This window comes from Anopheles moucheti, chromosome 3 (genome assembly GCF_943734755.1).
Source record: "Anopheles moucheti chromosome 3, idAnoMoucSN_F20_07, whole genome shotgun sequence".
In the NCBI taxonomy this organism is placed as follows: Eukaryota; Metazoa; Arthropoda; class Insecta; order Diptera; family Culicidae; genus Anopheles; species Anopheles moucheti.
Window position 1 is genome coordinate 42,020,831 of NC_069141.1, and position 288,358 is coordinate 42,309,188.

Sequence of the window (288,358 nt, forward strand, 5' to 3'; positions counted from 1 at the left end):
TTGCTTCATCGAAGTTGACTGACCATGTGATCAGATCGGATATTACGGGTTAAAGATGCTGGTACGCAGCTGTTCCGTACAATCTTCCCGCATCGTCCTCGAAGTAGACGGGAATGGAGTCAGAGTAGCTACATGGACGCTAATGGTGGTTTTTTGGGTTTTCTAGCGGCCCCGAAGTTGCAGTTTGTGATTTATTTATTGCCTGAAAATCATAAAGGGCTTAGTGCCGAGTGGATATTTTATACCGTGATCGTTAATAGAAGCCGCCAGGAATGGCAGCCGAAGAGAATGGTACCAATGCCATTAACACCGTTGTCGGGCCGGACGATGATCCGATGCGTGACCCAACACGCTGGGAGAAGTTTTGCCAGCGCCATGGCATCAATCCGAACCTGATCATGCTGAAGATTACACTGTTTGTCATGTATGGTGGTAAGTAATGTTTCGTCGCAGCCCAATACCCATATAAGCAGAAAAATAAAGGGAACAATAAGTGTGTTTGGAAAAAGTGTTTGAAACAAAGAGCAATTGATGGAAATTACGAAATTTACAATTACTTTTCGAGCCAGAGAAAGGGATCATGACAGAAATATTTTTTTTCGAATCGTTTAATATTTCACTCGAACACCTTAAATACGATATCGTATAGAGGGGGGTTTTACAATCAGAATGTTCGAAAAATCTATTTTTTGATTTTAGAAATGTGTTTTCAAATTTGCAAGAGCATTTAATAAATAACAAACCGATTGACTCGAAATTTACATCAGATATTCTTAACACAACCATACACAGTTGATGTATGGCCGATCCACTATACATACGTTGCACAAAAGAGCTGAAGTCAAAGTGCTCGAAGAAATAATTAATTTGTGGTAATGGTCATCGATTTTTATTTTTAAATTAATTGTTTTAGGTGCAAAGTATTGAAAAAGTTTCGGTCGAAACTCACATTTTCAACTTTAAACATTTGTCATTTTGTCATAAACTGAAATTTTCAAATACCCCAATATATACAATTATTACATTTAAAAATAGGATTTCTAAATATGGTCAAACTTTTATGAAAAAATGAAGTTTTTGGTTTAAAAATTCTTTTCCTTCCTTTTTTCGAGCTTCTGAATGAATCTTCTTTAGCGGCATATCAACCTTAAGAGGTCTGCGCCTGCAATTTCTGGTTTTCTTAGACGTCATTTGTACGTAACTGCATAGTGTGTAGAACGGACATTACACTATTACGCTGTTATCAAATACACTACCGGACCGCCACCCTGAGTGTACATCGCCCGTTAATCAATACCACTTAATTGTACCGTTAAGAGAGGGATCTTATTTCCTCCGGGAATATGTGGCGCCATTTAATTTTGCGTTGGTGTATTAACTGTATTATTCAAAAAACAGAAAAATCTTTTCATAAAAACAAATAATAGTTAATTGTACAAAGAACTCCTTGTGACTATTCTTAGGTAATAGCTTCAGATGTATTGGATAAATTACATGTAAGAATAGTGTTCACAGCTATTACCATTTTTGGAGTCATATGTTATGTTTGTTACCTTCTATTATAAAAGTATACTACAAAGTTATGGCTTTTCTACAAAAAAAAACTTGACCCTCCAAAATATGTCTCTCATTGAATTTACGGTGCCGGTAAAGTGTCCAGGACACCACATCTCATATCATACCATATTAACCAAAAAGAAGATCTCTAATACTAGCTTACTCTTTGGGTTAATGCTTTTCGCAAAATATTCGTATTGTATCAGCATTTTCAGCAGCATTTTATAATGTACTTAAAGCAGCGCAAAGATTTTATAGCGATGGTTTAGCGTAATATTGTTGAAGGAAACTTTGTATTACTTCACTTTGTAGCATGTGAACAGCAACACAGAAGAAGTTAAATCACCAGTTTTAAAGATTACTCAACATCGCAGAAGAATATTCTCATCAGCCTCAGCAAAAGGTAGTTTACAAACCCATCGCATCGACGTTACGTAACAAAGGCCAACAAAGCGGAAGAATAAGAGTATGCCAATTTTTCGCTTCAGTTTCACGAGCACTGCAATAATCAACTCGACAGTCAAGTTGCAACTGCACCCGCACTATGGCATGTACCGGTCTCAATGTTTTGCGTTGGGTGAAAGTCTCTTCGATTGCTTCAGCTGCCATGTATTGATAGTCAAATTTATCAACCTTTTTGTACCATTTCCCGTGGAATCGCATTCTCAACGAGTCTCGTTGAGCTGGCTGACCTCTTGTTCCGCAGCATCCGGGCCGGTGTCAGCTGGTACGGTTGCATTGGGGTGTGCTGAAAAATTTGTACACGATGCACCAAGTGGAACTTTTGCACGAAAGACGATGACCGACGGATCGTTATTCGAGTTGCCGCTGGATGGACTCGAACAGTCGACCGGTTAGAACGGACCTAGCGGGTCGAAAGTCATCGAATTTACATGATACTCACTGATGGTGCTGTGGCCATCCTTGAAACTTCTTTCCATGGTAAGATCCAGTACTGACCAGCATGGGTGAGGGCACGGGAGCGTTGGGGACTGGCAGGTGGGCAGGAGGGTATAAATACAAAATGATGTTTCAAAAACCTATTTCTATTCATAACGTTTTCGTTTCAATTTCATACCACACGATGCCAAGCAGCCGGATCAGGTGGATCGGTCGATGTGCATTAGTGGATGTGTGTAAATGTAGGAATGTCACTGTTAAAATGCATCTGCTATTCGTAATGTTGAGTTGGTGCATTCCAGAACGATGACGAATGGACGTAGGGAGCACCGTTAGCATCGGGTAGACCAACTCTCAGGAGAGCCATTGAGTGATGCTGGGAATGCTGTGGGCCCTTCAGCCAGAACCACCTCAACCATCGTGTTGATTGGGTCGGAGGTGGGAACCCTAACGGGTGGACAGGGACAGCACAGGGACTTGAGCAGAATGAGCAACATGAGGTGGCGTTTGTTACGCGATGACTGGAAGCGTTGCGGTGAGGACCGATGGAACAGAAATGAAATTGAATTATGAACTTTGCTGTTTCGCAGTGTGTAGCTACATATGTTCTATTCGACCAGCTCGACTCCGTGAACGGGATAGTTTGGTACTGGGGTGTGATACTGCCAGTGAACCGAACCACACGATACAGATGGGAAGGAGACTGATCGGCACTGTGGGCGGAGCTGCGCACCGAATATAACAGCACCTTCTACAACCACCGCCAACATCGTCATGCTGCTGGGGGCTGAAAGTGGAGTCAGTTTCAGAACTAGTTTCATTCATTTTCCTCGTAAGCTCCAGAAAGCTTACCTAACGAGTGCAACTCTTCAAATAAATGACACACCACTTGCTGAACATAAAAACCGTTTACAAGGGGTTGAGAGTGTCATAAATTAATTTGCTTGACTTATTTTTACATTGTCGTTTTATGACACCATCCATCCTTCCGCAACCGTTCACACTGTGCAGTTGTGTGTTTGGTGTTTGATTAGAGGCTATCAAAACACTTCGTCTGCACAAGAGGAAGGGCTCACGCTAGACGAAACAAACACGGTACTAAGGTTTGACAACTGATTTGATTGTGTTATGATTTGAGCAGATTTTTTTATTTCATATAAATTTAACAGTATTTGTCTTGTATTATGTGGGGGTATAAAATTTGGTTAACGAACTTGCTTATCTGGTGCTGTGACTGTCTAGCGGTGTTTATTTGCAACAGGCGTTCTTTGTATCCGCCAGTGGAGGATCAATCCCCTTGGAGGCCCAGGGCGGAATTTTTAAAGGGGGGGCTATAATTTTGCTACGGCATTATCGGTGTTAGGAAGGTGTACTTCAAACATGATTTAACAGCACCAGCAAAGTCTCTGAAAGAAAACTCCTTTGCGTACAACTCAGAGTTCTGTTGCGTAGCCCTGTAAACGGGCCGTTAAGCTACTCTATATATAAACGAGTGTATGCGCTAAGGAGAACCATAACGCCAATACTTGGAACACATTTTCTACGATTTACGTACATTTACGATTCCTGATTAGTCCAACGCCTTCAGCGATTTTTCGCCCAAGGTACAGTTTTCAATCGGTTTACTTTACGGTAACAATCAGAGAAATTGTTTAGAAAACTGTTTCGCTCATGTTGATGGTTTAGGCGATGAACAACACAATTGTTTTCAGATTTCCGATACCAGGAAAGCATTTTTTTTAAGAGGTGACACCTGCAGTGTGGAATAAATTTGCCCATCACTATTGCATTGCATATTATCAAACCCGTGAGAGCGATCGCTAATGTAAGGAAGATCGATGAAACGGAAAGCATCCATCATCTCGCTCAAACTTTCCATCGGCCGGTACGAAATTCCATACAAAACCAGCTGTTTTCAGATTGCCGATACCAAAAAAGCATCCACGGAAGAGGTAGCACCTTGTACAGCAATTTTGCTCCAAAACCGCCGAAAGGTATGCAATGTTTAAACACTAACTTTCCCCTTGGTCGAGAAAAATTTCTTCGAAAACTACCAGTTTCCGAATGTATAGTACCAGGAGAGCATCCAAAGAAGAGGTAGCACGTGGTAATTTTGCCCGCCTAAAGGTATGCAATGTTTAAACATTAACTTTCCATACAAACCAGCTGTTTTCAGATTTCCGATACCAGGCGAGCATGTTTTTCAAGAGGTAACACCTGGTACCAGCCGAGCAAGCACAAATCACGCGCTTCACGGTAGTTGCAATCCCAAGTTGTTGCATGTAAGATGTTGCATACCAAATGTTGCACAAAATATGTCGCGCAACATATGTTGCGCAACATATGTTGTATGTCATATGTTGTGCAACATATGTTGCGCAACATGTGTTGTGCAACATGTGTTGTGCAACATCCTGGTACTCGGCTGGTACCAGGTAGGTGTTACCTCTTGAAAAACATGCTCTCCTGGTATCGGAAAGCTGAAAACAGCTGGTTTGTATGGAAAGTTAGTGTTTAAACGTTGCATACCTTTAGGCGGGCAAAATTACCAGGTGCTACCTCTTCTATGGATGCTCTCCTGGTACTATACATTCGGAAACTGGTAGTTTTCGAAGAAATTTTTCTCCACCAACGGGGAAGTTAGTGTTTAAACATTGCATACCTTTCGGCGGTTTTCGACCAAAATTGCTGTTAAAGGTGCTACCTCTCCCGTGGATGTTCTCATAGTACTCCACGATACATTCGGAAATCGTGCTGCAATTTCGTTCATACTTTAAAGTCACGAAGTCGATATTCTTCTCTGCATTTAATTTATCACATAGAAACAAATGTTTTATATAACCAAGGAAGATATTTTTGATCAATTTTTTACCTTTCAAAATAAAGTTTTTGCTATAAATTAACTCTGCTGATAAATTTCCAAAAATCGCACAATCGGCACAAATAGTTTGGGGCCCCCAACACGGCGAGGCCCTAGGCGACCGCCTACTCCACCTACCGTTTGATCCGCCGCAGGTATCCGCGTATCTCGGCTACACTGACGGACGTTGCAACGGTTCATCTCAATTTGGATCTACCACGTTTCTTCTGGTCATGGAACGGCGAAACACACTCTATGAGCTGAGTGGGCGTTTATCATTGCTAGTAGGAAGCTGGCCATTATACTTAGTTGAATTTTGAAAGCGATGATAAAAGTTTGGGAAAAACTGGATCGGTATTCGTACATTGCCTTATTTTTCTTTCGTTCCTCTCTTACCTCTAGTTAATTTCGTTTCTATCATTCCTTTCGTATGATTATGTTTGTTAAGATTCGCACCGAAATGATTAAAAATTTCGTTATACTAAACTGGTATTGAGCGAAAATGACAATAAGAATTCTACCGAGCGAAATTGTAGATACATGGTTAGTAGTGATGCTCGGGTCGATCCAGATCTAATGATTCGTAGCCATTAGCGACCCGGAATGGAATATGTGAGTTGTCTAGTAGGTAATAGTACCTGCCATGCGTACAAGAAAGCATATGCGACTCCGACTTAGGATCGAACCTACTGAGCCGAATTAGACAGGATTCCGACTCGAAATTGCTTATTCATGTGTCTTGCATCTATCTACTGGATTCGTTGCTCCTGCTAAACCTACTTTGATTCGATTGTTGCTTGAACTCGCTGCACCGAAGGGTAAACCTACAGGTCGGAGTGGGAACATATATTCCGGGACAGAAGAGTTCTTTTCCGGACGGAAAGGTTGTATCGGACCTTTTTTTTAAAACGAATTACGATAACGCTTTCCATCTCAATATTTGTACATTCTTGAATATTCTACAATATCACATTATCATGTCAAATTGGTTAATTTTAGTACTTCAACTATTTCAATATTTTGCAGCAAAACTCCAACAAACAACAATTAACTTACTAACCCAGTTTTTCATCACTTGTTTTCTGTTCTTCAAACCTTTCCCCGACTCTTTCAGCCACCTCCTCGCTGCTACCGTATCTGACCATCCACATGCAGAGCACCGGCTTGACGGTGGAGGAAATCGCAATCATCTACCTGGCGCTACCGTTCACCACGTTCCTAAGTCCACCAATCACCGGTAAGCATTCGTGAAAAGTTCTCGTCGAGCATCTTCAGCGCGTTTCGTTTTCACCGTGTGCTTGTTGAACTTTCCGCTGCCGGTCAACATCTTATCAAACGGTTCACGGGCTGATAACGAACAATTGTGCATCTGCTTTATCGTGCGCGGATCAGATGAAGGAGTGTTGTAAGGTAGAGGTGGTGGGTGTGGAAAACCTTCACCGTTAGAATAAATTTATATAGTACCGATAATAGAAACAAGTGCGAACAGGAAAAACGGGGACCAACCGCGGGAGACGCAACGGTAGCAACTGCTTACATTTATTTTTCGTTTCAAGACATACCGTTTTGAGTGAAAGTAAAAACCGGTGGAAAATGTATCGAGCAAACAAGTTTTGTGTAGAAAATAATGGAAAAAGAATAACGGATTAATGAAAGACCCAGCGCATGAAGCCAGTAGACGAGGTCAGGATCGATAAAATAAATTAAATAAAAGGGATAGACGCAATGAGTGGGACGCACTGTGGGAAAATCCCTGGCCCAAGACTGTTTGATCTCGAGAGAAGCATCTTGCGAATCGGCCCGTGTACCGTGAGTGTGTATACGCGCAGCAGTGTATGAATTTGGAGTGCACGAGCACAGCAAATTTTCATCGGTGCTGAAGTGCTTAAGTGCGTGAAATCAGCCAGAAAGCTTTACAAATTGAAACCTGGCATCATTAGCTATGAACAAGGCGGGCTGGCGATGACGATGATGCTGCTGCTGATGATGGAAAATGGTAACAAACGATGTGAAGATGGGAGAAGCCCGAATGCCGATACCGATGTTGCCGTGCGAATATTTGTGTAGTAGTTTCACTGGTTCCGCCCTACGGTGTGTGCTGCTAAAAGTTAAAAGGCTCAATGACGGTTATCGGGTGGGACCGTGCAGGTGGAAGCAAAATTAATTATGTTTTTGTATAACATAAATTAATCAATCTCACTAACAGCATGTTAATTTAAGCGAATACTAATAGGGGGGAAAATAGCAGGCATGCTATTAATTGAAACGTAAGCATCTGTTACTGATGATGCACGGGAGACAGGGCGTCCTCCGTTTGTGTTCGACGCTGCGGTGTTCCGTTTTATTTGGTTCATCATTGCATTGTAACTCGGCATCGATTTCCAGAAATGCGTGTAGCATATTTTGCTATACTGTGTGCTCGTGCATACTATTTTGTTTCCATAAATCCCGATAATGGATATTGTTTAGTGCGGTTTGTTCATTTTCAACTCAATAACAATCAAAATTATACCCCACTATTATATAGTTTCAAAATAGAAATGGGAACAGCCGCATGACATGTTTCCTAAATACAAAAACAAAATATTATATCATATATATAAAAAATCTATTCTTTTGGGTGCAGTTTTAGTAAACAATAGATGTGATGTTTTATAATCTAAATTTGTGCCATAAACTTGATAATAGAGTTAGGACATGTAATCTATATTACCTTGTTAGGGTTAGTTTTTACTTGTTGTTCTGGCTCTGATCGGATGGCTGTTGTATTCGGGTTGCTGAACGGTTTTTATTAATTTATCTGCTAAATGTTGTGTCTTGCACGAGCCGGTAACGATGTTTCGCCTGTCCCATCCACAAATCACAAACCCCACAGTGCACACTTCGTTTTCTAATGGTTTGTTTCGCGGTAGGATTCCTGGTGGACAAGTTCGGACGGTACAAACCAGTAGTCATCATGAGTTTGCTTTTAAATGCATTATTTCACCATTCGCTGTTGCTGATCCCGCAGCAGGAAATACCTGGCAAGGTACCGGAAGCGTACGTAATGAGACATCCCGGCACGGGAAATGTAGAGGTGAGTGTTACAACACACATTCATAATTCAATTACTCTGCAGGTGGGTGTTGATTTCGTCAAACTGTCGGGATTTGCCCTCCCGGGTTCGGGCTAACGTTCGACGATCGAAAACCAAAACATGGGACGCGAGTCTTTCACCAGCTGAAAACCAGCAAAACATGACTCGATTTTCCATGGATGAAGTTTTATAACAATGTTTGTCACATCTGCATCAACGATGCGAAAAAATGTGACCTGAGTTTTGGCACCGTCGAAGAGGAAGTTTTTTGATTAAATGTGTAATGATTAAAAGTTTCTAAAATAATATTCTACATATGAAGCACTAAATTCTACTTTTGAAAGTTCTCCAGTTGGTGATATTATTGCATATAAAAATATTATAAAACAATAAAAATTAATAACATAATAAAAAGGAATCACCAAACACCGCTATACAACATATTGAATGCCTAATATTGTTCAAGGTTTGGTGGTCACCCTGTCCTAGCCGAGAGTGTCCGGAGGAGGAGGAAATCGATATCGTAGTAGACCAATGTCTGGACCATTGCCTGCTTCAGGAGCAAAACCCGAAGATTGAACTCGCACCACCACCAACCGATCTGCCGCTCGTCGTCACACCGATAGGGGATGAACCGAACGATCCGAAGGATGATCTCGGTCTGTACGTGCAGAACAAGGGCAAGGGCAACAAGAACAAAACAGCGGACGTACTTAGCACCAGCAGCAGTTCTAGTACTACCGAGCTCTATATAGACAGTAGGTTCATTGGCAGGTTCGTATTGTCTGTGGGTATGATATGTGACGTTTTCCCATTCCCAGAGTCATTACTTAAGGAGATGACGGATGAGTCAGAGGAAAGCGAAGAAGGTTGGGTTGTGGCGGGCAGTGGCGATTCCGCATTCATCGTGCTCGATATGCATCCCGACCTGGGCGAACCGATCGAGCAGCTGGGCATGGAAGTTGAACACGATGACAACGCCACGGTGACCGATTTCAAGACTCGTTTCGGCGTGGCACTGCTCTGGAAGCAGGGTGTCAATGTAACCGCGCTCGAGGAGGAGGATCTTCGCTGTGGAGGACTGGTGATGACATCTAACATGACGCTCAACAGCAACATCAAACTATCGGAATGGGCGGCGGATTGTATGGTGCAGCGGTGTCGCTTCCGTCGTAACGGGCCAGACATCTGCCCGCCAGACTACAAGGAAAGTGACGACAAGATCTTCTGGATATACTTCGCGCTTCGCTTCCTGGCAACGACGATGCTGTCAGCAGGCGTCACCATCATGGACCCGATCGCACTGACCATGATCGAGAAGTACGGTGGAGACTTTGGGCGTGAGCGGTTGTTCTCCAGCATAGGCATGGCTATCTTCTCTCCCATTACCGGAGTGTTGATCGACCTGTTCTCGAAGGATCTGGGCTACACGGACTATTCGGCGGCGTTCTACACGTACGACATTTTGTTGATTATCTCCTCGGTGACGGTGTTCCTGATGCCGCTCGGAGAGAAACTGCCGGCAGATAATGTGTTCAAGGATTTGCTGAACCTGCTCAAGCTGAAGCACGTGATCATCTTTATCTGGTTCCTGTTTTTGTTGGGCAATTTTTGGGGTTTCATCGAAAGTTTCCTGTTCCTGTACCTTAAGGAGCTTGGAGCGCCTAACTATTTGCTGGGTAGGTTGGTGTATAGGTACCGGTAGTTTGAAGGGTTGCTCTGGATAACCTCCCATTTTTCATCCCTGTAGGTATCACTATCACTGTGGGTACTGTGAGCAGTATCCCCTTCCTGTACGGTGCGGGACGCATTACGAAAATAGTTGGACACGTGAACTTGATCGTGATAGCTTTCATCGCACATGCCTGTCGTCTAGTGGGCTACTCCTTTATTGAGTAAGAATTACCGCGGTGTAGAGTTACTGGTGAGTAAATGACTGCAACGGGGGTTGTTATTCGCTGTTCACAGGAATGCTTGGTGGTGCTTTCCGTTCGAGGCGATGGAAGCGCTTTCCTGCCATCTGATGTGGGTTGCTGCTGCAACTTACTGCGCTCTGCTGGCCCCCAAGAGTTTGCTGGCCACCCTGATCGGTGTGCTGGGAATGGCTCACTTTAGTTTGGGACGTGGCAGTGGGTCTTTCTTCGGCGGTTTCCTCATCGCCGAGGTTGGCACACGCGAAGCATTCCGATACATGGGATTGGTTGCTGTGGCCGGAGGGCTTGCCTACAAGTTCATACACTCAATATGGCTGCGTAAATACGATAATCCCGTAAGTGGCTCAAGTGGGAACTAGCAAGGTACATATCTAACTTCTGTTTTTTTTTCTTATCTCCTCTACAGGATGCCGATGAAGAATCCGCGGAAAAGGGCGAAGCGGATAAGCTTTACACCGACGGTGCTGATGAGCCAAAGACGAAAGATCAAGGCACCTCGATGTCACAGGAACGACTATCGCTCATGATAAAGTACAATCAGATAGGCAGTCTTACGTCCTTGCCGCGCGGTTCAAGGGTAAGTAGTGTTTGGCAGTAACGTACCGTAATTGGAATTGTTTGGTGACGTGCGCACCGGTAAGTGTTTACGTGCTCGCACACTTACGCGAACCCGGCGTCCGGATGTAGTTGGTTTTTGCCAAGGACGACACATTCATTCACCGATGTCGTTAGGAAGTACATTACACTTTTTAACCATTCAGACAAAGGAGACGAAGCTGTTTCATCCAAAGGGATTTGGCGCGGTTGCGATACAGCGCGATTCAGACAAGCGCGAACGAAATAAAAAAACAGCAGCAGGTGTCTATCCGTGTGGGAGGTTTGATTTCCCTTGATATGCCCACCGTTTTCGTGCGTTCTTTTTTGTGTATCCTCCGTAGGCGTGTGCAGTATCCTCTGCGGATGAGCAAAACTGAGCGATGCGAGTTATTATTATCAAAACACCTCTTATCGTTGTTTACCTTCGCCGGTACGGAACGTTGCTGGCGCGGCTGTATAAGAAACATTAATGTTTCGTGTTATTTTCTTGTGTGTTTTATCTTGCGTTTCCCATCAGTTGGGCACACTGCTTTCCGATGGTACGGTGTCTTCACCCGCCCATGTGACCCATGTCATCTGGCAGATTTTCTGTCGAGTCGTGATGTGCGGAAAATAAAAATGCTCCAATGTATAACTCACTCACATGGAACATGTTGGGCGTACACTGATAAAAGCCGCTGCTGGTACCATTCGTGCGGGATGCTCATGTTTGTAAATTATTTTAGCTTTTTTTGTTTTTGGAAGATTGCTTGTTTTGCTTTTGGCAGCTGCGGACGGGTTCGTACGTCGCTTGTTTGTTGCAATGAAGAGGGATACATTGGTTAGGAACAGCATGAAAACACAAACTTTGAGATAACAAGATGAGCGACAATGATGGGCCGTTTCTTTCTTTTTGAAGATGTCACCCAGGCGGGGTTTGGTGGTGCGAAAGGTGATTGTGAAGTTATTTGGATGCTGATTAAAATTAAGAGTTAAAGATAATGGAGTGCGGCGTTTGTTTGAGCACTGGGATACCAAGTGATTCGAAAGGATCACGGGATCACGAAACGCTTGCTCGATTGAATGAGATGAGATTCATCTTTAAAAGATGTTTCTTTCCCATTCCATTTTATTCGTGCAACAAGGAACATGTTCAGTGATACGCTACATGCATTATTGCTCACCGAAACGCACTGTCTACGCCGGACAATAAAATAAAGAAACGAACATGTAGCGTTTGATTCGATTGTCTGCTCGCAATTCCAGGGTGACGTGAACGATGTCTTTGCCAAGCGTCGCAGCAGCTACAACATTGAGTTCGTACGCGCCCAAAAGGGTGGAGGCAGCGCGTCGAAGGTTTGTTTCACCGCCACCGACCATCCACCAACGAACGTGGCATGGATCGACGTTATCGTAAAAAGCGATTGATAATTGTTATCCGTTTTTGCCGTTGTGCACGTGTGCTACCTTCGTTGCAGGTTGATCTGCTGAAGTCGGCGGTCGACATCAACCACAAGGCGTCCCATCCCCATTTGCGCAAGGAGGGCAAAGCGTCCGATCAGTCACTCAACTCGAAACGTGCCGACAGTGCGCCACGTTTGAATCAATCGAAGAACATCTCGCAGCCTACGCTGAGTGCGGTCGTGGATGAGGTAAGTGAAAATGCAGCAGTGTCCTGCATATTGGTAAGCGAAAAAACTCCCAGAAATCGCTCTGGGTAACTCCCAGACATAATCCATTCCAGTGCTTTGGGTGAACATTGCTGCTTAACGGAATGTTATGAAATTGTCCCGGTTCCGTAGCAATAGCACCCCGTAGAGGGAAAGGGAAAACTGGGGGAGGATCAACAATTTGGTCTGTATCACTGACGCTGTACGACTGTATGTGTTAATGGTTTAGGATTTGCCGTCGTCTGTGCTGTCGCGTCACAGGAAGAAACATCACCAGAGCGGCATTTTGGTGGTGAAGGCCTGCAGCCAGGATGGTGATTTGGACCTGCGTAATTATTTGCGGGTAATTCTGTTAACCGTACCAACACCGGTGCTTTGCATGGTGCATGATGTTTGCATGTTGGGGTCGGGAAATTTAGTCGGTTCATTGGGCACCACCAAACTTAATCGAGATTAAATTGCCCAATTCCATCGTAAATCATGCGTGAATATCGCAAACCCGATGAAAAACGAATTCGGAATGTGAGTGCCTCATCGAGGCTGGTAAATCGTGCACTAATGGGAAGAGCGATAGAATACATGGTTTGGCGAAGAGATCATTAACATTGGGTTTAATTGCATAAAATGTTTAACTAAAGCAAAAGTAATTGTTTTAGTTTAAACTCGAATTTTTAAGGTTACTGCGCTGTATATAGTAGATTTTTTTTGTATAAATATTTGCAAAAATACACAACTAACACCAGACCGCAGCTATTAATTCCTGTTAATATTCCAGGAAACGGAACAACGTGATTCGATCACCGAAGGCGAGGAAGAAAACTACAAGCTGGAGCTGAGCAAGAAAGCTTCCCGTGGCCATGTGCTCAATGACATCCCTGAGCGAACGGTGGAGGCCACCGACACTGCCGGAATCGTTGCGCCGGTGGCCCCAGTTGTGGAGAGCACGGAACCCACCACCGCTACCACACCAAGCATATCGGACGATCACACAAAAAACAATGCTTCCTGATAAACATGATGGGTGTAGTAATGAGCTAGAAGTAGACGCATCGGTATTGTACACGCTTACGAGATACAATACACTGCGGAGCCGCCTTTCGTTACGATTGCAGAAGATTGCTTTCTTGCAGCTTTTGTTTTTCCATGCGTCCGACGTTGATTGCGCTGCAGCGACCATCCCAATTAGTATTGTTTTGCGCGTTCCTCAGCCAGACTATGAAATAATTGGCGCAAATTAGCGCTCGCCGTAAGTACAAGCTATAAAAGTGAATAAACTGGTGAGATTCCGTATCAAATGATGTTGTTTGTTTGTATGCTAAGAAATAAACCAAACAGGTAACACGGTAAGTTAATTTGTGCTAATGTTTTCCATATAGTTTTATCGGTGAGTAAGGTAAGGTAAGGTTTGTTTTAAATCAATACCTTATAATAACATATATCTGGTATTAATATTAAATTTATGTAACATGACAAAATCTTTACCACTCATTAAAAATAGACATGGGTTTTTCAAACTAAGGGCTTCACAAGATTTTTGTAATTTTGTCTATGTTGTACAAATATATTACTCTTATTAAACTTATGCAAAACATTGGGGGTCGTAGAGGAGTTCACATATTTTCTTACACATCACATAAGAAAGATGTAGACCGAATTAAACGAATGGATCCTTTTCATTTCTATAGCGATCAGTGATTAAACTTCAAGGAGAAATTGTCTCGATCATAAATGGTTTCGTGCGGTTTGTTTTTAGAAAATGGAAGCTTTATGTTGCCAAATTGGTAATTACTACTTTATCCCATTTTTCCCGATCCCGATTTTTTTATTTGGTACAAATGTTATCCTACTAGGGGCTCTCAGAAACTATATTGTTTGTACTCCAGTAAAATGGCAGCTAGTGCAAAAGAAACCCTATTAACGACTCTTCAAAATGGCAGTATTGCCAGATTGCACAACAGCAAAATAAAGTAATAACGACGTCCATACAGAAACCGCACGAACTCATTTACATTTAAGTTCTGATACTTTCCTGATGACTTCGTGCTATACTAGACACTAATAAATTGCATTCGAATCGTTCTAGACTATTCAATGCTTTTCTTTCATATTGAAAAAATAATATAAAAACAATGCGTAAAATAATGATCAAAAATCAAAATATACATAAAGATTAAAAAAGTTATAAACATTGAGTTATAATTGTAACATTCTGTATATAAGCCTTAGTTGAAGTATATCATGTATGAGGAAGGATTAGAGAAGATCAGATACACTTTTGTTATAATTCTAAATAACTGCTTATCCGTTTAAACACTGTCTAGGAGTCTATTATAGTACTTTTTCCATAATGTTTTATCGTCATGACTTCGCAATGTGTTAAAAACAGAGTATTGAGGATACGTAGAAAGACGTAGACTGTGGAAGCAAGAACTTCTGGAACATAAGAAAGAGGCAGAATATTGAAGTTGAAGAGATCGGAAATGTGGCTGAAATCGTTCCAACAAACAAGAAAATCCTATTATGGACCGACACAAACATGGTTAAAAGGCATGATTTATTAAACTATGTAGCGTTTTATTCATTTCATGTCCATACTGTTGGTGGTCCTGTGTTATTGAAAAAGAATACTTTTCGCATTCTCGCGGTCTCAATCAATATATTAAACGATAAAACCATCATAATATAAGCTAATGATATTGAAAAAAAAACCACATTATTAGTTAATACAGTTATATAACGAACAGCACAATTTTGGAACACACGCATTAATATACTCACCAGATTTGATGCAAATATTTGTCAGCATTACTACGACACCATTCCATTCGCACACCGGTGGATAAATTTTATAACAATTTTCTTGTTTATTTTGTCACTGTCTTGTGTTATTACTCATGCAGTTAGAAGGTAAAGGTTGCTGGAGCATCGTCCACCACCCATCGCCTGTCGGTTGGTTGGTTTTATGTACGAATAAAATACTTGTCATGTACCTCTACATTAATGCTATCGTCTAGCGCACCTTACTTTTGCGCTCGGATGCTCTTGCCTGCCGTGCGATCTCTAACCTCACCTTAAACAGTTATTGGATGCAGTGTTTTGCACGAAAACGGAACGTAAAAACATCATTACAAACAGCATTTATGGTCACAGGTTGCAGATTTGGCAAAAAGGACGAGTTTTCGATGCGCAACGAACTAGAAGCAATGCTGGGCTTGATTTTCGCTACCTTCATTCTGCGTCCTGTGTCCGTTTGCTTCTCGCTCGGTGCGACACCCTGCGTGCCACTAGTAACCAAACCATTGAATATTTTATTAGCTAGCTTAAAAACCATCACCTCGTATGGTTTCTGCTTCATCTTTGATTTTAAGTCTGTTACGCTTTTCCTATCGTTTTGTTGCTTATCGCTCTGACTGTTTTTTGCCTAGTGTCTAGTGTCCTAAAGGATAGAAAACAAGCAGGGGTGGAGCACAAGCGTAATTTGAAGCAATTAATTTACATTTGGAAAGCAAACTAATAAACTGTACTGCTGCCGCCTAAACACTTAAACAGTATGAAACGGTTATGTTTTTCTTAGCTTTTGCGGGAAAATGTAAAACCGTAACAAACAAAATATCTGTTGCTTCTTAACAACATCAATAGCCTTGACAAAATGGAATACGATATAATAAATGTAATATAAATATCACTCTTATTATCCTTCTTGAAAGAAATCAAATAACGAAAGCAATTTCCATACCCATAACTATCAACAAATATTTCCACCAAGTACGTACACTAACATTAACCCACACATGTAAGTTTCAATTGACAGCGGATCGAATTGAGGCTCGTTGCACAACACATTCAGCAGCACTGTATCGATTTTAAAACATTAGCCTCGCTCTGGTACACTCATGCAATGGAAAGGACATGAAGCTTAATAAAATTGAAAAAAAAACGAAAAATAACTTGCTCCAACGACGACTGCAATTTATCATTCATGGAGGGATTGTATGCATTTATTTTTCGACACCCACACACTCGCACAACAGGTTGCAGGGTTCGTTGCCCTTTTTGCAGGAAGCGTCGAAAATCAATGAAGCTGTTTGGTGTGTTGCCTACAAACATGGTTGCTGGATTGTGTCAATAGTCCACACCAACCGTACCACGCCCACCTTTGAAGCATACACCTTGGCTACATTAAATATGGCCGGATGGTACAACTATTGCATGATGGTTGGTATGTGTCGATTCGCTAAGCTTTAGTATCCAACGCACCCAAACCCAAAGATCAAGCCGCGCAAAGAAACGCGCAGTGGGTTTGATGGGTAGGAGTTTCATTCTGCTGTCCACATAAATTACTGCACACAGGGTGGGTACGCGGGTTACCTTTTCGTGTTTAGTACGCTAGTTTGGCAATTTTCTGTTCTGTTGGCTTTTGCTATGCGTGTGTCCTATGTGTGCGCGTGTTCTGTCTGTCTATACGCTACGATAAGATGTACATTTGATTAAATCTTCTATTCTTTTAGTCATGGAACGCAATGGATACTTAAAATACTGTTCCCAACACTAGCATCTCGATGGTAGAGGATACGCTTTTGTTATGTCCGGCGAAGAACAGCGTGGTTGCCTCTTTGTTTTCTCCCTTCGCTACGTTAAAAGCTCTATAAAGGAAGCTATGTTGTGACATGGTTGAAGATTCGAAAAGGTTGTAAATTGTTTAGTGTTCTATTTCACTAGCAGGAGAAGAAGCACTGGAGGACTGGCAAGTTGGGTATATTTTTGTGTAATACGAGTAGCATTTACCAAAGCACTACCTGTAACTCAATCATTACGCAATGGTCTATTATTATTGTTGTCTGCTTTCTACTACAATGCAAGTGAAACAATCTCTATCAAGGCGGGCATGAATAGAATCATCGTTTCAGTTTCACCATGTTCTTCTGCTGAAGGGTATGGCCACCATGTGCATGCTTGTCTACAATAAATTGGCTGTGACATTTTCTGTAATTGATTAACCATCCAAGTCCAATGAAAGTTAGAATAATTGCATTACACAACTTAAACGCAAAACGCAACCGGGTTCTACTGCGCTACTAGTTGCATCTCTATATAAATATGATTCTGAACCAGCCTCAGCGTACCGTTCCATTGTTACAGTGGGTAGCCCTCTATTTTCTATGTTGGATCAGTGTATTTTTTTTTTGTTTAGCTTGTACGCTTGGAAGAGTTCAGTTGTATGGTTTTGTTTTGTAATAAAGTTGGAAATTTGTAAGTAATTTTATCATTCTCTTGATGTATGTTATTAGTTCGTTTTTTTTTCACTCATTGTCAAGTAACTGGTATTTTAGCTAAGATTTTGGTAGCTTGAGAAAAAGTCGTATTTATGTTTTTTTTTGGTTGTATTAAGATATCAATGAATTTTGCTTAGTTTTTGTTAGCCTTTTGTCTATGCTTTCTCTTTTTTCGAAATTATTACATGCTGGGTAATGTTTCTCCCACATTCTGTGCGCTTTCTTACATCACACCCCAATCACCTCGCATATTACGCTGTTGCGCAAAATTAACTTTCTTACCCTAATATATGCATCAAATGTAGCTACTTCGTTCAATGAGATTCAAAATATATTGGCACATTTTGTCCACCACACCACAACACAGGACCGCACATCTCACGGTACATCGGACACATCGACGATGAACGTGTAAAATAACATTTAGGTTACGATTAAACACAAACATTTGCCAGACGAACGAACAAAATGTTCCATTACGTACCGTTTCCAAAACCGCTTCTAAAACTCGCATCTTCTTATCGTTTGCAAACAAAATTCGAGCTTCCCGTCCGCGTAACTCATTTTTGCACTTTACCTGATGGTGGATGCGTTCGTGTTCAATTGCTGTCCGCTAGGTGGAAGAGCATGAACAGCGTTCCCAGAACGATCGTTCTGCTAACCTTCCCTTTGACTTGTAGTACGCGCTCTTAAATGCAATGAAATCATTGCTTTTTTGTGTCACACTTTCATCTACAAGCATCTAGTTCCGGGCTTCAGTCACTTGTGACCTTTACTTGAACAAACTGTTATCCTCTTTACCAATCTGCCGTTCTGTGCATTGATAGAAAAGAGCTTAAAATCTGGAGATCTCGCCATACTGAAAGTCCCATTGCTGAAGGAGGTGCGTGCACAGGAGGCTTTTTCGCTTGAGGAGCATTCTTCACCAAACGTACGATACGGTCCCCAATCCTCAACATAAAATACTAACCGGACCGAACGGATAGCAGACCCCCGGATGGCCTTTGGAGACACAACGAAAGTTATTGGTTCGATGGCAAACGGGAATTCTCCGAGGAAACGGCAGACAAGGGCCAGGCGAAATGTAGTTGTTTTATTTTGGCCGAGTTTCGTCAAGATCATGTAATCGACAAAGTGACTTTTGGGAACACCGCCATTCGGAGAAATTCCCTCCGAACTTATTCAACTTCAATTTATGTGCGGATGGTTATCGGAATTTATCGCGCCAAAAACACAGCATCCGTCCAGCATTGCCAGTGCTTGCAATTTTTATTCCTATTTAAGCAATGGTTTGCGATAAGGATCTTTAATTTCCGATCCTTTTGTAGTGCTTATTTAAACGATGCAACGGGATAATACATTAAAGTTGCATCGTTCGCTTCCTCTCTTGGCAGATGGAAGTGTGAAGGGTGTAAAAGCACAGACGAACCCATTCATGTATTTTCATACGCTTCTGAAGGAAGTACCAGCTTTAAGGGAGCAAATTAGCAGCGATCTTCAGTGAATAAACACCAGCAATATAGTAGGCGGAATTGGTAACACACAAGTGCCGTTCAAACAATGGAATTTTTGCACTTACATATTAACGCTCGGGTAGCTATCGTAACACTAATTCACCACCATACGTTACATGTCTCGTTGAAAAGGCTTCCTAACATGCGGGCGGGGATCTTTGGAGGGAGTTTCATCATTGATTTAATTAATTTTTAATGCTGTTTGTTTGCAACAAACGTACGAGCGACTCGCATCTTATCTTGTCCATGGCGCCCATTTTTTTTTGTTGTTGTGACGCTCACGCTACACAAACGGAAACATTGTCATATCATATTGTACTTTGAAAAATTGCAGAACAAGAAACGGAACAAATAAGGTATCAATTAGCTCCCCGTTCAACTCGCGCTATTCCATACTTACACAACTTCAATTGGCCGTTATGGTGTCGGGGGTGCGAATAAGATTGTATGAGCAGCATCAAAGAGAATGCTTTTCGCATTCGTTACTGTCGCTCGCCAACCATCGTTTTTCCATCTGCAGCAGCAGCGGTTGCACCATGTCACAAACCTCTCACCATTACTCGCGTGCACAGGTAACACGCGAACTCACAAAACCCCCAACTTCGTTCCCGTGGGGGGAGTAGTTTTCCAACCCCTCCCCCACCAGTTTCGCTCCTCATCATTACTGTATCAACGGAGCGTTCTGCGAATCACCAAAGTCCACCGTGTAGTACATATCGTTCTCCAAATTCATCGGCAATGGTTTGTTGATTATCCGTTCGGGCTGGAGCCCGGCGTACGAGTTGGGCAGCTGGTGTGCGTAATTGTAGTTCGGGTTCGTGTGGCTCTGGTGGTGGTGCGGTTGCTGCTGATGGCCTTTGCCACTGAGCCAGTGGCGATTGGTGCTGGCAGGCTTCGCACGACGTCCGAAAATGGGTATCAGCTGACGGTGCTTGGTGGCGAAGTGTCGGTAGCTCTGGTGCACCTTGCAGTGACATGCGGTTACCTGGTGGGAATGCAAAGGCAATACGTGTGAACCTGATTATGTTTGATCGTTGGTGAGAGCGTGGGAGAATTAAGCGAATAATATAAACAGTCATTTTATTCCATTTGCAGATTGTTAAGGTGCAAAGCAAATACAAACTGTCCGTTTTCAATAAGTGTTGCTGTCATAAATAATGAAAATGTAATTAAAGAGATCAAAAGAATGTCAAAATATTTGAAATTCACTGTTGATGAGCGCTGCAGTAATATTAATCAACAAGATTTGATTTTTGTTTCATTGAAACTTCAAATAAAGTTTTCAAGTCAAACAACTTGATTTTATACAATAAGTGTAACACTTTCCACTTTTTTTTTTTAAATTTTTACTACTCTTTTCACCACTTATTCTAAAAACTTACTGGACTTTTTTAAAATTTTGTACAATTTACTGTGCTTTTTTTCATCGGCACAACAACCTCAAGAGGTCTGGCTTGCTTTGATTTGATTTCTAATATCTAATTTCTTTCCTAAAGTCATATTTCTATGTGTTGTTCAATATTGTAGCTCGTTAACAATGTGGTCACACTCCGTGCGCCTTCATCAAAACCATCATTTTTGATGGATTGAAATTTAAACCTTGTGAAAAGTACGTTCAACCTACAGCACATACCCAACTCAATATCAACGCACACTGTTACAAACCACCATAATTTTCATTTCCCTCTAGAGAGCACGAAATGGATAGGGACACGGGTAAAAGTTTTTTTCTATTCCATCGCTTGTTGCACGTTTGTGGGTGGCTGCTTGTAGCAAAGTTATTGACTTTTATCAGCAATCGATAGCTCGATAACTAATGAGCGACGGTGCCCGCGCGCGCTCATGTTTGCGGTGCGCGGTTCCAATGAGAAATAAATTGCTCTTTTCCCACCACCGCGTCTGGTAGAAAATGGCAAAAATGCGATTGATGGAACGTGTCTGGAGGCGTTACGAGCTGCCAACATTTCCTCGTACCGAATGGGAATGGAGAATGATAACAAAGAAAGGAAATACACAGAAACGAAAAAAAAAAACACTTGCTACCGAAACAAAATAAAACCCGTGAGAGACCAAACCCATCGCTTCGTACTTACCACGATGGCCACTATCAAAATGGCGGTAGCCAGCGTCCCGGCCGCAATGTACGCATTGTGTAGCTCGATGGCACTGTTGTGCTTGCCGGTATGTGCTACAACACCGTCGTCCCCGTACATCGTGCTGCCGCTAATGGCACGCAGCCCGTTCTGATTGGCCAGCGTGTCGGACAGCATCTCGCTGGAGCTTACCATTGTATCGATGACGAAGTTTTCTGTGTGGAGGTTAAAGCGAACGTAATGATATCATAACACCCGTGAGATTAGGAAAGTTTTCCACCCGAAACGCGGCAAGGATGTGCCGAATGCCAAGATCCCCCAGAATTGCTCCCAAGCCTTCGGGAAGGATTTGGAGCGGGGAAAAAATCAACTCGAGAACTGAACGGGTCACTCCCAGAGCGCTCCGGATGCGAAGCGGCAACTGTTTAATTTCGCTCGGTGAAAGTTTCTTGAAAAATGGTTAACTAGCTTTCGGGGCCGTAATCCACCAGGATAGCACTCCAATTTGTTCGGTTCCTGCGAGAATTCACCTTCGATCCGGTGTGAGAATGGATTTTGCTCGTGAAAATCAATACACTATGGAGCATTCGAGCAACTGTGTGCAGGTGTACATTTAAGCTTTTTTTCGTTGTTGTTTGTTACAAGATTATAAAAATGCAAATACTGCCGAAAAAATGGTCTCTTCACTACTTAATGGCATTCTAGTAATCTTCATTAAAATGTAAGCACTCCTCTCTCAATTGTTCAATTCTCGACCGATTGGCATCCTTTTTAAAATGATAATTTGCATCCACCGTGAAGTGGATCTGACTCTTACCTTCACACATTTTGCCGGTAAATCCTGGACGACAGGCACAGTAGAATGATTCTTCCGTTGTCCAGCAGGTGCCACCGTTGGCACAAGGGTTCACGTTGCACAGCTGTTGTAGATGGAGCGAGTGAAATCGTATGAGAAAGGTTTGAAGTCAAATGCGTGTGGGTGTTTTTGTATCTCCATGCAGACGGTTCAGCGGCATGATGGTGGCTTCCAATCTGGTCCTTTATTTAATGGCCTGACAAAGGGTTTCGATCATCTGGTTTGCATTTTCTATGACCCTTCAAAAGTGTATCCTGTATCCTCCCCCATTGTACTGTTGATTGTCGGAAAAACCTGGGCAAAATTGTCGGATCCACTCACACTGGATACATGTAGAACTCGATGGATAGCACGGGAAAAGATGGAATCGATAGATATCGTTCTCAAGGGTTTTTGCTTCGTTGATTCCGGTTTCTGTTACATCCCGGACCGTATGGAATGGAGGTCGTCTGTCTGCATTTAACGCACCACTTGGTGCGTAGAGAATGACCATCATTAACTCGGGTGTGTTTTTAATCTGTTTGTGTCATATGTCTCCAAGTATACTCGAGTGTGCAATGTACTGGTTGCAAAATGATAACCCAGCATTAAGATATTATCATAAATTTATAACATGGGATACATTGCGAACATATGAACATTCTAAACAAAGCCTGGTGAGGACATTATGAGACATAATCATTAAATTCCAGAACATGGGAGCTCATCGATTGTAACGTTTCATGAACTTTGTACAAACTTTTTCTGTTTTGCCATTAGAAGATGTACCTCATAACGAATAAGTGGCTCATTGAGTTAAAATAAAACTAACATTTTGATGCACTAATGGCCCAGAGCAAATTAAAGTCAAATCACTAAATATTAATAGTCAATCTAAAACATAACAATCCAGCCACGTACGAAATATAGTCTACGTAGATAGCATTTAGCAGGTATGTGTATAACATAGAACAGAATATTCTCTATGGATGATTCAGTAAATCAGCAGATTTTATCTGGCCCGATATAATGTTTTTAAAACCCTCATAACGACCACAAGATATTATCACAACGACACGAAAAATGTATTTCTTTGAAGTGATATTGATACCAAATGTATCATGTTTGTCTAAACTTCCCAATTTCCTCGGTTTTTCCTATGGAATAAATACAAAAGTTGCTTCATCGCGATACCCAGAATACATGCGGTAATATACACAGTTTTGTTGTTCGGCGTACAATTTGAAACTCAATCCTGGGAATTCCCGAGGTATTCCAACGGAAACAAATAGGATAAAAATCCTAGTGACGTAAATATGTAACGTTTTTAAAGACACTCCTGAGAAAATCAGCAAAATCGAAAATTCTTGGTGCTCAACATTGAATTCAAATGCATAAACGGATGCAAAATTATAGCAAACCGCAATGGTATAGAAATAGTATTAAAAACAGGTTATTCGCGCTCAGAACTTCAAACGTTCAAGTCTATATTATAGCCCACGATTTTCGCGTACACTTGGATAATGGAACATTGAATTGTAGCAATATATACTATGGTGCTAGAATACCACCTGATAGATGTGTTTCTAACTCGTTATCAGGATGTATCTCGCAGGTTTAGAATTGTTTTTATTATGGGGCCCCCTTCGATAAAGTTGAGATGTACAAAAGCTCCAAAGAAGTTATGTTCGAGATTAATTAAAATAAAAACACTCTCTCACATATCGTGTAAGTAGCGTAATCATACAAAACTATGTAAGAGTACTGAAGAACAATCAATATTGTTTAAAAGTACACATAAAACTATGTTTTCCAAATTACTAATCATACGGCAAAACGATGACAAAAGCTGCCAAATTTGCGACGAATGGTTGCCACTATTTTGCCTACAACACAAAACGAAATTACTTCACAAATCATATCATACGTTCAATACAAAAAAATTAGGTGAATATTTTCTGGTGAAAGTTTTTGGTTTGAATCAATCTAATCTCCGAGAGTTGTAAATTCATTTTTCATCTGAATATTAATTTGAAATTGTCATTAGATACTCTTGAAACCTCAAACCGTAACAGAATGCAATAAAACATGATTGGGTTGTTTCAAATATGCTGACTTAAGGTAAACAAAAATAAATTGAAACTGGTATCGTGTACGTATATCTATTTCGGATCGCTTGAAACGTTTCCATTATTTTGGTAACCTTAGGGCATTCGCAGGAAGTTCTGATCGGAAAACATTCTAGGATATTCAATTCTAGGATGAACACAATACTTTGTACGTATGTATGATAAAATATTATTGTTTATATTTTAATAAATAAAAGTTGATGTTCCAATTGCAATGATTCTATTCCATTGTTCAATTTAAAGTTATTTTAAACCCTGTCACGATCTTCAGCAAATCCAGTCACGATTTTTTTGTGCCTCGTTCCATGGACTTTAAGCTCACAAAAACCAACATAATGAAATGTTGACACACTTTGTTGTTACAGCAAAGTTGCAAAAAAAAAAAAAATACATATCGTCATCGTGTTGTAGGCGCGCAATAAAAACGAAAGCCTTTAAAACCCATGTCCTAAAAATGAGAACAAAACCTTCCCGGATTTGATTTGTGTGCACAGCATGGTAAGGCCAACTTTAAGCTCCCACTGTGTTACCGGCAGCAGCAGCAACCGGGGCAAAAACGCACACAAACCGATTGAAAAATCATCAAACTTGAACGGTGCGGAACCGTAATGGTGGATGCCTGGTGAGAAAGGCTTAAAAGAAAGAATGGGCGAGATATTAATTGGTTCGACACCGATGGCAAACAATGTGTCAAACCAACTGAAAAAGCTGATTTACATTCATGAGGGCTTTAACGGTGATATACTGGAGAAAGCAGCAATCGGTTCATGTTTTTACACGCGGTTGCACTTTTTTGGTTTATCGTGTACTTGTTTCTTTTTTTTGGTATCTGCATGTTGAATGATCGGGTTTCACTTTGATCCACACCAGCGAATGTAACGCAGTATTAATATGTGTTTTCTCTGCCCGTTGGACGGGGTTCGGGAATTTGAAAATGAAATGTAGCACGAAATCGATGTAACTGCAATAGAGCAGAAATACAAAGTATTCTATTTCCATAGGTTAGCGCACCTGGCAATGCCATTTGTCGAAGATTACATTCACTGCACGAAATGCGATCGGCGCAATAAATCATTGGTTGATGTAGATGGATTCATCAAAATGTTGATGTGTATCACGTACCATCATGGCGATGAAAAACGTATGTGCCGCATTGTAATGAATAGTTCAAAGAAACCAATCAAACAAATCGAATGGACCATTTATGTAAGCGTGTGCTGTGCCATTTCTAACTCATTCTATACGGCTTTATGTTGTGCAAAATATGCAAACGCAAAGAAGCTATTGATCGAACCGGAAACATCATGAAACCCTGCTCCAACAATTAGTGGCGATCTTTTCGCATAAACGGTTAAGCGTGCAGCGGTGGGCTATTTTATGCACACAACGCACCATTTGTTTTGATTAACATCCCGGTCGGTTGAAAGGAAAATCAAATTAGTAGCATAATCTTATAATTTGCTTCAATAAAGTACAACACATTGATCCTTTCGAAACTCACTCATCCATACAATGAAAATAGCACAGAAAAACCCGCCACAACCCGCAAAGCGAACAGAATGGAAGCATGCGCGAAAGAGAGAAAACGATCAACCCCTGTCAGACGCAATCTAAATTCCTTCCAAGATGTTTTCATTCCTACGTCGTTATACGGTGGTGATGGTGAGAAAAAGAAAAAGTGATTGCCCAGATGGAGAAAAATTTCTTTCCATTTGTTTTCTGTTTATGTTATTCATTTTCCTCTCCCAACTTGCTTGCTGTGCGGTGTGTCAGAAGGAAAAAAAAGCACCAGAAAAAGGAGTAGCTTACAAACAAGTAGGTAAAAGTAGGAAAGCAGCGAAAAAAAAACGTATTGAACATCTCGTAATTTATATTCTTTTTTATTTGTTAGTTTCAGGTTCCCTTTCGTAGCACGCCGCAAGCGACAAGCGGTTGAGGGGGCAAAGAAACGGAATTTCACCATCCGGAAGGCCACAACAGCACATCGCATCGACAAGTTTATCGAATCGAAGAAAATACGACGTCAAGTCACAGTACCTGACAGGCGTCGCACCCCAACAAAAAAAAAAGGCGGATGATACGGATGACGATGTCGAAATGGATGACGATGATGACGCTGGTGAGCAAAGTGACAGTTCGGGAAGGGTTTTTGGCATCGGCAATCGACAGTGGAATGTTATGCGGCACGGACCGCCGGAGAGATACAAGCGTCCAGAAACGCTGAAAGAACGGCTAGACTAAAGCTTTTGCGATGCATACAAATATGAAAGTTATATCTGATTTATTCGATGCCGAAGTAGGTTGGCATCGGCAAACTGTGAGTTGTTTATCGTACGAGCAGTAGGGCTCGGAAATGTCGGACATGCTCGAATGCTGAGGGATGCGAACGGAGAGGACACAGCATGGGACACTACCATTTTCGCAAGCGCAAAATCAATACAGATTAAATCTCCCCCGGGAGTGCTGAAGCGAAGAAAAATATCGCATTCACATCAGCGGGGTTGGTCAAAGTGGTAAACAGTGCTATGTTGCTTGCCGCTTCTGTATGCAGGAATTTGTATTGCACCGATCCCCAGGCGTACGAGGAACGTAGCAACCAAATCCCTTGACAAGGGTGTATTACATTTTTATTTTACTCCCGGCTTTCGCCATGGCAGTATCACAGTAGACACTCCAGTGGCCATCGAACCGATTTGATGGAGATGAAACAAGATTCCACAGTTTCGACATGCAAATGATGTCGCATAAAAATCGCTCATATAGCCGAACACGAGCTACATCTCACCTGGAGATCAAGAGCATTAGAAGCTGAGCTGGAATGTTGAAGAGGTTCTCGGTGATGCTGAAATAGACTCACGCGTAGGTAAACTGTTTCCTGCAGATTTATCCGATATGTGTGTTTTATTGGAACGGTCGTGAGTAACAGTCTTGCTTTTATGTAATATATTTTTTTACAAAGAAACTCGTTCAACTCGCAATTTCAAGAATAAGAGACATATTCCTCGCGTCGCTATGAATTGAATTGTGCTGTATTTTCTTTTTCTTGTGTTAATTCTATAAAACCTTAACTTAGTGTTAGGTTCACACCTCGATCCATATTCCACTATATTGCAGTATTAAGAAAAGATGGTAAAATAGCTTAATGATTGGATTGGTTTAAGAACCTAGGCCTCCTAGGTTTAAATGGCAGCCTAGGAATTCGAGTTTTGACACAAAGATGGCTAAGGAAGTCATTAAAGTGGACCTATCATGTTCTTCAATTGATAGTTTTTCAAATCCCGGTATAATAAAGCAAAGTATATGACATAGACGCACAACTGATACAGAACACACCTTCTTACGGATAAATAAATACAATGAAAATATATTTTATCTACGACCGATAAAATCTCAGGTGAATCTGCGCTTGTCCCGCACATAAAATATATCTCGAGTAAAGCCGTTTTTCCATCCTTCTGTGAAGCCCATATGAAAAATATATTTTTATGTAGTACGCGCTAAGAATTTCAACTCGCATACCGCAGCTACACAGGGAAAAGACGCGACTGTAGGGAAAGAGGCGACCATGTAGGAACGTTCATTAAATATTTAAACTACTGCTTTGCCCGTTTCATTTTCAATCATGGCTTGCGTCTTGTAGAGTATGAAGAAAGATCCTTTCTCATGTTACTAAATGTCATTCAATGCCCACATGCGTCTGATCGTGTATTCACAGATTATTTAATCAACGCATTGTGACGGATATGCGCCACAAAGCTCGGTTGCTAAAGTTTCCAATTTCCTTGCATGTTTTGCTAGTGCGGTGTGTGGCGAGGCGGGAGTGCGTGCAAGATGAGCACGGTGGCACAATTCAGTGGCTGTATTAACTTTAAAATTAACACCATCATAAATTATTTGTCGTTCATCGTTTTACGACAAAAACACATTCCTTTCATTCGAACGATTGAAATTCTAGCCGTGTCGCTTGATCCGGTCCTAGCGTCTCGAAAGGGCACAATTTTGAAGTGGGTTTCTCCATGGAAAAGGTTGATTTTCCGCCTGTTTCTCTGGGGTTATCAAAAAGCAATAGAGAAGCACAGAGAAGGCACATAGAGATGCTGTTTTTTTTTGTTTTGCTTCTTTCTATCGAAATGATCCTGAAAGCAAGAAAAACATTCACAACCTCAAAGTCCAACCTTTCACAAACAAGGCGGTTCAAGAAAGCACAGGATGTAGGGAGGAAAAAGTTGCGTATTCTAAAAGAGGAGATGAATTGAAACACACGACAAACGGGAAAGCTTCTGGTCGTTCGGAAGAAAGGTTTTAGCAGGCCCCCTGGCTGGGAAGTGTTCCGGTACGGGAGAAGGTGTTGGCGAAACGGGAAACGGAGCGGAACATGCTTCCACAGAAGAATAACAGGCCTTGGAAAATCTTTTTTTTCTGCGTGGCGGTGGTTTACGGCACAAAGAGAACAATATATCTCACGGATAGGCGAAATATTTTCTCCCATTTAGGACGAAAAGTTGAGTCGCCGGGGCCTACTACCCGGGTGGCCGGCTGGCAGAGCTAAATGGATGCTGAAAATGGATGGCTGGTAAGTTTCGTTGCCGCGACCGGCTCGGGACGTGAAGGTGACGGATGAGAAAGTCCAAACAATCGAACCAAACCGACAGGACAGAACCAACCAACGACAACAACACAAAGCGCGTTCTATCACAAAAACAGTGCCCGGAGGTGGTCAGCATCAGAAGCGAGCGCAGGCGGTCGAACGAGGCAGTGCGAGCAGGAAGAAAAAGCCAGTCAAATAACGAAAATAAGTGATTCCCATTTCCAGGTCCCTGGGTAAGCTGATTTATGTTTTAATCCTTTTTTCCGTTTCTACGCCCCAACAACCGTGTGCTGTGTTTGCTAGAAGCTTCGGGGAAATGAAAATGCCATCGATGGGTTCAGAGCAGCAATAGTGGAGGACACAGAAAAAAAAGGTGAAAAAGAATAACCGAGAGAAAAAAGGGACCCGATGAAAATGGCCACAGCGGTTGACTGCCGCACGGATAAGTCATCCGCACTCATTCAATGATTTGATTTGTAGCACGGTCGGTTGACGGCTTGGGTACGCCTGGCCGGTTTACGGATTGAACCTTTGATTCTCGTCCATTCCATTCGAACCGAGGGAGTCCGGACGAGCGTTGCACTACGTTGTGCTTTACTTCGCTGGCCGTTTCCGACTGAATCAATAGATGCTTTGCGGTTACACCTGCAAACCAGAACCAGGTCGATGGAAAGAGATTCTAGGCACAGATGCAGCCCATTTTGCCTACCATCTGGTTTGCCATACAACATGTACTAACAAACAAACTAAACAAAAACTTGCCCCAACTACGCGCGCATGCTGATGCACGGATACGCTCGACGCAGCGGATTAAATTAACAACAAAGTCATTTAAGTTTAAATGGAGGCGCCCAGTCGTTCACCCTTTAAAGCTCGGCTGTCCGCGGAACTACGCGCCGTTGAAGTCATGAATTTTAATTAGTTTTCAGCTGATTTCGTATGAAGATATAGGATCATAATTATGCCACCCACCACTCCTACCGAGAAACTGCGGAACCCATCATCCGTCCCCTTCCACCCTCCCGCAATCCAGGGAAAGCTTTCGAACTGAAGAATGTTGCATCAAGAGATGGAGTGATGCAATCGGCACCGAACCATGAACAGCGGATGTAAAAGTTTGCGGGAAAAGACAAAAAAAAGCAGAATGGCGCCACCAGTACGCTGTAAACGAGGGCGACTGCAAGCGGTGCACTGTTCCGATCCCGTAATAGCGGATAACACGCCACATAAATCAAACTAAATGACAAGATAATAGAGTGTAGAAGGAAATTTGATGAAAGAGACGAACATAGATGAAACCGGAACATACGAGCATAGCTGGTCCACTATTTGGCTAATGTATAGTTGAGTAGAGATTTCGGGAAAACTTCCCAAACTAGCTGGAAAGTTTGCTCCATGCTGCGACGTTCTCCGGAAACCTTGCTTTGCAACAGGATATCCCAAGATGTTGCACTAACAAATGAAATATTTTGCAGCTCGGAAAAGTTGTTGCATCACATGCGTAACTTTAGGGGTTTAAATTTTAGTAATTTACATCGAAATCAACTCTCATTGTAAAAGTTCACAGTAAAGGTAATGGTGGATATTAATAGAAGATATGCACATGCATTTCCAAAACATCAAACCCAGTGAAATTATTGTACATTTTTGTAGAACTTGGCTTGTTATAGATGGTAATAGAAGTCAAATAATAATTCTGTGAAAAAAACAGTATCTTTTTAAAAATTTTCTTTGAAGATGTAAAGTCAACATGGCCGAAAGGAAAAAAAGGTATATTTTGAAAGTTTAATGTCTCACCGTCTGTTAGCCGAAGACAATAACGAACTTCGACTCTTCCATTGTAATATTGGAAGTAGCTTTACTTACATAAAACTGAAATTACTTAATTTTAATTTTTCCTGAATTTAAATAACCCAGAGGTACAGGTTAGAATGAACAATTTTCCTGTCTTCTACATATCAACGAAACATGTGTGTTTCCGATTCTCCGGAGTTCTATAGATCATTCTACTGAATATTTGAAATTCTTTGATTCCTAACAAATTATCCAATGTGAAATGCTGCAAATTGCGGATTGTTCGCTGAACCGTAATACTGGGTAGCAATATTCATACATACCGTTCGTGGAACCTGATTGCAATCCGGACCGTTGCGTCCGCCGGGACATTCGCAGGTGAAATCATCGCCATGGTCGATGCACCGATGGCCATCCGGGCAGGGATCGTTGGCACAAAAATCAACCTGAAAATAAAGAGAACATCATTAGTGTTGTAAATCGAACGTGAACGGCCTTACAAAGCAGCGGAAAGATATTTCTGCCGAGCCTCTTGTAAGCATTCGTTGCATTGCGCATTGCCCTTGGCGCAGCGACGAACAATTAAAATCTTCTGCACAATTAATTCTGGACGTCATCGGTTGGTTGGTATAATTTAAAATAAGTTCCACAGTGCAGAGCATTGTATTTCCACTATTTCTCCGCACCGGCAAACGTGCAACACATGGCAACCCAGAACGGTGCACATGGTAAATGATTGCTGCTCATTTTCATTCCTGGTAGATCGGGGCAGCTTAACGTTCCGTTCCGGTCTGGTGTGGATAGACGGTTAGATTTCTGCAGAATGCGAGTCAAGCTTACCTTGATATGACATCGTTTGCCCGTGTAGCCTCGGGTGCATTTGCACGAGAATCCGCCGATATTGTCGATGCATTGGCCGCCATTGATGCATGGATTGGACTCACATTCGTTGTACTCAAAGTTGCACAGCTCTCCGGAGAAGCCTGCCAAGGCGGAAGAAATCGAGCGTCAGAAAGGAAGGTTAACAGTACACACGGTGCAAGCTAAAGATTGGAAGGGCTCATAACGTTAATGTGCGATGGCAATGAATAATTGGTACAGCTCCGGGGCTCAAGCGTAGCTGGATTTCTTTGATTGGGTATAAGTACTCAAGTGTGCTTGGATCGCTCGGTTTCCATTAATATAAGGCTGTTGATAATACTCGAGGTTCATTCCGAACGATGTAGACATTTACAAAAACATGAATGCTGGCATTATTATTAGAAAATTTCCTTTTCACAATTAATTAACGACCATCCGGTTATCTAACACATTGTCTCTAAGTTCATGGATTCGTACTAAGCATTTTCTTACATACATTACGTGTAATCGTTGTGGAATGTCAATGCAGTTGAATTTCTACAATTTGCAATGTACATTTGCTTCAATTACCATTCGTTTATGATTGAAGCATGTATATTTTTGAATTTATTTTACGTATGTAGATCGATTCTCTTATCACGAGATAGAAATTAAATTTCACATACCTATTCGTGTGCATCGTGTGCAAAGATTTACTTCCACGACACCATAAGATCAGACGCAAAATGATGTACGTACCGTGCTGTACCGTACCAGATTTCTCGGAGATTGCAGCGCACGGTGCTTATATTGCGAAACGGCGCAGAACCATAATTTCACGTCAATAACATCAATTTATTTTCCATCACAAGTAAATTGAATTATTTTCCCCACAGACTTCCATTTCTGTGGGTAGTCGCAGACAACTATCGGGTGCCGACGTATTCGTGAGTATGCACGGTGGCACTATCACCGCCCTTGCGGCACTTCACTCCGGCACGAGTGTTGAGAACGTTGACTTTCCATTTTCTCGGTCCCTTGTGGGCATTGCCTATGGCGAGTTGGGGAAAAAAACTATGTTTTGATAATGCCGTGGAACGACGCTGTAAGCTTGTGCATCTTTTTTAGCCATTATTTTATCCAGCGAATGTCGGAGTGGTCGGAGCGTTGGGCCTTCTATTTTCGGTAGCCAATATATCATACACTCCACAAAAAATGGATGATGGTGTGCTGCGTATACTTCAGATACGGCAGCTTGTAAAACCATTCCGCGAAACAATGAAATGATGTTCGGAACGGGTCGGATGAGTGACAAACACCCACAAACTTGCCCCTAACAAGCACATTGTTTGAGAGTGTTACGTTACACGCGGATAAACTTACATACCTGGTTGACAGAAGCAGCGGAATCCATCCTCCTGATCGACACAGATACCATGCACACAGGGTGATGATTCGCATTCGTTCAAGTTGTGCTGGCACAGTGGCCCTGTATAGCCGGAAGTACAATCACACCTAAAGACGGAACACGAGCGAACGAGCAGCTGATTAGTGGGGTGCACGTTCCTGGTATGACGTTATGCTAATTGGGTTGAAGGCCCCCGTTGATGTATTTGCATGGCATACTAACCTGAAATGTGTCGAATTCCCAACACAGGTACCACCGTTCAGGCATTGCGATGGATTGCATGGATCCGACTCGAATTGACAATTTTTGCCAGTGTAGCCTGTAGGAGAAACAGCAGCAATGTTTTGAAAAAGAGGCCATCGCAACACGAATTTAAAAACCACAGCCAAAAAAGGTTGGACTTTGAGAAAAAAAAACGTCGGAAAAAGTGATAAAGGAAAACATAGGGATGCAGCAAGAGGTAGAGAGAGACAGGACATAAACCTATTCCATTTGTATGGTATGACCTATTGACTTCTGGAGTCACCTTAACAGGCTGCGAATGTAAATACACACATCAAAATTGGACCGTACGAATACATCCATCAACCGGTGCACCGGTGAGGAATGTGTCTGCAGTCGCATGACAAACGAGAAGGACCGTGGCAAACGGAATATAGTATCATTCGTCGTAAAATATTCAAATGGGATCCACATAAAACCGAAACAATTCCAACAGCCACAAACGCCGAAAAACAGTCAAAGCAGCCCGAGGAGAAAAAAGAGGTCCCGGGTTCAATATTTTATCGATACGCGCGCTGTTCAGGTCAGGTTGACGCTTTCGATTCGGTGATGTATCGTCGTCAGAATTCGGGAAAGGGCAATAGCAACAAACAAAAAATGGACGAAAGCAATTCTACCCATTTCACCTCTGCTCCTATACTACACCAATAGAAAATGAAGGAAAGTGGAAAAATCCGCCGGGCGCTCGAAGCAAAGCAAACGCAAATGCAAATAAAACGCGCAGCGATATAAATTTTTATGCGATCCTGATTTTCGTCTCGTTTCTCGTGGCACAAAACGGAAATAAAAAAAAACGACGGAAACACAAACAAAACAACAAGCATAACAAGAAACTCATTGGCAGCAGCAGCAACAGCAGCTGGGCTAGCGCCACCATAGTCTACGGCCGCGATCAGGATTTGTTTGCAATTGCGAAACACCCCGAACACCGGCACATAAAGAGCGGGATTAGGCATTAAGCTTGTTTTACTTTTATTTATGCACACATTTGCTATTTTTTGTTTGTTTGTTTGTTTCCTGCGCTGTTGCATTGTTCAGCGAGGCCACCGGGCGTGCCGGTGCGACCTAAGGGTGGGACGCTTACGAAATCGTTTGCGAAAAATAGTGTTCGGCTTTTGATGTACGAACCGGTGCCGGTGCGATAATGCTGCACGCTAACCCGATGCAAATTGAGATTGTTATTGTGCGGTGATTGTGGCAATAAATGTTTCGCGCAAGTGTGGTCATGCATCGGTCAGGATCGTTTGGCCGAAAAAGCCACCGGGAGCACCGATCGATTTGGGGATGTTTTATTTGAACAATGGAGGCTACCATTTTAGACGCCAACAGTCATACCAGCTTTCGCGGCTAGGTTGTACGTGACTTTATGGGCTGAATATGGGTGCAATTGTTCGAGTGGCCACGATGAGGATATTTTGCATGCAACAATAGTTGTTGCGAAAAGTGTGTATTATTGTTCATCGGTATTGTTTGTCTTGCTTTCGGTGCGAGAAGTAGGTAAAATATAGGATTATGATTTCTATTTTCTTAAGATAATAGGTTTTATATTTAAAAAAATGAAATAACCCGTACCACACCGAAATAATGTTCTTTTAAAGTTCATATAGGTTGTAGATCGATGTGATCAAATGAAAAAGATATTAAAATATATATTTTTAATTAGGAACGCTCACAAGCCTAATAACATTGCGAGTTTATGGTACACACTGGTGTACTAACAAAAAAACTTGGAAGCCAGTAAAACTTCATCAAAATAGATATGAAGATATTTGCAATTTTTTTAGAAGCGTAAAAGCAATATTATTGTTTGTATTTCCATAATTTCGGGTAAAATGACACCCGTTTACTGCTAAAAAAGCGATGTAAGAATGAGACATTTTCACTATTTTTATAAAAAATCGAAGAGAAATCGATTGCAAAATAAAAGCGTACGAAAAGTACTAGTCGAGTATGAAGGATATGTGGTAAAAACGTAATCAAGCATGCTCGATATATGGTAAAAGATAAGGAGGAATTGTCTTGCGATTATTGTAACACACATGCGGCTGGCAATAGGACAAAGAGCCGCCATCCGCAAATAACACAATAATATTAGGACTGCCAGGCCAATTGATTCACAGGTTTCCAACAAATTTTGGATATCCGAGAAATTCGATTTGCCACACGTTGTTTTGAGAAAAACGCGTTTCAAAGTGAATATGGATGTGAGTGAATGTATTGGCACATAGCACATGGCATTAGCTCCTTTGAAAAAAAAAACTTTGTTGTTTGTCGATATATTCGGTATCTGAAAATTTTACCAGCTATTCGAGAAATACGGAAATGTTACTAAATTTTGCTTCTGGTTTTGCTTTCAACACCTTAGAAATGTTTGGTAGATCGCGAATTTGTTCTATCGTTAGTCTTGATATTAACTCCATAAGCTCATTCGGGAACTACATTCGAGGGTCTATCATGCACTTCGTTAGAAGCCCTTCGCAGTTATTGTATTTTGAATCTGAAATCCTAAAGTATTGATCAACTTTCCAAGTTCATTAATGGTTGGTTTAGTAGTGGTAGTGATCAGATTTTCATTTACGAAACACTAATATCTTCCCACTTCGAGTTTTGTTTTGTTTTTTGTTCTTGGGCTAACAGGGATAAATACAACGATTGGGGATGATTGTGAGGTGTAGTAAGTATAACAGCGGATGTCAGGATGTCAGTAAAACAGCGGTTAATATAACCAACTTTAAAAATCCTTCATATTCACACTGCTAAATGGCCAACAACCCGAGTACCTGTGTGAAAGCATTGTTCGAGGTATTGATATATAATACTAGCGAACACGCGGTGCATGTGTTGGGGGTTACCTAGGTTACCTAACTAAATGCGAGGAATTCATTATTTTTCAAAGATATACAGGACATCAACAGCATGTCTAAATAGGAAAATAATGCTCGAACAATAGGGGAATACACGGATTACACGCAAATGCATTCAATATGTATGCTCGGATGGCAATAATAATGCGTTTTCAGAACTATGACTGAGTCAGTTTTTGTTGCTTTCCATGGTATTAGCATTTGAGCAGTACTAGAAAGTAGTGAACCATATAACTTCTTTTGGACTCTTGCTATACGCAAGGGAAAGCTTAGAGCCTGTGATACCTCGAAAAACGTAACACCGTTCCTTTTCACAAGAATTCCGTCCTTAATTCTTCATACCTTTATACAAGGTGGGACTTATCATCATCATTTAACATCAAGCCAAAGTTTGGTTAATTATTACACTTTGTTATGCTCATTATTCAAAATTTTGCTTGTTGAAAGGTCTAATTTTGTATTATTTAGAATTGATTGTTATGTGAAAAATTAAAATAAATACATTCTCGTTATGAGGGTATTGACTGCATCGGGATTGTACATTTACCGATTCGAGCCACCTTCCACCTTGCTATCCGTAAAATTATGTTTTGTTGTTTTTAATTTAGTACGACATCATCTCTATGTATGTCTACAACTATTCCTTTATTATGAAATATGATACGATAATTAAATAGATACTTATGTCACAGAATAAATAAATCATATTTACGCTATGTGTTCGAGTGAATAGTAATAGTACTAGAAAGTATCCCCGCTGCAAGAACGACATGTCACATATCACTAATTGAGAAGCTTTAATTGTCATTAACTCTTCTATTTCTGTCAGCTTCTGCAATGCTGCTCGTTAAACGAATATACCGTGCATCTTAAAAGTATGGTATTTCTCAGAATAGTTATAGGCGCTTTTAGAAATGTGCATCTATTTGACTCTATTGTAGCATCTCCTATTGGTTGGATTGTGGCTTGATCGTTTGTCCAAAAGGTAGCAAAAACCCAAAAGCACAATTGTCATACGACTAAACATTCACCACTTACCGTACGGGCAGAGACACTGATAAGCGTTGCCTTCGTGTCCTTGTGACAAATCGACGCAAATTCCGTTGTTCGTGCAGGGCGATGGGCTGCAGGCATCAATCTCCTCACAATGTGTGCCGGCGAATCCACTGCAGCATTGGCATTCGTATCCCTCCTTCAGGCGTAATAGCAGCAAACAATCGGGGCGGACGGAAAAGACAAACACACACACACACGCACACACATACACAGAGAGAAAAGTCAAAGTGTGAGAAATCAATAGAAAATGCAACAATGGGACGTATTTCCCATTTTTCCCGCGTCTCTCCCCCCCCCCCCCCCCCCCCCTCCATTCCCAACATTTGAACGGGAAGTATCTGCAAAAACGACGATGCGGCTACGGCTGAAACCGTGCAACGTGCTGACGCCCCCGATCTGCATTATTATCCTCCGCCACAGCTATTCCATCAACGGCCACAGCAGCACCAGCATCAGCAATGGCATTATCATCATCATTACCATGACAAATGCGGTAACATCTCGCTGGCACTAGACTTGGGGATGCGCCCAGCACTCCGAAGGACGATTTGGTGGACGCGCACAGTGGCTCAGCGACAGCGTCGGGCATAAAATGTGCTTAATGCCTTACCATCCTCCGTACCATCGGGTACGACAATTCTCCATTAATGAGGTCACTATTTCATTTCGGCCCATCCGGAACGACGTACACAGCAGTGGTGCGCATTCGGGCGTCATCGGTTTCCGGTCATGGTCAACGGGCATAATAAACGCTGATGAGCTGCTGGATTGATTCGGGCCCGCGCTAATGCCACATTTATGTGTGTGTATGGTATTTTATATTTTTGTTGTGCGTGTAAATTTGCCATCGGATGCTGGTCAGCATGTGAATCAGTTGAGCCTGTTATTTTTAGCTGCCTATTTCGCGAAACAATCATTGCAAACTCAGGAGAAAGCCCCAACTCTGCTCGCTGCTTACCCGAGAATGACGAGTGACATCAGCACGTTAACTTACCATGGAGTTGTTCGAGTAGCATACACCCTTTCCGGAGCAGTCAGCATTTTCGCCACAATTGTCAGACTTGACGGTCACCTTCAGGCGGACGCACTGTTGGCCCCACTGCTCGGAGACGACTGCAAAAGGAAGAAAGGAACCAGCCATTGTAATGGTCACCGATTGGCGTAGTTTGACAATGCGTTGAACCGAAACCAAATCGACACAGTTGAATCGCACCCTACAACCGAACAAAGTGGCTTGTGAGCTCGCCTGAAATGTTAATGCCTGCTCATAGTGGCAGAGTTTATCGGTTGGAAACATTCGGTCTGGAAAGATTGTGCCGTCACCGATGAAACGAATTATCATTATGAATGAAACCAACCTTGGGATCGTAGCATTTAATTAAAGTTCCTAAATTAATGTAACTGATTTCCCAAATACGCGTAATGTTAGTTAGCTTTTAAAGTATTTACAATAAAAACAACAATTAAGAATGGTTCCTTCTGTTTTGATTTTTACCTAAATGAGCCGTTAAACTAGGTTGCAAAGTATCGGTCAGAAAGGGACGAAAAGTTTTATCTGCTACCGAGGGTCCTACGACACTGACCAGTATTTCCTTCACAACTACGTAATGGTGATACTATTATCAAATTAACGATATTCATTCGTGTCACGTAAGCTACCTTCGACCATTGCCGAAGCGCAAAATGTGTTCGAACAAGATAAAAACGGCATTGCTGAGCGCCCATGCTGCGGGCTAATCGGTTTTCCCCAGCAAACGCACACCGATGTTTCGCTGCTTATTTTCTGCTTCCGAAGCAAAATGGCTGTATCGGAGCATCGCCAAGTACCGGATACCGAAGAAGTGCGCCGGCAAGTTTTCGTTTCGGAAACGATCCCGGTAACCTTTCGAGACCTTTCCGCCGCTAACGGGAAACCCAAGAAAAACCGCCATCATTCTCGGCTCGGGCGGATATATGGAGCGGAAGTGAGTGAGCACGCAAAAAAAAGGGAACATAACGACTCGAAATCGTTGAAAGTGAGTCCGCGATTGGCCTGCAGTATCGTGCACCCGCAAAGGGTCCAACTAATGAGACGCACGGTCCCAAAATCGGTACCAGTTTCGTGCTGGCAGGCACGAAAGAAACATGAGATAGATCTTACTTACCAATTAGTAGATTAATTCCCTCCGTCAGATCCTTGTCGTAAAGGGTGACCAGCTTCTTGCCGTCGGCCACCAGCGGTGTGATGTCGAGCAGGACGCCTTCGGTAATGTCGCAGTTCTCGTGCCCGAGCCGGGTAACTTGATAAACGGCGGTGGTCGTGTGATGGGCGCTGATTTTAATTAAAAAGGTGGACAGACATAGTGGCGTGAGAAAAGAGTCGCGAGGCGCGGCACGAAAATGTGGTCGAAAGCCGGGAAGAGGGAAAAGAAAAATGATGATTTATTTCGTGTGCAACGCGCCGGAAAATGGTAAGATGCTGCCGCCTCTGTACCGAGTCCGGACGGACCGGATACATTACGGGCTTCCGGTGAGGGATGTGAAAATGAGCGTAACCACTTGCAATAAATGACGCTTAAAGCTGAAGGAGAAACGGGCGGTGCGAGTGGTGGAGTTCGGTTTAAAACTAGGGGTTGGCTATCGGATTACCGCGTGTGCACAATGCTCGGTACGATCAAAACGAGCAATGGACGACCCCTGCACCTCACGGTGAACTTACTACTGGGGCAAATTTATCACGTACGACCACAGTTGCAAAAGCTGACGAGATGGGAGCAATCGGGATGCGCGACTATTTATGCACTCTTTTTTCCTAACTAATCACGACACCCTCCATTTGATATGCGCCCGAAAAGGTAGGTGGTGTTCATTTGCCCGAAATTGCGATTGCTGGGCGTAATTTTGATGTGGTGCGTAGTTTTTGTGATGTTTCCAGCTAATTAACTCGGGAGGTGTAATGAAATCTGGTCGTGTTTACTACTGAAAGCACCTGAAGACGAGCTACGATTTGGATCGTTATATAAATAGCTTCAATTTCGGGCTGCTTTAGCTAGAGTTATGAATGTAATCAACGCAAATCCAAGATTCAGACGCGCGGGGCGAGTGGCCGATGGCGCCTAATGCCGTGCGCCCGAACGGATGACCCTGTAAGACCATAATATTTGGCAATAAGTCAACCGTCAAGGCGTGCTTTGGTTGAGTTATTGCCTACTTACGATAGCTATTTCCTCCCTTCAACGGGAAAGCAGAACTTCAAGCTACTAGCCCTTGGAATGAAAGGAAATAGCCGAACGCAACACACCAACAGGAAAAATGAGCGAATTCACAGATTCGTTTTGATAATTTTAAACAATAATTCTCCGCGTGGATGATGTCTGACGTTTATGACTAGCAGCACGAAATACGTTCGCTGTGTGGAAGCTACGGTGCTGAGGAAAGTGGATGATTCCGGGATAACTCACCCTTCCGTGGACTTGTTGTAATTCGAGGGTATCAAATGATGATCGTCTATTTCAACGATGAGCACATCGCCCGATTGAATATCGGCCGTTCCCTCCCAGGAAATGGTGGTCGGGGTGCAGCTAGAGCCCGCGGAACAATCTTCAGGTGTCTGGAAATAGACAAGCGTATAAAGCGGTTGAGTTTATAGAAATACGTAGAACTTGACTCACAGCAGAGAGACGTGTTTGCCTGTATGAAATTCAATCATTATATTACCCTTATCAACGTTATAACAGAATCGTAACATTAAAATCCGGATTTGTTTAATTTCATTCGCGTAGAAGATGCGTTTCAGGGAAGATCCATTTCAGCTTTGTTACGCATATTAAACGACGCCAACACAACAAGAAATCTGATAACTGATAAACAAGAATACTCACAACAAAGTTACCTGCCTCAGTTATCTGCACAAGCATAACTTTCCATCTGAGCGCAAATAGCCCACATTCCTTCGCCTTCTGCCATTTCCCGAACCGTTCGGATGTCCATTCGGTTTGGCAGAATATCCCGAACCGTTGGAATGCTGCCGAGAAGAATGTTGACGGATTTGTTCCACGGAGAAGAATCAAACGATAAGTTGCAGGAATGGCTTAGCTGTCAGTTTTCTTTTTCATCTATTTATCAATGGTACATCCTGCACGGTGGTCTCACAAATGCTTACGGTTTGGATTTGCTTCCAAGAAGGAAGGCACCACATTGCAAGCTATAAAGCCATCATCCACAGGACAGTGCGTAAGCTGGACATTTACCACGCTCGTACGTTCGTTTGGAGATAAAGTTTACCACTGCGCGTGCCAAAACTGACATACCCTTCCGCATCATGAGCATCGCAGACGTCAAAAACATTGCGCTCACGTACGCGTTACAGGCAGTTCTTACCAAATCTATCAAGTTTGTGACAGCTTAATGGATATCGCAGTCCATTTCGGCGACCGACGAGTGATCGCACGAACAATACGTATCTTGTGGGTTTCGCGCGTGGGCTAGATGGTTTCTGTTTTCCCTTTTTCATCAGCATCAGCGCAACTCGACTTTTTTTTATTCAAAAGGAACGGCCGTACTGGAACTCGGCTTATGGGTACTTAAAAAATCAACCGTACGTGTAACGTGCACAACACAAAAATTCGGCCAGATAGTCCAATCCTCTAAGGCGTGTAAGTTAACTGTGGCAGAGCTTTAATCGCACTTATTAGCGTATCATGTATGACATGCATGATAAATACCGATTGTGCTGCAACTGCAACACAGGGGACCGTCACCGTCGCGTAGCTCATGCATATGCCATATCATTAAAACCGTGTCGATTGGCGACCGGCGGTCGTAATTCTTCCGCGTGCAGGACACATTTGCTCGGCAATATGGGTGGATGAATTGTGGGATTTGGAAGCGATAAATTAACAGCGCAGATTTGCATACAAATTGAAATATTATCACTAGCACAAAATAGGGTTTGACCGTGCGGCCGATGGTGGCAAACTCAGCGAACCATATCGCGCAACATACAGGGACGATAATCGGGGTCGCGCGTCTTGTGGCGCGGGTGAAGCATAGATATGAAGGCGCGGATGAAGGTGGGCGAGAGTTTCATTATGCTGTGACTCCTTCAACCGAGAACCATACGGCAAACCTCGGAGATGTATTCCTGGACGGAAGTGTTGTGCGAAGATATGTAGTGCAAGCGACCATAAATTTGTTACCCTCCGCACATCGATGGCTGTCATTAAGTCAATGATGATGAATGGACTATCATTTAGCATTAGCCATGCTAGTGCAATGAGCCGCCGAGCATTGATACGCGGACAAGAAGGTGCAAGACGGCGGTGGTCGTTTGAAAATCTGCCAGAAATGCCAATCAAAGTCATTCGTGAGGCATAGATACTTCACAAATAGCAATCATCATCGAATAGAAGCTCTAATTACCATCATCAAGCCCTCTCCGTACGGGGCGAAACGATTCCAAGTTTACATTTATTGATGCTGCACTATGCGAAGCAATGCAATCAAAAGAAGCAGAACAAATTTACTCATTCTTTATATTGTACGCTGGCTTCGTGTGCGAGATTTTTTCCGAAGCTGCTTGAAAAGATCAAACATTGTTTGGCCAAACATTTAGCATAAAAATAAATTCACCACCGGAACTGAATAGGACGAATGAATTGGTCAACAACCGTTAAAAAGAATCGGAGGAATACAAGAAAACACAGCGCATGAAAAGGGAAACAACCAAGCGGGCTGAAACAAACTTACGTTCACTTTAATTTATTCGTACCGTATGAAAACTAGCTATCACAAAATAGAATTGAAAAACTTTCCACCCGTACCCGGGTACGGTGCGAAACTGATGCTCCATCTCGAAACGGTAACAGAGTACAAGAAAAAAAATGGATGTTTTATCTTCTGCTTCTGTTCCGCTCGCATTCAAACGCATCACAAAATGGTAACTTGAGTTGGGGAGAAAAAAGAGAGAATTTCCAGCGAAAATCGCTCGATAAATATGCTGTGCAGCATTGCAGCTGCAGCGATGCAAAAATCGCCAGAATCCTTTGAATGTTCTGGAACGATGACGCAGCAACGATGCTGCCGGGACCGTTAGTCGCACTTGTTAACGCTCCATTCGGCGCAGAAATAAGCTTTTGCTTGTTCGTTTGCAATGTTTTGAGTAATACTTGCTTTATGTCAAATCGTGAATAAAGTTGAAAACATTGCAAAACTGTATATCTATACCAATCAACACCAGCAAAATGGAAGCCATTGGTTTTGTTAGCTAATTTACGTCTTTTACGATGGTCTCCAAACGACAGCAGAGCGAAGCGAAGCAACAAATCATGCACCAGAGCCGGGATTTTCATTAGTTTTTTTTTTTAAACTAAATCTCATAATTCATGATATGATTTTGTATGCCTTTTTATCTTTACGATCCAATATTTCAACCATATCAAGGTACCATTACTTATCGTTACAAAAGCCCATTCGGGCAGCGGCTGTTGTTCGGTCATTTCTCTAATGAAATATGGATAAAGTCATCCCATAGCCCCTTCACAGCGGGCGACTAATAAAACGGGTTAGCAAACAAAGCAAAAAGAAAAAAAAATGTAGCAACATAAACACCAACTTTCCGACCGATGGGTACTTTCGTATTAATTAATTTATTAGGTGGAAATTTCGACGGTTTCTGCATTTTCTCCACGGGCTCGTTTGATGGAAAAGAATGAACGCGAGAAACAAAAAAAACGCCGTTGGCCGTACTTTTCAGCGGTTTCCCGATCGCGGTTGCTTGGTGTGCCTTAATTAAACCTTAGTTTGTTCGCACTTTGCCGTGGCTTTGCACGTAAGTCATAAGGCAACATGTTCAAGAAACAAGCAGTGGGGAAATTCATATCATCCCCATTACAATCACTGTGTTTGTGGACGGAGGCACGGGGGCACGAACATGTCTGCTAAAGTAAGAAAAATATTAAGTGCTACACAACAGCAAAGGAAACCACTCAGTCTTTTAAGCCGGGAATGATTCAAACACCAGTTTATTCATCAATATTTTCCCTTTAGAGCGTGTTGCATTAAAAGCAATGATGTGGTAGTTTTTAAAGTTGCGTTATACGGATCATGAGCGTCATGGTTGCAGGGGCGTGTCTTGTTTGTTCGTTTGTATATTCGTTACAAAAGACGAATGGAAATGAATTGCCTTTCATTTTTATACCAATTACAAACACAAAATATAGACGCAGTTTAAATGTATGATGATAAGGGTTTCGGGTTAACGCAGTACTTTTTAAAGTACAATCAACCATTGATAGAACATGGAGATATGGTCCTCGAAAAAACAAAGTCTCAAGTAATACAGTACCAGCAACATGTATGTTGGAAGTTAAGATTTAAATTTCAAAAGGACAACATCTTAAAAATTGCCTCAATCTGTACAGATCTTGTTGCAGTTGCTGAAGAAATGGTTTAAAACTCATCTAATATTGCGCATCGCATGTTCATCTTTTTAGAGGAACTAGAACCAAGTTGTTCCACGGATTGTTTAAATGGGTCTTAACATTAGCTGTTGATAGTATCCACGCACTGGGTTAAGTACTGTGGGTCCTTTGGGTAGTCTGGGTTTTGTGGGCTAATCAACAAACGAAACAGTTAGATGAATTTAAAGAATATTTCCGTGCAAATACCATCGCACGAAAACCTATCACAAAGAGTTAACTTAAATAGATTAACTAATTTAACGCCGAAATCCCTGAATAGGGATTATTGTGAAGCCAGTACTTCCCATTTATCAGATCAGATCAAATCCATCAGAAGAATAAGAATCATTATCACAGTGTGTTCGCGCAGAACATTTTTGTTTGCTAACTGGTAAGACAACTGTCAGGGGCGATATGAAATGTGTCGCGCGACGGAAACGACAGAGAACGCTGTTGTACGCTGTTGTAATGTATCACCCAGACAGGTCACAACATAGGAGCACATTCTACAATATTGCAATTCGCTGATCGGTTTTGTTAAACAATATTTTAACAGTTACAATTTACATTTACAATACATTTGTCAATATTTCAAAAACGACCGTTGTACAACAATGTTGAAAACATATTTCGAACGAAGTATTCGAAATACCTGACATGTGGTTTGTCACTTGCGTAAGTAAGTTATTAACCAAAAGTATTTATAGCTTTAGTACTCAAGTAATGTAATTTAAGTTCAACGACACAACAATAACATCGTAACTTTTGCAAAGCAACTTTTTCTCTCGTACTGTGTATGACATATTTCGCTTTGCTTGTATGGGTTGAATATTTTATCTCATCCCGTAAAGGTACCGCAGATGGAACACGGTGTTTTTCACGAGTATCCTCTTTCTAACCGCAGTGACCTTGTACGAGCCCATCCCGCGCACTGAGATTAACTGCATGATTGCAGTAGGGGCAACAAAAAAAGAGGTAATTACGAAACATTACCCCGGGCGGGCAAATGCACAACCGGCAAAGCTTCGACCGCATTTCGCATTCCTTTTCGCACTTTGCAACACCTGGAGCGTGGAAGAACGCATTTAAACTCGGTAAACCCTTTTGACATTAGCTTCTATTTTTCATCCACGCTCGGCAGCAATTTACTTGCCATCTTTCCTTCCTTGCCGGGGCCACGCCGGGAAGGAAAAAGGTTATTTCTCATCGGTTGAGTTAACAACAACAGGAAGGCAACACTGTGTCGTACGTTACATTTCCCATAGGCTCAAGCTGTCCGTCTACGATGTACGATGCGCATTGTGAAACAATTGCGATAAGCCGCTTTGTTACAATGCCAGCAAGTTATTTCAGTGTTGCTACCAGAAACATTAATACCAACTTTAACAAGAAAAAAACCATTGACATACATAGTCGTGAAATGATACTTTTTTTTCAATATAATTGAAATAAATAAGTATTTTTCTTAATGTTTGTCCTATATGAATAATGTTTCAATAAGTAAATTGTATAAACGTAAATTATTAAAGATTGAGACTTCACAAACCGTACCGCACTGTAATTCATACCTACTTGCCATCACACCAACTCGTTGTGAATGAGACTTTAAAAAATGGTTTCATGGTGCGATTGTTTTTACCTTGCCGCCCATAGTGCCGCTATGGAACATGTCGCTGGCGCTGCTGATGGCATGAAAAGACACATCGTAAATGGCGCATTCAAAATGGTGTATTCCGGCTGTTGTTGACAAGTGAACGGAAGATAAAGCAAATGGTGTATCGTACGTTTTATTATCCGCGTGTTGAGAGCTACATTATGCGGTAAGGGATAAGATTTTCCCTCCGAGTTCCTTTCAGGTCGTTTCATCGGCAGTTGTCGACAGTTGCTTCGCGTCACTTGTGTGCATTGTTTTCAGATTTAACATGTCATGGCTTTCGTGATATTGTGTTTATCAAATCGAAAAATCGCAAGTTACACGGCGTAGGTACTAATCAAATGTACGTTTCCAAATATTCACCATCGCAGAAATGGTTATGGTAGTATAAAATTATATACGAATATTTAAATCATTGCATTTTCAAATATTGCTTTATACACCTAGTGCATTTTAATGATTCAAAGAACTATTCAAAAACCTTTTACTTCAGCTCTCTGTGCCTTATGCTATTCAACCATTCCAAGAACTATTCAAAATCCCACCCACCCGAATTTGTTAAGCAAACCACAGGATAGTGTGGCACAAATACTCCACTATAAAAAAAAATACACCAAATAATCCATCGTATCGCTGATCGCATAAAAACTGCACTGCAAAGATAAAGCGCACGAACGATGGCAAAATGGAACTAAATCAACAAAGAAAAACACAACCACCATAAAGGAAGCGATAACAAAATTAATTCAATTAGTTCTCCTTTTTCCGGTGCCATGGCCATGGGGTACATGTTGTGAAAGGGTGCGCTTTTTATTCGACTCCGATTGGATTCCGGTTGGCTTATTGGGTGAATAAAATTCTTCCGACTGCAGATCGGGCTGAACGATGTTCTGGGAAATTCCCTGCCAAACCCCAAATGAATCAACTTGAAGAGCCATGCCATGAATTCGTTCTGGTTGAATTTGGCTTTAAAATTCTTCTGTATGTGTTCAAGCGTGCTCGTGATGAGTGCTTCTATTTATATTTTTTTTTTGCAATCACCGTGTGAGTTGATATAAAAATTAATCGACCTATTATTTTTTATACAACATCATCGCTAATTTACCTCTTTCTTTGAATGAGTTCTAGCAAATTGCAAATATGAAACTGAGTACATTGTATATGGCAATTGTTGTATATTAATTACACAATATAAACCAATGCCTACTGTACCGTGCAAGAGTTCCGTTCTATGCTGTTTAAAGTTCAATTGCCATTGAAGCAAGCGTGGACCCGCCAAGTGAATTACACCCAGCTGGACAACCAATCTGCGCGACAAAACTTTTCAGCAGTAATTAAAAGCATCCACTAACTTAAATTACCCATAAGCTTACTCACCATGGCCGGCAGCTGCAGTTCGTGCGTTTCGTTACCGCGCCAGACGCTCGAATCGGGTGCGATGCTTTGAATTTCACAATCGAGCGTATTAATTTTCTCGTGCAGACGGGACAGTGCTACAGATGGCTTCGACAGCAGGCGCTCATTGGTCGCTACGCTCGTCGATGCTTGCACGAGCTCATCGATTCTGCTGGATGCGGCAGACGTCACACCGACACGGTTGGCATCATTACTGCCTGCATCCGATGTCAAAACTGGAGCCGATGTCACCGTCGCAGTTGTCGCAGCTGATGCAACCGCTGCCACCGTTGTAGTTGTCGTGCTCGTCGTGGAAGTACGGTTCGGTTTGGCTAGCTTTGCCGTGGCAGCAATGATCGCCGATGCAGCAGAACCGAGCGACTTTATCTTTCTCTGTTGCAAATCCTCCGCTGCACTGGCGGTACTGGATTTGCTGACCCTCGCCCCAATTGGGACCGTTTCCTCGTTAAGCACGAAGTTAGTCTTTAAGGTATGCTGCTTGATATCACCCTTAGCTCCAGTTACATCTGCCCCGACGGTCGTAGCTGCTTGCGCTCTGGACGACTTCCTGGACGAGGCTGCCAAAATAGCTTGCGCTGGTTTGGACATTGTTTTTGCGGTAATAATATCCTTCTCCGATAGAATGGCCGCGGTTGCTTTGGACTTTGCAACCGTTTGCGTTCTGTTCGGTACCAGCGCTTGATGATGCAGTTCACTGTACAGTTCCTTGCTGTTGTAGAACTTTGTTGTGGAGAACTCGGGTTTATCCTTCTTGCTTCCGTCAGCAGAATCGGACACGCCACCCGGACCATTGTTGTCCGTGTTAAATTTGGTGGCGGCAAAGTCAATCTTCTTCAACGGAGCATTCTTGCCCAGCTGGGCTAGCTTCGTAGCGGTCGAGGGGTCATTCTTTTTGACACGTCGAGGTATGAACAGGTTGCCGTAACCGTTTTTGACGATATCGCTGCCACTGACAGGGACACCGATCTCTTCGTCGTTAGGCTGTTGTTCGGTACCGGCCACCGTTGACGATGGCACGAATGATGACGGAGGAGGAGACGTTTGGGCAGAGTCTTGCTGCGAGGAAGAAAACGTCACCGATGAGATGGCAATTGTGATTACTTCGTCGTCCTTTCGACCATCCATTGCATCGCGATACTCCTCCTCGTCGTCTCCGCCGGCGGTACCTTCGAATGCCCGGAAGCCCTTGAAGTTTTCTTCGATACGACTAATCACCTCGTCATTCTCTTCCAGCTTTTCCGTGATGTTGTCTATGGTCGGTTTGCTGCTGCGCTCGTCGCTTGCCGATGTTTCCGACGTGTCATCGATTAGTTCGATCTCTATCTTCGTGGTAGAGATGTCTCCACCATCCTGACCGGTCGCATTGTTTACTGGACCGATGCTGCTACTGCTGGCGCTTGTCACCGTGCCAACATTGGAGGGTCGTTCCATTCCATCGCCCAAAAGTTGCTCCTGGAACTGTCCAGCCTTCTCATCTCCCTCGGTCGTCGTCAGTACAGGCAACACGTCCGAGGGCTTCATGATGGTGGACTCGAACAGTCTCTCGCCATCCTCGTTTCGCAAAATAGATTTCTCCCGCAGTCGTTTTTCCACGTCGGCACTTGACTGCTGCTGCGCCTGCTCCGGTTTAAAGTCCTCCAGCTTGGAAGGGTAAAAATCGTCGATATTGATCTTGCTGGGGTAGACAGATTTGTGTAAAGGTAGATGGCGGTTCCCTGGCGAACCCATCGTATCCGTCATTAGCATATTTTCGTTATCGTTCTCGCGCAGCCCGTTGTCGAACTCGTCCGTCGTTATTTCGGCTATCTTAATTCGATAAAGGCCGTTTTTCAAGTTCCGTTCGACGTGTATCTCATTGGAGAAAGCATCTTCTGGTGCGTCCTCGGGAAACTCGAATGCCCCACCGGCAGCTCCATTGCTCATCACCTGCGTATTGATCGTAACGGTTGATTGACCGTTCGTTGTAGTGGATGTGGCGCTACCTTCCGCACTTTCCTGCTCGTGTATCTTCCTTGAGCTATCGGTAGTGCCAGCGCTGGTAGACAAAGCGACCGATGATACAGTAGTGTCTACCAGATCAGCGCCATCCTCATTAGAAGCCACGTTTTTGCTAGTAACATTTTCCTGGGTCTGTGTTGCATTGGACAGGTCTGTTTGATCGTCACTTGCACGCTCCGTACCGGTGGCCACCTCTACCGTGAATAATCGAATGCCGAAGCTAATCACCGGCGTCTCGCTCTCTGGCTCGAGGTCAGATGCTTTCTTATCGTCACTATCGCTCTCCGGAGTGCCATCAGCAACCGTACTTGTGCTGCTCTCCACCGGCTGCGGTGCATCCGTGAGAACTTCTGTTGTTGCTATTGTTTCCGGCGACAGGGTTCCTGCGGCGCTAACCGAAACCGAACCCTCGCCTGTGGGTGTTTGACCACTAGAGACAATTGTGCTCGACGCCATTAGTGGCGCTTCCGATGGTGTTGGTGACGGAAATGATGCTGACGCCACCTTCGAGGGCGTCGAAGACGATGCCATAGATTGCGCCGGTTCGTCCACAGGCACGTTTACTGATGCCGGTGACGATAACAGAGAAGCTGACGATGATGAAGATGATGATGACACTTCCGTTTGACTGTCTTCGACAGAAGGCTGCGTGAACGTAGACACGGTCTCGACTAGCGACTGTTCTGTCGGCTCTTCGGAAGAGAGGCCGGAAGAAGCGGTAGTCAACAATACTTCAGCATCCTTCCCTGTCGCAGGTTGGTCAGGGGTTGGACCCGCTGTGACACCAAGTGCCAGGAGTGTCAGGCAAAGGGCAATTGCACGTTGATTCATCTTGCAGGGCTTCAGATCCGGTGTGACTGCGAAAGTGCTCCGTACCGGTCTATGTTTGATGCTTCTAAGCGGTAATGTTTGTTGGGGTTGATTTTTACCCTTCAGGTGACACTTCAGAGTACTGGTTGAGGATGCACTGAACCATACGGGGGTTTGATAAGTTTCAAAACCCTCAAGTAAGCCTGAAAAGATAAACGAAGAAAACAGTTAATGTTTTGTCGTTAAATAATATATTACAATATGTCACACAAGTTAATCGATTGCAAATCTGTTCGACTGTCTAAATAGTGTCATCTTTTGTTGTTATAAAAAATGAAAATATTAATATTCATTACTCATTTTATCACAAAATAACCAAAAAATTAATATACTGATTGCTACAGTATTTCACAAACCTCCATACAGTATGGTAAAGATTTTTATTAGTTCTCTTAAAATAATAATTTATTTTATTTTGATGATATGAATTTACTAATTCTTTTTCTCCTGTACTAAGTTACGAGGGTTATTAAGCTTTCTAAAGGACGATAATGATTTTTTATTTTTGTTTGATATCCAACTGAAGTGATTTATTTGTACGGCTAGTTTTACCCGTTGATATTTTCTGATTTAAATATGCTAGGCACATGTCACATAAAACCCAACGTTTTAAAATATATGGTTTTCCTTCCGTTTAATCCTTTACGTAATATGTGCTGTACAGCTTTGCATTCACCCAGTGTTGCCCTGGCCCACAATAAACCATGCCACGAGTAGCATTGTTCCCAGCACGACGATTTCTGTGAGAGGAATTTGTGTACATTCGTATTTGTTTCATTCGCTTTTTCATCCCACGGTAAACATCTGCCGAATCATCTTATTTGGTGTACGCAACTGGAAAAGGCAGACGCACACGGTCCTTGCCTTTCGGGTGGCCGGCCCTATGGAAGGTTGTTTACACAAGAATCGTCCTTCACAGCCAAACAAAACCTGTGACTGTTTATATATGAGCTACCGGGCCAGCAGCGCAAAATTTGCTTATCGGAAGATGCACAAATATCATTGAAGCAAGAGCAGAAGGTCTGCAGCAAATATTTCTTCCAGTATCTGCTAGCACCTTGTATGCGTAACAAGTTTCAATCAACACACAAATCATTTATAACGCTACAACGTTAGAAAATTTGCCAAACTCAACGAAATTTATTGTTAGGGTCATGTTGTAAGACTGAATAAATCAGTTTAAATGTTGATGGAGGCGCCCAGCTCTTTATAAAGCTTACAGGAGTCGTTTAATTTCAGGATTCGTTCGAACGCATTAATAGAAAGTCATTACACGCGACCTGAATTAAGCTAATAAATTGTTTTGTTGTAATTATATATAAATTTTCTAAAGATACGTATTTGAACGAAAACACATGAAACACATGAAATTTTTCGCACAAATTATGGAGACGACCAATCATTCATTGTAACGAATTAAAGTGTAATAAAAACATTTTATTTCATCTTCAGAATTATTGCAAACTATTGCTCACTACGCTCGTTGGAAATCAACGCAATCACAATTTTTAAATTAATTTGATGAACATATCTAATTTGAGCAACATGAAAAACAGCGTATGAATACATTGGTGATGAGCTACTCAAACTTAACAATAATTGTTTTGCGAGAAAGGAAAACAGTTTGGTACAAAATGGATAGTTTTTGGGGATCGTGTGTGTTTATTGTTTGTTTTTGTCCTTCGTACAGCCTATTTTTTGCCATTTGCGAGATAATATGGAACTTTCTCTATGCCACCACATGAGCTCACGGACGGTACAGGTACCGGCACGAGTGATTCCGCTCAAATATTGCCTTTAGAAAACAAACTCTTGAAGCTGCGGGTTGGATTATTTACTCTTGACGAAATGAACTCAGACATATGGTCACGGATGAGGTATCACATAAAAGCTACATACTTGTGTAAACTTAGTTGATATGATTGGTGGCATCTATTTTTTCAACACCATATGGTTATTGCCAATTATATTGTTGACTTACGAGTATGCCTAAGTACATTCGGGAATATTCAACTCCCAGCATGTAACGCTTAAATGTGTGTAGGAAAAAAATAACATCATTGCATTGACAGATGACCTCGTTTCTTGACAGCAATCAAGATTAATGCGATGCTATTACAAAATGCATTTAGCCATATCCGTTTTACTGTCAGATTTGCAGACTACATACCGAACTAAACGATCCGAATTGAGCGATTATTTACCTGGATGTTGGTGCTTGGAATGTTAATAACTTTTGCCACGTGTGTACGTAAATCGAGTAGTCCGTATATGAACCTGTGCAATGGTAGCCACAAACATGGTCCACGATTTCCCATGGGTTACCAGTAAAACCATGTACTTGCTGCGGCTAAGACCGAGTGCTTCGTAATGGAAACGTTTTTTTTTATCTATCGTTGCCGTCTGTTTTTATTGCAGTTTTATGGACCATAGTATCGCAATTAATTTAAGCTTCTATTGACCCAATCTACGAAGCTACCGTGCAAAACATCCGATAGACATGACCACATCTTTCGGTACATCTATTTTGGCTTCCGACACCGCACGAACATAAGCTATGCATTGGACGGTACCAGTAAACCAGGCTTTATGCATTAGTCGGTAAGCCAATATCGACCTCGCGGCTTGGTAACATCTATATCACCAACGCTGTTGTGGTTCCTGTTCCTCTTCTCCAACATGATTTAGCGTAGTTAATTGTAATTTACCGATAACGACAATCATCTACAGTATTGGTCGTAGATGTGACGGAAAAATCAATTTAAACAATATCAATAGAGTTGGCTGACTCTGAGCACACCACCTGAGAAAACCAGGTGCAAATAGTGCTGTGCAGGAGAAATAGCGCAGTGCAACCATTAACCATAGAGTCAATCCGAGGAAAGGTATCCCACTAATCTTGTTTGCTTTGGCAACCACAAACCATCCTACCGTTTGGAACCATGTTATCTTGTCAGCCCTCTTCTCGGGTCATCCCTTTGATGTTAGGTTTAAATTTTCCTAACCTTATTTGCCTTCGGTCGATGAAGGAGCGCACATCAGCAACACGCAAGGTACATAGAACAACATTACTAAGGTGATTCTCGCCAGACCACCGTTTGCACGCTAGTGTTCTTGGGGAGTCATCATCACACGGTTTACCTACCCAACTATGCTTGAGCATATGCTTAATCAAGATTTGCTCTAGCAAAGACTAGTAATCTATCTAGCATTAAACCTACCACATAGCAGCAATAATGATAAATGATATCCTAAAAGCTATGGAATGCTCTGCAGAGGACGTGTAGGAAAATTCAGTAGAATAGAATCATTAGAATATAAGAAGTAGATGATTCATAGAGTAATTTGATTAAGAATTTGCTGGGTAAATACGGGCCATGATCTAATGTTTGTTTGGGTATTTCACTGGAAAACAGACGGGCAGAATTCTTAGTGAAATGATACGGTATAGTTCGGTACTGGTTTTTACTTGGCCAAGTTTTACTTTACGCGTCTCTTACAGGTTTACACACTAAATCTCTAATCTCTGACTCTAAACGTTAAATTTAAGTTTATTTATTTAAAGTCTAGTCTAGTCTAGATTTGAAATGAAATGGACTAATTTTGAATGACGATGAAAAACTTTATTAATGATAATCAAATGCAAAAAAGTTAACTGGCATCTCATGTTTAATAAATCTTCCAATACGTTTAATTTAAACTAATTGTATGTTTAATGTTTAATAAATCTTCATGTTTAATAAATAAATCTAAAAAATGCCGTGAGTAAAAAAGGGTGGTTCCATGGAAGCTCGACAGAATCTTAAGAAACAGCTAAATAAAAACGTTATCATCAGGTTAATGTTTTTCGTGATCTTGGCGATCAACTGCCACTTTAAGATGCCTTTAACATTGTTTGATTAAAATCTTCGTTTGAGATATGCCCAAAAACAGGTGTCCGTCCCATCTCGAGTGACGGGAGAGTTTGCAATCTTCGATGAAACGTATTAGATAGAACGAAATTAATCTAACGCGACAGAGTTTGACTGACTTCTTTCATAACAAAGCTACATTGTAAAGTCCAGATACTTATTAACTACTTCGACGATTGCCTCAACCTCTAGGGGATCAATAGTATGGATTGGGACTCTGGTCTTTGTTCAGATAAGAATACATATAAAGTGCTGTTCATTTAGAATTCGGTCACTCATCACAAGCTGTAAATGGGCCATTTTTTAACATACAAGTATAATTTTCACATGAAATGAAAGGTTTTTTTATTTGCTTTTTTACTAAAATAAGCAAAAAATTATAATTTTGATGAACAGATGAAAATACGGACTTTTCTTTTGATGCTTCCCATCAGCTGCCGCACAACCGGTTTAGCAACTTTAGCAGCTATTTTTTTCCAATAACATGCCAGTTGTGAGGCTGTTTTGGTGGTTTTGCATGTTTTTTTCATTTTTTTTTTCATTATCGCCCAATATTGTTCTATCGGCCGGAATTCTGGACAGTTTGGTGGGTTCAAATGCTTGCCGATGACGTCCACTTTGTTATTGGTGTACCATTGTACTACATTCCGACTGTAGTGACAGCATGCCAAATCTGGCCAGAACTTTACTGGGCCTTTGTGAGCCTTGATGAAAGGCAAAACACACTGTTCCAGACACTGTTCTTTGGCACCGATTTTTTTGCAACTTCCCCATCGGAAAATCCAGGGTTAGCTTTCAACGTCTTCAACACCTTCCCGTCCAGCTTACGATCCACTGTTTCTGATCGACGATTTTGTTGGACCTTTCTAGTAGTACTTTGACACTCCCGAAACCGTTCTAATACACATCCAACTGTAGAAGCGGCGAATTTCAGGAAATTTGGCATTTTTTCTCCTGGACAAAGTTGGATTTTCTAAGTGGGTGTGCACAATTAATTTACGACGTTCTAGTTCCGTGGTCAACCCCAACTGTAAATTTGCACGGACTTGCAAAAACTATTGCACTACTTGAATGAGTGCTCCAATACCTACACATAAATGTCAAAAAGTTCCATATAGCACCACTGGTGGAGCTACTATACATAAAATTGTCTGACCGAATTCTAAATGAACAGCACTTTAATAGGAGCCATATCGATCATATCCGGAGTGCGTGGCATATCCGATAACCGTCTTCATTCCGGTGTGATACATGCAGTTTGAACAAATCCCTGAAATTATCTACTTCATTCATTTCATAGTGGACAGTACAAATTAATTGACTACGCTGTCAAATTGTGAGTGTGCATAATAACTAATAATAATTACAAAAGACGAAATGATGTCGAACGGACGGGGAAATTGATCTTTTTTTTAATTAACACGTTACAACTGTTGTGGTTGTTGTGTTTGTTGATAGCATTCATTATTTGTCTGACTGCATTTGGTTACGTTGAAACTGTGAACTCTCTCTTTTAGACAACCTAAGTGTGCATTCAAACCAAAGATTGTGTTCAAACCTGGGTCAAGTACGAATAAAACAATATATCGGCTCATTGGAGTTGGAAAATTGAGTGATTGGAAGATTGAGCCTAGTTAAATATAAATATATTACAATTGTATTTTGCAATGGTGTTCTTCGTCTTCAGTGTGGCACTACAACCTTGTTAGCCTTTGTCTACAATTTGTAGCTTTTCTCTACTTGCATTTTTCCAAACCTCAGTCAGTCAGTGGATGACAACAAGAATTATCATAAACTTAATTTGTTCCATACGCCACGGCAATCAAGCAAATGTTTGTTCGTTAATTACATAAAACATCTCCGCACCCGCTGTAAAATACAAACAACACGTCGAAAAATGTCGTAATTACAATTTGCCGATCAACAACATGCACTGTCTCGTAGGGAAAAACGTTTTGCCGTACTTTATGCGATTGTTTGCTAGGAAAAGTTCTATCCGGAAAGCAATCTGTCGCATAATTTACGCATTTTCCTCCACTTGTTCACCGATCGGTGTGAAACCGTTGGCCAGCTGTGTGGGGAAGTGTGTCCTGCAGAAACCCGAACGCAACGCAACGGCAAGCGCTCGAGAAACAATCAAAGAAATAATTACGATTACGAAAGTTAGTTTTCCTCCGATCCGCACATGCCAGCCCTATTTGCCCCTATCGTTTGCCACAGATTGATTCGTTCAAGAGCGAATGTTATTAGGAATGAGATTATGCGATTATGCTCTGCCACGATTCGCGTGCGAGCGTTCCTGCCATAAGTAGAATGCTGTGTTAGCAACGCGACCAAGGACACCAGTGGCATGGGACATAAGAATGGGGACCGGGGTAGCCGCGAAACAAATTACGAGCTGCACCGTGTGCGTGAGACTCGAGCGCTGGAGACTCAACGCGGGATTAAATTAAGCTTGTCCCTTTTCGCCATAAACATGATTGAGACACGATAGACATAATTTACTGCTAACAAAATAAAACGAATAAATAACAGCAACTGTGTTCGTAATACCAGCACGACTACGCCACCAGTACGGAGCGCAACTTGGGTTCTTGTGTCTCGTTTCACACCAATTCTAGTGGGATCAGTGTGGTGCTGAAAGCGTGCTCGGACTAGTGCAGGAGATAAAGCTACTAAAAGCATTATCCAACACTCCCTTGCTACAACCCATCGTCAGTTTACAATCAAAACTTTGATAAAATATGAACGAAACTATCTCGTTGCGCGTCGTATTCCTCGAGGCTTACGCCAACCCAGCGGCTCTTGCTGACATCCCAGGCAATATGCGCACCGAGCAAACAGTGCAGAAAATCGACCCCGAATTCCTCTCGATGCGTTCGGTACCATTTTCTATGTTTCGTTTGCTCTATTCCGCCTTATGCTCTTCTTCCGCACCCATCCGCTACGGCATACAGCAGGATGAAGTAATTGTTCGGTAAACACTTTTCCGCTAGAATACTTCCACTTTAAAAGCTTTTACCCTGGAAGCACGTTTTTCTCCTTCAATTAGAAAGGCTTATACAGGAAAGCGGAGTGAGCCGGTCGAAAGAAAACTAATAAAATAAATAGTTTCCGTTGCGTCACCATCATGATAGCATAGTTTACTACGACCGGAACTAAAAGTACAAATGAAAGACCAATGGGACAGAGTATTTCTTATGCCTCATTATGCTGCTCACTTTCAATTATTCGTTAAATATCGTGTAGATTGGTTTGTATGCAACCAAAGCAATAAAATCAAAATTGAAAGAGATGAAAGCATTATGTTTGAAAGACAATTTAATTTCTAAAACAAATTTCAACTGAGTCTGAAAATAGAGACAAAAGTGATTCAAAGGTTTAATACCTCTCTTTTCACTATTTTACATAATATGCTGGTCGGAAACCTATTTCAATAAAAGTATACAACTGCAAAGCTTTCCGTTTTCCATGCAAATCGGCTTAACTATTAATTTTAAGATTGGAAAATATTTAAAATGCCTTCTTCACGGCAGAAGCGGAGAGCTATCATTGGCAGAATAATTTGTAAAACGTTTTGCAATTTTATGTAAATCAATTTCGGAAAAGCTCGCATTCGTATTCGTATATTCCCTCAACCACCGTTTGCACGCGATCTTTTTTTTATAAAAATATACAAATCGAACAATAATGTGTTTCCTTCCTCCTGTACCTAAGTCGATAGTGCCGGTCAAAGGCAAGACAGAGCATACAAAAGAAAGGAAAGAAATAACATACCATCAGCGGACAAAAACAAACCTTCGGCAAAAAAATAGCACAGTTTTTCCCCTTGAGAAGAGCGTGCAGCTCGGCCCCGGGAGCGAAAATGTGAAAACAAACCCCCCGGCATCGAAGAGTCGGTCCCATCTGGGAAACGCTCTGTGACTCGACACTGTCCGGGCAAACGGAAGAAAAGAAGTTAATTGATCTCGCCGCTTGCCGCTGGATTACTTTTTTATCATTCTTTCTTTCTCGTTTTTGGTGTATGTGATTGTAGGTGTGTGTGTGTGTGTGTGTGTGTGTGTGGGGGGGGGGGGGGAGGAACGGGGGAGGATAATGTAAGGGAAAGCGGTAGGGAGTAACTTTCTTTTCTTCCCCTATTTACATCAGCTCGTACACTTTACCTCATTTCAAGGCGATTCTGAGATCTCATCAGCCACGATAGCCTTGCCATGGGCTGAATTTTTCCCATTTGCTCGTCGATGGGACTTTCCTTAAGACGTCGTCGAAAGAAAGGAAAGCATGGCCTCAACAGCAAAAGCAGCAGCACCAACGATCGAAAGGCGGCCTGCCTGATTGCTTTGGGTTAAGTGTGCCCCGCGCGAGGTGCGACACAGCGCAAAAATGGAAATGAAAGCAACAGCAGAGGGCAAGCGCCTGCGAACAGGACAGCGACAGCAAATCGACGCCTTTTATGCTGTATGCATAGGCACAGGCCGCTGTAAGACATCTGTAAGCGCGTCGCAAGTGCGCTAGTGGTAGTGGCGCGTAGTGAGAGAATGTTTTATGAAGATGAAGAGTTTGTTTACACCGTCCTTTTGTCTGATGGAACACGTTTCGGATTTCTAGGGTAGTGGTCCTTCTGTTTCTGCCACGCTTCACTGTTGCACGCTGTCGCGGTGGGTGGGTGAGGTAACGGAGGATGTTGGGGCGCGGTGGCTCCGTTGGGTATACTCACCTTTCGCCTTACAGTCAGTGGTGTGTGAAATGCTAGCTATTTTTCCAGACTTTCTTTTCTTCGTTTCTGTGATACCGGCACATTTTAGCTCCACCATATTCCACTCGCCTTGGCCATGGCGAGGTACATAATAGAGAGTTTTGCCTGTGTCTTGTCTTCATACCGACGAGTACAAAGGTCGGGCTGGCAAGTGCTGCATTTGTTTCCATTATGAGCACGATTATAAGCACGATCAGGTACCTATTTTCTTGCGCTCTAAATACATTTTCAAACAATTTTTGGAACGATAATTGTGGATACAATTTCTCCGAAAAAAAAGAAAATAGTAATCGAACATTTCTTTAGATCTGCAGAAGCATTATCAAAATTAACATATTTTGATGAGTTCTGATTTATTACAAAAAAAAAAATCTTCCTTCAGCTACAATCACTTAAAATCACAATAATCTTTATCTTTCATGCTTTTCACGTGGCATAATATTCATGATCATCTGCAACATCGTCTAAGGCTATGTTTGTATTGATTATGCTAAAAATTATATTCATATCGTCAGTGAGGGAAACGATGATGATTTTAGCGTAAACGAAAATAAATTGGAATTGCGCATTTTAATTGCGGAACCATGTTAAACAGAAAGTTGACCTGATTATAGTGCAAGGAGCAATATATGGAGTGTCTTTCCAATTAGTCATATTTAGAGCGTCGACATTTGGAACGCTGTTCAAAGGAGTGATCTTAGGAGCTGTATCGAATAGAAGCTGAGGAACGAAAGTTTTATTTTAACCTAATGTTGTACACCGATCCCGGTAGCGTATTGGTAGCGGCGTCGGTCTTTATACGACATGACCGGTCCAAAATCCCTTCTGGAAAAATCCCGCGTACGCAAGACAGACAATTCAGCCAATTCACGGTAAATACAGTCAAATAAACCCAGAAATGACCTCTTGAGGTTGTTGTACCGATAAAAGAATACGAAGAACATGATTCCGTTTATTACAGGAAAGGAGCGAAACCACCGGTCGCATTTCAGGCCATTCTTATTTCGATACACCAATGCATTTATAATTTTGCATCGAAACCCTTTAAAAACTACATTAAGGAAATTTAAACATATTCATTCACATTCCCAAACAATTTAGGACTCTTTTTTATCTCAATATTCTAAAACATATTGTTTAATAGCTACGTTACGGACCGCATATACTTTTTGTATTTTTATGACGATCTTCTTGATCTTTGTAAATACTTCAAGCTCCGGTGGTTCTCTTTAGTAAATCATGTTTGGCTATCCGTGATATGATTTGTCCATAACTCGAGATAGTTAAGTTTTGCATATATCTTGTGCCTGTTCTATAATGTGAATACCAGCAAAGCCATCATTAAACAATCGGTCCACGACATTTTTCCGAAGTTAGAAAACTAATCGGCAGAGTATACCCGGGATGAGATGCCCTTTCACTGTTCGAAGAAAAAAATGTCTCCAAACTAATGATAATTATACTTTAGGCTAAGTTTCCAAAACATTTTAGCTAGACGGATTTTCGCGAATAAAAAAACGTATTGAATACTTCTTATTCTTGGTTGGTTATGAAATTTTTACTTAAATACTATTACTGAGGGTCTGAAAGAAATAGTACCAACAAAACAGTATAAATGTAATTTTTAGTATTATTGAAAATGTAAAAATAAAGTGAAAGTAGGAGGTCATATTTAATCAGATTTTTCCACTATTTTAAAACTGAAAACATAAGAAGGAATGCATAAACTGAATTAAACTGCTTAAATCTTTACATATATATTGCACTCATTACTACGATGCTATTTTTAACAAAACAAAAGGTTTACATTGTACAATTGATATAATCCTTTTTATATCTTTAGTAAATGCAGCTTAGTTACCTCACTACCTACTGCAGCAATAGCGGAAGAGAGAAAAAAACATATTTTGACCTGTGAAATAAATGTTCCTACGCTACCGCTGTGTAATCTGCTCATTATGATCTGCATCTAAATAACAGCTAACACATACGAATGCTATATCATTTCGATGTTGCAGCAAAATCGTATTCCCAAGCGAACAATCAACGTTGCGTTGTGTGTGTGTGTGTGTTTCCAGTGCGATTCCAGAAGATGTCTATTCCCTCCGGATGAAACAGTGAAAAACAAATCGACATAAAACACTGTTCTTCCTTTCACACCACTGCCACCTACCAACAGACTGAACTTTTTTTTTTCGTGGGATGAATGTTTAGCAAGTTTTCCCGAGGAAAAAAAAACACCGAACTCAAAAATTCACAACCCCTAAGCTATCTCAAACTTCGTAAAAAGTTCTGCTTCTTTTTATTGGTGACCACCACCACCACAATCCCGTCGAAAAAGTCAACTAGTGGCTTACGCTTTCCCGAAACAGTGCCTTTCACAATGACTGCAAAATTTAGATCTCAATCTAATGATTATTGTTGAAATTTGTTCCATGTCTGCATCGGAGTGCTTTCGCACCGGGGGTGGAGCTTTTTTTTCGTAGTTTTTCCTCTTCGTCGTGTATTTTGTTTTGATGTACGAAATTTAATTAAGCTTTTGTGTGCACACTGCAAACAAACATCCCACAAAACATATAAAAAAATGTACACCTACCTACAATGGATAAACTGCTTCCTTTGTACAAAACAAAACCGTCCAATTGTGCTGTTTTATTAGGTACCGTTGTTTACTCCACAATCAATGGCTGTACAGCGCAAGCGAGCACCGGGGCTCTGCTGGGCTTCTGGTTCCTGTGTGTATGGTCAATGTTTGAACAGCAATAAATTACAGCAATTATCAATGTTTCTCCATCTATTATTCCGTAAACTCGGGGGAAAAAAACGAATTCCAGTTTTTTCTATGCACCTCCACTTTTTTACACCTGTTTCATTTCGATTTCGTACACAATCGTATAGCTTTTTCCTGAACCCACGCACACTTGCAGCAAATAACACTATCGCTCACACGCGATGGTGTGCCGACGCACCCAGAGACACTGAAATGAAATAATAATTCTTTATTATTTTCCACCGAAAGCACACAAGCAACGCCATTTTGCTTTCTGCCCTGCGTAGGCTTAAAGGATGTTGTTGCTCATACACTTTTATACGGCACTCTTATCGCACAGTTTCCTGCACCAAGCTCTATGCGACCTCCGTTTAGCTATTATCCTCAAGCACAAACCACCTCCGAACACGTCGTAAAGAACATTCCTACATGCCCACCCACCCGCACACATACACTCACACGCAATGGTCTTTTACTTAGCGAAATGCAGCATAAATCATGCAAAGCGTGTCTCCCCGGTTACCGTGTCTCAATTCAGTGCGACGTTCAATTGTTTTCCGGCACAGATTTTTATGACTCCTCCCCGCCACGAGCACCGGATGTCGATGGCCGGTGCGAAACCCGTTCAAAATTTCCGCCCAACTAATGCACGTGATGTAATATTTTGCCGCCGCGCTCAGCGATATATTCGTTTCCTCGATGTCGTTGTAAGGCATAAATTGGCAGCAAGAAATTGTGTTCCGCTTCGTTTCGCTACATGGCGCAACGAAATAAAAAAAAAGGTTTCACCTTCGGCCACCTTCGGTGTATTTCCACATTTCCACACGATCCATACATCCCACATGGTGCTGCTGTTCTTGCTGCTGTGCCAAAAACAAGCGATACCAGCAGCGAGGCAACATGCAAATGATAACAATAATAATAAAATGGCCAACGGCAATAAAAAACCTGGCAGCCGCAGAAAACGATAGCCATAAATTGTTACACCGTACCCACATGCACCGAACACCAAGTTGGCCAAGGTGAAGGTGATGCTCGTTACTCTCACTCCTTTCCGTGCTTCATCCAGAACCCGGAAGAAACCATTCTTCCTTGTCCCGGCCGTAACACACACGCACGCTTCCGACCGACTAGCTTTATCGCCGCGCTAAGTGATATCGGCGCACTTTCAAATGCGTGTCATGCCGAAAGGGCGATGATGGGTATAATTTAGGATTTATCTTGTGCCAAACCGCTTCTGTGCCGGTGGCTCCCAGTTTGCTTGCGTGTGAAAGAGCGACCGGCTGTTCGTCCACCGATTATGCGCAGCTTGCAAGGAACGCTATGAGAAAATTCGATACTATTAAGCACCTCCAACCTGCGTCGTAATCTGTGCTTTAATTACTGTTCGCCAACTCGCGAGGTGATGGAAGGCAATTGGAACCAATTCGACAGAAAAACTGTTCCGGGCGAGCGTATCATAATTATGCTCCCGTACTAACGCGACTGTACGCGGGATACATGAGACGCTTTTACGGTAATAGCTTCAGTATCAAGATACGAAATGCTCATTTAAATATAAAAGCATTTCTATTAAATGGGAGACGCTTTTATCTTCCACCGTAAACTGATCCACCGCCGGTAAACTTTGCTACATTTTGCAATAAAATTTATTGTCTTGCTTCATGTTTTTTTTTACAAATCCATACCGCAATGGCGTATTCTTCCAAACGCTAATAAAACACACTTTTTTATTGCAACGGACCGCAATTACTTAACCGATTTAACAAACAAAAAACCACTCAACATTTGGAACTATACATTAAACTTGAAAAATATTACCATTTAGACAATCGTTAGGTTTAATAAAGTTTGTGCCATTTAGCAGAACAAATAATTCGATCGTACCCATTAGGCATCATTTAGAGGCGGTCGAAAAGTGGGGCACTAAATTCCACAATTTTACTCTCGTCCCGATCCCGTTTGTATGTGGCTGTTGGTGCGTGGAGGTATTTATTTCAAATTTACAACCACAAATGACACCAAACAACAAATCAATGGTAAATCGGAAACCGCAACCCATTAGGGCGTTAGGATCATAAAATCAGCGAACGATAATGATCGAACAATATTTAATGTCAGCTATAAATACCCGTAACCATAATCGAGGTAAGTCAATCAGGGTTCCGGTCCGAATTTTACAACCCTCTCCTTTTGTCATTACGAATCGCGAGTGAAATCGCAAATACAAAAAAAAACCATCATCATCTCTAATCGTGCCAATAACGTCACTGCATCTCATTTATTTTCTCGACGTTAAATGTTTCGGCAAACCGATACTTAGCGAGCCCAATAATGCCCCGCGGTTGCCAAATCATCGGTTTTAAAGACTTGTCAAAACCGAATGATTGTTGGACTTCATTGTTGGAGCAAATCTTCCCGCAAGCCATATCCTCTCCTACCTGCTGCTTCGTTATTAGTTTCGAACGCGCAATATCGCCTGGTATAAAGTCTCGCTCATGCCAACCAAACGGGGGTTTCGCGCAGTTCTGCATAATGTATTCCGAACCATCGGCTTTTCAGCCAGGTGTGGCAGCTTCATGTTGGGAAATGTTTGGAAGAAAAACTTTGTCTTTGTAGCACACCTTAGCGTATCGAGCATTCTCCCAAACGGTTTGCCGCCAGCACACCGTGGCCGTAGAAAATTACCGGAAAAATCTCGTACCGAAAAACCATCCCCCGCCCCACCCCGCACCATCCGTAGTGCCGCTCACCTGTGACATTTTGCCCGTAAGGGCTTTTGCCAAATGAGCATTTGCAAAAAGAGTTTCGGAATTCTTGCCTCCCCCCCCCCCACCAAAAATGTACATCCTCCCCGGTGGCGGAGGAGGGAGGGAATGGGAAATGCTTTGGAAAGGCAGTTGAGTAGAACGGCCACCAAAAAGCTTAACAAAAAAGGGAAAATCTCAGCCATCGCTCGCGCCAGGATATGGAAAATATCTTTGGGATTCTTTGACTCCGGCAGCACATCCCTTCCATATCAAAGCCGATCCTTTTGTGCCCGGTTTTTGTGAGAAAGGTTTCGTTTCCGTTTCGAGGCCGGGATGCTTTTTCGAGTGACGGTCGTTGAAGGGTTACTACTTGCGTTCCCTGTGGTCGATTTGTAAATGTACTGTTTCCGTTGTTGTTGTTTTTTAGTATCCTCCCGTGTACGTTGTGCTGCTGGTAAAAAGTCTTGCCCAGTTTGGTGTTTGCGGCCACAAGGTTGTGTTTCATTTTCCGCTTTCGAATCATATCGACTGATCGACTACACTGCCAAACAATAACCATTCAGTACAATCCAATGTTGGGACCCGAAGGAAGTCGAAGGTTTTTTCCTAATATCCGTTACGTTACGTTCCTTTTTGCACGTATACAAGAAGCACTAAACAACCTAGCAACATCCTTGGACGGCTTGTCCACAGAACCCGACTGCTGCTGGATGTCGGTATGTTCTTTTTCCTTCTTCCTTATCTACCAATCACGTCAGTCAAGGAATTTTTGATACCCCGAACAACAACAAAAAAACAAAAAAATTCACTGACGCACAGCAACGAAAACACACGCTGCTAACAACACACCCAATGCACAGCAAACGAAAGCAGCACACACTCACACCACAATCCTGTCTAACACATGTGACGTTGCGGGGACGCAAAAGACGAAGAAGAAGAAGAAGAAAAAACAATGTTTTCTTGGTTATGTCTTGTACGGTTTTATCTCATTTCCGATCCCAATTTACATCTTCCCAAGCGAACTCCCACCGACGGACACAAACACACCATCGAAACAGCATCAATACGAGCACTATTGCACACTCACGGAAGCAAGAAAAGGACACCTCCCCATCGCGATGTGCGACGAAATGGATCGATGGAATGAATGTTTTCTGGACGGCCGCAAGGATACGGTTCCAGAACTCTATTTCATTTTTTCTGCCGAAGGTCGCTGAAGCGTAAATGATCCACCGGAGCAACGGACAACAAAAAGTAATGGCAAACCACATCGGTGTTGTACCAACACCACCATCGATGATTGATTAGCTCCCGGTTTGGTGCGGGTCATACCCTGCAAAAGCTTACACCTCTCGGCCACTCCACAGAATCGCCGTACCGCACAGAATCTTTTTTTTGTTTCGTTTCACTAATTTCTTCTTGTGTTTCTTTTCTACTTTTGGTTGTGCTTTACCTCACACGCCCTTGAGCACACTGGTGCGATGTTGGGTTTTCAACTCGAAATTGCTTAGGATTTTGTCTTTTTTTTCTAGAATAGCTTCCTTTCTTTCTAAACGTCAACGCTCTGGCACTCCCGATGAAGCGTTTTCTCCAACCATCCGTATGGTGTGAAAAGCTGTACCGAACTGAGCGCAGGAATCATTCGTCTCCTTCGATGGCTCCAAAAACATCGTCCTCTGTGTGTATCTCTGGCAGGAAGCTGTTGTCTCATTTTCAAAACCACCACCAACACGGCCGCTCGAACGAGAGGAAAATGGGAGCATAAAACCGAAACAAACCGTGCTCGGAGACACCATGATGGAATGTTACGGGTTCTCCCGTACGGTGGCCTCGAATGCGTACCATATTTTTTTGGTACGAAACAAACAACAAACTCCACTGGCAGCACTGCTCCACTGTTGTGACACCCCTTTGCAGCTACTATGGCGACCGTGCCTGTAGTTCAACGCCTACTAGCCTGCCCCTGAGCGTGAGGCGTAACGCGTAGTTTGGCGTACGGAGATACTGCCGGAGAGAGAGAGAGACATCAACGTCCGAGAAGCTGCGGATGGAAAACACAGCTACGCGATGGAGAACATTCTCATTTTCCGAGCACAAAAACCACACACATACACATTCCCACTCTTTACCATTTTCACTCTTTTTTGGGGGTGCATTTTCTCTTGCTCTACACGTACTCACTCACTCACACCACCACCACCACCAAACGTGGTACATTCTCCTTCGAACATCTCCACCAGCGAACTGTCATCTCTGAGCGTTGTGGAAGCGAATGGAAAGCATGCGCATCGTGTGCACGCACGGTGTTATTCGAAACGTGATTAAGGCGAGCAAAGCTCTCCGTCAAAGAGGCGCTAGTGAAATGAAAGTTTTGCAACTTTGCACTGCTAAATGAACAACGATGCCAGTATGCGCGATGGAATGGTGTCAAGATGTGTTGCAAACAAAGTTTTCCATCCGGAGTTACAGTTCACCCCGTACCCTCCCGTTCACGTGCCGTGGTGGGCCTCACTCTGTTGAACGAGAGACTCTCGAGGGTAAAGCGACGATTTAGTTCATTTGTACGTAACTATCTTAGCACCGTGAACTTTCAATGAATGGGAGCAAGTCTCGGTTGCTACCACTTTCATTAGCATCCGTAGGAAGATTTTTTTGCGCATTAACGAATGCATATTATAATTTTCGACTGTTCTAGATTTTTCATTCACTTTGAAAACAATTGCACGTTTGGCTTTATTTAAAGTTTGTGACTTTATCTTGAAGCTTTAGGCCTAAATTTTGGCTTTTTTGTTAAATATCACAATTCTTTTAAATTGAATATATGGCAAAAGTAATTGCCATCCCTAGCACGAATTAATTTATTCATTGCTCGGCTTAACCAAGGGGTCGCTTTATTTCACACTTATGTTTCGCAGACAATCGATGACTAAAATAATTGTCCATCGGCTACAATTGGCTACAAATGTCGCATGTCTAACATAAACTTTTACGACTGCTACTCCCAATAGTTTTGCGCTAGACGTACCAAAAAAGAGCCCCCTCATAGCCAATAAGCAAACAGAACAAGAACAGCAACAAAAAAATCCTGTCCAAAAATACACCAAGCAACCTGCTGCTGCACATCGCAACACTAAAACAGAGGCGCAATGCCACAGAGAATCATAAATTACATGTGCAACATTTGTTCCTGACAATTGAAATTAAAACTTTCCAAAAAACAACAAACCGGCAAAACCATTTTCGGCTGCTACCTCGAAGCTCGGTATGATGATCCCCAGAAACCGTAAAGGACATGCCGCAAAAAAGGCGTACATACCACGCCGGAAATTACTGCTGGCTGGCCAGTCTGTACAACGGGTGGTGGGGGTCGAAACTTTTGTCTCACCCAACTTCCCACCCGGAACCCATTCCGAATTTCGTACGTATTGATAATGCGTAGGCACTTCCGAGGGGATACATGTTAACATGTACACTAATATCCACTCCGAGCGTACCCGTACTAGGGCCGCGTAGCCAGTGGATTTCCATGGCAGTGATTGTAACATTCTCGCTTCTCCATCAAACGCTGTTGGACCCTCGTCCTTGGATCGGATGTGTGTGTGTGTGTGCGCGAGCTTACATTCGGTTAAATAGTTTCCGAGTGAGTAGAAATTTAAATTTAATTAAAAAGATATTAACGCTTCCGAACTTTGCGCCCCGCTTGCCACCCTCAGACACTGACCCAGACATGGTTGTTGTTCGCACGTGTTATATCCTTGAGAGAGTTTTGAATCGTAGGAAACCTTTTTAAAGCGTCTGGTGCGGTTGCATGCGGCTGATGGGCATCGTGAAAGAGAACCAGCTTCTACAGGAGTACATCTTTCACTCAACTCAACCACAAGTGCCGTTTGCACGGAGCAGGGATCTTAAAAGACAATTTAGCCGAGCAGCAGCATGGGCAAACATATGCCCGTAGACGACGCATAGGCGAATGAAAGGGCTTACGAAAGGAAAATTACTACGGTAGGTAAACAATATTATGGGATTACGACATGCCGGATTTAGGTTTTGTGGTGGGTAGTGACGTTCGAAGTGGAACAGCAATTGGTATATGATCTGGTCAGGAATGCATACAATTTCTATGGACATCGTCTAAGTTCATTACGGCTGAGAACCATCACGTCTAGTTGTGTTTTTTACAAATAACATTCCGATATGAATTTATTAAAGTATGAATTATGTCTACGAGTGCACTTAGCTATCACACAAATTCTTAATAATAGAACAGCATTCTTTCTCACTGTAGCCAACTAAACCTAAAAAATAAATCATTTATTATATGAAGGTATCTTTGCTTCATCTCTCATCTTTCTTTCGAAGAATCTCATTTCTTGTCACATATCAATCTTACTTTGACTTATACTGCCAATCTCGAAAATCTGCTTTTTTTCGACTATAATAGTCTACGGACATACTTACTAAGCCTTGGTAGCACTACCGTCTTGGCTCACAGTGAACCACTGTTGCTCTTAATTATTTGTCAATCAATTAATAACTGCAAGACTTTCAATGACTCTTTGATAATTGTTGAAATTTATATTTATCTATGTAACTTTCATAGATTGCTGTAGGTAGTTTTGATTTCTGGTTCAAAATTTTTAATTAGGTTCTGTAGGAATAAAGCTTTATGTTTGTTAGCTAGGATCGAACCCTGTTGGGATGTCCTTAAACGTAGCTATGACAATCTTTTGGATGTCCGAGTGACTTCCCTTTAACGCTCTTTTCAATCTAAGAATTAAACAAAAGTTAGGAGAAAACATGTCCGCATAGTAGCGATGCTGTGGAACCTTGGCGATGTGAATACGGATCAAGCATTCAGTCACGAGGAACACCGAGTAACTGGGCGCCTCCATTGTACCATTCCGAAAACGCAAAACAGAGGCTTGCGGAAAGTATCATGCATTTGATCAGAAATCTCGGAGCTAATTGATATCTAACACGCGTCATACCAAAACTTGGGTCGAGCGGCGGAGCGAGTTGGAATGTACTCTTGCGTGCGAAATAAAAAAACCTCAGGCTCATTACTTTTGGGTAAACCAGTATCAATGTAATTTATGGATTGGAAATATGTTAAAATAGCAAATGATTAAATTAGTTAACAAACTATCTAACCACTTACATATTTACTTATCATGCGCCATAAACACTTTACGCTATAGTCCTGCTGCAGGAGTCCTATAAATCGGAGTTACCACGTCTTCTCTGTGATGTGATTGACTTAACGATGTGATGTGATAAGACTTTACTGGTTGGGTCGTACAGTGTTATTCTAGTGATATGACATTCGATTTAAGATAGTGATTTCATCGCACAGCTCATAGAGCGTCATTATTACGGATCCTCCATTTGCCATCCACACATAGTAAGCATAGAAGCCCTAACCTTAGCATCTTCCGCTCGAAATACGGTGTCTGCAGTACCGGATATATATAATTTCTAATACATAGCCTCAGGTTCAAGAGAAAACAAATAAAATAGATGAACAAGATATTAGCAAAGAGAATTGCGATGATCGAAACGATTTATTTTCAAATACATAGTTAGTTAGTTATAGTTAAATATATAGTTATAGTTAAATATATAGTATAGTAGCTGAGAAAGTTTACCTAATCTAAATTATCATAATCAATAGAAAAATTACAATATTTTAAAATGATTTCACGAACCATGCAGGGTTTTAACGTTATTCTGAATAGCAATTCTGATCGGAACTGTTATTTTTCTCTAAAAACGAAAACTTTATCTCTTTCTCTTTTTCTATTTGTAGGCACAACGTCCTGAAGAGGTCTAGGCCTGCCATTTCTGATTTTCTTTGACTGTAGATGGATTGTTTTTCCCGCATACGGTGTATTGGTCCGAATGGGATTTTGGACTGGTACTGTCGTGTGAAGACCGGCGCTGCTACCGATGCTTAACATAACATCATTGAAGAGACAAAACAAACATTAATTAAAGAACAATATATTAATGAACATTGTCCCACAATATGTTGTAAATTTCAAGGGTAAATTATTATTTAAACAATCATTTTTCAGTCTACTTTAAAATTTAGTGCAAACCCCACCTTTTATCGCAATATTTTGTAATGCGGCAATTAATCAAACAGTTTGCATAATCCCGCTTATGGCACACGCTAGACATACAACAAGCATGGTAAAGTATGTAGCTCTTTCCGTTTCCGGCCGGTGATCCTATGCGGTGAACTAAAAGTTATCAAATACAAACGACTTCCCATCGGAACGGAAGACCTACGGCAAAAGCAAAATTAACACACCTGAAGCCAGGATCAACCACCGGTACGGGGTTTCGCACTAGGACGTGAAATTAATAAATTTAATAAACTTTTTCCACAGCTTCGGGCTGCTTCGTGTCCGGTACTGGCCGGCACAGCCAAGGTGACCAACTGGACCATTGCACAAGTTATTTTTTTTTTCGTCCGTGTACTTGACCCGGTACACCGATACCCGGTATTCGTCTCGTGACGACGTACACAGAGACAGGTAACCCGATACAGTAGAATGGCTTCGAAGACGTGAGTGCTACAAACAAAGTTTCGTCTTTTTGGTCCATCCCTGCTTCGCTACATCATCACCAGAACTACACCGACGAGGTACGAGGTCATCAGACTCCCAAATCACCCTGTCGCCTAGGAAAAGGTCCCACGAACTTAATAATGATAATTAAAACTGCTTCTCGGATCAAGATAGTGACCGCCGGTAACGAGTGAGAATGAGAGAGACAGAGAGAGAGAGAGAGAGAGAGAGAGAGAGAGAGAGAGAAATAGCATCACAGGACAGAAAAGCATAAGAAAACAAAAAGCACCTTTTCACATAACGAAAAATAATCAGATTTCGGTACTTTTTCGTGCGGCACTAAGTGGGCGCTTATTTATAACGCCTGAGAGCAGGACCCATTCAACGCGATGGGTGTGAATCTTTACACTATCTGCTTCATTCCAGTTCGAACAGTTTTTCTCGATGAACCGAGGCGTGTAGTTTCTGATGATGGTGGATAGTATTTCGTGAGATGAAATTGTTGCCACTGAAGCGCCACCCAATAGGGAAGCCTGATACATGCGAAAACTGGAAGCTTTTAGTTCCATCGTGGTACATTATACGTTGAAGACCTATGCATAAACCATGCAGCTCAGTAGAAGCAGCTCTTTAACAAATTAAGTTTAAACCACATTTAATAGTTTTGCTTTCTTAAGTCTCATCGTCCGTTATTGTTGAAGATCGCATTCAGAACATTTGAGCAACATTATTTGTACATGTTCAAATATTTTGCTAACAGCGGACAACAATTCATAGTGTTCGTCCATATTTTTGCCCCTCCGCTCAGTAGGTGTGATATGAGTAATGTTGCATAATTTATCGAGCATGAATTTTACAACGTGCTCGATTGTTGAGGTCTGGCTCAGTGAAACCACTGCAATATCATTCTCATCAACCATTAGCCCCGGGAAGGTAATTGCATTAAATCGCAGTGTTATTAATTTATTCATGTCATTTATTTCAATCGCTACGGTCCGGAAAGTGGGCAATAGTGTGAGATCGATGAATATGTTTGCTATACAAACCAGCAAAGCAACTGAAGTAGACCAAACATTTGCATAGTGGATTTTGTTATTTAACTTTCCATTTTTTGTTGCTTCTGCTATAGACAACTCATTACGCAGAAGCTTACCGGTGGCTTTGATAGAAACAAAAATATGTACATACGAGTGGGTTCAAGCGCAACTAACACGGCACAGCATACGAGTAGCAAATTACTCGACTGCCCTAGTCGTAGCGTAAATAAAGTTCACGCTCTGACAAAATTAAGGGTCGTAATAGATGCAAATGAAATCAAGCTCGCTGCTTCAATGCCCAGGTAGCCAGGTAGGTGGCGGACAGCGCAATACAACAAAAAAAGAAGCGAAATACATATGGCTAGTCGATTAATCAAAATTTAATTTGCAAACCCCCACAAACAGGCGCAACACATGTACGAAAGTGCATCGCGCCGATGAACTCGTGTAGATGGAGGGTGTGAAAAAAATGCCTATCTACCGAAAAACACGGCACGGTTTTGAATAATTGACACATTCTGTCGTGTTCTTGTACGGGGATTTTTCCCCGTTGCAGCTTTCGCACCATTCGTGAGCATGGTTGATTAAGCACATGACAGGATATTGCAGGGTATATGGTATACCGTGATGAAGAAATTGCAATACCTTTATAACACGGACTAGCATAGCATTTAAAGTGCGGAAAAGAATATATGAACAGTAGTATTTATTTGCAAAATAAAAAGTTAAATCCTTAAATTCTATTTGGACTTAAATCACAGCGCTGAACAAGATACAATATGTCAAAGGAAAGCAATTCGAATAAATGAGTCAAAAATAACGAAAAATTGTAGTTATTTGATGCTTCATGTCATGAAATCAAGAATGCAAATATAAGTGTGGGAGATATTGTTTCACGAGTACCATAAATTCATTTAGTCGATATTTTATTTTTCTGTTTTTTATATTCTTAAAACATTTTACCATGCATTATATTTTAGAAGAAGTAATCTCGCAAGATTACGCTAGCTTTGGTCATTCTTAAATACACCAATTGGTATTTAAAGAATTAGATGTTTCTTTTCTCATGTTAGAAACACCGGGACCATCGAAGCACGTTTTCTTGAATCAGAATTAATTGCAGGTCAAAAGTATCAGGTCCGTTTAGATTCCACTGTAGACATATGCGGGGATAAAAGTTCAAATACTAACCAGGCGCGCTGCCAACTGCTGTGGCTAGAGACGTTAGAAACTTTACGAACAAATGCCCTGCAACGAACAAAAGTCTGCTTCGTTGGGGTTTAAGTTCTACGGACCATCACTGTTAGGCCCGTCAATCGGCTAGACAGCAACATATTCTAAACGAAGCTCAATATAAAACACAGTACGGCACAAATGGTTCTCTTCCCGCGATGGCAATTTAACAAGTTTGCGCCCTATACATCAGCTGTCGGACCTTTAAGAATAGAAAATGAACGAGAGCGCTTTATGTAACGCGCTTCATGTAAACGTTAAGCTTTAGCTTGATCAAGTACTCCTATGTGATACCACCACCGGGCCGCCCCGGGTGCAAAAAATAAAGGTAGTAAAAAAATTTCGCGAAGACCTCGTGAGATTGCAGCATAACGAAACAAGATTAAGAAAGGGACAAATATTAAAACTGGAAATGCATGTAGAAAGTTGTTGCTTAATACTTTTAAAAATCTTTAATTGAAAAGAGCTTGACCTGTATTGATTTATTTCAGGTTTATTGGCTTCAATGGTGAAATTTAAGGAAACAATCAAACAAATAAAGAGCAAACGTCGACTCAAACCATATCCTGGTTATGGTTAAGTTACACCAGAAACTGTGCGTAGCTGCGCTATCAGCCCTCCCCCAGGCTCAACACAGCTCGGAAGGGGCAAGCTGACATTTGTAGAGATATTTCGCATCGGACTTGGGAAAGCGCTACCGAAGAACACCACTAACGCGGCGATGTCACTCAATGAAAAGTGATGTATGGTGGAGCAAGCCAGCAGTCGCATGACCTAGCGAACAATTAGCCACGTAACACGTAGCCAGAGGAAGGAATGACACTATCCGAGAAGAATGCGACGCGTACTCAAATGCTCCAGCGCCAGAATTGCTCCGTTCCGGCAGAACGTGTAAAACTATAAACGACTAAGAAGACAACAGAACCAACTCTTCCAGGTTAAGAAGCGCAGCTTCGAAGAGCCAAACGAGGAACTGATGCAGCAGCTATTCCAGTCGAGGGAAACAATTTCTACAGGATGCTGTATGCGGCACGAAGCGGTTTTGCTCCGATGATCGCTATGTATCGCAACGAGGAGGGAGTTAACCTGAAGGTGGTCGACAGGTGGAAGTGTTACTTCGACAGACACCTGAACTGAGCAGATGCAGTAGATACGGGACCAGACGCAGGAAGCAGAAAAGAGTACCACTATAACAGCCAGCATGACGATGACGAAGTGCCTCCGCCATCATTTGACCAAGTCATCAGCGCCATCGAAGAATTGAATTGTAACAAGTCTGCTGGCAGGGCTGGTGAACGAATTATTCAAGATGGGGCCGGAACGGCTTGTGAGGCTCGCTGTGTGATTGGATCGAGGATCAATACGACGAAGACAAAAGACTTGCTTGCCGGGAGCTCTGATGGTGATAAATCCCGACTCGGAAACAGAGTATCAGTTAACGGAAAGTAAGCAACTAAATCTGGAGGCTAAATTGTTCAAGAAAATCGTGCCTACTACTTGCTCCATAAACTCTTGCGATCCAGAAGACAGCAGCACTCTACGGGTACCAGTCCTGGAGTATGCTCACGGAGGACTCGTAATTTTCGAACGGTGTGTGGGAGCAGGGGGTGTGTAGAAGGATAATCGAACTCGCAGAGCTGTTTGGCGAAGTTGATATCCTGACAGCACGTCAAAGCCGGAAGTTTGGGGTGGATGGTTGGGTTACGTGATGAGGATGCCGGACTCATGCCCTAGCAGAAAGCTGCTCGTTAGGGACCCGTGGATCAGGCGGAGTCTGGGAACTTGACGGAGATTGGGTGCAGCCGTGGATAAAGGAATGCAGCTCTGGAGCGACTTTCCTTGAAGTTCTAGAAGAAGATTGGATACCTAGCCTTGTCACCACAACGTCCTCAAGCCTGAGCAGGCCGAGAAGAAAATGAAGAAGCTGCATATGATGTATTGTGCCAAATCACAGAAAGTAAGTTTGTTTGTTTGGGGGAATCTACCTCACCTTTTAAGGTTCGTTTAAAGATCGCTTTTACTTTTTCGTGTCGCTTTGCGAGAGATTATAAATCTAATAATAGGCCTCTCGTCGTTAATGGTAAATCATTACCGTTTGGCAATCTAAGAATGCTAATTGCGAAACGGGTTCTTTTTTCCTTTGGAGGGACTCAATACGCTTTATGCAGCGGTCAGTTTCGTGGAACCAAATAATCAATCCATATTCGAAAATATATTTTACCAAGCAGTCATAGAGAGCTTAAATATACAAAGGATCACCTAGTGGCTCTACTTATGATGCAGTAGAGGATCAATCCCCTTGGAGGCCCAGGGCGGAAATATAGTTGGGGCCTCTAATTTTTAAAATGATGCAGGAGGGAAGGGGGACATTGAGGGGACTTGAAATGAGACAAGGCGAAAAGCGCAGTAAGACGGGGCCTATTGCCGTTTGATCCGCCACTGGGCTGCCCCTAATCAGTCATACGTATGAACTCATGTCTGTTCGCGATGAACTGCGCCTTTGCCTCCTTTCACGTATACCAGATATTGACCAGTTCCGGAACAACACACCGACTGCAGGTGAGATGGATCATGTGTGTTTGTGACGACATCGCCGGTAGCACGGAATATACACGGGAGATTGTGCTGCAACATCGTGCTACAGGATCCTTAAGGCCAGTGTATGAGACCAACCAGATTATGCGTCCACTACAGTACCCGATCCTGATTCCACGGGGTGAAGCCGGTTGTACTCATGGTATGTTTAAGATACGTCGTCGAGGAAGACAGCCGAAACAATCGAGCACGGGGACAAACACAGATAGTGGTGCCGTCATCAATGAGGATGATCCCCAGATGGAGCCGAATGCAGAGAAAAAATCATTCAATCAAAATACTCCACGTGAATATGCCGCATATTGCATATCCTGGCGGGAGATCGCGCATTCTCTGACGCATTGTGAGGGGTAATCACCTGTCATACATTTTGCAATACATAATGAGCAAGTTACTAAGTTGTGAATTTCGATTTTTTTGTTTGTTTATTATTTAGTAGATTGTTTAACATTGTGTATCCCATTAAACAAACAAAGCAAATTTTATATAATAATAATAATTTGTGTTAAGCACAGTCGGTTAAATTTACATAGCTATTGGCATTTGAAAACTAAATGCTAGGTCAAATTTTTGTGTTGAAAGACTACCTCCATGATCATTCGCTCACGTCGATGTTTTAGGCGATGAATAAAAATTAACGGTTGATTCCTGTGGTGAGCTTCTACTTACTGAACTTTTTCAACAACTGATCATGTTTTATAGCATTCTTTGATCCATTATTTGCAGGGCCACGAGAGTATTTTGTCAACTGACTAATTTGACCAATGACCAAATCAGCTGGTCAACTGTGAAAACCACTATATCGTTGCCGCGCACACAATTGTTTTCAGATTTTCGATACCAGGAGAGCATGTTTTTCAAGAGGTGGAATAAATTTGCGCTGCAGGTGAAATAACCTGCAGCGTGGAATTAATTTGCTCATCAATATTGCATTGCGTACTATCAAACCCGTGAGAGTGTTCACTAGTTGAAGAAAAATGGATGAAACGGAGAGCATCCTTCATTTCGCTCAAACTTTCCATGGGCTGGTACGAAATTCCATACAAAAACAGCTGTTTTCAGATTCCCGATACCAGGAAAGCATCCACGGAAGAGGTAGCACCTAGTACAGTAATTTTGCTCGAAAACCGCCTAAAGGTATGTAATGTTTAAACACTAACTTTCCCGTTGGTCGTGAAAAATTTCTTCGAAAACCGCCGAAAGGTATGCAATATTTAAACACTATTTTTCCCGTTGGTCGTGAAACATTTCTTCGAAAACTACCAGTTTTCGAATGTATAGTACCAGGAAAGCATGCACGGGAGAGGTAGCACCTGGTAAATTTTGCCCGCCTAAAGGTATGCAATGTTTAAACACTAACTTTCCATACAAACCAGCTGTTTTCAGATTTCCGATACCAGGAGAGCATGTTTTTCAAGAGGTAACACCAGGTACCAGCAGAGCAAGATGGCGCCCAACAATTCATGAAAAGTTTCATGAAATTATTTCATGAAATATTTCATGAAACATTTCATGAAATATTTCATGAAAAGTTTCATGAAATATTTCATGAATGAAATTTTCATGAATGAAATTTTCATGAATGAAATTTTAATGAATGAAAATTTTATGAATAAAAATTTATGAATGAAATTTTAATGAATGAAATTTTTTTTTGAATGAAACTTTTAAGAATGAAAATTTATGAATGAAATTTTTATGAATGAAAATTTTATGAATGAAATTTTTATGAATGAAATTTTTATGAATGAAATTTTCATGAATGAAAATTTATGAATGAAATTTTTATGAATGAAAATTTTATGAATGAAATTTTCATGAATGAAGTTTTTATGAATGAAATTTTCATGAATGAAAATTTTCATGAATGAAATTTTTATGAATGAAAATTTAATGAATGAAATTTTTATGAATGAATTTTTAATGAATGAAAATTTTATGAATGAAATTTTCATGAATGAAAATTTAAGAATGAAATTTTTATGAATGAAATTTGCACTCATAAAAATTTCATTCATGAAATATTTCATGAAATGTTTCATGAAATGTTTCATGAAATATTTCATGAAATATTTCATGAAATTTACATGAAATTTTCATGAAATGTTTCATGAAATATTTCATGAAATAATTTCATGAAACTTTTCATGAATTGTTGGGCGCCATCTTGCTCTGCTGGTACCTGGTGTTACCTCTTGAAAAACATGCTCTCCTGGTATCGGAAATCTGAAAACAGCTGGTTTGTATGGAAAGTTAGTGTTTAAACATTGCATACCTTTAGGCGGGCAAAATTACCAGGTGCTACCTCTTCCGTGCATGCTCTCCTGGTACTAAACATTCGAAAACTGGTAGTTTTCGAAGAAATGTTTCACGACCAACGGGAAAGTTAGTGTTTAAAAATCGCATACCTTTCGGCGGTTTTCGAAGAAATTGTTCACGACCAACGGGAAAAATAGTATTTAAATATTTCATACCTTTCGGCGGTTTTCGAAGAAATTTTTCACGACCAGCGGGAAAGTTAGTGTTTAAACATTACATACCTTTAGGCGGTTTTCGAGCAAAATTACTGTACTAGGTGCTACCTCTTCCGTGGATGCTTTCCTGGTATCGGGAATCTGAAAACAGCTGTTTTTGTATGGAATTTCGAACCAGCCGATGGAAAGTTTGAGCGAGATGAAGAATGCTTTCCGTTTTATTGATATTACTTATTAGCGATCGTTCTCACGTGTTTGATAGTATGCAATAGCAATTGTGATGGGCAAATTTGTCCCAAGCAGCAGATGTCACCTATGGAAAAACATGCTCTCCTGGTATCGGAAATCTGAAACCAATTGTGCGCGATCATTTCGTTACATTTACACTTGCACATTTACATCAGTATGAAACACACTATGTGCTCCTCAGGCACAATTTGATAGTCAGTAGGCGGCCAGATGGTGTATTGGTAGCGCAGTCGATCTGTACAAGACAGGACCACGGAAAAATTTCATTTGGCCCACCAAACCTCCGTACGCAGCACTGACTATCCTAGGGGTAAATAAAGTAAAAAAAAAACAAATAATAGTAGGCTTAAGCATCCTGAAGATGTCGTGCCGATAAAGAAGAAGGAGTTTGAATAAACTGCATACTTCTCTTGCGTAGCCGTGTAACCAGGCCGATATACCTAGGAGCTTTTGGACATCGCGAGTGGACTGCATCCCGGGAAGGCTCCAGGTCTGGATGGGCTGCCGAATTCCGCTTTGACGGTGGCCATCCGAAAGCATCCGGGCACTTTCCGTGCGGTGTATCAGGAGTGTCTTGACTCGGGGTGTTTTCCGGAGGAGTGGAAGCAGCAGAAGTTGGCTCTCATGCCAAAGCCGGGCAAACCGCCGGGCCTGCCAACTTCTGTCCGGCCGATTCTGCTGCTGAACAATCCCGGGAAGGTGTTTGAGCGGGTTATGTTGAACCGCGTCAACGACGTCCTGGAGGATCCGGAGGAACCGAGGCTGGCGGACAACCAGTACGGCTTTCGCAGGGGCCGTTCGACGGTGCAAGCTATCCAACAGGTGGTGGACGCGGGATATCGCGCAATGGCGTTCGGCCGAACAAACGATCGGGACAAGCGCTGCCTTCTGGTCGTGGCGCTTGACGTACGCAACGCGTTTAACACCGCCAGCTGGCAGTCGATAGCGGAGGCACTTCGCGATAAGGGAGTTCCGGTGAAGCTGAGGCGTCTCCTGCAGGACTACTTCACCAACCGGAAGCTCGTCTACGATACCACAGACGGGCCCGTCACACGTCGAGTAACGGCTGGCGTTCCACAGGGGTCCATTCTGGGCCCCACGCTGTGGAACGTCATGTATGACGGCGTGCTGCGGGTTGAGCTTCCGGAAGGAGCAAGCATCATCGGCTTCGCGGATGACATCGCGGTGCTTGCCGAGGGCTGTACTCCTGAGGAAGCTGCATCGGTTGCTGAGGAAGCGGTTGACAGCGTCGCGGCATGGATGAGCCGCCACCACCTGCAGTTGGCGCCGGAGAAGACGGAGGGGGTCCTCATCTCTAGCCTTCGTCGAGGTCGGCTGGAGGTCCCGTTCCGCGTTGGTGACACCGTGTGTCGGACACAGCAGTCGATACGGTACCTGGGGGTTCGACTCCACGACCACCTGTCGTGGAAACCACACGTCGAGATGGCGACGTCGAAAGCCTTTCGTGTGGTTGGTGTGGTGACCTCGGTCATGAGGAACCACAGTGGCCCCCAGGTGGCGAAGCGTCGACTGATGGCGGCAGTTGCGGAGTCGATCATACGCTATGCCGCCCCTGTCTGGTCGGGAGCAACGAGGTTCCAGTGGTGCCGACGGAAGCTGGCCCAAGTGCAGAAGCCACTTGCACGGGGCGTTACCAGCTCCTTCATTTCGGTGGCGTACAAGACCGGCGTCGTACTGGCAGGCCTCTTGCCGTACAGGCTGCTGATACTAGAGGACGCAAGGTGCCACAGGAGGCTCCTAGCTGCCCCTGGCACCAGCAGAAAGGAGGTTCGGGCGTCGGAGCGCCTGGTCTCGATGCAGGAGTGGCAGCGGTCGTGGGACCTGGCGGCTGAAGCACCGACGGCCAGTCGGTACGTGGAATGGGCCCATCGGATGATTCCTGACCTGCACCAGTGGGTGGGAAGGCGACATGGAGAGGTGGATTTCCACCTCTCACAGATTCTCACGGGACACGGATTCTTCCGTGAGTATCTACATGTCCGCGGTTTTGCCCCCACCCCAGAGTGTCCTCGGTGCCCAGGTTCGGTTGAGTCGGTGGCCCATGTCCTCTTCCAGTGCGAAGTATTCGCAGAAATTCGCGAGGAGTTCCTTGGGTTCGGTTCAGATGATCCAGTCCATGCGGATAATCTGGGCATGAAGCTGTTGGAGAGCCTGGACCAATGGAACTCTATTCAAGAGGCGGCCAGAAGGATCACCAAAGTCCTTCAGGATATCTGGCGCGAGGATGAGGTGCTGCTGAACACCCGAGCACCTTCATCGGAGATCGTTGGTGAGGGTGAGGACGAGGCAGCGTCTCCTGCACAATTACGAGCGAATCGCGTGCGGACGGCACGAAGACGTCAATCACAACGCGCGGCTGCTCGAGCCGACATCCGGTTGGCGGCAGCAGTTGCGGAGGCAGAGCGAGCGCGAGAGGACGAAGTGCTGCGGACGGCAGCTGAGGCTAAGGCAGCTGGAACGGCACCCCCTCCCATTCCACGTCGGAATCGAGGGCGTCCGCCGTCTCCAGGCACCATTCGCCAGAGATACGATCGCCGAATCTTCATGCGGCGGGCTTGGCGGGAACGGATGCGTTCCGGGACAATTCCACCAGTCCCTCCAGGTCAGAGCCGAAGAAACCGAGCGCCGCCTTTAGAGGCTGACGTCATCCGGCGTCGCCGTCGAAGACGCGAGATGGATCAGGCGCGTCGAACAGCTGCTAGGAGGGCTATCCTCTCGAATCAAGGGCTACGCGAGCCCTTGTCAGAGGAGGACGTGGCGTCAATCACCGAAGCGACCACCTCCGGTCGTTAGTTAACGCCGCGATTCGGGTAACGGGAGAAATTAAGGGAAGGCGTTAAACTAAATAATGCGTTTAAGGAGGGTACAAATGAATATTTAATAATGTGAAAAAATATAACTCCTTTAACCCAACCCCTTACGGGCACGGAAACAGGACAAGGGGAACGGGAATACCACATTTATGTTTAATAAATATTCTCGAATTGTTTAGAAAAAAAAAGGCCGATATACCTAATCAAATAGAAACAAATGTTTTATATAACCAAGGATATATAAAATTCAAAGATACCAAGGATATTTTCGATCAATTTTCTACCTTTTTAATTAGTTTTTGTGCTATAAATTAACTCTGCTGTTAAATTTCCAAAAATCACACAATCTGCACAAGTTGTTTGGGGCCCCCAACACGACGAGGCCCCAGGCGACCGCCTACTCCGCCTACCCTTTGATCCGCCGCTGTTATGATGGCTAGATCGTGGACTAAAATAAATGAATTTGATGGTTGCTGGAGAGAATCTGCCACACCGTGCTGTTGTTTTGTTGCAGCAGGTGATAATGTTGTTATTGCTTATTGTTATTAAGAACTGATCAATAAAGTTAAATCAAATACTGCCCTCTTCTAAGTACATTACCTTTGTTATGCTCTTTTATCTATGCAGGCGGAATCTTTTTTAATGAAGGAAAACATTTTAACGCATATAATACCTAGAATAATAAGTTATTTATATTATTATTTTCAATTTCACCACATTGGCTCATGATGTTTAATTTTACACAGCTTTAACGAATTAAAATACTCGACGATACTTGTCGTTTCGTAGCATTTTATCCGTTTGTTTGAACATGCACTTCATGAGACTTTTCTGTAGGTAACAGATTTATTGATTATTAATTAATTATTCATTATTCCATTATGACGGCTTTCGCCGTATCATCAACACCATGGTGTTGAGTGATGTACAACCTTACAAGGCATTTCCTATTTGCAATTTTCCCTACCCCGGACATACTCGGTAATTCCCAATGCAACTGTTAATAATATTTATAATATTAATGCCATATAAGATTGTTTTACATCGAAAGGCAAGCATATAATTATTACATACACTGTAGCTTTGCTATTACTGTCATCTCACTCGCTCCAATGCAGCATCATTGGATCAGCGCTGGCCTTTCGAAATGAACCTTTTACGCTACAGAATGAACTCCACGTGTTAAGTTCTTCGTTCGTACTCCAAAAGCCGTACAATAGTTTTACAAGCTTATCTAAAAACAAAGAAATTAGGACTCATAAATTAAATCAAATTAAATGTTCGGGCAAAATGCTGCTTTTTTGTTGTATACGCTAAATCAAATATATAATTTGTATAACATATGTGTTCATTGTTTACCTAGTATCGATATTATTGTTTCCAAAGGAGTATTAGATGTGAGTTGACATATGTTTTTAAATATTTATGAGTTAATGAATTATGAAAAATACGCAAAAAGATTACGTCACATTTTTACGGATATGTTTTTAGGGATGATGTAATATCATTTTTCTAGTTTGAAACTCAATTTGTTCTACAACCGATCGCATAATTTCACACGCGGCACAACTTTACAACCATTTTTAACGTCATTACCTTTGCAAATAATCACGATCAAAAGCACCGATCGGTACAATAAGCTTACGCTATCACATCTACTATGATCGTTTTGTCCCTACAATCGTGTGCACATCATACGCGGCTACAGAACGACATTACGTGTTCATTTCAGCTTCAGATCGATAAGCTTATCAATTGCATGTTTATGGAATCATCTTCGGACCGACTTAAGAAACAATGTCGATAGTGCACGAGTCAATTGTACGCTCGATCTTAGATTGATAGCGGTCAATATCATCAGTAGTAATTAATGGATATATCACATTATCGACTTCTATAATACAAACTATTGTCTTTTAAACATTGCGTATATTTGTTTCAGATTATCAAAATATTATTTAATTTTGATATCTTGTTTCAGAGAATTTATAACTAATAAAAGTTATAACTAAACTACGATGTAATACGAAACGAAGTGCTATATTTAAAGAGGTTTCATTTGTATTTTAATGCATCACAATTGAACCAATTTTAAACAAAAAGCACTAGGAGAATGTAACCATTTTTCGTTAGAACGGGCAGATCGGTTTGATTTATTTTACCACGTAGCCGGATAGTCTGTCTTAACTACGGGGGAACGGTCCAGATGGGATTTTGTCTCGGTCATGTCCGGACCGGCGCCTAGAAAGAATGTAACTTTAAAACTTAAAAAAGGAAAAAAAGGTAAAAAATCACTAATCTGCGGGGCCATTGCACACTGTAAACTATTTATACATCAGAGAAATTATTTTTAAAGGAATTTTACTGGCAGTTTCTAGATAAATAAAAAACGTATTCTTAACGTATTTTTACCACAAGGCTTCCTTCTTGTTTCTTTCCGATTCATTTGCAATCGGTTTGTCTCACACTGTAAGTTTTGCTAAGTAGTGGTGTAGCCTTCGTACGATCATTGCTTTCGCTTGAACACTTTGGACCGCGCACGTCGACGTAGTTCGGTTTGAACAAATGACTCAAGGCAAAACTGGCGCTTGGTTTGTTCCGTGAATATCTTTGCGCTCGCGCTCGCACGGTCGTTGCTGCGAACTTTGTGCAACCCGGGTACAAAATTCCCTAAATTAAAGGTGCATTTCAAAACTGTGGAAACTGGGTGCAATTTATCTGTGTGCCAATTAAAACGTATTTCGCTGTAAACATATGAGTGTTGTGAGCTGAAGTGCAGTTACGATCGAAAAACGTTCCCAAACAAAGAGATTTAAACGAAACTGCAAGCATGGCAGTGAAGTGCAATATTGTTATTTTTAGGACATTTTATCGTAATCGAAAACATTCTTAAGCACCGCCGAAAAATTGCGCTTGCTGGGGCATGTTGGAAAATTTCCCAATTTTTCGGAGAAGCGGAAAATCACGAAACACATCCCATCCGCACACATACACTGGCTCTGGCTAAATATAGATGCTCTGTGCGAGTTTTCACATAAGTAATACGTATAAACCTGGTCTAGGCATATGAGTTTGGTAAACGTGTGACTAGTGCAAGATAGAACAGTGTGTGCACATCTGTAAAAATCGCTAATTCGTCAATTGGTTATCACTAAAAAGTGACTCTAGTTTTGTGACACCTTCATGTGACTCATAGCGCGGTGCAATCGGTTCTTCACATGAAGGTCCCAGCTCAGAAAAACAAACCCCTTGGGTTCTGTTTCGAAATCAAAAACAAAAACGCTTCAACCACCATCCACAAACCGAAAAGAAAAAAATCGTTCAACGTACTGTAAATTCAACGTTAATCCCACCAGTACAACATCTGCACCCAGTGCTCCACAAATATGTGTACACGGTGGGGCAAAATAAAACATCAACAACCGTTATCGTTCCACAAGAAAGCACGAGGGTTTTGTTAGATCTTCTCTCGGGGTGGTTCGCTCAACTGTTTAGCCCGAGATGCACAGGGCAGTGAAATTTTACCCTAGGCCTTTCTTATTCCATCGCCGTCTCGAACCATCGCTATAGCACCGCTTCGGTCGGGGCCTGAAGACTTGCACCATTGTGATTGTGGCCTAGAAACGTTTGAACACGCATCGACACCGCGCGACTCCCACGCTGCCATTTCACACGTCGATGACGTCGAACATTGTCAGCTGGTTCGGCGATGAACTGAACCCCGTTAATGACCCTGGACATTTTGGCTGGTTTCGGGGTTGCATTGTGCATTCCATGAGACGAACAGACGTCTGGCCCGAATGCGTTACGAAGCAACCATTTTACTTTGTGACACATTTGAAAGTTGCAGTAGAAATAGTTGTAAAACGTGTGTGATCAAGTCCAATACTTATGGGTTTCCATATGATTCATTAACATGTATTCCTTACCTGCCAGCTCATTATTTCGTAAACCAGAGTACATCATCATCAGTAAGTCAGCGAAGGGTTTTACATTTTATTAGCTGTGTTAGCTGTATTAGCTAACTACGATAACTACTTCAAAGCTTTAGTTGAAAGTTATCTTACAAAAAAGGAAGAAAAAATAGTCTCGCATTAAAAGGAAGCTTCCCGTACATTCCCATTTGAAAGCCATAGTAGCAGTAATGATAGCATCAATGCTATCTAACTAAAAATGTAGAAAAATACGATTTTTATCAGCATTTTTTGTTTGTAGTTACATCATTTATCGCTAGCAAACAGCGTCGAACACACCTCAGGAGAACTTCACATGCACATAAAAAATGGTTTCATTAACCGTCGTTATCATGCCTGTTCGATATCAGTATTGAACCTACTTATCAATTCTAGCTTCTTCGGCACGTTGGGTCGGGAAATGCTTCGCACACCCTTTTCCTCACCCCCAAGGCTGACGTAAAAGAAGACGAAAAAACAAATCTTAATCACACACACACACACATACAACCTTCGTGTGGATGAGCAAGCTGACCACTGTCAGTTGGCTTTTTTTTTGCACCCTCTTGGTAATTTGCTAATGTTCGTCGAACGTGACTAGCGCTGAACGGGCCAATATCGTGGCCAAAGGTGCAATGGAAATCATTCCGAAGCAATACGCTTCATGTGGATTCCCCGTTGACCGCTATCGCATACGGTTGAGCGTAAAAGAAAACTGAAACAACAAACAAAAACGAAACGTACCGAAATGGCTTAAAACAAACTATTAACTGTTAGTGATTAAATTGCAACGCGAACGCTTTCGTAACCACTTCGTAACAAAACACCTCGCGATCAGTTCGTTCGGAAGTGAGTGGTTGCTGGCGAACGGTTCGGGATGACGTTACCGGTCCATGTGTCCCTGGTCGAGTAGCCGGCTACTCATTGAGCACCGCCGATGGGCGGCTTTCCAACGTGCTCCCCAGTTTTCATACTACCCCAAAAGCTACACGCAAACACAACCCTCAATGACGCGGTGATAAGATAAACGGGAGTGCGCTGATAAACGGGATCTGGTGCTGCACGGTGCTACTAAAGTCGTTCTACCTATTCTCATTTGTGCCAGGTTGCTGCAGTACTGTACGAAAGTGCACGGTGTGGTCATCATACGCGCTTCTAGTGGCTTGTGGTTCAGGTGCAAACGTACCGTAAAGGTGACCGGTTAGGGGAGTCGATTAGGTTAGCGAGACGGTGCAGTGTAGTTTTTTTCTGTTGTCGTTGTTTCCCTTACTTGTCGTTCGCGAACACCGACAGCACGACCAGCAAACATTGTGCAAAGCAGCTCCTAAAAGGAAACGCAAAATTTTCGATACAACCAAAAAAAAACATGTGCACATGACATCATCCCCATCCGCACAGTGTCAGTGAATTCTTCCGCGAGCGTCTTCCAGAATGACCAATCTCGCCCGGTATCATCCGCAGCAGGGAAACGGGTTTGGATCCGGTTGCTCCATCCACGACTATCCAGAGCATCTAAATCCATTCTACGAAGATGAAAATCATAAGCGGCTACGCTTTCTGGATCGTAAAACCCATCGGCGCGGTAGCTTGTCCAGTTTGCGCGATGGCATCCGCGAGTGGTGGTAAGTGTGTGTTTCACTGTGGGCGAGGTAATGGCGGGACGTTCCGATGGGACCAACCATTGCCACTGTGGCATCCTCTAATTAGCTTATTTATTGTCGTTGCATAAGCATGAGGTAATTCGGCTGTGGCTATGGAACAAGACAATCCAACTTGCTAGAGAGCACATTCACTCGCGCCGAACGAGATGTCGCACACCTACGTTAGCTAACGTTCTGTCTTTCACTCGTTCTGTTTCAATTCCGTCCGCTATCTGAATTACATCATCACGAGCTTCGAAAAGACACTCGAACGCAAATGGTGAAGTGACAGAAATGAGTTTTTTATCCCCGAATTACTCCGTTTACGTATACGGAGTCTGTTTGTTCAAAACACCGAATGATCGTTATTTACTACCAAATGTTACTAGTGCCCTCTAGCGGCAAAGTCGGGGAAGCATACTGCTTTCGACTTCCATAACACGATGATGAACATCCGAGATGAGCTCTGCGGATGATAATTGATGTTGATATGTTTACGTACAATACTTCCGCGAAAGTTGCTAAAACAATCGACACCAGTGTCACCTGTTAGCAGCAGCTAACATTATACAGGCGTGGTATTGCCAACCAATTTGCACCTCGCTTGTTGTGTTGCGATAGTCAACCAAGCCAGGATAATGCCAATGGTTTTATTTTTTTTAATGTACTCCAACTATGTGCTAACGGTCGGAACTGGCTCCTAAGGTCAGTAGAATAGTAATCCCAGCATATTAATCAATTGCCGACCCTGTCTGCACACGAGAGTTTCACGGTGCTCAATTAAATCATTGTGCATCAATTGGAACGCCTGCACACGATGAAACTGTGTCGCTAGTACACAATTAACCATATTGCTCCCCCATTTTCTGCTTAGCTTTTGCAATCTATTCTCTTGCAATGATCAACAAATCGATCTTAAGTAGGTGTGTAGACATTTGCATACAAAGACACGCCAACATTGGCTTCCCTGTATGGTCTATGTAATGGGAGCAGAGGCTAAACCCCACCCATATGTAGTGCTTAAGAGAAGATTGAGATCATTGGGGGAGAGATCACTTCTAAATTTAGCGTTTCCTGAACCCGGCTCATTTTTGCACTCCGTCTCAAGTGACCGCAAAATCTTGACTTTTAAATTATTATTTCGAAACGCGTTTCATATAAATAAGCGCAACGTTGTTGAAGTAGGTGGTACAAGAGGAATGTCGACCGCACAATTGTTTATAACCATTCTGCTTTTCGAGGGCAAGAAGCAAAAATTGGAACAAATTCATCATCAATGTTGCTACTAAAAATACAGCTTGAGCTATACACATAGCACTGTTAAACTTTCATTCTTTCAATGAGGAATATAGTTTAAGTGCATGTTTAAAATTTGCACTCGCTCGCTCTCTTTACCAATCGGCTTCGATGCAATGAGGACACATAAATCAACATTCGCATTGATGCACTGTACCGCCGGCACTTCCTCGTCGGGTTTATTAAGTGCCATTGAATGCTACTTTGCATAACCCTTGTCCATGTCCATTGTTGCATGACTTATGGACGATGATCCGACTCTTTGGACCAACTTGGATATAGGAATACAACAGCAAAATTGAATACATTGTTATTCTACTCTACGATAAGAAAGTTGTTCGTAAAATTGAAATTAAACATCAAAATCTAAATTTGCAGTGTTTTCGTCATTAATAATTTTAAACGTCAATTTCATAACATACCAACTTACTATTAAGTTGTATAATAATTAAACGAACTTTCTGTTCAGTTAGCCCCGCAATCAGCTCCCGATCCGAAGTCTAGGGTCTATCGCCACGGGCCATAATACCCCTTCGGTACGGGTATGTGTGGCGTTTTACACTAATTGAAATGCGACCTCCATTCGGTTTACTTCGTATGACCGCGTCAAGTTCACTTCATCTGACAATGCGGCATGTAAGAGGTTTGAAGGTCTACTACAGCGACAGGAACGTAAGCCACACCGAGCGAACCAGAGAACATTTTAATTGAACCGCATGTTGGACTGACCGACTAATTGAGATCGTTAGACCGTTTCGGACCGGAGGCTATGGTGGTTTGAAGTTCAATAAATAACGTAGACAATCGGCTGTTTAACAAAGTCTATTAAGACATCGTCACCGTTTCGCCCGATAAGAACGTCTCTTCTACGTTTGCAGTCGGCCTAAATCGATTCTACTAATGCGTACATCCGACTTTAATCTTCTTCGACAGGCAATATTCATCAATTCGTTTCGGGAAGAAACGTTCCTCGACGCTAGGAGTAAACAAAACCTCTGAAAGCCCTCCACCATTGAGAAGGGATGCGTATGAAGTCGACCCGTACGCTGGAACCAGCGGATACCGTAACACTGTGAGTGGTTCGGCAACAGTACGCGAAAGCCAATCGTACACCACGACACCTCTGTTTGTACGGCACACGCGTTACCGCAGCTCCTTACAAGATCAACCAAAGGTACGCGGCCACTGTGCATGTAGTGCCGGACATCAAAATGCATTGGTGCATAGTCAGGCTCAACGTTCGCTTTGTTGATTTAACAACAATAATACTGATAACTTTAATTTCATCTGGCGCTCCCGCTACTCGTCTACACAGGACACCCGTAACGATGAAATTGGATTTACGAGGAACGATCGCTACCGCAGCACAATTCAAAATGGGTTCGCCACGTACAACTCTGGGATGGTTACGTCTACACCGAGAAAAAAGCAAGCTCCTCCCAAACCGTACGGGTAGGCAGAGTCATAAAATCGTTTCGCAATGGCAAGAAATAACAGCGGATGATTTCTCTTTTTTGCAGCACAACACCACGAGTCCCGCAACAGGAGTATAACAATATCAATCCCTTCGATGTAGATGTGGAACCGGAAGGGGACACTTTGTCTACGGTTAGCGTGGATAGTAGTTACAGCAGCACCCTACGATCGCGCACATCTGGAACCAGAACTCGCAACAAACGACGAGCCCCACCACCTCCTCCGGTGGCTGTTGTAAGTATCCACATTTGATTCCTCGTGGATGATATGAATTAATATTCCAACGTTCAATGGATCTAATACAGGCACCTGCAAACCGTATTGTTACTACGCCCGAGGAACCATCTGTAGAAGATGTTCCAAACGAGGATCTCCGCAATCTTACCGCCGAAATTGAAAGCTTCGTGCGTATTTCATCCGTAAACGGTGATGGTGCTGTTAAGGATACATCAAAAGTGCGATCAGAAGTCAACGTAGAGACGACATTACATCAGCAGCACGATGTTAATAATAACAGTGCCCATGCTGAGATTCCTACAACCATATCAACGATAGAGCGTGAAATTGTGGCCGAAAACCGGGATGTAGAGATTGTTGCCAAGGAATCGAAGGAGGTTCAGAAATTAACGAACATAGAACCTCAAACCACGCCAAAAGAATGCAATAATGCCTTGATGCACACGGCCAAACCTACCGTGGTACAAACTGACACAGTGATTACCGTAGACACTACTGTTGCATCTGTTCCTATCGAAACGAACCCGACACCTTCACCGAGGAAAAAGGTTGAGAAAATTCAACCGGAGGTTAAGCAAGAAGCGGCTTCTTCCCAAGCTGATGTCGATTTCGAAAACTTGGCCCTCCCAGAAACCCCAGTTCCCACACGAAGATCGAATCGTGAAAATCGTGAGAAGTACATTACCCAAGATGTTAGCACTGTGAAGAAGTTGACAAACGAAAAGCCAACTGTACCCAATCCACTTCCACCAACAACCGAGGAAGCAGACGACGAAGGACCAACGACGACGATCATTGTGGATAATTTGCAGTACAAGCACAAGGTGGCTCCAATTCATACTGAGATTAGTAGCAAAATCGAAACGGCGCGTATGAAGATAAGTGAATCGACCGGCAACATACCGATGATTGCGGGTGAAAACAGTGCCAACGAAAGGCGTCGTTCAGTTCGCGATATTATCGAGTCCATCAATAAGAGCCAGAGTATGCTCAAGGTGAACCACGAACAGTCAGCCAATAGTCTGCACGAGACACAATCGACCGACAGCATGCTGCGGAATATAGACGAGCTAAACGAACGTGAAAAGGAGATCCAGAACTTGTTGCACGACATTGATGCACGCTACAGCGCAACTAATGTTCAATCTGCTGATGCCCTTAACGCAACTGCCTCAACCAGCGAACATGTAGTAACTCCGGGTCGCGGATCATACTATGATAACTTAACCGATGACAACATTAACGACAATCTGGACGAAAAAAACAACATGTACGCCGCATCGGGCTTTAGGATTAAGAAAAGTCCTACCAAAACGGTAATCATTGCGGAAGGGGACGATCAACAGTTTCAGGATTGCATCAATTGGAATCCACTACCAAAACCTAGACGTAGCCATATTTTGGAGGAAAAGGGTGCAGATATTGAGCAATCTGTAACGGTCCCTACCGCACCCTCCTAATGTGTGTAGCTAGTTTGTTTATCCGTTTTATCGTTGGTTTACTTTAGTGATTGGTACGCGTGCTCGTACCTTAGTGACGGAAGTAGAATAAAATTCATGTTGTATGATTATTTATAAATTATGCCTAAAATTATGATCCAAATGTTGAACACATTGCTTATTTAACAAACTATGAGAAATCTGGTCACTATGTGCAATAGAAGTTATTGATTATGTTGTAGATTAGTGAACGGCAATAATTTAGCGTAATGTATATCCATTTTATGTTATAAATAGATTGATTTATTTAAAATCAAATTTTACCCATTACTATTTTAATTCACTTAGATAACATAGAAGAGAAATATCTGCATTTCAACATTTCTTTCCGTATGATAAAAAATGAATCATTTCAGTACGCGTTGCTAGTAATTTTATTTACGCTATGATAACGTATGCAAATTTGACAAACTGATACTTCGAAAAAATAGGACCATCGTTTGAAGAACTTAGGATGCCGATACAATGATGATTATAAATGGAATCGCTGGTTTATTATAGTTTTGATGAAACAATACAATACGTAAGAAAACACAAAAGTTAATAGGATTCCCATATGATCCTTTATATGATTATGATAGTTCATCTATAGATATAGAAAAAAACTATAATCTCTTGCATAATACACGTTTACGCTTGTACCATTTTACGATTCCATGTTTGGCTTGAAATTTTTTAATTCAGTTTCTAGATATTTACAAAATCGGCTCAAATTTGTACGTACCGTAGAAACAGCAGGAAACCGGTCACCGAGTTGACGCTTGTCTCGTTTCAGTTTCTCTCTCATGATGCGATCCAGCTGCTTACATTTCGCTATCATGCCTAGCTCATGCATTATCGCATGCCAATCGTTATCTGCGAAAATGTCCATCATTGAATCGAGCGCCTCCGCCAAAACCCACACATCTGCTTCGTTGGCACAAGTGGTCAGCACGAAATCGATGATCACTTTCACATGCGACTCGGGCAACAAACACCCCAAAATGCCCAGCATTCGCAGCCAGTTTGCACGTATCTCTATATCTTCACATTCGGTCACACCGTTCAACATAAGCTGCAAATCATTTTCAGTCATTTGCTGGAATAGTTCCGGGCTCTTGCGTAGGTGTTCCAGCGCAGCACGCATCAAGGATGTCGATGCTTCCAGCAGCTTCCCGTTGCGCTGTCCCTGAAACACTTGCTGGCCTAAATCGATCCAAACATTGTAAACGGCAGCCGGTCCACCGAGATCTTCCGTAGAGATGTTGTTACACAGATTGTGAAGGCAGAGCATGGCCGAAATACGGAGTGCGTCCAGTTTCTTCAAGGTGTTCTGTTCCGACTCAACCAACAGTTGGTACACATTCTCAGCGACCGGTTGCGCTTTCTGCCACAGCTTTTCAACCAGCGCAAGCGACTTGATGGCTTCCAGCACTTCTACAGATATTTTGTCCGTATTTTCGACGCTTTCATTCAATCCGTTTGTGTCGTAATCGTAAACGCTTTCCGCATCTGAGCCCGCATTATTATCGTTATCGTTGTTTTCGCTCTGCCAGTCGTCTTCCGAAGAGCAAATGTTTGTCAGTATTTCAGCTGCTATTCGTTGCGCTTGCAGCAACCTTCCCACGTCGCGTACTTCCACCTCTCCTTCGGAGGGCAAATCAGCTTTTCGACGACGCTGATGAGACTGGGCTTCAGTTTCATCGTCGAAAACAACGTCATCGGTTACTTCTAAATCCACCAAATCTTTCTGCTGCTCTAAGGGTAACATACTGGTCAAGTTACCCAGTGCCGATCGATGGTTCGTCTCAAGTGTTTTGGAAACACAGATCAAAACTTTACTCGTATGACTGCTCAACAGTACTGGAACATTACCGATGATGCCCGCAGCGAGGGCACGCAGCATTAATGTTCCATTGTCTACAACCTGAATTGTGAGCAGTGATAATAATTCCGATCCATGGTTGGCTAGCACACGCCAGGATGAAGCATTATCTTCCGAAACCACCAGCAGACATTGGGCCACCGCAATCGCTACAAAGGTTCGAAAAAATTAGGAGCAAGTAATAGATTCTCTAGCTAAGATTACTGTAGTACCGTACTTACCAATCTCTTGCCCATACACGTTGTAGTCCAGGAAACTTACAAAGTTCTCCAACAACTGGGACTGATTGAACGCATTTAACGCGTCGGAAGTACTTTCACACAAATTCCACAGCAGATTCACTGCATGCAAAAATGTGTCCGAATGCTCATCCATTTGGTTCTGCATATTCTTGTCGAAGGTGGGCGTCCATTGCCCATTGCTCGGGAAGCGGATCAGTAACGCCAGTAGCGGCGTCAACACGTCCTGATCGACCATGAATTCACATAGCTCCACACTGATCACCGACAAATTCCGCAATGCACCGGCAGTGGCATGGCGAACGCTCTGGTCCGGATCTACTAAGAGGGAAGCAGCTATCCGAATCACATTGTTCCGTACCAGTTCGCCAACGTTGGCCTCTCCCTGGCAGATGGTGGCTAATGATTGCAAACCACAGATTTTTTCCTCGACAACGGCTGATTCCAACTGCTCAACGATGGCTTCCACTGGGGTGCCGGATTTGGCGTTTTCTGCCAACCCTTGTTCAATCAACTCGTTCACGTCCATCAACCCGGTGGGGTTGGTTTTATTTCGGTGTAATTTTAATTTCTTGGCTTTCCCCATTTTGCAAATTATTTAGAAACAGGGAGCGAGTGCCGGACCACCACGCGCAACAAACGACACGAAAACAATCACACGTGCTTATGTCAACTGTCACCGTTACGGCAGTGTTGCCAGAGTGAACGAATGTTCGTTTCACACTGGTCGCGAAGCACATCATATATGGCCATTTTATGAACTACCAAACACGCTCGCCATGTGCTTTTGCACGTTTTGGTTGGATTTGCGGTTTACACTAATTTTTAATTAATGTCACCATGTGCAAGGAATTAATCTAAAACGAAATGTGGAATCTGTAACATTAAAGGGTATAACATATCGTAGTACAGAAACTTTAATATTTTATATGATAAAAAAGAACTAAAGCAGTAAGCCCTAGCCGTTCTACGTGAATAACAACAAGTTAGGTAGAGACAAATGGTTTTGAGCAATCAATATTTCGGTCTCATTTATTTGAAATGATTGTCTAAATTTATATGAAGCATATGGACTCGTTGTACTTGCTAAAAATTACCTTCAATTACTCAAACTCGCTAACTAAAAATATTTAAAAAATTATCACGTTTACTTACTTAAAAGTTACTTTTAAAACATTCCTGCATGCTTGAAGTTCACTAACAGAAAATATAATAATTTATGTGATATTACCAAGTCAAATGGTTTCTCTATATTTGTTTGTTTGTTTGGTGAGTTGGCTTTAGCTTTCTTTCATGTAATAAATAAATAAAAAAGCAACACTAAACAGTTGTACTATTGCATTCACCCTTTTATTAACATTATGATATATTCAACAACATCTCGTGATAGTGCATGGATAGTATCCAACTAAATTTAAACCTTTCAATAACAAGTAACAGTGTTTACCCTAGTCCGCATACATGCAATGGATCCTAAACTCACGATCTACGATCCACGGCTGTATACGATATTTGCACTTTGATCTTGAGGGCACTACGTGTTTTATTATGTTAACTTATCGACTTTCTTGATTGATAGCGCATCATGGACGCCATTTGATAGACATACTTCCCTCGCTGTTGCCATGCAGCTTTTCTAGCTCCAACGCATATTCAACAATACTATAATCGCCAGTTTTTGTTTTGTACATGCAGGCTCATTTCAAAACATACGTTTTCGCTTAGAATTGCAGCATTACTTCATACATTTTTGTTTTTGGAAAGCACAGGGTGTTTTTTGCATAGGTGATACTATATCTTAAACTGTCTGGCGTATACGATTGTTATTTGTTAATTCCTTTATGGCTTTTGAAGCTTGTAGGCTGTCCTTCATTCGCTAACTGATTCTTCTTGTGTACAAACAATCTTCTGCAATTTGATAACATTGCTAAATATTGCTTTTGCTTTGCCTCATTTTACGTATTTTTGTATCTGCATTCGGTTTGATAACTAATTCACCCAATACTAACGTATCCACGATACACGATCGCAATCCATTTCACTGGCGAAAAGGTAAGAGACCTAAATCGAGGACTTCCTGTGGTTGTTCTACGTTTACCCTTTTTGCCCACACTGGTTGCGACGGGCGATTGAATCTAATTTAAAACATGATTACCATAAGCGAACCTCGAACGGTGCGTTGACGCGCTTCGCACTAGTCGGGTCGGTCACAGATCGACCTGGTTCGAATCATTTACACATTTATGCTGCTGCTTCTGAATATTTCTTCTGATTTATATAACTGTGTTTGTGATAATTTGAAACATTCGCATTTGGCCAAATATTGTTTTAATAGCTATCAACTTCACGCAGCTGACGGTTGCCAAGCTCCAGCGGTGGACGGAAATTATTAATCACCTTGCCGTATTCGAACTGCTTGTTAAGCGTTTCATCGCATGGACACTCTTCGGCAGCATCGTAGCAGCGCATTTCGCGGAACAGCTCCAGCTGTTCGTGCGAAACTTCGATCGGTTCCTTGAACAGAATCCAGGTGACCGATTCCGAGCACGGAGGTGTGGTCAGAGATCCCAAGTAGGTCCAGTAAGCTTTGCCCTCCGGTAGCAAACGTGCCGGATCAAGTGGCTTGTTTAGTGTAACCTGAGGAAGAAAGAAACAAAATAATGATGGAATTATTGCAACATAGATTTTTTTAGAGGTTTGTTATGTTTGTCTTGTGTGTCTAGCTCGTTCTGCTTGTCTATCTTAACAATATCGTGATTTTAAAACGTAAAGTACTGGTGTGATAGCCGTGAATATTTAAATGATATGCAATTAATAGCACCGCTACTGGAAAAATATTCAAATTGATCTAATTTATTCTAATATAATACAATAATTTCACAACAGCCTGAAGGTAACCCACACAACTATCAATGCACTTTTTCGGTTAATCCGTCTGGAACGTTCCTTGTTCCAGTTGGTCGGGCAATAACACCTCGATCAAGTGATCCCCACCATTCATTCAGCTTCCCCACACGCTACAGACGTGTTGACGCTGGAGAATCTCATCTCATTTAAACTGATCGCGACGGGTTCACGGACAGTCATTCGCGGTGAGCAAATTATGTGAAGTACAAAGTGAGCCCCTGCTTGCTGGCTGGTCGCATTCGTTCAGTGCACTTTTTTGTTGCTGCACTAATCCTCACCGCGGGCAATGTTGCCGGTGGAAATCAGAAACACTCTCATTTCCTGCCTCAAGGTTACCGACACGGGGCAGAATAATTTGAATCACGGCCCTAGATGGAGATATGCATGTAGTTGCAGTATGAATCAGAACGGCTGCTAGCGTCAATGTCGGTCGTGTAACTTCAACGGTGGATTTATTACAGTAGGTAATATGATCGATTACATTCGAAAGTTTATAGCTTTCAAATTATTCTAAGTTGTTGCAAATTGAACGTTTCAATTAACCTACATGGAAGAGTCATCTATATTGAACCTTAACGGACTTACAGTATAAACCAACATCTTCATTATCACTTTTCCAACACGTTATTCGCTTAGTTCATAACCACTCATCCGTCAAAGCCCCGTATCCGGATACAAGCAGATGCAAGATTCATATTTTTCACTCCCCAACGAACAATACATCTTAACCTTGTCTCATTGAAGAAGAACTGTTGATCAACACTTGAACAAACATGGATCAAGTTCACTATCCCCCTTGTAAATAGCTTGATTGTCCTGAGCCACACTCGAGGCGATGCGCGTCAGTGCGCGTAGTTTGCTCCACTACTTGACCTATCTTGCTGGAAATAATCAGACAACCCCCGGTACCGCACCTGAGATCGACCAACATCCCATAAACGATGTGTATGTGCTTCTCATACACAGCTAGCTAGGACCAGCCAGACAAACAAGCTTGTCCAACGATGACCTATGAAGGAGAAAAGCGGAAAACATAACCTGTCCATCATGCAGTAAGCAGTGAGCAGTACAATCGCTCGTTGTTTACTGAACCCTCGTCACTTATCGCACGTGAAGCCACTAACACCCTTTCGGAACGGTCGGGGTAAGAATGCGTAGCAATGTTTGTACGGCGATGGGTCACCGCACTACGATTAAATGACGAAGTTCATGCATCGTTCTTAGTTTGATTGAACCAGCAGCCCCATTGTCGCTGGCGAACAAACGAATACGCTTCGCCTGTGGATTGTTTCTGTAAACAAACAAGTAGAAACAATTTAACTAAAACATTTCAACCCTAGAGGTCTCCCCGTACATGGACGGATGGAATGCTCGCCGGATGCAGTCTGATTGCAGCGCGGTTGGATTACATTTTCTAGAATTGTATCACGTAACAACACCTTTAATGTAATGTGAATATTTTATCCCAACCCCCCCTCACTGGTTGGTCAATGCGTGTGCATTGTGTCGGTGTCTGCATACAGGGCATGCATTGAGATTCTACAAATAGTCGCACATCCGCCGCCCGATACTTACGCGATCGCCCTTGTGAGTGATGAACGGAAGCAAACGAGCGATGATATCCAGCTCCGGGTGCGGCTTGCCAACCTATGAATGCATAAAAAGATAGTCTATTAGTTCATTGCTGTGACCATTTTTTTTTGCTTAGTGTTTATTGCTGAATTGCGTTTCATCTTGAATGTAATCTGACGCGTACGGTGACATTTCGCTACAGGAAAGTGTTTGCTAGGCACTGCCGGTTATAAAATACGAAAAGCCTTGTGCGTTTTGTAATAAAAGTTATCAGGTTCAAATCGTTTTAAAATACAGTCCACATTAAATATAAAGAAAAACACCGCTCATTTAAAAAATCACTGACATTAGGAAGAGAGTAGGAAAAATGTTCTTCTAATAAACAATATTTGTAGTAATTAAAGTTTCGGTTTCGGTTTCTCATACAAAAGTCGGTTTCTCATACAAAAACTCAACATTATTGACTCCACTATATCCGCAAGTTTTAGAATAATATTTAGTTTGATAAAATGGCTGTAATGGAAAAGTAACTAACGGAGTATAGATTATTTAAATTTCTTGCATGATTTCAAGGATATGCAAGTTATTCTAATAAATATTTAACAGTCAACATTTCACGATTTAAGTATCACTCGCAAAATGTATAAATCATCTAAACAATTAATATTGTGGTGATTTAAATGTAAAGAAAAATTTCCGATTCAATTTGTTATTCTTAACACATTTACCGTTCGAACTATTATTCAAACATCCCCGTCTAGCTATAGTGATTTTTCATGCAAATATCCAACCGAAGCAAGTACTGCGATCAGGTTAAGATTACTACGCGAGATAGATCTTGCTCGTAGACAAGGTGAGATATAATCATCGTACAAAGTTTCTCTCATTTTCTTCGACACGCAACGCAATTTGTGTTAAGGGCGCGATACTTGCCACGTCCGAAGGGTTAATTTCAGTCATACCAATAATTGAAGGCAATCTCGTAAGAGAGGGCATAGAATGAAAACATTACGTGGCGCTTAGGAAACAAGTACGCCCGTACCGAAAATAGCCGATACCGTGGGTCTGCTATCGGTCTATGGACGCTAAGAACAGGAGATTTGTCGTGCTACACAACAAACCGCATCGTAACCAATTCGCATAAAGAAATCGATTCTTGTTTGCTGCTCAATGTTACCTAACTGATGAACACCACTAGGGACGCACAAATTAGATTAGTCCGTTTCGTAAGTACACTGAGTAGAAATCTTATTCGCTCTGGTGACAAAAACCATCGGAAAGGAATATTCTTGCATTTTATGTGCAGTAAGGCATAATTTCCAACATACCTTCAAAAACACGCCCAGCACCGCCAACCCATCGGGATGGCCAGCGGCCTCTGCGAAGCTCTTGTACTTGCTCTGGTTCCAATGGACCAGGTGCAGCTCACCGGCAAACGATTCTCCATCAACCGTATGCTCCGATCCGCGCGAGTCCGAACACCCCCAGTGACAGTGGAATTGTTCCAGTATGAACTGCTCCTTGTTGAGCGGTCCTCCGGTCAGCAATGAACCCTTGCCGTTCACATCCACCCGCCAGCAGTATCCAGGATTGACCAGGCTGCGCGTGTTCTCTGGCACGTACGTCCAGCGTAGCGGATTCTCCTGCAGATCACCCGAGTTTTGGGTTTTGGTGGTAACGATATCGACCGGTGACTGGCGTTGTCCGCGAGCCTGCGGGAACATTTCCGGCCATTTCTGCGGTCCTGCGGAGCGTGGAAAGAGATGCAGACAATACGTGTAAACAATGTGTGTAACTAACTTTAATGTGTGGCATATGCGCAACAGGAGCAAAGTGTTGATTAATTTTGGTTAATTTATTTATTGACGAAGTCATTCATCATGTTTATGGACGGTCTGAATCCTCGACAATGAGCAACGAGTGTCCAACGAATTGAGTTCGTGCTAATAGAAAAGCGATAAGAGTGAAGCAAACAAAGTACTTATAGCGTTGTAACGATAATGACCACCATTCGTGTGCCATAGTGCGTGTGTGCAATCACAAAAAAGGGATGACTTTTTCTGACATCCCGCCCAATCACTTAGTTGCTGCAACATCAGTAAACAATATTGTTTTCAATCTCAATAATTGCTTTCCCTACAATCCAATCAACTACGCTAATTACTAGAGTTAAAGTTCTAGTACCAGTTCTGTTTGCTAAACTTCTGCTAGAGCTAGTTCTGGTTGATGTTTTTTGTAGCAAAACAACGCTTTACTATTATGCTTTATTGGCTGTATTGGAATATAAGCACTTGGGCACGAATTTGCTTACAATTCCGAGAATAGGATTCTCTAAACTTACCGCTGCAGGCCTATTGGTACGCTGTATGCCCTGCATAGCTCAGCATATTACCGATAAACAATTAAGTGCAACGATGTCACGATGCATCTGGGGAAGCAGAAAATCGCTGACCGACCAACGCAACATCTACTCTGACATCGTGACCGACTGCACACCGAATGCATCACGAAGAGAAGATGGGATAAGATGACACTGAATTACCGTATGCTTATGGAGACACTTTATGCCTTTTGTAACCAGTGGAAGCTGTTTCTTAGAGGGATTGTTATTTCTTCTTCGCGCTTCTGAACGACCACTTGATTGGCCTTAATTTGAGCTGGATTTAACGGCCTCTCTCTCTCTCTCTCTCGTGCTTTGTTCTACGGAGTGGCAAAATGAAAGCCACTTACCAACGTTCTGCTACTAACAGGAAATCTTAAACCCTAACTGACTTTACCATGATTGATGCAATAAAGCATGATAAGTGAGAAGCACAGTGTAATAATTTGCCACTTTATAGGCATGCATTAATTTTAACATCCACTCACAGTTTACCTAACAAATTCCTTTAATTTCGTTTCTACATTCCATTTCAGCAAACGTATGCCTAACGATACATCGCGAACAGAATGTCCCTCTACTGACGAAAACTCGTTTCGTTGACTTATTCTGTTATTGTCGACTATTTATTTGCTTTCCTCTCCGAAATCATAACGTCCGATCAAGGATCTTTTACGTTCGCAGTTTGTGATGAAAGGTGATGATGACTATGTTTTGATCGTCCGTCACTGAACGATGTGATTAATCTTTCCACACAGTTTCAGACGCGATATTGAGGTTTCCGGCGATCAATGAGGCCTACATAACGAAAAAATCCGCGACCTACTCGCTTCACTAGAAGCTGACGTCAATCAAATATTGTGAAGTCAAACGGTTCACTTGATCTGTGTGAGCCACTTACAACTGCCGTGCAATTATTGTCGAGGCGATCTCTGCTCACTTAACACAGGCGTTGGTTGAAATATAAAAGAAAAAAACAAGACATCGCGTTAAGTTAGTTTTGCCATGTTCGTGACAGTGCAGATTAAATCGAATTTAACCAATTTATTTGACGCGCTGGATAATAGCTAAAGACATGTTACCCTTTTGCTAGCCGAAGCAACGCAGTGAGTTATAATTAGTGATTATTGAATTTAATTGATATATGAAAGGTTTACAAAGCACTACAACCCTGATTATTTATTACTGTTTGTATTTAATTTGTTTATGTTACTCTTAGTGACATCTTCATATTGAAGGTGACAACGAGCTTACATGTATATTGGTTGAAATTGATCTTGTTTAACGTATGAAAAAAATAAAAAACTCAGAAAGTCAGAAGAGGTCTTCAGAAATACAACCTCATTTCGATGACATCAACTCTTATGGCATCATCCCAGGCGCCAAGAAATATTTACTACCAAGTAGCAATAAAGTCTTCAAGTTCTCGGATTAATTGTATTGGGATAAGAGCACTCAGCGCAATGCGCACGTCTTCGAATAAACAATTTAAAACATCACAGTGTATTAACTCGTTTCCAATGCAACGCAATATTAATCTCGTATAATCCATACAGTTTTGCAATTGTTAATTCGACACTTCAGAATAACACTCTACCGTGAGCACACTTTTAAGCAAATCTTCGGCACGCTCCAGACGCTGAATTACTAGATTTCTCAACAACGTTGAGCTGTCTAGTTTTCTTTTCTGCTATTGTTCGCTCCGTCACTCAACTCGCTGTACAACATTCTTATCACGTGTATTCGCGTAGTGCATTGTAAATGTCACAAGACCGCTTAATCAGGCGCGACAGTCCCGTGAGTAATGGACGTACCATTTCCACCCTTGGGCGATAGTGTTTGAGGATCGTTAAAACCGTCCCGTTCTACCTAATAATTTTCATTTACCAGGCACATCATATATCACGCGGAGATGGACACTGTAATTTTGCGGGATGGACATAGGCCTGGGTACGTGATGGATGGGGAAAAGTGTACAGCACAAGCAAACTACAAATGCGTCACGGGTTTATCATTTGGGAGCTATTTGGATGATTACCATCATTCGTGTAGAGCAATCAGAAGCATTGTTATGATCACCAGCTTGCGCATTAAGGTAGATGGGAGTAAACACTTGAAATGTACCGGATAAGTCTGAAACATACGAATGGCGTCATAAAAGAAACGATTATTTTGATAATTTTATTTTTTAAAGTGACGTTTTTCACTGTTAGAAGTTGCACATAGGAAGTTCATCGGTTGCACAAAGGAAGTAACAAAAAGCTCGTCTCATATGTGACCATAATTTTCGAGCGGAATAATTCACTTTATTGCCCATTAAAACTTGCCGCACTGAAACAAACCAACGCGTCGATACAGCGATAAGGTCGGAAAAAGGCCCACCGCGCGTTGTGCAAAAATAAATGACCTTTTGCTCTATTGCTAACAGGCCACCGACACCGTTAAAGCCTAAAACTTCTCGTACGCTTCCGCGATCTTTCGATTTTAGACATCGGCTGCGGTCGTCAAAAGATATCTTCCCCCCAAACGATACACAACCACCCAAGAGCACGTGCTGCAAAGTGTGGTACGAATCATCAGCGAGATAGTGATGGTAGCGCGTTTGGAAGGGGTTTCACACGGGTAGATGGGTTTACAGCGAGAGAACAACAGAAAAGCACCGCCCGTCTCTAATGGCAAGTGCTGTGTCTGGTGGCCCATGGAATTTCTTATCACGTGACTAAGCGCGACAAACCGGTCAGTCGCGCTGCACGATCGAAACGTTGCCGAAACTGGTGCTGGGGGTTTTACGGGTGCGGAATTTACGCGAACCGGTTTTAGTTACCTTTTTGCATCAGCGTCACCGATCGTTTCCATGGCAGTGACTTTACAATATCCCTTGCCCAGTGCGTGATCCTACAGCGGAGCGAGCTGACATCGATCGTTTTTGTTTATATTTTCTTCAGTCGCGCGTACCGGTTCCGCAGGGTAGAAGATCACACGCACACAGTTTTGCAACTGGCTAACGGCGGATCTGCAGCATCCGACGTATAAGCGTGATCGTATAAGGGTGCAAGGATGATCTTGTACCGATCCATTCACACAAACACGATCTAAAACTGCTAAAGGGAGTCCAACCAACAAATATCGGCTGTGTGGCGTTAATTGAAGCAATTAGAAAGTTTAAAGCCGCGCACTGATTCATTGAGTCAGCTGCAGATTGAAGCTTCGAACGTGCCAAGATGGGCATTTGATGAAAGTTTTCCGTTGGAAGCTGTAAGTTAATTGAAGCTCTACGCAGAGAAAGGTAAACGCAATGTTCAGGGCGTTTGCAAAAGTAAACATACTGTTTGATAATCTTTTATCTAAACGATTAATCGTATATTAATAGGAGAGTAAAAAAAGTGATATAAAATGTGAGCAAATGGTAATACTCGCTGCAAACAGTCTGTACATGTTATTTATTTCGAAATGCATAAATGCAATGACATCATCACGACGGCTTTGTGCAGACAAAGGTGATTCTGCAAAACAAAAGCTTGATGCAGTAGAGAAGAGAGAGTGAATGCTTGACCAGTCTTAAGTGCAACATGGTTCCTACCGCACGGCCCTTACCACAAAAATTGTGTATTTCTGTTCATAAGAATAGATATAATTGAAATACACTCCCACTTTAACGATTTAAGAACTATAAGATTTGTAACATATTTAAAAAATAGCAGTTAGCTAAGAAACTATTTCTGAGCTCTTCTTAAGCGTCCGAAAAGAGGATATATTCCTATATATACTAAGAATAGAAGTGTAACCCGTACTGCTTAATTTGCTAATATAATTATGAAACCTAACACCTAACCTAGTGGCAGACAAATATAAATTATAAAATAACATTAGATGATATAAAATGTATTTATGAATACACTTCCAATTGTCCCAAAAAAAAGTATGTAATTTTCGCAAAAAGTAGTTAGTGCAATTGTACAATTAAAAAAGAGATTTTGCACCGGACTGGATAATTCAACCAAATCTTTTTTTAAAATATAAATTCTTATGCTATTCCAATTTGCACCAGTTAGTAGCACCGATAACAATACCCAACCGATACAAAAACATACTAGTTCATATAAAATAAGCAGAATAAGAAGTAAGAACAAAATTTCCTGCATTCATTTACTTACGATTATATAAGTGTTGGTCAACTTTACGATAATATGCATATTGTTTTAAAATTGGTTTTAAATCTGCCCGTTGCTACATGCACCCTCATCACCATATTAATCGATCGTATCTCAGTGGGAACGATTTATTGTTATTGTTTTCATCGACCAACAAACAATAACAAATCGTTTTAGCAAGACGCTGATGATCGAGAACACTCGGCCCGAATCATCGTCGCATCATCTATACCGCGTGATAGCAAAAGGAACAAGCGTGAAACATCGTGCCAATGCTATCACAACGCCCAATGTCGAAACATTCGATTGTCTTCGTCTTCGCAATCGCTACGAAATTCAGCTTCCAATCGCATGATCGCTGTGTACAGAACGCTTTTGCAGCACGCTTGAGCCAATTATACCAATCAACATCCGGCCGGTTGAAACAAGTTCTGTGCGGGTTCTAGGATGGGTGGAACGATTGAGAAAGGTTTAAATTGGATGATGCCAAATTGACAGGTTTGTTTGTGTTCAATTGGATGCAGTTTTTGGATTGCGTTATCAATCCAATCGTTATCAGCAGTACTTGTTGTCTGCATCGAGAAACGTATTTTGATTTGGAATTTACATGACGAACTGCAGAAATACATCGCCATGTGTTGTTATCTGTGGATCCTCACATCAATCTTCAAGATTTGCCACGATATCTTCAAACACATCTCGACAGGTGACAGTTATATCGTGATACTGAAACAAAGGAGTTTTAGGCAAAAGGTAGCTTTTCCACGTAATTATAAGAACAAGTATTACATTACAAACAATATTGTTCTTATTTAAATTCAATGTTGTCATGCATTCTATTTTGGCGATCACATGTCACTTGGCAATAAAGAAGATACAATTTACCATTCATCATGCTCAACTCGTCATAGTACATTCGATGCTCAGTGTGTCAATGGAAGTTTCGAGACACGTAACGCAAACAACACCAACAAACGTACAAACACTCCACCCGTGTCGCACTGAATTCCGTTTATCATACGGTGTTCGTTCATTTTTCGGTAAAAAACCTTGTGCACTTCCGCTAGACAAAACCAAAACAACCGTTGACGCAAACCTCGCATGCTTCTACTTTAGGAAATTTGGGAAGCATTGTTTATGGCGTCACTGATAACAGGTGTGTGATTGATTTAATGACCCTTGGTTGATAACTGTGGCACCATGCCGTCGAGGCCATTTCACACACGGTTTCCACTACCGATTCCGACAACAATTTGATCGCTGATCGGAAGGGATTGAAGGAACAGAAAGTAGACAAGCAGATCGTGGTAATATCCTTGCGCTGTTCGCAATACAGCGAACCAATACTGAGCATTCCTGGATTCCTTAATCGCAGTTCACTCGTGACTTACCATTCGTTTGTGTATATCCCCAAGAGACGGACATCTTGTCGAACTTTTGATTAATTTCCCTCACTACTATACAAACAACAAACACTCCAAGCCTTCTCTGCACTTGGACACTGATAACTGCTAACTCTCTTTCGTTTTACGAAACAATTGTGCACAAATACAATTGTAGGTTGTAATAGACTCCTACAAATAGTCAGCTTATGGTATCCGCTGTTATCAACAATCCAAAGCAACACTGTCCAACACTACACGCGTATTCGATCGTGCGTATCGACCCGCGAGCCACGCAGTAATTTCACCGACTTAACGAAAAACTGGACAACATCAACAAATTCCAGCTGACACGAATGCTTTCCGTCCACTGCCAGTAACGAACAAGTGAAACCAACGGGATAGATCGACGGATGGTACTGATTATAGCGCAACGACGCGACACAACACAACCTGCTCGTTCAATTGGCACTAGCGGAATGAATTGTTGAATGAACGACCACGACGACGCAGGCCACTATTCATCTGGAGAAGGCGCTCCAGTGCGTCACCCATATATATGCACGGCCAGTAGCAGCCGAGCCGCACCACTACACCGAGCCCTCGAAGACGCACGTTGCATCTCTCGTGTGGCGGGCCACGGCCCATGGCTGCGACGAATGCGGAAAATTAATGAAAACTCACGCAACGAACGTACGAGCGATTCGCTCTCTCTTTCTATTTTTTCTCTTTCCCTTTTTACTCCCTCTCGGACTAGCGATCGTTGTTGATCACGTGCGATTACTAGAAGTTTTCTTTCGCGAGTGTTGGTAGGTACATTACTGCAATTTATATTTTCACAACCAAATGCAACTGTTGTACATTTAGGTGGCATTCTATTGCCACCTGGTAATGATTGTCACCGTTCGTTCTGTCGGTGTTTAGGCGGTAATTGAAAAACACATTTGTCGTCATTTCGCTGGCTACAATGAGGGAATCTTACTATGCAATTTAAAAACAGTAATTACCTCTTAAATTACCTGTCTGTAGAACAGATTGAAAAGAGGTACAGCAACTCTCCATGGTAAGTATTTGACGTATTAGAAAACCTTACCAATTGATTGCATAACTATTGTTCAAAATGTCTGAATCTTCATATTTTTTTATTCGACTATTTACGATTCCATTGAATCCATGTGTTGAAAGAAATTAACAGAATTGTAATAAAAACCATGATCGCACGGTTTCAACTTTTACGACCCATTTGCTGCGTATTCGCCGAATGTAAACATTCAAGTTCAACCTATAAAGGAGACGTTAAATTGGCCATAAAATTTGCCGATTAAGTGACTGCCGAAACTCTCCGGGTGGTGTTCAAAAAGAAATAAATATGCTAATTAAAACACAACAACTGCTCATTTACAAATACCCATTCGAGATTTCTTCATTTGATTGAAGTAGCATGTAAGAAAAAAAAACAACATATTCTGGGTTTTACGAGAAAAACTCTAGTAACTCTCTAAAATAATCTGACCAACTATCTAAAAAGTGTATCGACAATCTAGAACATACTTATAATAAATCAATCAGTACTTTTCCAGATTATACCTTTTGATACGCAACACAGGAGTACAACATATGACTATACTTTCGTAGTTAAGCTGCTGATAACGATATCAACGATCACGTTATTGATGGCGCACGGCCATTGGTAAATCGCTATAATCCTTCAATCACTCGAAAACAATCCAAAAACAATAATTACTATTAATTGTTGACTAAACATGACTGTTCAGGCCGTTATGGTCATGTGATAAATAGAGAGTTAACGTTATCTATTTGATACATTTTCAACCCCAGATTATATGTAGCTGTATTGTACTGCCAATAGATTTCACAATTTTTATCAATGCTCAAAAGTGTCTGACTACCTGTGTGATAATTGCTGTGCTATATTGTTTAATCCACTAATCCACTTTAATCGTTCCAAGCGTTCAAGATTACACAAAGTAGTCATAAATCTAAAAACATGAACTCTTATGCTATTTTATGGTTTTTTAGTCACAATTTTATCAAAGGTACATCATTTTACTGATTATTATAACATTTTAAAAGCAAACTCGATGGAACTGTTAAGTGTTTTCGACTCAAATCGGTTTATGTTGCAACAACGGGAATATTTGTAATATCGTGTAAGCTCTATGATGGTTATTTTAAACTTAGCAAGATAATAACTGCATCCTGTACAATCCGTGAAATACACATTACTGCATCCATTACAATCCGTACATTAAATATATTTTTTTCTCGTTCCTAAAAAATAGTCGTGTGTGAAAGCTTCAGTTGAATGAAAATTATAGAATGTAGATGTAACGGTAAATAATGTTTCATCATTTCCATGTCCAAGTTATTGCTCTTAACTTCAAAAATAACATGTCATGCTCAGTAATGATAGAGCTATATACAGGGAATGAATAATGTTATGTACACATGTACAGAACCTACAAAAACTATCTGCATTGTTTGCACTTTATCTCGCTCAACCTCAATTTTATCACCTAGATCGGGCAGTGCGTTGTTACGGCGATATCTCGGAAAATGTTTAGTATTCGCCTCGTCAAATAATTTTTATCGTTTGACATACTGCTTGGTATAAACATGTTTGCAACACACTTCAAAGATGCACGCAAGATAAATTGGACCACCCATCAAAACAATTTATCACTGAGAATATGCGCTATGAAGATCGCTTCCCTATTTGTACAACAACAGAACCGAAATGAAGATATCACAAAACCAACAACCTCTCCGATACTTGTTGCTTAATGTTAATCAAATGTGTTACCTTTCCTTCTCATTCCCACTGTTATATTTACCGATGCGATACTTGTGACTGTTGATAATAATAATGAATGATTGATTGGCTGGCTTTTCATTATCATATGCGTCCTAATTCTTATCTTTCATACAGTCTGACACTCTAAATGCTTCATCTTCGAACAAGATGGCATGCGACATAAATGCAACAGTACGTAACAATATACTGATTCGAATGATGGGTGGTCAGTTATCGGTCGAAAACAACGAAGGTCATGAAACGAATCTGATCCATATCGGTCTGCGCTGCTAGAATAACTTTTAAGTTGGTTAGATGATTATGATAAATTTAAAGGAAACCATTTTAGATCTTCATTGCGTAGAACGTTATTGAACTCAAAAGTATGTGATAAAATAACATCAATATACACTAATATCATTGGTAGAACATCTTGGCTATCTGTGATTGTTGACTAGATTAATGACGTAGTTGGACATTCCTTGTTACAAGATACGATGACAAAACAAATAATGACATAAGTCGGGCACGTTTCATCCTTCAGCTGGAGGGGTGAGGTTGAAAAGCATTGTGTATGTATAACGTCACTGATAACAGGTGCGTGATTGATTTAATGACCCTTGGTTGATAACTGTGCCATCATGCTGTGGAGGGCATTTCGCACGCGGTTTCCACTAGCGATTCCACCAACAGCCAGATCTAACAGATAGTGATGCATCGCACGAGATCTACAATCGAAAGCGATTGCAGTTTCAGGAAAGCTGATTCGTTGATTGTAATAACGTCCTTACATCTACATCCCTACACATCTACAGTGTAGATCTGGATCTACAGTGGTTCCCTGGGTTTTCCTAAATAAACGCACAGGCCTATACCAGTGATCACACACAGAGCACTGAGTTTGTCTTCTTAACATGTATTAATTTTCACGAGACTTACCATTCGTTTGTGTGTATCCCCATGAGACGGACATGTCGATGAGCTTTAACCGGTTTCCCTCTTTTTTATACAAACAACAGCAACAGCAGCAACGCGGGAATCGTCACACCGTAACAACAAACACGTTGCTTCTCTGCACTTGGACGCAGCCAACTACGAACGCTCTTGCGGATTCTCTTCGTTTTACGGAACAATTGTGCACAAATACAAGCGTGAGTTGGAATAGCACTCCTCCAACTAACCACCTTCTGTTATCCGCTGTTAACAACAGTCCCCACAACACTGTCCAACACTATACGCGTATTCGATCGTGCGTATCGACCCGCGAGCCACGCAGTAATTTCACCGACTTAACGAAAAACTGGACAACATCAACAAATTCCAGCTGACACGAATACTTTCCGTCCACTGCCAGTAACGAACAAGTGAAACCAACGGGATAGATCGACGGATGGTACTGATTATAGCGCAACGACGCGACACAACACAACCTGCTCGTTCAATTGGCACTAGCGGAATGAATTGTTGAATGAACGACCACGACGACGCAGGCCACTATTCATCTGGAGAAGGCGCTCCAGTGCGTCACCCATATATATGCACGGCCAGTAGCAGCCGAGCCGCACCACTACACCGAGCCCTCGAAGACGCACGTTGCATCTCTCGTGTGGCGGGCCACGGCCCATGGCTGCGACGAATGCGGAAAATTAATGAAAACTCACGCAACGAACGTACGAACGATTCACTCTCTCCTTCTCCTTGTTGTCCTCCTTTCTTTTACTCTCGTGCCGACAAGTTGGTGATCAAGTGCGATCACTGGAAGTTTCGTGTTGAGTGTATTGGTATGGTGCAAACTGCATTTTTTGTTTTCACTACCAACTGCCACTGCTGTACGACATTCTAATACCAGCTGGAAATAATTACAATAGTTAGTAATAGTTATTAAAGTTCTAATTTATGTTTTATTTGTGTTTAGCCAACTTTTGAGAGAATGGAAACATCGATCTCTTAAAACTCTTAAGATTTGATGATCTGACCCGAACTGATACAGCGTATACGTGATCGATTTGCAAACAAAACAAGGATAATTTTGTTGAAGGTTGTCGAATAGTTTTCTGGGAACAGTGTGAATGGAACATTCGATTGTGCGCATTATTAGAGTATCGTTTTTAGAAGCAAGAATTATCACTACTTGCTTAATATTGCTTGACTAAAATTGCTGTACCAAAAAACTAGCACAACGTAATTTTTCTGTTGCCTGCCTTTCATTCCATAGGGTTTATTAGCTACCCAGAGAGAACTAATTGATCGCAGTTATTAATAAACATTTATAGTCACGTTCTTTAACGTAAGTTAAACGGTTAAGGGCTGTTGCCGATATCGACGGTTCGCATCGTAACCATAAACACATCCCTTCCTGACCATTCATGATTGATTTGATCATGAAACAATTTTTTTATCAACACGTTATAGATTGTAATTCTACAGGAACCAAGATAGGGATGGCAATTGGGCGTCTCGAATGAGTTATCTGTAAAATGGTTGTTGGCGGAGGACTACTATATTACTCTGCAAACTTATCAAAACTCATTGACGGAGCAACTAGCAAGCGCAATACCAAACATAAACAACTATGACGTACAATATTTGTCTTTCTGTTTCGTTTGATCTATCGTCGGCCGTGACTGGTTCGATCTGATTAGTACCGGTAGGCAAAAGAATCCATCCGTATGTTGTTATCATTTACAACCGCACTGTTTTATTCCTAAATTTACACATTCTCCAAAACGTCGGTAAGTTTTGTTTATCATTAGCTTCTAAGTGAATTATCATGTTTTGGTGCGCAAGAATGACTTAAACAAACACAAATATCACGTTTTCAACGGATGGTAACCTCCAGAGCGATTTTATGGGCAAGATCACTTTTTTGGATGATTTGATGTCATGTAAGAGTTATTTGTCCATTTCTTACTTAGTTACAAATATTTAAAATCTCTACAATTTTTAGATAAAATCAAGTTGTCGATATTTTGTTAGGTACTCGCAAGAACTTCATTTCGGTAAGAAGTGATCAGCCTCAGAAGGGAAGAAATTTCGAGAGTAATCTCAACGACTATGGAAATGAAAGAATACATTGTATAAGCTTACAACATAAAAACACAATAAAAAAAGTAAAATAAAGTGCACAACAGTATTCATCAAATTATTTTCTTGAATATGAAACTATGATTATTTTGTTGAACATTAAATTTATTTGAAAACTAAATAAAATAACTCGTACAAACCTATTACTTAAAAGCTACAGTTGCAATCATTGTACGGACTGGTTTGTTTCACTTCTGGCATAACCTGACAAATCTAAATAATCCTGATCAACCCACTGATCGTCATTTGGAAGTTCCTCTGGTTTTAAGCTCCATGTACCCGTCAATGGCGTTGTATTATTATCCAAAGAGAGATAGTTTAATATTGCACTATTCAGGAAGTGGGTGTCCAGCGGCAAAGCGTTCCCGGCTACTGGTATGTCGTCGGTAATGGTCCAAATAGATATTTTGGATGTTTTGAAGTTCTGAAAGGGGTGTTAAATTAAAGACATTAAAATCGTTTATCTAATGTGCTGTTTGCAGTTACTTACCTCCGGCAAACAGTGGTGCTGCTGGCAGTAGTATTTCGTTCCCTTTTCCTGGTGACACAGGGTTCCATCGGGAAAGTATGAATCGACACCTAAATCATTCAGATCGAAACGTGGCGCGTAATATGCGTCGCTGTCGGCACGCTTGCAGTAGATCGCACAGCTCATCCACAATCGCTTTGAATCGTACGGACCCTGAATACCACGACCTTCGGGATCCAGTCGAGGGAGCAATTGGCTGAACTCTCGGCATCGTCGATTGGCGTAGAACTGAACCGGTTCGCGGTTCATATTGCAAAGCTTTCCATCGTCACAAATTGCAATATCCAGAGCGACACCTTCGCAACCTTGATCGGTATTCACCGGTGCAGGATTATCACAGTGGCGGGTTCGTCGCTTGTATCCCATCGATTGCTCTAAGCAGCCGGAAACACACTCTTCATCCATCCATTCGCTCCAACCCCCTTGTACAATGTAGGTTGGTTTTTTCTTTTGCTTTATGCAATTACCCCCTTCACACCACTAGGAAAGAATAACATGAAAGTGAGAAAATAAGAGGGGGTTCATAGCACAGTGTTTAACTGATTCGAGTTCCTATTACTTGTTAATTATAGTACAGTATTTTTCCGAGTTACGTGTTATAATAATGCGTGCCAGAGCAATTTTCGCGTAACTCGAATTCCCTTCATAATATCGTTTATATTTAGTAATCAGTAATCGATTTTTTCTTTGCACGTTACAAAGCGCATTAATACTTGATATTTTTACGCTTATTCCGACAATCAGGTTAAAATTTTACCAATATTTAGGTTTAGTTTATAAAAATGTAACGTATTTTTGACAAAACTTAAAATTTGACAAATAAAAAAATCAATTCTACATACAAAATTACACGCACTGTCAAAAGTTGGAGATTTGCATATCTCGAATACGCGTAACTCGGGAAATCACTGTATATCAAGAAATATAATTTTGCCAACAAGATCTCTAGTATTAATACGAAATTAAATTCATGTGCACCTAAGCTGTTTTAAACTAAAAAATAAACGGCAAAGAATCAGACAACGAGCCCTGCTTTTTTAAATCATCCCAAAAGTATGCAATATGCATTACACGCAAATTTTCAAACCTATATTCATGGGTGGGCAAAATGCTTTCTATTTGATTTGGTGTAGATCGATATGTTATGTTTACCAAAAAAAAAATCCTTAGCCATGACCGAAATATTACCTTATTGTCCCCACAATCAGTGCCTTCCAGTGCTGGACCAGCGAAATAAAATCCAGTTCGATGAGGGGTCCGGCATCTTAAGTTCTGGCAAATTGCTGGCAATTCAGAAGACGCAAGGATGGCATCCTTGTCGCTAAATAAAACACATCACTGTAATGCTGTAATCACTGCAATGGAATGCGACACAAAACTTACGTCAGAAGCACCTCACACTGTTTTTTAGCAGTCCAGGCCTGTCCAGGATGATCGTAATATTTCGTAGTATCATATTCTGTCGCTACTTTCGAATCCGTTTCGAACAGACAACTAGCCCAACTGAAAAAATAACATATTTCAATCAGTTATTTCCATAATTATGTCGCTTTCACAAAACAAATACTTCAATTGTGTGATCACATCGGCACTACACGTAGACCACGTCGTTTCTCCCTGTGTTCCTCTTGAGGGAGACATTACAAATCCATCCTTTGGGCATCTATTGCCTATGGAGTCATGGTGCATTCCTAGACTAAATGGTGACCAAAATGATCATTATTTGTATCACAACGATTCTACCATCTTGCATCCTTACTTGTGGCCGATCTCGTGAGCTGCGATAAAGATGGATGTAAAGCCGGATGATGGATACGGTTTGCCGAATACATTCCTCGCGCCGAACTCCGCAATGACGCATGCGTACTCACTTAAACACACTCCACCGACCGTTGCCAGGCCCATGGTTCCTCCGTTACGGCGACCATTTTCGATCGCGTAAAAATCCAACCCAGAGAGGTACAGGGCCATATCCCAGCGGCCCCGATTTAAGCTGTCCTGATAGGAGCAGAACGAATCTAGCAGCAAATTTCGTTCCCCATTGTAGTGTGGCATAGCAGATGGCTGGGTGCGCATAAGCTCAAGGTACACTAGCGCAATATCAATGCCTTGCCCAAGTGATGGATGATGATACAGCGCTTGGATGCCGTTGATGTACGCCAGCAAAAAGTCTCGCAACTGTGCATCGTTGTGGTTGAAGTAAGGTGCAAATGTTTTGTAGGCTGCTTCGTCAAAAAATACCGCCAGTTCTATCATAGGTTTGCCACTTCTGGTCAGAGCGCTTCGATTGCGACCATCTCTGGCGTCCAGTTCTTCCAGCTCAGATGAGGAATAATTCATTTGCCCAAGTGTATCACCAAGCAGATGAATTTCGGAGTGTGTACGACGGCGTACGAGCTCATACGACACATCGGAGGAAGCTGCTGGATACTGAAGTGCTTTGATCAAATGTGGTCTTCGCAAAGATGATGACAGCGGCATGGATAGTGACTGATGATCCAAAGGAAGGATTTCTAGTGGTCCAATTGTGTGAAATACTATACCCGTCTGAAAACAATAGGATTAGTAAAACAATTGATCATAATCGTTACTTTATGGAAATATACTACGAATATAATTATAATAAATTTTTATACTTATTGTAATATACTTAAGATAATATATATACGAGAAAATCATAATTCTTAAAAAAAAAATAATAAAAACTTATAGGCTCTTAATTTGAATTAAATGAATTAATTAATTAACAGCGTCAGTAGAAGGCAATAAAAATTTGTAAAAACCTATATATCAGTGATGCACCATTGTTTATATAGTAAAACATTAGAGTAAACATTAAATATAAATAATTCTACAAGAACAATTGCTGTCTTATTTTAAATGAATGAAAGCCTATCACATCCCTATTCTTTTAAATCTTAAAAGCGTTTTAAGCGACTTGCGCACTGTACATACAAATTGATTGTCGCCCTTGCTCGAAAGAGCAGCCGTGTAGTTTTCATCATTATGCACAAAATGCTGGACGGTCTCGGGTTCATCTCTGTTCAGTACTTTCGTGACACGTTCCTGCTCCGTTGAGCACACAGTCGTCGGCGTAGTTAGCACGTTGTTCGGTCTAAGATGAAGCACGATCGATTCATTCCGAAAGGAGAAACTTAAGTTGAAATCATTCACTTCCACTAAGCCGTCCGGACGAAGCACCTCAAGATTCACCACCTCATAGTACGGCCAATCACTTTCCCTCTCACTGCCAAAATACTTTATTCGTTCCTCGCCTGAAAGTCCATGTTCGAACAGCTGTTTCGTTTGTTGTTCGACAGATTGAACGGCGATCGCATTGATTATCACAACGGCAACAATTCCAATAATGCACTGCGCTCGCCTCATGTTTTGCGTGTTTCACTAGCTTACGATCACTTCACAATCACAATCACGTTACAACAAAGTACCGATCTGTTAGCTACCGGCACCTGAACCCAACTGCAGGAGAAATTCTGCCCTTCCGAAGGTTTTAAATGGATTTCGGGAGGAATTTGGCATTCTGCACGAGTGACGCAATTATACGACTATCGTTCCAACGTCCCAGCCGAGATGGCAAATGAGATCAGTGGCACAGATGCACGGTGCGGAATTGGACAGGAACGACAACGCGACAGCTACGCTGTAGAAGAAATTAACTGACAAAAGTTAAAAAAAAACTGCACGCACTACTGCTCCCCAACCGGCGTCAAAACGGATGTCGTCCGCAGGTAGTGGATGGGTGCGACGGGTGAAAAGGTGACTGCAATTGCGAGTACCGTGGAATGGATGTTTGTCGAGGGTATTCAAATTCAGCTCGCGATGCGGGTACCAAGCAGCGGGTGCACGTTGGTGTGAGTAGTCGGGAAGTTCTGGAGCCGCCGTGCAGCTTCGATTTATCGTAATTGCATCCATTTGTATGACACGCGCTTTCGTGCGCCGGATGATGGTGTGTGGTGTGTCAAGTGCAGTGTGTTTTTGATCCATGGCTTTTTCCGGCGCCTGGGTCCTTGACCTGGCAATTATCTAATTAGTGGAAGATAACAGAACTACTGCGACAGACGAATTGTCGTGTAGCATACTGGTTTAATTTGATTGTAGCATTTGCTTACTGCAACCGTAAATTTATGTTGCATTCCACCATTGACGATCATGGTGGATCTAGTTGTACGAATCGAAGCATGTTTATGAGGATCATTTAAATTGCATTATTTGTTGGAATTTAAATAGCTTGCACAATATGAGTTACGAAATCATAAAATAATGGCACAAACATGCAGGTTGGTATAACATTGTAGTATGCAGTGAGCCATATGTAGCGCATATTATACGTCTACTTGGTTTTTGATAATAAAATAACAAAATATAACAAACATAGTAGAAACGATAAAAATGCTGTAGGTAATAATAAAAAATATAAATAAATTAAAAGAAATGTTTTCAAATTTATAAAATAAATTATTTTAATATTTCTCTACATTATTCATGATTGAAGAATATTCATTTAATTTATTAATCGTTTTTATTCCAAAGCGCGGCCCATGTTCATCCAAGTGGCATGATGGTGGACATGGACATGAAAGGAACGGGCCAAAATCCCATCAGGACCAATCACCGGAACCCAGGACTTATCGATCCAGCTACGGGTAAATAAAGTCACAGAAAGCTAGAACTGGCTCAACTGACTAGGCTTCTTGAGGTTGTTGTGCCGATAAAGAAAAAGTTTTAAACCCAAACTTAAATCTTTTACTTATCACAATACTAACTGTAGAGTAATTTGAGACCTAACCAAATAGAATAATTTAGGATCTAACCTAACTTAGGATCAAACTAGGTCCAAGCACAGTAATCACATTAGGAAATACTCTTTCTAGTTTCGCGGTCCCAATGGTGTCTTCACTGGTCTTCACATGACAGGACCGGTCCAAAATCCCATCCGAAACAATCCCCCGTAGCAAGGACTAAAAGCCCGGCTAATTGGTAACATAAGTCTAGTAAGTCAGAAATGACAGGTTTGTACCTAGTTGGCCGTTATGGCAAGAATAAGTAAGGGTTAACTTTAAATGAACCAGCGAAACTCGTGGCTGATGTGATGTGATGATTTGAGGTAATGGCCTTTTTAATCAGTAGAATCCATATTTAATGATATTGCGCTAGTGTAAATGAGAGAAGAATTATGTCCCTCTGAACTTCTAAGTAATTGTTCAGATTATAAATTTTAAGTGAATTTACGAATTAAACAGTTCTTATTATTCAAGCTTACTTTCATAACTTATTTACATCGCACAGTTTAAAGCATTCAGTTTGGAATGTTACATCGCAGAAGAAACCAGCAACAAATGCAACAGATATCAATTAAGAGATATTCCATTTCTCACGATTAACCCAACGCTGCGCTTCGTGTTCTTTGCAAATAATTTGTCTTTGTCAAGATTGCAGTCTTAAATAGGGATACAGACTAAACGCACCCTATTGTAACCAATTGCTCTACAGCTCTTCATCAACGAAATATCTCCGAGATGGGCAGTGTGGAAAGGGAAAGTGTTTGCCAAACAGTAATTAAAACTGAGTAACGGCTCCTTGCGAAATAAAGCGGATCTGATCTTGATCTTTCGCTTCGCTCCTATCGCCTCTTTGTGTGAAGCGTACGTGGCGGAAACATGGTGTTCGCCAATGGAAGTGAATCTCAATAGTGGTATTATTATTTGCTTTCATTTCTTCATCATCCCATGACAACTCAGTCGCACCCTTTTCTGCATTCAAATGCATTCGCTTCTTTGTTTGGCGGACATTCGCAACGCATGGATTTCTTTACGCGAGAATTGCACGCCACTCCAACGGCAGATCTGCAAAAGAATCGCCTGTTCTTCTTACCGTGCCCCACAGCAAGTAGTCTCCTTCTGGCGCGTCACGATCATTCCTCTCACATGTTTAGTAGAGCTGCAACCGGCAAAATGCGCGACCGTGCCCTCGCGACATACGATCGCGGTTAGCATATTTTTCGACTTCTGTTTAATTCCAAACCATAAACAAAACTCTACTGCCGCCCAATCGCACGCTGCTCACACCACTAACGCCATCGTCATCGTCGACACACCGGAACATTTTTTGTCGGTGGGATTTGGGAACTCCTGCTCACTGGAAGCCGCCCGCTGGTTGTAGGAGATATAAATAAATGTGTGACAAATGTATGTTTATGGTTAATTGAAGCATGCCACTCCGAGGCTCACGGCCAGAACCAGACAACATAACGACAGAGAGCAGCTATCTCGCATTTCTTCGCATCCTGCGTCTGTCTGCTCTCGTGTTCTTGCCGCGAAGCGATGAACATTAGTGCGCCCGACAGATCGAAGCTTCTTAACACCGCGCTCTTTATGACGCGCTCGGGGTTTGATTCTTGTGCTTTATGGTGTACGACTGAACGGCTTGGGTAAACAGTGCCTTAGCTTGTGGGTTAGTTTCAATTCAAATGTGCCTGCGTACGGATCGCACGCGTCCAATCACACGATCCTGGTTCACTGGGAAGTTTCACATCGCATTCAAACGAGTTTAATAGGTGATAGACATCATGGATGACGATTACACGTCGGTTGAAGATTATCTTAGCAACGAAGTGTTCACAACGCACACGTACGATTACGAAGATCACCTGAGCAACACATCAGTTTTGGAAGTATCTGTTCAAGATCCCGCCGAGCTGATAATACTGTACGCCTTCAATACGGTGATCGTGGCGGCGGGAATTGTTCTTAATCTCGTGCTCATAAAAGGCATTGTCGGCGCCAAAGCAAGTGGTAAGCAGGCTTAATCACAAAGCATAAATAAACCACATACGTTGATTATACAGCCTAATCAACATTATCATCCCGTCCGGTGTCTTCCTTCAGGGGCGCTCTGTTTCGTTCTACAGATAGCGCTTGTCGATGTGCTGACTCTACTCGCAAGCAACTGGGAAATGTACTACAAACTTCGGCAGACGTGGATTTTTTCGAACGAGCATTGCACATTATACAGTGGCTTAGAGTCGTTTACCAGTATCGCGATCGTTTACTTCATCGTTGGGCTAAATTTCCACTCCATCTCCTCATACAACCTGGCAGTAAACGTGGCCAAAAATGCACTAACCACACCGGACGCCGAAAGTGCAACCGAATCGCTGACGGAGGAAAACAGTTACGAAGTGGCAACCGACACAATCTCCCAGAAGCGATCCCTTACGATCGACTACCGGTACAAGAAACGGCGCATCTGTGTGCGGTTTCCGATTCTGCTCGTGTGGTTCATAGCAGCATCCGAATCGTTACCACTGTTCCTGTTTGCCGATGTCACAGCAATCACACCAACGAGTAGTACCGGACAGCAGCCCAAACAGTATTGCACGGAACTGACCAACAGTATGGTTAATCACCACATCGTCAGCTTCATGGTCATCGTCATTCGCATCATCTTACCGACCGTTGCATTGGTGATAACACTCATCCAAGCGGTGGTCAAGTTTTACAGAGGCAAACATTTCACACAACCAGATGAGATTGAGGAAAATGTGGCATTTTCACTGAAAGCATCGATCTTTCTTTCACTGTCCTATGTCTTATTTTCTTTGCAACGACTGTTTGGCTCCGATTTACAAGAAATTCTGTTACAGCCCAGCGTTGTTCCAAAGTATCCGGGTTTTGGTCCAGTTCTTGGCCTATCCCTAACCGTACTTCACTATTCAGCTTCATTTATTCGACCGTTGGTGCTAATAGTAATGTGCAAACAGAAGAACAATAATGTCGATATCATTTTTACTTGCCAAACCAGATCAAACGAGGATGGAACGGACTAACAGTAAATTCTCCAATACGCTCGATCAAGGATAAGACCTCTTCTAGACTTCATATGCAGAACTTTTCTACTGGGTCATTGAAGTGGGTTAACCATTCACTTAGAGATTGAAGAGTACAAAAATGAAGTTGCAAAGTAAAAGTTATTTCTGAATTCTCTTGGGTTTGAAGAGGAATGTGTAGTTGTGTAAGGTTGATGCAGACCACAACTTAACAGACCGAGTATTGTTAACAATTCAAGTGTGTTGCGTGTGTAAATCATTGCTTTAATTTTACAGTCTACAGTATCTAGTCAAATATAAATACAGCACGAAAGATTATAAAAGAAACAACACATTTAATGAAATCATCGTCCTATTTTGACATAGGCTATTAGAATTACTCCCCTGTCCGTAGGACTGACTATTCAGCTACGAGTAAATAAAGTACTATGAGTAATAAAGAAACAGCTTGAAATGGTTGGCCTTAGACCTCTTAAGGCTGTTGTGCCAATAAGAAGAACAAGATTAGGATTACTTAACAAAGAAATAACATACGAAATGTTTTGCTTAGACAGATTTTTTTCATTAAAAACAGAAGTCCTGTACCATCGTTCGTTTTAGTGGTAACATTAGTAAGAAATGGTACAAAACATAAAAAAATGTAGTATCAAAGTTACCAACCGTGGTAACGTGACAAACTTTGAGACCGAATCCGAAAATCACAGCACCAGGACATAACATTCAATAGCCATAGCACTCGCGAAGCTACGAATGAACTAAAATAAAGGGATAATGTATAGCCGGCATTCCGAACGAGCAGCTGTATCTCCATTGCATTTTTTTAAAACAGTGAAGAAACACCCGCGTTTCGCGACTTAAATAACTACACCCCTAGTTTGTAATAGCAAAGACACAAACCAGTACACCATCCTTTTTTCCTATTTGCCTCTCTCATAGACCCACTTTCTTTTTCGGTTATTCACGATGAAGATCATGTGGACACAGTCAATGCAAATTTACAATTGAAAAAAATCAAATAAATCTGACCTTTCATTACGCAATTTTGTTTGTCTATGGTCATCAAATACCAACACTATCCATCGATCGTGATATTGAACTTACATCTGTAGAATTAAAATCTTGACAATCATACAAATTAAGCTATTTTTTGCATAAAACCGAGGATTACATGCACTTGCGTTATGTGTTTGCAATTGGTACAATGTTTTGCTAACCGAAATTATTGTTTGAATTCTACGAAAACAAATTCAAATTATTTTCGAGCTGAACCGGTTCGAGCTGTTGCTTGGGTGCGCGAAATGTGTACTCGAATCGGTAATCGCGGTTTTTCTGCTTTCAACAGCTGTCAAACGCGTAGCTGTCAAAATAGTTCTCACCAAAACGAAAAAAAAACAACAAATAGAAAGCTTCCACGAAATGGCCATTTGTTTCGGCTGATTTTGCGTGTTTTAAAACGAAAAACAAGTTATCAAGTGTCTTATTTAGGCTCACAAATGCCGTCAATGTGTGTAAAATTTAACAGTGCAGTGAATGTGCGTGGTGGTGCTTTGTGTGTGTGAAAGAGTGACGAACAGTGTTGACGAACCAGAGAAGGACTCGCAGGGCAGCAAAATGAATGAAGAAATTTTAAAAGAGATGGTGAAAGCCGAAATTTCTCCATCAAATGACATTCTGGAATGGTTTCTACAGTATTTTAAGGTAAGTGCCACATAATTTTTGATTGGTTATTGATCAAATTTGTAAGGAATTCGCGCATCGGGAAAAAACGTAAACAAACGTTGTTTTGACAGCTAAAAACGCATGCGTTATTTTGAGTTGGGCACAGAACATTTTACAGTACTGAACGTTAAAATATGTTTCTTTTGGAACAAATCATGTTTTAGTGCAAACCTACAATATTTCAATATTTTATTATATTGTCATTATCACAAATGAGTCACAAATGTTAAATTTATCACAGTACATTTTATTCGGGTTGAAACACTCAGGAATCATATGACATTCGAAATTCTGTTGGCCCGAACTAAATATTTCGCTTCGATTTTGCTAATTAAAATGATTCAACCAAAAATCTGTCACACCACAAAAACTTGTTAAGTTATCTGTCATTTATTATTATACAAAAATCATATAGAATATGTTATTTAGTTTAAGAAGAAACCTACAAACTGTTGCTATCCTTGTAAATGGATAAATTTCAAAACACTATCTCAAGGAAAACCTTCATCAACTCCAAGCCGCTTTCAAAAATGGTTTCGGGCCGGCCACAAAGTCGGGCGGCTGAAACAAATCCAGTGCATTTCGCCAGACAGCCGCCTGGCCAACCGGCGACGAATTATTGTTTTACATTGTTTGGTTGCCACAGTTTGTGGAAGCGTGAGCGCATTCGAACTCAACAGTCTGTACCGGGCATGCCGTGGGAGAAAAGTGCACAGTATTCGAGTCTCCATCCGGCAAACTCGTTGCTATGCTCGCGGAAGAGCAGATGCTCCGGATATCTTTTTTTTCTGTGTGCTCCGTTTCGGACCAAATGCTGGATGGTTGCAACGAAGGAGAAATGATTACCATCAGCGTGCCCGCGTACCGCCCATGCTTGCCATGCCCAGGTTCCCGGTGCTCCGGAGCGCTTTTGCTTTTAATATACACACAGCCCGGCGATCGTGTCTGCCGATTGCAAGGACGCATGTGCAATGGCGCGCATGGCCGGCGTTTTGTCTGTCCGCTGTTGGTTGTGTGCAGGCCGCTGCACAGACAAAGCGCGACGGCGATGCAACCGAAAACACCACCAACACCAGCAAACGCCAGCACCATCACAGTGCCCCAGCACAGTCTGGGCCGGGCCAGCCGGAATACCCGATACCCAGACGGCGATGGTAACGTTTCCGCACCGACAGCATCATCGTCAACCGTGCTCTGGGGTGCATTCGCGGGATTGCAAAACCCCAACCCACGATGAACAACTGGTTCTGGCGAAATGGCACAACGACGAAGGTCGGTGGTGTTTTTGCTCGTGATGTAGCATCGATGATAGCACCGACGCTGATCATCCCCCCAAAAAACGATGCAAGATGAAAGCATTTGTGCGGTGCATAAAACCCAAGGTGGGAGAATGTTCGCTTTTGCTCAACATTCGTTCGGTGACCGGGGGTTTTGCTGGCCATTTTTTTCGCAGACCGAATGCAAACCGATTACCGGTCCACGGATCGATTGGTTGATCCTTTGTCAAATAGATGCATGCATTCTTTCCTCGCTGCCTGCGGAGGGCATTAAACGCACGGACATCATCATAAAAAGCGTGCATCTAACGTCGGAACGATTGTTTAAGAGAAATAAGAAAGAGCTCCGCCAACTCTCGTCCGATTTGACGAGGCGGTTTTGCCGGCGAGAACCGGAACGACGAATTATTCCCGCACAAACGCGACACACTAGCAGGGTGGTCGCGCACTGCTCGGTTGCTGCTGCTGCTGGGCGACGTGACGTGATGCACATGCATTTTGTATCGTCATCCATTTGCGCGCGTCGGTGCTGGGTTCGGGCTGTAGCTGCAGACGGTCGACTTCGGCTGAAGGCCATCGCTTGTGCTGGAAACTGAAACAATCAACAATGTTTGTAGGTTAGACTGGCCACTGGTGCCGCTCGCAAATTTGCCACATGTGCGCTATGCGTCCGTTGAGTAAGACGCAAAGGTGTACTGTACTTATTATGCTTATGGCTGCAAATGCTCCCAAATAATCAAATCAAACTGTCGCCTCTGTAATTGTCCCGTTCCTGTTCCAGTTGCTATTCCATCGCTGCAGGTAATCAAATTTTAGCCCACAACTTCGTTCCTGTTTTAAATTTCATCAAAAAACATCAATCATTCGAAATGCTATTAGTTTGCTGTGTAGCAAGTAACTGGAAAATCCTTGAGACTCCCTCGCTGTCGTCTACATTCCCGCGCTATGTATTCCACACCTGGAACCTTGAGCTGGGGTCCCGGGAACTTCACAATGGATTTCACTTTTGCCGACGGAGCTCTCCCTGGAACAAGAGCATGGTCTCTCTCTCTCTTTCTCTCACTATCTCTCTCTCTCTATCGCTCGCTCGGTTCGTTTTTCAATTTCCCCGGTACGGCGACGGTGGCGTTTCAACATCGAAACCTTCCGGTCAGCAAAACTTTATGTGAGTCACATCGACGAGACACCGGAATCATGGTGGACGCCACCAACATCAGAACGAACTACTCCCCCCCCCCTTCACTTCATTGACACATACCGGGCAACCGGAAGTGATTTATCGATCATCAGCAACGTTGTTTGTTACCGGCCTGTTTGCGATGCAGCACCATCGGACGCCCACACCCCTACGAGGTAATGGGACACTTGGACATTACCCTGCACTGCACATTACGCATTATGCATGCAAAAATGCAAAACAATCTTCTTCTGCTGCGACGCTGAGTGGGAATTAATACCCATGCCCGTGGTGCGACTCCCGCCCGCTGGAAACCGACTGCGGCGCGAGAATGTTGTCTTCCGTGAAGGTGATTTCGATTGGTTATGGTCGGTTGCGCAAAGTATAGTGCAGACGGGCTAGTTGCCGGCGCAAACCTGGGGAAGAAGAAATGTGTCGGCAGACACCGGCCAAAGACGGCGGCGACCAGCCAGCGTTCTTTTGAGGGGCGCTAGCCCCTCGGAGATCGCCCTGGATGGAAAATTACTATGCCATCCCCCGACCCCCCCACGGGATGGTGCTGGTTGGTCGTAAAGCAATAATGCTTTCCATGAGGCAACCAACTGATGGCTGAAGTCCTTGAAATAAATTAACGTTTCGCCAATTCGTTCCGTTGCATCGTGTGCACCGTCGCCGTGATGATGCATCCTTAACCGTCCGCCCGTAATATGGTTTAATGCTTTAGTGCACTGCACAAATCATGCACGGGGTGGTATTGATGGGTTACATCAGTTACATGTGATATGTTAAACAGCTCAACAAATCTGTACAAGCATAAAAACATGTTGCTTTTTTTCTTGCACATTCCCATTTCCACATAAAAAAAGATTGTACTTCGGGGCGGTTGAATATGTTCAGTTCAGTGTTATGGTTGTCAGACAAAAGGTAACATACGGTTATAAAGTAACAGGCTCTGCTGAACCATTTCGTTGGTTTTTTTGTGTGACCATTTAGAGTGTTATGAAATTTTCTTCAGACTAAATTAAATTTTCCATGCAAAATCTGTTCAAAATGTAGCTCAATGGTAAAGTTATTTCTTCTCGATTCTGCCTTTTTCCTGCAATCAACATCAAGGGGCACCTTTCCTGTTTTTCGCTATTTATTTCGCTTAAAATTTCCGATATGAAAATCAAACCCTGGTTTTGGGTGTGTTGACGCACGAGAATCACCACCCTCGGTTGCGCTTAGTCGAACATCAGAAATGAAAAATGCCCTCAGTATCATAACTTTGCTGCTAAATATCCTCTGCAGTAATTAACAACCGCTGACGACGATATTTTGCCGCAGTTTTGAAACGACGATTCGATTCCAACTCCTGCTCGATGCTACTGGCTGGGTTGGTTGTGTTACAGTCGCAGCAGCTGCGGCCCGTTTTTCCCTGCGGCTAAATATAAGGATATTCGCGAAAGGCCACCCTCGCTATTTTCGTACCCCGACACACGGTGATGGATACGGTTGTATTGCTCACCAAACATCACAGGACGATCCAGCCTAATGCTTGCGTTCGTTCTTTCACCCGCTATCTCGCTCGCTTTCATTCGAGCGCGGTATGGCACGCGTTCACTTTCTACCCTTATCGAAATTGCCGTTGCTATAACCGCTGTCAAATCATCCGGCCCAGGAGCGGGAAAGGAAAGGTTATTCACCTCAGTATCCAGGCCCAAAAGTTCGCTCTCTCGCCCCACTAGAACCGACCGTAACCGGTGTGAGGTGAGCAAACCCCCCAAAAATGTGTGTCTGCGTTTTCGTAAAAGTTTTGGGAAAATTCCCACCCACCTCGCACAACGCTCGCTGACGCTGAGTGCGTCTGTTTAGCCGGGGCTCCCTCCCGGTTAGCTATTAGCTGGCCAAGAAAGCACCCTCGTTCGGTTGGTACATGCTGCTGCCACCGTTATGGCGCCCATTTTGGACGAGGTTTTTCCGACGGGGTTTTCCACTCAATAAGCCACCCCTAATCGAATGTCGGAGCAGACGACGAACCTTAACAACAACCGGCAACACCACAACTACACTGTTACACGTCACCAGCCCCTGGAGGAGCCTGGTAGTGGTGGAACGAAGGCGGCGAAAAGTTGTACATAAGTGTGTATGTACTGCCACAGTGTTCTGATTTTCCCTGCCAAGTTGTGTCGTGCCAGTCACATCCGGCCAGTCAGCGGAAGATCCCAACAGGGCAACGCAACGGAAAGACTAAAAATGTAATATGGAGGAGGCTTGTCGGACAGTAACGTAGAACGAACGTCGGTTCGCGTTTTGGGGTGTTTGTGCGAAGGGCTTCTTCTGTCTTTTACCTTCTTCACGCCATTTTCATTCATCAAAATTTTGAAACACAAACGTACCACAAATGCAGAAAGGGGACCGGCCCACACGAGAACCCACCGCAGGTTAGGGCGTTCTGTGCTTTCCGCGCGAGCCGTGAAGGAAAAACGTTTTCGCTACAACTTTTGCTCATCAACCCCATGTTGATGTGCAGGCAAATAGCGATGTTCCTTACGGCACGGTGACACATTGGGCTCCCCGGTTGTTTCGGAAACAGTGTTTATTGCTTTTGCTAAACCTCCCGGTATGACTCATTGGAGGCGCACACGATATCGGAACCTCAGAACGGATGGGAAGGAAAATGTATCCGCCATGGTTTAGAAGCACTCGTCGTCGAGGTTGACGATGGTGCTGTGGGACCGGTATCCGTTTTTCGATCCTTTTCCATCCCGACCCCGTCGTTGCGACACTGTGGTTGGGTGCCTTATTGAAGAATCCCGTGAAATTGTGTTTTTATTTTGCCACGAGACCTGCCATCCATCTCGGGATCGGGTCGGACGGTTTGCCCGCCCACCCACTGCTTCGTTCGTCCGCAGCGGTGTTAATGTATCGCTCTCGTTGTCCGAGGATTAAACCGATGGTGCCAACTAACCGTACCGGCGAAAATCTGTAAACGCGGTGGCTTACGGAAATGCTTCAGACAGCTGGATAAATGGGCACATTATGATTAAAATCAGGCGGCTTTCATCCCACGGTTATTGCTTTTCTGTTGTCTTTCTTCGTGTTTTTTTTTTGCTGGTACATATTAATCAATTCAGTATGTGTGTGTGTGTTTAGTTACGTTGGATGGAAGGTGACGCACCTGAAATATGAGTGGTTTGTCTTTCAGCTGCAGGATATTTTTAGAACGATTCGGAACGTACGACAGAAGTTTGCCCAAAGCCATCTTTTGGGATTCAAAAATGTAGATGAGTGTTAATGATGTTTATTCAGTGTATTAAAAGAGGCTTTTGCTTACAGTGAGAGGATGATGATAATGAACCGGTGTCAACATGTGCTATCAAGGCATTTAAACATTTTTAAAGTGGATGATTTTGAATTGATGTCGATCCAAACTCTAGCTCTTCAAACTATATTCTGCACAATGAGATAATCGCAGGAAATACAATTATTGTTTTACACACAAAATTAAATTGAAATTGGAATGCTTTAGGAAGTTGAAATAAGTGAAATAAGTTAAAGTATTGACCTAGATTGTCCTAGATTTTAGGATCTAAAAATAAAGTATAGAATGAATTATTAATAATAGTTTTAAAAATTGTTAAAATTGTGTGTGGAACAGAGATGGTGCAAAATATAAGAAACATTTTATAGTTTTCGATCTTCCACATGTGGAAAATAATAGATTGTTATGCAACAGCGTGGTCCCTCGCATTACAAATATTAGAATAATTAATTGGAAAGCTTTTACCCAAAATTCAAGTTGCACTATTGGCAGTTTCCTAACTTTTGCTACATCATTTTTTGCACATAATATGCGTCCTATTATCGATTCGAGGAAAACCCAAAACGACAACAATAATTTTGAAAACCGAGATCACAGACTGCGGTTTAAACATATACAAATATCATTTTTAACGAATTTACACTTTTTTATTTATGAGGAACGACCGGAATTCCGGTTGCTGGGGGGAAAACACATATAAATCAAATAAAAACGTCCACAAGGTATGGGCTTATATGATTGGTTTATTGTTTTCATAAACCTAAAGTAAAATTAAACATTGTTAGATCATCAAAAGCGTCCCTAATTACGTTTAATATTAGTTCATGAATAATATAAAACGGTTTTGCGAATGAAACATGGAAGGTTATGCAGATTTCCCAACATCCCATTTTTATTCCGGCATTTGTATGAGTTGCATCCACTGTGCACTCCGAAGAAATGGCTGGAACACATCAATTGTTGAGATTTTGAAAATGATAAATTTTACGTACTCTTGCATGCGTTTCAAATAGGAACCATTCCTATCTAATGTATCGTTTACTTTCACTATTTCAGTTAGTTTCTCAAAAATCCCTAGCTTCTGATTGTATATTCTCCATCCAGAAGTCTATTTAGATATTCTGTGAATTTCAAATTGAATTTCAAATAATTGAAATGTAATTCGTTAACATTATGTAACATATGTATTATCATAAACAGGGATTGTAAAACGTGAAACCCTACTTTTCATCAGCAAACCATGTCTGTTTTGATGAGTAGCATTATTCCCTGACTAACAGAACACGGTGCAGCTCTGTTTCTGGTGCAAGCAGAACAAGGAAAAGTTCATCTCTACCGGACTCATTGTTCAAGTTTATCCGTAGATAGGCTCAAAGCACCATTAAACTAAAGCGAAACCATTTCAGCTTCTTGGCTGATCCGGGCTGCGCTCACAAACAAGCCTTGTTTAACGCCAGCTGAGGTCACGCAATGGTCATTTGAGCTGGGAGTGCGGCAACTAGCTAATGCGAATGCAAAAGGCGACGTCCATCACCATCAGCTCGCAGACGACGGTACGACCAACCGCACAGCACTGTCTCTGCGACATCAACACCCAGCAGCACACCACAAAAACTGTGCTTTGCAAACTGCAGTAAAATCTAAAGCAAACCTCGGAAACATAAAATTGAGCAAGAGTAAATTGGGTGTAGAATCCGGCGGGTTGCGAGTATAAACGCGGCGCAAGGCAGAAAGAAGAACAGCACAGTCCATGCTACTGCTAATCAACGGAAGTGGCCCGTCAGTCGCTTCGTTTCGCGTTATTCTGCGCGGGGTCCCTGACTCGCCGGCAACGCCAAAAGACGCATTTCCAAGAACTGGCAAGATTAATGTGTGCCGCTCACAATTTTTGCCCACAGGATGGCAATCGGGGAAGAAGAAGATGCCGCCGCAACATGTTTCCTCTCCTCCCCCCCCCGGGGGCTATGCGAAATATGCGGCAGGACGACGAGACCCCCGGTACTGCAGTGTGCTGGTGCACCCCTTTTGCATCGTTCGGCCAGTGGCGTTACGATCGTTGTTCGTTCGCCCATTCGCATCGTTCGGTTCTTCGACGAAATCGCACACATCAAATCGTTTCTCGTGCGATGCGATGCACCGTTCCGTGCGAAGGAAGTGGAAGTAAACAGTGAGAAAACAGACAGACTGCGAACAGTCAACGCGCCGTGCAAGTGCAATGTACCCACAGAGGACGGTATGCCGCCCGATGAAGTGCGACCGATCGAACGGCGAACGATCCCCGGGTCGCGCTTCTAGATCAAAATTGTTGTTGGTGCTGCCTTATGCTGCCCCGCGTGGAACACGTCCAAAATGCATTTCAACATTATAATTCAAAGTGGTCAAATTTTGGAGTTCGGAGGCATCCTTAAATAAGTACACCCTTCATAATGGAGTTCAGCTTATCATTGGGTCCGAAACTCCGCGATTGGGTTTTGGTGCCCGTGAGCATGTCTATGGTTCTGCGTAAGAAAACGCACGACTTAGCCGATATTCGAACCCAATCCGAGCTCGTTGCTTCTAGATGGATCTATATCGTGAATGGCTTCGCTATTTGACCGATCCTGCTTTTACTTGGTAGACTCAACTCTAAAATGTTGTTCTTATTATAGAATATTTGATTTCGTATTGTATTGAAATGTCTTGTGACAAGAAGGATAAATCCATTAAGTTTCAACAAAGTTATTAATGTCATACTCCCAGCTCTCATCTCATCATCTTCCCATCTCGGGTTACAGTAGACTGAAGTAAAGAAATAATTGATAACATATTGCGTGTGTCCATCAATCCTAACCCATTCACGTTACTACAACGATCTGCATCAGCTTCGGGGCGAAGTATTCGGTGTGCGATCAGTCGACGGACTTAGGATTTCGCGATCCTCCGGTGCAGTTGCTACGCGCTCATTTAGCATTTCCGATTGCAGCTACAAGGCATAGGAATAACAAAAACCTTCTGAACCAAGCAGTGTTCGGAATAGCACATATCGATTCAACTCTTTCCTTTATTTTGAGTTACAAGCTCCTCGGCCGGCCGCTGCACAGCGAAAGAAAAACAAAGAAAACGCACACTAGAACCGGTTTAGCAGACTGTGGTACGCCTGGAATTCCTTCGCTTCCTCCAAGATTCGTCTGTGCATTTGGAGGATCGTTTCGCGGCTGCGAAACACACCGACCGGGAAGACACGGTGGTAAACACGTAAAAGGATAAAATCTCTATACCATGAATGGAGCTCGTGGGAGTGCAATGGCTTCTTGGTTGAGGCATTGGCCAAGAAACAAAGAACACTAATGATGACAACGGCGACAATCCTTTGCCGGGCGTGATTTTCAACCAGACTGAACGCAAGCAACCCATGAACAGATCGCGAATGTCGGTGTGGCTAGTGTAAATCCACCAAGGCTCGATCGTGCATCAGCTTCCACTTGGTGTGTGTAATATTTTCACAAGTTTTAGCTCTGGCTGTTTCAAGTTCAAACTGCACTCAAAGCAGAGCTGCGGTTGCTGTGCGGGCTTTGAACCGGCAACTTCAGAACGAACGATCCGACGCTGAGCAGCAATCCTTGTGCGCTTGACCTTCTGCGGGAAAGGATCGTCTACCGTAAGTCTTTGTTCGCCTACCTGCAAAGATTAACAAAACCGGCAATCTGTTTCTTCATCGCCGTCCTGTGTTGATGCTGGATCTTCGGAAATATTTAACATATTTCCCACACGAATTTTATGTACCTGCGTTCACTGTTGCACTGAACTAATCCATCTGTAGCGTGAAACGGTTTTTGTTACAAACTTTTTTACACCAAGAGAACGATTCTCGAATTCTACATACAATCAAAAGCAAAATTTAATTTATTTGAACCATTTCGTTATCTATACACGAACCGATTGGCAAGCGGAACAGTCTTTGAATGCTGCACTGAGTCATCGATAAAGATCGTATTTGTGTCCACTTTGCTTCCCTCATCAATCTTTATGGCTCTCAAATTGTCTGACTGGGTTAAGAGAAATGGGATGTCATAAAGGTATTAGATTTTAATGATTTTTATTTCATTTTTTAATTCGCCATATTCTGGGTTTTCACAGTTCATTCATAAACAGTATGAAACTATCTGTAATGAGATGGGGGAAATGAATTTGGTAATTCGAATTTAATGACGGTTTGGCATTAAACCTGTCGTTCTAAGCTTTCACTAAAACTTCCGAACGACAACATAATGGCTTTCCAATAAAACTGGTGGCATTTCGAAAGTTTTGCGCCGAGCTGGGGAACTTGCTTTACAACGGTTTAGTTGCTATGGTTTATGCATTATCATCCTTTCAGTAATCCCTCTCCGATTCTCCGATCCTGCGAAAACAAGCGAGCACAGAATCGGAAAATAAGATGGTTGATGAATTTCAGGAGGCTTCCAGCCATCTTTTGCACGCCAGGAAGCTTGGTTTTGGTACATTTTTTGGCTTTACTATCGTCATCCTTCGTGGTAGGTACATTTATGGGTCGGTGTCCTGTATGTATGTGTGTGTGTGGATTTATTTTTTTAAACCGTACCTCAAAGAACTTTTAACCCACTCCCATTTACCTGTTTGCATCGTTTTTTACGAGAAGCCACCACCATTCCAGCCAACCTTCCGGAGAGAGTATGGTTTAAAATTTTAAATAATACATTTATACCGTTCCGTTCCTGCACACTTTTGCGTCCCTTGCCGCACTTGGTGAGGAGTATTTTGCGGACACCAGCAGGCCAGTAAAACACAGGAAATATGATCCTTTTCATCGGTCGACCGAAGCGGTGAACTGTCAACTCATGGCTTTTTGGGAGAAAATATAGTTGAAGGAGAAAAAAAAGCTGGAAACACGGTCGTCGCTCTTTTTGATCACCTTATCGCTTGTTTCGTCCTGAAGCGTTAAGCGTGAAACATAGCACAGAGCTGAGGAACCTCTTGATCCTTCACCAAAAACTGGAGAATATACACTCAAAAAAAAAACATTGGAAAGATATTCCAAACCCCAGCGACGTGCTGGGTACTGGTCCAGTTCTCTACCTAAGCGGCGGGTACACCGATTTCTGGGTGGCCATAAATATCCTGCACCCTAATTAGACCAATAAATCCTTGCTAGTGACCTGAGAATTGCTAACGCATTGTTCAGTTTCAGTGTTTAGGTCGACCAGAACGGATGACAGGTTTTTCCTACCATTAGAGCAAATGATGAAATCGTGTCAAAGAATTTAACATATATTAGAGAAACAGGGCATCTTTCAAGGGTAATATAGAGAAACAGGGCATCTAATCGTACCGAAACAAAGTTGTTCAAATAACCATAAACGAACAACTCCAATTAGACTCCAATAAACAAGAAATCTTAAAAAAACAATACATTTTAACACACTTAACACAGCATTTAACCTGGGCAGTTGAATATCGTCGACGATACTTTTTTTTGTCCAAAGGTTCTTTCAGTTTCATTTAACAACTACAAATTATTGCGATCGCTACGATCGGAACTGCACGCCGCGCAGCTCGCTTTGCAGATGGTGCCGTTTTGTTCACTTTGTTCCATTTCGGTTGATAATGTGGGCCTTCCTTTCGGTACCACTGCTGCCCGCAACAAAGGATTGTGGATGCATTCTGAGCAAAGCCTGCCTTGTTCCTGCCTGCATGTGAGATCGTTAAAATTGTGCCTTTTTGCCTGTTTTCATGGCGGTGGTTTTTGTTTCTCTTGTTTTGTTTTTTTTTGTGGATTAGTGTGTGCTTGGCCAAAATTAACCAAATCTCCTCCACGGCAGTTGCAGATCCTTTGGAGCTTATAGCACGGCCCGAACGCTGCACAATCGATCGCCCTGATCGGTGCGCCAAGACCTGGGAAGCAGGCACGAACTCGCTTCGCCTCCGTCGGCAGATGGTTCCCATTTTTTAGATTGGATATTGCGGGACTGTAGACGGTCCTTCACAACAACAAAAAAAAAAATAAATGAACCACTATAACGATGGTGGCGATGGTGTGGTATCATTTAACATTTTGTTTTTATGTATTTCTTTCCTTGCTGCATTATTATTTTTGCTGCTCTCCATCATCCACCGCTTTTGGGGGCCCGCCGGAGTTTACCCACTTCTTGGAAGTAATATTTTGCTCTGGTTCGCCTCTGTCTATCAAAATACCTACTACAAAACCCCCTATGCACGAAAAACTAAAACCCAAAATGTTCATCTCCTCCAGACAAAGGCCGGGCACATTGTTTCGCCTTGCTCTCGGCTTAGGTTTCAACTTCCAAATGGTTGCTTTTATTTTTGTTTGTTCGGTTTGTCTCGTTTCTCAACCCAGCGGAAGGATACGGCTTCATTTCGTTCGCTGCACCGATGACGATGGATTGTTCTACGCTCTAAAAAGGTTTCCTTAAGATCAGCTTCGATACCGAGTCTCTTTTTTTGGTGTGTGTGTGTCGGTGTGTGATTGATACATCCTTTTTTTCCTTGCACGCGGTCGAACATTTTGTTAGGTTTGAGTGTTCCCGGGCTGAAAAATGTACCTGTGTCCTCCACCTGATTGAAGTTCGATAAATACCCGCTATGAAGTTTCGCTACAGGATAGAACCGAAAGGATGTGTCGAATTTCTTTTACGACTACCGTTGTTGTAAAACTTTTACGTTCCTATTAACAGGCTATCATTGCATTTCAAATTAAAAGCAACATTCGTAGCACAGTTGTAAGCAAGAACTAATATCCCAAAAATTTAAAACCGTTTGGTGGAAATTACCTTCCAGCTTCCATTCGGCGATATAATTCATCCTTGTAAATAGGACTAACTGGAACAAAAATTCAGGGACATTAAATGTTCGCGCAGTGACTTTACGAACGGCATGATGGGGTATTGTTCTTTGCATTGCTGGGCGTGCAGGAGGTTTGGGCGTTCTCTCGTTCGGGTTGTGTTTTTTCGTCCTTTCATGCGTAGACGCACATAATGGGCTCAGGATCAGAGTTGAATAAAAAGGGTCCTATGTGATTCGTCAATGTCATAAGCTAGAACGAGAACTTTCGAACGTGCAATAAAGATAGCATTCAAACGGGGGAATACTCATATGCCTGTTTATCTGCTAGTGCCAACCATACTGTGATCGAAAGATTTGATTGATAAGTTTGTAGCATATAATGGCGAAGGTCACTGCTTTGTCTCCATTCGTTCGAGTAAAAGACTATCGGGAGTATTGACAAGGGTTGTTAAAACATGTTAAACTAAATTAGGAGTTAGTTAGAAGCCTTTTTTATGTTACTTAACGCATGTCAGTATTTTTGAAAGTTTTGAATTGATGTGAATTACGTATGTGTGCCGGTTGGCATGAAGCAAAACAAAAACTGCTACGAATATTTATTTGTAGATGATACTGAGCGAGTTTGACTATATTCAAGCATTAAATTAAATATTCGAACTGAATGAATGACTCTGAATCACGGAACATTCTTGAATCCACATAGATTCATAATTCTTCGAGGAATCCTAATTTCTGAAATCAGAATCATGATTCCTTAAAATAATAACGATGAAAATAATAATAATGGATAATGAAATAATAATGATTCTTAGAAAACCATGAGCCTTTGAGAAACCGAAAAGCTCTAAGATTTCATTAATGTTTGAGGAATTATCAATCTTTAAGGACTCATGAATCTTTTCAGAGTTGTCTTATCATTTAACTCCACATTGAACGCACATCTCCAAATGATGTTTCTCAAACATTTGGAACATTCCATTTTTGTTTTGTACATAATTTTTATCGTTTCAAATTTTAGCATAAACTTCTTAAATAAAAAATGAATTATGGTTTGAAAATGAATAAAATAAACATAAACTTCTTAAATAAAAAATGAATTATGGTTTGAAAATAAATAAAATGCTTAACACTTTAATTCGGGGTATAAGAAGTTTGTAAAATTATATTGTATATTCGATTTTTAAAATTCGACAATCCTATAACCGAAAAGAAATGCAGAAAATGCAAGATTACCTTCACCAAATCCTGTTGGGCACTTATCAATCCGTTTCCCCTTAACGAACGCACCCCTTTTCCAAAGAGGTGACCGATCATTATGCTGTTTGTGCACCCTCTAGATTCCCTTTTCCGATTGCGCAAGAACTAGAACGCACATACACGACGAATGGGACACCCCGGGTACAGAGCCAACAGCAAGCCGGCAGGGGGAGAGAAGCGTTTGTCGCCGCACGCAGCATAAAAGCGAATGCAAACGGCAGATGTGCACTTGAGGCAGTAAAGGCAGGCTGGCAGGCAAACCAGACCCCGCAAGCATAAATGCCACGATTCGATGGTAGCAGCAGGCAGACACCGAATGGGCCCGCTCGTTTGTCGTTTCGTTGATCGGGGTGGTGCTCGAGGTGCACCCATACACATCGATGAGTGTGGCTCCCTATATCGGGCGTTGGGCAGGGTGAAGGATAGAGCGTCGCCAAAAAATCCAACCATCGCGCCATCGGGCCCTGTTCCCGTTCCCCTAGCTGAATCGCTCCCATTCTCTCCTGTTCCGTGTGCCATCTTCTATTATCATGTGTGTGTTTTTTTTATTTAATAACTCAGACTGAAGCAGGGGGTGCCCGGTACAGGGTCATATGTTTCTCCGCCCGAATACGCAGCGGAACGGTTCTGTGTGGACACACATTTGCGTTAGATTATGCGGTGGCCATCAATCATATGCGTATTTTGCGCTGGACTGTAAACGCATGCGATAATGTGAAACTTTATGCTAAAATGGGACGCAAAACTGACTGTGTTCCAACCCTGCAGTCGACTAATTTTGGACGAGCCGAGGACACAAGCAGCAGCAGCAGCAGTAGGAGAAACACAATTGATATTGGATGTGTACTGGATGGGCGACAGCACTCGACACTGTGAAGGATTTACGTGTCATTAGCGCTTGGCATCAATTGGTGCCATTTTTTGTTTCGCTTCTCACTGGCGGCCTGCACGAATCATTTACGCCACTAGCACAGCAGGGATGGCAATGTTGCTGCAGGCACATTGTAGAGCAGCTGATGAAGTTGTACATTTGCATGTATACAGCACTGTATGCGGATCGATCCGATCTATACTTCCGAAACAATTGCCACACGGGTTTGTTTCATTATTTATGGCAAGCTTTAATGATTTGGTTTCATCCCCATGTTGCACATGTGACTAAAGATATAAAGAAATACAAATTACGCTAATAGTTGCTTTTCCGTTGCGATCTGTCGGCGCCCCTCACTTAACGCAGGGTGCAACATAGTGTGTGCAACATATCGCTACCTAGCTACCAAGTAATGGGATAATTTACATTCTAACGAATTGACGCAAACGCTTGTTGCGACTCACTTCGCTGGCGCACGACATGACGATAGGGATAATACGCACTACATTCCGGAAAGTTCATTGTCTCTCCAGGTGGTGAACAATTTCGCTTATCCTTCGTTCGTTCGGTGATGGTTTTGGTGGTCGGTCGGTCATGTGCTGTTTTCCCATATGTGTGGTTGATGCCTTTAGTTTTTAGTTTTGTTTTTGGTTTGGCATGTAATTTCGTTTTGTTTTATTCACCACGCTTGGACGGTCTTTGCACCCGCGGGATGACTAACACATAAGCCCGTTCCCGCAGTCCTGCAGTCGACGTATGTCCAACCGGTGACTGGGATGCGGACGGTTGCTCTATTGATACACACCGAGTTTTGCGGTTCGCTACCACATTTCCATTCCTTTGCTCAATGGTCTTTCAAGTCTTTCGTTTAGCCGTATCGTGATGGTGGTGTAACTGTTGGTTTCGTTTGCACCAGCTTTTATTTCTACTTATCCAGAGCTGTTGTTTGGTTTTTATTCTCCTACCGGTACCAACACTGCCGGATTGAACAGTAAATGGAACACTCTCTTGATTTTAATGGTTTTGGCCTATAGTGATTTTATTTATTTTGTATTAAAATTGTATGCGATCGAATCGTTGAATGTTGTAATAATTAATTTTTGATATATTAATATTCATTTTTATTTTAGAAGAATATTATGTGATTGGCATTGAGCTTTATGTTTACTTTTTAATCTTGGGCTTACATGCACTCGACCTTTCCTCCCCGTACTTGCACCTTATACCGCACCATGCACACACAAGCTATATTCCGGTGGATTATCAATGCTTAAGAAGACCCGTGGTGATGTGATGTTACAACCGCGAGAACAACTGCCGACCAAAGACATCGCGGTCCGGCGAACGAAGATATGAAGCGGACGGAACCAAAGCTGTTCGCGCCACGACCAACGACCGCAATGAAGAGCGTAAAATTACGAAGATGTATTGCGGGCACCACCGCAGGCTCTGCAGCAAAACCCCCGCGGGAGGTGAAGGAGAGCCAGTAGTGCCGGGGTTTGGAGAACTGGCCCCGGGTCCGGGTGGGAGTCTGGCGTTTTTTTTTTATTACCTTTTTACGGGAAAAGAAGAACTGGAAGATCGATGAGCTTTCCCAGGGTCAAGAGTCGATGGTTGGCATGTGGACGATGGAATGTTTTCATTGCGTCAAAATGGATTTCGATAAACACCCAGCAACTCATGTGCAAACGGGGGAGGGAACTCACTGTGCGGAAGCTCATTCGAAGCTTAATCGCTTTTGCAAATTCCATTATGATGGGTTGAATTCTGTGTATTGTCAAAACACGATTTATCTTATCATTTAATTGTCAAAATGCAGCGTTTCTTTCTTCAATCAATGTTTGTTTCGTGTATTGTTTTCAATGGGATCATTCGTTTTTTTTTTAGTGGAAGATTTAACTAAACTTGAAGTATTTAAAACCCCTGTAGACATCATTAAGAATTTCTGTTTAACTTAAGCACGATTTTCAGCATATGGCATACAAGTTATGCAAAGCAACATTTTACCATCGAAATCGTAATTGGTGCGCAATTCGTATAGAACGGCGGTTGTGTTGGTGTGCATTGGTTATGACTGTGTCTGTCCGCCTGCGCCTGGTCGTTGTGTCGTGTTTTGCTCGGTTTGTCTGTGACTGTTCGCGATCCCCCTTTATGTTGTGCCGGCCGGTATGTGGATTGCTTTTGTTGTCTGTAACGGAAGTAGCGCGCATGCAGACACAAAACAAAAAAGGTTCCAAAATCCGCGCACATTAAAATTCGGCATCGTGAAAAAATGAGCAAAAACCAAACGGGGCATCGTACTTATACAACAAAGCGCTGATGATGTCTAATGCTACGGAAGATATTCTGGAGGGATATGTTTTATTAAACTAATGGAGCCTATTAAGTGGATTACACCCAGAATGCAACATTGCAACATGGTGAATTTGGCGAGACAAACATTATTTTGGAAACTGATTTTAGTGTTATTCGGCAATTGTAAAAAAATATCCCTCTAATGCTTAAACTATTAAAGCATATAATAAATTAATGATTGATTTCAAAAATGTGATGACTTTTCATAAAAATTGTATAATCATCCCTTAATCGGGTGGTGCGATGCAGAGCCGAGGGCGTGTCTGATCGGTTGCGAGTGTCAGCAAACTGCTACCAACCTCTCGCGACGGTGACTCACATCAGTGCACCTCGGCCCCCCCGGTAGATGGTAGCGTTTGGAGGGACTGCAGCATCTCTATCCCGGAAACTGGAGACCATGTGGTCGCCATACCCACAGCATCTGCGACAAAAACACACACACTCGCTCACTGTCGCGCGCGTCGAGCGTAGACGGTTGTGCCGAACAAAGAGCTCGTATCGGTTGATGCTGCAGCAGCATCGCCACCATCCATCGCCCGGATCTCGGCGTGGGTATCTATCTGAATGGACTTTTTTTTTGGGAGGGAGGTGGGGTGGATTCTCGGTCCGCCTGGCAACCAGGACTTATTGCCAGCCAGCCAGACGACGGCTCGATGGATGGATTGTAGCGATCAGGGCAAGGTAAAGGGAGCGAATGGAAAGTGTATGGATGGACGGGGTGTGTTATTTTGCTGCCGTTCCAAAGCCCAAACGAAATGACCAGAATGTTTGTTGTTGCAGACTGAGCAGCCAAAACCGTAGCCAGACGATAACAAACGTTCAGCCGATCGATCGATCGAACGATGAAAGAGTTATGCTTCGCGGTCAATATTTATATAGGAAATAGTGAACATTTGCTCAGCACTTGCTGCAGTTTTGTGGAGGAAATAATTCTTAGCAAGTGCAGACAGAATTTGGTACCTTTTTGAAATTTTTGAATCAATTCAAAGCTTTAACAGCGGCATTTGTCACAGTCTTTTTTAAATGGATTTCACTTCCAGTCAGCTGGCAGTCTCGAGAAGGTCTCCCATTATGAAGCATGCACTGTCGTGTATTTAAAAACAAAGCAAGTTTCCATGGAGCAATGCCATGAACCGAACTATTCCAGCCCATATGCCATCCAATGCCAGGGCAAATGTGCACGAACGGTTCCCCCTTTGCTAAAAGATCACGCATTATATGCTGCATTCTCGCTCTACGCTATTGGTACTCGCTTTTTCCCCCTAGCTAGCGCTCACGTTGATGCAAACAGAGCGCTACACGAAAAACATATTTCTTCCTTGGCGACGCCTCGACAAACGACAGTGCACACAAGCGTGTCTAGGGTTTTCCATTGCTTCTAATTTCTTCCCCATTGCAATAAAGAAGCGCGTGGTCCCCGGTCCCAGACCAACAGCGGTGCACACGTACATAGCGCAGGGAAATGGAAAATCTCACCGGGAAACCGGGAGCTAACCTTCAACCGGATGGCCGCTTCTGCAAAACCCCGGGTGAGGGCCCAACACACAGCAGCCATGCACGCATACCAACGACGAGCGGTGCAATGCATTTTACGGCAGCGTTGTATGTGTGCGTTGCGGTGTTCGCTCTCCCTTTCGTATAGAGCAGCATAAATCGGTCTGCCTGTGGCCTGTGGGTTTGGAATAAGAAATTCTTCACTTCTGCTGCTCCTGCTGCTGATCAAATTGAACCATTGAAACGCACACATACACACACACACACACAAACATGGATACAGGACAGGGAGTGTTTCACAGAACGATCCTTGCCTCCGGTTCGGACGAGGACGCTTGTATTGAGGCGACACACAATGGCATTACTCAATCGGGAGAAGGAAATAAAGTATCGAGCATGATTTTTTGAAGGGAAACAGAACATGGTAGAGTTGAAAACATCGATTAAACAATTATACAACGTCACCGTAGCAAAAGTTTTTTTTTTTCTTTAAAGCGGAAAGTATACCGGATGCCGTTTGGAAAAAAACAACCGGAACCCATCCTTGCTGCCACTGTTGATGCACAGACAGAAGCGCAGTAGACTAAAGGGAAGGGCCGTGAACATGGTTTAAACGCACAGGCAAATGCAGCAATAGGAAATAGATGAAATGCAAGTTCGTAGAGTTTCTAATTACAAACACATTGAAAATGGACGTTTCTTCTCCGAACGAATTTGTACAAAACAATTTACACACGCACACTCCGACGCTCCCTCGCCCGCGAGCATGGTTTGCCAAAGAAAATTGGAAACACGATGAGCGCTAGAGAGGAAAAGTAAAAGAGAAGCAATGAAAACAACAACCACAGAACGAAGAAACGGGGCATAAAAACATGGAAGAGTGGAAAGGGAAACGGCGAACGCAACCGGAACGATCATAATACACACGGTAACGAGAAAGAATCAAAACACTTAAGAACAGGATGAGAAAATCGAAAAAGACACACCGAAGTAAACAAAGAACGTACGTAGGGCTTATAGGAGAAAAAGAAAAACGTTAACACTGCACAGCAGCAGCAAGAGATGAAAAGAGATGAAAGATAAAGAATATTTCGTTCGAAGGCGAAAGCAAGCGAAAATAGTGTAGGAAAAAGGACTGCGCAAGACATGGGGCCGGTAAAGAAGCGATAAAGCAACCGAGAAATGGTTTGTCGTGCGCAACGCAATAACCTTATGCACGATCCAGAACACCACAGGTGTGTGTGCCATGGAAGGGTGGGGGTGGTGCGACGGGAGGGTGTTATCCAAAGGGACAGGTACAGAGGGAACGCATTTTCTCCGCCAGGGTTCTGGCTACTGCCAGCCAGTGTGCACCACAGTGCCATAGTGAAGTTGAGAATAACAAGGGAATTATCGTACGATGCTGGTGTTTATGGAGCGCACTGTTACCTGGTTACATGCCGCAGTAATTCTTCCGTGCTGGTATGGTACACGAAGCGCAGGCACTAGTTTATTGCTTGCATCGTTGAAATTTGTCCCTTATCGCGTAGTACATCTTGACTTTGTTCTGCCGCAAGACGTTGTTTTATTGACTCAAGCTGTACGCTACAGCGAGAGCAGCACTATTTCGCACCCTGCGTTATGCGTTAATTTGTTTAAAAAACGAACGAAACTCTGCAAACGGAAACTCTGCAACCGTGTTCTATTCGTTTCATCTAATCCCGCATCAACCGGGCTGGAAAAGTGGTATTGCACCGTAAGAGGAAAAGACACCACGCAGTCATACCTTCTTCCATACCACTCGTTCGGCTTTTGCTGCGTGCTAAAGAAAGTAGTGCACGGTTTGTTGTTGTTTAGATCTGAAAGTTTCGTTTTCTTTGTTTTCGTTTTTCATCTGCATCTGCTGCCCTGCTTTCCCGGCACGGGGTACACACGGGAGGCAACGTTCCAAGAACACTGTGCACTGCACAAGAACTGTTCTATTTTCTACCATCGTTCAAGCACTGTGGGTTTGTACCGAATTGGAATACTCCCTCTATAGGGGGGTGCGAATTCTAGACGCAACGAATGTGTAGAGCACTCTTTGTTTCAAAAGCTGAATTTGTCGTAAACGTCGATATTAAAATTATCTTATAAATTAGTTAAATTACATCCAAAAACAGTTTCGATCATTTGTCGATCATATTCCCTAAACGAGAAAATCCATCTTAGAATTTTGTCGTAAATGTCGATAAATCCTCACCAATAATTGTCCTGGAACTAGCGATCAACATTAAACAGTTAAAAAATTAGTTTGCATATTAATCCCGAACATAGGTTGTTGTTTGGGAGCCCTGCGCCAATTGGCATTAAGAATACAAGATAGATCGAATTTCCTTACGCGAAGTTCTGGTCAAACAGAATAATTTCGACCTATTTCTTAAACGAATTATCGCTGCAAATGAGATTTGGGGTCGAATTTCACAATATAGTATAAAAATGCAGATGATAAAAGTGCAGTGAAGTAGTTTGACTAACGGCTTACAAGACTTTGTACTACTTTGTATTTGGTGGAACTGGAAATGAATGTGTTATTATGAGTTGCTCATCATAGAGATGACAAACACTAAATACATATCTATGCTATCACTAAAACATTTGTTTAGCCATTGTGATTGGCCATTAGAAGAGGTATTTTTGTTCCATCACGTTTTTACGCACAAAGTTGTGTTAGGAAACTTTAATGTTTCTAGTATATAGACCGGACTTCGTACAGTAATAAGGATTTAGTATCAATTTGAATACGAATATCATGCGTTTAGTTTTAATTGTAGAATTTCGATGGCTTATATAATTCGCACTTTACCTAAAGTTATAAACTATAACCAAACATGGCATGTAACATGGAAAAAGGAAGTTCATGTGTCCCAATTACAGGCAGTCCCCGAGATACGCTATTATAGTGGACCGCTATAATCCGGGAAAAATCCGCGTAAGTCGAACCCTGGTGCAATATCGTTTATACTTCAAAGTCACAGAGTCCACTTTCTTCTCTGCACTTAATTTAAGCAGCGTAGCAGGCGATTTTGAGAAAGATTACATTGAAATAAGTTAAAAAGAAATGTTTTATGTGACAAAAAAAGGTATTTTCGACCAAGTTTCACCTTTTTCAATAGATTTTGTCCTATAAACTAGCTCATCTGTCAAGAGGAACCGCGTATCTCGGGGAATTATATCTGTATATTGAAACACATTGCTATTGTCACGACATTCACACTTTGCCGTATAATTAACTTATTGTATTGTTATAAAAAAATTGACTGAGTTTTAAAAGGCCGTATATGTTCAATTTGTATCTTACTTACCCGGTTCCTTGTTATTAATACATAACCCAGGCTTCATTAGCCTTCATCAGTACCCTACAATTGAATCCTGATACCGTTAGCGTTTTCCCGAGCAGTCGAGTATTTATAAATCGAGAAAGGACATTTAAATGTGTATCCTAATTTGATTTTCTCGCATACACTTAAGCATTAGTTGTCGATCCTAACGGTTGTTTGGTGAAAAGGAGCGATATGGTCGATACTGTGTTGCTTGAAAAGGATAGCGGAAAAGCAAAGCGTCTCTCTCTCTCTCTCTCTCTCGGGCTTCTTCGCTTATTTCTTCCTCTGTGGGTTTCCTCGCCCTACGTAACGCTTTTTTTCACATTCTTCATTTTCATTTACCATCATCAAACACTTGAAACTGTTCAGCCTGGGTGAGTGACGCGACCGTGTCCTTATCGGGTCGGCTCTTCCTGAAGCGGGTTTTTCCCATTGCAGAGTCCTGTTTTTTTTTGCTTTTGTCGTTGAATGCTCGCTGTAGTCGCTTCGTATTTCACATCCTGGCAGGGGCACTGTCGCCGCATACACACGCACACTAGTGCACCCGTTTCCGGGGCGAATTCGGAACGCCTGGGAGTCCATTTTGCCGGAGTCCTGGCACGTTTCGTGTCAGGTAAAGCCATTCGGTTGGTGTTGTTTTTATATGCCTGCGTCTCGGTTGGCTATCTCCGTATCGAATGTTTACAGCTCAGCGAAGGATAAATACTGGGTGGTAAATACTGTTCAAATTTGTTTGCTATTCCAACACGGACGATGCATGTTTTGAGAATTAGCACTTGTGAAATTGGACACACAATTTTATGGAATCGGAAAGGTTTCTGTATCAGTTTATAAAGGATACTCAGTAAATTATCATCGATCACATACATATGAAGGATCTGCAAAGCAGTTCCAGCTGGTAATAACTTTATGGTCATGATATTTTTCTTATCGTATTTAAACTAACAATTCTCAAACATCCGCAATATAAAAAAATATGTGTCACTACATTCTGTTATATTTTATCGGAAGTTGCTTTTGCCAATCGTATCCACTGCTTTATCAACGTCATTCGACATGTGAATCGCATTAAAACACGTTAATGTTATTGCCTCTTATCAAGAGATTAACTCTAACCGTATCCAATATGTCACCGTGTCTCTTGATGGCAGAAGCAGTGTTAAAAGCTCCCACCTTCGAACCGACACCAACTCCGTTGCTGCGTTGTCGGGGCCAGATATCGTTCCAACGCCGTACGTGCAGCAAACGTGCATCTTGGTGGTGCTGTAGAACAATTCGCTCACTCGTTCGCGAGCTTGAACTCTCTGTCAAGTTCTTCTGCCCTCAAGGCGAACTGTTCCGGGTGCCGGGTGCCAGGTTGTGGACGATTGAAGTTCACTGAACCCGAGCCCCGGTCCGAAGACGTAGCTTCGAGCAGAGCATCCATTCGAAAGGCGACCAGCCGCAGCAGCAGCAGCAATTCCCGACCGATTCTGTGCGAGGGTTTTCCCTGCAAAACACCACGGCGCAACGGTGTAGCACATGATGCTGCGCGGTCCGGGAAGAATCCAAGGATCCGAAGGGGGACGGTATGACGGTACGGTGGGGGTGGAGTTTTTGCCATGCGAATTGTTCTTTGTCTGGACGCACTAACACATGCTTCGGTGGTCGGTCTCTCTGTCTCTGGCGTTCCTACGGTTCGTTCGGTTCTTCCCCACATCGTCGTGGTCGTCGTCGTCGTCGTCGACGTCGTTCTCGACTTGTTCGTTGTGGGGTTCGATTCGTTTCATCCCCCGTTTATGCTGCCATTTTGCTCTACCCAACCATCAGCGCCAGCATCCAGACCGCTTCCTGGAAGCGTACAGAACGCGCGATCCTGTGGCATGAACGTTTTTAGAAGTCTTGCCGCGCTGCTTACCACCATGCCCGTGCTGCTTCCCAACCACCCAACACAGAGGTTCATTTCGAGAGCAGCAGCAGCAGCGAAAAAAAAGCGCCATCCATATCGAGCAAACGTGAGGAAAAATGTACCGAATGAAACGTTTGGGTAAAGTACGTACGGTGCATAAATATGGTGGAGGATGGGGGAGGATATTCTTCGGCGAAAATCGTGATTCGTTCAAATGGAACACTGCTTTGGTTCTGAGGGGAAAGGCCCCGGTCAGCGCGATGAAGACGACTACCGAAGACGGCAGGGCAGAAGGTGGAGGTCCTGCTGTCTGCTGCGTGAAAGGAATGTCTTCCCGGTCGAGACCTCGAAATGTCGGTATCAACTGGTTGAAAATGGCCACAGTTCTGTCGCATCCTCCACCATGTATTTGAAGGATGTAGAATACAAGATGATGGTCAGTAGAGGGTCGTCTATTTGCCACGGATCCTGAACTGAATTGAATCCCCAAACACAGACGCAGGACTGAATTGGTTCTGAAAGATGCTGATGATGATCATTTTGTCCTTCGTACTTGTAGACGGGAGAATTATTCCATTTTTTTCGCTTTCCAACGTGCTCTCCTGCGTGGTTGCTAATCGGTGGAGGCAAAGCAAAAAACTAGGCTCCCGTGGAGCTGCCTCATCTCTACGCCGGCAGTGATTGGTGTGATGTGACACCGCATACGAAAGCAGCTTATTTTTCCATTTGTCTTAATGAATTAGCTGTGCTCGTTTGTAACCATTGGCCATCATTCTTTCGTCGATGTAGCGGTTTCCTTTGCGCGGAGAAATTGTTTTTGAAAGAACTTATGGCAATGCTACGGCAGCAGTTCATCGTTGGCACGTTAGTTGCAAACAAGAGTGTCTGTGGTGAAATCAAGTCATTTTTATTAATTCGGATTTGTTACAGCCAAACACAAAGCTCAGCAACAATGCTGGGATTAGTAAAGACATTGCTCGTAATTGAAATTGCCAGGAAGATTTCATTTCACAAATTTGTTTTTTGTTGTATGCGTTGTGAGCTTACTAATTTCCAATTATTACACGAATGCTTTTGTAGAAGTATTGTAAAGTGAATAAAACAAATTCAGTAATTTTAACAAAAGCGAATTATTATTTAAATATCTCATTAGCAGTTTAGTTTCTGGTCCTACTAACCATCTAACTATAAATCATTAATGAATATCAGAACTGATCAGGTGCTTTCAAATTATCCTACGAAACGTTCGCTCTCTGTTCCCGCACAATGATTTCATTTCCGAACGTTGATCTGTCGCACAACAGATGTTTCCATGCTTTTGCGTATAGTTAATGCTGATGGTTGAGCATTAAACTGCGCGATGAGACGTCCGTTTTCGAATGGAAGCTGTTTTGGTTTTTGTTCTCCATATATTTTTTTTTGTATTCGATTTGGTTGTAGCCATGATCGAACTGGAACTGGACCCGATGTTTAATATTCCTTTCCACGAACGAACGTGCGGTGCTGCCACAGGACGCGCAGATGGCGGTATGGTGTACATCAGCGTTGGCTTTGACTTATGAAAGATGTTGCCTACTCGGTGCGACGGCAATAACAACAGCGGCAACAGCGGCAGCTGAATTTATATCGACAGCCTCACGGCGGCAGCTTGTGGCAAACGAGAAAGCGGTGGCATAAAGGAACGAACGTTTTTAATGATACCATCCCAAAAATACATTCCGTGTCAAACTCACTCACTTACACTGCCGCGCACACACACGTGCCCACCCCGACACGCTCGGTCCAATAATAATAACAACACGTGCCTCAAGATGGCACCGACAGATGCTGCGTTCAAGGATATGGTAGGATCTACGCGTGAACCACCGACCAGAAACAAAGGCAGTGGCTAGAGCGAGCGAGCGAGCACTAAGCTCGGGAGCTGTGCTGTGCGATGGGCTGGATTGAGGCACGGGGAATGGTAGCACCATTTGGTATCATTGAGTATGTGTTTTAAGAGCTAAATTTTATCATAAGGATAAAAACACATGTCTCTGCGTCAGTGGAGACCATCGCGGAATGGTTTCTACATTTTCTGCACCATGATCGTACTGTACGCATCAGTGATGATGTAAGATCACTGCAAGGCCAAGAATTAAGAGCTGTGTTTCGATACAGGATGATAAGATTCTATGGGCGATACCTTTGGTGTTTCGTAATATCGGTTCTGTTAAAGTACAGCTCTGCCAAGAACTTGTAACTACACACTTCCACTACTCACGACTAAACTTACACACGTACAATTTAGTGGAAGTTATCTCGATGGAAAGTAGCAAACTTTCGAACTATTCTGTGATGTAAGAATGCTAAATTCTTACTGTAGGTCTGTGTCTCGTCGAATGTCCCGTAAGTGTCCCGTTCCTGGAACTGCTGAGTACTGCTGAAAATAAACTGGCGGCTAAATGAGTAACTGGCGTTTAATTAATGGAATTGAATTGCTTATCGTCTGTCTGTCTGGCATTTCGTAACTGTCCAACTGGGAGCTACCCATTTCTACCCACCCACTGGTGTCGGTGTGGTACCATTTGGAGCTCAGAGTAATGCCGGGAGCTGTCAAGGCTTTTTAATCATGTAACACGAAACAATCTGAACGAAACAATTCGATTTAGGCTTGCATTTCACTGAGCTGACACCAGGTAGTAAAACGATTCCCGCTAAGTATCTTCGTAAGGACAGCGTGACAAGAAAGTGATTTCATTGTTAGACAGTTGAGATTTTTAAGGCTCCCGTATCGAGCGATTAGTGTGTTTTTTAATTGCTGAAAAGAGATCAACATAACATAGATCTAGTATTCCTAGCTTACTAAATTTATTACATCGGCTTCAATTTCACCTTTATCTAAATTGGCAAAAGTGGCTAGAATTGCTGACTTCACCAGAAGTAGTATCTGTTTCGTTATGTTTCTTATGCGTATGATAACAGGACGAAGAATAAAATGAAGGAAAGATAGATAGCGGAACAAGTCGGCCGTGATGAAGTATATTCGGTCTGTTGATACGCGCCGTTTAGTGGCAACTGCGGCGTGTGTGCGGCGAGATATCGTGACATATGTTTTGAGCGACTGAAGATTTGACAGTTTTTGTTTGTAGTAGGTAGGTTTGGGTTGACCACAGACCACCATCGCGCGGTGTATTGGAGCGCAGAACATTCGAGGCAATCAACGTACAGTATTTTCCATATGTTAATATCAGAGCGGTGTATCAGTAGATAGCAAAAGAACGGAAGGAATCATTCGTTCCTTTCTTGGTGTATTTTGAACTTTTCGAATGGTAGCTAACGGTTTATGGGGACTGGGTTTGCCTACGCTCTGCTCGCTCCCTAACTGATGTATCGAGTTAAAAAATAACTTATGTATGTATAATTTCGTACAGAGCCACATTCACACGCACACGTTCGAAAAATGGCCGCACATACAATCAAACGTTCACCCTCTGCCATCGCCATCAGGCGGTGAATAACGCCAGGTTTACGGAAAGGGGTGCAAAATTCGTCCTGTTCGGAAAACTCGGCACTCTTCCCATTCGGTAGGGATTTTACAGGGAATATTGAAGGGGATGTAGCATGATCCTGGGCCAAAGGGTGGTTCTTGGTATTGGTGTCGGATCCTGAACGACACTGCCGGCGGCCGGAGAGGGGTAGCGCATAATCCATTCGGAATGAATAATGTATTCCCCACAAACCAATGGCCCGACCAGGGGTTTGAGCATGGTTTTGACCGTTGTTGCTCGTGGTAGTTGGTTGTCATGGCGGTAGAATGCAGATGAACGTGTGTATTAGTGCGTGGGGCTGCTTCTGCTGCTTATTTTCATTTTTGCCGGTTTGTTGAATGTTTTTCTTTTTGTTTTTCCCATTTTTTTGTTCAACTCCAAAGCCTTAGAACTCATTGATCCTTGATTTTCCACCCATCTTCCACCCCAGCGGATTCAGTTGAAGATTTCTTATGCCGCAAATGGCACTCTGTGTACGAAAAGCGTTTCATTGAGCTCGTATATCGTGCCAAGACGGAACAGAGCGGCGCGAATGAAAGAGATAACAGCAAGCGACTTCGGTGCCGACGAATTGTGTTTTGTTTTGTTTTTCATTTCTTTTTCCTATTTGTTTGTTTGTTTTGTGGGGGCGAGAAGAATGAAAAAAAAAGGAATATGGTTCCCCCGGAAGAGAATGAATGGAGAATTATCAAGGGTGGAACGTCGATTGTGTATGACATGCTTGGGTAAGGGAAGAGTGAAATTAAAGGGACTTTATTTTTCATTAGTGTTTTTTGTGTTGTTAAAAACTATAAGTTGAAGAATTTTTTTGGGAGTAAAAATAAAACGTTGAAAATACTTGTGAACAATGGGATTTCCCATCATTTCATACTTTAACGGCTAATATTTTGTATAATTAGCACGAGCAAAATAACCTTTAGTTTTTACAAAACAGATTTATAAATTTCTAAATGGTTTCAAAAATTTTCCACACACCCAGCCTACTGGGATGCACTAGCGGCAAGAGTCAAAGATGCGTAAATGGTTCGAGAGGAGGAGACCAGACGAGCCAGAAGTATTTTATTTCGGAAATTCTTTGTTTAACTGCGTCTGCTGGAAATGTTTTTGAACCCTAGCGCGTATACACTGGTGTTGGTGACGCAAACGTATACGCACACACACTCACACACCCCAAAACGGTCTTGCTCAGTAAACACCGTACGGGGCTATAAACAAACAAATTCAACACCAACACCAACAGCGTCTACTACGCATGCCCACGGAACGAACGCACGAACGATGGCGCTAACAAACACAGCTGCCTGCATCGCGTTGTTCGAAGGGATGCCGGCTTGGGATGCGCGTGGACGACGTTGTTGGACGTATGGAAGGAGAAGAAAAAGCAGTGGAACAAGAAAAACACGCGTAGAGGAAATTTGTTTGTCCTGTAGATGTTTTCTGCGTACGGTGTAAAAAGGTGGTAATCGACAACCATTGCACAGGATATATCCTCCCTGACGTTTGCATTAAACATAAAATGAAAAGTTAACAAAACTTGCATTCCAAAATCATGCTGGAAACGCGCTCGGTTGATGCCAAACCGGACGTATAAACGCAATGAAGCGGCTATGGCGTTTGGTAGTGTTGATGTACGTGCGCGCGCGTGTGTGTGTGTGCTCGGGCGTACTAGTGTTCATGAAATATGCGTACAGAATCGCGCTTAAGCATCATTTACACAGCTTTGTGCAGGCGAAATTTTTGGTAATTTTGGTTGGAAAAATAATTCGTTACAACGAAAGAGATACATCTTTTTGCACGCATTGCATATCGTAACAGTTTCATATGTTTCATGACACTTTTGTTTGATGTTTTAAAAGCATGCATGTTGCTGCTGGGACGTTGAACGAAAGTGTAACCGAGCATTCAGCCGTCTGGGAGAGCGACGGCGAGAGCGCGTACGCACATATATGTTCGGTTGTGTTGGTGAAGAGCTGAAACCGTCCGATGGTTTGAGCGCGTTTCTCGGAAACTTCGGTTCCAAACGGTTGTCCACTTTTCAACACCGTCACTCAGTTTTGAGAGCCCGTCGAGCTAAGAGCAAGAGTGAGTTTTCGCTGCGTGCGTGTGCGGTTCAAGGAAACAGGCCCAGCTAGGAAGCGCCTACTGGGCATGTTTCTTGCAAATAGTTTTTGCTTTGCTGGACTTCATTGGTATCGCCGTTTTGAATGTGCCGTTCGCTTATCCGTCGAAATCGTTTTCCGTGTGGGATAAATTATGCTAAACTTGGCCGATGATGAAGACGTTATCATTCCGGGTCTCAGGCGTGTGCTGCAAAAGCAGTAGTTGTGCAGAATTAGTTGTGTCTGTGGACGAAGGACGAAGTGTATGAGTTGAAGAACAATGTGGAAGGACACAGGTGCATGTGTGATAACGTACGCAAGTATTAGTTTCTCTGGGCGAACGCAGTTTCTCGGATCAGTGGCCGTCGTGAACTTTATCATTTATTCCAAATGAAAAAAAGGCGTGCTAGTGCAAAAGACCGCAATGAGAACAGTTTCGCTGTTGGAACACCACCACACGTCACACTCCCGGATATTAGGCGAATATTTGCGTTTGATAAAGAGTGCCAGGACAGAATCTGGATTTACAGCACCTTTGAGCACTGTCTGGCCCGGTATCAATTTGTTTCAGTGACCTGTTAGACCTTTATATCTTCACCGCAATGCCTACGGTCAAGCCATATGTTTCGAGCACCATTTTTCAATCTTCTTCTGTCTGTTCGGCAACGCGCCACTCTTCTCCATCATAATACGGTGCGCTTTTGGGTGAGGTAAAACAAAGAGACACACACTGCTTTCGTTTGGCAGTGCCTGAGTTTGCCGCATCGTCCGCGTACTCTGAAATATCCTTGAAAAAGAGCGCAACAGGAAGCGAAACAGAGTGGGAAATTTGAAGCGCAGCCGCTCGGTTTTGTAGCATTTGTTGCTGGAAAAGCGGCCAGACCTAGGGTGAGAGCGAGACAGCTGGAGAGATTTGGTGCCGATATAAATTTCCGCCCCATGATTTGCAGTGCAAGACGCAGTTTTCTTGTGTGTATAAATGGATATGATCATACCGCTCATAGAATGTTTTGTGTTTGATAACAGAAAAGTATTCGTACAGTTAAGAGATGTTCAGAAATTGATTGAACGTTGTTTATAATATGCGTCTAGACCTATTAATTGCATGGTGGAATATAAATTTAAGAAAGTATCTTTACTAAAGATGCGATAAGATACTAGAGATACTAGTGATTCACCAGCTCAGTTGTCTAGTGCATTATAAGGGATATGTAAAAGTGTATTGGTTAACGTGCCCTGAACTTTTAATATGAAAACTGTTTATTAGTGTCCGTTTTGTGAATTTTATTCGTGATGGACTTTGTGGCGTAAAATTAAATTCGCGCTCCTTTTTCAATGCAGTATCTCTTTTATATTTTTTGTGTGTATTTTTTTATGAATTTCGTACCAATTTGAAAAACTGTTGATTTGTTTCTCAATCATCTCGTACCCAATGGGCCCATTGGAGTGTACTAACGAAACTATTTGCAGCCGTTGTCAACAAAACGAAACAATTAAATATTCACGTGTGCTAACTTTCATTTTGTTTTAGAGTATTGATTAGAAATAAACGACAAACAAAACAAACAGCTATGACTTAATGCAACATGCTTGTGTGAATGTGTCAAGCTAAGCAGTGGTAAAAGAACGTGCAAAGTTATATTGTGATAAAGTGCGACAAAAGTAATGCTTCATTGCTGACCAAGTGTGTGTATGTGTATGTGTGCAACGCATTAAGCAAAACCAACAAAAAGTTAACGTGACGAAATAATTGAAACATCCCTCCCGTGGCAAGAAAGTGAGATTCGCAGCGAAAGCAGCAGGAATCATTACGCACCATCTCAATTACGCATCGAATCTCAACATCCAGACCGGGGGAATCACGTACTTCCCAAAAAGCTCCCAAACCTAAAAAGCCCAAGAAAAAAACAACCCTCGATCGTTGTCAAGGTGATATATGGTACTGGATGATTTTTGGACGCGTGTACTGATGCGCTTGTGTGTTACACGTGCGTGAATGTAAGTGCTGTGTGTGTGTGTGGGTGCTCTATGTTGGTTGTCGATTCGCAAGGAACAATTTTCGCAAGAGCCGCAGGAAGTCTCGAATTGTTGGCTTGAATTATCCTTGCTGCGTCGTGCGTGTGTATGTGTAAAATATATTGCGTGTCCTGAGTGTGTATGTTGGGAGCTTCGCGTGCAAAGTTGAATCTGAAGTGCAGAAAGGCTGATAAAATTTGATAGAGTGAATCGGTACGACGCACAATTTCGACCGGCATTTTGACGATGGGTGTGTAAACGCCAGGAAGAAGATACACAAGTCCACTCCAGCAAGGCGATTCGGTGAGGCAATATAATAAAATTGTTGTCAGTGAACAGTGACAGAAAACTAGCGCACAAGAAAATTCCCGGCACGTGTAAACTAGTTAACGAATCCAGTAAGTGTGAAGATCTAATGGTTGTTGCAATATGGCCACATCACCCACACCATCCTTAGACTCTCTACCGGGTGCATCGAATTCAATCGGTTCGTTTGGCGAACCGGCGGATTATTTGTCCGACTCGCCGCTAACAACGCTGAGCGGTGGCTCGGGTACGACGGGATCCTCTCCACCGGCCAGCGATTCCGCAATCTGTGACGACTTTGCGACCTCGTCCAGCCTCGAGTCCGCCCAATCGAACAACGGCTCGTCCGAGTCGCTGTTTCCGCGCTGCACCGGCTGCAAAAGCAAGCAATCGGATGCGGTGGCCAAATGCATGGACTGCGATAACTTCCTGTGCGCCAACTGCGTCACTGCACACCAGTTTATGCACTGCTTCGACGGTCACTCGGTGTACCGCATTACCGGTGCGGGTAGTGTTGGTGGGGGCGGGAACACGTTCGGTTCGATTGGATCCCTCGCGAATGGAACCATGGCAACGGCCAACACGGTCACTACGACTGCTCCAGCCACACCGACGCTGGGCGGATTGCTGGGAGGGTGCTTTGAATTGCCCAGCCCGCTAACCAGCAGCCTCCTGGGCGGTGGATCGGCCGGTGCCACGAAAATGCTACAGGTTGGAAGCTTTGAATCGACCCATCCGCGACTCAGCTCGCTCAATCTGACCATCAAGGACGATGCCAGCAGTCTGGTGAAATCAATCATGAATAACGTGATCACACCGCCGACATCGAACGGTACCGGTGCGCCTGGCAGTGGCAGTAACATCGGCAATGGAAACGGCAACAGCAGCAGTAACAGCAGCACCAGCAGTAGTAGCAGCAGCAGCACCAGCAGCAGCAGCAACGGTGTCAATGGGAACAGTCTGCTGAATCAGGTCAACAGTCAGCTTTCGGGCGTTATGCAGCAATCCACCGGTTTGGGATCAGATCTGCTGCTCTCGAATGGGCTCGGTGGTGGAGGTCTGGGCAGTTTGCTAAGCAATGGCAATGTTGGTACCGGCCTCGGAGGAGGTGGGCTGCTCGGTGGAAACAACAAACCGAACTATTTCTGCAAGCGCCATACGAGCGAACTGCTCAAGTTCTTCTGTCGCACATGCAGCGTACCGGTGTGCAAGGACTGTATGTTGGACCACCCGAACGGTTTGCACGAATGCGAGCACAACAGTGACACTACGCCGAAACAGATCGAAAGTTTGCTGCACACCGTGTCGGAAGTTCGCGCCAAAGCTCAGGATTTGCGCTCGCTGATCAAGAACGTGGAACACATCAACCAGCGCATCCAGGTACAGTATCACAAGGCCCAGAACGAGATTGAGGACACGCACCAGTTCTATCGCTCGATGGTAGACGAGCGTAAAGCCGAACTGCAGAAGGAACTGGAGAACTTTTACAACGCGAAAACGGTCTCCCAGTCGGAGCTGCTGAACCGTAGTCAGGATCACGTCGACAAGATGTTGCAGAGTTGCGAGTTCGTCGAACGGCTGACAAAATGTGCCGGCCCATCGGAAACGATCATGCTGCGCAAGTTTATGGAGAACAAGCTGATGCTCTTCCCGGCCATCACACACGATCTGCAGGCATCGTACGAGCTGGAATTTGTGTCTAACTACCAAGCGATACAGATTGGGGTCCGCAACACCTACGGTTATATCCGCTCGAATGTGGATTTGAGCGTTGTCACGACAAAGCAACCACCCATAGCGCGTCCAACGTCCACCACCAATGGAGGTGGCAACGGTCTCCTTGGAGGCACCGGTGGTAATCGCAGCGTCAGCCCATCAAACAGTAGCACAGGCAGTTTGAACTTGATGTCCCATCATCACATCAGGGGTGGTGACAGTATCATGAACGGTGGCAACGGTGGGGGAGGACCCCATCTGCTCGATCACCACTCGCACCAGCGCCATCAGCAGCATCAGCAACATCAGCAACAGCATCAGCAGCGCTCGTTCGGCAGTTCGTTGGTGAATGGCGGTGGACACGGTGTCAATGGTGGATTGTCCACATCTCCACTGAGCGGTGCCAGCATGGTTAACGGTTTATCGACGGCCTTCGACACCGCGAACCTGATCACGAAACGGTTCAACAGCGCCAACAGTCTTGGTCCATTCGTCGGTGAGCCATCGATCGGTCAGCCTATTGGTAATGCGTACGAGAAGTGGAGCAACGGTGGTACGGCGGATCTGTTCAACAACCTCGCTGACCAATACACGATCCCACTGAACCCCATCGGTGGAGGCGGAGGTGGTGGCGGTGGAGGCGGAGGCGGTGGTAACGGTAGCTCCGGTGCTGGCGGACAGGGAGATCCTTCCACAGCCATGATCGACCTGACGGCGAAGCTGATGTCAAGTTCAATGTTCCCACCGAAGAGTCAAATTAAGCGCCAGAAGATGATCTACCACTGTAAGTTCGGTGAATTCGGCGTAATGGAGGGCCAGTTCACGGAACCGAGTGGAGTGGCAGTGAACGCACAGAACGACATCATCGTCGCGGATACGAACAATCATCGGATACAGATCTTCGATAAGGAGGGACGCTTCAAGTTCCAGTTCGGTGAGTGCGGCAAGCGGGATGGCCAGTTGCTGTACCCGAATCGGGTTGCCGTAGTGCGTAATTCGGGCGACATCATCGTAACCGAGCGTTCGCCAACGCACCAAATACAAATCTACAACCAGTACGGTCAGTTTGTGCGCAAGTTTGGTGCCAACATTCTGCAGCATCCGCGCGGTGTCACTGTGGACAGTAAGGGCCGCATCGTGGTCGTCGAGTGCAAGGTGATGCGTGTCATCATCTTCGACCAGTCTGGTAACGTGCTGCAGAAATTCGGCTGCAGCAAGCATCTCGAGTTCCCGAACGGGGTCGTTGTCAACGACAAGCAGGAGATCTTCATCAGCGACAATCGAGCGCACTGCGTCAAGGTGTTCAACTACGAGGGCCAGTTCCTGCGACAGATCGGTGGCGAGGGCGTTACCAACTACCCGATCGGCGTGGGCATTAATGCCAGCGGCGAAATCCTTATCGCGGACAATCACAACAACTTCAACCTGACCATCTTCACCCAGGATGGGCAGTTGGTATCGGCCATGGAGAGTAAGGTGAAGCACGCGCAGTGTTTCGATGTGGCCCTTATGGACGACGGTAGCGTGGTGCTAGCGAGCAAGGACTATCGGCTGTACATCTACCGGTATGTGCAGGTACCTCCGATTGGACTGTAAATGCACTCGCGCCCGTAAACTCAACGCAAACATCTTCCACGACGGCCTCCGCAAGAAATAGCGTGCTGCAGAATTCCGGAGGCATTTTTTCTGGCAAACACGCGCGTCAAGGGTGGTGAAACACAAGATGAATGTAACTGTATGTCGCTGTATGTGTTGTTTTGTACTAGCCGTAAGACAAGTTTGATATTTAACAAGCAAACACACACACACACCCATAAACTCTTCTACCGACACCACTCTGGCGCTGCTGTGTCCTGGTCGGAGATCATCTGTAGCGCGCTGTCCTCTTACTGTACCAGCGGAATGATGTTTGAATTGAACATCCCACGACATGTTTTGTGATAGTGCGTTAACTACTGAAACTGTGCTGGGTGCCACAAGCGAGAAATGGTCATGTTTTTACATACTAGTGTAAAACATAAACAACAACAACAAGATAATAGTGCAAGGTTTAAGGTGTCCGTCAAAAGAAACGCGCCCAATATCGTCTGCGTAGCGGGACAGACGGGACGAGAAAGCAGATCAAACGGCAATTGTGTAACGTTTAACAGCGATAAGCATGTGGTGTCAAAGAAACTGGCTAACATTTGCATACATGTATATGAGTATATATATGCTAGTTTATATATATGTACGTATGAATGTATGTGAGAAGGCGTGCGCGTGCTTGTGTATTTTGAAGCTATCGAGTTCAACACTATGCTCAGAAGGATATGCATCGAACAATCAGACTTGTACTGAATCAAACAGGTAAGCATGAATGATGTATAATAGGGCAAGCTTTATAAAATTGATGCGTTAGCGCTTTGCAAGCTAGAAAACTTAAAAATGGATGTAAATAAGTAGAGCTAGTTTTGAATGTTTGAATTATTTTATCAGAGAATTAGTCGATTTTGCAAGTTCTTGATCTTTTGTTTTTTTCATACAAGATAAGGAGATACAAAGTTGTATGTTAGCTAGCTCATATATTAATATCCCATTCGCGTCAACGTTGAAAGCAAATGCCGCCAAAAGAAGGTTTCGATATCTACCATGAAAGACGCAATAATTAATAAATGTTTCTCAATTCTCGTTTTGGTTAAATTTCAGATCTCCAAACAAAAAAAAAACAGTCAACTGCAAACGAAAAGATTGTGTTAGTATCGTTAAACTTAAGAATCTTTGTCAAATGTAGAAAAAAGTTAGTTGACGGATGTGGGCGCAATTACATGATGAACGATCATAATTGGGGAAGATGTACCAAGATGGCAGATAGCAAGAGACGAGGTAATACTGGTCATCATGCGCTTCCTAAAATTTGCAAGATTGTTGTTGACATATCGAATTTAGCACAAAACTAGTGTGCCAGCTGTGCTGCTACTATACTACGAAACAATAGCACACGAACACGTACAGACACGCATACACATACCCCCACACGCAGGGTGCATACGGTTGAGCAGAAACAGCGAATTAACCTACAAGATGCCGGCGAGACACAGCGTCCGTTCTTCGTGTCCACGATCCTTAAGGTGCACTCGCACTGAGGATCTGCAGGCAGCATGTGCGCCGGAGCTGCAGATACGATCAACAAATGATGCCGGTTGCGATTGTACGTAGTATCCGTCAAGTAAGATGTTTGTTTGACCTGTTGATAAGATCCCACCCAGGTTCAAGTGTAGTAGATAATGTGTTTTTTTTAATTGCGCTGTAAATCTAAGTTTTTGTTTGTTTTTTTCTTTGTAACTATTTTTATGTTAATTATTATTGCATAACTGTATTATGTTAACTGTGCGACAAACAAAACAAGAAAAAAATATTTGAACGATACTTGTAAAGTTTTGCGTAAGGTAAACAGGTTGCTGGTTACCTTTTGCAACGACATAACTAAGTTAGAACGAAAAAAAACTCTGCACACGTCGTGGGGTTCTGGCATTCTTTTTAACAGTGAAAACGTGGCGAACTTATTCGCCTGAAAAACCGAGATATCGAAATGTGAGACTGACTGGATCAAATTTGCACTAGGGGCAACTTTGATTGCAGTTCCACGAGAAGGGAGTCGCAACTAAGCTACTATAAATTTGACTGAATCGCTTTGCGTAGAAAACTATTGTTGAAATGTTTTAGTCCTTGCTTAATATTATAATGGTTAGTCTTTAATTTTACGTGTTCCGTATACGTGTTCTTTTATCTGTAACATTCGTAAACAAAATAATCACTGCTCGAAAGAATTGGACAAACTTCCGCGTCGTCGTTGATCAGGCGGGCACTTCCGACTTGAGGAGGGACTAGCTCTCAATGGTGCTGAGAGGATACATGTTTAAGGAATAGTGCAAATGAAATGTGTTTTTGTCACAAAGCGTATTAAAACGAAACCATTCAAGAGTCAACGGATTGGATCGACACAATTAAACACTGACGATAATTCTTAAACTCAGCGTAATCTTTAAGCGGATCGAAATAGAAAAATGAGTATGATTTGTTTCTGTCCGGCAAAACAGTCCGGAGTAAAGATGCTCTCTCGATTTTCCTGAGCAAAACTACTTAAACAAAGACAACAAATTACCAAAATTTGCTTCTAGAAATTATTATTCCAACGAGGCGGTGGTTTCTACCACCTTGTACAATTCTCATATTCTGAGTGGTTCAGCAAGCTTTGTCGGTTCGGGTCTGAGGCCCCAAATAGGCTTTTCTATGACTTAAGTATTGTATTATCATCCCCTCCCGTCGTATGGGTGGGCCACAGTTCAGTTGAGATTTTAGCCCAAACCGGGCGTACTGTTCAGTCATGCATTACTGTTTATGCTATTTAACATCGGCACCGCTCGGTGCGTTTTTTAACATTTTTGTTGTATGTAGCTCGGTTTTTTGAGTTTTTTGTTCCATTTCGATATAACTTTGAGCTCCAATTATTGCTATTCCTGCCAGTTTACTATCGGATAACATCAATCAGGTATTGAAAACAAAAAAAAACGCAGCATGAAAATTTGTTCGAAAAGTACCGTCACTGTACGTCATTTGCTCATCAAAGTCTCTTCCCGGAATGAATCACAACTAAACAAATTGGTTGCTTAAATATACTAGAAAAAAAGAAAACTAAAAAAAAAACACGGTAAACTAGCTGAAAACGGTGGATCAACATAAAATTCTTAACTCAACGTTAGTAGGTATATTTAAAATGAAATATTTAGATAAATTGTTACATCAGTGTTTCCTTTCAAATAAGCAATCAACGAAACGCTGGCAAGAAGATTCAGACGGCACGGAGCCTTCACTTATAGCGGTTTCTTGGTTATCTTTTCCTGATTGCCACGAACGAGTACACTAATAGAATGCAATACGTTCTTTACCAACAATCGGATCACCTGATCGTCAGAATCCTTCCGTTGGTATGAAACCTGACTCTACACTATAGACAGTGATCAAAGAATTGCGCCGCCCAAAACTGTGCATATTCCTATTTGTTTGTAGTTGTTCATACTATTAGCTCTATGTGTTGCATTGTTTTATCCCATTCTAAGTCTATTATTTATAAAACGTTTGCTCTTCATAGCTCTCTTTTTTTATTGTATCTGGTCCCATCGGAATGCATTTTTCTTTTTGTTTCAAATAATTTGTGTGCTCTCTGTAATTTGTGACCCATTCACGCATGATGCAGTTTTATAAAGAAAAAAAAAGTGTTTATTTACGTTCATTGCCAATTGCACAAAGTACGCGTACGCGTAGACTGAGTACAGATGCAGTGTTGTTATTATGCTGGGGTCGTTGTAAGCCACAATCAATCAAGCACGGAAATTGTATTACCTGTTTGCCTGTTTTTGGCGGGTTTGCAACGAACAACTCTAATCAGTAGTTTTATGACAGAATCCTATCAACATTGAACAGCTCTGTTTAAAAAAATAGTAAACAATAGTACCCCAAGACATAAGGTCGGTCATAGAAAAGGCGGTGGCGAAGATGGACTAAGCCAAATATGGCAACATTCGAATCGTTTTTTTTTGTGTGGAAAGCTCGACCGCTCCTCATATACAGTGCAGTATTAAGATATGTTTTATCTTGCGTTTCAAGAATTTTCGTGTAATCAATTTTCTGTTGTATTTTGTTTGTGTATTAGGACAAAGAATAGGACCACATACGCTTGTCGATGATCGTTTGTTACATTATTTTTAAAAAACCCATTTTCGTGTGCTTAACGTAAGAGTTCAGTATTTTTATACACATTACACATCTAGTTGTTTAGCGTAAGATGTTCCATATCCATTTCCGTGTTTTATTATTATTATTATTATTACATTTAAGTCATGTCCGCTCAGGTGTGAGCTAAATGTGTTTTTTTTTGTAATTTGTCTCTGCCGTAGAGCCGTAGAGTATTTTTCCTAGTTTACATTAGCATTTCAATTGTATTATTTTTTAGCGAACCAGACGTCTACTTACTGCATTTAAAACGGGATGTTTCGATGTGCGTCATCGAAGCTATTTGCCCGGTTTTTTAAGCTCTAGTATTAGTTATATTACCGAAGTTTGTTGGTTATGTTGATCTTTGTGTTGTTAAATTATAATGCTTAAGTTTTTGTGTTTGATGAGTTTGCTTAATTAAATGTGGAAAGATCGAGAAGTAAATATTGACATGCAGTGGAATATATCCCAGGCTCGATTATGTGCAACATATATGGATTGCAAACAAGCAATAGATCACGCTTGCCAGATAAATATTTAATGAACATCAGCTGAAACAATGTTTTATTACGTGCAGGCGATCAAAAACTTCCACCCAGCCGAAGGGATCCGTTCGTGCCGTACGTGCATACTAATAGTGCTCCTAGAACTATGCTCTTCGTGCACGATTCAGGTGCAATCGACTGAAACTGCTGATAATGAAAGGGAACAAGGACTAGAGTTTTTATATATACCCACACACACACACAACAAAAAAGCGTACACCAGAAAGGTAAACACTAATGCGCGATTCTTTCGAACTTGTTTCGCTGTTTTCGTGCCCGACTCGCATCTCGCAATGACGTTCTTCATTACACATAGACCGAAAAGCGAAAAGCTACTGTTAGGAAGTTATAATGATTATTATTATTTTTTTAAGCATATCTTTTTGATGATTTATAAAGATAATTTAAAAAGTAAATAAAAGTGTTGTTTAGTCAAATTTCATCTTTCGTTTTGTTTTATTTATTTACCTTATTTATTCTAGTGCGTACAACAATGCTACTAACATTGCTTTTTGCATCTAACAAACAAACTAACGTACTAATTGACTAACTCATCCTCAAAAACACATCTGGGCTTCGATGCTGAACAGATGTAATTTTCATTATTATTTAATTTTTTGATGCAAAACACCGTGTCACATGAAGATCGATAACTTACCAACGACTGCACTATTGTAACATCATACAATGTTTTATTAACTGCTTTTTGCTGCTACAAGCTTTCTCTATGTTTATATTAGCTACATGCATGCTTATTAGTGGTAGTTGGTAATAAGTCCTAAGAATGGGGTACGAGCAATGTAACATTACTTTATTTGCCATAAAACCATAATGCACTACTACTACTCGCCCAGTGTAAGCATAAGGAAAAGATGACACTAGAAACCAGCAAATGTGTTTGTGAAGATGTCATCGCAATCGAAACACCACAAAACCGGATAAGTCTGCAACACGTGGATTGTTGTCGTCGGTTTTCGTAGCGATAATGCCAGTGAGTGAATTGCCGGGAGCTAAATTAAATAGTATTACTATATTCTTTGTGGTCGTATTTATTCATACCATAATTGTACTGCGCTGTGCTTGCTCTTGTCCATGTTTATAAAATACAAAAACAACAACAACAACAAAAACACTAATTTGTTCTATTATGCTATTTTTGCTGAACGTTTAGATTGAATTCTCTTATTATCTCCTAGAGACATGATCGTACTATACAATATAGGGGCAAATGCTTTCGCGCCAGTATGTTCTATAACATAATTTTACGCAGCAAACGATAGTTTACCTAAGACATTAAAAGAAATGAAAAAAAGAAAAACCAAGGGATGCAAATACTCTACTAAAAGACTGTCATTCTTTGTATGTTTGAAGAATTTAGCAATTAGAATTGTACGAGTTATGAGAACTTACTTATTTTTGGGTGGGATAAACAGCACTACTTGTTGTACGGGAAATGATAAATGTCTGCTGGATGAGGCGGATGTATGAAAAGCTGTTCCAAGATGTAATATTTTGGAAGCATATACACTAAAACTAACATAGAAAAACAGAACCCCCTAACCACACACAGTCGAACGAATTGCATCGTTGAACTGGGTATGTGTGTGTGTATTCATCTTTGCCAACCTTGGGAATCGAATGAATGTCGCAGATAGAGATCGCGTTAAAGGGTAACAGTACAGTACAGGGAGCGTACGCAGAGTGAAAAGCAAAAGAAACACAGTTACACAGTCGGAAGTAGCATGCAGGAAATCCGTATTTGCCACCAAGAACGATTTCAATGCGCACACAAAACACAACACATGCAATCGAATTTACGCAAAACACGCACATGGTTCCCAATTGCGTTGTGTGTTAGGGCAAGGGGCAAAGATAAGGGAATTATTACGAATATGTTTCTTGGTGTGCCGGGCGTGTTGGCAGGGAGCGCGGAATGATAAGAGTATTGATCGTGCTGCTATCACACAGTTCACGAAGTCGTTGTAAGGTGTCTAACTAGAGGGAAAGTGTGTATTGCCATGGCTGGAAGGTTACGGTGAACGATTTGAAACGATCATAGTTTTAAGCAAACGAGCAATGTCAGTTACTTTGCAGTAAGCCACATTAAAGGAAAAAAGCGCCACATAAATGCAGTATTTCAGCATAACTTAAACTCGTGTATGAAACAGCGCATAATACTAAAAAAAAAAAAACAAACAACAGAAACTTTCGAAAACATTTTACGTCCTTCGTCGGGGAACAACAACATAAAATATTGAACAAGAGAAGAGAGAAGAAAAAAGCACACATTCTACAGTCTGATAACGTAGGTCTGCCAGAAGGCACAGAAGGGTCGGCAGTGCACACCAGTGTGACCAACATTGACGATCATGAACGTGGGTATATGACAGCAACAGAAGAAAAACTGTACGTTAGAATGCTAAACATGCCAAATATATGTAACTATTACTATTCTAGTAGTTACTCGTGAAAGTTAATGAAGAAACAGAGGAGAGGAAGAAACCACAAACTAAACATAATCACAATCATAACAATTTTCTCGTTTTTTGGATGAACGGTATTACGGATATTATTATTATTATTATTATTATTATTCCTATTGCTATTATAATTGTACTTATTATTGATAATGAATATTATGAACCGGGCATGTGTTGTGTAAGCCGGCGGCTGAACTAAAAGCAAGGTTTGTTCGTCTTTTTACGGCAAAAAAAAAATAGAAAACCCACGACACTTGCATGTGAGAGAGGGGTAGAGTTACTGTTAAAAAACCCAAAGTAAACTGATGACACCTTGTAGAAAAGTGAGGAAGAAACGAATATAAGTCATTAATGTAGCAGACGAAACAAAAAACAAAAAAACGCAGTTGAAACTACATTAGAAGACAACAAGTAAGACCAATTAGTGGGCTGTTTGTTTGATAACGCATTTAGTAGGAATATTTTCCAGTGTTTACTATTTTACTCGTCTGGAAAAAAACAGTGCGCGCAAAGAGGGGTTGAAAGACTAATAGAGTGAAAACAGTCGCACACCGACTGACGAACGGAGGGAATCGTTTGTTTTGAGAATGTAAAACATTAACCAATCTAGTCTTATCGCCATCCATATGAATATCGCCAATATGGTTTTGTAGGTAGTAGTTGTCATTATCATTATATCATAACCATTCTCTTCATCTTTGTGAGCATGCAGTAATCATCATCATCTCATGCCCATCACTACCATGTCACCAAATAAAATCGCACATTGTCGACATTTGAAAGCTTGCGCCTCGTTGTTAGTATCATCATCATCATCGTCATCATCATCACACATACATCCATCAGACGATTGCTTAGTTCTTCCCGTTAAAATGCGTATTGTGCATCGAAACGTTTCCAACTTCATACATATAGCTGCTGGCGATCACTCTCTCTCTACCCATAAATCATCTTTCCGATCACATTAATGTTGCACTTGTTTTTTTTGCCGAATGAATAACTGTTACGGAAGTTGCTGATACGGGGGGGGGGCGAACATGAAGGATGTTTGTAACCAAAGACTTTCCTGTTAAAAATTGCATTTAGGGGAGCACACAGTTTAGCCCTGCGTCTTCAACCAGTGAGAACATAGAACATATTCATTCGCGAACCGAATCGTCGTCGGGGGGTCGGTTTGGAAGTCAAATTGTTGTTGTAGTTAGGTTTCTTTCGAATAATTCTTAAGATGCTGTTTGGATGTTAAATTAACGTAACCACCACCTGCCCAGTTGTCTTTCTCCAGTACTATAATTTTTCATACTAGAAAGAAAGCACAAAAGAGGCGAAAACCCCGGCACAATATGTTTTGGTTTTATTTCTACTGAATTTCACAGGGTCCTTTTCCTTTTCCAGTGTCCTTTTTGCAAAACGGACTACTGCAGTATTAATCATTAATTTTTTTTCCGTTCCACTGTATCTTCCGGTCGGGTACATCGAATGAAAAATCACAAAAAAGACAATGTTCAACCAATTATACCGTGGAAAATGCCAATGATAGAGCGAAGCGAAGAAAAGCGTTAAAAGACGCGTTTCATTCGAACGTGCAACGGTATACAGTAGTGGCATTAGGACAACATGCTCTCAAGGTTTGATTTTGTGAAACGTCTCCATCCAGCCGCCACAAGAAAAGTAATGTTATACGCTTGATACATGGGATCTAGCCCTGGACCGTCATGTACGTTTAGCATATTTTGTTGCAGCTATCGCACCTATATACCCATGTTTGTGGATGCAATAAGCCCAAGCGGATTGGAAACGAACCATCGTTTCAATGCCCCAATCCTGTAACATGTTTGTTCAGTAGTCGGTAGTGAGACAAATCGTTGGTAAGCCGTAATGAGATGAGATAAGCACACGAAACAATCACATTATTAAAAAAAAATGCAGTATAGAGACCGTATATAACCTATCGAAAACAGATGTAGTAAGGAATGTTTTTCCCATGTTTTTTTTTTAATTTCATTTGTTTGCGTAAAAGGCTGAACAGATATAAACAAAAATCGATTATACATGTGCAAACAATACAAGCCAATGATCGTTGAAAGGATCGTTTTTGGGATGAGGTGTTTTTAGTTTAGCAAAACTCTGTCTGGTTTTATTGGACGGCAGGCGTGAGGAGTTGTACGAAGTTGCGACCGAAACAAGCACATTTGGGGTTAGTACTCATGGCACAACTATAACTGTTCCTAAGGCGGCAGCCATTTGGCGGGATTGTGAATGTAAACGCTGTGGGAATGTGAAGAAGAAACCAACATTATACTAAAGAAGCAAACAACATATATAACATTATATGATATATATACAACGTACATATATTTTTGTATTCAAGATTTCAAAAAAAAAAACAACATGTCACGAAAACATTGTAGGAAGAGGTAAACTTTGTGCGCAGAACTAGAAACCTCTCCGCATCTCTGTCTATTGCATATAAAAGCCAAAACCAGATTTTCCAAAAAAAAAACCAAACAAAGAAAGAAAAACCACACACAAATACACACACAGATAACAATAACAAACAGAAGAAAAAAAGAAGGAAACTCGCAAATGTGGAAACATACGTTCTTTTGTACATCAGTAGTTTAACGCTCGGTGCAAGGAAGGTGCAAAGCGTAGAATTGTGAACAATATTTAACAAAAACCAGGCATGTAATGGGGCATGTGAGGGAAACAGCCAAGAACGGGGAATCAGAAATGTTTGTATGATAATTTTTATTGGTTATACAGCAATTTATATTGTTTTACACAAAATCGTCGTGTGTTGAGGATAATTGTAACAAGGGGGTGATGAATATAGACACACACATACACACACTCACACACATACACACACGTTGCGTTATCGGTGTTAAACTGTTGTATAAATGACCATGTAGAATATTCTATTGAATGCAATCGCAACAGACGCTTGAATACACGATTCGCCCGCAACACAGAGCCTTGGATGATACAGCGATTGTGTCTTTGGCCCCTTTTTTTCGCCTCACCCCACAGATATATACGTTTGATTGGGGGGTTAAATCGATCAACTCCGGACACAGATTGGGAGGGAGGGAGGGAAAAAAAGCAAATAAAATGATAGCTCTGATAACTTATTTAGGGAATTTAACTACTTGACTAAGTGCTACTAAGGGTAAGGCACATTCCACCAGTTAAAACCACAAACATTACAAACTCTCGACAGTGGACGGATGTAATGTAAGATAGCAGACAGGCAGGCAGGCAGTCAGGCAGGCAAACAATCTATCATATTCTAACAAGAACGCTAAGAAACATACACGATCGTACACCAAACATCGCACACATTCTCTGAGGTTGAGTTAATGTGCTTATTTGGAATAAATCAGAAATGCTCGCCACCTCATAACGGTACGTTTCGTTAGCTTCATGCCGCACCATGAAATATGAGCACATGCAGCACTGCATCCTTCCAACATGCGATTATTTAAGTGCACTTTTTCGCCTCCCCGGCATCTTCGTTGGGGGCGGGGGACACACCACCGGGCAGACATGCGTGTGTGCGCGAGCTTTCGGTTTCATCTAGCCGAGTTTTAGCGGCAGACACACGCAGGCAGGCTGTCAGGCCATGGCCCCAGACTTGCTCTCGTAACATTATGTAATTGCGAATTGCATGAGCCGCCGTGTTGGGCAGCATAAGCGAGAGAAGAGACCCAGTTCCAGACGAAAGAAAGCACAGACATTTCTTCGATATATGTGTCATGATATCACTTTCCTCTTTCTCAAATTTTCTCGTCTCGCCTTTCTCCTGATTTCCGTGGTTTTTTTTTCGGGTGAAGAAGGAGTGGAAGAAGTAGACGGCAGTATTGGGGGGGGGGGGGGGAGTTTCCTGCCACAGCACCACCACCACCCTGCGATAGTCGTGGTTCGTCGCTTGGTACTCTATGCGTGGAACGATAAGTTTCTAGTACACACAGTTGATGTTGAACGAGGGCTGGAATTCATTGAATGCCACTGTCGTTTTGAATTGTTTGCTATTCTGACACAAAATAAACAAATCGCATGTGTGTAGTGGTGAGACGCTTGTTCCGATGCTATATCTCCCAGGCGCAGTGGCATTTGACAGAGTTAGAATCTCTGTGCGGGGGTTAACATTGTGCTTCACTTATCAATCCTCACACGACGAACGCGCTTCAAGTGTGTTCTTGTGTGTTTCTCTTCGATAACTTTTTTCGCTTTCTTTCGCTGCGAGCCGCGCCGCACTCTGTGGGACTCGTTGATGTTGGAAGCAGAACGCAAAACTCCTTTCCGCCTCATCATCATCGTCAGCGCAGCTGAGGAGGATTGAGAAGAGGTATTGGGGCCAAACGTGCGAGGGGAGCAGCGGTATCTGCAACAAGTTAAACTACATTTCGTTTTACCACCACTCCCCGGCATATCATAACCCAACACCCACGGTCAGCTCATCATCATCCATCCATCCCCCAAGTAAGGGGATGGACTATTCTGTTTGAGGGGTTTGTTCTTTCTCTCTCCTTTTCGATGTTCCCTTTCTTCACGTAATGCTCGCACACTGCTGCTGTTGACCACATTTCACTTTCTTCCCGATTGCTTTCTTCGCATTCGGGTTCCCTCGTTGATTATACGTTTGTTTACTTTGAATTTTCAATATATTCTACCTTTGTGTGTTCTACCTTAACTTGGTGTTTTACCGTTGAGATGGTCGTTTTTTCTCTTTGGATTTTGGAAAATGGACACACTCTCCTTGGAAATGATTGGGAGATCGTTGAGGGATTAAATATCGGCATAATTCGAAACAGCATCCGAATGTGTCTGAGGCTCAGCTTTAGTGAGTTGTTGGGAAAAATTGATTCAAATTGTAGTGTATTTATTTGTTTGTTTTTTTTTATTTATTCCGAATGACGTCTTCGGGCGTCCTACATTTCCTACGACAGGGCGTTTAAGTCGCGATTCGCGCCCACCAGCACCAACCAACAGTTTTTGCAGTGTGCGATATAGGTGCAAAATTTCCGCATCAGCAAAAGGGCGTTGTGTCGCGCACCCGGTTGGCCTTCTTAGCCTTTTCCGCCCGGTCCATTCTTTTCGCGTCCGTTCGAACAGTATGCGTTCGCCACCCATGGCCAGGGCTTTTCATGATCGCTAACGGGTAACGTTAGACTCCTTGTGTGTCGCCACCATTACCTCTCCCGAATGCACGGTTTTACCAGTTTGTTGATGAAACCGAAATCTGTTACCAAGGCATGTAACAGGCGGCGAATCTGTTTTTTTTTCCTTTCCGTGTTGAGGCCATTCTTTTTGTATGGACGATGCCTTGAAAAAAAAAAACAGTACATATTACGTACACGAGTTGCCAAACAGCAAATCGCCTGGGTACGAATGACTGTCGTCCATTTGGATTATTATTTGCACACGAGACACACCTCCCCGTCTCGCAGTACTCCAGCGCCACCTCCAGCGCCTTATGCGCCATGGATCGCGGGGGCGCCTTAAGCTCTGTCGTATGAAGTTGCACTTGGAACTGCTGTTGCGTGCTTGCATTTGGCATATCAATTTAAAGGAAAAGCAATAACAAATAAATAAACCAAAGCGTATTTCATGCTAGAGTTTGTGTTTCGTCTCGTACGAGAACTTTGGGAGGGTGTGTGTGTCAGAGAAAGAGAAAGATAGAGAGAAAGAGAAAGAGAGAGTACTTTTTCCACATTTAACCTCTTTAGCAACTTATATGCTAGCTATGCTGGGCAGTTCTTTTGCGTGATCATGTACGATCATGTACGTTTTTTAACGAAACAATTTAACTGGTCACGTACTGATTTACGGCTTTGTGTTTTTGCGGGTTTCAAACTTAAAATTTTCAAAGTGTTTTAACCCCCAAAAAGGATGCAAAATATGAATGAAATCAATAGTGCACATATGAAACTGCTAGCATACTGTTAGCATAAATATGTTGGCCAAACCCGTTCCTGCCAGTTTTCATTGATAGAGAAAAAGCAAACAACAAAAAAATCTCGAGACCGATCAGCTGGTGATCCGTTTCAGGTTTGGAGCAACAACGTTGGGAAAAGAACTTGTGGAAGATCCAAGTAAACCGGTTTTTAAACATGAAACATGTTAATAAAGTTTATTGTGCGTGCGTGTGTGCGTTCGTGATCGTTTCCGGTCGCTACAAGAAGCTCGCCCCGAATGTTATATCCAAGCATAAGCGACATTCTTATCGAATTTTAGCTGAATTTAACCCGAATTCAAGCTGAAATTGCACGATATTTAGAGTTTTGCGAAAGCATGTGAGTTTGACCGTCGATCGGACAATCTCCGCCCGATTAGGAAAGAAAACAAACGTTAACTGTGTCAACACAGTGCGTTACGTGAACTTGAACTACCTCGGTTTACATTCGTACGTTCGTTGCGCGCGCATTTTGCACACGCGCGCGTGCTCACCCTTGCACCGCAGCACGATATTTCCGCTTCGCGCGGTTTTTTCGCGCGCTTTTGTGTGTACGGGTGGTTTTTTTTTTTCTTGCCTCTCTCTCTCTCTCTACATCTGCCACAGGCCTGTGTCGCACTGTATGCGTGTGCTTAGGGCGGCAGTAGCCGTACCACGCGGTTGCTCTATTCACAGCGTGTGCGAGTGACTGCGGCCGCATGTTCACGGGAAAAAACACGCTGTCGCCCATAAACGGTGTGCGTGTGGTAGCTCCAGCCAGCGTTCATGATCCACGAACCGCGTACCGCCATCATCATCATCATCATCATGGTCACCCGGTTTCGTTTGTTGTCACCTTGCCATATACGCGCATCTCATCGAAATGCGACTGACCGGAATTGGCCCTGGGTCGCATGGGTTGCGCTTTTGTGACGAACCTGCTACCGGGGACAGTTGGAGGCAAGATTTCAATTTCTTGTCAACCCCGTCTGCCGGTAGTCTGTCGCTGTAATGCGTTGGATTTATTTTTTACTGTTTGAGTAATATACCCCCCACCAGAACAGAATCATCCAGTGTTGCTGTGGCCACAACATTCAACGCGCACCTTCTTAATTGCATAAATACACATACACACACACCCATCTGGCTAGATGGAATCATTCACCTTCGATTGGTACGCGCGCGTGTCGCTGACCTGCATCAAGTCTGGGGACCGCGTACCCATGTACATAGAGACCACACTATGCACCCTTTTCTCTCGCGCATCCGCGTCACCGCGTGCGCGAAGTTCATTCTGGTTCGCTTGTTCGGCGGACGGGATGAGGACGGTTTGGTGATTCTTGGTGATTTTTTTTTATTTTTCCCCACCCCTATTCGACTCATCCGATGCGGAAGAGTGATCACAGTTTGGATGGTCAGGAACTGGGGTGTTTGGTGGAAGGGGAGGGGAGGAGGGGAGGGGGTGTACGATACCCAAAGGCGAGGCGAGGGACAAGGGAAGTCCGTTTAAGAGTACACGTTTGGAATTATTTTCCCATCGCTAGTGGCGAACCAGTGTAGGAGAGTGAGTGATCGCGGCTTCTAAGATCACCGTGAACTTCTCTCTTTTGCTCTTTTCCTCTCTCTCTCTTTCTCTTTCTTTATCTCTTTGGTACGCACTAACCATGCGGTTCTGCGTACGATGCGATCAAACTACGAACTGGGAGGCAGAATGGACCAGAACCAGAATAATCCATAACAGAGATCATCGCACTGTGTGAAATCGAAATGAAAGGAAGCAGCGTGTTTTATCCTCACCATCCTCTCCCTCCCTGTTCCACGCATTCTCCGGCACCGGCCACATATTTTGAACGATCCAAAACACAGACACACGCAACCACACGCCGTGGTGTGTGAGTCGGTTGGATTACATGTTGCTAGCTCTAGCAACACCATCACCATATCCCCTTTCCAGTACCTTCCATCACATTCGTTCCAGGCAAGTTGATTTGATTCACCCTTCCTTTCTGAACGACTCTTCGCATATTTCCTTTTTATGTGGCTAACGACTTTACCAGCCCATTTGGCCGCAAGCGCAGGTCTTCCTGCTCGGTGCGGCTCTCGAGAACTTCATGCCGCCGCATGGGAAGCGATGGTTGGAGGCTTGATCGTCCGCCAGGGTGCTGTGCTGTGTGGAGCGAGAATGATCGAGTGTAAATTTTGATGGAATACATTCCTCCGAGGGTTGTTCTCGCTGTCCTACGCCCCCTCCCGTCCGGTGGTTTGTTGTGTCCGCTTTCGCTCGAACCTCCATTTTGAGCGTGATCGTGACGAAAGAAATGAAGATGAGTTTTATAGCATAGCAGTAGGCGAATGACTGGAGGTAAAGAACGCGTACCGTGTTTGGGACTGACGGCAACAAATCGACTTTATGATACACGGGAAGTATCGTTCTGAATGTGAAGAATATTAATTCCTGTGGAAGTTACGACTACACTATGCCTTCGCCTTGTACTCTTCGCCTTGTAGTGCAATGTCTGAGCGAGGGCAGAATTTGGAAATCTAATTTCGCTTTCGCTGAAGTTTTAATCGCAGCTCTACTTCCTGACTTACTTTGCAGGAGGTCGCATACCGCGATTTAAGCGTGGACTGAGATGAATGTCGAGAGACGCGACGAGAAATACATAAACCCTGTTGCGTATGAAAGGGAGAGAATGCACACACAAAATAAGAAAAAAAAAACAGTCTAGCATCGCGATGTACTTTCCCACATGGGATGGAATATTTTCTATTTTTGGCCATATCTTGGTGCCAATGCTGCGCGACACAGCCAACCGACCGCCGCGACGCACTAAAGTCGAAGAATCACACTCATTCACACTCGCCCTGTCTGCTCTCGTATGATGATTTGAATAAGTTTATACTGCATGCTGCAGCGTTTATTGCTTTGCGATCAAACAATGTGGAGTTGGGTCTCATCTATTGGATGCAATAGATAGAATGAACGTAACGAAACAGTGTTGCCAGCTGCATTATCAGCAACGTAATTCCACCAAACACAAGACGGATATCTGCAACGACGCCCTCAGCATTGCACCGGGCTGCAAATCAAAACACACACTACACATACCTACACTTAATGGAAGAAATCAAACGAAACTCACAACACCAACACCGAATCATCGCGCACATCATTTCTTGATGAGTAAAAACCAAAATAAAAAAAACGGTATGTTTCTCGCGTTGCTTTTATCAGGTGACTCTTATAGGCGTATAGTTAAAAACACATTTTGAAGATATTAAAATTCTACCAGAAAACAACACCAGTCACGAAGGGAAGGGAGGACGATGGCGATTAGCCGTGTAATAATTTAGGGAATCTGGCGTGTCGCTGATGTGCCAGAAACGCGAGGGAGCAAACGCAAATGGAATGCAAAACACTGAAATAAATCAACAATGTAATTCCGATGGTCAATTATATTTACTCTAGTAACGTTTTAAAATAAAATTCCATAATCCGTGAAAAACATTGAGGTGGAAGGTGTTAGGGTGGGTCAACATAACAGGAGATCACTTGGAGCTCTGGAGCTGCAACTGGAGGTTCGTTGGGAGTATGGGCTAGAATTAATCGAACGGATCTTTAACTATTAGATGCGTTGATCCGTACTGGCGTGTATACACATACAATTCGATTTGCCGATTGTTCGTTGACAGAATCTTGACTAGCGGGGTTCTTCTTTTAAGGGATAGCCTGTAATGTGAACTATTAATCTAGAAAAATCCGCATGATACACTTGGCTTGATACCACACGTGACGTCGTTGTGCTCGTGGCCGTTCTTCGCCGATGGCAAGTGCGAGCCGGTCACACGTACTGCTTAACATATTTAGTGTTGAAAACCAAAATGTCATCCAGATCTCAAAAATCATTCAAAAACTCTCTCTCACACACACACGGCAGTGGATTCATGAAGTTCCGCTTACAATTTTAATCGAACGCAACATGGTAGGAGTCGAACATTCGGAACGAACTCGTCACGTTGGGGACATACATGCTGCATTCTAACATTATACAATCAATCAATAACTCTGTGTAAAATAGCATTGTTAAATTTTGAAACAAACCCAAAAAAAAATCGAAAAATATAAGCTGGTAAAATAAAATACATATCTTGTGGATCACTTGTTGAACATTTACATTCATGTTGTTACTAAAAGAAGAAACCAAAAAAATTAATGAAAATCATTGATGGGAAAAAAATGCAAGTAGTGCAGTGCAGTGTAGTAGAGCAGTGAGGAGGTCTTGTAGTAGAAGCAATTGGAAAACCGAACACTGTAACGGACAAATTAAGGCAAACGAGAAGGAAAAAATGACGGACAAGATGTTATGCTTTTGTTTACAAATGCGAATTCACCATCGATTGTTGTTGTTGTTTGAAAGTAATGCATAATAACATTCGTACAGGTCAGATGTAACCCCCTAGAGCAGTGGTACGGGACTGTACCACACCTAATCTTATGTTGATCGGGATGAGCGAAAGGTTAGGAAAGTGTGGCTATCAAACGCTATGATGGAAGATGATGGTCCATATGATCACTCCACAATTGGCCACAATCGGTATCGTACTGATTTACATGTAATGTAGATATATATGTAATTTGTTTACGGTTTGTTTCCCAAGCCCGGTCTCGATCGTCATTCTCAGTACATGATGTTGAAATTCAAATTTTGGATTAAGGTTGTAAACAGAACATGATCATGAGTAAAAATCACCACAAAATCCCGAACAACTGAAGGGAACTCTTGCAAACAGAAAACCACCTTTTTAAGATTGAAAACTTACCCCGCCAATGAACGACTTAACGCACACACACGCATTGTGAGAAGAGGTAGTGTATATAAAGTGAACACACAGAAAGCTGAAGGATGTAAAACATGACGCAAAAAACCAAATCTCAACCATTATGCAAAACCCAGAAAGTTATACACGATGCATTTCAAATGATCCATGTGACTTCCGTTTTCTATTCTTCCACCAAGAGACGATACAATTATCAACACAAACATATTCTCGAACCGTAACGTTGCAAAAATATTCAATATTCGATTCACATAACAAACGCTGCGAAGTCATTGTGCTGAGCGCAGGACGTGAATGGTGAGACCCGTGCGCGTCGTCGGGTCGGACCGTGCGTACGTACGGAATGCAGAACGTTTGATAAGCTAACCGAAGTCGATTTAAGCATTTTATAGCATATTGTGAAGAATTCAACATTCCATCTCACTCTCTCTCTCTCTAGTCTCACTAGCAAAGAACCAGTAAAAGCGAAAAAGGAAAGAGAACTATACACAACTAAATGCATTTCTAGCGCGATACCACGAACGGTCAGTAAACATCAAACAGGCATGTTACACGCTGTCATTTAACGGAAATGGGTATTTGAATTGATATTGACTCTGAACGAATTGTTACGAAAATGTATTTACCTAATAATATTAAAACACACTATTGACTAGAATTTCTCGTCTGGGAACAATTTTTTAAGACAATGGCAACAAAATTAAAAAAAGAACAAGCAAACAAAAAAAATGGAAAAGCGAAGAAAAATAATCAACCGAAAACATGAAATGAATTGAGAGAAGATTGCAAGCAAAACGTGTAATTTAACTCAAAAAATCCAACCAATATTATCTGGTAATATTGAAGAGTATGAATGTAAGACGCCAATCAGTTTTGAAACACTGGGAAGAACAGCAAAACGTAACTTGCACGAACGTATGCGGAGAGTGTTGCAGCGGCTTTGGATTGTGTCACTATTTTAAGCACTCCCTTCTTCGGCGGAGAATTCTTGAGCTGTTCAGCCCAGCAACTTAGAAATTTAGGGAATTTTGTAGTTCTTTCCAAACAAAAACAAAAAAACCGTTGATCAATGTTTTAGTGAAGGTTAAACAGAAAGAGGTGAGAGATATGGTATAAAACATCTCATTCGATTTGCTTATTGTGGCAGCTGATAGTAATGAAGTCGTCGCCATCCATTCTAATCACGCAGTAGCACGGAAGATCGGTTGTTGTAGAGGTATGAGAGAGGGCACATTTTTTAATTCTCCAAATAATAGGCTCACCGCATAGCCAGTAGATGGTCGATACGTGCTCATCCAGCTAGCAACTCTTGCGAATTAGACTCTTCTAGTGTAAGATCACATTTGTAGCATTAATTAATGCACAGTTTGCTAGCATATTTCGAGCATTAAGTTTTTGTCTGCTTTTCATGGCCAGATTTATGCATGTGTGTGAAGATGACAATGAGTGCAATGTTTCGTAGCCCTCGTAGTGTTGCATCGCGCGCGCTTTTTTCTTTCGTATGCTTCGTCCTGTGAAGCACACTACAGTATGTGAAGGCCAGGAGTGTTGACGATGATTTAAATACGATTTCGTCCGTCGTGTGGCATGTGTCTTTTGGAGCTGATTAAGAGATTAAACACTACATGAGTGCCCTCTCGCGAAACAAAACACAGCATATGATAAAGTACAGCAACGTACAGCAGTGAAGCTCTTTTCGTAACTATTCATAAGTGTGTCGCAAATGAAGGGAGGGAAAAATACTGTCAATTACTAAACACAATGCTAGACATGTATCGATGTCCAACAGTGGTGTAGGGAATTAATGTAGGTCCTAATATTTAACATATAACTATATATGTACACACACACACACAGCACACAATATCAAATATTCAATAACCACTTCTACATGCCATGTTGCTGTACACGGAATGAATCGATGCCTGTGTACAAGAGGACAAGACTATTTTTTAATTGTATGGTATGAAAAGTTCCAACAACTTTTTGAGTGTTACAAGAACTGTAAGGCAAACCAAAAATCGGCAAATCAAAAATGGATTTCGTATTTGGGCTGCATTATTTTTGCACTGCCAAGATCGTTCCCGATCGTCAGTGGATCAATCAATCATCAAACCCGTTCAAAATGGGGTCGTTCTTTGAAAGAATGGGTTTTTTTGTGTTTATTGCTACATTCATGCATTTGCATGTTTGCAGTGAAGAAAAAAAAAACATCTGTGTTTCTGAACACTTTACACACTCGAAAGCATTAACCGTACTATCCGTACTCAAATACGGGACAGAATTGTTGAGCAATTATAACGCGATAATGATGTGATGTTTATATTGGAAAAGAAAAACGCAAACTTTCCGGTGCAGTAGTATTAGGAGACGGAATTCTCTGTACCCATTATACCTGCATCGTCCTTGAAATATACATTTTCGCGCTCTTTCCCTTACCCTGTAACCAGTACGAACAGTTTTGTACGATACAACTATTTCACAATGAACACGCAAAAAGGGACATGATACGTAACGATATAATACAAATATGATAGCTTGAATTTTTACTGCGCTTACAATACATGCTGCTAAACAAACATCAAACATTATTACTATTTATTAGACGTATAGGTTGCTTGCCAGATTCATAAACTACGCTCATTCTACTCTTTCTCTCAAGACGATGAGAACACACAAAATGGACCAATTCAAACTTTCAATTAATCGGTTCCAACGCACACATGTTATGTGCACGGTAGTGAGCTGGATTCTTTTGGGGATTTATGTTATCAAACAGGATGAGCAAAAAAAAGGGGGGCGAAAAGCAACATAAACATGCAATTGGCACCAAACGGAGGGCTTAACGGAGGTGCCTAGTGTTGAATTGAACTTACGTAGTGAAAATACCGTGTTGTCGTAGAGAATAAAAGCGAAGAAGAAACATAATTTAAAACAGGAACACAACCAGCTGGCGATGCCGGATCAAAGCAGGCCATTATTGGGTTCCCAAACAAAAAAAAAACAGGATACGGTTAAAGCACAATTATTAAACACAGCATTAAACACACACACACACTATGAATAGTGCAATGGACAAATACAGATGGAGGCGCCGGGTGGCCGAATGGATCAGTCCGGAGAAGTGGAACACTCTTTCAAATCAAGAATAATCATCAACTGCAACAATAATAAGTAAACTATAACGATTAACTAAATCAATAACAAAAAAAAAACATCGTATAAGAAAATCAACACTGTTACTTGATCTTTTTACACCGTCTCGGAATGTTTGAAGGTTTTTAGTGGTTAACGAAGCTCTTAGTAATCGTAGTGAGAGAATGTGTGCATAGATGATAAATGTAAGCCAAACTTGATCGCTAATGTGTTATTAACTGGTGAGATGAGCGGAGATGTTTTCACGGGTTGAGATGCGCAGGACGATGATGCGCTGAGAAAAGCGTGAAGATGAAGGATGCTGAGGATGATGATGATTATTGTGACGTTTGACGCAAGGCAACGTGTGTGAGGCATAACATTCTAAACAATACCGGTAAGCAAGAATATTAACAGAAAAAAAATGCGTACGAAGCGGGAGTGCAACAGAGGCAAATATGCTAAAAACTCATTGCTGCTGAACTATGGGAATCAATTATTTATCGCACGCTGCACAACTGTAAAGGAACAATTGGGTTGTGGTAGAGGGGGGAATCTTGGGATTAGCTGCGCCATCTGTCATGATGCGACTAGATTCGACTACTGAATGCAATCGGAAGCGAAAAGAAACACGAAACGATAAACAAAACAAAAAAAAAACATGTTACAAATCTTTTTATACTGTTGACTATTTTCTGTGTGCTCTCGCATAATCGCTATACAATCAGCAGCAGTCAAGAAAAAGGGGAAAGAGCAAAAAAGGCACATACACTGTGGGATGATTCAATGGTAAAGTTACTAAAGCCAGCAGCGCACACACGCGCGACAAGTGGTGAAGAAGGAAATGCTGCTACGCCGGACGGCAATTGTGATGAAACTTACGGTCAGAACTGTAATGCTCCGGATACACCAACGAGCAAATAGCGCTGAGTGTGTGCGTGTTACTACATATGTCCTGCTTATTGTTTTTTTTTTCCACATTCCATCAATGTGTTCATCTAACTTGATAACATTACACTGAATAAATTAAACAATCATTTGTTAAAACACCTCCACATCACCAGTAACCAGTGTGCGATTTATATTGGAATGATGTTTCTGGCATAACAGACCAAAAACAAACGAAATGTGAAAGCTGAAAAATATCAAACAGTTTTGTAAACATTAAACTGTACTCCGTCGTGTAAAATGGCGGAGGAGTTGCTTTTTATCGTTAACCGTTTTCAATATTCGCAGCCAGTCGTATGGAACTGGGACATATGAGACACCCTTCCCGAGCACTGAATTTCGTCCGGTTTTGTTAGTGGTAGTTGTTGAATAAAACAATTGCATGTGTGTTATTCTTGTTAATCTTCTGGAATCTGGACGAGATCTTCTTGTTTTCATGAGCTAACATTTTAACACACGTTTCGTTCCACATTTGTTCCACATTTCTAACAAAACTACCCGGTCAAATGTTATTGTTTTGCTGAAAAAATAGCAACCGAACGGTGCGCGAGTGTGTCTTAATTTGATACACGACTGGCGCGGTCTGAACAATGTTTGTGACTAGAAAGTAGTGCTCTAATCGTTACAGTTGTTTTGTTTTTTTTAATCACTTATCAGCAAATCCAATATCCCATTTCATTAGTTCTCATTCAACAATTTCCCCCACTCAACAGTGAGAGACATATTGGTACGGAAATGGTTTCAATCGTCCTTTTAGCTAGACTGCTCTCTGTCAGTATGACACCAGTATGGTACTGCATAAACAAAATAAAAGGTGAATAAAAGCGTAACAAGACGATAAGGTTGTGTACTGAAGAGAAAAACAGACAATGGCCAGATAATGATTTGTGACGGAACGATTCGGCTTAATCGGAACGAATGGATAACGATTGAGCATGCACGGGGAAGGGAAACGAATTATAACGCTGGTGTTTAACCACAATGTAGTGTGTACTATCTTTAATGTGTGAATCCGTCTTTTGAGCATTGTTAAAACGAACGAGCAAGGTAGCAGTTTAGGGGGGGGCATCGGTTATAATCCATAACGCAACCTTTACCGGGTCTGCATTGCGTGGGTCTGCATTGTGTTGGGAATGCTTTCTGCCGAAGGATAACAGTAAGAATGACGTTAAGTATCCTCTCTTCCTTTGACAACTGGCGTGTATAATGGCATAGGTTTAAATGTGTGTTAGTGTGTACAGCGAGAAGTTCATCTGGGTGTTTATGCCGGAGATGCTTTACCTTCCGGAGGATCGAGCACGATCGACAAGAGATGAATTCTTTTTCAATTGTTCATTAATCGTTCGTAAGATTAGTTAAGGGTGACCCCGGCCAGACGTTCCCTTTGTCGGTCGAATCTGTTTCAACACGAAAGGATGTAACACAAGGCTTCTATTACTATTTGTGACTGATTATTGAAATATCTTTATAAGATACGTTTTACTACCTACTCGTACATTCTTCATAAGCAAAAGGTTTATGTTTTGTTTTCTCAACCTTTCATATGTCAACTGTTCAAGCAAATGCAGTTCCTTTACTTATTTATTCTGTCTGTAACACTTGTGTTTTTGTATTGAACTAGTAACTAGTGTTGTCCCAAACTATCGATTATTATTACTACCGATGGAAAGGAAATGGTGATAGTGAGCACAATGGTGTAAGGATTTAATACTTATGATGCTAGTTACTACTACACCATTTGCTATAGCACACCACCTGATCAGTCTGAAGATCAATCCTCACGAAACTAAAGCGATTCATACTTTATGTGAGCTAGTCATGTTTTTTTAAAAAAAAAAGGAAAATCTATCGTTTTGTTGAACAGTAGTTCTTAAATAGCAAGTAATTAAAGAATGACTTGCTGAAACCGAGCGCAAATCTCGTGTAGCAAATATTGTCCGCACTCCGCATCGAACGGGAAACGATAGTAATTGCACCTATTTAATTTTGATTCACTTCCACCTATTATTATGATTGTTATGTTTAAACAGTTTTTCAGGAAAAGGAATAGTGTTGGCGTAGGGAAAGAATACAACTGAGGCAAAAACTGAACTGAGCGTTCGGCAGCAAATGAATCGAGATATGAATGTGGAAAACGTAAGGATGAAGCCTCTTGACCAACGAAAAAACAAAAAAAAGATGCACTTACATCAACTGCAAACAGTAATGTAGGATTTTCTACAGGTCAGAAAATGAATGGTCAGGTGGTAAGCGAAAAGGGAACGCATTTTAGTGGAAAGCGCAAAATGAGCGCGATCGATTCATTTTTGTACTGAAACTTTAATCTACCTACTGAATGGGATGAAAGGATTATCCTTTTTTTTACATAAAAACGTACGCATTATTTGTATTATCCTGTATGACAATTTCACAAATAAATAATTTATTCTTAAAATGTTCGTGTTTTATTCTGTTGCGCGCAACTGCGATGTACGAATCCGAAAATAATAGAGTAAGCACTGTAAGTATTTGTTATCGATATTACATGGCATTGATTGATATAGAGGGGTGATTCTCAAAGAAAATAGGTATGTTAGAACTAACGATGGACGGGACATACTAACATGTATTAACATAAATGTGAATCGATCACTATAAAGATAATTGGCTCTTTAGAACTTCGAACACTTTCGGATTAAACGACAGAATAAAATAAGACGAGAACTTTCTTTGTGGAGAACTTATCACTGAGTGATCTCTTTATTCCGCATTACTTATCATCATTGCCGATGATAGGGATCAGTATCGTAGTTTGGGAAAGATCGGATGAGTACGCATACGCATGCGGCTCAGTGTGGTACAGTGGTCAACGCCTTCACTCCATCTCAATTCGAGCCTACCACACCTCATCTGTCCATGTGGATAATCTAAAAGGGCTTTACGGGCTGGGTCGTCCGGTGTCATTTTCATAACGTAAACAATCCACCGAGCCTAGTGAGTCCAAACCACTGTATTGATAGTAGGTTCGCTGTACGCTTCGTAGAGTTCATCGTTGTAGCGGCTCCTCCATTATCCTTCCACACAAACGGGGCCAATAATCCTTCTGAGCAAATTGCTCCCGAATGCGACTAAAAGGGTTGGTTAGATTTGGACAACGTCCATGTCCAGGGGCGTATGTGACTACTGGAACTATATAAGTTCTATATAGTCCCAGCTTTATTCATCAGTGACAGGTGTTTTGAGTGGAGACGTTGAGAAGAGGAGAGTTGGAGTGTTTTGAATGGAGAAGTAGAATGATCTGTTGGCAGCCAGCACCCTATCGCGCATCTCAACATCAATATTAATGTCGGTGCTGACTTTTGGCCCAAGATAGGTCAAATTTTGGACGACTTCGAAAGTGCGCTCACCTAGTTGTACGTCATCCCTGCGTAAGTTAGGATTTATTAGCAGGGCTGCTGATGGTGCCACCATCAGCTTGGTTTTTGCCTCGTCAAAATATTCCCAGTACAGTAAGTTTGAGATAATTTAAGATTCACCCTTTATGACACAGATTTTTAGTGTAGAATGTTTATCAGACTGTAAAATGATCGGTTGGCCTCCATCTCTATATCTATGATTCCGAAGGAGTGATCTTCTATATATATATATATATATATATATATATATATATATATATATATATATAACCAACTCCAATATCAAACCTAGATAAATCTGAAGTTTATAGCGACTGTTATAGACTCTCATCTATTATGCAGAATGGTAGTGATCCAACCTCCAGTAACTCTAGTATCGAGTATCTGCAAATTAGAAAAAGTTGACATCCCGGAATATTGGATGATCCTCCCTGATGTGAGGGTTAAGAGTATGTGGATGAGCCCATCACCTCGGGGAAAACTTATAATGTAAGTAAACGTCCTTTAAAGGTTTAATCAAATCTTTTCTGCTAGCCGTTAAGAGAGTCTTATACTTGTTATTTCGCATCCACCGGACATGGGGAAATGTTAGGGTCCAGTGGAATTCGCACGTCAACAAGTTACACTGCAGCTTCTGCTGGTGCACTGTTAACGTTACTAGCATGTACGAAAAGCGAAAGGGAGAACAACACACTGGCACAGAATGGGAGGTAACTGCAACTGAACATTGAAATCGATGGTAAAACAAAACACTGTGATTGTTTGTGTTGTTACTGCCACTGCCTAATGCTTGCGGTATGTTGCGTATATTGTACGCCAGCAAAAAACCCCCCCAATGTCCGTGTGTCCATGCGTGTATGTGCGCGATCGAGTGTGGGTGGTTCGAGGTGGCCGTGTTGGTTGGTTGATTACGCCTTGCGTTACGAAATTTGCACCGAAATGGATTACCGGTTTTGGGTTGAAGACCAAGCGCGGGCCAAACGTGTGTGGCGAAGGTGGCGAGCTGGAAAAAAAAGGAGTGACTGCCGTACGGTGCGGTACGCTGCTGTTGGTCATTGAAACGATTTTCCGATACTACCTTGTGGCATACGGGCGCGAGCTAATCGGGCCGAAAAGTGTGGCCCACTCTACAAACACTCACACATACACGCGGCACAATAGTGATCGAACTGAAGGCTGTGTTCGATCGGTTGGTTTGCTCAGTTGAGGAGCACGATACGCACGTGATGATCGTGCCGTTAATTCGTACTTTGTGAGCTATTAATTTTTCGGAACACGTTCCCTTCTTTTCGCCTCGTTCGGTGGCTTTCCAAAAAGGCTGTGGACCTTGAAGCACACAAACCCGGTACGACAAACGAATTCGCGCACTGCGGAAGTGGCGGTATTGAATTTTGGGCTGCAGCGCCCTTCTCGCTCAAACACTGATGGGGCGCTGATCAACTGCTCAACAAAATTTACATTTTTGATGTCTACTGTTAAACAAAAAAAAACAAACATTGCATTTATGCAATTGACCCACAAGCAGAATATCATTACATTGAATGCGACTTCGTCGTGTATTGAGCGGTTTGATATCCAAAAATTCATCACGAATGACTGATGGATGTGTTGATGGAATGAATGAATAAAGTATTGCATTTATCAAGCGCAATCGGTTCCGTTTGTTTACCTCACTAACTGCTTACTCTCTCCGGTACATAAAGAAAACGAAAAAACGCATATATCTAGGGCAACCACGGGCGGCCCGTACGGCCGATCGTAATTTAGGTGTAGCCTAATAGATAGCCTTATTTTGATGTTTTTCTTTCACGTTCGTTGCATTCTTAAGCCAAGTTTTGCGCTACCGAAAGAAGTTGTCGAAGTGGTCGTGCTTCGTTAGTTTCTAGCATTGTGTAATGTAGCCGACCGGCCACCCTGCCAAAGCACGCTACTGTCCGGTGGTTTCTTGTTTTGTTCCCTAACCAGAGCACCGCTGGACATGACCGTCGACGGGGCGGCAAACTGAAGGTGATACTACCGTGTCGTTTGTCGCTAGCCAATGGACACGCAGCGGTGTGTTTTCGTTAACTAAGCAAGTACCGTGGGTGCAATTGTTGTGTATCTGCTTATGGTGGTCCGGGCCGGGCAGCGATAAGAAACCATTTTTCCTCGCGATTTTACATGCACCGTGCCGTACACGGTGTGTGTGGTTGCTCGTTCCCTGGTAAATGTTTGAAAAACACCGCAAAAGCTACGTAATGCTGCTCACATCCGCATGAGGCACTGTTTTTTTTTTTAGAAGCGATAAATGTGCTTTGGATCGTGTAATTGGATACATGAATGATTAGCTTGTCGTACAAGGCACGTCGTATTGATAGTGATCTTTAAGTATCTAAATTTCTTAATCGAGTAGAATACAAAACCACAGTGAAAGCCACAATTCATTCAGTCCAATTGTTGCTAGCTAAATGTTGCGTTTATTGATGCGTCGACTGCTGCTGCAAATGAGATGTGATTATGAAATGGAAACATAATCAACCCACCCATGCGGTATTTCACTTATGTAAAATTAAACTAATATTTCACACCCTGTCCACCTCAAGTGCGAAAAACCTGCTAGACGTAACACGATCAGCAGCGAGAATCCATCGCGTTGTTTGCTCTGTTTCTACGAAACAGCGAAAGTAATTAAATTCCCTTTGTTACCTCCCCGAGCACCGTGCGTTACAAACGACTCGCGAGTAAACCGTGCCAAACGAGAGATGCCTCGGCATGGGCCGGCGAGCAGAAAAAGGAAGGAACTTTGTTTTCTGCCGAAAGCTGCAGCACGCCAAGCTCTCCGTATGGAAGAATGGAGACGCGAAACGCGATTGTACGCGAAATGAAACGCAAGTAGAGTGGTGCCGCCATCGAGACCTTGATCTTCAACCGTGCCGGGCTCTTGACCGTTTAAGCAGCGAGCAAAAAGGCTTTTTGCCAAGATTCGCCAGTTCATCTCACGTGGGGGCACCTAAAGGGGGTAGGGCATTGAACCGTTGATACGCACGTAAGAGACAACGGTGGATTCATCAACAATAAAGAAAAAAACAGACACAAAATTCTACAACACATCGAACACAGAACGCTGGAGAAGCGAAATCGGGCAAGTATCTTCCAAAGCTGCGCATGGATTAACATGGCTGGGAACTAAACGAGAGACATGGCGTATTAGTGTGTCCTGATGTTTGTACGTGCGTATTTGTGTGTATCTGAGCGGAAGTTGTCTGAACAAAACGATCACCGCACGTACCGCTTGGAAGAATGCGTACAGCGAGAACAAGCCGAGTTCGCGATGAGCAGAACAGCAAAAAGAGTGGTAGCCTAGCAGGTGGTAGCGGTGAGTCACGGATTTCCGTTCCATGAACCGAATGTGGGGCCATCGAACTAGACGCTCACTACGCGATCGTCAGAAAGGGTCTAGAAAGGGTCGTGCGATAGGCTCATAAGGGGAGGATCGAAGATCGTTGAATTTGATTAATTGCGAATATTAACTACAGGATGTGTGTGGAGTGTCCTTAGAAGAGTGGACCGAGGGAATGAAGAACGAGCATTATCACGTAATATTCCAATAGCCAAACGCTCATAGGCTCGCAGCACCCGTTTGCCCCAAACGAAGAGCGTGGTTAACTAGACGAATGCTTCACGATCACTCCACCATTAAAAACCAACACCGTAGCTAGGCAGGATATCACCGGCAGGAAACCATATTTAGCCGCCGTACGGTGATGCCGCCACCGTAACCGTTTCACAGACAATCGACTTCCTCCGAATGAATTTTTGGAGGTTAATGTCAGTTCAAGGTTTTTTCGGTTGTTCAGGTGCTAGATTCGCATGTATCCTGCGTGTTTTGGGGAGCGACCCAGAGGTGCGGTCGTTGGTGTGGTGCTCGCCACTAGAAACCACAATTATTAGGAGGTGGAGGATCCCAGCGCATGTAGATGTTTAGTATGCGGAACCCCTATTGCTATGCATGGTGGCTGCCTTCCACCTGCCATCGTATTATCATGATCGGGGTATCAACGCACGCGTGGAAAGGTGTTTGCTTTCGGTTTCATGCTGGTCATGCTACCGTGCCATATTATTGTCTTGCAATAGCTGAGGCGATGAGCTGTTGTTTCCAGTTGATTTTAATGCGTTGGAGTCGGTTGTGCACGTAGTTAAATTTCACAAAGATTCTTGGAATAAAAATGCTAACTATAATGTTTTACATGCATATTTTTTATCTGTACGTTGAACTACTTTGAAAACAATCGGAATGATGATTACTTAACAAATAAATAATTTAAAGAAACTAAAAACACAGTGTTGAAGGTTGGAACATTGAAGCTATCACTTCCTTCTGCACATTATCAGCTTCTTCGTTGAAGAAATTCCCAATTCTAACATACAAGGACAAATGTATCGACATTTGGTAACAACTGCCGCCGTATACTATTTTGCGAACCGAAGGCCTCCGGCGACCATTGCGTCGTCTGTCCCGCGCATATGTGTCAACGAGGATCAAGTTCCGCGACGGGCACATTTTTGCAAGACCATCACCCATCCACCGTCGTCAACATCCTGAGAAAGGGAGGTCGTCCGGTTAGTTACCGGCTTTCGGTCAATGGAACTCGCCCGTACGCGAATTCCATCGCGACCGGCAGTGGCGGCCGGTTCTAGGAAAGGGAAGAACCATGAAATTTCAAGTTGAAAGCCAAACACCCCTGCAGAAACACACTCGGACCAGGCCGGGAACAAGGCGGAGAAAAAGTAATACAAAGCAAAATTATTGCTAAAAACACCTCTCGATCGGAGGGGGGGGGGGGTGTTTGGCGTTGACCATTTGCTCGGTCAGCCAATGGTTCGTCTGTGCCGGCGTGTGTTGGGCTGTATCACCCTAACCGGGTCCGGTTTCCGTCATCGCCGATCGACGGTGATGGCTCTCGATGGTTGATCTTGATCTTCAGCTGTATGTCAATGAACGCACCAATTCGTGCGAATTCGATGCTGGGCCGAAGGTAATCGTGATCGAAATGAGGAATAAGCCAATAAACCCGTCAGGGGTACCTGCGTACACGGGCAACGTGCCGCCATCAAGGGTGAGGCAGCAGATTTTGCTGTACCAAAGCACAGCACAAAAAGTGAATAAGGTGCTGGGAAACTTTTGCACATCGTGCTTATGATCTTCGAACAGCGATGGTTAATGCTGCTCTCCTCGCCAGTCATTTACATAGTCTCTAATGTTCTATTTCCTATCTTTCTTTTCGTTTTGGGTTCTCTTTTTTTTCCAACTGTGGACGAAATAGAAACATCAAGCTCATCATCAACGCTCGCTGGAAGCTTTTGCCAGCTATTTCATCAGCTTCATCCGTGCGCAAACAGAGGAGTAAGTATTACCCAGTCATTCATTTTAAATTTGTTCTTCTACGCCGCAAAACAGTGGATAATTATTCAGCAATATAGCATTTATATACATTGTACTATTGAAATTGTTTAAAAATGGACAACAGATAATTCGCGGTAAAATGAGTTAAAGAAACACATCACAATGGAAACGTAATATGCAAATGAGTAATCTTCATTCATGAGTACCCTCACCCCGGTTGGGAATGCATCCAGTGTCATTGGAGGGGGTGGCATTAAGCGCTGTATAAAAAGGAAAGTTCTTTGGCCTCTGGTGCTGTGCGTTCTCTTTTCTATACTGCTGGCGCAAATAAAGCATTCGTCTCGCTCCTCCAGAACTACCACGAACTTGAACTTGGCTGATCGTACAGAATTCACAATGAATTGCGAGCCTCCGTCATTTAGCCTCACAAAATTCACACTCCTGCTGCTGGCGCTGGCTGGATGGGCCAATGGAAAGCCACAAACACACTCATGTAGGTATGTGAGCGCAGTAACATTAGTCGCTGCCAGTGGTACCTGCAACGGTGATGTCTAACGTGCCGCGTTGCGCTAAAGTGTTTCCGACGATAGTTCCATCCGCTAACTCTTTTCCATCGCGAGCCTTTCATGGTGACCCTGACCATGATGGGAGGGCAGGCATCGACTATAACGAGAGCGGTCATTCTCCCATCGAAGGTTAGGCGCGCTACGCCCGTTACATATTCCACCGAATTGATGCCGATGTTCAGTACCATTCGTTAACCCTCGCCTGTTTCGTAGCGGGGTGGCCAGCAGAACGTTCAACAGAACGTTGACTTTTTAACTGCTGCTAATGTTTCGTCGCGGTCACGGTTCACGCAGCAAAATCTTTTGTTCTACATCCCTGCCTACACGTGAGAGCGTTTTTACACGCTCGGTCCATTCGAGCTTTGTGTTTTTGCCCTTTGGTATTCGATGTTTTTATTCTATTTTGACTCTACATACATGCGACAGTTGTTGTCAAAATTATAGACCCATTTTGTTCACTAATGCGAGAATAACCCATAAAGGCGGTTTTCACTTCAATTCGTGCTTTTCAGCGTCAAAGTATTTCGAATAATTTTAGTACTTAACGTGAACACTGGGAAGTTTTCAAACGTCATAAACCTGGATGTCGTTGATGGTGATAGTAATTAATAATGGTTCAAAATTAGTAAAAAGTAACAAAATTACAAATAGTATAAGAATCTACAGAACTACAGAAAAGTTACATTTTTCTCTAAACGTTAGTACAGTCATTTCCCGAGCTACGCGGATAATGTGTGCAATAAACTTATTACAAAATATTCAAAATCCTTCAAGTGGGTAATTCTACACTACCTGTGATATTCACCAGATATTGTGCCATTCGTTAATTAAATACTTGCTTCGTTGGCATATCGTCTGACAATCATGGAACATAATGTATAAATGTTCCGGTCTTATCAAGATATCACGAAATTCGTTCGATAATAGCGTCTAAAGGTGCACAAAAATTATAACTTTTGATGGGTAATACTATCAATTTCCCATCTGCTGTTATATTTTTGGCAATAAAGTTAAATTTTCGTAAAAGTACAACGAGATCTTAGTTATTGTCCTATTTTATTATTCAATTTCCATCGACATTTCCATTAATATTTATATATTTAAGCTCCTATAGATATAACTATATGCTTAACAATTAAAGTCTTATAATTTTGAAAAGCACTGTAGTTCAACAGTCATAAGAAGATCATGTAGTACACAACATAAAGGTGTAAAATTGAAGTTGACTAGGTGGCTTAGCACATTCAATAACGATTTTATAATTGTGAATCATTGAGGCTTAAAAAAACACACTCAAATTTTGAATTGACTTGTTCATATTTTAAAATACAATTTCAGTACTTGTTTGTACCTCTATCGCTTTGCTCAAACCACAGCAGCACTCACTACAGCAAAACAGTGTGGCAATTATCAGCCGAATGTAACAATTACCCAATCCCTTTATGCGCCAAAAACTACCCTAGATCCCGGCAGGAAGCAGTGTTTTCCGCGTGTGGTACGAACGTTCGTTTTCATTTGCTAAATTGATATCCGGCTTCGCCATGAGAAAGCCCGCCCGCCCCCTTGGCAACAGGCAGAACAAAACCACACACTGAAACAGACACAAACCCCGTCACGATCAATCGATAACGAGGAGAAAAAAGCTGATCTTGGCCATAAGGCGGACCATCGTTCTTTGCAACCGCCGTTCATCGACTCCAACGAATGTGCGCGAATCGCGAGTCCTCCCCGGGGAATGGGTAGGTGGCCACGCAGACGAAGAGGGTGTGAGAAAAAGCTACGGCGAACGAACGAGCACAAGAACAACGATAATGAAGGCAACGCCGATGGGAATGCGTGTCCCGATCGTAGGACAAACCGAAAAGCGGGGAGAAGGGCACGATGGCGGAAGTTGACAAAGAGTAGCGAATGTGGTGTGTGCTGGTGGCCGTGATGGGCAGGCGGCGAACGGCCGGGGGCCACCCTGTCATATGCTGAAGAGCTTTTTGCTCGACCTTGAACTTTCTTGAGCGCACTGGTGCGCGAACCATTTCTATTTTAAGCTGCATGATTAACCGAAGAAGACGAAGAAGCGTATCGTTTTCTTCGAAACAAATAGAAAGAAGCGTGCAGCAACAGATACGCACCAACACATAGCGCAAACAGCAATAACTTTTTCACCTGTGCCGCCGACAGCGCACACCCGACGGATGATATGTGTGTGGTGCGCTGATCGATTGCGGAAGTCTCGTTGCCTAGCGAGAGTGCCTAGGCACCGGCGTTGAGTTTAATTGCACAATAGGCCAGCGCCATTGCTTGATGTCATTATCTTTGACCTAATCTTAATGAGTTCGTTATGTTTCTTGTTTCTGCTTTAAATTTTATTCTTTGTTGTATGCTGTATATGTCGGGTTGGCGTGAGAATGAACGCATTAATCAGCATACTTTATGATGCGCTACGAATGATATTTAAATTCTCATGCCATCACAAAAGCTTAGCTAGGGGGCAATCGGTTCTAAAGAAGGTGTATGGTGAGTTGTTATTTGTCCCCCTGAAATAGCATTTCAAGTAAAAATGAATTTAAAAAAAAACCGATCTCTTACATATCATGTTTTAAGTGCATGCCATTAAACTACCTAAACCTAGAGTACGTTTTCTCAAACAAACAAACAATTTAGAAAATTTAAAATCAACTTAATCTAAAGAGATGAACATAGTTCTGGCAACGAATGTGTCACAGACAACTAATGTGTCTTTAGGAAATTCCAAATGCCTATTATCAGGATGCTATAATCTATCAACGAAACCTAGGTCATAATAATTGAAACATATCGTAACGTTTAAGCTAAGAAACAAAAAAATAAGGAAGGCTAACATTTAACATTACATGTCAATTCATAAATAATTGCCTTTTAAATATTTAGTAGTAGCCTAAGTTTTCCATTGAACATTTACTATGCTTACATACTTTATTTTTACACATAGCAACACAATTTGTTGTGCTATTCCATCCTATTATGTGCCTAATCAATTGTTATATTGATATAATGTTTTTGTTTCCATTGTTTTTTTTTCATGACCCGTTTTTGCGCTACATTTTGCTCCAGTTCATCGAAAAACGTCCCACCAAGATGTGACACACCGAGAAAGGTATCGGCCGGTAACGTGCTCCAGTCTAATCCGTCCGCCCAGCTACGGAAACTGTCAATCAGTGACGGCTCTTGTTACCCAACGTCCGGTATCCCACCGACCGCCGAAGGTCATCCGATAAATAGAGCCAGCGAACTTGACACCACCGGAACGCCGGTAAATTTGATAGCACGGCAGCTCGTCGACCAGCAGCACGGTGGTCTACCGGGTGTGTGCGAGACCGAGAGAAAATCGACAACCGATTTTCGGATATTGGAGAATTTAGCTCCAGACGATAGCGAACTAAAGGGTGCAACCGGTTATTCCACTCCGAAACGGTTCCCACCACAATCTGGTGCAGCAGACGGACCGTATACGCCGGGCAGTAACGAAAATCAAGCCTTATCACGCTGCAGGAACACCAATGAAGCGGTTTTCGCAACGCCTCCTCGCAGCAATAATGTTTCACGGAGCAGTGCGGGGAACATGCTGCTGTCCTTTACCAGCACCCCGATCGCCGGTAGCCGTGGGAAGACAACGGCACAACACGGATCATCACGTAACGGAAGTCTGGAGGTCTCTTGTCCATCACCCAACACGTTCGGTAACGGATCGCAACGTCAAGACGCTAGCGGATTAAGCGACGGTAGCGGCCGCCGCAGCAAAACCAGCTTACCTTGTCTTGGTGACTATATCGTAGCACAGACGACGAAACCGCATCGAAATCGTCGGTCACCGTACGCGGGCAATAACAGCGGCGGTAATAATGAACCTACTGGCCTAAATTCGCCCGGCGTGTTCAACAGTCCCATGTTTCTGGATGATGACTTTCCGCAGCTAAACGTGACTCCGAACAAGGACCCCCAAACACCCGCTGGCGATGATGGACTGAATGTGAAGAAGCGTGTCTCGCTCGGCACCAAAACGTCCTTCAATGAATCGCTGGACGGTGCTCTGCCCGGTGGTAGCAGTGGGAAAAAGTGCGGCACCCAAAGAAGGCGCATCGCACCGACTACCGTCAGCAGGACAGTGTCGGGACGGCATGATTTTAACTCATCATCATTTCGCTCGGAAAACAATCTCATAGCAATCGAGAGTCACGAGGATGCTAGCCACGATCCTCGCGGAATGTTGCGCCATTTGAAGGACGAGATTCGAAGCGATTTCCTTCAGGCAGAAAAAGCAGAGATGCGACGAAACGTACGTGCGAAACAATCCCTGCACAGTTCTTTCAATCATTCCGAGAACGTGTATCCTTCTTCCGATCCGGTCACGAATGACATCGATGATCTCGTTCCAATGGATGACAAAAAAGAGGGAAAGGATGTGTCAAAAGTGATACTGGCAATCGAATTCGATAAAGTTACGCAAAAACTAATCATCGATCGGCTGGTCGCTATATATGCGCTACTTATGGATCTTAATCTGGTGCCAAATATGTTGAACGAACTAGCTTACCTTATCAACTTGGTTAGCACGGAACGATACATCGCAGCACAAAGGAACCTCGAAACCACATCCGCCGTCACCGACAATAATGCCTCGACGGAACTCTTTAACGTACTGCGTAGCCCACACAACTGTGTCTACTTTGCAACAGAGGTGCTTTACCACCAGCGGACACTGCTGGCACTGCTCGATAGCACCTCGCTGCGGGTGGTGGTGGAAAACGAGCAGCTGGTGGTACTGCATCCGACGTTGAGCGGTTTCCTGCGAGACATGCTGGCGCAAAAGATGAAACTTGAGAACCCTTTCATCAATCAGGCTTCCAGTGGGGGTGATCCGCAGCTAAACAATAGCATCAACAACGTGTTCTACCAGCAAGAGAACGACACAAAGGATCACTTTCCTTCGTCGAAGGAATTTAGCGCTTTCAACAAGCAGCGAGATTTATTCTATACTGCCCTCAGGTACGTAATGAGTGATGGTTTAATAGCAATAAGCTTAGAATTTTAATTTTTCTCTCTCTCTACACATGCTTCCAGAGTCTGGGAAACCGAACATCTAAATCCGGCGTGGGAATTTGAGACGAAGCTCGGCTCGAAAGTGCGAGCAATTTTAGACATTTTAAATCATCCCATCAATATGTCTCACCTGGCTAAACTGTTCAGCGCTCAGCTGATAATATCGTTTAACTTTGATGTAAGTGTAGGGGCAGTGACACTTGACCGTTCGACTGCTAGAAACGTGAAAGATAAACGCGCCTACATTAAACCATCCTTCCGCGCTTCTGTTTGCCACTTTCAGAACTCTGCCAGCGAGCTGCAAATGGCGCTACCAAACATCGACTTGACAAAGCTATCAAAGCTGCGCCAACGGCTGGTAGGACCCAGCATTTTCTCCACACAGTATCTGTTCCCCGGGAGCCAGATGTTTTTTCGGGATTTTATTGTGGCTAGCGAAAACCATCAGATATTCATTGAGCAGCTAAAGGCGGTCCTCATCCACGAGCTGCTGCAGATGAATGGGTCAACGTACGAAATATTCAGCATATGCGGTGTGGAAAATACGACCCGTTCGGAATACGTGGTAAGGTGTCTTGGTTGGGAAAATGGGTCTAAAAGGAGGAAATGTCATAAAAGAACAAACTTATGCGGCGGTACGATAAATTCATTTTTGTTCCACTGCTGTGCTGGGGTGGCTCTTACGATGGCACTCACTCTGAAACGAGGGAGTTTCTGGTAAATATTGATAAAACTTTGTTATCGCCCCACAGTGTTGGCGCGGTATTCGAGTAACTGATGATTATGACTATGAAATTCGAACGATTTGAACGCTTTTTCGATATTTAAGCAATGTGGGATATTATGTAAAAAATGTTATGTTCCCGAATACAATATGTTTGTTATGTTTGAAGGAAAAACAAATTGGCAGACAGTAGATATATAACATATTTATATATATAAAACAAAACCCATGAGTGAGATTTGTAATTAGTTTGAATTTCGCTCATTCGCATGCTGTAAATCTATGCTTTCGTAAGCATTTTAATTTACCCATTTTGCTATCAAGCTGTGCACCACCGCTGGGTAGCACGAGCAGAGTTACCATGCGCTGACAAACGGTGAACAATATTATCAAATCATGGAATACCAGCCCTTCGAGCGGTGTGGTGAATTAACATCAAGGTGTGATTGTGTGCGTGAGTGTGTATCAGCACGTCGCATCAAAAACGGATCGATAACCATCCGCCTGTTGGTTCTCGCACTCAAACCCGATTCAGCGCGGTCGAGACATCGGTAGTTAGCGCGTATATTCTGAACACCCGCATTGGAAAGGCGGAAATAGAACGCCCGGATTTTACCAGTACGCCCTGTTTGTCGACAGCCATGATAGGGTTCCATGTGGCTGTCTCCGATTACAGCTTCACCGTTTTCCCACTCTGGGGGAAAGGTGGTACCGGCCAGAGAAGTTCAGTGAACTTTGGCTATGACTAGGGTTTTATGGTGGCATATAATGGGGATGCTTTTCTGTATAATTCGCATATATTTGTGGTAAACTCTACCTGCTAATTCTCATATCCTTCCTTCCTTTTTGTTCGAAATGCACTAAAAGCATAGCATCAATGATGGTCGAGTGGAAAAAAATATTCCAAACATAAACGACCATGCGCCTCCATCAGTTGGTAGCGAAAAGTTTTAATTACTTTATAACTGCATTACTTCCTCAATATTTAGCACAACTCAAGCATCGGCAAGCACTAAGCTTAATAACCCGTACTAGACATACTCGAAAACTTTATCCACCAATTTGCGACTAAACATATATTCAATTTTCTCCTCCGTCTTTTTTTTTTTGCTTGCAGGTTCGCCCAGAAACAATCGCCACGATGCGCGTACTGGCAAAATTTATCGGCTTCATCATCGCGCGCCCGTTCCAGTACGAGGGAGGCCGAAACACGATAGTGGAAAATCGTCAAATCGAGCTGCGTAATATGGTGAGCATTTTGTTGGTTCAATTATTTATGACCAGTGCCACCGTGGGAAGCCTAATGTGCTGGATTATTAGTGTTCGGCCACATGCCCACAACCACAGGTGGCATCGATTGTCCCCCCGTGGGATGGATGGGATGCGGGGGGTAATGCAGCAGCAGCGATGGGTCTTTGATTCGAGCTGCTTAGTTCGCTCCATTCATGGATTTGGTGCGATAAAATCCATCGCCAACGACTGCCTGCTGGCTGGCGGTGCTTTATCGTCCATCCGTGCGAACCCATACCGACACGCACACACAGCCACATTAGCGCATACAGTACCGGCATCGGTCGTGCCACTCATCGCGCGCAAGACATCGTTTTGTTTGGAGTGGTGGTGTGCTTAGTTTGCACCGCAGGATTCACACTGCTGGATTCGGCTACCTCTAGGGTGACGAGGTATTCTGTCTGGTACTGTCTGGTAATGGAATTTTCTCAATTTCCTCCCTTTGTCACTGGAGAATACAGCAAAACTCTTCGGGATGGTTTGTGCTAGACAGGGTGAAACTAAAGGAAAGGTAGATTGTATGGGAGAAGGAGCGAGAGCGAGAGAAGCTCGGCTCGTGTGGGAGGTCTACCAGCGGTGTTGGTGTGATTGCGGCCTTGCAAGATCCGGGCGTGTGGGAAAACAAAGAAAATGCGTATCAAGCTACCATGCGCAGTAAGCACCATCCGTGATTGCTAGGCGGACGAGTGTCTGTGTGCGTGACGCTGTGTATCCTGCCGCGGAATACTCTGTTGTTCTTAGACAGGGAGGGAAATCGTGGCACGAAAAAAACCATTTCCACACCGCAGTATCGATACACTCCCGATCGGCGATTTCTCTCCTGAATGTTTTTGCTCTTTTTCCGGGTATGCCTGTGTTGTTTAGCTCGGTAGTGCAAAAAAAACAAAGGTTGGAAAGCAGTGGTATACACCCTTGTCTCCGGCAGGCACTCTTGCAACGTTAGTGTACTTGCCGGGACGCTATTGCTGCTGCTTGTTGCGCATAATCGCGTGGTGCTGGAGGTTTCCGTGCAGAACCACCACCGTCATTCCTGTCCTGTCGCTCTCCTTTCTTCGTTTCGTTTGTTTTGAACGCGCCCTTTTCCAAGTTTCTAGGCAGCGGCGAATATCCGCATGTTGCGTGTTGTTATTATCAAATACCCGCTTCGTTCGTATTGGTAATGCCGGCATACAGAATGGCCGCTCCCAAAGCCACGCTGGCGTTCGTCGTGGATGATTTCTCTTCGCCGGTTTAATTTCGCCGCACGCGGTTAAACGCAACGCCTTTGAACGGCGCTGCGGTTCTCTTTGTTTGCTGCCGAAACAATTGAAGTGTGATTGTGAAATACGCACTTTTTGCAGCTCATATGTGCAGCTAACGGCGGGCTTCGCTCTTTTGTTGTGGCAACATTATTTAACTATTTTTCAATTTTCTTTTTAAAACACAGATTAACATTATCAACATGTTTCAAAATAATCGATTGTAAATTCTGTTTGCAAAATGTACAAGTAAAACCTGTAAAACTAACTATTCAGAGGAAAGTTTCCCGTTTGTATGCGCATCCTTTTTAAGATAAGTTCTGAAAAACGGTTCAAAGACTTTACGCTCACTGTCGACCTTTATGTGGTTAGCAGTGTTTTTGCCTTCCATCTTCACAAAGGATTGGCGTCTTTTAGAAAGATCACTTACACGCGTCAAAACCCCTTGAATGGCGGTGCCAGTGTGCGTTTACCACCTTTTCAATTTAACTTTTAATCCTGCCAACCCGTACCCCAGTGCTCTAAGGGGTGCAGGGGGTCGTCTTGTATGTTTGCGAGCCTGTTGTTGAGCTTTTGTGGTTGTAACAACAAAACAAACCCTGCCTGGAAATATCCAAAGAAAAAGGTAGTGGAAAGTGAGCAGTAACAACGCAGATATCCTTGCTTATTGAAAATTGGTCCATCCGAGCTTTATGGTTTGATGTACAAAATGTCATTATTTCCACAGCTTATTGTTCAATTTTCTTACAATGCTATAAAACGATGCATTGTTGTTGTGTTTCAACTTCAAAATTACGGCTGAACAATTTTTATTCCCTCGCTAAATCCCTTCACGTACTTGCGTCTGATCCGTTCCGAAAATTGAAATCGGAAGGCTATTGCGTTGAAAATCCTTACATCATTTGTACAACCACCTTCCATTCTTGAAATGGGTTTTATCCCCACCATTCTAAATAAGCTCGTGGCATGGAATGTTGTGCGTGCGATTTGATTGAACGCGCAATAGCCTATTCGCAAGTGATAAGAACAACCGAGCATACTGCAAGGCCTAACGCCGCTAAGCGCAAACAGGATGGAACTCACCCGCCGGGATACAACAAAATGTATGTGGCAAACGAAAGACAAAGGCCGACTTCCCGTTGATGGAAAAAGATAGAATCGCCCAAACGGCGCGTTGCCTTTTTTTCTCCCATTTCTAATTCGTTCGTTCTAGGCGCTTCCATCATCTCGAGTGATGGCTAAGGGGGTGGACATGTTTGTGTTTGTTTATCGGCGTCGGTGTGTCAGAGACCGAAAGGGCATGGCCGGAGGTCGGCGAGCGGGAACCATGAAAGCTGTTGCATGTCTTACGAGGACCATTATCGTAAGAAGATACCATTACGGTAATTTTTCCGGGGACAACGGCACCCATCGCCGTTCTCCTGTTGCTTCCGGCACGGGGCGAGGATGAGGTAACAGCAGCACCCTTTGCCTTATCATTCTTTGTGTGTTTGGGAGGCAGACTCACCGAAGTTTGGATCAACTCTGCGAGTCCTTCCGAGGGGATTCGCTCCAGAGAAAGCTTCCCGCTGCGTGCTTTGTTGATGGTGTTTTTATTATTGGTGCGATTGTTGTTCTAATTTCGATACTTTCTGCTTCCCGTTTACTTCTTGGTTTTTATTTCTTTTTCTATCTCTCTCGAGCGTCAGTGTCCTGATATCGATTAACTACAAAAGATTTCACAAAGCGTTCGTAATCATCGTTTGTGGGGCAGAATCATTGTATTTAGAGCGGAACAATTAATTGTAATAATATGGAAAGTGCGAATGTTGTCAACATGTATGGTAATATTTTACAGTGTGTTCTATGAAGCTAAAAATACTTGTTTAGTTGCATCGTTGGATTAAATATTTCCACCAAAAAATGTAAATTTATAGTAGGTTCAACATTTCCTTGGTTTCAGGGATGTTTTGCAGTTGACTCGCTTACCAAACCTCAATCTATCTCACAAAAATTCAGTTATTAATTTTTTCAGTCATCTGCCTACACCTTATCTTATCTGACCTACCCTCTGCCTTATCGATAGTTAAATGCGTATAGAAACACACGTATACTTTTAATTTGTACAGCCTTTTTCCTTAATTTAAGACTATGAAACTATTTTTTACAATCTTTTTCAAGTGTCTCTAATAATAATTTCATAACTTAAGAGAAGAGTAGGAGTGAAATAATAAGTTCATAACCTTTAGTAGCTACTTTGGTGTTTTTTTTGTAGATTATGTTGTCAATTGAGTCAATAAATTGCACCTTGAAAATGTCATAAATGAAATGCATTTTAAGTGATTGAATAAGGATTTTTTGATCCGTAATTAAATGGTAATAGTCAACCTTAAGACTATGAATTTGCATAAAACTTTAAGAAAATAATATAAAAAAACTATTTTGTACAGCAAAATTGAACTTTTTTTATTTTAGGCATCGCAACTTCTGAAGATGTCTAAAAGAAAATAACTTCAAAATGAAAATAATGAATAGGAATATTTTGTGATATCCTTCTATGAACTACAAAGTTTTATGACATTTGGATTAAAATTTCGTACACTTGAAATGAAATAGTTTAATGTACCAATCGTGTGGTTTCCTCTGGTAGCAAATGGTAACTTTTTGTAATGTGACTACCATAACTGTAGAGTTTAATTACAGTTTTAAAATGCTTTATTGTCATCTTTCTTAAAACCAAACGGCTTTTTCTTGCTTAAACTTTTTCAGTAATACGTACAATACTAGTAAGTTTTCCACCATTTTGGTTCCACCGTGTTGATCTGTTGTATAACAAAAACAAAAGAAGAAAATCGGTCTGGTCACGGACTGATCTTTCTAACGAAAAGAAGCTTTCAATATGTTTTCGAATTATTGACTTATATTACACCCATAAGTAAAGAGTAGATACTAAACAAAATGAAACGTTCTTTTTATTTCAGCTATTGCCACCATTCGATGTGCAGCCCATACTGTTAAGATCGGTTGCTGAGCGAAAGCTTGTCATAACAGTACCATGGATTGTGCAGTATCTTAGCATGCTAGACTTGGTGACATTGCGGTTGCGTTACTACGAAGAACTCTTCCGGATACTGCACGATATCTACAAAGCGACGTCTGTGTGCGGGTTTTCAACGAATAGCGACTTATTCGCTATTCCCACATCTAGATTTATCGTTCGATCCTGCCTCGATTGGCTACTCGATCAGTCCAACGTTCCGGAGGAATATTACAACTCATCGGAAATGTCGAGTAGCATCCTCAATACTGTCACCGATCAGCCAGTAACCAGCGTTGCTAAACAGACAACCCAGAAGAGCACCAGCGACAAGAAGCCCATCGTTTTTAATCCATTGCTGGAAAACATACTCAGTGCTGCTTGTCCATTTTTGGCCGATTTCCGCGTGTCCGTAATGCCGTCGAAAGTGGAGAAAACCGTCTCCAGGACAGGACGTTACCGGCATATCACCACACGTTACTCGGGCGTCGTAACACCACATCAACCAAGCGTCGTAAACGAACTTGCTACCACGCTGGACATTTCCTCGACGAGTGCCGGACATAATCGCTCGAAACCGTCCCACGGAAACGTGCAACAGCGCTTGGTCGAAGGATTTCTGCAGTCACAAAGCCAATCCTTGCGTCGTACCGTCGAGCTAATCGTGGACCGCTCTACCTCAGCTGTGATAAAAGATTTCCAAATGCAGTATATTCTGAAAGAGAAAAAGGCAGCAAATGATCGTATTGGTGAGGTGAAGGCTGTCGAGTTGGAGAACACAAAGCGAACAATCGAAAACATTTGCGTTGAAGCACTAGATCGCATTAATAATAACTGGGAGAGCTACGTGCCCAAAAAGCTAAACAAACGAATCACGGTAAGTGCTGCTGCCCTTCAAGTGAACAGAAAATGTGCTTTCGTTTCTCAGTTCTGAGGCTTGTACTGTTCTCTGATGTTTTTTTTTCTTCTTCTTGTCCTTCAGGAAGCATTTGATGCATTGCTCCCAAAGGAAACTCTTGATTCGGTACGCAAACTGTGTAAAAATATTGCGCTAGAAAAGTGCCTTCAAAAATGTGGTGAATGGCGACAGTCGTATATGTCTATCACTGGTGAGTGTTGGAATGGAATTGCTTCTAAGCAACGGAACAAAAAGGACTATTTATTTTTTTCTTTGTTATCGGGTTTTTTTTCAGGCCTGTTCTGTAAGGATGTGGAAAGCGAATCACAAAGTCTGATACTCAAAACACAACATCAACAGCAAAAAACGCTTTCAACAAACGCTAACCAAACGGAGTTCTCTGTGGCGGAAAATTGCGCCATCATGCCATCAAGCTTTTATGTAAAACTGCAAATGCTCGTGTACCATGCTGCGTCCACTCCGGAGCAAATCACCGCAGGCGAATTGAATGAATTCCTCGCACAAACTTATGATTTCCTCGAACAGCCCGGTCTTACCACGACACCGATGATGGATCGTGTACTGGCGTTCATGTTGCTCCAATTGGTTCTACTAATAAGTAATGTTTTAAAATTCCTCAGCACAACTCCACTGCTTCAGATGATGTTATTCTCAATGTTGTAATATTTCCATCCGCAGTAAAATCGCGCTGTGATTTGAGCGTACCTGAGCTTTTCCATCGTGCCGTCAAAATTTGGAAGCATAAAAAATTGGCCCGATTCTGTTTACCACCACTACCGGAAGCGGACGAATCGTCAGGTGTGGAAAGTTTAACCTCACATGAGCGGTCCCTTGTGTATCCTGCAGAAATAGAACAGTACCGTCGCAAACAGATGCAGCGAGGTAGATTTTATTTTTCCCTGTAAATTTTCATTCTTTATATTACTTTCTAATTTTGCATTGTTGGTGTTTTTTTTTGCAGATACAAATTACATATTTTCACATCTGGTTAGCAAGCGCTATATCCGCATGCTTGAGGATAACGCTACACCTAAACCTCACTATGAACTGTACGCCGAGTTTATTACCATTTTGCTTCAGGAGGATATCATCACAAAAGATTTGTTAAATGACCAATTCGTCACTTTATTCCACGAAGACTGGCCACAGGTAACAATTGTTATGTTCATTTATTCGTTTGTTGCTTCAAATGATTTTAAATACCTGGTTGGTAAAACTAAAATATTGTGTTTTTACTTTACAGCCTACCCTGGATAGTGTTTCGGTCGTTATCAATCGAGTACTGCAGAAGAATGGTCCGTCCGCAAGGCACGGACGCAGCATCGACGATTCGAGTTCGGAAATGTTCATGGAGTTGTTGTCCGATATTGCCAGAGATATTACAGACTTTTGATATTCAAACCATTGCTCAAATTATATATGTTGTAACTTTTTCTACCAGACTACGGTACAGCGCCGGTTCACTCAGTTAGTACTTAGCTGATATCAGATGTTGATACTCGAATTATTTTATTTTATGTTTTATGTAGCACGAATAATGACAATGAATGGCGACGTAATAAAATGAAGTTACTTTTCACAAATCACCACGAATATTTAAATATTTGTTATTGCATGAAATATACTGCACATGTAGTTGTACATTAAATTTGATACATTTAATTTTTGGTGCTTAAATTATTTGCTTAAATCTATGACTAATATTGACTTCTGGCTTCTAAATAGTCTTCCAAAAATTAAGTATGCCTTAGAAAGATTCATACAATTTTTAATAGATCTTAAGCTTTCTGGAATAGATCCGTAGTCGTCTAAAAATGATTGTTAGTAAAGACATCAACCAATCTAAATTACACAACATCTCACTGCAGCTGGTGCTACTGGCTACAGGGTGGGTATCTAATTAGATCATTTTTAAATTTAAATTGTGTATGAGAGGAACTGTTGTGATTAACTAATTTTATTTCTTTATGTCTTTATTATTACAACCACAACAACAAGATCTAAATTTACTGCCCATAATGAATTTTTGGCATTTTTGTTATTCTGTAGAGACGATCGACGACGACCGTATTGCTCATTTATGCATTATTTCGTTGTGAATTCGCAACCTCAAACCGTCACTTTTACTAGAACCTCTATAGAATATTGAGAAATTTAAGTAACACTTTCTTCTATCAAAGTATAACATAAAATTTAAAATATTAATAAGAAGGACGGTAGTTACGTAAAACAGATTTGCAGATTTAAATTATCTAAATATTTAAACCATTGATACAGCTATGTAAGCTTTACAGTGAAATCCAATAAGTTTGGATGATTTATAGGTTTTATTTTGGTTTACATTTAAATGTTGTTCAGGTACGCAATGTCTCCAAAATTGGTTGAAACAAGTAGTTCCATCTGCTGAGGAGTAGCGCAAAACACTTACAGCTGTTTAATAATCCATCCTATCTTGAACCTTCTCGCAACAGGCGAACGCTAGTGTTTCGATCGCTTTGTTCCAATCATTTATACCGACCGGCAAAAGCGCGAAGAAGCACACACTCAGCGGTGTTATGTGATAATGCCGTGTCTGTACAATCAAATGGCCAACAGGCACGACCGATTAAAGAACATCAATGAAAGAAGCTACATGCAACAAGAAATGCTTCCGTCTCTCATCGGACACGGTGCGAACGAGCGAGAAACGATGAAACGAAAGAAGAACGCCACCCTTCATAAGATCGTCTCTTCGCCAACCCGGGGGAACATTGATGCGATGCGAGATTCGATCTAAACGTGTGCCGGACAGCTTCACGGTTGGCTCTAGTCTGCCGTTTGCGCCAGTGACTAAACGGTGTTCGTCGGGTTCGGTTCGTTTCATCCCGCAAAAAAGTATCAAGGGCCCAGCATTACGTCGGCGTGTGTTCTAGGTGAAAATGAAAGCAATGCAGTACGGTCGTGTCTCGTTGGCCCTGTGCATCACACTCGTTACGATCCCGTGGACCGTTGCCTATATTGTCGATCCCGGTCCGGTCGTGAAGGCTACTAAAGGTACGGTGCGTATAGCGTGTATCATTAGCTGGAAGTGTCCATCTCAACCGGCTGGATGCTCTTCCGGGAGCCAATGACCTGTCCTGCTGTGGCATGATGATGCCACATTGTATTGATGGATTCGCTTTTCCATTCGCTACGCACTGCGTTCACGCACGCTGTCGTAACGTTGTCGTTGCAGGAGAAATATGGCCCAAACCGAGGAACCAAACTACGACTCATCAATTCTACACCATCAAAACGGGCACATTTAGTTTCCAGGTAAATCAACAACCGTATGTAAACTAACGTAGAAAACAAAAACACACAAGTGGAACGTTTCTTCTCGATCATACTGTTGGGTAAAATCCCCTGTAGATTACTGAAAAGTTCATTCCCGATCTCGCCTACTTCACGTACCAACCGATAAGAATCATTCCGAGCAGCTTAGCGCAAAGCACAGATTACCATGCTCAAGTGGGTTAGTTAGTCGTCTCGTCCATCAAAACAGCCGAACGATCGTGTGTGTGCATGTGTGAAACACTATGTACTTATAAAAGGCTGCCAAAAGAGGTGGGATTGACTTTAATTGCGTTTTGTAAACATCAGCGCAGTTCTTGGAGCGCAGTTCACAATGCATCGGTACGAAATGAGAGGTGATGAGCATCACAGTTAATCCCCGTATCGTTCATTGGCAGTAATTGAAACGGGAGTTTGTACGAGAACATAGTAAATGGTTGTTGATAGGTTGTTTTAAAATAGGACTGATAATAAGGTATTAATAATCTAGTGGTATCATTTATTAATTGTTATCTCTACGTGAAATTGAACTTAAGAGCCGGCAGCAATATGCAAGTAACCTTACTCGGGAACTTTCTCCATCAGAGAATCGATCAGAGAATCGAATCCGTCTTGAGTACTTGACGACTTGGTTTTCATGGTCTTCATGGTCTGGTTTCATGGTCGATATATGTATAAAATAATCTATGTGTAGCCGTATTTTGCCGTATATTTTGTTCGGTTTCGTAATCAGATTCGGTGTTTTTCTCTATGTAGTGTTATGGTTTAAATGTGCTCGCTGTCTGTTAGGTAACTCCCAATAGCTGAGTATGATCCCACCAGATATTTCCTTAACAACCAATTTGTACATATTTTAGGAATTCCCACAGAAATGTGGCTAAAAGAAATGAGTAGAACATTGTAAATAGTAGTTGCTAGTTGATTTTCCCAGCGCTTGTTATAAATGTTCAATCCACAGTCACTCTGTACGAATACGCTGAAGATCACCACGTGCTAAATGCATAAACATATAGATAGATGAATTTATGAAAGCAATTCAGATGCAATATGGAATATCTAACAATAGCTAAATAGATTAATTTGAACTTGGACAATTATGCATGATTAGAACTTGAATTTGAAAATATGTTTGTTAGCAATCAATCGTAAGCTAATCCACCTAGATCTAGGTCCTAGTTTGGGAACTCTGTAAGACACTGAGTGTACTGTAAGCCCACACAAAAACATAGTGTAAAGGAAGCGATTAATGTTTACATTTAATTTTGAATGTATCTCGTCAAACACACGTTTTGCTGAAACGCATAGTTTTGGAGATATATTTCAAAAATTAAACAAAACTCTGCACCTCTATAATAACATTTCACAGAGTTGTTTCAATGAATTAACGAATTTCAATTTATCTTGTAAATCGTATGCCTACTGGTTGAAATAACACACCATGCAATGTACTACACAATGCTAATCTGGTTCATCAACTGTACTGAAAAATGCCGTGCAGTTTAATGAATTTATCCGTATTATGTATGTAGTTAAAACTATGAACGTAGACACTTTGTTGAAGATTACGAATGATTTGTTTTTTTGCTATAGTCAATGAATTTCAGTTGTGATTTGTTGAACAAAGCGCTTGACCGTTATCAAAAACTTGTACTCGCTATCGGTAACACTACTCGTCGAGCAATGGTCAACAGAGGCTACTCCTTCCAAGCGAACAATGCGTGGCGTGCGAACAACGATGGACATCGGTCATGGCGGTCGGATTCAAACTGGGCTGTAAGTTGCTAAACATTCGAATGTGATGAATGTCCTTACAATGCTATAACCTCTGTTTCCAGGGACATCTAGAACAAGTGAAGGTGGATCTAAAGGCTCCCTGTGAAACTCTGCCATATCTTTCGATGGACGAAGAATGTAAGTCGATGTTCGTTCCCGATCGACGTGAATATTCAAGATGTATTTTTTGTATCACCGATTTCTTCCAGATACGATCATCATTGACGACTTTCAGGCACTATTATCCTCCTTTTCCGTCTGGGGAATGCTGCGTGCATTGGAATCATTTTCGCAAATGGTTGTCCTTTCGGATGATGGCAGCATGGTACGTGTAGAGCCTGTGAATGAACGAATCAAACGCACGCTTTACTAAACCGTCCAATTGTACCGTTTATTCCAGTTACGCATTAACTCCACAACGGTTTACGATGGACCTCGCTTTTCGCACCGCGGCTTGCTGGTGGACACATCGCGCCACTTCGTCGATACCTGCACACTGGTCAAGATTCTTGACGGCATGGCATACAACAAGCTAAACGTGTTTCACTGGCACATCGTGGACGATCATAGCTTCCCCTACGAAAGTCGAATTTTCCCGGAGCTAAGCCAGCAAGGCGCATATCACCCGTCCATGGTGTACACCCAGGCGGACATTGCAATGATCATCGAGGAGGCAACACTGCGCGGTATACGCGTTATGCCGGAGTTCGACACTCCCGGGCACACCCGTTCGTGGGGCGTTTCGCATCCGGAACTGCTTACCGAGTGCTACGATCAGTATCATGGTAAGCTCGGACCGATGGATCCAACGCGGGAATCTACCTACACCTTCCTGTCAAATCTGTTCCGTGAGGTGATCGAAGTGTTTCCCGATCGTTACGTCCATCTCGGCGGAGACGAAGTTGGGTTCGAATGCTGGGCTAGCAATCCCAACATACTGGAGTACATGAAAGAGAACCGCCTCTACTCGTTCGAGATGCTGGAGGAAAAATTCATCCAGCGAATTGTCGATCAGATCGATGTGCTCAAACGTAGCTCCCTGGTCTGGCAGGAGGTTTATGTCAATGGTGTGCGACTCCCGAACGGAACGGTGGTACACGTTTGGACCGGTAATCGTCAGGATCTGTTAAACAAGGCAAGATAACAGGGTTAGCAAGTTAACAAGGCACACTAATCAATGGTTGTTTGTTCACTGCAGATCACCCGCGATGGTTTACCTGCCCTGCTGTCCTCCTGCTGGTATCTGGATCATCTCAGCACCGGTGGCGATTGGCGCAAGTTTTACAACTGTGATCCACACGATTTCATCGGCACGGGCCAGCAGAAATCGCTTGTTCTTGGTGGTGAAGCCTGCATGTGGTCCGAGGTGGTAAATGGGAACAATATACTGCCCCGCATATTCCCACGCGTGTCTGCTACTGCCGAAAAACTTTGGTCGCCTGCCAGCGTTAACAATGCGGACGAGGCGGCTCACAGATTGGAAGAGCAGACGTGCCGCATGAATCATCGTGGAATACCGGCTCAGCCACCGAACGGTCCTGGGTTCTGTATTTGAAATACACACCCTAATACAAGGGATATGTTTTATTAAAGGAAATCAATAAAAATTAGATTGAATAATGCTTTGTGGAAATTTTGTTGAAAATCGTGTGGTCAAATAGCGCCATCTATCGAGAGGTACCATTAATGAAGGGATATTTCAACGTCTGTTTCAAATGCATCGGGAATTTTTTTACAACCCACGTGGTGTGAAATATTTCAGAAAAGGTAGCTCAGGTCCGGATTAAACACATTTCGTGCGTTATAATGTATTCATGAGTAGATAGATTAATTTAGAGAAAAAATATTTTCTCTCACTTAGTTCATTTGGTTTAGTATTAAAGAAGATGCCAACAACCACAAGTGTCTAACATTGTTATTTAAAAGCGAATACGATTAAAAAATTGAAAGACAGAGTATATTAAACTTCAATTCAGCTTACAAACTAGGTATAAAGGTGTAATTTATTGTGAAAATAAAATAACTATTTTTCATTTAGATATTTTAAATCGCGACTCGGTCCAGATAGAACCAGACCAGATAGAAAATAATTGAGAAAATATTTTATTTAGCACAATCTATTGGCGTGTGGTTTTACATGTGATATTTTGCGTTTTTTAACATTAAGAACGGCTAGACTGTATTTTTTTTAACTCATGCGAAAACGATTTAATTCCTGTTATTTTCTCACTTATGTGTAACACAGTGTAAGATTGCAGATTTACAAAAATGAGCTAATTTAAATAATTAGTTAAACCACTCATGTATGCTGTCGAAACAAATGTTGTTTATAACAACATTTCAATTTGTAATATTTCTCAAAATCCGTATAGTAAATTTAGGCGGAGTAATGTTGTTTTTTTTTATTCTCTAGAAGTTAAACAGCAATTTGAACTAGCTACTCACTTTTTTGTTCCAATCCAAGGAAATCAAGCACTCTTACAGTCGTCATTCCCTTTATACGATTTTACGACAGACAAATAGGACAATTAAAACAGCGATTTTTTACAACAAAAATTAAATCTGTCTATATTATCGGATGATATAACTCTAGCATGTTGTTTATATAAGCTACTTTGTTGCAAAAACAGAAGATTGTATGTGAGAAATTGTTAAACTTGTTGTCCCACATTACACCCAGCGTGTGTGGAAGTGCGCTTGGTTTTCTTTTTTGTTGACTTCCACAACTTGAAAGCTATGCTGCTACGAGACATTTCACTCCAGACAGCTCATCTAAACGATGGCTGAAAGGTATGAATAGCCATACAAGCACAACATAAACGATGACGCAAACAATCGCCAGAGCACGATCGAATAACTTTCCAAACCTCGCCCAAAAGTTGTCTTTCTCCTCTTGTGGCACCTGTGGAAAATATCTGATTAGGTACGTGCCTTGTAAATTACGTCCGGGACTTACATCGACCACGTAGTTCAGTTCCAGATAGTCAGCAGCCAGTAGCAGTTCAGCAACACGGCTCTGCGAAAATGAGCCTGTTAGGCGATCGATAAACGATCCCGTCGCTGGTACGCCGTTGCGCCGCATTCGAATCCAGCAGTTGAGTAAGGTCAAAATTACCAGCACAACACTCAGGACGGTGGAACATAGCAAAAAGATTACTAAAGCGTATCGAATTGTTTGAGTAATTGTTCGCAAAGGTGTGTGATAATAAACGGTGCACACTTACGGCAATCAGGAAGGGTATCGCGGCTGTATGGGAGCGCCCACTCCAGTTGTCTTAGATAGCTAAAGTGCGAGAATGTAGACAAAGCAAGCAATACTTTCCTTTCGAAACAGCTCGAACGTAGCCAAACGATATAGACATTCAGCAATCCTAAAACTAATAAAAATGAATCGCATACCTAGCTTTTCATCAGATGCACAACGTCTCTCTTGCACACAAGCAACTCACCCAATATCGGCCCAACGACTGCCACATGCGCGAAATTAGCTCGTCTAATCAGCACCATTCCTACATTTAGAACAGGATAAATCATTGCATCTGCGGTTTGAATGGTCGATCGGCCTTTCTCCAGTGCAACTACACCCCATTCGGGACTTTTGAATTCGGGATTTTTTCCGAGACACACGTCTATTAAATGTATGTCCACCTCGTTCATCGAGTGCGCCCACATCCCGTACCACATGTTGCAGTGAACCGTATCGAATGGCCAGCGCGAGTAATCTGCATCACATTTAGCGTTAATGGAACAGACGGGTAGACAAATCACCTTACCATCCATCGCGACGGAACACTTTGGGCTGGCACAATCGGGCAACTCCTCCGGATTGTAGAAGCTAGAGAGTAAACCGAATCGGAAAATCGTTCGTAAGAAGTTGTCGAGCAACAGCTTTTCACCTTCCGGTGGCGAAGCTTACGCACGACGAAAAATGCCGAAAGTCTGGTAACCAGATCTCGTCCGAATTTATCGCCAGACGCTCAATGCCTCTCCATTCTGTGCTGTTCCAACTCAGGAATTCGTCCGTCCATTGCTGTGAATGGGGGAAAATCCCATGGGAGTTAAATAATGCAAGAAGATATATGATTTATCGGCCAAAGCCGAGACGTTCAATTGGAAATACGTGATCTTTAAAAGAGCTCGATCATCGTTCTGTTGCTTACCATATCCAACCACATGCCCAGTTTAAGCAGGTCATCCGATTCTTCCTGCAAAAACACAAAAAAAAAATCGAACATGAACCAGCAGGGTAGGTGTTGGTGTTAGAAGAAGCGTTGCGTACCAATTCATAAGTCAGCACGTGTAACGACAAGGTTATGTTCACCGTCTGGGTGTTATCCTTTCTTGGGCGCGTATCCACACGGTAGCCATTGCAGAGGAGTGAGTTTTTAAGCGTATTTTCTGTGTTAACCGATTCTTTGCCGCATTCGAACGATGCTTGTTCCCCGTGTTCGAAAAGTTACCCATATGAAAAGAGCAAACCAAAAAATCAACACATACACTTTGAGCGTTAACAACGGGAAGGATACACTTGCCGCCAGCGGAATGTCACGTACGAACACGCCTGGGAGCACAAGGCACACACGGTACAATGGTAACAGTAACAGCGTGTAATACCTGCCGGTAGTACGTGATTTAACAGCAATGTGATCCATCCCAGCAGGAACACGATCCGAGATGTGGCGAGACCGTGCCCAAACATCGTTGCGAACGAATGATCGATCGATCCCGGCCGGTTAGCGCTGCTTTTCTAAATGACGACTGACGCGCACGCTGTAACACAACCACTCGGTTGCACTCGAGATCAGTGCGACTGATTAGTATTAGCTGGTTCGGTAGGCGTCAACCAGCCCAAATCCTCCTACCGGATAAAGCGTTTATTATCTTTAGGGTACAAAGCAAACATACCCTGCATTCGTAACGATGTCGGTACGAAACGAAATTATCAATGAAAATAAACCACTTTTTTCGTAACGGAAGGGAATGATTTCGTTCAGCGTTTTCATTTTTTATTATGTAATGTGAAGTTCATGTGGTGTTTCTGCCAATACAATTTCCTTTCTACCAATAAATTCTTATCGTATTTCAGATGCGCACTCTAAAGATAAAATAGATGTGATAAAATTTAGTTGAATACATACATTAATAAAGTACATTAGGAATGAACAATATCTTTGCTTGAACTGGTGCAGGCTAGCAGTACTTCAGCAGACTAGTCTCATTTTTTCCATAAGATAAAGTTTTCTTTTTTAAGCGGCACAACAGCCTCGAGAAATGGCTATGCCTGCCATTTCCCGCTCTCTTTGACTTTATTAACCCGTAGCTAGATAGTCAGTTCTTCGTACGAGGATTGGTTCAGATGGGATTTTGTCCCGATCCTGTCATGTGAAGACCACTACCGCCCCAGGTTAAAGGTTAAGGGAAAAGCGATTATTGTTAAAAGAATTAAATTTCAACAGTATGGTTAAATTATGTTTTTATTTTATTTTGATTTATTTATCTAAGGAACTTTTTTTCCTATCTAAAGCTCAAGTTAAACATGGAGGACTCATGGTCTAATTGTGGACGTTGGCCAATAATTCTGAATGAAGAATCAAAAATAATAACAAAGAACACATGAAATACTTGTTAAACAACTTATAGAGCACTGATTTCAAGAAAAATCATATGGCCATAGATGAAACATATCATACATAACATATATTCGCTACTTCCTCATATGTTGACAAGTACCATCTTGCAATGCAGTGAGCAACCATCTCGACACGTTGGAGACACATACTGTGAATAAAAATTCGCTCATTATTAAAACAGTTGACCGTTTAACCACCATGAAAAAAAAAATATTAACAACGACTAGAAATACTTTAAGAGAGTCCATCGTTTTAAAATTCGAGACAACCAATTTTTTTTAATATAACACAGGGCACATACATGGGAGAAGATTGGTAAAAACGTTACTGGTATCTCTCTAATGTATAACAACAGTAGAACGCATTAGTTCGGTTACGTTCCATGAAGAGTTTGTGCAATAATATTGATTATATTGATTATATTGCAATTATTAACCGCATTTTTTATTTGTCGTTATTTTTTATTTTAATTACTTGTGCTTTGTTTTCAGGACACAAATATGAATTTACCCTATTTATGATTTATGTTTTATGATTGTCGTTTTTTTCGTATGTTTTTGAATCACGAATCTTCTTCATTTCCACCAGTGAACTCAGTGATGAGTTCAAATAGAATCACCACATATTATAATTTTTTTGGAGATCTAATACGGTGTTTCGTATGTTGCACTTTAGGGAGCTTGGACAAGAACGACCAGATTCGCGCATAAAGATATAATGCCTTTTCACAAGAATTTCAATACTCCACTGAAGAACTTCAACGCTATAATAAACTACGAAAAGGACACTAAATTCATTAGTCTTCAATGTAATATAATGTAATATAATGTAACATAACCTAATATATTATATTAATAATAATAATATAATATTATATATTAATATTAGTCTTCATTTAACTATGATGATAAAAAATACCAATGTCCTTGTCATTTTTGAGAAGGACCACTAACCAGGAATTAGAAAGCTTGACATTATGCAAATAGCGGAAGGATCTGACAGCTGCGGCTCTTAAGCATGATGGCTGATCCGACCCAAATTTCGAATAGAATTTTGAAATTTCGATAGTCTGAATAAACTCCAGAAAATTTGGTGGATTGATCATTTAAATACGATCACAACAAGATAAAACTTTCCTATGATTTGATGAATGAAAAGCGGCCTATTAATTAGCCCCTTGTGTGATTGTATATATGTACTTACCACTTCATTTGAATTGCAGCTAAATTAGCAATACCCGCTCTGCAACGCCATCCCCAGTGGCCGTTTGCCTGCTGTTCGTGGAAAGGTTATGACACTGTTTACAGAGTGCCGAGAACGTAACGAGCGCTTTACTGCTGGGCAATAAAATCAGGTACTGCAACGATCGGACACGTTTGAAGGGTGGGAAACTACACACGGTTCCGATGGTCGTTGATAGTTGGAAGCGTGGGAATGAATGAAGTTGGGCAAGGATTTTCCCGAACACCCCGATGGCTCGGTGCTGTGGAGCAAGTTGTTTCTCACGTTTCCGTGCCTCGGAACCGGCGGGACAAAGTGGAACGTACAATTTATGTAAAGTAGCATCCTGACGGGAAGCCTGCGCTCGCAGAGGATGCTGCCGACCGTACCTGACCAAGGACTGTTTGGTATGGTTTGGGCGATAATACCTCTTCAAATATGGCGAACACATGGTGTCAACAACAGTTTATGTTGCCCATGAGTCAAAGACAAACGGCCAAGTACCGTTTTTTGTTCTGTTTTATTGTATTGCAGTGAGATTAGTCAACGATTTTTGGCAAACAACCGGTAAAGAAGCTTAACTACGGTGTTAAATCCTGCATTTTGAGTTCCACCGTGATGTAGCTAGTGTCCATCTTTTTAATCACCACAACTCTACAAGCATTGCCACGCAAACCTTCAACTTGCAACGCCCAATAATATTCTGCCAATAAAAGGTACGCATGCGAAGCCAAGGATGCAGCCGGTGCCAAATGCATAGGAAAACGAAAACAGTTTCCATTTCCTTTCGCCCATCGTTGTTTGTCTGTTTTTCTTTCCTCTTGTGCCTTATGCACCGCCCATATTTTACACCATCGCTGATAGTTTTGCATTTTCACCTGCACCAGTCAGTTCCACTGTTGGACCCCGAGTTCTGCCCGGTCGACAATCAGCAAACGCAATTGCAGTTGGGCCATTGGTTGGGCAAGGTGCAAACAAGGTGCCAAAGTGATTGCAGTACTTTCCCGGCTCGGTTCACCAACCGGACAAACAATCTTCCGGACGTGCCTGATCAGAACAAACCGTACAGGTGGTAGCGCTTTCATTCCCCATTAGCACCAGCATCCAGCAGCAAGATGAAAGTCTTACGGAAGCCGTGCGCCGATGCCAATCAAAACATATTGGGTAGGTAGCTTTAGATGGGCAGCTTAATTTGAACAGTTCGCGTCTTGGGCACGTATCGATCGTTGTACGTGGGAAGTTTAGTCTGACAGGCGAACGGATCGAAGCAGGAGCGAAAGAGAATTGGATAAAGTGATGTAAAGATGCGCGGTTTGGAACAGACAGCAACAAATATACCGCTGGTGAAGAATGGCGTAGTGTAGTTTAGACGGGTGGCCGAAACAGGACGGCACGAACAATAGAGCAGGATCGATCGAGAAGTGTGAATTGACGGAAGCACAAGAAAAATGGATGCTGCTAGCTTCAACAAAGCAGCTTCACTTCGCGGAAGCTTTGTTCGTTCAATTGATTAGTGACTGGTGCTGAACGGGGCATAAACGGAGGATAAATCTTAATTTTGTCTGAAAGTAGCTGCAAAACATACCGCATCTGCATATCCTTTAAACGATAGCGTCGGAAGTGGCAGTGGTAACTCCTTCGCGGTTTAATTACTTCTACCATCAGGCCCATCGCATCCGCAATGTCAGTTTAATCAACATTTCTAACCATTCCATCAGGTTTGTCCGCTCGTTGTGCCATGAAGGAGAAAAGCAAAAATGCTGCCCGCTCGCGTCGTGAAAAGGAAAATGTGGAATTTTTGGAGCTCGCGAAGCTGTTACCATTACCCAGTGCCATCACGTCACAGCTTGATAAAGCGTCAATCATACGGCTCACCACATCGTACCTGAAAATGCGACAAATCTTTCCCGAAGGTAAGCATCCTACTCGTGAACTCGTGCAGTGGTCGAAACGGTGTGCTTTCTTCGATAGCAAAATGAAAGTCACTTTCGTTCTAGGGCTGGGAACTGCATGGGGATCCGAGCGCAACCATCATCCGCATATAACACGAGACACGAGCATTAAGGAGCTCGGCTCACATTTGCTTCAGACGTTAGATGGTTTCATTTTCGTGGTTGCGCCGGATGGGAAGATCACATACATCTCGGAGACAGCATCGGTACATCTCGGGCTAAGCCAGGTGGAACTCACCGGGAACTCGATCTACGAGTACATCCATGCGTACGATCAGGAAGAAATGGCGACCATCTTAGCGTTACAGCAAGCATATCCCGGATCGCATATCAACGTTCCTCACAGTTTTCCTGATGCTACTACCATGTACCACAACCATACAACTGGGACGCTTGGGGATGCAACATCTCAAACATCATCCGTTGGGTTTGTCAACTCCACTTCTGTGTGTAGCGGCAATTTGTCATTAGAATCGACACCGGCGACGATTGGCACGCAATACCAGTTGCCTCCGGATCCACGATCGCCACAATACGAACCTACCGAACTAACTTCATCGCAGAACCATCACCAACCTAATCATCGACACAGTTTCAGTCAGCAGCAGCGATCGTATGTCATCGAAATGGAACGCACCTTCTTTCTTCGGATGCGTTGCGTGCTTGCTAAACGTAATGCAGGACTCACTTCGTCCGGCTATAAGGTACATATTGTGAGGATCTCTCATGGTGTGATTGAAATAAGTAAAGGTTTGTTTGCGTATTCTCCACACTCTTTAGGTTATCCACTGTTCCGGCTATATAAAGGCACGTGTCTTTCCTCACGAATCACCCAATACTCCAGGACACTGTTGCATTCAAAATCTCGGCCTTGTTGCCGTTGGGCACTCGCTGTCTCCTTCGGCGGCTACCGAAATCAAACTACATCGAAACATGTTCATGTTCCGATCGAGCTTAGATCTGAAGTTGATCTTTCTTGATGCAAAGTAAGTTGCATTTAAAGGTAAACAGGTACATTAAACCAAATGCTAAATAATTTTATTTGTTCTCCAGAGTTTCACAACTCACTGGATATGAGCCGCAAGATCTGATTGAAAATACGCTTTACCGGTACATCCATGCGGCGGACGTGGCCCATGTAAGACAGGCCCATCAGACGCGTAAGTTTACATACCGCTATGAAGCCCTCCATGAAATTTACCTCGTATGTATTTGCAGTTTTACAAAAAGGCCAAACAATAACAAAATACTACCGATTTCTAACCAAGGGAGGAGGATGGCGATGGGTTCAATCTTATGCCACGATCGTACATAACACTCGGTCCTCTCGACCGCACTGCATCGTTAGTGTCAACTATGTTCTTAGGTACGGTTTCAATTTTGTAGCAAATGAATGTTTTAAATCCGATTGTAACCACATCGTATTATTTGTCGTTTTTTCAGCGATTTTGAGGTGCAAAATCTTCGACTGGATGATAATCAAGAATTAAAATCGACGTTAAAGCCGCACGTTGAGCTGGTTAATCTATCCTCAACCTTACTGTTGAATGCCACACCTACTCATGATTATCCAGTATTATCGCAAGAGAATAGTTCGGAAAAAACATATCATATGAATATGCATTTATCCAACCACAACGAACCAGTACGAACGATACAGCAGCCGGAATCATTCGCACCCGGTATTGAAGCCAGCAAAGAAATTGATCATTTCCTTCAGTTCCATCATACTCTCGATTCGAACGAGAGCATGATCGGTGAGCTGAACGGCAGTGGAAATGATGATTCTTTCCTTCCGAACGATCTGTGTTATGATCAGTCGTCTCACTTCACATCCCAGACACAGCTAAGCTACCCATTCGACGACGCACAGTCCTTTCCGGCAACGAGCGACTTTCTGGATCCGTTTTACGAGCAACTCTACTCGACGTACGAAACGCATCCTCCCGATCGAGAGTTGATTCTTCGCTCCTGTTCCGTTAGTACGAGTGGGTCAGACACAACGTAGCGAACGGATGGTCGTAGTGTTAGTGCTGCACTGATACAACAATTTTAATCCAGTGATATTCATTTGTCCACATGCCAGTGCGAGCTTTTGACAACCTGTGTTCATTATCGTCCTTTATACAGTAATGCGCATATACATTTAAGATATATTTTCTTAATACTACTTTTCAATGAAGATTAACAGTCTTCAAACAGTTCAAACAGAAGCTTAAAGGTACTCTAACTTTACACTGATGCAAAACTAATGTTAGCTAAAAGTAAACAGCCATTCGCGAGAATTAGTTGATAAATAAAGTACTCAATAATTAAATAATAAATACCCTATTTGTTCTTAGTTCTTGTTCTCTATGGTACTGTCATATATATAGTGTCATAACTGTTGCCATTTGCTTTGTATCGTTAGAAAATGCTTGCTATTTATTTTGTCTCGTTGTCCAATTTTACGATGAGACCCAATTAAATATGTAGGACCTTACAACTGCAACTGCAACTGTTCTTCTTCCGATCGAAGTTACGAATGACGTCTTTTCACATCGACACAGTTGATTCAATGTACTTGACAGTTTTACTAAGAATCCAGCTGTTATCTCGCACTATCATGATGGACCTCAATTCTAATAGTTTGCAGTCCACAACATGAATGGGCGTTTACATGATTTAATTATAAATAGGGCGAAGCTGTCGCGAATTGCACATACCAGTATCGAATGGATGTAACTGAACTAGTATCGTAGAGATTGTTACTCTTTTACACATTCCATAACCGTGCCGTGTAGGTTAATATAAGCTTGTGATCAGTAAAACATGTGTAAGGTGATCTTTCTTCTTTATGCAACAACGTTTTGTGTGATTCTGCTAGTGAATAGCGTTGGTACGAGTTTAAGCGATCTCTTTCACAATTACATGGTATACGTTTTACTCATCGACATGTTTCCCATTATCAGTGACAATCGATTGCGATGGCGAAACTTCATCTATAGAGGAGAAACTTCAGCGGAAACTGTTATGCTCAGATTATGACAAAACACAACGTCCCGTTAAAAATCATCAAACTGCAGTGAATGTCTCGATGTCGATATACGTGAAAGAGATCTATGTGGTAAGGTCGCTAGGTGATATTGTTAGGCCAAATTGTGCGCCTTATTGGTACATATTGAACTGTGTGGAACGATATAAATTGTGCATTCGATATTTATTCCTTTCAAGATTGAAAGAGAACCATCCCTGGTTTTATCCATTTGGATGACGCTCAGTTGGCAGGACGAGTTTCTCACCTGGGACAGAGCGGAATATGGTATGGAGATGGTGAACATTGACTCTAGTGAATTGTGGCGTCCCACTATCGAGTCAACAAGAAAGTATGTAGATAAATGAAAACACGTACGGGTACTGTGAAGCATTTAGATTATTATTATTACTCTACCATCAGCAAAAAAGCTGACGCCCGCGATGGATCATGCAATGAGCATAAATGTGAAGTGAAACATAATGGCAGTGTTTCATGCCTTTCACCATGCACCTATGAGGCTCACTGTACCAGTACCAAAGTAGACTGGCCGTTCGATGTATTGGCATGTACAATGTATTTCAGTAGCTGGCTGGAATATTCGACTCAGCTGAACCTCACTGCGGAATCAAACGTATCGAGAGAATACATTAAAGAAGATATAAGTTGGAACATTCTATCTGCCAAAACAATGTCGCATATTGATACACTTAATGAAAGCTTTCCAATGATTGAATTCACAACTACTTTAGAAAGGCACATGGGCATTTATTCTGCCATCATGACACCTGGATTTAGTAAGTAACAAACGAAGTATTCAACCAGCTCTAAATATATAGCACTTTAAATCATTCTTATTTATTTCGGTTGTGTGGATACACATAGTGATAGTAGCAGTAAGTGTAGCAGTTCTATGGATTGACACTACCAGCTCTGACAGGCTGCATATTCTTTCGGCAACTTGTTTGGGCCACTACATCTACCTGGAGTACATATACTGGCATATGGAATACAACAACAAAGATGTTCCCAAAATATGTAAGCTGTTCTACACATATCAGTGCAATTCTACGCCAAACATGTATCATAAAGTTCTTTCCCTTCTTTTAACTTTATCTTTAGTGCTGTTCTTCCGCGACTCGCTGCTTATCAACGTGGTGATGTTAATTTTCACCATCGTGTTGAGGCATACTGCACCAAGAAAGAACATCTCAGAGCGATGGATGGACAGGCTAGCACTAAGGGCAGCTTCTACTACTATGGGACGCATATTGTTACAAGCTGATACCGTGATCGACCCAAAAGGATCACGGCCATTGGAGGAAAGCCAAACGGAACGGGAACACAACCGACACGCGGAAAACGGTACAAACGGTGATACAATCAATCTAGTAGTTGATGGATATGACCGCAATAATGCACCTAATGCAATAATTGTGAGCACTGAACAACACCGAGCCGATTTAGGGATCATCTTCATGGACCGGATAATGCTATTTTGCTGTACGATTTGTTATGCTTTTATGCTTTTCAATTTGATACCGAAAAAAATGTTATAGTACGTGGGTACAACATGTGAATTCATTTACCATGTTTTGTTATCATACAATGTTTTGTTATCATAGTGCAAATGTGATTAAACTAAATCGTAACATTTGCATTTGAAACCCAAGTCAATAGGCCTTTAGCGCACAAGGGTATGAGATGTACAATGATGACAAAACAAAGACAAATGATGTTAATGTTCCCCTAGTATTCCTTACGCTTGCTCAAAGTGCTGGAAAGTCGCGTTACTCTCTGCTCTGACTGCTCTGGATGATTCATTTTAACCATACTATTAGTTGGTTCTAATGACAAATAGATATTTCTGGTGTTTAGATACTATTCTTGGTGCAAGGATGTTTTTAAACCTACCGCTAACCGTTACAGAGTATCGACCGTTCTTTTAAGTAACCCATGTACAAACATATCCTGGAACAAGACTAAGCAAGAGAGTCACTACACGCTGTGCGCTGGTAGCTGATATCTGTTGTCTAAAGGAAATTTCCATAACACATTAATGGTGGTTTTATGGTTAGCAGTTTCAATGCAATTAATGCATGAATTATTATAATTATATTTTACTAATCATTACAAATCTAACCTATAGCAAAAATAAAACAAATTTATCTATCTGTTTAGTGAAATCGAATCGAGAATCGATCGTTTCTCGATAATTCGAGATGTAGAAAGTTGAGTTGGTATAAAACCCAGCCATGGGAAAGTTAGGACAAAAACTTCATAATAACGTCTTTAATAATCTGTTGTGTTGTGCACACTTGAAGCCGAGCGCAGGGCACTCACCGATAACCCGCCGTTATCGGTAAATGAGTAGCCTCGGTTTGGCGATCATTGGGATGGCCAAGCAAGGACACTCTCGATCGGACCGCTCGCACACGACGGACGCTGTTTTCATCTGTGTTGTAATATCGTGTATCTGTGTATCCTGTTTTAGTTAATAAATACGGCTACGGCCCCTTTAAACGTTAAACCCTTGTGAACATAACAGTGGCGACAAGGATTTTTAAAGTGTTTTCGTTTTGAACCCAGTGTAAGGATTCCGCTAGCAAGGAAACGCCGTAGGATGCAAGACGAGGACGATCGTCGAGCGTCGCTTGGTTGGCAAGACGCATTAGCCACAGCGACCTCACAACCACCATCTCACACAGAGCGTCGTGATGCCAACGCACAACCACCGCAGCTTCAATTTGCTCCACAAAATGGTGCTGCACCACCATTTTCGACGCTGCCGCAGCTGAACATCTCCGCTACACAGTCGGAAGCTGCTACTACGCAAATTTTGCAAATTTTGCAGCAGCAAATGTTGACTCAGCAACAGCAGATGGCTCAGCAGCAACAAATGCTCATGCAATTGTTCCGTCAACGCAGCGATCCCACAACGGGCGAGGAGCACATTAAGTGGGCACATTAAGGAATTCAGGTACGATGCTGAAACTGGTGCTACTTTTGCGGCATGGTACAGAAGGTATGAGGACCTATTTGAAAAAGATGCCGCGCGGTTGAACGATGAGGCGAAAGTGCGTCTATTATTGAGGAAGTTGGGAACCTCTGAGCACGACCGATACACGAATTATATTCTACCCAAACACCCACGAGATTTCGTACTAGATCCAAATTAACAGCGCTTTTCGGCACCAAGGAGTCGCTTCTACACAAGCGTTTTAGGTGTTTGAAGCTGACGAAGCTTCGGACGGAAGATTTCGTCATGTTCGCGTGCCGAGTAAATCGCGGAACCGTAGATTTCGAGGTGGGAAAGCTTACGGAAGAGCAGTTTAAATGTTTGGTGTTTGTATGTGGTATAAAGGAGGAAGAAGACGCTGACTTCCGAACGCGCCTCTTACGTCGCATCGAGGAGCAACAGGATGTAACGCTCGATCAGCTCTCCGCAGAGAGCAGAGAGAACAAATCTTCGACACGATAGTGACATGATCAGAAGTGACAAAATCGAGAAATTGCTATTCGTTCAAGACAATACGCATCGAAGGGACCGTTCATCGTATAAAAACCAACCAAATCGGGCATCTAAACCGAGCAGACCCTGTTGGTTATGTGGATCTCTACATTGGACTCGTGAGTGCACGTTTAGAACGCATAAGTGCACACAATGTGGAATAATAGGTCACCGTGAAGGCTATTGCAAGCAACAAAAGAGACAACCCCAGCGCAGGAAGCCTTTCGTAAAGCAAACGAACATGCGAAGCGTTACAGTGAACGTGCATAGTATACACAGTCGAAGAAAATATGTGAACGTCAAATTGAACGGCAAGCGGATACGTCTCCAACTCGATACGGGATCCGATATTTCCGTAATAAGTCGCACCTTGTGGAGATCGATCGGTAGCCCGCAGCTTGCACCACCATCGGTAATCGCTAGATCAGCTTCAGGTGGAAAGCTTGGAATTCTGGGAGAATTCCAGGCGAACGTCGAACTGTCCCAAATGAAGCGTCAAGCCGTCATCTACGTCATAGAAGCTAATTGCGGAAGTCGAACGGCAAATTGAGAATTTGTGGAGATTACTCAACCGGCCTGAATGCAGTACTCCATCCACACGACTACTCCTTGCCACTCCCGGAGGACATCTTTGCAAAACTCGGTGTTCGCGATCGATCCCTACGTTGTGTTTTAAAAAGTTTCTTTCAACTAGTGAAGTGAGTTTAAGCGAGTTTTCCGGGGTGGCCGTTCGGCGTGCGTGTCGTTCTATTTCGCGGTTTGGTTTACAATGGTGGAAAAATTACAACTCCGAAACGGCCCTAGCACTAATTCAGTTACAAATAGCGGTAACGCTGTCCCAGTGAAAATATTCACGGTATCAGTCGAGACGCGAGCGTGTATAAAAAACTGTCAACAATGATTAGCCACAGGGTGTGCCAGGGAAAGTGTAAACACTCGGTAAATCAATAATTTTTAGCCAAATTGATTTATCAGACCCCTTTTTGCAGGTCCCAATCACCGAACAAAGCCGTCAGATGCTCACAATTAACACGCATAAAGGGTTGTATCTATACAATCGCCTGCCACCAGGGATTAAAGTAGCGCCAGGCGCCTTCCAGCAACTTATGGACCAAATGCTTGCTGGCATGGAAGGTGTCTCATGTTACATGGACGACATAATCGTCGGAGGACGGACTCAGAACGAGCACGATGAACTCCTAAGTGAAACCCTCAGGCGCATCCAAGAGTACGGTTTCACAATTCGCTCAGATAAATGTTCATTCAACAAAAGCCAAGTACGCTACCTTGGTCACATCATCGATGAGCATGGCATCCGTCCCGACCCAGCCAAAGTCGCTGTCATAAAAGATCCTAGGCGCCATTAACTACTACGGAAGATTTATACCAAATATGCGACGCATGCGCTACCCATTGGATAATCTTTTAAAGAACGACAATACTTTCAGTTGGTCCCCAGAATGTCAGAAAGTATTTGAACAATTCAAGTCGTTATTTGCGTCAGATCTCCTGCTAACGCACTATGATCCTGGACGTGAGATCGTAATATCGGCAGATGCGTCATCCGTTGGTTTAGGTGCAACCATCGGTCACAAGTTCGCGGACGGAACGTACAAAGTTGTACAACATGCATCACGTGCTTTAACGAAGGCGGAAGCAAACTACAGTCAGATTGATAGGGAAGGTCTGGCTATAATATTCGCTATGACAAAGTTTCATAAATACATCTTCGGACGTCATTTTTACCTTCAAACGGATCATAAGCCGCTGCTAAGAATCTTCGGAAGCCAGAAGGGTATCCCAATATACACCGCAAATCGGTTACAGAGATTGGCTCTTACCCTTCAGTTGTACGGTTTTGAGATACAGTATGTACCTACTGATCAATTCGGCAATGCAGACATCCTATCACGGCTGATAAAACATCACGATAGGTTGAATGAAGACTACGTCATCGCCAGCATTAGCCTAGAGGACGACATTCGGTCAGTTGCAATCAATTCACTAACCCCATTCCTTCTAAGTTTTAGAGAGGTAGAAAATGCAACAGGAACGGACCCGATTCTGCGTAAGGTTGCGCGTTACATAAAGGAAGGATGGCCACGAGATAGCGTTTTCAATGGGGATCTGGCACGGTTTTATGCCAGAAAAGACGCACTATCTATGGTGGACAACGGTATTTTATTCGGGGAGAGAGTGATCATCCCAACATCGTTACGTCAAAGATGCCTTCGCCAACTACATCATGGCCATCCAGGAGTACAACGCATGAAATCGTTAGCGAGAAGTTACGTCTATTGGCCGCTGTTGGATAGAGAAATTGCAGAACTAGTTGCAAATTGCGGAGCCTTCTCATCTGCTGCTAAATCACCGTCGCATTCCAGTCCTGTGCCATGGCCTGAAGTAACTGCGCCCTGGTAACGAGTGCACATCGATTATGCCGGGCCCATCGACGGTTCTTCATTTTTAGTAGCAGTCGATTCATATTCCAAATGGCCTGAGATAATACGGACGACCAGCACAACTTCTACAGCGACTGTACGCATTTTACGAAGCCTGTTTTCTCGCTATGGCATGCCAATCACCTTGGTTAGCGACAACGGTCGTCAATTTATTAGCGCTGAGTTTGAGGATTTTTGTAACAACAACGGAATCGATCATCTCACTACCGCTCCGTTCCACCCGCAATCAAATGGACTAGCGGTAAGGTTTGTGGACACCTTTAAACGCGCGATAAAAAAGATTTCGAGTGATGGAGCTACTATCGAGGATGCACTCGAAACATTTCTGGAAACTTACCGTTCTACACCAAATCCACAAACACCAGAACACAAATCGCCTGCAACGATTATGTTTGGTAGACAAATTCGCACATGTTTGGAATTGATACGTCCAATCCCTAAAGCTGAGCCCCAAGCAAACATCGAGCCACAACGCGGTTTTCGCCGAGACGATCTTGTATATGCTAAGCTTTATGCAAGAAACGATTGGAAATGGACCCCAGGTGTAGTGGTAGCAAAATGCGGAAAAGTAATGTACCGTATAAAGATTAGCGACCAGCAGACTATTCGCAGGCACATAAATCAGCTTAAGCGGCGAACCACTAACAGTCCGGAAAATACAAGGTCGGTTGCGTATCACCGGTTGCCATTGGATGTCTTGTTGGACGCTTGGAATCTGCCATCATCATCACCATCGTCAACTGCAGCAACGACGACACATTCATCCTCAGTTGATCCATCATCATCATCATCATCGGCAATAGAGACAACGACGCAATCATCTTCAGTTGTCCCGCAATCATCCGGCTCGTCCTCGCCCCCAGCAGATTTATCTATAGCAGCATCTCCATCCAACACAAACGGTAATCACCCACGAGAGATGGAACAGCAGCTACCGCCACGCCTCTCCTCTAGAGATAGAAGAGCTCCGCGTTGGCTAGACCCGTACCTGCTATATTAAAGGGGGGAGATGTTGAGCCTGACATTCGCGACCTTCTAGGTTTTTAATTTGCGTAGCTAGATATTACTACTTGAAGAGAAATGATCCTGTTGAGATTGCGTACTGTCCATTTCCGGTGAGATACAGGCGTGACTGCCAACGTGCCAACGTTATAACGTAGCCTAGCAGAAAATGCTAATGTAACGTTTTGGTGCTGTCATACCTAAAACATACAGTTTTTGTACAATTTTCAGTGTGCAACTGCAACTGTTCTTCCTCGGATCGAAGTTACGAATGACGTCTTTTCACATCGACACAGTTGTTTCAATGTACTTGACAGTTTTACTAAGAATCCAGCTGTTATCTCGCACTATCATGATGGACCTCAATTCTAATAGTTTGCAGTCCACAGCATGAATGGGCGTTTACATGATTTAATTATAAATAGGGCGAAGCTGTCGCGAATTGCACATACCAGTATCGAATGGATGTAACTGAACTAGTATCGTAGAGATTGTTACTCTTTTACACATTCCATAACCGTGCCGTGTAGGTTTATATAAGCTTGTGATCAGTAAAACATGTGTAAGGTGATCTTTCTTCTTTATGCAACAACGTTTTGTGTGATTCTGCTAGTGAATAGCGTGGGTAAGGGTTTAAGCGATCTCTTTCACAATTACATGGTAGATGTTTTACTCATCGACGTGTTTCCCATTATCAGTGACAATCAATTGCGTTGGCGAAACTTCATCTATAGAGGAGAAACTTCAGCGGAAGCTGTTATGCTCAGATTATGACAAAACACAACGCCCCGTTAAAAATCATCAAACTGCAGTAAATGCTACCATATCCATTGAATTGAAAGAGTTTTATGTGGTAAAGTTTTGAATTTTTTTTGCTTAGCTCATTTAGTTGCAAAAAATAATAATACGACTGATGCTATATGTATTCTTATATGTATCCTATACGTGTTCCTTCATAGTACGCTAGCGATTTCCTACGTCTATCCATGTCTATGAACATCAGTTGGAAGGACGAGTATCTCACCTGGAACAGAACGGATTATGATATAGAGAAGGTTATCATCAACTTCAAAGAATTATGGCGACCAACAATCGAGATAACTGGAACGTATGTAAGCCAGTTTAAACGTGTACATGTGCAGAAAAACGACTCATTCAATTTTTAACTTCCATTCTACCATCAGCAAAAAAACTGGCGTTCTCGATAAATCCTGCTATGGTCATACATGTGAAGTGGTACTTAATGGCAGTGTTACATGTGTTTCAACATGTAATTATGAGCCGTACTGTACCAGTACGAATGCAGACTGGCCGTTCGATGTATTGAAATGTACGATGCATTTCAGTAGTTGGATGGAATATTCGACTCAGCTGAACCTCACAGCGGAACCAAAAGTATTGATAGATATAGCTAAAGATAAATATAAACGATGGAAATTATTGTCTGCCGAAACAGCATCAAGGAATGATATAGATCATGAAAGCTTTCCGTTAATTTCATTCATAACTACTTTAGAAAGGCACATGGGGGTTTATCCTGCCATCATGACACCTGGATTTAGTAAGTAACGAACGAAGTATTCAACCAGCTCTTAATATATAGCACTTTAAATCATTCTTATTTATTCCGGTTGTATGGATCTGTACAGTGATGGTGGCAGTTAATTTAGCAGTGCTAATGATTGACACTACCAGCTCTGACAGGCTGCATATTCTTACGGCAACGTGTTTGGGCCACTATGTTTTTCTGCAGTACTTCTACTGGCATCTGGCATACAATAGCAAAGATGTTCCCAATATATGTAAGCTGTTCTACTCATATCAGTGCAATTCTACTCCAAACATGTATCATAAAGTTCTTTCGCTTCTTTTAACTTTATCTTTAGTGCTGTTCTTCCGTGACTCGCTGCTTATCAACGTGCTGATGTTAATTTTCACCATCGTGTTGAGGCATACTGCACCAAGAAAGAACAGCTCAGAGCGATGGATGGACAGGCTAGCACTAAGGGCAGCTTCTACTACTATGGGACGCATATTGTTACAAGCTGATACCGTGATCGACCCAAAAGGATCACGGCCATTGGAGGAAAGCCAAACGGAACGGGAACACAACCGACACGCGGAAAACGGTACAAACGGTGATACAATCAATCTAGTAGTTGATGGATATGACCGCAATAATGCACCTAATGCAATAATTGTGAGCACTGAACAACACCGAGCCGATTTAGGGATCATCTTCATGGACCGGATAATGCTATTTTGCTGTACGATTTGTTATGCTTTTATGCTTTTCAATTTGATACCGAAAAAAATGTTATAGTACGTGGGTACAACATGTGAATTCATTTACCAGACAATGTTTTGTTATCATAGTGCAAATGTGATTAAACTAAATCGTAACATTTGCATTTGAAACACAAGTCAATTGGCCTTTAGCGCCCAAGAGTATGAAATGTACAATGATGACAAAACAAATACTGTTGCAGCCCTACGTTAAATACTGTTGCCGAGACACAGCTTATCCGCACGCTCGATGTTTTCTGGGAACTGACAGCATCCGAGGCGTAGCGGATATAGTCGTCTCTGTCGCTAGCTGTGGTGTAGCTCTCTCCCTGCTGGTAAAATTACGTCCTGTGATGTGGCGGGAGATGATTCGGATCGTGATCGACCGGCTACAAGGACGTGGATCTAGCACGCGGCACGATCGCTGATCGTTGTATTCGTTCAATAAGTGTTTTTATGTACGGAGTTTGTTAAGTGTTAATAAATAAGTTTTACCTCCAAAAAGACACAAAAAATACAAATGATGTTAACGTTCCCCTAGTATTGCTCATGCTTGCTCAAAGTGCTGGAAAGTCGCGTTACTCTCTGCTCTGAGTTGGTTGACAAACAGATATTTCTGGTGCGGCGAGCAGCGATGTTTTTAAATCTGCGCTTTATGTTAGTAGCTGATGTTTGCCATCCCGTAGAAATATCACTTTACACATTTCGGTTCAATTGTATGGTTAATAGCTTCAATACTATTAATTCCTCCAGAGGCATAGGGGACTCAAGAATTTGCTTTAGAACATAATTTTATGGTACTTTCATTTAAAAAAGCCTGCCTTTTAACTACAGCAGCCATTCAGTCTAACACTTGCACGAGGCAAGGTTACAAGATTTGATTTTCGGGGCCCGTTTTCTATCACAACTAACCTATTCTTTTCTACGTAACAGTTTTCTTCATGTCCTTTAGACGACGGTGCCAAAGGTGATCGGCTACTCTGCCTAAGAAGAGATCCGCCAGTGTTAGAAGGCGAAGCGCCCAAAACTCACATTTCGGCACACAGCGAGTTCTCTTTGAAAAATCGAATATTGAACGTTCATCTGTTTGGTAGTATTCAATACACCAACTGCTAATCCTGTTCCTGCTTAAATTAAGTGATTTCTATCTATCTATTCAGTGATTTACCTATGGTGTGTTTTCAATACAATAACCAATGGATTCCAGAACGCCAACAAAGAATCGTCCTTGACTCTTACTTACTTAATCGTCCTTGAGCTTTTATTATTATTATTATTATTATTATTATTATTATTATTTATTTCATCGGACATGCACGAGTCTTAATGAATACTTAGTTGGTAATGTGACAAAGAGACAACGGACCTAACAAGACGAGTTGGACATTGATGGACAGAAGCGGAGACGTTCGCGAAATGCCGATTGGGAAATACCAAATTCATACACATTGTAATTAGCATTAAAAACTGTACACATTACATTAACGGGATCTGTTTGAACGAAAGTGGTTCGATACCGCGTAGTTTTAATTATTTCCCGTTGTCTAAGACACCTGGACGGGGCAAATAAGTTGATGGAGCTAAGAAGAGCCGGTGCATCAATATCGTTACCGATGAGGCCAGCAACAAACATACATTGAGCCCAAAGTCCCAAGAGCAGGCATCGTGCTGCGTAGTCTGGGCGTGTGTCGTTGGCTCACCAGGGAAGAAACCTAATGGCAAACCGGGTTGCCTTCCGTTGGATCGCTTCGATGCGTTGGCTCCAGGCATGTATTGAAGGACACCAAACTATACTCGCGTACTCTAAGAATGGTCGGACCAACGAACAAAATAGGATTTTTACGCTCATGGGGTCACGGAAATCTTTAGTCACTCGAAATAGTAGGCCTTGCGTCTGATTACCGCGGTTAATTAGATTGGTCATATGAGGTCTAAAACTGAGTTGCTTGTCAAAAACGATACCTAAGTCTCTAACACTTTCCGAACGTTGCAATAAACTATTCTCAATGTTGTAGTCAAAACGAATGAGAGATCTGCATCATGAGAAGGACTTTACTTGACATTTTTCGATGGACAGTAGCAGTGAGTTTTGACGGTACAAAGAACTGAATGTGTCAATTGCCACATGAAGACGAGAACAGTCTGAGACATGTTTCACCGCGGCAAACAGCTTGACATCATCAGCATATAATAGAATGTTGAAATCAGCTAGTAGTAAAGCAGCATCATTGATGTACAGAAGGAACAGTAATGGTCCGAGATTGCTGCCTTGCGGAACCCCGGAATTAGTGGTGAAGGTCCGTGACACGTTATTCTCTAGCTTAATACGATCTGTCCATTTCCGGTGAGATACAGACGTGACTGCCAACGTGCCAACGTTATAATAGTAAGCAGCCTAGCAAGTAGCCTAGCAGAAAATACTAATGTAACGTTTTGGTGCTGTCATACCTAAAACATACAGTTTTTGTACAATTTTCAGTGTGCAACTGCAACTGTTCTTCCTCCGATCGAAGTTACGAATGACGTCTTTTCACATCGACACATTTGTTTCAATGTATTTGACAGTTTTACTAAGAATCCAGCTGTTATCTCGCACTATCAGGATGGACCTCAATTCTAATAGTTTGCAGTCCACAACATGAATGGGCGTTTACATGATTTAATTATAAATAGGGCGAAGCTGTCGCGAATTGCACATACCAGTATCGAATGGATGTAACTGAACTAGTATCGTAAAGATTGTTACTCTTTTACACATTCCATAATCGTGCCGTGTAGGTTAATATAAGCTTGTGATAAGTAAAACATGTGTAAGGTGATCTTTCTTCTTTATGTAACAACTTTTTGTGTGATTCTGCTAGTGAATAGCGTGGGTAAGGGTTTAAGCGATCTCTTTCACAATTACATGGTAGATGTTTTACTCATCGACGTGTTTCCCATTATCAGTGACAATCAATTGCGTTGGCGAAACTTCATCTATAGAGGAGAAACTTCAGCGGAAACTGTTATGCTCAGATTATGACAAAACACAACGTCCCGTTAAAAATCATCAAACTGCAGTAAATGCTACCATATCCATTGAATTGAAAGAGTTTTATGTGGTAAAGTTTTGAATTGTTATTGCTAAGCTCATTTAGTTGCAAAAAAAAAATAATACGACTGATGCTGACATCCTATATGCAATCCTTCAAAGTTCGATAGCGATTTCCTAATTCTGGCCGTATATTTGACGATCAGCTGGAAGGACGAGTATCTCACTTGGAACAGAGCGGATTATGATAAGGAGAAGGTTATCATCGACTCCAAAGAATTATGGCGACCAACAATCGAGGCAACTGAAACGTGTGTAGATAATTTTAAAAGCGTACACGTACAGAATTGTTTCTCATTAAGTCTTTTACTATCGCTCTACCATCAGTAATAATGCTGGCGTTCTCGATAAATCCTGCTATGGTCATACATGTGAAGTGGTACACAATGGCAGTGTTACATGTGTTTCAACATGTAATTATGAGGCTCACTGTACCAGTACGAATGCAGACTGGCCGTTCGAAATATTGAAATGTACGATGCATTTCAGTAGTTGGATGGAATATTCGACTCAGCTGAACCTCACAGCGGAACCAAAAGTATGGGTAGATAAAGTTAAAGACGATAAAAGATGGAAATTATTGTCTGCCGAAACAGCATCAAGGAATGATATAGATCATGAAAGCTTTCCGTTTATTGCATTCATAACTACTTTAGAAAGGCACATGGGGGTTTATACTGCCATCATGACACCTGGATTTAGTAAGTAACGAACGAAAATTCACCAAATGTGTGATTCTTTTAATTCATTCTTATTTATTCCGGTTGTATGGATCTGTACAGTGATGGTGGCAGTTAATTTAGCAGTGCTAATGATTGACACTACCAGCTCTGATAGGCTGCATATTCTTACGGCAACGTGTTTGGGCCACTATATTTTTCTGCAGTTCATGTACTGGCATCTGGCATACAATAGCAAAGATGTTCCCAATATATGTAAGCTGTTCTACACATATCAGTGCAATTCTACTCCAAACATGTATCATAAAGTTCTTTCGCTTCTTTTAACTTTATCTTTAGTGCTGTTCTTCCGTGACTCGCTGCTTATCAACGTGCTGATGTTAATTTTCACCATCGTGTTGAGGCATACTGCACCAAGAAAGAACAGCTCAGAGCGATGGATGGACAGGCTAGCACTAAGGGCAGCTTCTACTACTATGGGAAGCATATTGTTACAAGCTGATACCGTGATCGACCCAAAAGTATCACGGCCATTGGAGGAAAGCCAAACGGAACGGGAACACAACCGACACGCGGAAAACAGTACAAACGGTGATACAATCAATCTAGTAGTTGATGGATATGACCGCAATAATGCACCTAATGCAATAATTGTGAGCACTGTACAACACCGAGCCGATTTAGGGATCATCTTCATGGACCGGATAATGCTATTTTGCTGTACGATTTGTTATGCTTTTATGCTTTTCAATTTGATACCGAAAAAAATGTTATAGTACGTGGGTACAACATGTGAATTCATTTACCAATGTTTTGTCGTAATTGCATACATTTGGTCAAATAATCGTTGTATTTTTCTATATAACCTATATATTTAATTTTTTTTTGTTTTATACAAGGTTGTCTGCATTTATTGACATTGAGCGAAGACTGTCAAATTGTGTGATAAATGTGTATGTGGAATTCTTTTATATTTTTGTTCAAATTTTATAGAAAATATTTTTGATAAACATTCATTTTCCATACACTTTAAACATTTTTTGTCACCTCAATACAGTTGACCGGTAGGCGAATGTATGCTTTTTGCTTTTTCTGGGTATGATTGGGTTAAGGTTGACTAAACAACTTGGACTCATGTGTTTGGTAGATCATCCGAGAGGCTGATTTGACCATTACGAGCTGTACAGCAATTTTAAATTCAAGACGAATACTGATTTGCTTATCTGGTTTTCAGTGCGCTACTGTAAACTGAGATAAATATTAATAATCAAAAAGTTCACAAGTTCACAGGTTCTTTTGGAAATTGAGTCAAAATGTGGATTTTTCGATATTCCATATGGAAAAAGACAGCGTCATAAGGGTAAATAGGGTTGGGATGATGATGTTGATTTCTGTGGCAAAAAATCCGTGATAAACATTAATTTAAGTGACAACAAATCTAAATGACAACTTAATACTTAATACATTAACAGCATGACGGTCATATCTAATGATATACACCGCTTAACACTGCTTAACCTGTACATTAGTCTTGGCTAGTGTAGTACTCAAAACACGTCATTTTCAAATCTTCAAATGTTTTCTATCTAGTTATTAAATGTTTCAGAACACTTTAACGACATCATGGATCATGCTATTCTTGTCATATACTTAACTTTGGGTTCAGATAATCGCTCAATAGTAAAGGAATCCAGCTTTTACATTTCTGAATAATATCATTATTCATTTCTGGAAGGTGATTCAATTGATCAAAACTGACTATTTATCAACAACCGAAAACAAATGTAACGACGTGAATTGAGAAATAACATTATTGTTGGATTGTAATTGAGCCGCAAATGCTCTGGCTGCCCAGAAACTGAATACCAATTTTCAGGGAGAGCAATTATCGCTGATATAAATTGTGGGCGTACCACATTTATCAATGTACAAAGATGAAACCGAATGTCTATTAAGCTAAGGGGAACGTTTCAGTTGTGTGTTCAGTGCAGAACAGTACACATTTCAGAACAACGTAACGTTGAGACATACAAGAGGCGACGGCACAAATTTGAAAATGTTGAAAATTAAACAGTATTCTGTTGTATTTATTTTGATTCTGTGTTGTAAACATGGTGGTAAGGAAAATGGTTTGAGTGTACGGTAAAACCCACAGTGCCAGTAACAAGGTTCCGATGTTTAAATCTATATAGCCACAATCAATTGTCAGGCTTCTGGTGGTAACATGGAAGGTAAGCTTCTAAGGAATCTGTTCTGTCAAAATTACGACAAAAGCGAACGACCCGTAAAGGATCATAACACGGCAGTCAATGTTACAATGGTTATGCATGTTCAGAACTACGATGTGGTATGTTACTTCTACATTGGAAAAGCTTCATCAAAACAGATAACCGACCGATCAATTTCTTTGTAAAAATTTCCAAGGATGAAGGAAGATCAACATTGTACCTATATGTGTGGATGTCCAACACCTGGCAGGATGAATTGCTAACCTGGGACCAAACTGAGTACGGGATGAATAAATTAATAGTCGAAGCAAGTGAGATATGGCGCCCAACGTTTGTTGCATTTCACAAGTAAGCGAGTAACAAGAGAGAATTTATCTTAAATTTTCAATAACCATTTCTATCTTCATTGCAAGTTTGAAAAGTGGCACTGGCGATAACGCTTGCGAAAACCATCGATGCGAGCTGAAGCCTACCGGAACGGTATTGTGCGTTCCTCCCTGTCAATATGAGGCTCTTTGTGTTAGCAATACCGCTAACTGGCCTTTCGATAATCTCAAATGCACAATGTTCCTGGGCACTTGGCTTGAAGATGTGAATCAAATCAACATCAGCCGAATATCCAACATAACGACAGGAGACATTGAAATGTCGCACGCTGAATGGAAGATCAAATCCGCAGTGGTACTACACATCTTCTTGCCAGACAATACCAGCTACCCATCGTTGGAGTACATCATAACATTGGAACGGCATATTGCTATCTATGGTGCTATTCTAACACCTGGATTCTGTAAGCAACCAGATCAACGGCAGAGGCTTTTCGCAATGTTAATTACCTTGTTTGAGTATTTCTTGTTCGACTCTTTCAGTAATCATCATAATTAATTTGGCAGTGCTTTGGATGAACAGCGGTAGCACTGAGCGGTTTTATATCCTGTGTGCAACTTGTATGGGCCACTTTACATACATGGAGTATCTGTACTGGCGTGTACCGTATCACGGAGAAAACGTTCCCAAAATGCGTAAATATCAATGGTTGTTCTTTACAAATATAATTCTTCTCACTGACTTTAGCTACTTATTCACTTGCAGTAATCTTCTTCCGCGATTCGCTGATAATCAACGCACTGATGTTGATTTTCACCATCATTTTGAGATACACTGCACCGAAGGAAGATAAACCGGAACGGTTTGTCGATAAACTAGCCTTCAGGGTAGCTTCTACGAGCTTAGGAAAAGTGATTCTTCAAACGGAAGCCCAACAAACCGGTATAACCGAAGATGAAAATGAGGATAGAGACAATTCTACCACGTCAAGATCACATAACGTTGATGGTGAAACTGTAAATCTAGTTACTGATGTGCCAGATAGAACTGCACCAGCTACGCGTGTAGGATGTGCGACACTGCACCATACCAGAGTGGCCAGCGTTTTTATGGATAGGATTATGTTTATATGTTTTGTATTGTGTTACGCACTCATGATCTTCAGCCTTCTTCCGAAGGAAAATATGTTAAATTAAATTTAAACGCAACTGTACGCGATCCAATAAAAAATTTGGTAAAAACGAAAAGTAGAGTCTCCGGGCATTCGTTCAAAACGTCGGTGTACATTTTTTTAAGTTTTGCTTTTCAAAACTACGTATTAAAAGGCCGTAGCCGTTTTATTTCACTATAGGATACAACACACGGATATAAAAACTACACAGTTAAAAAGTGCGTCCGTCGTGTGCGAGCGGTACGATCAAGTGTCCTCGGAGCCTTCCGAATGATCCCAAAACTGGGGCCACTCATGTACCCCCGCCTCAGTCTTCGGCGAGATTCGAACGGTTCCGACAGTTTGTTCACGACTCTCACCCTGCACTGTACTGCATCGTTAACACCGTCGTCGCACTAACTTCAACAGTCGTACTAGCTTCCCAGGGAATCCGTACTGCTGCATGGTGTTTCATAGCTCAATCCGATATATGGTATCGTAGATCACCTTGAAGTCAATGAATAGAAGGTGCGTAGGGATCTGATGCACCCGGTTTTTCTAGAGGGTCTACCGCAAAAAGAAGATTTTTGGTGGTGGTTTCCCAGGTTGGTAGTTTCCGATAAAATCTATCCCTGCAAGTCTGCACTAGAGGATTCGGTACAGGATCTTGTAGGATGCATTTAGAACTGTGATAGCTCGAAAGTTGGCACTTTCCAGCCTCGTTGTCTATATTGGAAAGTTGTTTTGGTTTACTTCGCATGCATTTTGCTTTCGACTCACGCATTTTCGTTTACACCAAGCATACGGCAAGGGGTACGAAAGAGGGATGCGCAAAAGCTGCTGTTAAAAAAATGCTCTACTGCCGCGAACGAAACTCGGACGACCAAAACGGAGTGCAATATTTCCCTTTCAATAACTCGCGCCACACTACACTCCCCGCCAGTGTTGGGCGCAATTGAAATTCGCGTGCCAAAAAACTCACACACTTGAATGAATTTGAGCGAAATTCACATCCCGGGGTGGACATGGCCAGCCAGCTCCAGAAGCTGGTGTAGAATATATAAGGAAATCTGCTTTGCTACACCGAGCACTATGGTTGGATGGATTTGTTGGATTTGCTTTCATTTGGTTGGATGGTCAGTTCCTGCGCATGACTGCAGTTTGCTGCCTCTACTGCTGCTACTTGCTGCTGCTGCTGCTGCTGCTGCTGCTGCTTGCTATCGTCTCCACCACAACGTCTACAACGTTTTCACAGTTTCAAAATAAATTTCTTTGTCTATCGATCGTGCGCGAAAAATCATAAACTCGCGTAGTAAACGTCGACCGACTTCCCTTTTCCTTCCTTCGCCGCGGACTGCATCTTGGCTGCAGCACACACCCGGTACACCAGCAGAAAGCGCGAAAAGCACTCGCCGTGTGGGGGCCCCAAACAACTTATGCCGATTGTGCGATTTTTGGAAATTTAACAGCAGAGTTAATTTATAGCACAAAATCGAATTTAAACGGTAAAAAAATGATCGAAAATATCCTGGGATTTTATATATCCTTGGTTATATAAAACATTTGTTTCTATTTGATTAGCTATATCGGCCCGGTTACACGGCTACGCAAGAGAAGTATGCAGTGTACTCAAGCTCCTTCTTCTTGCATTCTATTCTATCTAATGTATTCTATTGTTTGAACGGGATTTTTTCATCTGTTCGTAAATGATCCTACCGTTAGATGCTAGAATAGAAACCATGCTTATTTTCACTTCCGCAATATTCGCAAGCTATTGCCATTGCGATACTCGTGGTGTGGTATTGTTTTCTCTCCCAGATTGAACCGTGAAAATGTCCAGCCTACGTGTTTCGAAACAGTATTGTGGTGGGGTATTGTGTTTAGTATTTCGATTGTCACAATTTCTGCAAGTTTGCAAGCCGGTAATGATGTTATAACAGACACAATCTGTCAGTGTACTACGAAATAGCTAGCATTGTCATAGATTATGAATAAAATCATATTGCAATCATCAGAACTCTCTTTTCCGTTTGATATTTCATACCTCATGGTTCTTGCAATACCATTTCTGTCTTTCTTGATTATTACTTATTCGAAGCTGGATTGTAGGTTCAGCTTATGTCCACCCATCCCAAACTGTCCAAACACTTCATCATATCCCCGTGTAGAATACTGTTCAAACTACATTATTGTAATCTCGGTAACATTTGCATCGTTGTTAGACTGAAATGGTTCTAAAATTTCCAATTCGAAATCCATACGGTTGAAGATCATCACCGCGAAATCGTTGACCTAAATTAAAAAAAAGAACACGAAAAAAGATACTTGAAGAAATCGATACATTGATATAAAACCGATGTGTTCAGTGAAGAACCTATCATAATAGTCTTGCTAAAACATTGTCATGCGTGCTGAAAGCGGTCTCGTTTTTAGCATTGAAAACTCAGTTTGTTTGAGAAAAATTAGTGAGTGCTTTGTGGTGTTGTATCCCTATAATTTGCTACTGACTATCAAATTGTGCCTGAGGAGCACATAGTGTGTTTCATACTGATGTAAATGTGCAAGTGTAAATGTGACGAAATGATCGCAAGTGTCTTCACATTGAGCGAAGAGATCGGCCCAGAAATTCTTGGATTTCTTGACGCACGGACAACCGACCTAAAATTGAAGCATCAAACTTAATACGCGAAAATCAAGCGAACGATCGAAATTCACATTAATATGTGCCACTAGAGTTGACAAAATGCTGACAAATTTGCCCAATGACAGAATCAGCTGGGCAACTGTGAAAACCACTATGCCGTAGTCGCGCACACAATTGTTTTCAGATTTCCGATACCTGGAGAGCATGGTTTCCCAGAGGTGATATCTGCAGCTTGGGACAAATTTGCCCATCACAATTGCTATTGCATACTATCAAACACGTGAGAACGATCGCTAATAAGTAATATCAATAAAACGGAAAGCATCCTTCATCTCGCTCAAACTTTCCGTCAGTTGGTACGAAAATCCATACAAAACTAGCTGTTTTCCGATTTCCGATACCAGGAAAGCATCCACAGAAGAGGTAGCACCTTGTACAGCAAGTTTGGTCGAAAACCGCCGAAAGGTATGCAATGTTTACACACCAACTTTCCCGTTGGTGGAGAAAAATTTCTTCGAAAACTACCAGTTTCCCAATGTATAGTACCAGGAGAGCATCCACGGAAGAGGTAGCCCCTGGTACTGCGCCGTAGGGTATGCAATGTTTATACACTAACTTTGCAATCAATTTTCCGCCGTAAGGTATGCAATGTTTATACACTATCTTTGCAACCAATTTTCCGCCGTAAGGTATGCAATGTTTATACACTAACTTCTCATACAAACCAGCTGTTTTCAGATTTCCGATACCAGGAGAGCATGTTGTTCAAGAGGTAACATCTTCCATCCCCCTCCCCCCCTTCCACAATCAAGATGGCGGCTAGGATGGCGGACAAGATGGCGGCTAAGATGGCGGGCAAGATGGCGGACAAGATGGCGGACAAGATGGCGGACAAGATGGCGGACAAGATGGCGGCTAAGATGGTGGACAAGATGGCGGACAAGATGGCGGCTAAGATGGCGGCCAAGATGGCGGCCAAGATGGCGGACAAGGTGGCGGCTAAGATGGCGGACAAGATGGCGGACAAGATGGCGGACACAAGATGGCGGACAAGATGGCAGACACAAAATGGCGGACAAGATGGCGGACACAAGATGGCGGACAAGATGGCGGCCAAGATGGCGGACAAGATGGCGGACAAGATGGCGGACCAGATGGCGGCTAAGATGGTGGACAAGATGGCGGACAAGATGGCGGCCAAGATGGCGGACAAGATGGCGGCTAAGATGACGGACACAAGATGGCGGACACAAAATGGCGGACACAAGATGGCGGACAAGATGGCGGACAAGATGGCGGACAAGATGGCGGCTAAGATGGTGGACAAGATGGCGGACAAGATGGCGGACAAGATGGTGGACAAGATGGCGGGCAAGATGGCGGCCAAGATGGCGGACAAGATGGCGGCCAAGATGGCGGACAAGATGGCGGACAAGATGGCGGACAAGATGGCGGACAAGATGGTTGCCAAGATGGCGCCCACGATGGCGGCCAAGATGGCGGACAAGATGGCGGTCAAGATGGCGGACACAAGATGGCGGAAAAGTTGGTGGACAAGATGGCGGACAAGATGGCTGACATAAGATGGTGGCCAAGATGGCGGTCAAGATGGCGGACAAGATGGTGGCCAAGATGGCGGGCAAGATGGTGGACAAGATGGCGGACAAGATGGCGGTCAAGATGGTGGACAAGATGGCGGACACAAGATGGCGGACAAGATGGCGGACAAGATGGCGGACAAGATGGCGGACAAGATGGTGACCAAGATGGCGGCCAAGATGGCGGCCAAGATGACGGCCAAGATGGCGGACAAGATGGCGGATAAGATGGCGGACAAAATGGCGAACACAAGATGGCGGCTAAGATGGCGGCCAAGATGGCGGACAAGATGGCGGGCAAGATGGCGGACAAGATGGCGAACACAAGATGGCGGCTAAGATGGCGGCCAAAATGGCGGCCAAAATGGCGGACAAGATGGCGGACAAGATGGCGGCCAAAATTGCGGACAAGATGGCGGCCAAAATGGCGGACAAGATGGCGGACAAGATGGCGGCCAAGATGACGGCCAAGATGGCGGACACAAGATGGCGGAAAAGTTGGTGGACAAGATGGCAGACAAGATGGCGGACATAAGATGGCGGCTAAGATGGCGGACAAGATGGCGGACAAGATGGCGGACAAGATGGCGAACACAAGATGGCGGACAAGATGGCGGACAAGATGGTTGCCAAGATGGCGCCCATGATGGAGGACAAGATGGCGGACACAAGATGGCGGAAAAGTTGGTGGACAAAATGGCGAACACAAGATGGCGGACATAAGATGGTGGCCAAGATGGCGGACAAGATGGCGGACAAGATGGCGAACACAACATGGCGGCTAAGATGGCGGCCAAGATGGCGGACAAGATGGCGGACAAGATGGCGGACAAGATGGTGGACAAGATGGCGGACAAGATGGCGGTCAAGATGGTGGACAAGATGGCGGACACAAGATGGCGGACAAGAAGGCGGACAAGATGGCGGCTAAGATGGCGGACTCAAGATGGCGGACTTAAGATGGTGGACTTAAGATGGCGGACAAGATGGTGGCCAAGATGGCGGACAAGATGGCGGACTCAAAATGGCGGACAAGATGGCGTACAAGATGGCGGCAAAGATGGCGGAAAAGATGGCGGACAAGATGGCGGATAAGATGATGGACAAGATGGCGGCCAAGATGACGGACAAGATGGCGGACAAGATGGCGGGCAAGATGGCGGACAAGATGGCGGACAAGATGGCGAAAACAAGATGGCGAAAACAAGATGGCGGCGAAGATGGCGGCCAAAATGGCGGACAAGATGGCGGACAAGATGGCGGACACAAAATGGCGGCTAAGATGGCGGCTAAGATGGCGGACAAGATGGCGGACAAGATGGCGAACACAAGATGGCGGCAAAAATGGCGGACAAGATGGCGGACAAGATGGCGGCCAAGATGGCGGATACAAGATGGCGGAAAAGTTGGTGGACAAGATGGCAGACAAGATGGCGGAAATAGGATGGTGGCCAAGATGGCGGACAAGATGGCGGACAAGATGGCGGACAAGATGGCGAGCACAAGATGGCGGACAAGATGGCGGACAAGATGGCGGACAAGATGGTTGCCAAGATGGCGCCCACGCTGGCGGCCAAGATGGCGGACAAGATGGCGGTCAAGATGGCGGACAAGATGGCGGAAAAGTTGGTGGACAAGATGGCAGACAAGATGGCGGACATAAGATGGTGGCCAAGATGGCGGACAAGATGGCGGACACAAGATGGCGGAAAAGTTGGTGGACAAGATGGCGGCCAAGATGACGGACAAGATGGCGGTCAAGATGGCGGGCAAGATGGCGGACAAGATGGCGGACAAGATGGCGAAAACAAGATCGCGAAAACAAGATGGCGGCGAAGATGGCGGCCAAAATGGCGGACAAGATGGCGGACAAGATGGCGGACACAAAATGGCGGCTAAGATGGCGGACAAGATGGCGGACAAGATGGCGGACAAGATGGCGAACACAAGATGGCGGCAAAGATGGCGGACAAGATGGCGGACAAGATGGCGGCCAAGATGGCGGATACAAGATGGCGGAAAAGTTGGTGGACAAGATGGCGAAAACAAGATGGCGAAAACAAGATGGCGGCGAAGATGGCGGCCAAAATTGCGGACAAGATGGCGGCCAAAATGGCGGACAAGATGGCGGACAAGATGGCGGCCAAGATGACGGACAAGATGGCGGACACAAGATGGCGGAAAAGTTGGTGGACAAGATGGCAGACAAGATGGCGGACATAAGATGGCGGCTAAGATGGCGGACAAGATGGCGGACAAGATGGCGGACAAGATGGCGAACACAAGATGGCGGACAAGATGGCGGACAAGATGGTTGCCAAGATGGCGCCCATGATGGAGGACAAGATGGCGGACACAAGATGGCGGAAAAGTTGGTGGACAAGATGGCGAACACAAGATGGCGGACATAAGATGGTGGCCAAGATGGCGGACAAGATGGCGGACAAGATGGCGAACACAACATGGCGGCTAAGATGGCGGCCAAGATGGCGGACAAGATGGCGGACAAGATGGCGGACAAGATGGTGGACAAGATGGCGGACAAGATGGCGGTCAAGATGGTGGACAAGATGGCGGACACAAGATGGCGGACAAGAAGGCGGACAAGATGGCGGCTAAGATGGCGGACTCAAGATGGCGGACAAGATGGCGGACAAGATGGCGGACACAAAATGGCGGCTAAGATGGCGGCTAAGATGGCGGACAAGATGGCGGACAAGATGGCGAACACAAGATGGCGGCAAAGATGGCGGACAAGATGGCGGACAAGATGGCGGCCAAGATGGCGGATACAAGATGGCGGAAAAGTTGGTGGACAAGATGGCAGACAAGATGGCGGAAATAGGATGGTGGCCAAGATGGCGGAGAAGATGGCGGACACAAGATGGCGGACAAGATGGCGAGCACAAGATGGCGGACAAGATGGCGGACAAGATGGCGGACAAGATGGTTGCCAAGATGGCGCCCACGCTGGCGGCCAAGATGGCGGACAAGATGGCGGTCAAGATGGCGGACAAGATGGCGGAAAAGTTGGTGGACAAGATGGCAGACAAGATGGCGGACATAAGATGGTGGCCAAGATGGCGGACAAGATGGCGGACACAAGATGGCGGAAAAGTTGGTGGACAAGATGGCAGACAAGATGGCGGACATAAGATGGCGGCTAAGATGACGGACAAGATGGCGGACAAGATGGCGAACACAAGATGGCGGACAAGATGACGGACAAGATGGCGGACAAGATGGTTGCCAAGATGGCGCCCACGATGGTGGCCAAGATGGCGGACAAGATGGCGGTCAAGATGGCGGACTCAAGATGGCGGAAAAGTTGGTGGACAAGATGGCGGACAAGATGGCTGACATAAGATGGTGGCCAAGATGGTGGTCAAGATGGCGGACAAGATGGCGGCTAAGATGGCGGCCAAGATGGCGGACACAAGATGGTGGATAAAAAGGCGGCCAAGATGGCGGACACAAGATGGCGGCCAAGATGCTGGACAAGATGGCGGTCAAGATGGCGGACACAACATGGCGGACACAAGATGCTGGACAAGATGGTGGTCAAGATGGTGGGTGGTAGGTGGTGACTCGTGGGAAGTGAGTGGTGGCCCGTGGGAGGTGTGTTTTGACACGTGGGAGGTGGGTGGTGACCAGTGGGAGGTGGGTGGTGACCCGTGGGAGGTGGGTGGTGACTCGTGAGAGGTGGGTGGTGACCCGTGGGAGGTGGGTGGTGACCCGTGGAAGGTGGGTGGTGACTCGTGAGAGATGGGTGGTGACTCGTGAGAGGTGGTTTGTGACCCGTGGAAGGTGGGTGGTGACTCGTGAGAGGTGGGTTGTGACCCGTGGGAAGTGGGTGGTGACTCATGGGAGGTGGGTGGTGACCCGTGAGAGGTGGGTGGTGACCCGTGGGAGGTGGGTGGTGACCGTGGGAGGTGGTTGGTGGCCCGTGGAAGGTGGGTGGTGACCAGTGGGAGGTGGGTGGTGACCCGTGGGAGGTGAGTAGTGACCCGTGGGACGTGGGTTGTGACCCGTGGGAGGTGGGTGGTGACTCGTGAGAGGTGGGTGGTGACTCGTGAGAGGTGGGTGGTGACCCGTGAGAGGTGAGTGGTGACCCGTGAGAGGTAGGTGGTGACCCGTGGGAGGTGGGTGGTGACCGTGGGAGGTGGTTGGTGGCCCGTAGAAGGTGGGTGGTGACCAGTGGGAGGTGGGTGGTGACCCGTGGGAGGTGAGTGGTGACCCGTGGGACGTGGGTTGTGACCCGTGGGAGGTGGGTGGTGACCCGTGGGAGGTGAGTGGTGACCCGTGGGAGATGAGTGGTGACCCGTGGGAGGTGGGTGGTGACCCGTAGGAGGTGGGGGGTGACACCTAGGAGGTGAGTGGTGACACGTGGGAGGGGGGTGGTGGCGCGTGGGAGGTGGGAGGTTACCAATGGGAGGTTGGTGGTGACACGTGGGAGGTGGGTGGGGGCCCTTGGGAAGTGGGTGGTGACACGTGGGTGGTGGATAGATACAAGTGGGAGGTGGGTGGTGACACGAGGGGGATGGTGACACGTGGGAGCTGGGATGTGACCCGTGGGAGATGAGTGGTGACACGTGGGAGGTGGGGGGTGACCCGTGTGAAGTGGGTGGTGACACATGAGAGGTGGGTGGTTACCCGTGGAGGACACGAGAGGGAGGTGACACGAAGTTGGAGATGACTGCTAATTGACGGCTAATTGACGGCTAATCGACGGCTATTCGACGGGTAATTGACAGCTATTTGACGTCTTATTAGCGGCTAATTAACGGCTATTTGACGACTAATTGACGTCTAACTGACGGCTAATCAACGGCCTTTTTTCAGTGCCGGTCACTCAGTATCTCAGGGTTTCAGGCACTCAGTGGCTCAGGGGCTCAGGTGTCCGAGTGGCTGAGGGTCACCTCTTGAAGTACATGCTCCTGGTATCTCCTGGTATCGGAAATCTGAAAACAGCTGGTTTGTATGGAAAGTTAGTATATAAACATTGCATACCTTTAGGCTAGCAAAATTACCAGGTGCTACCTCTTCCGTGGATGCTCTCCTGGTACTATACATTCGGAAACTGGTAGTTTTCGAAGAAATTTTTCTCCACCAACGGGAAAGTTAGTGTTGAAATATTGCATACCTTTCGGCGGTTTTCGACCAAAATTGCTGTACAAGGTGCTACCTCTTCCGTGGATGCTCTCCTGGTACTATACACTCGGAAACTGGAGTTTTCGAAGAAATTTTTCACGACCAACGGGAAAGTTAGTGTTTAAACATTGCATACCTTTCGGCGGTTTCGAGCAAAATTGCTGTACTAGGTGCTCTTCCGTGGATGCTCTCCTGGTATCGGAAATCTGAAAACAGCATCTTCCTTAAACTAGTGAACGCTCTCACGGGTTTGATAGTAGGCAATGCAATAGTGATGGGCAAATTATTTATTGCAATAGTGATGGGTAGGTTATTTCACCTGCAGCGCAAATTTTTTTCCACCTCTTGAAAAACATGCTCTCTTGCTATCGGAAATCTGTGGAAAAAACAAATGTGTGCGCGGCAACGGTATAGTGGTTTTCACAGTTGACCAGCTGATTTGGTCATTGGACAAATTTGTCAGCATTTTGGCAACTCTCGTGGCCCTGCACCTAATGGATCAAAGAATCCTATAAAACATGATCAATTGTTGAAAAAGTTCAGTAAGTAGGAGCTCACCACAGAAGTCAACCGTTAATTTTTGTTCATCGCCTAAAACATCTACATGAGCGGAACAGGTTGCTAAAAAATTTCGCTGATTGTTACCGAAAAAGTAAACCGATTGGAAACTGTACCTTGAGTGAAAAAATCGTAGAAGGCGTTGGACTAATCAGGAATCATAAATGTACGTAAATCGTAGAAAATGTGATCCAAGTAGTAGCGTTATGGTTCTCCTTAGCTCATACAAACGTTTATATATAGACTAGCTTAACGGCCCGGTTTCAGGGCTACGCAATAGAACTCTGAGTTGTACGCAAGGGAACTTTGTTTTCGATACTTTGCTGATGTTTGTTAGATCAAGGAGGTAGTCTTTCAACACAAAAACTTGACTTGATTTTAGTTTTCAAATGCTAAAAGCTGTGCAAATCTACCCGGCTGTGCATAACACAAATTACTATTATTATTAAATAAAATTTGCGTTGTTTGCTTAATGGGATACACAATGTTAAACAATTCACTAAATAACAAATAAATAAAAGAATCGAAATTCACAACTTAGTAACGCGCTCATTCTGTATTGCAAATCGTACTGGACTATATTCCTGTTATCAAGACTCGGATTACAAGTTACGGTGATGAACAGATCTGGTTTGCCCAAAAGCACAAACAATGATCATTGAATTTTGATACTGTGTCCTCATGTATCCGCTGCAACTGAGTGTTGCATGGCGAATATCCCGGAAGCACAACGAGCGAACCAATTCGATGGCAAAGTGTTCCTTGGATGCTGTAGTTGTAAATTCCACCACGTGCAGCTTCTCGATGTTGGCGCACGTATGATTGTAGCTCCATTTTAGAAGAGTGCAGATACAGTGCTAGCTGGTGTTGGTGGTGATATAACCGATTCCGTTATTGTATTCGAAGATGGTGATGGCCCTGGCGGACTATTTGAAGAAGATGATTAGGGGTGGCCCAACGGCGAATAAGACGGTAGGCGGAGTAGGCCCTTTCTTACTGCGCTTTTCGCCTTGTCTCATTCCAAGTCCCTTCAATGTTCCCCTTCCCTCCTGCATCGTTTTTAAAATTAGAGGCCCCAATTATAATTCCGCCCTGGGCCCCCAAGGGGATTGATCCTCCACTGTGCAGAGGTAAACATACTAAAGTAAAATTTTGTGCATATGTATGTATGTATAACTTGTAGGTAGTAGCATTAATTTTGTACAGCATGCCAAGAATGTTTTTTACCTCGGGGTAAGAATTTTGCATAAACTGTTTGATGGCTTGTTACAGGTATTTCTTTAACCTGCTTATTTACACTGGTGGTCTTGTCTACAAACACATTACTTTCGCTGCAGTCATATACCTTACCGGTTGTATTCTGAAGTGGGACATTTATAAACATTCAATGGCTACCAAACGTTTACGTGACAGCGGTGCGTTGTCACCGAACCTGCGCCGGTAACTAACCATCGACGAAATCCTCAGGCTTGCAGCTCGCCTCAAACCAGGAAAGGCCCCTGGTCCAGACAGCGTTCCACATGAGGCTCTGAAGGCAGCAATGCAGGTGTTTCCATCGGTGTTCCAGGCCATTCTCCAAAGCACACTGTCGTCTGGCCAGTTTCCGTCGATCTGGAACGGGCAAAAACTGGTGCTCATACCAAAGCCAGGTAAGCCCTCGGGCGACCCATCAGCCCTAAGACCATTGGGTTTGGGACAAAGGTACAGGAGATGTCAATTCAGGACCGCCTGACTAAGCATACGGAAGGGCAAGATGGTCTTTCGGAGCGACAGTTTGGCTTCCGGAAAAACCGGTCAACGGTCGACGCGATACTGGCAGTGCTGGAGAATGGTAATGCGGCGTTTCGGCGGAAGAGGTGTGGAACTTGCTACTGCGCGATCATCACCATTGACGTCAAAAACGCGTTCAATTGCGCCAGCTTGGAGGTGATGGCGGTCGCGCTGCAGGGCATGAGTGTTGCCCTCATCAGGGCATGAGTGTTACCCTCATCTGTGCAGGGTGCTGAGGAACTACATTGATGAACGCATACTGCAATACAACACGTTAGATGGCATGAAAACAGCTAGCATCACAGCAGGTGTACCGCAGGGTTCGGTACTTGGCCCCACCTTGTGGAACGTCATGTATGATGGCGTGCTAACACTTGCACTACCTCCAGGAGCACAGCTAACCGGTTTTGCAGACGACATCGCCCTGACGATCATCGGCGAGTCCATCTAGGAGGTGGAATTGCTAGCCACGGACGCCGTCGAAAGGATCGAGGAGTGGATGAAATCAGTGAGGCTAGAGAATGCACATGCAAAAACCGAGTTAATGCTCATCAGCGGCCACGGGGAGGTTCAGAAGGCATCGATAATGGTAGGCTCAGAACGCATTGTGTCTGTCAGGAACCTGAAGTATCTTGAGGTTAAAATCGACGACCGACTGAGATTCAAGGACCATCTCGAGGAAGCCTGCAGGAAGGCTATGAACACCGCGAACGCATTGGCATCGTTTACGCCAAACGTAGGGGGACCGAGCAGCAGCATCAGGTCTCTTCATGCCAACGTAGCCACGTCCATGTTGAGATATGGAGCGCCTGTTTGGGCGTACATCCTGGCTGAAAAGCAGCATCAAAATGCTGTGAACAAGGTGTACAGCCGGTTGGCTATGCGGGTTGCTAGTGCGTTGCTACCATCTCGTACGAAGCGGTATGTGTGATTGCGGACATGATGCCGTTGTCCGCCATCTTGTCCGCCACCTTGTCCCCCACCTTGTCCGCCATCTTGTCCGCCATCTTGTCCGCCATCTTGTCCGCCATCTTGTCCGCCATCTTGTGTCCGCCATCTTGGCCGCCATCTTGTCCGCCATCTTGTCCGCCATCTTGTTCGCCATCTTTGCCGCCATTTTGTCCGCCATCTTGTCCACCATCTTAGCCGCCATCTTGTCCGCCATCTTGTCCGCCATCTTGTGTCCGCCATCTTGTCCGCCATCTTGTCCGCCATCTTATCCGCCATCTTGTCCGCCATCTTGTCCGCAATCTCGGCCGCCACTTGTTCGCCATCTTGTGTCTGCCATCTTGTCCGCCATTTGGTCCGCCATCTTTTCCGCCATCTTGTCCGCCATCTTGTGTCCGCCATCTTGTCCGCCATCTTGGCCGCTATCTTGGCTGCCATCCTGGCTGCCATCTTGGCCGCCATTTTGTCCGCCATCTTGTCCGCCATCTTGTGTCCGCCATCTTGGGCGTCATCTTGTCCGCCATCTTGGCCGCCATCTTGTCCGCCATCTTGGCCGCCATCTTGTCCGCCATCTTGTCCGCCATCTTGTCCGCCATCTTGTCCGCCATCTTGGCCGCCATCCTGGCCGCCATCTTGTCCGCCATCTTGTCCACCAGCTTGGCCGCCATCTTGTCTGCCATCTTGTCCGCCATCTTGTCCGCCATCTTGTCCTCCATCTTGGCCGCCATCTTGTCCGCCATCTTGTCCGCCATCTTGTCCACCATCTTGTCCGCCATCTTGTCCGCCATCTCGATCGCCATCTTGCCCGCCATCTTGTGTTCACCATCTTGTCCGCCATCTTGTCCGCCATCTTGTCCGCCATCTTTTGTCCGCCATCTTGTCCGCCATCTTAGCCGCCATCTTGTGTTCGCCATCTTGTCCGCCATCTTGGCCGCCATCTTTGCCGCCATCTGGTCCGCCATCTTGGCCGCCATTTTGTCCGCCATCTTGTCCGCCATCCTAGCCGCCATCTTGTCCGCCATCTTGTGTCCGCCATCTAGTCCACCATCTTGTGTCCGCCATTTTGTCCGCCATCTTGGCCGCCGTCTTGGCCGCCATCTTGGCCACCATCTTGTGTCCGCCATCTTGTCCGCCATCTTGTCCGCCATTTTGTGTCCGCCATCTTGGCCGCCATCTTGTCCGCCATCTTGTCCGCCATCTTGTCCGCCATCTTGGTCGTTATCTTGGCCACCATCTTGGCCGCCATCTTGGCCACTATCTTGGCCACCATCTTGTCCGCCATCTTGTCCGCCATCTTGTCCGCCATCTTAGCCACCATCTTGTCCGCCATCTTGGCCGCCATCTTGTCCGCCATCTTGTCCACCATCTTGGCCGCCATCTTGTGTCCGCCATCTTGTCCGTCATCTTGGCCGCAATCTTGGCCGCCATCTTGTGTCCGCCATCTTTTCCGCCATCTTTTCCGCCATCTTGTGTCCGCCATCTTGTCCGCCATCTTGGCCATCATCTTAGCCGCCATCTTGGCCACCATCTTGGCCACCATCTTGTCCGCCATTTTGTGTCCGCCATCTTGTCCGCCATCTTGTCCGCCATTTTGTGTCCGCCATCTTGTCCGCCATCCTGGCCGCCATCTTGTCCGCCATCTTGTGTCCGCCATCTTGTCCGCCATCTTGTTCGCCATCTTGCCCGCCATCTTGTCCACCATCTTGGCCGCCATCTTGGCCACCACTTGTTCGCCATCTTGTGTCCGCCATCTTGTGTCCGCCATCTTGGCCGCCATCTTGGCCACTATCTTGGCCACCATCTTGTCCGCCATCTTGTCCGCCATCTTGTGTCCGCCATTTTGGCCTCCAGCTTGGCCGCCATATTGTCCGCCATCTTGTCCGCCATCTTGTTTTCGCCATCTTGTCTCCTATCTTGTCCGCCATCTTGTCCGCCATCTTGTCCGCCATTTTGTCCGCCATCTTGTCCGCCATCTTGGCCGCCATCTTGTGTCCGCCATCTTGTCCACCATCTTGTGTCCGCCATCTTGGCCGCCAGCTTGGCCGCCATATTGTCCGCCATCTTGTCCGCCATCTTGTTTTCGCCATCTTGTCTCCTATCTTGTCCGCCATCTTGTCCGCCATCTTGTCCGCCATTTTGTCCGCCATCTTGTCCGCCATCTTGGCCGCCATCTTGGCCGCCACCTTGTCCGCCATCTTGTCCGCCATCTTGTCCGCCATCTTGTCCGCCATCTTATGTCCGCCATCTTGTCCGCAATCTCGGCCGCCACTTGTTCGCCATCTTGTGTCTGCCATCTTGTCCGCCATTTTGTCCGCCATCTTTTCCGCCATCTTGTCCGCCATCTTGTGTCCGCCATCTTGTCCGCCATCTTGTCCGCCATCTTGGCCGCTATCTTGGCTGCCATCCTGGCTGCCATCTTGGCCGCCATTTTGTCCGCCATCTTGTCCGCCATCTTGTGTCCGCCATCTTGGCCGTCATCTTGTCCGCCATCTTGGCCGCCATCTTGTCCGCCATCTTGGCCGCCATCTTGTCCGCCATCTTGTCCGCCATCTTGTCCGCCATCCTGGCCGCCATCTTGTCCGCCATCTTGTCCGCCAGCTTGGCCGCCATCTTGTCTGCCATCTTGTCTGCCATCTTGTCCGCCATCTTGTCCGCCATCTTGTCCTCCATCTTGGCCGCCATCTTGTCCGCCATCTTGTCCGCCATCTTGTCCGCCATCTCGATCGCCATCTTGCCCGCCATCTTGTGTTCACCATCTTGTCCGCCATCTTGTCCGCCATCTTGTCCGCCATCTTTTGTCCGCCATCTTGTCCGCCATCTTAGCCACCATCTTGTGTTCGCCATCTTGTCCGCCATCTTGGCCGCCATCTTTGCCGCCATCTGGTCCGCCATCTTGGCCGCCATTTTGTCCGCCATCTTGTCCGCCATCCTAGCCGCCATCTTGTCCGCCATCTTGTGTCCGCCATCTAGTCCACCATCTTGTGTCCGCCATTTTGTCCGCCATCTTGGCCGCCGTCTTGTCCGCCATCTTGGCCACCATCTTGTGTCCGCCATCTTGTCCGCCATCTTGTCCGCCATCTTGTCCGCCATTTTGTGTCCGCCATCTTGGCCGCCATCTTGTCCGCCATCTTGTCCGCCATCTTGTCCGCCATCTTGTCCGCCATCTTGGTCGTTATCTTGGCCACCATCTTGGCCGCCATCTTGGCCACTATCTTGGCCACCATCTTGTCCGCCATCTTGTCCGCCATCTTAGCCACCATCTTGTCCGCCATCTTGGCCGCCATCTTGTCCGCCATCTTGTCCACCATCTTGGCCGCCATCTTGTCCGCCATCTTGTCCGCCATCTTGGCCGCCATCTTGGCCACCACTTGTTCGCCATCTTGTGTCCGCCATCTTGTCCGTCATCTTGGCCGCCATCTTGGCCGCCATCTTGTGTCCGCCATCTTTTCCGCCATCTTGTGTCCGCCATCTTGTCCGCCATCTTGGCCATCATCTTAGCCGCCATCTTGGCCACCATCTTGGCCACCATCTTGTCCGCCATTTTGTGTCCGCCATCTTGTCCGCCATCTTGTCCGCCATTTTGTGTCCGCCATCTTGTCCGCCATCTTGTCCGCCATCTTGCCCGCCATCTTGTCCGCCATCTTGTGTCCGCCATCTTGTCCGCCATCTAGTTCGCCATCTTGTCCGCCATCTTGTCCACCATCTTGGCCGCCATCTTGGCCACCACTTGTTCGCCATCTTGTGTCCGCCATCTTGTGTCCGCCATCTTGGCCGCCATCTTGGCCACTATCTTGGCCACCATATTGTCCGCCATCTTGTCCGCCATCTTGTCCGCCATTTTGTCCGCCATCTTGTCCGCCATCTTGGCCGCCATCTTGTGTCCGCCATCTTGTCCACCATCTTGTGTCCGCCATCTTGTCCGCCATCTTGGCCGCCATCTTGTGTCCGCCATCTTGTCCACCCTCTTGTGTCCGCCATCTTGTCCGCCATCTTGGCCGCCATCTTGTCCGCCATCTTGTCCGCCATCTTGTCCGCCATCTTGTCCGCCATCTTATGTCCGCCATCTTGTCCGCCATCTGGTCCGCCATCTTGTCCGCCATCTGGTCCGCCATCTTGTCCGCCATCTTGTCCGCCATCTTGGCCGCCATCTTGTCCGCCATCTTGTGTCCGCCATCTTGTCCGCCATCTTGGCCACCACTTGTTCGCCATCTTGTGTCCGCCATCTTGTCCGTCATCTTGGCCGCCATCTTGTCCGCCATCTTGTGTCCGCCATCTTATCCGCCAGCTTGGCCGCCATATTGTCTGCCATCTTGTCCGCCATCTTGTTTTCGCCATCTTGTCTCCTATCTTGTCCGCCATCTTGTCCGCCATCTTGTCCGCCATTTTGTCCGCCATCTTGTCCGCCATCTTGTCCACCCTCTTGTGTCCGCCATCTTGTCCGCCATCTTGTCCGCCATCTTGTCCGCCATCTTGTGTCCGCCATCTTGTCCGCCATCTGGTCCGCCATCTTGTCCGCCATCTTGTCCGCCATCTTGGCCGCCATCTTGTCCGCCATCTTGTGTCCGCCATCTTGTCCGCCATCTTGGCCACCACTTGTTCGCCATCTTGTGTCCGCCATCTTGTCCGTCATCTTGGCCGCCATCTTTTCCGCCATCTTGTGTCCGCCATCTTGTCCGCCATCTTGGCCATCATCTTAGCCGCCATCTTGGCCACCATCTTGGCCACCATCTTGTCCGCCATCTTGTCCGCCATCTTGTCCGCCATCTTGTCCGCTATCTTGTGCTCGCCATCTTGTCCGCCATCTTGTCCGCCATCTTCTCCGCCATCTTGGCCACCATCCTATTTCCGCCATCTTGGCCGTCATCTTGTCCGCCATCTTGGCCGCCATCTTGTCCGCCATCTTGGCCGCCATCTTGTCCGCCATCTTGTCCGCCATCTTGTCCGCCAACTTGGCCGCCATCCTGGCCGCCATCTTGTCCGCCATCTTGTCCGCCAGCTTGGCCGCCATCTTGTGTTCGCCATCTTGTCCGCCATCTTGTCCGCCATCTTGTCCGCCATCTTGTCCTCCATCTTTGCCGCCATCTTGTCCGCCATCTTGTCCGCCATCTTGTCCGCCATCTCGATCACCATCTTGCCCGCCATCTTGTGTTCACCATCTTGTCCGCCATCTTGTCCGCCATCTTGTCCGCCATCTTTTGTCCGCCATCTTGACCGCCATCTTAGCCGCCATCTTGTGTTCGCCATCTTGTCCGCCATCTTGGCCGCCATCTTTGCCGCCATCTGGTCCGCCATCTTGGCCGCCATCTTGGCCACCACTTGTTCGCCATCTTGTGTCCGCCATCTTGTGTCCGCCATCTTGGCCGCCATCTTGGCCACTATCTTGGCCACCATCTTGTCCGCCATCTTGGCCGCCATCTTAGCCGCCATCTTGTGTTCGCCATCTTGTCCGCCATCTTGTCCGCCATCTTGTCCGCCATCTTTTGTCCGCCATCTTGTCCGCCATCTTAGCCGCCATCTTGTGTTCGCCATCTTGTCCGCCATCTTGGCCGCCATCTTGTCCTCCATCTTGGCCGCCATCTTTGCCGCCATCTGGTCCGCCATCTTGGCCGCCATCTTGGCCACCACTTGTTCGCCATCTTGTGTCCGCCATCTTGTCCACCATCTTGGCCGCCATCTTGGCCACTATCTTGGCCACCATCTTGTCCGCCATCTCGATCACCATCTTGCCCGCCATCTTGTGTTCACCATCTTGTCCGCCATCTTGTCCGCCATCTTGTCCGCCATCTTTTGTCCGCCATCTTGTCCGCCATCTTAGCCGCCATCTTGTGTCCGCCATCTTGTCCGCCATCTTGTCCGCCATCTTGGCCGCTATCTTGGCTGCCATCCTGGCTGCCATCTTGGCCGCCATTTTGTCCGCCATCTTGTCCGCCATCTTGTGTCCGCCATCTTGGCCGTCATCTTGTCCGCCATCTTGGCCGCCATCTTGTCCGCCATCTTGGCCGCCATCTTGTCCGCCATCTTGTCCGCCATCTTGGCCGCCCTCTTGGCCACCATCTTGTGTCCGCCATCTTGGCCGCCATCTTGTCCGCCATCTTGTCCACCATCTTGGCCGCCATCTTGTCCGCCATCTTGTCCGCCATCTTGGCCGCCATCTTGGCCACCACTTGTTCGCCATCTTGTGTCCGCCATCTTGTCCGTCATCTTGGCCGCCATCTTGGCCGCCATCTTGTGTCCGCCATCTTTTCCGCCATCTTGTGTCCGCCATCTTGTCCGCCATCTTGGCCATCATCTTAGCCGCCATCTTGGCCACCATCTTGGCCACCATCTTGTCCGCCATTTTGTGTCCGCCATCTTGTCCGCCATTTTGTGTCCGCCATCTTGTCCGCCATCTTGTCCGCCATCTTGCCCGCCATCTTGTCCGCCATCTTGTGTCCGCCATCTTGTCCGCCATCTAGTTCGCCATCTTGTCCGCCATCTTGTCCACCATCTTGGCCGCCATCTTGGCCACCACTTGTTCGCCATCTTGTGTCCGCCATCTTGTGTCCGCCATCTTGGCCGCCATCTTGGCCACTATCTTGGCCACCATCTTGTCCGCCATCTTGTCCGCCATCTTGTCCGCCATTTTGTCCGCCATCTTGTCCGCCATCTTGGCCGCCATCTTGTGTCCGCCATCTTGTCCACCATCTTGTGTCCGCCATCTTGTCCGCCATCTTGGCCGCCATCTTGTGTCCGCCATCTTGTCCACCCTCTTGTGTCCGCCATCTTGTCCGCCATCTTGGCCGCCATCTTGTCCGCCATCTTGTCCGCCATCTTGTGTCCGCCATCTTGTCCGCCATCTTGGCCACCACTTGTTCGCCATCTTGTGTCCGCCATCTTGTCCGTCATCTTGGCCGCCATCTTGTCCGCCATCTTGTGTCCGCCATCTTGTCCGCCAGCTTGGCCGCCATATTGTCTGCCATCTTGTCCGCCATCTTGTTTTCGCCATCTTGTCTCCTATCTTGTCCGCCATCTTGTCCGCCACCTTGTCCGCCATTTTGTCCGCCATCTTGTCCGCCATCTGGTCCGCCATCTTGTCCGCCATCTGGTCCGCCATCTTGTCCGCCATCTTGTGTCCGCCATCTTGTCCGCCATCTGGTCCGCCATCTTGTCCGCCATCTTGTCCGCCATCTTGGCCGCCATCTTGTCCGCCATCTTGTGTCCGCCATCTTGTCCGCCATCTTGGCCACCACTTGTTCGCCATCTTGTGTCCGCCATCTTGTCCGTCATCTTGGCCGCCATCTTTTCCGCCATCTTGTGTCCGCCATCTTGTCCGCCATCTTGGCCATCATCTTAGCCGCCATCTTGGCCACCATCTTGGCCACCATCTTGTCCGCCATTTTGTGTCCGCCATCTTGTCCGCCATCTTGTCCGCCATTTTGTGTCCGCCATCTTGTCCGCCATCTTGTCCGCCATCTTGCCCGCCATCTTGTCCGCCATCTTGTGTCCGCCATCTTGTTCGCCATCTTGTCCGCCATCTTGTCCACCATCTTGGCCGCCATCTTGGCCACCACTTGTTCGCCATCTTGTGTCCGCCATCTTGTGTCCGCCATCTTGGCCGCCATCTTGGCCACTATCTTGGCCACCATCTTGTCCGCCATCTTGTCCGCCATCTTGTGTCCGCCATCTTGGCCGCCATATTGTCTGCCATCTTGTCCGCCATCTTGTTTTCGCCATCTTGTCTCCTATCTTGTCCGCCATCTTGTCCGCCATCTTGTCCACCATTTTGTCCGCCATCTTGTCCGCCATCTTGTCCTCCATCTTGGCCGCCATCTTGGCCGCCATCTTTGCCGCCATCTGGTCCGCCATCTTGGCCGCCATCTTGGCCACCACTTGTTCGCCATCTTGTGTCCGCCATCTTGTCCACCATCTTGGCCGCCATCTTGGCCACTATCTTGGCCACCATCTTGTCCGCCATCTCGATCACCATCTTGCCCGCCATCTTGTGTTCACCATCTTGTCCGCCATCTTGTCCGCCATCTTGTCCGCCATCTTTTGTCCGCCATCTTGTCCGCCATCTTAGCCGCCATCTTGTGTCCGCCATCTTGTCCGCCATCTTGTCCGCCATCTTGGCCGCTATCTTGGCTGCCATCCTGGCTGCCATCTTGGCCGCCATTTTGTCCGCCATCTTGTCCGCCATCTTGTGTCCGCCATCTTGGCCGTCATCTTGTCCGCCATCTTGGCCGCCATCTTGTCCGCCATCTTGGCCGCCATCTTGTCCGCCATCTTGTCCGCCATCTTGGCCGCCATCTTGGCCACCATCTTGTGTCCGCCATCTTGGCCGCCATCTTGTCCGCCATCTTGTCCACCATCTTGGCCGCCATCTTGTCCGCCATCTTGTCCGCCATCTTGGCCACCATCTTGGCCACCATCTTGTTCGCCATCTTGTGTCTGCCATCTTGTCCGTCATCTTGGCCGCCATCTTGGCCGCCATCTTGTGTCCGCCATCTTTTCCGCCATCTTGTGTCCGCCATCTTGTCCGCCATCTTGGCCATCATCTTAGCCGCCATCTTGGCCACCATCTTGGCCACCATCTTGTCCGCCATTTTGTGTCCGCCATCTTGTCCGCCATTTTGTGTCCGCCATCTTGTCCGCCATCTTGTCCGCCATCTTGCCCGCCATCTTGTCCGCCATCTTGTCCGCCATCTAGTTCGCCATCTTGTCCGCCATCTTGTCCACCATCTTGGCCGCCATCTTGGCCACCACTTGTTCGCCATCTTGTGTCCGCCATCTTGTGTCCGCCATCTTGGCCGCCATCTTGGCCACTATCTTGGCCACCATCTTGTCCGCCATCTTGTCCGCCATCTTGTCCGCCATTTTGTCCGCCATCTTGTCCGCCATCTTGGCCGCCATCTTGTGTCCGCCATCTTGTCCACCATCTTGTGTCCGCCATCTTGTCCGCCATCTTGGCCGCCATCTTGTGTCCGCCATCTTGTCCACCCTCTTGTGTCCGCCATCTTGTCCGCCATCTTGGCCGCCATCTTGTCCGCCATCTTGTCCGCCATCTTGTGTCCGCCATCTTGTCCGCCATCTTGGCCACCACTTGTTCGCCATCTTGTGTCCGCCATCTTGTCCGTCATCTTGGCCGCCATCTTTTCCGCCATCTTGTGTCCGCCATCTTGTCCGCCAGCTTGGCCGCCATATTGTCTGCCATCTTGTCCGCCATCTTGTTTTCGCCATCTTGTCTCCTATCTTGTCCGCCATCTTGTCCGCCACCTTGTCCGCCATTTTGTCCGCCATCTTGTCCGCCATCTTGGCCGCCATCTTGTCCACCCTCTTGTGTCCGCCATCTTGTCCGCCATCTTGTCCGCCATCTTGTCCGCCATCTTATGTCCGCCATCTTGTCCGCCATCTGGTCCGCCATCTTGTCCGCCATCTGGTCCGCCATCTTGTCCGCCATCTTGTGTCCGCCATCTTGTCCGCCATCTGGTCCGCCATCTTGTCCGCCATCTTGTCCACCATCTTGGCCGCCATCTTGTCCGCCATCTTGTGTCCGCCATCTTGTCCGCCATCTTGGCCACCACTTGTTCGCCATCTTGTGTCCGCCATCTTGTCCGTCATCTTGGCCGCCATCTTTTCCGCCATCTTGTGTCCGCCATCTTGTCCGCCATCTTGGCCATCATCTTAGCCGCCATCTTGGCCACCATCTTGGCCACCATCTTGTCCGCCATTTTGTGTCCGCCATCTTGTCCGCCATCTTGTCCGCCATTTTGTGTCCGCCATCTTGTCCGCCATCTTGTCCGCCATCTTGCCCGCCATCTTGTTCGCCATCTTGTCCGCCATCTGGTCCGCCATCTTGTCCGCCATCTTGTCCGCCATCTTGGCCGCCATCTTGTCCGCCATCTTGTGTCCGCCATCTTGTCCGCCATCTTGGCCACCACTTGTTCGCCATCTTGTGTCCGCCATCTTGTCCGTCATCTTTGCCGCCATCTTTTCCGCCATCTTGTGTCCGCCATCTTGTCCGCCATCTTGGCCATCATCTTAGCCGCCATCTTGGCCACCATCTTGGCCACCATCTTGTCCGCCATTTTGTGTCCGCCATCTTGTCCGCCATCTTGTCCGCCATTTTGTGTCCGCCATCTTGTCCGCCATCTTGTCCGCCATCTTGCCCGCCATCTTGTCCGCCATCTTGTGTCCGCCATCTTGTCCGCCATCTTGTTCGCCATCTTGTCCGCCATCTTGTCCACCATCTTGGCCGCCATCTTGGCCACCACTTGTTCGCCATCTTGTGTCCGCCATCTTGTGTCCGCCATCTTGGCCGCCATCTTGGCCACTATCTTGGCCACCATCTTGTCCGCCATCTTGTCCGCCATCTTGTGTCCGCCATCTTGGCTGCCATATTGTCTGCCATCTTGTCCGCCATCTTGTTTTCGCCATCTTGTCTCCTATCTTGTCCGCCATCTTGTCCGCCATCTTGTCCACCATTTTGTCCGCCATCTTGTCCGCCATCTTGTCCTCCATCTTGGCCGCCATCTTGGCCGCCATCTTTGCCGCCATCTGGTCCGCCATCTTGGCCGCCATCTTGGCCACCACTTGTTCGCCATCTTGTGTCCGCCATCTTGTCCACCATCTTGGCCGCCATCTTGGCCACTATCTTGGCCACCATCTTGTCCGCCATCTCGATCACCATCTTGCCCGCCATCTTGTGTTCACCATCTTGTCCGCCATCTTGTCCGCCATCTTGTCCCCCATCTTTTGTCCGCCATCTTGTCCGCCATCTTAGCCGCCATCTTGTGTCCGCCATCTTGTCCGCCATCTTGTCCGCCATCTTGGCCGCTATCTTGGCTGCCATCCTGGCTGCCATCTTGGCCGCCATTTTGTCCGCCATCTTGTCCGCCATCTTGTGTCCGCCATCTTGGCCGTCATCTTGTCCGCCATCTTGGCCGCCATCTTGTCCGCCATCTTGGCCGCCATCTTGTCCGCCATCTTGTCCGCCATCTTGGCCGCCATCTTGGCCACCATCTTGTGTCCGCCATCTTGGCCGCCATCTTGTCCGCCATCTTGTCCACCATCTTGGCCGCCATCTTGTCCGCCATCTTGTCCGCCATCTTGGCCACCATCTTGGCCACCATCTTGTTCGCCATCTTGTGTCTGCCATCTTGTCCGTCATCTTGGCCGCCATCTTGGCCGCCATCTTGTGTCCGCCATCTTTTCCGCCATCTTGTGTCCGCCATCTTGTCCGCCATCTTGGCCATCATCTTAGCCGCCATCTTGGCCACCATCTTGGCCACCATCTTGTCCGCCATTTTGTGTCCGCCATCTTGTCCGCCATTTTGTGTCCGCCATCTTGTCCGCCATCTTGTCCGCCATCTTGCCCGCCATCTTGTCCGCCATCTTGTGTCCGCCATCTTGTCCGCCATCTAGTTCGCCATCTTGTCCGCCATCTTGTCCACCATCTTGGCCGCCATCTTGGCCACCACTTGTTCGCCATCTTGTGTCCGCCATCTTGTGTCCGCCATCTTGGCCGCCATCTTGGCCACTATCTTGGCCACCATCTTGTCCGCCATCTTGTCCGCCATCTTGTCCGCCATTTTGTCCGCCATCTTGTCCGCCATCTTGGCCGCCATCTTGTGTCCGCCATCTTGTCCACCATCTTGTGTCCGCCATCTTGTCCGCCATCTTGGCCGCCATCTTGTGTCCGCCATCTTGTCCACCCTCTTGTGTCCGCCATCTTGTCCGCCATCTTGGCCGCCATCTTGTCCGCCATCTTGTCCGCCATCTTGTGTCCGCCATCTTGTCCGCCATCTTGGCCACCACTTGTTCGCCATCTTGTGTCCGCCATCTTGTCCGTCATCTTGGCCGCCATCTTTTCCGCCATCTTGTGTCCGCCATCTTGTCCGCCAGCTTGGCCGCCATATTGTCTGCCATCTTGTCCGCCATCTTGTTTTCGCCATCTTGTCTCCTATCTTGTCCGCCATCTTGTCCGCCACCTTGTCCGCCATTTTGTCCGCCATCTTGTCCGCCATCTTGGCCGCCATCTTGTCCACCCTCTTGTGTCCGCCATCTTGTCCGCCATCTTGTCCGCCATCTTGTCCGCCATCTTATGTCCGCCATCTTGTCCGCCATCTGGTCCGCCATCTTGTCCGCCATCTGGTCCGCCATCTTGTCCGCCATCTTGTGTCCGCCATCTTGTCCGCCATCTGGTCCGCCATCTTGTCCGCCATCTTGTCCGCCATCTTGGCCGCCATCTTGTCCGCCATCTTGTGTCCGCCATCTTGTCCGCCATCTTGGCCACCACTTGTTCGCCATCTTGTGTCCGCCATCTTGTCCGTCATCTTGGCCGCCATCTTTTCCGCCATCTTGTGTCCGCCATCTTGTCCGCCATCTTGGCCATCATCTTAGCCGCCATCTTGGCCACCATCTTGGCCACCATCTTGTCCGCCATTTTGTGTCCGCCATCTTGTCCGCCATCTTGTCCGCCATTTTGTGTCCGCCATCTTGTCCGCCATCTTGTCCGCCATCTTGCCCGCCATCTTGTCCGCCATCTTGTGTCCGCCATCTTGTCCGCCATCTTGTTCGCCATCTTGTCCGCCATCTTGTCCACCATCTTGGCCGCCATCTTGGCCACCACTTGTTCGCCATCTTGTGTCCGCCATCTTGTGTCCGCCATCTTGGCCGCCATCTTGGCCACTATCTTGGCCACCATCTTGTCCGCCATCTTGTCCGCCATCTTGTGTCCGCCATCTTGGCCGCCATATTGTCTGCCATCTTGTCCGCCATCTTGTTTTCGCCATCTTGTCTCCTATCTTGTCCGCCATCTTGTCCGCCATCTTGTCCACCATTTTGTCCGCCATCTTGTCCGCCATCTTGGCCGCCATCTTGTGTCCGCCATCTTGTCCACCATCTTGTGTCCGCCATCTTGTCCGCCATCTTGGCCGCCATCTTGTGTCCACCATCTTGTCCACCCTCTTGTGTCCGCCATCTTGTCCGCCATCTTGGCCGCCATCTTGGCCGCCACCTTGTCCGCCATCTTGTCCGCCATCTTGTCCGCCATCTTGTCCGCCATCTTATGTCCGCCATCTTGTCCGCAATCTCGGCCGCCACTTGTTCGCCATCTTGTGTCTGCCATCTTGTCCGCCATTTTGTCCGCCATCTTTTCCGCCATCTTGTCCGCCATCTTGTGTCCGCCATCTTGTCCGCCATCTTGTCCGCCATCTTGGCCGCTATCTTGGCTGCCATCCTGGCTGCCATCTTGACCGCCATTTTGTCCGCCATCTTGTCCGCCATCTTGTGTCCGCCATCTTGGCCGTCATCTTGTCCGCCATCTTGGCCGCCATCTTGTCCGCCATCTTGGCCGCCATCTTGTCCGCCATCTTGTCCGCCATCTTGTCCACTATCTTGGCCGCCATCCTGGCCGCCATCTTGTCCGCCATCTTGTCCGCCAGCTTGGCCGCCATCTTGTGTTCGCCATCTTGTCCGCCATCTTGTCCGCCATCTTGTCCGCCATCTTGTCCTCCATCTTGGCCGCCATCTTGTCCGCCATCTTGTCCGCCATCTTGTCCGCCATCTCGATCACCATCTTGCCCGCCATCTTGTGTTCACCATCTTGTCCGCCATCTTGTCCGCCATCTTGTCCGCCATCTTTTGTCCGCCATCTTGTCCGCCATCTTAGCCGCCATCTTGTGTTCGCCATCTTGTCCGCCATCTTGGCCGCCATCTTTGCCGCCATCTGGTCCGCCATCTTGGCCGCCATCTTGTCCGCCATCTTGTCCGCCATCCTAGCCGCCATCTTGTCCGCCATCTTGTGTCCGCCATCTAGTCCACCATCTTGTGTCCGCCATTTTGTCCGCCATCTTGGCCGCCGTCTTGGCCGCCATCTTGGCCACCATCTTGGCCACCATCTTGTGTCCGCCATCTTGTCCGCCATCTTGTCCGCCATTTTGTGTCCGCCATCTTGGCCGCCATCTTGTCCACCATCTTGGCCGCCATCTTGTCCGCCATCTTGTCCGCCATCTTGTCCGCCATCTTGGCCACCACTTGTTCGCCATCTTGTGTCCGCCATCTTGTCCGTCATCTTGGCCGCCATCTTGGCCGCCATCTTGTGTCCGCCTTTTTTTCCGCCATCTTGTGTCCGCCATCTTGTCCGCCATCTTGGCCATCATCTTAGCCGCCATCTTGGCCACCATCTTGGCCACCATCTTGTCCGCCATTTTGTGTCCGCCATCTTAACCGCCATCTTGTCCGCCATTTTGTGTCCGCCATCTTGTCCGCCATCTTGTCCGCCATCTTGCCCGCCATCTTGTCCGCCATCTTGTGTCCGCCATCTTGTCCGCCATCTTGTCCGCCATCTTGCCCGCCATCTTGTTCGCCATCTTGTCCGCCATCTGGTCCGCCATCTTGTCCGCCATCTTGTCCGCCATCTTGGCCGCCATCTTGTCCGCCATCTTGTGTCCGCCATCTTGTCCGCCATCTTGGCCACCACTTGTTCGCCATCTTGTGTCCGCCATCTTGTCCGTCATCTTTGCCGCCATCTTTTCCGCCATCTTGTGTCCGCCATCTTGTCCGCCATCTTGGCCATCATCTTAGCCGCCATCTTGGCCACCATCTTGGCCACCATCTTGTCCGCCATTTTGTGTCCGCCATCTTGTCCGCCATCTTGTCCGCCATTTTGTGTCCGCCATCTTGTCCGCCATCTTGTCCGCCATCTTGCCCGCCATCTTGTCCGCCATCTTGTGTCCGCCATCTTGTCCGCCATCTTGTTCGCCATCTTGTCCGCCATCTTGTCCACCATCTTGGCCGCCATCTTGGCCACCACTTGTTCGCCATCTTGTGTCCGCCATCTTGTGTCCGCCATCTTGGCCGCCATCTTGGCCACTATCTTGGCCACCATCTTGTCCGCCATCTTGTCCGCCATCTTGTGTCCGCCATCTTGGCTGCCATATTGTCTGCCATCTTGTCCGCCATCTTGTTTTCGCCATCTTGTCTCCTATCTTGTCCGCCATCTTGTCCGCCATCTTGTCCACCATTTTGTCCGCCATCTTGTCCGCCATCTTGTCCTCCATCTTGGCCGCCATCTTGGCCGCCATCTTTGCCGCCATCTGGTCCGCCATCTTGGCCGCCATCTTGGCCACCACTTGTTCGCCATCTTGTGTCCGCCATCTTGTCCACCATCTTGGCCGCCATCTTGGCCACTATCTTGGCCACCATCTTGTCCGCCATCTCGATCACCATCTTGCCCGCCATCTTGTGTTCACCATCTTGTCCGCCATCTTGTCCGCCATCTTGTCCCCCATCTTTTGTCCGCCATCTTGTCCGCCATCTTAGCCGCCATCTTGTGTCCGCCATCTTGTCCGCCATCTTGTCCGCCATCTTGGCCGCTATCTTGGCTGCCATCCTGGCTGCCATCTTGGCCGCCATTTTGTCCGCCATCTTGTCCGCCATCTTGTGTCCGCCATCTTGGCCGTCATCTTGTCCGCCATCTTGGCCGCCATCTTGTCCGCCATCTTGGCCGCCATCTTGGCCGCCATCTTGTCCGCCATCTTGTCCGCCATCTTGGCCGCCATCTTGGCCACCATCTTGTGTCCGCCATCTTGGCCGCCATCTTGTCCGCCATCTTGTCCACCATCTTGGCCGCCATCTTGTCCGCCATCTTGTCCGCCATCTTGGCCACCATCTTGGCCACCATCTTGTTCGCCATCTTGTGTCTGCCATCTTGTCCGTCATCTTGGCCGCCATCTTGGCCGCCATCTTGTGTCCGCCATCTTTTCCGCCATCTTGTGTCCGCCATCTTGTCCGCCATCTTGGCCATCATCTTAGCCGCCATCTTGGCCACCATCTTGGCCACCATCTTGTCCGCCATTTTGTGTCCGCCATCTTGTCCGCCATTTTGTGTCCGCCATCTTGTCCGCCATCTTGTCCGCCATCTTGCCCGCCATCTTGTCCGCCATCTTGTGTCCGCCATCTTGTCCGCCATCTAGTTCGCCATCTTGTCCGCCATCTTGTCCACCATCTTGGCCGCCATCTTGGCCACCACTTGTTCGCCATCTTGTGTCCGCCATCTTGTGTCCGCCATCTTGGCCGCCATCTTGGCCACTATCTTGGCCACCATCTTGTCCGCCATCTTGTCCGCCATCTTGTCCGCCATTTTGTCCGCCATCTTGTCCGCCATCTTGGCCGCCATCTTGTGTCCGCCATCTTGTCCACCATCTTGTGTCCGCCATCTTGTCCGCCATCTTGGCCGCCATCTTGTGTCCGCCATCTTGTCCACCCTCTTGTGTCCGCCATCTTGTCCGCCATCTTGGCCGCCATCTTGTCCGCCATCTTGTCCGCCATCTTGTGTCCGCCATCTTGTCCGCCATCTTGGCCACCACTTGTTCGCCATCTTGTGTCCGCCATCTTGTCCGTCATCTTGGCCGCCATCTTTTCCGCCATCTTGTGTCCGCCATCTTGTCCGCCAGCTTGGCCGCCATATTGTCTGCCATCTTGTCCGCCATCTTGTTTTCGCCATCTTGTCTCCTATCTTGTCCGCCATCTTGTCCGCCACCTTGTCCGCCATTTTGTCCGCCATCTTGTCCGCCATCTTGGCCGCCATCTTGTCCACCCTCTTGTGTCCGCCATCTTGTCCGCCATCTTGTCCGCCATCTTGTCCGCCATCTTATGTCCGCCATCTTGTCCGCCATCTGGTCCGCCATCTTGTCCGCCATCTGGTCCGCCATCTTGTCCGCCATCTTGTGTCCGCCATCTTGTCCGCCATCTGGTCCGCCATCTTGTCCGCCATCTTGTCCGCCATCTTGGCCGCCATCTTGTCCGCCATCTTGTGTCCGCCATCTTGTCCGCCATCTTGGCCACCACTTGTTCGCCATCTTGTGTCCGCCATCTTGTCCGTCATCTTGGCCGCCATCTTTTCCGCCATCTTGTGTCCGCCATCTTGTCCGCCATCTTGGCCATCATCTTAGCCGCCATCTTGGCCACCATCTTGGCCACCATCTTGTCCGCCATTTTGTGTCCGCCATCTTGTCCGCCATCTTGTCCGCCATTTTGTGTCCGCCATCTTGTCCGCCATCTTGTCCGCCATCTTGCCCGCCATCTTGTCCGCCATCTTGTGTCCGCCATCTTGTCCGCCATCTTGTTCGCCATCTTGTCCGCCATCTTGTCCACCATCTTGGCCGCCATCTTGGCCACCACTTGTTCGCCATCTTGTGTCCGCCATCTTGTGTCCGCCATCTTGGCCGCCATCTTGGCCACTATCTTGGCCACCATCTTGTCCGCCATCTTGTCCGCCATCTTGTGTCCGCCATCTTGGCCGCCATATTGTCTGCCATCTTGTCCGCCATCTTGTTTTCGCCATCTTGTCTCCTATCTTGTCCGCCATCTTGTCCGCCATCTTGTCCACCATTTTGTCCGCCATCTTGTCCGCCATCTTGGCCGCCATCTTGTGTCCGCCATCTTGTCCACCATCTTGTGTCCGCCATCTTGTCCGCCATCTTGGCCGCCATCTTGTGTCCACCATCTTGTCCACCCTCTTGTGTCCGCCATCTTGTCCGCCATCTTGGCCGCCATCTTGGCCGCCACCTTGTCCGCCATCTTGTCCGCCATCTTGTCCGCCATCTTGTCCGCCATCTTATGTCCGCCATCTTGTCCGCAATCTCGGCCGCCACTTGTTCGCCATCTTGTGTCTGCCATCTTGTCCGCCATTTTGTCCGCCATCTTTTCCGCCATCTTGTCCGCCATCTTGTGTCCGCCATCTTGTCCGCCATCTTGTCCGCCATCTTGGCCGCTATCTTGGCTGCCATCCTGGCTGCCATCTTGGCCGCCATTTTGTCCGCCATCTTGTCCGCCATCTTGTGTCCGCCATCTTGGCCGTCATCTTGTCCGCCATCTTGGCCGCCATCTTGTCCGCCATCTTGGCCGCCATCTTGTCCGCCATCTTGTCCGCCATCTTGTCCACTATCTTGGCCGCCATCCTGGCCGCCATCTTGTCCGCCATCTTGTCCGCCAGCTTGGCCGCCATCTTGTGTTCGCCATCTTGTCCGCCATCTTGTCCGCCATCTTGTCCGCCATCTTGTCCTCCATCTTGGCCGCCATCTTGTCCGCCATCTTGTCCGCCATCTTGTCCGCCATCTCGATCACCATCTTGCCCGCCATCTTGTGTTCACCATCTTGTCCGCCATCTTGTCCGCCATCTTGTCCGCCATCTTTTGTCCGCCATCTTGTCCGCCATCTTAGCCGCCATCTTGTGTTCGCCATCTTGTCCGCCATCTTGGCCGCCATCTTTGCCGCCATCTGGTCCGCCATCTTGGCCGCCATCTTGTCCGCCATCTTGTCCGCCATCCTAGCCGCCATCTTGTCCGCCATCTTGTGTCCGCCATCTAGTCCACCATCTTGTGTCCGCCATTTTGTCCGCCATCTTGGCCGCCGTCTTGGCCGCCATCTTGGCCACCATCTTGGCCACCATCTTGTGTCCGCCATCTTGTCCGCCATCTTGTCCGCCATTTTGTGTCCGCCATCTTGGCCGCCATCTTGTCCACCATCTTGGCCGCCATCTTGTCCGCCATCTTGTCCGCCATCTTGTCCGCCATCTTGGCCACCACTTGTTCGCCATCTTGTGTCCGCCATCTTGTCCGTCATCTTGGCCGCCATCTTGGCCGCCATCTTGTGTCCGCCATCTTTTCCGCCATCTTGTGTCCGCCATCTTGTCCGCCATCTTGGCCATCATCTTAGCCGCCATCTTGGCCACCATCTTGGCCACCATCTTGTCCGCCATTTTGTGTCCGCCATCTTAACCGCCATCTTGTCCGCCATTTTGTGTCCGCCATCTTGTCCGCCATCTTGTCCGCCATCTTGCCCGCCATCTTGTCCGCCATCTTGTGTCCGCCATCTTGTCCGCCATCTTGTTCGCCATCTTGTCCGCCATCTTGTCCACCATCTTGGCCGCCATCTTGGCCACCACTTGTTCGCCATCTTGTGTCCGCCATCTTGTGTCCGCCATCTTGGCCGCCATCTTGGCCACTATCTTGGCCACCATCTTGTCCGCCATCTTGTCCGCCATCTTGTGTCCGCCATCTTGTCCACCAGCTTGGCCGCCATTTTGTGTCCGCCATCTTGGCCGCCATCTTGTCCGCCATCTTGTCCGCCATCTTGTCCGCCATCTTGTCCGCCATCTTGTCCGCCATCTTGGTCGTTATCTTGGCCACCATCTTGGCCGCCATCTTGGCCACTATCTTGGCCACCATCTTGTCCGCCATCTTGTCCGCCATCTTAGCCACCATCTTGTCCGCCATCTTGGCCGCCATCTTGTCCGCCATCTTGTCCACCATCTTGGCCGCCATCTTGTCCGCCATCTTGTCCGCCATCTTGGCCGCCATCTTGGCCACCACTTGTTCGCCATCTTGTGTCCGCCATCTTGTCCGTCATCTTGGCCGCCATCTTGGCCGCCATCTTGTGTCCGCCATCTTGTGTCCGCCATCTTGTCCGCCATCTTGGCCATCATCTTAGCCGCCATCTTGGCCACCATCTTGGCCACCATCTTGTCCGCCATTTTGTGTCCGCCATCTTGTCCGCCATTTTGTGTCCGCCATCTTGTCCGCCATCTTGTCCGCCATCTTGCCCGCCATCTTGTCCGCCATCTTGTGTCCGCCATCTTGTCCGCCATCTAGTTCGCCATCTTGTCCGCCATCTTGTCCACCATCTTGGCCGCCATCTTGGCCACCACTTGTTCGCCATCTTGTGTCCGCCATCTTGTGTCCGCCATCATGGCCGCCATCTTGGCCACTATCTTGGCCACCATCTTGTCCGCCATCTTGTCCGCCATCTTGTCCGCCATTTTGTCCGCCATCTTGTCCGCCATCTTGGCCGCCATCTTGTGTCCGCCATCTTGTCCACCATCTTGTGTCCGCCATCTTGTCCGCCATCTTGGCCGCCATCTTGTGTCCGCCATCTTGTCCACCCTCTTGTGTCCGCCATCTTGTCCGCCATCTTGGCCGCCATCTTGTCCGCCATCTTGTCCGCCATCTTGTCCGCCATCTTGTCCGCCATCTTATGTCCGCCATCTTGTCCGCCATCTGGTCCGCCATCTTGTCCGCCATCTGGTCCGCCATCTTGTCCGCCATCTTGTCCGCCATCTTGGCCGCCATCTTGTCCGCCATCTTGTGTCCGCCATCTTGTCCGCCATCTTGGCCACCACTTGTTCGCCATCTTGTGTCCGCCATCTTGTCCGTCATCTTGGCCGCCATCTTGTCCGCCATCTTGTGTCCGCCATCTTGTCCGCCAGCTTGGCCGCCATCTTGTCCGTCATCTTGGCCGCCATCTTGTCCGCCATCTTGGCCGCCATCTTGGCCGCCACCTTGTCCGCCATCTTGTCCGCCATCTTGTCCGCCATCTTGTCCGCCATCTTATGTCCGCCATCTTGTCCGCTATCTCGGCCGCCACTTGTTCGCCATCTTGTGTCTGCCATCTTGTCCGCCATTTTGTCCGCCATCTTTTCCGCCATCTTGTCCGCCATCTTGTGTCCGCCATCTTGTCCGCCATCTTGTCCGCCATCTTGGCCGCTATCTTGGCTGCCATCCTGGCTGCCATCTTGGCCGCCATTTTGTCCGCCATCTTGTCCGCCATCTTGTGTCCGCCATCTTGGCCGTCATCTTGTCCGCCATCTTGGCCGCCATCTTGTCCGCCATCTTGGCCGCCATCTTGTCCGCCATCTTGTCCGCCATCTTGTCCGCCATCTTGGCCGCCATCCTGGCCGCCATCTTGTCCGCCATCTTGTCCGCCAGCTTGGCCGCCATCTTGTGTTCGCCATCTTGTCCGCCATCTTGTCCGCCATCTTGTCCGCCATCTTGTCCTCCATCTTGGCCGCCATCTTGTCCGCCATCTTGTCCGCCATCTTGTCCGCCATCTCGATCACCATCTTGCCCGCCATCTTGTGTTCACCATCTTGTCCGCCATCTTGTCCGCCATCTTGTCCGCCATCTTTTGTCCGCCATCTTGTCCGCCATCTTAGCCGCCATCTTGTGTTCGCCATCTTGTCCGCCATCTTGGCCGCCATCTTTGCCGCCATCTGGTCCGCCATCTTGGCCGCCATTTTGTCCGCCATCTTGTCCGCCATCCTAGCCGCCATCTTGTCCGCCATCTTGTGTCCGCCATCTAGTCCACCATCTTGTGTCCGCCATTTTGTCCGCCATCTTGGCCGCCGTCTTGGCCGCCATCTTGGCCACCATCTTGTGTCCGCCATCTTGTCCGCCATCTTGTCCGCCATTTTGTGTCCGCCATCTTGGCCGCCATCTTGTCCACCATCTTGGCCGCCATCTTGTCCGCCATCTTGTCCGCCATCTTGGCCACCACTTGTTCGCCATCTTGTGTCCGCCATCTTGTCCGTCATCTTGGCCGCCATCTTGGCCGCCATCTTGTGTCCGCCATCTTTTCCGCCATCTTGTGTCCGCCATCTTGTCCGCCATCTTGGCCATCATCTTAGCCGCCATCTTGGCCACCATCTTGGCCACCATCTTGTCCGCCATTTTGTGTCCGCCATCTTAACCGCCATCTTGTCCGCCATTTTGTGTCCGCCATCTTGTCCGCCATCTTGTCCGCCATCTTGTGTCCGCCATCTTGTCCGCCATCTTGGCCACCACTTGTTCGCCATCTTGTGTCCGCCATCTTGTCCGTCATCTTGGCCGCCATCTTGTCCGCCATCTTGTGTCCGCCATCTTGTCCGCCAGCTTGGCCGCCATATTGTCTGCCATCTTGTCCGCCATCTTGTTTTCGCCATCTTGTCTCCTATCTTGTCCGCCATCTTGTCCGCCATCTTGTCCACCATTTTGTCCGCCATCTTGTCCGCCATCTTGGCCGCCATCTTGTGTCCGCCATCTTGTCCACCATCTTGTGTCCGCCATCTTGTCCGCCATCTTGGCCGCCATCTTGTGTCCACCATCTTGTCCACCCTCTTGTGTCCGCCATCTTGTCCGCCATCTTGGCCGCCATCTTGGCCGCCACCTTGTCCGCCATCTTGTCCGCCATCTTGTCCGCCATCTTGTCCGCCATCTTATGTCCGCCATCTTGTCCGCAATCTCGGCCGCCACTTGTTCGCCATCTTGTGTCTGCCATCTTGTCCGCCATTTTGTCCGCCATCTTTTCCGCCATCTTGTCCGCCATCTTGTGTCCGCCATCTTGTCCGCCATCTTGTCCGCCATCTTGGCCGCTATCTTGGCTGCCATCCTGGCTGCCATCTTGGCCGCCATTTTGTCCGCCATCTTGTCCGCCATCTTGTGTCCGCCATCTTGGCCGTCATCTTGTCCGCCATCTTGGCCGCCATCTTGTCCGCCATCTTGGCCGCCATCTTGTCCGCCATCTTGTCCGCCATCTTGTCCGCCATCTTGGCCGCCATCCTGGCCGCCATCTTGTCCGCCATCTTGTCCGCCAGCTTGGCCGCCATCTTGTGTTCGCCATCTTGTCCGCCATCTTGTCCGCCATCTTGTCCGCCATCTTGTCCGCCATCTTGGCCGCCATCTTGTCCGCCATCTTGTCCGCCATCTTGTCCGCCATCTCGATCACCATCTTGCCCGCCATCTTGTGTTCACCATCTTGTCCGCCATCTTGTCCGCCATCTTGTCCGCCATCTTTTGTCCGCCATCTTGTCCGCCATCTTAGCCGCCATCTTGTGTTCGCCATCTTGTCCGCCATCTTGGCCGCCATCTTTGCCGCCATCTGGTCCGCCATCTTGGCCGCCATCTTGTCCGCCATCTTGTCCGCCATCCTAGCCGCCATCTTGTCCGCCATCTTGTGTCCGCCATCTAGTCCACCATCTTGTGTCCGCCATTTTGTCCGCCATCTTGGCCGCCGTCTTGGCCGCCATCTTGGCCACCATCTTGTGTCCGCCATCTTGTCCGCCATCTTGTCCGCCATTTTGTGTCCGCCATCTTGGCCGCCATCTTGTCCACCATCTTGGCCGCCATCTTGTCCGCCATCTTGTCCGCCATCTTGTCCGCCATCTTGGCCACCACTTGTTCGCCATCTTGTGTCCGCCATCTTGTCCGTCATCTTGGCCGCCATCTTGGCCGCCATCTTGTGTCCGCCATCTTTTCCGCCATCTTGTGTCCGCCATCTTGTCCGCCATCTTGGCCATCATCTTAGCCGCCATCTTGGCCACCATCTTGGCCACCATCTTGTCCGCCATTTTGTGTCCGCCATCTTAACCGCCATCTTGTCCGCCATTTTGTGTCCGCCATCTTGTCCGCCATCTTGTCCGCCATCTTGCCCGCCATCTTGTCCGCCATCTTGTGTCCGCCATCTTGTCCGCCATCTTGTTCGCCATCTTGTCCGCCATCTTGTCCACCATCTTGGCCGCCATCTTGGCCACCACTTGTTCGCCATCTTGTGTCCGCCATCTTGTGTCCGCCATCTTGGCCGCCATCTTGGCCACTATCTTGGCCACCATCTTGTCCGCCATCTTGTCCGCCATCTTGTGTCCGCCATCTTGTCCACCAGCTTGGCCGCCATTTTGTGTCCGCCATCTTGGCCGCCATCTTGTCCGCCATCTTGTCCGCCATCTTGTCCGCCATCTTGTCCGCCATCTTGGTCGTTATCTTGGCCACCATCTTGGCCGCCATCTTGGCCACTATCTTGGCCACCATCTTGTCCGCCATCTTGTCCGCCATCTTAGCCACCATCTTGTCCGCCATCTTGGCCGCCATCTTGTCCGCCATCTTGTCCACCATCTTGGCCGCCATCTTGTCCGCCATCTTGTCCGCCATCTTGGCCGCCATCTTGGCCACCACTTGTTCGCCATCTTGTGTCCGCCATCTTGTCCGTCATCTTGGCCGCCATCTTGGCCGCCATCTTGTGTCCGCCATCTTGTGTCCGCCATCTTGTCCGCCATCTTGGCCATCATCTTAGCCGCCATCTTGGCCACCATCTTGGCCACCATCTTGTCCGCCATTTTGTGTCCGCCATCTTGTCCGCCATCTTGTCCGCCATTTTGTGTCCGCCATCTTGTCCGCCATCTTGTCCGCCATCTTGCCCGCCATCTTGTCCGCCATCTTGTGTCCGCCATCTTGTCCGCCATCTAGTTCGCCATCTTGTCCGCCATCTTGTCCACCATCTTGGCCGCCATCTTGGCCACCACTTGTTCGCCATCTTGTGTCCGCCATCTTGTGTCCGCTATCTTGGCCGCCATCTTGGCCACTATCTTGGCCACCATCTTGTCCGCCATCTTGTCCGCCATCTTGTCCGCCATTTTGTCCGCCATCTTGTCCGCCATCTTGGCCGCCATCTTGTGTCCGCCATCTTGTCCACCATCTTGTGTCCGCCATCTTGTCCGCCATCTTGGCCGCCATCTTGTGTCCGCCATCTTGTCCACCCTCTTGTGTCCGCCATCTTGTCCGCCATCTTGGCCGCCATCTTGTCCGCCATCTTGTCCGCCATCTTGTCCGCCATCTTGTCCGCCATCTTATGTCCGCCATCTTGTCCGCCATCTGGTCCGCCATCTTGTCCGCCATCTGGTCCGCCATCTTGTCCGCCATCTTGTCCGCCATCTTGGCCGCCATCTTGTCCGCCATCTTGTGTCCGCCATCTTGTCCGCCATCTTGGCCACCACTTGTTCGCCATCTTGTGTCCGCCATCTTGTCCGTCATCTTGGCCGCCATCTTGTCCGCCATCTTGTGTCCGCCATCTTGTCCGCCAGCTTGGCCGCCATATTGTCTGCCATCTTGTCCGCCATCTTGTTTTCGCCATCTTGTCTCCTATCTTGTCCGCCATCTTGTCCGCCACCTTGTCCGCCATTTTGTCCGCCATCTTGTCCGCCATCTTGGCCGCCATCTTGTCCACCCTCTTGTGTCCGCCATCTTGTCCGCCATCTTGTCCGCCATCTTGTCCGCCATCTTATGTCCGCCATCTTGTCCGCCATCTGGTCCGCCATCTTGTCCGCCATCTGGTCCGCCATCTTGTCCGCCATCTTGTGTCCGCCATCTTGTCCGCCATCTGGTCCGCCTTCTTGTCCGCCATCTTGTCCGCCATCTTGGCCGCCATCTTGTCCGCCATCTTGTGTCCGCCATCTTGTCCGCCATCTTGGCCACCACTTGTTCGCCATCTTGTGTCCGCCATCTTGTCTGTCATCTTGGCCGCCATCTTTTCCGCCATCTTGTGTCCGCCATCTTGTCCGCCATCTTGGCCATCATCTTAGCCGCCATCTTGGCCACCATCTTGGCCACCATCTTGTCCGCCATTTTGTGTCCGCCATCTTGTCCGCCATCTTGTCCGCCATTTTGTGTCCGCCATCTTGTCCGCCATCTTGTCCGCCATCTTGCCCGCCATCTTGTCCGCCATCTTGTGTCCGCCATCTTGTCCGCCATCTTGTTCGCCATCTTGGCCGCCATCTTGGCCGCCATCTTGTCCACCATCTTGGCCGCCATCTTGGCCACCACTCTTTCGCCATCTTGTGTCCGCCATCTTGTGTCCGCCATCTTGGCCGCCATCTTGGCCACTATCTTGGCCACCATCTTGTCCGCCATCTTGTCCGCCATCTTGTGTCCGCCATCTTGGCCGCCAGCTTGGCCGCCATATTGTCTGCCATCTTGTCCGCCATCTTGTTTTCGCCATCTTGTCTCCTATCTTGTCCGCCATCTTGTCCGCCATCTTGTCCACCATTTTGTCCGCCATCTTGTCCGCCATCTTGGCCGCCATCTTGTGTCCGCCATCTTGTCCACCATCTTGTGTCCGCCATCTTGTCCGCCATCTTGGCCGCCATCTTGTGTCCACCATCTTGTCCACCCTCTTGTGTCCGCCATCTTGTCCGCCATCTTGGCCGCCATCTTGGCCGCCACCTTGTCCGCCATCTTGTCCGCCATCTTGTCCGCCATCTTGTCCGCCATCTTATGTCCGCCATCTTGTCCGCAATCTCGGCCGCCACTTGTTCGCCATCTTGTGTCTGCCATCTTGTCCGCCATTTTGTCCGCCATCTTTTCCGCCATCTTGTCCGCCATCTTGTGTCCGCCATCTTGTCCGCCATCTTGTCCGCCATCTTGGCCGCTATCTTGGCTGCCATCCTGGCTGCCATCTTGGCCGCCATTTTGTCCGCCATCTTGTCCGCCATCTTGTGTCCGCCATCTTGGCCGTCATCTTGTCCGCCATCTTGGCCGCCATCTTGTCCGCCATCTTGGCCGCCATCTTGTCCGCCATCTTGTCCGCCATCTTGTCCGCCATCTTGGCCGCCATCCTGGCCGCCATCTTGTCCGCCATCTTGTCCGCCAGCTTGGCCGCCATCTTGTGTTCGCCATCTTGTCCGCCATCTTGTCCGCCATCTTGTCCGCCATCTTGTCCTCCATCTTGGCCGCCATCTTGTCCGCCATCTTGTCCGCCATCTCGATCACCATCTTGCCCGCCATCTTGTGTTCACCATCTTGTCCGCCATCTTGTCCGCCATCTTGTCCGCCATCTTTTGTCCGCCATCTTGTCCGCCATCTTAGCCGCCATCTTGTGTTCGCCATCTTGTCCGCCATCTTGGCCGCCATCTTTGCCGCCATCTGGTCCGCCATCTTGGCCGCCATTTTGTCCGCCATCTTGTCCGCCATCCTAGCCGCCATCTTGTCCGCCATCTTGTGTCCGCCATCTAGTCCACCATCTTGTGTCCGCCATTTTGTCCGCCATCTTGGCCGCCGTCTTGGCCGCCATCTTGGCCACCATCTTGTGTCCGCCATCTTGTCCGCCATCTTGTCCGCCATTTTGTGTCCGCCATCTTGGCCTCCATCTTGTCCACCATCTTGGCCGCCATCTTGTCCGCCATCTTGTCCGCCATCTTGGCCACCACTTGTTCGCCATCTTGTGTCCGCCATCTTGTCCGTCATCTTGGCCGCCATCTTGGCCGCCATCTTGTGTCCGCCATCTTTTCCGCCATCTTGTGTCCGCCATCTTGTCCGCCATCTTGGCCATCATCTTAGCCGCCATCTTGGCCACCATCTTGGCCACCATCTTGTCCGCCATTTTGTGTCCGCCATCTTAACCGCCATCTTGTCCGCCATTTTGTGTCCGCCATCTTGTCCGCCATCTTGTCCGCCATCTTGTGTCCGCCATCTTGTCCGCCATCTTGGCCACCACTTGTTCGCCATCTTGTGTCCGCCATCTTGTCCGTCATCTTGGCCGCCATCTTGTCCGCCATCTTGTGTCCGCCATCTTGTCCGCCATCTTGTGTCCGCCATCTTGTCCGCCATCTTGGCCATCATCTTAGCCGCCATCTTGGCCACCATCTTGGCCACCATCTTGTCCGCCATTTTGTGTCCGCCATCTTAACCGCCATCTTGTCCGCCATTTTGTGTCCGCCATCTTGTCCGCCATCTTGTCCGCCATCTTGTGTCCGCCATCTTGGCCACCATCTTGGCCACCATCTTGTCCGCCATCTTGGCCGCCATCTTAGCGGTGTAGGGGGGGAGGGGAATGGAAGATGTTACCTCTTGAACAACATGCTCTCCTGGTATCGGAAATCTGAAAACAGCTGGTTTGTATGAAAAGTTACTGTATAAACATTGCATACCTTACGGCGAAAGTTGGTTGCAAAGTTAGTGTATAAACATTGCATACCTTACGGCGGAAAATTGGTTGCAAAGTTGGTGTTTAAACATTGCATACCTTTCGGCGTTTTTTGAGCAAAATTGCTGCAAAATTTGACTCGACCAACGGGAAAGTTAATGTTTAAATATTGCTTACCTTTCGGCGGTTTTCGACCAAATTTGCTGTACAAGGTGCTACCTCTTCCGTGGTTGCTTTACTGGTATCGGAAATCGGAAAACATCTGGTTGATATTGATATTACTTATTAGCGATCGTTCTCAAGGATTTGATTGTATGCAATACCAATTGTGATGGGCAAATTTGTCCTAAGCTGCAGATGTTACCTCTGGAAAAACATGCTCTCCTGGTATCGGAAATCTGAAAACAATTGTGTGCGCGGCAACGGTATAGTTGTTTTCACAGTTAACCAGCTGATTTGGTCATTGGACAAATTTGTCAACTCTCGTGGCCCTGCACATATTAATGTGAATTTCGATCGTTCGCTTGATTTTCGCGTATTAAGTTTGATGCTTCAATTTTAGGTCGGTTGTCCGTGCGTCAAGAAATTCAAGAATTTCTGGGCCGATCTCTTAGCTCATTGTGAAGACACTTGCGATCATTTCGTCACATTTACACTTGCACATTTACATCAGTATGAAACACACTATGTGCTCCTCAGGCACAATTTGATAGTCAGTAGCAAATTATAGGGATACAACACCACAAAGCACTCACTAATTTTTCTCAAACAAACTGAGTTTTCAATGCAAAAAAACGAGACCGCCTTCAGCACGCATGACAATGTTTTAGCAAGACTATTATGATAGGTTCTTCACTGAACACATCGTTTGTATATCAATGTATCGATTTCTTCAAGTATCTTTTTTCGTGTTCTTTTTTTAATTTAGATCAACGATTGCGCAGTGATGATCTTCAACCGTATGGATTTCGAATTGGAAATTTTAAAACAATTTCAATCTAACAACGATGCAAATGTTACCGAGATTACAATAATGTAGTTTGAACAGTATTCTACACGGGGATATGATGAAGTGTTTGGACAGTTTGGGATGGGTGGACATAAGCTGAACCTACAATCCAGCTTCGAATAAGTAATAATCAAGAAAGACAGAAATGGTATTCCAAGAACCATGAAGTATCAAATATCAAACGGAAAAGAGAGTTCTAATGATTGCAATATGATTTTATTCATAATCTATGACAATGCTAGCTATGTCGTAGTACACTGACAGATTGTGTCAATTATAACATCATTACCGGCTTGCAAACTTGCAGAAATTGTGACAATCGAAATACTAAACACAATACCCCACCACAATACTGTTTCGAAACACGTAGGCTGGACATTTTCACGGTTCAATGGGGGAGAGAAAACAATACCACACCACGAGTATCGCAATGGCAATAGCTTGCGAATATTGCGGAAGTGAAAATAAGCATGGTTTCTATTCTAGCATCTAACGGTAGGATCATTTACGAACAGATGAAAAAATCCCGTTCAAGAAATAGAATACATGAATAGGTTGAAGTAAAAGGGCATATAAGGGTTCACGGGGCGGCCAGATCGTGTATTGGTAGCGTAGTCGGTCTGTACAAGATAGGACCACGGAAAAAATTCATTTGGACCACCAAACCTCCGTACGCTGCACTGACTATCCTACGGGAATAAAAAGCCAGAAATGGTAGACTTCAACATCCTGAGGATGTCGATAAAGAAGAAGGAGATTGAGTACACAGCATACTTCTTTTGCATAACCCTGTAACCAGGCCGATATAGCTTGTCAATAAGAAACAAATGTTTTATATAACCAAGGATATATAAAATCCAAGGAAATTTTCGATATACCAAGGATATTTTGATTCAATTTTTTACCTTTTAAATTAGATTTCGTGCTATCAATTAACTCTGCTGTTAAATTTCCAAAAATCGCAAAATCAGCACAAATTGTTTGGGGCCCCCAAGAAGGCGAGGCCCTAGGCGACCGCCTACTCCGCCTACCGTTTGATCCGCCGCTGACTGTGTACTACGTTATGTAAGAAATGTTCACCTAAGCGCAGGTATAGTCAAAAATATTACTTTGGGTAAGACACACCCACTTGAAAGACACTTGACAATATGTCTGAGCTATGATAAAGCATCGAATTAGGGTACAAAGTTGCAATTTTCATAACGGGCAATGTACAGATATACCCATTCCAATATGCAGTACAGGTAAGTTATTAGGCATAAAATTTGAGTATATTAAGACAGCATGAAGTACGCATCTTATTCATTACTTGCAAGACTCTTGACAAGCTAACAAGTCGGTAAAGATGTATTCTTCAGCTAACCAGTTCCATCTCGATAAAAGTCAGGAAACTGCTTTCGTCGACACTGGTGTTCAAGCTGTATCGAACATCCAGTTGCCGTCCCTTGAAACTCCGCATTTAGTCCCAGCTTCGGCAAAAGAACTCCAGCAGCCTTCGTCGTCAAAACTCCGACTACCACAGCCTTGTCAGAACACCGTTTTGCCTGAACCACCACAGCCAACCGCAAACATAAAACAGAGAAAACGCAAAGGTCCATCCAGAGTTTCTTCTTCTACCAACAACGATACGAACGAGGTGGTGTTGCAGGAGATAAAACGACTCAGGGAGGACGTAAAACAACTTCGACGAGAAGTAAAGCAGCTCAGAATGGAAAACAAACAACTTATCATAATATTGCAAAGCATGGTTTGAAGAGCGATATATTCACCAGCGCACGACATCGTCCATAGCAAGGACTGACTATCCGGCTACGTGATTAAATAAGTCGATACGCCGTTCTAAAGAAATAAAACCATTACATTTAAAGAGTTTCGTAGGGAACATTTTATTCGTTGCAATATTACACAAATAAATATCATTCCAGTGGTTGTTTTAACTCCAAGTCAATATTTTTTGGAAATATTCGCAGCTTTACTAAAAATCAACCTCAAAAATAATTTCCGTTTCCTAATTTCCCCCATGCCGTAGTAATTTTCTAATTCAGAACCAATTAAATATGTATAAAAAATTTCGTAACAATTTTCGGTTTTACAACGGCGAGAATTCAAATTAAAGTTTGCTGTGCGACACTTCCGATGCACTTAGCACGCTTGGTGGTGTACATACATAACTACGTAAGAAGTGACGCTTTTTGGTGCGTACATTTTAATTAGTACTGCTCACAACACGTTATGCATTAGACCACATTCCATTCGCTCTTTGTACATGAACGACTGGAGACGTCATATCAATGTTGTGCATCTTGAAATAGGAATACCGTTGGCACAGTAGTAACCGTGCTATTTTGTCAAAGATTTTCGTGCGAACCCAAATTTGAGCGCTAGGTGTAGCGTTATAATGCCGAAGTTGTCCTTCGTTGACGTTAAATTCTGAGTATCATAAATTCTCCTCAACTGTTTCTTGGTCTCCATACGACTGTTTACATATATTGTTCTCGTGCTTATCGTTCCCAGGAATCAAAGACCTTGACCAAGAACCGCTTCAAGCCCCGTCAGGCAAAACTTCTTTAGCAAACCTTTCAGCTCCATTCGATAATCTATTTCGGAGCTTTCAGATTCGAGATCAACGGGATCTCCTTCTTCGCGGGGGCTAGTTCCAGCTTTCAGAATTCCATCCGCCGTAAGATAACAGTGATCGCCTCTTCAGCCTTCTGGGCCGAATCCTTCGGGGTGGTGTACGTAATCAGCAGCGCCAAGTTGTTTGCGAATCCAATGCCCTCTCGAGCACCGCGTCTCCCCTGCTGTTAGTCCGTTTACTTCCCCATTCAACTGCCCAGGCGTTAAAATCTCCACCGATGGCAACCGAAGTTCGCCCGCGAAGCTCCGCAACTATGTTGTCCAGCATTGCCGTAAACTTCTCCAGGTCCCACCTCGGGGGTGAGTAGCAGCTGTAGAAGTAAACTCCATTCACCTCAGCGATGGTGAACCCTTCCAAGGCACAGGATACAACCCTTTGTGTCGGGAATTTTCCCGTTGCCCAGATAGCTGCCATTTTCGTTTTGTCCGACACCCAGTTGCTGCTTCCGATTGGTGTTCGGTATGGCTCCGATAACAAAACCACATCATCGTTTTCCTCTACCGTTGCTTGCCACAGGAGATCCTGTGCCGCCTCGCAGTGGTTCAAGTTGACTTGGACTACTTCCATATCTTTCTTGTGGCCAGGCAATATGTTCCTCCGACTTGATGTCCATCGTTACCCGGTGGACATATCAAGCAAACGGCAGCTTTGGTGTACGTGCGTGCTTGGTGGTCCTTTTCTCCGCAACGCAGGCAGTTTTCCCGTCTGTCCGGGCCTTTACAGTCACGCTGGATGTGATCGAACTCCCAGCAGCTTCTGTTTGGCGGGAGGATCCGGACGCGACAGATGGACCAGTCGATGGACCAGTCGCGAGGTTACCGCGAAGAGAGACTTGACCGGCTTTATGCACTATAGACTGCAAGAGGTCTTTGACGTTTCCTCCGCAAACTGACTCCTCCTTCTTTAATTCGAAGATCATGTTGCCCTCTCTCGGGCGCCTGATCTTCGAAACCTGCTTTCCCAGCGACTGGAGCGTCCTGTCGATTTTCACTTTCCGCAGGATGTCAGCATATGTCTGCTTTTCCTTCAAGCCGATAACAATGGCTTCGTTCCTCGGTCGTGCTTGGATCGCCGGCTTGGGCGCAGGTTTCGGTTTCTCCGTTGGCTTCTCACTCGACGCCTTTGGTTTCCTTCTCACCACCGTGGTCCACGTCTCGTTAGAAGAAGACGCTGGTTTCAGTGTAACGGAACCATCGTTTCTCGCCTTCTTCTGCCCCTCTTCTGCTTCTGGCATTCTCTCGTTCCTCCCGCGCTTAGTCGGCCCCGTGAGCATGGGTGTCATGGGACGGCCGCTGGTAGCACCAGCCTCACCGAGTGCCTTTTCAAGCACGTTCAGCTCGCATTTTCCACGCGAGGAGTTCACTTTCTACACCCCTGATTTCGGACAGGGTTTTGACCATCATCCTTTTTATTTCGAGGTGGATGTTGTGGCGGTTCTTCACGAAAAGGTGTAACTCTTTCGCCGTTTTCAGTACCGCCTCATCAATGTACCCACACTCGATCATGCTTAGCTGGCTCAACACTTTCACCTGGCCTGCCGAACCCACTATCTTCTGCAGTTGCTCCTCGAAGATCACACTTTTTCCTTCCTTTAGCTCGAACAAAATGCTCCCAGTCCGTTTGCGGTGAACTTTGGTAACGTTCTCGCCTAAAGATTTTAGAGCCGGATGAGCCTTTTTTTCCGCAAGATCTCATCATGGGTATCGTTGGGCATCGTTAACCGTTACAAGGATCGCAGCAAGCCTGAGTCTCTTCAGGATTCTCTTCCTTACGATGCCTCTGTTGGCTTCTTCGATTGCTAGCAGCACCTTCTTGCTGCCTTTCTTCAAGACAACATTCCATAATTCTTTTTGAGTCCCTCTAACTGCAATGGGAATAGCGTTTTCCCTAGCATGACTGATGGCAATATCGCTTTTCGCACGTTTCAGTCCTTCTTCGGCGTTCTCTGGCGATCGGACGTTTCGTTCTCTCTTAGATGATATCGGCGTGTGCAGCACGGGAGCGCTTTTTACTCCTGCTTTAAGGGCTTTCTAACTTAAATAACTTTTTTTGTTATTAACTTAAACTTAAAACTTTTTTAAGGAACTTAAATAACTTTTTTTGTAAAGTTAATATAGTATTTTTTAATGGTGTTTTTGTGTATGAAAACCCAACTTTTTCACATGTAACATTCAATGACTCACTGTGATATACGAACTTTGCCTAGTAAAATTTTGTAATAAATCAGTTTATCAGCATATAATATTAACAAAACATGCATATTTCAAGCATATAATTTGAGTATGTTGAAGATTGTGAAGGTGTATTGTGCTTGTATGATTTTTGTTTGTCTTCGGGATTTCTTTATTTTACCCTACGTTGTGTTTTACAGGAAAGTTACTTTATTCAAATGCGTCCTTCTAGCCTGAGCTTCAAACTGAAACTGCTTTCTCCTGGCTCGGATCAACCGTTTATAACGAAGGTTAAATCCTGTTTATCGTTTTAACGAAAACTACCAATAGATCCGTTCCGAGCGATCTGTCAAAACTTAACTATTCAAAAAATCCGTTAACGTAATTCAAATTTGATGAAACCAAACAATCTTCATTTGATATAATGCATGGAATTTTAGAGTTCAACAACTGTTACATTTGGGCATGTTTGTTGAATGTTGGGCTCATACGGGTTTCTTGCATTGAACACCCCATGCTTTGTATTGTATTTCCTAGTGTACCTGTACTATACTGTGTGTGCGTGTGTTTTGTTTTGTTTCGAAAAAACTCCTTGGACTCTATTTGCACCCTCCCACGGGATCACCTCGCGGTATTACTTCGTGGGAGGGGAAGTGCTGTGGCATTCAGTCTACGTAGGATACGCGCTAGCAACAATAACACTCACGAACACGCACATTTTACGGACGCTCACTGTACAGACATTCCAACATTGAACACTGAACACTCAGGCGCGACCATTCAGCTGGTCCGCCCTCCACTTCCGCTGTAATTCCACCAGGATCAGACGCATCGTTGTGGCTGTGGCTTCCCACAGATCACCACTCTGCAACATCAACTGCATCAGGTTCGACCGGCATACCTCCGTTCCGCATATGTTGCTCAGCTGCTGACGCTCCTCGGCGAATCTTGGACAGTGGAACATGACGTGTTCCGCCGTCTCATCAACGTCCACGCATGCTGAGCACCGAGGCGAGGAAGCGTGCCGGAACCTATGTAGGTAGCTCCTGAAGCAGCCGTGACCGGACAGAAACTGCGTAACGTCACCGTGCTTCCTATCCAGCCATGATGTCACATCCAGGATCAACGAGAAGGTCCACTTCCCGTTCGTTGCGTTGCTTCAAGTGTTCTGCCATTTCTCCATCAACGCAGCTCTGTTCGTCGCTCTCACTGCTGCGGTGAGTGGTTCCCCCGAACGTGCTTGCCGAAAGTTCTTCCGGTCCTCCTCGAGGATGATACACAACGGCATCATGTCCGCAATCACACATACCGCTTCGTACGAGATGGTACGGTACGCACTAGCAACCCGCATAGCCAACCGGCTGTACACCTTGTTCACAGCATTTTGATGCTGCTTTTCAGCCAGGATGTACGCCCAAACAGTCACTCCATTTCTCAACATGGACGTGGCTACGTTGGCATGAAGAGACCTGATGCTGCTGCTCGGTCCCCCTACGTTTGGCGTAAACGATGCCAATGCGTTCGCGGTGTTCATAGCCTTCCTGCAGGCTTCCTCGAGATGGTCCTTGAATCTCAGTCGGTCGTCGATTTTAACCTCAAGATACTTCAGGTTCCTGACAGACACAATGCGTTCTGAGCCTACCATTATCGATGCCTTCTGAACCTCCGACCGAAACTGGCCAGACGACAGAGTGCTTTGGAGAATGGCCTGGAACACCGATGGAAACACCTGCATTGCTGCCTTCAGAGCCTCATGTGGAACGCTGTCTGGACCAGGGGCCTTCCCTGGTTTGAGGCAAGCTGCAAGCCTGAGGATTTCGTCGATGGTTAGTTACCGGCGCAGGTTCGGTGACAACGCACCGCTGTCACGTAAACGTTTGGTAGCCATTGAATGTTTATAAATGTCTCACTTCAGAATACAACCGGTAAGGTATATGACTGCAGCGAAAGTAATGTGTTTGTAGACAAGACCACCAGTGTAAATAAGCAGGTTAAAGAAATACCTGTAACAAGCCATCAAACAGTTTATGCAAAATTCTTACCCCGAGGTAAAAAACATTCTTGGCATGCTGTACAAAATTAATGCTACTACGTACAAGTTATACATACATACATATGCACAAAATTTTACTTTAGTATGTTTACCTCTGCACTACGTTATGTAAGAAATGTTCACCTAAGCGCAGGTATAGTCAAAAATATTACTTTGGGTAAGACACACCCACTTGAAAGACACTTGACAATATGTCTGAGCTATGATAAAGCATCGAATTAGGGTACAAAGTTGCAATTTTCATAACGGGCAATGTACAGATATACCCATTCCAATATGCAGTACAGGTAAGTTATTAGGCATAAAATTTGAGTATATTAAGACAGGATGAAGTACGCATCTTATTCATTACTTGCAAGACTCTTGACAAGCTAACAAGTCGGTAAAGATGTATTCTTCAGCTAACCAGTTCCATCTCGATAAAAGTCAGGAAACTGCTTTCGTCGACACGGGTGTTCAAGCTGTATCGAACATCCAGTTGCCGTCCCTTGAAACTCCGCATTTAGTCCCAGCTTCGGCAAAAGAACTCCAGCAGCCTTCGTCGTCAAAACTCCGACTACCACAGCCTTGTCAGAACACCGTTTTGCCTGAACCACCACAGCCAACCGCAAACATAAAACAGAGAAAACGCAAAGGTCCATCCAGAGTTTCTTCTTCTACCAACAACGATACGAACGAGGTGGTGTTGCAGGAGATGAAACGACTCAGGGAGGACGTAAAACAACTTCGAGGAGAAGTGAAGCAGCTCAGAATGGAAAACAAACAACTTATCACAATATTGCAAAGCATGGTTTGAAGAGCTATATATTCACCAGCGCACGACATCGTCCATAGCAAGGACTGACTATCCGGCTACGTGATTAAATAAGTCGATACGCCGTTCTAAAGAAATAAAACCATTACATTTAAAGAGTTTCGTAGGGAACATTTTATTCGTTGCAATATTACACAAATAAATATCATTCCAGTGGTTGTTTTAACTCCAAGTCAATATTTTTTGGAAATATTCGCAGCTTTACTAAAAATCAACCTCAAAAATAATTTCCGTTTCCTAATTTCCCCCATGCCGTAGTAATTTTCTAATTCAGAACCAATTAAATATGTATAAAAAATTTCGTAACAATTTTCGGTTTTACAACGGCGAGAATTCAAATTAAAGTTTGCTGTGCGACACTTCCGATGCACTTAGCACGCTTGGTGGTGTACATACATAACTACGTAAGAAGTGACGCTTTTTGGTGCGTACATTTTAATTAGTACTGCTCACAACACGTTATGCATTAGACCACATTCCATTCGCTCTTTGTACTTGAACGACTGGAGACGTCATATCAATGTTGTGCATCTTGAAATAGGAATACCGTTGGCACAGTAGTAACCGTGCTATTTTGTCAAAGATTTTCGTGCGAACCCAAATTTGAGCGCTAGGTGTAGCGTTATATTGCCGAAGTTGTCCTTCGTTGACTTTAAATTCTGAGTATCATAAATTCTCCTCAACTGTTTCTTGGTCTCCATACGACTGTTTTCATATATTGTTCTCGTGCTTATCGTTCCCAGGAATCGAAGACCTTGACCAAGAACCGCTTCAAGCAGAACTTATCCCCCGTCAGGCAAAACTTCTTTAGCAAACCTTTCAGCTCCATTCGATAATCTATTTCGGAGCTTTCAGATTCGAGATCAACGGGATCTCCTTCTTCGCGGGGGCTAGTTCCAGCTTTCAGGATTCCATCCGCCGTAAGATAACATTGATCGCCTCTTCAGCCTTCCGGGCCGAATCCTTCGGGGTGGTGCACGTAATCAGCAGCGCCAAGCTGTTTGCGAATCCAATGCTCTCTCGAGCACCGCGTCTCCCCTGCTGTTAGTCCGTTTACTTCCCCATTCAACTGCCCAGGCGTTAAAATCTCCACCGATGGCAACCGAAGTTCGCCCGCGAAGCTCCGCAACTATGTTGTCCAGCATTGCCGTAAACTTCTCCAGGTCCCACCTCGGGGGTGAGTAGCAGCTGTAGAAGTAAACTCCATTCACCTCAGCGATGGTGAACCCTTCCAAGGCACAGGATACAACCCTTTGTGTCGGGAATTTTCCCGTTGCCCAGATAGCTGCCATTTTCGTTTTGTCCGACACCCAGTTGCTGCTTCCGATTGGTGTTCGGTATGGCTCCGATAACAAAACCACATCATCGTTTTCCTCTACCGTTGCTTGCCACAGGAGATCCTGTGCCGCCTCGCAGTGGTTCAAGTTGACTTGGACTACTTCCATATCTTTCTTGTGGCCAGGCAATATGTTCCTCCGACTTGATGTCCATCGTTACCCGGTGGACATATCAAGCAAACGGCAGCTTTGGTGTACGTGCGTGCTTGGTGGTCCTTTTCTCCGCAACGCAGGCAGTTTTCCCGTCTGTCCGGGCCTTTACAGTCACGCTGCATGTGATCGAACTCCCAGCAGCTTCTGTTTGGCGGGAGGATCCGGACGCGACAGATGGACCAGTCGATGGACCAGTCGCGAGGTTACCGCGAAGAGAGACTTGACCGGCTTTATGCACTATAGACTGCAAGAGGTCTTTGACGTTTCCTCCGCAAACTGACTCCTCCTTCTTTAATTCGAAGATCATGTTGCCCTCTCTCGGGCGCCTGATCTTCGAAACCTGCTTTCCCAGCGACTGGAGCGTCCTGTCGATTTTCACTTTCCGCAGGATGTCAGCATATGTCTGCTTTTCCTTCAAGCCGATAACAATGGCTTCGTTCCTCGGTCGTGCTTGGATCGCCGGCTTGGGCGCAGGTTTCGGTTTCTCCGTTGGCTTCTCACTCGACGCCTTTGGTTTCCTTCTCACCACCGTGGTCCACGTCTCGTTAGAAGAAGACGCTGGTTTCAGTGTAACGGAACCATCGTTTCTCGCCTTCTTCTGCCCCTCTTCTGCTTCTGGCATTCTCTCGTTCCTCCCGCGCTTAGTCGGCCCCGTGAGCATGGGTGTCATGGGACGGCCGCTGGTAGCACCAGCCTCACCGAGTGCCTTTTCAAGCACGTTCAGCTCGCATTTTCCACGCGAGGAGTTCACTTTCTACACCCCTGATTTCGGACAGGGTTTTGACCATCATCCTTTTTATTTCGAGGTGGATGTTGTGGCGGTTCTTCACGAAAAGGTGTAACTCTTTCGCCGTTTTCAGTACCGCCTCATCAATGTACCCACACTCGATCATGCTTAGCTGGCTCAACACTTTCACCTGGCCTGCCGAACCCACTATCTTCTGCAGTTGCTCCTCGAAGATCACACCTTTTCCTTCCTTTAGCTCGAACAAAATGCTCCCAGTCCGTTTGCGGTGAACTTTGGTAACGTTCTCGCCTAAAGATTTTAGAGCCGGATGAGCCTTTTTTTTCCGCAAGATCTCATCATGGGTATCGTTGGGCATCGTTAACCGTTACAAGGATCGCAGCAAGCCTGAGTCTCTTCAGGATTCTCTTCCTTACGATGCCTCTGTTGGCTTCTTCGATTGCTAGCAGCACCTTCTTGCTGCCTTTCTTCAAGACAACATTCCATAATTCTTTTTGAGTCCCTCTAACTGCAATGGGAATAGCGTTTTCCCTAGCATGACTGATGGCAATATCGCTTTTCGCACGTTTCAGTCCTTCTTCGGCGTTCTCTGGCGATCGGACGTTTCGTTCTCTCTTAGATGATATCGGCGTGTGCAGCACGGGAGCGCTTTTTACTCCTGCTTTAAGGGCTTTCTAACTTAAATAACTTTTTTTGTTATTAACTTAAACTTAAAACTTTTTTAAGGAACTTAAATAACTTTTTTTGTAAAGTTAATATAGTATTTTTTAATGGTGTTTTTGTGTATGAAAACCCAACTTTTTCACATGTAACATTCAATGACTCACTGTGATATACGAACTTTGCCTAGTAAAATTTTGTAATAAATCAGTTTATCAGCATATAATATTAACAAAACATGCATATTTCAAGCAAATAATTTGAGTATGTTGAAGATTGTGAAGGTGTATTGTGCTTGTATGATTTTTGTTTGTCTTCGGGATTTCTTTATTTTACCCTACGTTGTGTTTTACAGGAAAGTTACTTTATTCAAATGCGTCCTTCTAGCCTGAGCTTCAAACTGAAACTGCTTTCTCCTGGCTCGGATCAACCGTTTATAACGAAGGTTAAATCCTCCCAAGCTCCAAACGTCACACGAAAGGGCGCCCGAAATTGGTACCGTCGGGCGCCCGAATAACGATGGCTAAGGCAGGTTTTGACATTTGCAGTAGCCAAAAAATTGGCAACGCTGCCAAAAACAAAATTTTCGGTTCCATCCTGCCCCTCTCCCACCATTCCCTACCAGTTCTTTTTTTCTTCTATGCATCCCCCAATCATTTTACTGTCTATATTTAGAATCGAACTCGTATTGTATGTGTTTGAATCTCTAATGTGTTATGTATTTGTCTTTTACGTCTGTGTTGAATTGGGGGCTAATATAGGGCTATAAAAGCACCCATGATGGAGTCAAGCAAAATATGCACTGCTGTGTATGTCTTCGTCATGAATTTGCGCTAAATGCACCAAATTGATGGTGCAGTTAAAGGTCGGTATGTATTTTAGTTTCGTTGAAGCCTCGGCCTCAGCGAAAAGTGTTTCCTGAATTTAATGAAGGTATAAATAGTCTCTATTTTACATGCATTTTCGGACACTGATTCCAGTGGAACAGCATCATCATTACCGTCATCAAACCGTCATGAGTTTGTCTCGTCTTGTTTTCGTGTGATCGTAGCGTAAACTATTGTGAATACATCAGAGGGGCAAATATAATATAACAAGAGTTCTGCTTGCAACCAAACGTGCGATAATAATTTACCTTTCATGACAAAAAATATCACATGCACATTCATAGGCCGGATGCGGTGATGAAAATTGTAACCCATTTTAACCACTGTGAGATGGCACTGGAGCTGTTGTGCGATGTAAAAGGATCATCTAAAGGTTAAGGACCCTCTTCTAGTACAAGATGGACCTGAATCATGGTAAAAAAGCACGTTCATTTCTTTCATTCCTTTGGTTCTGCCCGCAGCATGATCATGACGGTGGTACCGGTTGCACGAACATGACGGTGATAAATGTGCGAATAACGCTTTTTTCGCTATGGTAGCAGATGCAGAAGACTCCTCATTGTTATTTTCTGCATGTAAACAACTGCATTTTATATAATTGCAGATAAAACTCGTTCGTTTCTGCAGCGGCTTCACTCGTGTTGTTTACGTGTGCTTCTTCTTCTTCTTCTTGATGACGGTGTGACACCCAATATGATGCCCAAGGTACCAACATCAACAATAGCAATGCCCCCGAAGGTGGGCTAAAACTTGCAAAATGTTGAAAAATCGTCTGAATGTTAATAAAACGTTAGGAAAATTAGGTAAAATCTTCTTAAAGTCATATCAGATAAAATTGCTGACCATAATGCAGTAAAATGCCTTAAAAACACGTGCACTCTTAGACTCTGTAGCGTAAATCGACAATGTTAGCCCGTCCGGCTGTCTTTTGCATGCTGGGCTGTTTATCGTTTTAACGAAAACTACCAATAGATCCGTTCCGAGCGATCTGTCAAAACTTAACTATTCAAAAAATCCGTTAACGTAATTCAAATTT

The 288,358-nt window shown here is 44.2% G+C and overlaps 16 protein-coding genes and 1 pseudogene across 17 annotated transcripts; 11 read left to right on the plus strand and 6 right to left on the minus strand.

Moving 5' to 3' along the window:
• The first annotated feature begins 205 nt into the window (after positions 1-205).
• LOC128301736 (uncharacterized) lies at positions 206-13,855 on the plus strand. The gene is made up of 12 exons (XM_053038352.1): positions 206-432; positions 6,432-6,554; positions 8,230-8,393; positions 8,860-9,151; positions 9,215-10,072; positions 10,144-10,288; positions 10,362-10,662; positions 10,734-10,904; positions 12,170-12,259; positions 12,382-12,555; positions 12,803-12,916; positions 13,349-13,855. The coding sequence occupies exons 1-12, from the start codon at positions 273-275 to the stop codon at positions 13,580-13,582; spliced, it is 2,826 nt and encodes a 941-aa protein (XP_052894312.1). The 5' UTR covers positions 206-272; the 3' UTR covers positions 13,583-13,855.
• A 3,941-nt stretch (positions 13,856-17,796) lies between these two features.
• On the minus strand, positions 17,797-50,587 carry LOC128301826 (platelet binding protein GspB-like). The gene is made up of 12 exons (XM_053038460.1): positions 47,720-50,587; positions 40,690-40,838; positions 39,394-39,560; positions 38,244-38,362; positions 37,232-37,385; positions 33,270-33,366; positions 33,027-33,154; positions 31,640-31,782; positions 31,123-31,245; positions 22,271-22,373; positions 21,454-21,668; positions 17,797-20,345 (listed from the first exon to the last, which is right to left on the minus strand). The coding sequence occupies exons 1-12, from the start codon at positions 50,585-50,587 to the stop codon at positions 20,022-20,024; spliced, it is 4,590 nt and encodes a 1,529-aa protein (XP_052894420.1). The 3' UTR covers positions 17,797-20,021.
• Positions 50,588-84,392: 33,805 nt separating this feature from the next.
• Positions 84,393-92,014, plus strand: LOC128300757 (uncharacterized). The gene is made up of 6 exons (XM_053036942.1): positions 84,393-84,491; positions 86,869-87,385; positions 89,633-89,873; positions 90,015-90,151; positions 90,220-90,409; positions 90,481-92,014. Exons 2-6 carry the CDS (start codon positions 87,195-87,197, stop codon positions 91,870-91,872), a joined length of 2,151 nt encoding a protein of 716 aa, XP_052892902.1. The 5' UTR covers positions 84,393-84,491; positions 86,869-87,194; the 3' UTR covers positions 91,873-92,014.
• A 259-nt stretch (positions 92,015-92,273) lies between these two features.
• LOC128301995 (HEAT repeat-containing protein 3) lies at positions 92,274-94,660 on the minus strand. Its single transcript, XM_053038692.1, has 2 exons — positions 93,997-94,660; positions 92,274-93,924 (listed from the first exon to the last, which is right to left on the minus strand). Exons 1-2 carry the CDS (start codon positions 94,598-94,600, stop codon positions 92,558-92,560), a joined length of 1,971 nt encoding a protein of 656 aa, XP_052894652.1. The 5' UTR covers positions 94,601-94,660; the 3' UTR covers positions 92,274-92,557.
• Positions 94,661-95,948: 1,288 nt separating this feature from the next.
• On the minus strand, positions 95,949-110,282 carry LOC128300213 (carbonic anhydrase). Of its 2 annotated transcripts, none has more exons than XM_053036198.1 (4): positions 110,161-110,282; positions 99,822-100,237; positions 98,497-98,568; positions 95,949-96,651 (listed from the first exon to the last, which is right to left on the minus strand). In XM_053036198.1, exons 1-4 carry the CDS (start codon positions 110,192-110,194, stop codon positions 96,343-96,345), a joined length of 831 nt encoding a protein of 276 aa, XP_052892158.1. In that variant the 5' UTR covers positions 110,195-110,282; the 3' UTR covers positions 95,949-96,342. The 2 variants fall into 2 exon arrangements, with proteins under 2 accessions (XP_052892158.1, XP_052892157.1); XM_053036197.1 differs by lacking the exon at positions 110,161-110,282 and adding an exon at positions 106,416-106,867.
• A 2,189-nt stretch (positions 110,283-112,471) lies between these two features.
• LOC128302699 (A disintegrin and metalloproteinase with thrombospondin motifs adt-2-like) lies at positions 112,472-116,221 on the minus strand. Its single transcript, XM_053039562.1, has 7 exons — positions 115,790-116,221; positions 114,594-115,381; positions 114,402-114,530; positions 114,218-114,337; positions 114,023-114,155; positions 112,796-113,314; positions 112,472-112,729 (listed from the first exon to the last, which is right to left on the minus strand). Exons 1-7 carry the CDS (start codon positions 116,219-116,221, stop codon positions 112,472-112,474), a joined length of 2,379 nt encoding a protein of 792 aa, XP_052895522.1.
• A 3,199-nt stretch (positions 116,222-119,420) lies between these two features.
• On the plus strand, positions 119,421-120,680 carry LOC128305072 (uncharacterized). The gene is made up of 2 exons (XM_053042359.1): positions 119,421-119,646; positions 119,740-120,680. The coding sequence occupies exons 1-2, from the start codon at positions 119,421-119,423 to the stop codon at positions 120,678-120,680; spliced, it is 1,167 nt and encodes a 388-aa protein (XP_052898319.1).
• Positions 120,681-122,247: 1,567 nt separating this feature from the next.
• LOC128303690 (protein disks lost) lies at positions 122,248-202,642 on the plus strand. Its single transcript, XM_053040734.1, has 12 exons — positions 122,248-122,378; positions 188,160-188,239; positions 191,893-193,824; positions 193,900-194,056; positions 194,162-194,443; positions 195,720-195,851; positions 200,091-201,023; positions 201,129-201,255; positions 201,340-201,663; positions 201,744-201,947; positions 202,027-202,214; positions 202,309-202,642. The coding sequence occupies exons 1-12, from the start codon at positions 122,292-122,294 to the stop codon at positions 202,456-202,458; spliced, it is 4,596 nt and encodes a 1,531-aa protein (XP_052896694.1). The 5' UTR covers positions 122,248-122,291; the 3' UTR covers positions 202,459-202,642.
• Positions 151,747-158,649, plus strand: LOC128303691 (brain tumor protein). Its single transcript, XM_053040735.1, has 3 exons — positions 151,747-151,770; positions 153,319-158,174; positions 158,514-158,649. Exon 2 carries the CDS (start codon positions 154,233-154,235, stop codon positions 157,419-157,421), a length of 3,189 nt encoding a protein of 1,062 aa, XP_052896695.1. The 5' UTR covers positions 151,747-151,770; positions 153,319-154,232; the 3' UTR covers positions 157,422-158,174; positions 158,514-158,649.
• A 1,341-nt stretch (positions 202,643-203,983) lies between the features above and the next one.
• On the plus strand, positions 203,984-207,821 carry LOC128300582 (beta-hexosaminidase subunit beta-like). The gene is made up of 7 exons (XM_053036700.1): positions 203,984-204,098; positions 204,280-204,359; positions 205,968-206,150; positions 206,213-206,288; positions 206,360-206,475; positions 206,551-207,285; positions 207,349-207,821. The coding sequence occupies exons 1-7, from the start codon at positions 203,984-203,986 to the stop codon at positions 207,703-207,705; spliced, it is 1,662 nt and encodes a 553-aa protein (XP_052892660.1). The 3' UTR covers positions 207,706-207,821.
• Positions 207,822-208,884: 1,063 nt separating this feature from the next.
• LOC128300584 (neuronal acetylcholine receptor subunit beta-3-like) lies at positions 208,885-210,849 on the minus strand. The gene is made up of 8 exons (XM_053036702.1): positions 210,738-210,849; positions 210,430-210,584; positions 210,311-210,355; positions 210,071-210,180; positions 209,600-209,985; positions 209,375-209,527; positions 209,107-209,306; positions 208,885-209,052 (listed from the first exon to the last, which is right to left on the minus strand). The coding sequence occupies exons 1-8, from the start codon at positions 210,847-210,849 to the stop codon at positions 208,885-208,887; spliced, it is 1,329 nt and encodes a 442-aa protein (XP_052892662.1).
• A 3,878-nt stretch (positions 210,850-214,727) lies between these two features.
• On the plus strand, positions 214,728-216,961 carry LOC128302701 (protein single-minded-like). Its single transcript, XM_053039566.1, has 7 exons — positions 214,728-214,914; positions 214,999-215,380; positions 215,552-215,657; positions 215,734-215,939; positions 216,007-216,113; positions 216,172-216,319; positions 216,397-216,961. The coding sequence occupies exons 1-7, from the start codon at positions 214,740-214,742 to the stop codon at positions 216,959-216,961; spliced, it is 1,689 nt and encodes a 562-aa protein (XP_052895526.1). The 5' UTR covers positions 214,728-214,739.
• Positions 216,962-217,764: 803 nt separating this feature from the next.
• On the plus strand, positions 217,765-219,525 carry LOC128300583 (neuronal acetylcholine receptor subunit beta-3-like). The gene is made up of 6 exons (XM_053036701.1): positions 217,765-217,831; positions 217,905-218,059; positions 218,167-218,318; positions 218,390-218,763; positions 218,852-219,004; positions 219,089-219,525. Exons 1-6 carry the CDS (start codon positions 217,765-217,767, stop codon positions 219,523-219,525), a joined length of 1,338 nt encoding a protein of 445 aa, XP_052892661.1.
• A 5,974-nt stretch (positions 219,526-225,499) lies between these two features.
• LOC128305035 (neuronal acetylcholine receptor subunit alpha-5-like) lies at positions 225,500-227,264 on the plus strand. The gene is made up of 6 exons (XM_053042313.1): positions 225,500-225,566; positions 225,640-225,794; positions 225,901-226,049; positions 226,126-226,502; positions 226,591-226,743; positions 226,828-227,264. The coding sequence occupies exons 1-6, from the start codon at positions 225,500-225,502 to the stop codon at positions 227,262-227,264; spliced, it is 1,338 nt and encodes a 445-aa protein (XP_052898273.1).
• Positions 227,265-230,033: 2,769 nt separating this feature from the next.
• LOC128305132 (neuronal acetylcholine receptor subunit alpha-5-like) lies at positions 230,034-231,774 on the plus strand. Its single transcript, XM_053042438.1, has 6 exons — positions 230,034-230,100; positions 230,174-230,328; positions 230,421-230,569; positions 230,646-231,019; positions 231,101-231,253; positions 231,338-231,774. The coding sequence occupies exons 1-6, from the start codon at positions 230,034-230,036 to the stop codon at positions 231,772-231,774; spliced, it is 1,335 nt and encodes a 444-aa protein (XP_052898398.1).
• Positions 231,775-233,054: 1,280 nt separating this feature from the next.
• On the plus strand, positions 233,055-234,749 carry LOC128302702 (acetylcholine receptor subunit alpha-type acr-16-like). Its single transcript, XM_053039567.1, has 6 exons — positions 233,055-233,115; positions 233,191-233,345; positions 233,423-233,574; positions 233,640-234,016; positions 234,096-234,248; positions 234,319-234,749. The coding sequence occupies exons 1-6, from the start codon at positions 233,055-233,057 to the stop codon at positions 234,747-234,749; spliced, it is 1,329 nt and encodes a 442-aa protein (XP_052895527.1).
• Positions 234,750-281,439: 46,690 nt separating this feature from the next.
• LOC128302703 (uncharacterized) lies at positions 281,440-284,985 on the minus strand (annotated as a pseudogene).
• Between the last annotated feature and the right edge of the window lie 3,373 nt (positions 284,986-288,358).

Excerpts from the sequence above, each read along its gene's own strand:
- LOC128305072 (XM_053042359.1), top strand. The coding sequence starts at position 119,421 with ATGGATGACGATTACACGTCGGTTGAAGATTATCTTAGCAACGAAGTG. Across the intron at positions 119,647-119,739 it reads TGTCGGCGCCAAAGCAAGTG|GGGCGCTCTGTTTCGTTCTA; the intron begins GTAAGCAGGCTT and ends GTCTTCCTTCAG.
- LOC128305132 (XM_053042438.1), top strand. The coding sequence starts at position 230,034 with ATGTGTAAGGTGATCTTTCTTCTTTATGTAACAACTTTTTGTGTGATT. Across the intron at positions 230,329-230,420 it reads AATTGAAAGAGTTTTATGTG|TTCGATAGCGATTTCCTAAT; the intron begins GTAAAGTTTTGA and ends AATCCTTCAAAG. Across the intron at positions 230,570-230,645 it reads ACAATCGAGGCAACTGAAAC|TAATAATGCTGGCGTTCTCG; the intron begins GTGTGTAGATAA and ends CTCTACCATCAG.
- LOC128303691 (XM_053040735.1), top strand. The coding sequence starts at position 154,233 with ATGGCCACATCACCCACACCATCCTTAGACTCTCTACCGGGTGCATCG.
- LOC128300757 (XM_053036942.1), top strand. The coding sequence starts at position 87,195 with ATGACCAATCTCGCCCGGTATCATCCGCAGCAGGGAAACGGGTTTGGA. Across the intron at positions 90,152-90,219 it reads GCTCCTCCCAAACCGTACGG|CACAACACCACGAGTCCCGC; the intron begins GTAGGCAGAGTC and ends TCTTTTTTGCAG. Across the intron at positions 90,410-90,480 it reads CACCTCCTCCGGTGGCTGTT|GCACCTGCAAACCGTATTGT; the intron begins GTAAGTATCCAC and ends GATCTAATACAG.
- LOC128302701 (XM_053039566.1), top strand. The coding sequence starts at position 214,740 with ATGAAGGAGAAAAGCAAAAATGCTGCCCGCTCGCGTCGTGAAAAGGAA. Across the intron at positions 215,940-216,006 it reads TTGATCTTTCTTGATGCAAA|AGTTTCACAACTCACTGGAT; the intron begins GTAAGTTGCATT and ends TTTGTTCTCCAG. Across the intron at positions 216,320-216,396 it reads AGTGTCAACTATGTTCTTAG|CGATTTTGAGGTGCAAAATC; the intron begins GTACGGTTTCAA and ends TCGTTTTTTCAG.
- LOC128301736 (XM_053038352.1), top strand. The coding sequence starts at position 273 with ATGGCAGCCGAAGAGAATGGTACCAATGCCATTAACACCGTTGTCGGG. Across the intron at positions 433-6,431 it reads ACTGTTTGTCATGTATGGTG|CCACCTCCTCGCTGCTACCG; the intron begins GTAAGTAATGTT and ends CGACTCTTTCAG. Across the intron at positions 12,556-12,802 it reads TGAGTGCGGTCGTGGATGAG|GATTTGCCGTCGTCTGTGCT; the intron begins GTAAGTGAAAAT and ends TTAATGGTTTAG.
- LOC128301826 (XM_053038460.1), bottom strand. The coding sequence starts at position 50,587 with ATGAATCAACGTGCAATTGCCCTTTGCCTGACACTCCTGGCACTTGGT. Across the intron at positions 33,367-37,231 it reads TCAGTGTCTCTGCCCGTACG|GCTACACTGGCAAAAATTGT; the intron begins GTAAGTGGTGAA and ends TTTCTCCTACAG. Across the intron at positions 31,783-33,026 it reads CCGCTGCTTCTGTCAACCAG|GCTTCTCCGGAGAGCTGTGC; the intron begins GTATGTAAGTTT and ends CCGCCTTGGCAG.
- LOC128301995 (XM_053038692.1), bottom strand. The coding sequence starts at position 94,600 with ATGGGGAAAGCCAAGAAATTAAAATTACACCGAAATAAAACCAACCCC. Across the intron at positions 93,925-93,996 it reads CGTGTATGGGCAAGAGATTG|CGATTGCGGTGGCCCAATGT; the intron begins GTAAGTACGGTA and ends GAACCTTTGTAG.
- LOC128300584 (XM_053036702.1), bottom strand. The coding sequence starts at position 210,849 with ATGTTTGGGCACGGTCTCGCCACATCTCGGATCGTGTTCCTGCTGGGA. Across the intron at positions 210,356-210,429 it reads ACGTGCTGACTTATGAATTG|GAAGAATCGGATGACCTGCT; the intron begins GTACGCAACGCT and ends GTGTTTTTGCAG. Across the intron at positions 210,181-210,310 it reads TGGGCATGTGGTTGGATATG|CAATGGACGGACGAATTCCT; the intron begins GTAAGCAACAGA and ends CCCCATTCACAG.
- LOC128303690 (XM_053040734.1), top strand. The coding sequence starts at position 122,292 with ATGAATGAAGAAATTTTAAAAGAGATGGTGAAAGCCGAAATTTCTCCA. Across the intron at positions 194,444-195,719 it reads CGACCCGTTCGGAATACGTG|GTTCGCCCAGAAACAATCGC; the intron begins GTAAGGTGTCTT and ends TTTTGCTTGCAG. Across the intron at positions 202,215-202,308 it reads TCCACGAAGACTGGCCACAG|CCTACCCTGGATAGTGTTTC; the intron begins GTAACAATTGTT and ends TTTACTTTACAG.
- LOC128302702 (XM_053039567.1), top strand. The coding sequence starts at position 233,055 with ATGTTGAAAATTAAACAGTATTCTGTTGTATTTATTTTGATTCTGTGT. Across the intron at positions 234,017-234,095 it reads TATTCTAACACCTGGATTCT|TAATCATCATAATTAATTTG; the intron begins GTAAGCAACCAG and ends CGACTCTTTCAG. Across the intron at positions 234,249-234,318 it reads AGAAAACGTTCCCAAAATGC|TAATCTTCTTCCGCGATTCG; the intron begins GTAAATATCAAT and ends ATTCACTTGCAG.
- LOC128300213 (XM_053036198.1), bottom strand. The coding sequence starts at position 110,194 with ATGTCCGTCTCATGGGGATACACACAAACGAATG. Across the intron at positions 98,569-99,821 it reads TGCTGGGCGTGTTTTTGAAG|GTTGGCAAGCCGCACCCGGA; the intron begins GTATGTTGGAAA and ends ATGCATTCATAG. Across the intron at positions 96,652-98,496 it reads TCACTCACAAGGGCGATCGC|GTTACACTAAACAAGCCACT; the intron begins GTAAGTATCGGG and ends TTTCTTCCTCAG.
- LOC128305035 (XM_053042313.1), top strand. The coding sequence starts at position 225,500 with ATGTGTAAGGTGATCTTTCTTCTTTATGCAACAACGTTTTGTGTGATT. Across the intron at positions 226,050-226,125 it reads ACAATCGAGATAACTGGAAC|CAAAAAAACTGGCGTTCTCG; the intron begins GTATGTAAGCCA and ends TTCTACCATCAG. Across the intron at positions 226,503-226,590 it reads CATCATGACACCTGGATTTA|TGATGGTGGCAGTTAATTTA; the intron begins GTAAGTAACGAA and ends GGATCTGTACAG.
- LOC128300583 (XM_053036701.1), top strand. The coding sequence starts at position 217,765 with ATGTGTAAGGTGATCTTTCTTCTTTATGCAACAACGTTTTGTGTGATT. Across the intron at positions 218,319-218,389 it reads ACTATCGAGTCAACAAGAAA|CAAAAAAGCTGACGCCCGCG; the intron begins GTATGTAGATAA and ends CTCTACCATCAG. Across the intron at positions 219,005-219,088 it reads CAAAGATGTTCCCAAAATAT|TGCTGTTCTTCCGCGACTCG; the intron begins GTAAGCTGTTCT and ends CTTTATCTTTAG.
- LOC128300582 (XM_053036700.1), top strand. The coding sequence starts at position 203,984 with ATGAAAGCAATGCAGTACGGTCGTGTCTCGTTGGCCCTGTGCATCACA. Across the intron at positions 204,099-204,279 it reads GGTCGTGAAGGCTACTAAAG|GAGAAATATGGCCCAAACCG; the intron begins GTACGGTGCGTA and ends TTGTCGTTGCAG. Across the intron at positions 207,286-207,348 it reads GTCAGGATCTGTTAAACAAG|ATCACCCGCGATGGTTTACC; the intron begins GCAAGATAACAG and ends TGTTCACTGCAG.
- LOC128302699 (XM_053039562.1), bottom strand. The coding sequence starts at position 116,221 with ATGAGGCGAGCGCAGTGCATTATTGGAATTGTTGCCGTTGTGATAATC. Across the intron at positions 115,382-115,789 it reads GCAAGGGCGACAATCAATTT|ACGGGTATAGTATTTCACAC; the intron begins GTATGTACAGTG and ends TATTGTTTTCAG. Across the intron at positions 114,338-114,401 it reads GATGTGATCACACAATTGAA|TTGGGCTAGTTGTCTGTTCG; the intron begins GTATTTGTTTTG and ends TTATTTTTTCAG.